Raw genomic sequence first — 205,085 nt, 5'->3', positions numbered from 1 at the left:
GAATGTTTGGACACAAAACATCACTTGCTGTAAAATTGGAGTTTTTTTTTTAATTTTATGCAAGAACATTAATCATATTTTTCATTACTGTGACAGAAAACCTGACGGAAGCCACAAGTGAGACAAAGCTTGTTTTGACTCAGAGTTCCAAGGGACACAGTCTATTCTGGCAGGACAGCATGGTGGTTGGAGCCACTGAGTCTGGGGTGGTAGACCTGGTGGTGTGGGCATTCACCCTGGCAGATTAGGATGCAGGGTTCCAGCCAGAACTAGAGCAGGTATCACCTTCAAGTTCCCAGCCTCCCCTCAGAGAACCACTTCTGTTAGCTAGGTCATAGTCCCAAAGTTTTACATCCTCCCTAAGCTCTCACAGGAGGGGACCAAGTGATTAAGCATGGGGGACTGTGAGGACATTTCACATTCCAACCACAACACAGGTCATAGAATGTTTTCTCTCAGTTTTGTTTCTTTTAATTTATTTATATCTTTGGTTTGATAATTAATATTGTACACATCATAGTAGATTTAAATATGAAATTCTGTTTATTATTTGTGAGTTCTTTTGTGTGTGTGTGTGTGTGTGTGTGTGTGTGTGTGTGTGTGTGTGTGTAGGTGAGAGGACAACTTTCAGAAATCTGTTCTCTCCTTCCACGGTGGAGTCCTAGGATCGAACCCGCTTGTCAGGTTTGCCTAGTAAGCACATTCACTCATTGAGCTATGGCACTTGCACCCATAGCAGACGTCTTGAAATACCCCCAGAGGCTCTTCAGTCTAGAAACAGGGCTGTTGTACAGTCCCTCTAATTTTACCATACAACCATGCTTCTTTGTCTATTCATTTAGACTTAAGGAGGCCCTGATAAAACACTTTTGCTTTTGGGGGACAGATAATACTTCACCGGATGGGGGCAAACACATACAGCTTATTGTATTTTACTGATAATATTTCCAATGCCTATCTGCCCCAAAGGTTTAGTATTCACGTGAAAGGCTCTAGCGTAGTGCCATCTGTTTGACGTCTGCCTTGCTGGAGGGACGTTGGGGGTCCAGGCTTTAAACTCTTTACTACCGTTTTTCCTCAGGGTCTATGATAGATGATATATGATAGTTAGGGCTTTTTTTTTTTTTAAATCAATTTGACACTAGAATCACCTAGGAAGAGGGAACCTCAGTTTAAGAATCACCTCCATTGGATTGGCCTGTGAGCATGTCTGTGGGGTTCTGTCTTGATTGATGATTGATGTGGGAGGATTGGCCTGTGAGCATGTCTGTGGGGCACTGTCTTGATTGATGATTGATGTGGGAGGGCCCAGACAACTGTGCCAGTGCCACCCCTGAGCAGGTGGTCCTGGGTTGTAGAAGAAAGCAAACTAAGAGAGGTATAAGTAGCATTCCTCCATGGCCTCCGCCTCACTTCCTGCCTCAAGCTCCAGCCCAGCCCCAAGGGAATATGATTGGGACAGATAAGTCAAATAAACCCTTTCTTCCTTAATTAACTCTTTGTCAGTGCTTTATCACAGCAGTAGAAAGTAAACTAGAATAGATGACTATATGTCAGATGTAGCCCTCCCATGTACGGGTGCAATAGACTGAGCCTCAAGGAAGTGGGTCAGAGTCAAAGGCAAAAGGGAAACAAAGACTTGAATCAGTCACTGGCCCACACTGCTTCCCATAAGCATGGTGTTACATCTTGTACAACATTTCCTATCACCATGGACACGCCCTTTGAACCCAAGTGACTTCTGCTCAAAGTCTACAGTTAGGCTTCTGTGTGAAAGACAGCTGTAGAAGAAGGGAGTTAGCTGAGATCAAGCTGCAGATGATCAACAGGCTTATATCTCAGCAAACTCACTCAGAGGACCTTAAGCCACCGCATTTCCTCTCAATGGGGACTTGGCCTGTTTTGTTTTTTATTTCATTATTTATTTCATTATTTATTTATTTATTTATTTATTTATTTATTTATTTATTCATTTGTGTGTGTGTGTGTGTGTGTGTATGTATGCCCACATGTGTGCAAGTGTATGTGCATATGTGTATGCCTTGTACACACTAAACAAGGATCCTATTACTAAGATACCTCCCTAATACCTTGTGACATTTTAAGTAGAAAATTATTCAGCTTTGAGCACAAAGAGGTAATTAAATGCATAGTGCATCCAAAGCTCGTCTCAATGAACATCTTGCCGTTTTAACATCCTAAAATTAGGACAGTGGCCATGAGGTAAATAAAATAACATCTTGAGGATGCAGGTGTGAATGTAGAAATAGTCAAATTTGCTAATAATTGTTTTCATCTCGCTCATCTCATTTGTGGTTTAATATTTTCCCGCCATTTCATTGGTATCTGCTCCTAATGAGTTTCATCAATAACCAATCATAGTCCTCTTAAGTTTATCTCAAACTGTCACTGTTTAGGGCAAAGGCCTTCAAAATTATTATCCAGAATAGGTTAAACTAAAGATATTTTTAGCTTTGTAAAGCTCTGGTCTGTGTTGCAAATCAATTCTACCATGGTTGAGCAACCATAGATAGTATGTAGACAAATCAGCGTGGCTGTTTTTCAATAAACCTTTATCTACAGAAACAAGTGGTGGGTCAGATTTGGTCAGTCAGCAGGTTATGCATACTTGTCTAACAGAGGGTAGATACAGTTGCAGAAATTCTAAAGAAAATGAGGGAAAATGAAGAATCAAGGCACAGCGGGGTGCTCATAGAGAAGGGGTGCATGCTATTTTTCCCATGTGGACATTTCACACATGCTGGATAATTTATGAAGAAATTTACTCTACTCTATTTAGTATGTAGCAGGACACTGACGTGGAAGCTAGAATAAAATCCTGCCACTAATGCCAATAAAGTACCTTTGGGTGAATTGTTTTCTCTCAGTCCAAAAAGAAGATAGAGAGATGAATGGCTCTACAGTGGCCTTTCTACTCCATCACTCTGATACTGTGGGGGTTCTACTGAGGGTTTGTTGTTGTTGTTTGTTTGTTTTGCTTTATGAGACAGGGTTTCTCTGTGTAGCCCTGGCTGTCCTGGAACTCACTCTGTAGACCAGGCTGGACTCTACTGAGAACTATGTGGAGGGGTTTGAGCTGTCTCTGAATGGTAGGTAGATCACTTGCCTATCATGGATGAAGTTCTGGGAATGATTTCCCACACTGGAAGAGAAACACAATTCTGAGGAGAAATTCAAAGTTTGAAAATGTAGTTTAAAACTATATTAACAACGGTACAGGAAATTCTAAGCCTTTGGGACAATGAGAGAAAGGACGCTGAGTGAAGGACATGTCCCCAGCCCATGGAGTAAAGGAATATTACAGGCTGTCCTGTCGCAAGTGGTGCTGAGGTGGGATTTCACAGTGATGAGGGAATTCCCCCTGGGGACGTGTAACCTGATGAGTAAGCCTCCCCTGGCTTCAGAAAACAGTTGTGGGGATAATTCATAAGAACTTAGTGAGAAGAGCAGAGCTTTTGTGGTACAGCCAGGTGCAGGTATGGGGAGCCCTTCCTTCCTGCCACAGAGTATTTTTTTTAACCACTTAGAAGCAAAGGTGGCCACTCTTTTTTTTTTTTTTTTTCAAACAATGCGACATCCAAGACAACTGACTAATTTTTAAATGTTGATTATTGTCAGACTCTAAACGGCTTTGTGGTCCACAAAGTCTGCTCTTCCAAGGTCCTCCAGAAGAACTAAGCTAAGGATCTCTGTGCCCCATGACTGGAGTCCCCGAGCCCTCCTTTTATCTGTCATCCAACAGAGTCCCCAACTCCTGCTTTTGTCTGTCAGCGCCGAGCAAACTCTAGCCTAGTCACTCACTGTCGATGAGAAAAGTGAGTCTCAAAGGGGGCTCTAAGTGGCCGTGGCTGTTGATGGGCACGGAAGGAGAGTCTGCTGGGCACCAGAAGTTCATATTCACCTTCTGCGGGAGGAAGCGGCTGAGAGGTGGAAGAGAAGCGGAGGACCGAATACTCCGTCTCTACTCCTCTTGAAGACTCTCTGGGTCTCTCAGCCTTGCTAGAGACGTTCTCATAGAACCTCTCAGCAGAGCTGTCTGATGGCCTTCCTCTGAGGGCCTTGTGGTCAACGAGGATGTAGCATAACTCCTCTGTGTAGATCTGGTCAGCATTGTCCTGCAGGTCAAGGGAGAGCCCTCATAAAGATCTGGCCTCTTTCCCTCCCGTTCATGCTTCAGTGACAACACAGGCCTGACGGGGGAAATCGTGTCTTCCACCACCACTGCTTTCTCCATTTCCGGCCCATCTTTTCTAAATGGCTGCAGGGGCCTTCCAAATACTAAACTAGAAGTTTGGAGTGTTCCTGTCATCCAAAGCATACATGTGTGTCTCCTTTATACATGTTCCATAGTGACCCTTGACCACCATATATATATATATATATATACTTCTGTTGGTCACAGAACACTGGATGTGCTTGGATAATATTTAATGACTCATCAAGAGATTATTATTATTGTCTTTACTTGACAGGGTCTCTTGTATCCCAATTAATATGTAGCAGAGGATGACCCTGAGCTTCTGTTCCTCTTCCTTGTATCTTATGAGTGCCATAGGAGTATGTGTGTCACCACTTCCAGCTTATGCTATGCTGGGGATCAAACCCAGGGCTTCCTGCATGCTCGATAAGCCCTCTCTACTAATTGCAGTACATCCACAGGCAGATGATTGCATTGATAATCTAAGGGAAGGTCTCACTAATGGTGGAATCTCAGGGGCTAAAACATCAGAGGCAGCAATGTACAGTGGGAAGCATGTGACTGTTAGAGAAAGACCGGGGTTTGAAGGCTGGCTCTGCCATCTTTCAGAGGCCTGGATTTGGACACTAGAACTTAATCTCTCAGGTTTTGCATCTGTGAAGAAGTGAGAGGGCACAGTATTGCAATAATATGCGTTGTTGTGACAGCTACATGAGATGCCTGTCAAACACTCAACACATGGCCTGTCATAACAAAGTGCTCAGCAAATGTTAGTTCCCTCCAATCCCTTATGCCACAGGAGGGCTGCTGTTTCTGCCACCAGGCTCTGCAAATAACTGTGGGTTCCTGCCCCCCCCCCCCCCCAACATCTACAGTGTTTCTTCCACGTTGGGATCAGAAGGGGTCTTATTACCTGCATAGGAGCTGAAGTCATCCCTTCATCTGCAGAAAGAAAATACACTCAATGAATCTCAGGTTGAGGTGGAGACTTCAGGGAGTGGGGCTGGGATGTTTGCAACCAGACAGCCAAGGGACAGCTAGAGTAGTCTACAGAAGTCTGTTACGGATCCCTAAGAGTCACAGGACACCCTAAACAAAGCCACAGGAGAGCTTGCTCAGGCTGATAGGGCCAGTGAAGAAAGATACTTTTAGGGCATCTTTAGGCAGCCAATCATACCCCCTCTCTTCCCTCTTCCCTTATATAATATCCATTGTGTACCTACTTGGGAAAACACAATAGGGAGACAGATATACCAGCAACAAGCCTGTTTCTCACAGACTAGCCAGGGGACATACAAGACAGCATGAGAGACCCACAGAGCAGACAGGAGGGTGTCCTTTCTAACAGGTAACATTAAGATGATGGTCGCATGAGGACTTGTGTTCAAGGAAAGTTTTTCAGAACGCCCAGATGCTGAACATTTATGTTTCTGCAGAAGCAAGGCAATGTTTCAAAAGTATTTTACTCCACATTGACTGGCTTCAGCCACAGAGCAGAGGCATGCTTCCCACCCTTGGCATCCAGCCAGAAGAAGAAAAAAGATGCCATCCATGGAAACCCAGGTAGGAGGCAGAGCTGTCCACCATGTGGCTCATGGATTCATAGCTCCCCTGACTCTCACATCCCCATAAAGTTTTATAGCATCTGGGGCATCACTGGTTCTCACTAGAAGAAAGGCTTCTACATTTTGGCACCCGTGGCCTTATTTCTGTTGTGTCTTATTTTGATAGAAATTAGCTTTTGTTGGGATCCATTGTTCCTGGGTGAAAGGGCTCATGCTGGGAGGGCTAGAGGCTGCATTGTGTACCCACAGAGCTGGGCTTTGAGATTCAGTGCATGGGTGAGCTATACTCTCCACTTGAAACCCAGCTAGGGGAAGACAAAATTCCTCCATTTTTTTCAGCAATGTTAGGGTCCATCCTCACACTCACACTTTCTTATTCTCTGTCATGTATGGGCCATCATTCTCCAACTGCTCATCAAATCTTGTTTCTTTCTTTTTTAATTATTTATTTTTATTTTATGCGCATTGGTGCTTTGCATGCATGTGTATCTGTGTGTGGGGATATTGCATTCCCTGGAACAGAAGTTACAGACAGTTGCCAGTTGCCACGTGGGTGCTTGGGAATTAAGCCAGGGTCCCCTGGAAGCAACCAGTGTGCTCTTAACCACTGAGCAATCTCTCCAGTCCCAAGTCTTGTTTACTTAACTTCACTACTGATCTGTCCCAACAGCCTCATCATAGGTCTGCTGGCCTCAGTTCTTGCCAACAGTTGATACTGTTTCCTCTCTGCACATCCCACTGGGCTGGAGGGTCTCTTCAATGCAAATCTGACCATCCTTGCCTCTTCTCCATCCTTCCCCATTGCTCGTAAGGTGAGAACTGAGATTTTCAGCTGCTCCTCTGTGCCCTAGCTGCCACATTTGTTGTTCCCAGTTAGCTCCTTCAGTTTCCAGATCAGGCACAGATTGAGGAGATCAATAAATCAATTTCTGCTTCAATGAACCCACTGTCTAATGGGAAAATCAAGCAAACACAAAAGTGGGGTAATTGCAGCAGTGTGTGTAGGTTTATAGTACAGACCTTCTCACCTGGCTTTGGAAGCACAGAGAAAGGACATTTTAGAAATGTTAAGTCCATCAAGAGTACAAATGATGGGGAAATCATGACTGACTTTGCCGAACATGGTGGCGCACACCTTTAATCACTGCACTGGGGAGGCAGAGGCAGGCAGATCTCTATGAGTTCAAGGCCAGCCTATTCTCCAGAGTTCTAGGACATCTAGGGCTGTCACACAGAAAAACCATTTCTCAAAACAAGCAAACAAACAAACAAACAAATAAATAAATAAACATGAAACAAAATGATGACTTACTTTGCTTTGGGGACTCTTGTCCAGCTTTAAATGTGCTTATGTTTTTCCTGTAAAAAAAATGTAGGCAGGTTGTTTCAATATTCAGAAACTCTTAAACATTGCATTATGAAACATCAATTTCGATCATTGGTAGTTGTTATTCTTTTTATATCACCTCTTTCAAAATAAAGGAATGAAAAAATAAGAAAAGGGAAAAGAGAAGACGATGTTAAGTAGAAGTGCATTCCTTTCTACCCCCTTTCCTGCCTTTATTTTGCAATCTGATACATGCACACGTGGTATTAAGAGGTTATATTTTCGGAGAATATTTCTGACATAAACCTCCATTTTGTTTTATATCATACACATGGAGGAGCAGGCATTTTTCAATCCTAAGCCCAACCTGTGGCCACCCAAGCAAAAAATCCAAACACTTTCCAATAAAGTACACTGCATAGAAGACTCCCTGGAGATATGATGGAAGCCCATTGTCATGTAGTGGGCAAGCTGACAATTTGCTGTAAGGATGGCCATGGGTCTGGCATGCTAAGTCGGGTACATTAATGTCACTATCAATCACTTAGTGGTGGTTAGCTATTTTCAGCAACTGTTTCACTCTCCAGAGTGTCTCAGTTTGGACAATAAATTATCACCTGGACTACACATTCTCCATTCAGAGGGCAGACATGTGTGTTTCTATACAAAGGACTTGTAGTGTGAAGACTCTCAGTATTAACGGGCAGTTTCATTCTTACATCTGACGCTTACCCATGGGAGAAGACTCTACCACCCATGAGACAATTATTATTCTTGATTATCACCGCACTCTGGGGGCTGTTTCTTTGACGGATTCTCAGTGACCATAGCTGGGCTTGGTACCCAGCTTGAGTGTATCCGTGAAGGGAAAGGAGCTCACAGGTACCTAACAAGCCCCACACTGAAAACACAGTTAGGAAGTTGATTCCTTGAGTGATGCTTTACTTACCAAGGAAGGCAGGAGCATCCTTCATCGATATGACAGCAACTCCAGCACCTGAAATAGCTGAGAGAGGTGCCAGGAAGTCAGTGAGTCTGGTTTCGGTGGCTTTGTGAACGGTGACTTCTTTCCCCTTGCTGTTTCTGTCCTTATTTATTAGGTGAACTGGACATAGGCCCATGATACCACCAGTTTCTAGCCAGGAAAAAAAAAAAAACCTGTCTATTCTCATCAAGGGAAACAAAAAGTTTTTTTTTTTTTTTTCCCCCAGAGCTGAGGACCGAACCCAGGGCTTTGCGCTTGCTAGGTAAGCACTCTACCACTGAGCCAAATCCCCAACCCCTGGGAAACAAAAAGTTTGAAAACTCACAATCCCAGTGATTTACTTGACTCCTTGTGATGGCGTTATCTCCAGAATATTAAGGTATGAATTTCACAATTGAGAAATCATTTTGTTTGGGTCAAGGTCAAGCAGTATTTTCACAGGATGCCACTGAACTCTGACTCTCTAATCTCTCCTGTGCATAGTCCACTCTACTGGACTAATCACATATCTATCTCCTATACTAGAATGTGAACTTCATAAAGCTGGGGACTATACTCATCCCACCCATCATCGTGGTCTATGTCACCAGTGTATGCCAACCTATCAAATACACAGCAAATTTGTGTCCTAGAAATATTTGATGAAGCTATACATGAGTAACTGTGAGCACAGCCACCAAAACAGGAGGTCATCAGATCTACCACCCAAATTCCAAGGGTGTAGCTAAGTATGAAGACTTGTGCTTTTTACAGAGGCTGGCTGTAACCCATGGCCATGTAAGCCATGGCCATGGTTGTGACTACCAGTTTGGGTGAGCATCTTGATGGCTTCCTGGTTCTATGTGTTATCAGAGACTTTGGGGCGTAGCATCAGCTCTCTCCTTTAGGTCGCCCTTAGTGTCCTTTGTGTCCTGTAAACCACTTGTTTTCATCTTCTGCTTCTGTGGTTAAAAGGTATCATATGGAAATAGGTGAATCTGCCCAGTGCTAAGAAGTCAGGTTCATCAGGGGAACACGGAAGTGAGGTGAAAGGCGATGGTAGGGTTGTGAATTACTGGATTCATATTCATATTTCTACAAATTTTGAGCCGCAATTTAATTTCTAAAATGAGGCTATATGTACTATTTATTTCATGAAGCCGTTAAGGTTCAGACAAAGGTGATGACGGACAAAAGCGATTTGTAAACTTTCCTTCTTTTCTATGCATCCTTTGCAATGCATTCTTGCATTTTAATATGTGTATTTTGGTTTAAGGTGAGTCCAGGTAAGGAAAATATCTAAAAATGTGCCTCCCAGTCAGCTATCCCTGGAATGCCTTCAGAAAGGGTAGCTCAGGAAAGGCTGTATCGTGATCAAGAATTAGAGAGACAAACCTCTGTGACATCATAGGGACACCAGCAATCCCAGGTGCTTATCTTTTCATGAGGCCTCTGTTATCAAGCCCATGAATCCTCTCTCCCTTGACATTATTCCCCCATCCTTTTCTCTCCTTTCCATCATGTGATGTACATGCTTTAATAGATGGTCAATGACACCCCTCAAGATACATACTTCTCAGCTTGCACTGAAGACATACAGCCTTGGGTGCGAAAGATCTTAGGGTCTTGCCCCTAACATGGTCTTGGTTTGTTTTTAGATGCTCTCTCAGAAGTGCTTCCTGGAACACTGTGAGAACTGCTGCTAACTGTAGGTTATAGAACAACAGACTTTGCCATAATTTGGACTCTTAGGCCTGAGGGACTTGTACATTGCAAGATTCCTTCCTTAGGAGTTCCATAACACTGGATACTCAAACATCCACTCAGGAAGGATGCATGAAGCTGTATTAGATTTCCAGTACCAGCATAAACTCAAGCACCTCTGCACAGTCCTTTCAACCTCGTGTCATGGGAGAATGTAGTTAACTCAGAAGTAGAAACTCAAAGCTTAGAATGACAGAGCCAGCGTAGAGATTTGAGTGCAGAGGTACTTTATTCCACAAATAGACAACAGGATTTCAGATCTTTATTTCAAGCTGTACCAGGAACTTAAGCATCTGATTTCCTGTTGCCAAGGATACAGGAGGCTCTTAGAATAGCAGGATGTCTCCTGTCCAGTGCGGGGAAGTCTTGCTGTCTTTCCTACTGTTTTCCTACTTGCTGCCGTTACGGCTGGTACTGGGCCTTTGCTGTGGGGATGGGTGGCCCCAGCCCTGACAAGCTCTTTCTTCCCCGGGGCATTGGACAGTATGTACTCTCACCTGCAGGTCCGATGTTTGGCATTTTGAAGTCTCAGATTCCAATGTGTCCCCTGAGTGTCCAGCTTCCACCTAAGACTCAAATATTAGAAATGGGCCACTGTGTCATCCCATAATTCTCACTATGGTTTTATGTTTCTCTCTCAGCTGTTTCATTTCTTCTGTTTATGAGCAGTTCTGGAACTACCTTAGCATGCCTCTTATTGCCCTGCCGTCTATTAATGTTCCATCCTGAACCCCAGGCCGGAGCCTGTTTCAGATCTAATATCTCTGTCACCAGAGGAACAGCCCACACCCACAGTCCTAAAATGATGCCTCAGAATCCTCATCACAAGCGTGAAAATGCCACTGCACAGGGAGAGGCCTGAGCCTCTCCATTCATTCTCTGTTTGCTGCTGTTTCAGGGCCTGCACCCAAGCAATGGGGTTCCGGGAGACACCATCTTTCACAGTAATCCAGAGAACAAAAGATAGATAGAAGAAGAAGGAAACAATTATATAAGAATTAAATTCATTCACTGTTTGGATTAGATTTCTGTTTAATCCTTTTTTCATTTGCTGGAAGTTGAGAGTATGAAGAAATAGAATTCGTGCGTACTTCTCGGTATATGCCGATCTTTATATGTGCTATATTTCACTCAGTTTCAGAACAAGTCCATCAGTTGATATTATTGTCCTGTCATTTATTAACAAGGGAACTAGGGACAAAATTTAGGCAGCTTGTTTGAGGATCCGCAACCAGGAAGGGGGAAAACCTAGGTTTTCTTAGGGAAAATGTTTTTCCCTGAGACCTTGGGCTCTTCCTGTGGGGAGAGGTGGTTTTCCATCCTATGTCCTGCAGAGACATAGTTAGGGGTAACAGGAAAGATGGACAAGAGATCCAGCTGATGTAAGACAACAACCTCAGTTAGCACAGGAATGAGGATGCTGGGCAATTTATTTAGCAATACAGCTGGGCAGTTATTTAGGGATACAACACTATCTGAACCATCTATTGAATGTATAGGACTAACTGTAAATTCATAAGCCACATGAAAAAAATGAGAATGTGAGTTGGTAAGGAAAGCCTGCTAAGTGTGAATGCAGTGAAAGGTACCTAAGTGATTTCCAGAATGAGTTCAATTATCTTTAAAATGTAATGGACACAAAATCATAAAAATCTAGCCATCAACTAGAAAATTATTATTTTTTGCATATTTATGAGAAAAACTCATTAAAAAAATAAAAATAGCCTTTCACTTTAGAGACAAAATAGAGTAAACCCCAAACAAAAATTGAAGGATGGCATTACTGCCTCTTGATAGGTAAGAAAACACAAATGACTGCTGGATATAGGAGCTAAAATAAAGACGATGGATGTAATGCTGTAAGTCTAAGTGTGCATACCAGCTCATCTCATCTTCTTCTACTTGCATTCCTATACTTTTCCTCTCTCTCATGATAAGTATTTATCAGTGTTACAACACTTAGCCCCACAGCAAAGTTCTGAGACACGAAAGTGCATGTATGCCATCCATCACTATTTCCTCATCTATACTATATCTGCATGTTGCTTTCTCTCTCCCCAGGAATGCTTCCAATCACCCACCCAGCACTTACTGAGTACCTGCTGTGTGCCAGAAACAAAGGCAGGAACCAGGAATTCACAAAGCAAAGAGCAGAAAATAATAAGCCACATTTAGAGGCGTTCACAGAGAGACCAAATGACAGTCATTATAGGAGGCCGTTAGAAGGTGGAGAAGGGGTTGAGAGAGTTCAGGGCAAACACTCAGATAGTGTTAGCTCTCAGGAAAGGACACAGATAGATGCTCCCAAATCCCCTTTGGCATTTTGCACGACCTCATTTTTCTGTGTTCCCCTTTATATGCTATCTGAGACCAGGGTAGCAAGCACAACCCTGGAAGACTCTCTGCCAGCTTACTCACTATAGATCCCCTCACTTCATACCATAGAAAGCCCTTTATTTTGGGTGATCATAATTTTCTTTACATGTGTTTGCTTTGACTGAATGAAAATGATGGTCTGAAAACCGAGACTAGCCTCCGATCACTGAACCCTTCTCTATCAGGGACCACGCTGCTGCTATCCACACTAGGAACCTCCGGGTAGGATTATACTATTATTTTCTTTTAAAATGAGGAGACCAGATGGGCAGTGGTGGTGAGACAGAGGTAAGCGATCTTTGTGAGTTTGAGGCCAGTCTGGTCTACAGAGCGAGTTCCAGGACAGCCAGTGCTATTCAGAGAAACCCTGTCTCAAAAAATCAAATAAAACACCAAAAAATAAAATATACAATCCAAAACAAAGCAAAAATCCCTCCAAACAGCAACAACAAAACAAAATGAGGAGACCAAAGCCCAGGATCATGAAAACAAGTCTTTTCCCTAGTGACATGACCCTCCTTAATTGGCTTGTAAATGCACTAACTGAAGCCTCATCTGGCAGGGAATGTGCTATTTATTTTAAATTCATGAAGAGTCCCTGAAAGAGTGGATGCTCATGAACTTATTCAGGGAACATCAAGAGCCCAGGAGAGCGTCCCTGACCCCAGCCCCAGGGCAACTGTTTCATTTCTTAGATGGGCAGTGCCCCTTGTTAGCGGAGTCTTCCCACATCCCAGCTATTCTCCTCATGCTGGGATTCAGGGCAGAAGGCAAACCCTGTAAGGATGTCACAGGGTGTGTGGCTCAGGAGGTACTGAATTCTTGCCACACTCCTTGCCCCGTTCCCTTCGCCCTAAGAGTAGCCCTCTTTTTCTCTTTCACCACTGGGCCAGGTCCCTGCTCTCCGGAGAAAGTGAACTCACCCTATTTTCCTCTGCAGACAGTTCCCCATCAGGCTTCTCAGCACCTTCCCTCTGTGTTCTCCCACTTCCTTCTCACCCCTCCTGCACTTTACTCTCTCCGGGCAGAGCAGCTCTGACCAGCTGTGTAGACAGTCAGAAGGAGGAGGAGCCTGCTGGAGGAGGAAGCAGGGCTGGCTGGGGGAGCCTGAGAGGCACATGCATAAAGAATATCCTGGTGATTAAGGATGTTGAGCATTTCTTTAAATGTCTTTCAGCCATTTGTAGTTCTTGTTTTGTGAATTCTCTGTTTAGCTCTTTAGCCCATTTTTTAATTGGACTGTTCAGTACTTTGATGTCTAGTTTCTTGAGTTCTTTATATATTGTGGAGATCAATCCTCTGTCAGGTGTAACCAATGTTGGAGAGGATGTGGAGCAAAGGGAACACTCCTCCACTGTTGGTGGGAATGTAAACTTGTACAACCACTGTGGAAATCAGTATGGCGGTTTCTCAGAAAATTAGGAATCGAACTACCTCAAGACCCAGCCATCCCACTCTTGGGCATATACCCAAGGAATGCTGATTCATACCATAAAGATACATGCTCAGCTATGTTCATAGCAGCACTATTTGTAATAGCCAGAACCTGGAAACAACCTAGATGCCCATCAACGGAAGAATGGATGAAAAAAAATGTGGTACATATACACAATGGAGTACTACTCAGCAGAGAAAAACAATGAAAGCATGAAATTTGCAGGCAAATGGATGGAACTAGAAAAAATCATCCTGAGTGAGGTAACCCAAACCCAGAAAGACAGTTATGGTATGTACTCACTCATTGGTGGATTCTAGATATAAAATAAAGAACAATCAGACCACAACCGACAGAACCATAGAGGCTATATATATAGCATGGAGGTCCCTAGGACGACTGTGGCATATAATAAATTTCAGTTTTACTCAATTATTAAAAAAAATAGCCAAATGAATGGAAACACATGAACTATGAACCAAAGGCTGAGGGGCCCCCAGCTGGATAGGTGAGACAGTTGATTGGCTTGATCAGTTTGGGAGGCATCTAGGCAGTGGGACCAAGTCCTGTGCTCATTGCATGAATTGGCTGTTTGAAACCAGGAACTTATGCAGGGACACTTGGCTCAGTCTGGGAGGAAGGGACTGGACGTCCCTGGACTGAGTCTACCAAGTTGATCACAGTCCTCAGGGGAGGACTTGTCCTGGAGGAGGTGGGAATGGAGGTGGGCTGGGGGTAAGGGGAGGGGGTGGGAGGGGGGAGAATAGGGGAACCCATGGTTGATATGTAGAACTGAATGGTATTATAAAATATATATATTAAAAAAAAGAATATCCTGGAAGGTCAAAAGCCCTGATGCACCAGGGTATTAACCAAACCAGAAACTGCTGGTCAGGGAGACTTTAGCCTCCAGAGAACCTCAGGCTTGCTGTTGCAGAGGGGCTATGGGAGTTTTCCATGGCAGATACCTACATTCATTGAATCTCTGTTTCAGGAAAGACAAATGGGCGGGCAGGGCGGGGGGAGGCTTTGTTTAAAAGGAAGCAAACAACCAAACCAAAAACCTATAAAACAAAACAATAATATCAACAAAAGACCCAGAATCAAGCCACAGTCTAGTTGGACATGTATAGACTCTCAAAATTTACTCAAAAGGACACATACTAGAGTAGCTGCAGAAATCGGGAAAGTTGAAAGGGCACATTGCTGGGTGGAGGAGCGATAGAGGAATAGTAGGGTACAAGTGGTTTGATGTGGGAAATGGGAAAAATGGGAGCATTCTAATTAGCATGCATTGGGGCAGAGGGCAAGTCCAGAAGAAGGAGGGAGGAGGGTAAAAATAACAGCAAGGATGTCTGAAAAAGTCACAAGGAATCATACTATTAGCTGTCTACCTAAAAATACCTATAATGTATGCAAGTCTGTATATTTATATATAGTATATGTATGAGTTTAAATAAATTTTTCCCACTCAATGCTCCTTCCAGGAGCCAAAAATCATCTAGCAAAAACTGCAACACCACACCTGAGAAAGCCCTCATTTGAGTTGTTGGTTAGGGCTGTCAAAGAGATTCCCAAACATACAGCCTATTGCTATTGTCCTTGGTTGCCCCCTAAAGGTGGAAGGTATGTACTTATTGCTGAAGACACCTTGCACTTCAGAGGGCTCAGACGCCCCTGGTCTGGAACAGACCTGAATGCCTCCTCACTGAGGAATAAGTTTTATGGTACAGAAGGCATCATGAAAGCTTCCAAAGGAGGGAGACAACCAACAGTCCTACCCAGATAATAATGCCTATGAACCACAATGATGACTAGCACAGCATAATAATTCAAAGAGTGCTGTAGTGGCACACACACCTTGGTGGTCACCAACAGCTCTCTGGACCTCAGATTCACCCAACAAGAGGGAAACCATGCCTGGTATTGGAAACCTAGGTAACTCCCCAGAGGTCATGAAGTCATGGATCTTGGAAGGAGCCTATAACTGCCACTTTACTACACCAGCATAATCCCTAGCTACATTCTAAATATTTTTTCCTTATACCCTCAGATGAGTGTTGTTCTCAATCCTCATTAAGGAAACTTCTCTTTGCAACAGAAAACCACAACCAAGCAAACATGCAGCATTGTAGAGCCCAGTTCCAAGGGATACATGCACAACAAAACTCCTACACCTAAGGTTCAGGTATCATTGCCAAGAAAGGGGCAGGAAGATTGCAAAAGCTGGAGAATCAGGGCGTTTGCTGTTAGATTGTGTCTCCTAGGTTTGTCAGAAGCTACACCCATAAAGTCTCACCAACATGGCTGTATAAGCAGGAGCTGAACAAGCACAACAACAGACATGCTAAGGTAGAGAGGGAAAGCTCTCTGAGGCCTTAACCCTATACAAAGAACCACACACAATTATGAGCTAAGAGTGGGAGAAACAGTCTTCCTTAGAGAACAGTACACCGATTTGTTATCCAATACGAATGGTCAGCCCTGGAAACATGCATACAATGACATTATATAGACTGAGCAGGTTGTGTTTGTGCATTTTGGAATATATATTTATATGTTACATATATATACATATAAATAATTGTTGTTAAAAACAATAATTAGTAGAAAAACAGATAATAAATTTGAAAGAGAATGATGAAGAGAATATGGAAGTGTAACTGGAGAGTTTTCTCTCCAGGTCCAGCCAAGCCCTGGCAGTCCAACAGTCCACTTATAAAATAAACACACAGATGCTTATATTATTTAAACTGTTTGGCCTAATGGCTCAGGCTTCTAGCTATCTAGTTCTTACATCTTAAATTAACCCATTTCCATAAATCTATACCTTGCCACATGGCTCATGGCTTACTGGCATCTTCACATGCTGCTTATCATGGTGGCAGCTGGCAGTGTCTCCTTCTGCCTTCCTGTTCTCTCAATTCTCCTGTTAGTTCCACCTATACTTCCTGCCTGGCTACTGGCCAATCAGTGCTTTATTTATTGACCAATCAGAGCAATACATTTGACATACAGACCATCCCACAGCATGGAAGGGCTTGGAGAGAAGAAATAGAAGAGAGAAATAATATAATTACATTATAATCTCAAACAATAAAGTATTAAATTTTTACATGCACACATACCACCCAGTAACGAAATAGACAGACCATTTGATCAGACTCATCCCCTAAGACGCTGTGTGGATGGTGAATGAATGTTTGAAGAGGCGGGGAACGTGCTAGACATTAGGGAAATGGAAATCAAAATCAGAGCACAGTACCTTCTCGTACTTATTGGAATATCTAATATCAAAAGCAAAAGCAGAAGCTGATGATGCCAGGTGTGGATAATGGATGTGAAGAACTGAAGGTCTCATGTGTGGTGTAAAATGACAGTCTTTGTGCAAACCAATAAGGCACATTTATATACAGTTAAAGCAGGCTTCCCGCATAAGCCAGGAAGCACACGTTTAGCCATTTTTTTTTTCCAGGTTGAAACTATAACCTTTAAGAACATAGACTACGGATATAAAATCTTGTATCAATCTCTACCCCACTCCCCCCAAAATCACAAGTGAAATGGCCTCTGAAGGTAGTGAATAGATGACAAAATGTTATGTCCACACAGTGGAATATTGCCCAGCAATAAAAAGAATGGACGCCTGTATATAACAATTAGAATAATTCCAAGCACATTACCTGACTGAAAGAAACCAGACCTGTAGTGGATTTGTGACTTTCAGGACAAGGCAAGGCAATAGGAGCAGAAAGCAGGAGTGCTTTCCAGGAACACCCTACCCACACACACATATGGGCAGCACCAATTCATGTTAGGAGGGGATGCTGGTTTTTGTCTTGGCTGTAGTGGTGTGTGTCTATGCCTTCCTAACTATTCACAGAATGGTACCAAGGGTGGATCAACGGTATAGAAATTATATTGCAATAGAGAAGAAGTTTAAAATGAATTCTGGGACTGCAATCATGTCCCCCCCTTTTTTCATTAATCTTGTGTATGATTTTTTTGTTGTTTAGTGATTCATTTTTTCATTCATCTCTTCAACAAGTACATGTTGAGAACCTACTGCATGCTGAGCACCTTGGGCTCAACAGTGAGCAAAGCAGAGGGAAAAAAAATCTTTATTTGACCTTGAGTAATACAGAGGTCATATCTAGAGCAAACAGCAGGATGGGGACTGTCTTAGTGACTGTTCTATTGCTGTGAAAGACACCATGAACAAAGCAGCTCTTAGAGAAGAAAGCACTGAATTGTGGGCTTGCTTACAGTTTCAGAGGATTCATCACGGTGGAAAGCCAACAGGGTGGTAACTGAGAATTTTAATCCCGATCTGTAGGCAGCAGAGAGAAAGAGGGCTTGGCCTCTCATGGGATTTTGAAAGCTCAAAACTCATTCCCAGCGACACACCTCCAGCAAGGCCACACTCCCAACAAGGCCACACCTCCTAATCCTGCCCAAATGTTGACTTTGGCTGTTTGCACTAGAGTTGTACGCACTAGAGGTGGGGATTACAAATTAATTTTGGGTCTTGAGTCCCAGTTTGCAAGCGGCAGTTTGACTCCGACCACTAGATGGAGACATTGAGCTGTGGAAATGGGAGGCACTGGGCAAGAAAATGTGTTGCTTTTCCAGGAGGTGGGGCGGGGCGTTTACTACATACATTTTGCGTTAAATAAACTGCTCCCCCTGGGCAGAAGAAGGTGTTGCAGTTCCAAAAATAAATCTCTGGGCCATCCTTTATTTATCCCCATCAACATTTACTTCAGTACTTAATACCTCTGAGAAATTGTGTACCCTGAACTGTAAACAAAAATCTGGATATTTATACAGAAGTGAGGGTGGAATTTAAGAGCTGAGATCTTTGCACTTATGTATTTATTGTTTGCTGTTGTGTGGGGGAGCTAATAACCAATGTAAAAATGATTCTGCTTTACTTTTATAAGATAACAAGATTGGAGTAACCATTGGCTACCGACTTTCTAGCATTTTTTCATATGAGACTTCTGTGGATATCTTACTACCATTTCCTGCATTTTGTAGGTGAGTAGGGATGAAAGAGCACCTCATGCCCTCCTCAGGCTAATGGCTTCCACACATTCTTTTCAGGTCGTTGTAGAGCTCTGGGTGTGACAGAGATCTAGGCTCTGGTGACAGGATCATTTCTTACAACAGTGTCTTATGTAGGGGGGGGAATCTTTACAATTCAGTCTACACTTCCAGCCAGACACTGATAGTCACTAAAACTGTGGCTGTATACTTCTCTTGAGTAACCTCGATTTCCAAAATAGAACCCAGACAATCTAAGCAGCTCAGCAAATGACATGCGATTAGATGAGTTCACAATTGGCTACATAGTGAGGCTGTGAGAATAATTTATGCCATGTCTCGAAGTTCCATTACTTCCTCTGCAAAATGAGGCTAACTCCCCTTCTAAAACACACCGGACATGCTCCTGAGCTGCTGGAAGAGAGCACTTCTCCCCTGTCCCAATGCTTGTCTTGGGTTGAGGGAGAACTCTCCTGTCCTTGTCTTCGCTCTCTCCAACTGCCTCCTCCTCCTTTATTCTACTGATGTTGCACATCTGGTTGATGAGGTCGGAAGCAGAACGTGGATAGCTTTTGTTCAGTTCTCCTTCCTGACACATTTTGGGCATGGATTAACCCTTAAAAATCCAGCATGTTCCTCTATTCCCAGCTCCGTACCACGCTTAATGCCAAATGCCTGCAATAGTCCATTTCCAGTTCTATCAAAAAGAAGGCAACCACATTCTTTTGTTGGTTCCATTGGTAATAATGGAGTGTGTGTACAAGTGTGGGCATGCACATGTGTTTGTGGTATCTCTGTGTATATATATGTGTGTGCAAGTGTGTGTTTTACTCTCTATCTTAATTATTTTACTTCTCAGCTAAGAAGGCAGAGGCAGGCCACTCTCATCGGGTCTCTGAAACAGTACTGTAGCAGCTCCTTAGTCACTAACACTGGGAAAAGGCTGCTTGAGTTTCCCAAGAGGATCAGACCCCATTGTCTTGTGCTCAAAGACCTGTCTGTGACAGGAACATCTACACTTGGCTCCTCTGTCCCCATCATGAGTTGTTGGCATAACATTCAGAATTCCCAATGATTGATGCTGAAGATAGGCATTTAAATTTTTCTTAATTTTTTAGTTATTCATTTAGGGTTGTCCATGACAATAGAATGCATAGTGCTGCATGATACAATGCTTGTTTTCCAGGCTCTATTCTGTCTCCTAGAAACTGTGAGATTTTTTTTTTTACTAAATTACTCAAAATTGCTGTTTACTTTGGTCTCTCATAAATGGTAAACAAATACATTCCCCTTGTACTGATATTATAACGATCAAGTTACTGACTAATACATAGTGAAACATATCATGCACCCAAGTTGTTTTTTAAATTTAATCTTCTCTCATATATTACAACCTGACAGCAGCTTCTCCTCCCTCCTCTCCTCCTAGTACCCCCTCCCAACTCTCCTCTCCTCTATACCCACTTCTGCTCAGTTTCCCTTCAGAAAAGAGCAGGCCTCCCAGGAATATCAACCAAACACGGCATAGCAAGTTGTAATAAAAACTAGGTATGTACTCTTGTATCAAGGCAGGACAAGACAACACAGTAGGAGAAAAAGGGTCCCAAATGCAGACAAAAGAGTCAAAGACAGTCCCAGCTACCACTGTTAGGAGTCCCACAAGAACACCAAGCTACACAATCATTGTTTTAAATGTCCCTGTGAAAAAAATCTAGAAAAAAAAATCAATGAAGGACTGCCTAGATCAAACTGGGTGGAGGACATGTCTGCTAGGGATACTCTTGGTTGTTAATTGAATTGGAAAGGTCTGACCTGAATATGCATGGGCTGGGCCCTGAACTAAGAGTGAAGAAAGTTGGCTGAGCATAAAGCAGCAAGCAAGGATGAGTGAATTCCCTCTTTGCTCTTTGCTGTGAATGTCATGTGACCACCTGTATGAAAAGTAAAGTGATGAACTGGGAGCCAGTGAGGTAACATTTTGGTAGTAAGTGGTCAAATAGAGAGAAGAAACCAGGAGTCTAGGGAGTCTTAGGGTCTTATTTTAAAGTTATTCCCTTCCCCCAGTCTGAATCTAGAAATACCAGCATTTGGAGAGTTGGTTGGCTAATAGGAGTTTCTTTAATTCACACCATCACACAAAGGGCACATAAACTTTGGCTTGTCTTTATCTTCAGAAATAGATGTTTTCATGACCATGTTGAGAAGCTTATGTAGTTTGCTGACCCTTCTTTACAGGTGGTTTCTAGGAGACTCCTTAGGCATTAACATTGTCTTCAGGCAATTCATCCTTTTTTTGCACCTAAAAATTGATAAGGAAACAGAAGTCAAATTTCAAATCTTTTTAAAAAAAATATGTTCCCTATTGAAAACTTATGAAAAATAACACTATATTTTCACATACATTTTTCAACTAGTGTACTTCCTAGTATGAATTTGATGATGTGAAAATGTTTATTGTACATTTATATAAATAAATAAATGCTTTAAAGTTATACAAATTACAATAATACAGCAATGAACACAAGGTAATGCAGAAAAACATTGGGGAAAATATTTTAAAGGTACATATTTGCTGAATGAATAAAGATTATAATGTTATGGAAAAATTCAACAGAGCTCTAAATAATAAGTACTAATATTTGTATAGCAAAAGATGAATTAAAATTTAAGAACACCTAGAGAAATATTTTCAGCAAACATTAGAAATTAATATTTTATATGTTTTTGTAAGTTCAGGCTGCTATAAAAATTGTCATGAACTCGGTGGCACACAAATCTGAATTTATTTCTCCCAGTCACAAATTCTTTAAAGTCAACTTTGCAGGTGCTTAAAGTTCAGCATCTGGTGAACTATTGAGAGCCGCTGGTAGCAACAACCATGGGAGTATACAGCAGGTGACAACTAGAGTTCAGAAGGTCAACCTATCAGAACTAAGGGTTCTGCTGGAGGAAACCATCATGCAAGGCGTTATGGAATTATTGCCTTTTGAGTGAACTGGCTGTCTCTTGTAAACTTCTTGTGCAATGACAGCTATGATTCTCCCCATTTACAGTGCATTTCCATGTTATGTGTACATGTGATCTCATGATTGCATCTCAATCTTATGGACACACATAATTGTGGATAGAAGATGGTTTCTTATTTACCTGTACAATTTTTATGATTGAAAACATACTAAAATATGTTTTGTACTAGGTCTACTGTTGCATGTGGATTGTAGACACTTAGAGGTCTTGTTCTCCATCCTTAGGTATCAACAAGGTAAATATTGGCCAAAGTGTCTTCATAGAACTTTTACGGTGCGGAATTGCAGGTGCCTGGCCTTGTTGGATCAAAACCCTTCAGAAGAATTATAGGGAACTATAATAGTGCAGGTGTCTGGCTTTGGTATATCTTAGTCCTTCAAGAGATCAATAGCACCTATGTTGCCCTAAGCTTCCTCCAAAAACACCTCCCCACTCTGATTCAAAAAACAATTATCATTTTGTATTTATTTCTATACCGGTTTTTTTAATACAAGATTTTAGGCTCAGTAGACTAATTATGTATAGGTCCTGAGATTCAGGTGATTAAGAGCTGTTAATTCAGGTGATTAGTTGTTAACTGACTAACCGTGTCTGGATAGTATTAATCACGTAAAATAGTACAATTATTCTTTGCCTTTCCCTTAAATCTCTCATTCGTTCAATTTCTTCCCTTGTAACCCTTGTGGCTATCCCTTTAAGAGATGGCCAGAACTTTTCACAACCTACAGCTGTTGTCTGTCACCAATTAAGCTGACCAAGTCTTTGCCAAGTGTGAATCTTATCAGAATACTTGTCCCTGAGAGTTTACTTGGTAGTTTTTACTAACAAGTTGTTTATGAATATGTATGTATGTATATATGTATATATATATTCATATATGTGCTTGGAGGAACAAAGACACTAGGTAGAATGATGAGAGAGCAGAAGAAGGGACAGAGAGGAGCTAAGTATGAGAACAGAAGAGAAGCTGTATAGATAGAATTGATTTAGAAGAATAGAGTGGGTGGACTAAAGAACTCAGTGTGCTTATATTCATTTAATATCCCTCAGGTTAGATTCCCAGCTGGCTGACAGATTCTTCCACAGACTGTGGGAGAAGGCAATAAGGGCTGGACCTCCATCTCTTACTGACAGGTGGCATCTTCTTGCTCTGCCCTCAGCCTTATCTTAAAGGCACTAATGTCAACATGAAACTACAATCCTTGGATCTAAACCTTTTCCACAAGTCCACTTTTAGTACCAAAAGAGGTCAGCACATTGTGATGGCTAATGTTAATAGTCTACTTGATGGTATCTGGAATCCCCTAGGAGAGTCCTCTAGGCATGTGTACCAGTTACTCTTCTGCAGTGATAAAATATCATGACTACAAGCAACTTAAGGAAGAGCTTATTTTGGCCTAGAATGGAAGAGGAATAGATGTCCGTAATGGCAGGGAAGGATTGTCAACAAGATAAGGAAGCTGAGAGATCCCACCTCAGCAGCATGTGAGAAACACACAGAGAGAAAACAGGAAGTGTAACAAAGCTAGAAAAGTGCAGCGCCCTGTTCCAGTAACACACTTTCTCCAGCAAGGTTCCATGTCCTAAAGGTTCCATAACCTCTCAAACAGCACCAAAAGAGGGGACCATGTATGCACATACATGAGCCTATGGGGACATATCTCATCCAAACTGTAACAGTGTGCTTATGGGAAATTATCTTGTTTACATTATTTGATGTGGGATGTTTCATCTTAATAAATTTCAAAGCTTTTTAGCAAGGTATAATTGTTAGCTTTGGCAACTTGACACAACCTAGAATAGCCAGAGAAGAGAGTCTCAATGAGGGATTGTCTACACTGGGGTGTCTTGTGGGCATGTCTATGTGGCACAGCCTCAGTTGAGCCACTTGGTGAGAAGGGCTCAGCCTAGTGTGGGAGGTTCCATTCCTTTGGCACGGGGTCCTAAGCTATTCAGGAGTAGAGAAATTGAGCTGAGCACAGGCAAATGAGTGCAAATGCATTTATTTCTTCCTGCTCCTAAGTGTGGGTGTGATGTGGCGTTCCTGCCTTTACTGCCCCTCAAAGCTGGATTATAATATAAAATTATAAGACGAGTACGTTCCTTTCTTCCCTAAGTTGCTTTTTGTCAGGGTTGTCTATCATAATAACAGAAATGGAACTAGAACACAGGGGTTGGCTGGACAGCGGAGGGCTGGTGTGGGATCTGATGTAGGGTAGAGGAGCCAGGACAGGGAATCTTGCAATGGTCGCTGCATGCTCCGTCCCACAGGACCAGAACAGGGGTGTCATGATGTTGTGCCAGAGCTTTGAGGGGTCATCTCGCCCTGCCAAGGAAAACCGTATTCTGGCAGCCATAGTGGTGGGGAATGAACAAGAGAGTAGGCCCCAAGCACAGCCAACACCGGACACTTGGGAATAAAAACATCTATTGGACAACACAGCCTGATGGTTCTCTCTACATGATCGATCTACTGGCTAGTGTTCCTGTCTTGTTCAGCCTTCACCTTTTCAATGCTGTTGCTTAGAGAAGAAAGGAAAGGAAAGGAAAGAAAGTCACACAGTAGCTCCCTATCTCTACTTTTCAAGGGCTAGAATTATAAGTGTGCCATATATATATATATATATATATACATATATATATATATATATATATATAATTGATAGACAAGCAGCATTCTTTAAAACAAGTACAAGAAGAATACTAGCTTCCCTGGCTCCCTCTCCATCCCCCAAATATACCATGAGGCAGATTCCCATCAGCTTGGCTAGCTAACCATGTAGCTAATGAGTACACTCTAGAATTTATCTTCAAATTTTACCTTAACTGGCTTCCTTACCTTTTTTTTCTTTAATTGAAGCTTCCTTTTCTTATTCTGGGCCTCGGGAGGCTGGCTTGGGGATTTCTGGGAAAGTTTAGTTTAGTTCAGGACAGAAGAGATTAGAATATTTAATACTGTGCACTGTATTCATCAAAAACTGTGATGACTCTGGGGCAGTGGTTCTCAACCTTGCTAATGCTGCGACCCTTTAATACAGTTCTTCATGTTATGTTGACCCCGCTCCCCAACCACATGATTATCTTCACTGCTACTTCATACTGTAATTTTGCTGCTGTTATGAATTGTAATGTAAATATCTGCACTTTTTTGATGGTTTTAGGTGATTCCTGTGAAAGAATCAGTTGACCCCTGGAGGGGTCATAACTCCCCCAGTTGAGAACCACGGCTCTGGGGCCAAACTGCTTTTAGACTGGAAAGTCCTAGAATGCTTTACAGAGGTAGCTGTGGCAGCCTTTGGACCTGGCCAAATTCAGCCCACGACAAAGGGAAGGGGCTCAGACTGCAGTCAAGGCCATCCTTGCTGATGCTTGCATGCTAACACCACTCAAGACAAACACTCTCCATCTCTTGAATGTGTTAGCCATTTGTGTAACAGTTCCATGAGAGTATGCTAACAGTGCCTATGATGCACTGGGCAAAGAGAAACTTTTCATACCCAAATCTCGACAATGACTAGTAGGTAAAGTCCCCTGGGATAAGAGAAAAACATTGGTACTTTCCACAAACTGCAGACTCCCTTTTTATCTTTAATAAAACATGAAAAAACGGCTCCCACTTTACCTCCTTCTTAGCATTCTTCTCATCTTCAGAGCCTTCATTCAGTGTTTCAAGTGATTCTGCTCAGAAGGAAGACAGTGTTACTTCATCACTGGGGCTAGTTACACTTTTAAGTAGGTCAACTCTCAAACTAGATCACATTTAAATTGCAGACGCTTGGGGTCTGTGGTCTGACATGCCAGTGGGGTGAAAGGCCACTTTTCAAAGCATGTCTAACAGGCTTTAGTTGTAAAGACATGGAACAAGGGCCCAGGACAATTGAAAGACTGGGAGAAAACATCTATTACTTTACTATCCTTGCTATATTACATATTATTATATAATAAAACAGTTATATTAATATGTATTGGGAGTGCCCCTGTAAGCAACAAGGACCTACATGAAAGCAAAAAGCAGTCAGTGCTTTCTTTTGGAGCTTTTAGTTAGCAGAAAGTGCAGACAAACCAACAGGAAAACAGAAACAAGGATTTGGTGGACTTGAAATGATCACTCAGAGAGAGAGAGAGAGAGAGAGAGGGAGGGAGGGAGGGAGGGAGGAAGAGGGAGGGAGGGAGGGAGAGGGAGGGAAGGAGGAGAGAGAGAGAGAGAGAGAGAGAGAGAGAGAGAGAGAGAGAGAGAGAGAGAGAGGCAGAGAGGCAGAGAGAGAGACAAAGAGAGGTTGAGAAGATAAGGTGCAGTAAGTCCATGAATGGAGAGATAGGGAGTTGGTTTGAAGGTCCCATGCATAAGGAAGAGTATATGAAAATGCCCAAGAATTAGAGATCACTAGGTCTTTTGTTTCAGGGAACCACGGGTCATTTAGTATATCTAAAAGGTTTCAAGATTAAGGAGAAGAGATGGCAGCTGCAGAGAGAGCAGATAACAACAGTCCCAGGACCTTAATCCACCGGGACCCAATCTTCTGTCAGCACGAACCCATGAGATGACAGGACTTTATGTCCACAAAAATGCAAAGATTTGGGGGCTGGAAGGATGGCTTAGCAATGAAAAGAACCGGAGTTTGGTCCCCAGCACCCATGCTGAGCCGTTCACAAAGGTCTACAACTCCAGCTCCACTGAGATCTTACATGTTTGCCTACCTCAGGCACTGACACACACATGCACATATCCACACACAGGCACGCACACCTATGCTTAATTAAAATTTATTGAAAAGTTTTGAGAGTGTATATCATTATAACATATAACATACTTAGAATTAACAACATAGTATTGGTAGTTTCACTTGACATACAACACAGGTCTTTTTCACTTTGTAACTTGGATATTTATTGTTTTAATGATTATGTAATTTTCAATCTTGCTGATTAAATTGTTAATTAAATAGTAATTTATTATGCAGTTTTATTGATCCTAATTCTCCTTTAAGTGTTTGCAACATTGAGCATTCTTTCTTTTTCCTCCTCCTTACTCTCTCTCACCCTGCCCCCCCATAAGTCTCTAGGTGCTGAGATTATAGCCATTTGCCACCATGCCTGGCTTAATATTTCATTCTCATTGTATATATCTTCTGTGAGTTGTCCTTTGACAATTTCTTTTTTTTCCCTGATCTATGAATTATTTATACCATTATCATAATTTCTTGATTAGTAATATTGTTGCCAATAGTCAGTATTCTAAAGTTACTTTCTATATTTCTAAATTTAGAACATAATTTATCCTTTAATCAAATGATGTATTGTTATTTATTTAATTATGTAGTTATTAATTCATTAAAATATATCATAAACAAAATTGGCAATTCTTGTTGATGAATTACTACTAGTATTTCTTTTTTTTTTTTTTTGTTTTTCGAGACAGGGTTTCTCTGTGTAGTTTTGCGCCTTTCCTGGAACTCACTCTGTAGCCCAGGCTGGCCTCGAACTCACAGAGATCTGCCTGCCTCTGCCTCCCTAGTGCTGGGATTAAAGGCGTGTGCCATCACCTCCCGGCAGTAGTATTTCTTTTAGATAGCACCTTTGTTACATAGCTCATATTGGTGATGAATCTGTAAATCTCCTACATCATTCAATTGATGAAAAATTGTAGTTCCTACAGAATCCAATTCGCTGTGGTTTAGTTTTTATCATGTGAAATTTGTTTAAAGAATAGGCTTTCTACCAACACTATCCAGTAATTCATGTGTCTGCTATTCAGAATGTAAATCATATTTTTGCTGTTATTGATAGATCTAACATTTTTTTGGGGGAAGGGTTAGCCACTCTGTCCATCACTTTTTATATTATTTTGATAATTATTCAGGCATATACTTATAGATAAAACACTAATGTTTCTAAGTGTAACTCTGATATTGGATCTTGGATATTGGGATGTTTGATTTTGACTTCCAGCACAAGGTGATTTGATAAAGAACACCTGGGGGGCGGTTAATAAAGAACACTCTGGGTGTGTCTGCAAAAACATTTCCAGAGATGACTCGGTCTGTAGGGTTGTAAGCATTCAAGTCCAAGAAACAGGACCTCCTGGCTTCCTTCACCAGTAGTCAGTTGTAGTAGCTATAGGCTCCTTCACACATTGCCTCGGTCCAAGCCCAGAAGACAACAAAGCTGCGCTTTTTATGCAATTTCGCCTTCTCTGTCTCGTAACTTACATTTTGCTTGGGTGTTTTGAATTCCTGGGCAAGGAGAGTAAAAGAAGTTGGAATGTGGAGGGAGGGGACAGGGGTTTGCAGGAGAGATGTGAAGTTGCAGGTACTTAAGGGTACTGACCAATGCTAACGTCTGTTTCCTGTTTCTTTCCCTTGCCTGGGGGTGTGGGGTACCAAGGTGGGTCTTAGTGTGTGGAATATATTGTCCTGGCTGTTTTAGGTTTCTCTTTCATTTTTAGATGCCATAAAGTAAAAGAAATGTCTGCTTTGCCTCAGGCTCCTGGTTCCATGATGTTATAGGTCCCCGTCCTTCCCCCCCATACAAACCTATGGCAACAAGAAAGGTAAGGAACAGGCAGAAACCATGAGCCAAAATGGAGTTCTCCTCCTGTGAGTTTATTTCAGGCTTTAATTATAGTGATGGGAAATTTCACATGTCAAATATGGCACATGAAAGAAGCCCACAGTACTCTAGATAGAATATTCCCAAATGCAGGCATCACTTTTTATGAAAAGTAAGTTACGTTCTTATAATTATGCTCAAACATCTAGCTCACCTTTAAAGTCTGGTTTCATTGAAGTTCTCTGAGGTGGTATATACTTTTTTACATTCCATCTGAATTTTCGTACAGCAATTGAAGTTTGAATAATCATTACTTTGGTGAACTCTTCTATGCCTTGTATCTGAAAGTTAACGGAATATACGTTACTTTCTGAATGTGTGTTATGCCGTTACATGTTACCCTGGCAAGCTGGTATTCTAGGTCCTCAGCCTCCTGCCTGCGGGGATGACCAATATTAGATACTATGCCTTGTTCTGAACAGCCACTCTTCTTTGATGCATTTGGGCATATTATTTCGGATAGACTTTATGATAACAGCACTAATACAGTGTGCCTTATTTCAATAGATGAAGACCAAACCATACTAAATAAGCTGCTGCTTATTCTAACAGAGCACTTGAGACACATTGTCTTTACTAACCATCAGAAATTGGCAGGTTTTGCCTGTTATATGAGTAATGACTTGTGGGCCACTATTGATGACATATCTTTAGGATGAAATACTGCTCAAAGTCATTCTTAAGGATGTTTGGATACAGATTAAATCTGGTAAGTACTGTTGAAGATTATCATTCACAATAATTGTTTTTAAGCACCATTTAGTATCTACTCCATTTTTAAGATGTTAGGAGCCGGTAGGGCCATTTGCATTTTGAGTGACAGCTGACAGTCTCTACCTTATGTCCTGTACTCTTGAGTTCAGAGCTGTCACACACACAGCTTCTGCTCTAGTAACTCCTGTGATCCTTCAGAGAAAACTCCACTCTGGCTGCATGGATGACTGCCACCATGGCTGCTGTTCAACCATGGCTTCAACTCCTGCTTAAAGAGGCCTCACTCTGATCAACCACCTCTCCAGGCAACTTGCATCAGCTTTACAACATCCCACTCCCAGCAAAACAAGCCTTTGTCAACTTGAGGTGACTGACCATGTTCATCCTGCAGCTATTCTCACAGAGGTCAGGAGAGGGAGCCCTCCCCAGGGCCTCTGGACAAAACTTGTACTTGGTCATAAAAGAGATGTGATTGGTGTATATGAGAGGGCTGTGATTGGTGGGACCGGAAGCTGTGCATACAGGACTGTGATTCGTGTACTCCAAGGGTGCCCTATCCCCTTCTACCTATCTGAACAAGCTATCTTCCTGTCTCTTCAAGTCAGCCTGGAAGGCTTCTCTCCTGTATATTCTCCCTTAGCATTGGAACACCGGGTGCAAACACTCTCCCCTACTTGTGGTCTTATTGCAGAGACATCCATCAGAGATAGCTGAGAAAAGAGTAGACAGGACCCGGAGGGCAGGGGCAGCAGGTAAGAGGCCACTGAAGAATCGCAGAGAACAGCGAAGGTAGAAACCATACAAATTTAAGGCGGGGATGGGTGACTGACGTTGAAAATGCTGTGAAGAGCCAAAGGCAGAAACTGAAAGGATAGAAGACAGCAGGCTGTGGTTGCTAGGAGACCAAGGATTATGGAGCTAAGAGTCCTGACATGCAGATCTCACTACAGTAAGCCCCCCAGCTTTGAATGCTTGGAGCTATAAAGCCCCTGGCTCTCAGGGCATAGACCTGCAAATCTCTGGGTCTGAAAGCCCATCTGTCAATAGCTAGAACTCAGTGCTGTCAGTCCTAGGGGAGCTGCTACACGAGAATCCATGATTTACACCCAGGTGGCAGAAATATTCACAGGCTGTATTTTGACAAGATGGAATTGACTCAGTAGGTGAAAGGAATAAGCTGTATCAAGATCACAGTGAACGGGAAGAAAATAGGAGTTAGGAAATCAAACAAGAAAAAATGCAATCATAAAGTTACAAGCACCACAATGTTCAATGAATGTCAGTAAGCTGAGAGTATTTTTGTGTCTATCAGCTTTCCATTTGGAAGAAACTCATCCAAAATAAAACAAGCTTTCTCGAAATTAGTGATAATAATATCGTCCATGGCCAGGATGCTTGTTAAGGAATTCCAGTTAGCAATGTGCTCTCTCTAGGGTGACAAATTCATCTGACCCAACCTTCAATAATGGCCTGAAGATGCAGACTAGCAGGTCTTTGCAGGTGGTTTTCAGCTCTTGTCAATCAAGGAAGCTGATAAAACAGTTTGAATGAGTTCTTGAATGATCCTCACCCTCTACATCTCACAGGGATTGCACACTTCTCTGGTGACTGGAACACAGTAAAAATTGCCTGGCACCTTGCTTCTTATCCCTGTATCAAGTCTATCCTGGAAGTACATCCATCCCAGCTGTTAGCTATGACTAGACATCAGTCCCTGTTCATTTTCATGAGGTTGACATCTTGTGGGTGGTTTCAGTTGTCTTGCTCACTTTGGCATTCTAGCACCGTTTCTGTTGTATTGCAGCTGCTTAAAAATGAGTTTGAATGTATCTGTGGCTAATGGAATTGATATCTCGGTTCCTCTACCTAATTCACTTTCTGTGGTTTTATTTTGTATGTTCCCAATTCCTTGTAGTGTGTGCCTCTTGTACTCTCTACCATGTACAAATGCACACCCACACACTCACAAATTTTCTCTTGGATTTTGCATATGGCTCAGGTTCTCCTTTTGAAGTTGTAACAGTTTAAATGGAAAGTGGTCATTTTTATATACACTTTCTGAGCCAGAGGAAACATCTGCCACTCTATTTAGTGGGGTTTGTCAGAACCTTCTAGAATACTGTTGATACAGTCATTCTGAAATGTATGAATGAAACTAGTGGGTCCTCTTTTCCTATGTGCTACTGCACTAAAATGTAACCGTGAACAAAGTTCTATACCTTGCTGTGTTTCATTGGCAGTGGATGGAAAAAGCTTGCATCTAGGCCACTGAGTGCAAAACAGTCAACAAACATTGTGTATGTGAGTATACATGGATGTGGATGAGTATGAGATTGTGGGATAGAGGGAGGAAAGAAGGAGATGGGAAGGTAGAAAGCCTGACTGTTGTGACAATTTTTCTTGTATTAATTCATCGTTGGGAGACTTATTTCCTACCTGGTAGCATGTCCCAGGAATTAGGAAAGGTGCCTTATAAATTTTTCGCAACTGGCAGTCTTCCACAGATCCATGGATTAGGACAACATGGGTTACAGTCTCATCGTAGATGTCAGTTTTAGTGGTCTTGGGTACATCCCTTATGAAGACATTGCAAAGTTTCAGCTGCATCTTGTAGTTCCAGTCCTTAAGGAGAAGCACAACTTCATTTGCTGTTATTTGCTCACAGTCAATTTCCACCAACATCTCTGTGCAGATTTGCTGGGGAACAGGAGTAGGTAGGAAGAATTCAGAAAGGCTCTCTTACCTCAAAAGATAAGTGTTCCCGGATCTTTTGGGCAGTAATGCCAAGTCCAATTTTTTGCCACATTTTTTGTTTCATGATAGGGTATTTTTTCTCAAATGCTTCATACAAGTGATGGATGGGAATGAAATATGTCTGAAAAAAGGAAGATAGAAAGTAAACAATTTGTGCATACCCAAGGCTGAAGTCTCCATACAGTGACAGTAAAGCTGAGAATTAAGATGCATGTTACAGTCCAGAAATCTCATAAAACATTTATTGGCTCATACTTGTAATCTTGCCATTACCACAATTCTAGAAAGCCTCATGAACCAACAAGGACTATTCAGTTTGTTTTTTCTTTAAAACTGTGTGCTGTGGATATCATTCTGTATAAATAAAACACTGACTGGCCAGTGGCCAGGCAGGAAGTATAGGCGGGATAAGGAGAGAGGAGAATGCTGGGAAGTGGAAGGCTGAGTGGGGGAGACACTGCCAGCCGCCACCATGACAAGCAGCATGTGAAGATGCTGGTAAGCCACGAGATACATGGCAAGGTACAGATTAATAGAAATGGGCTGAATATAAGAGTAAGAGTTAGACAGTGATAGGCCTGAGCTAATGGCCAAGTAATTTAAATAATATAAGCGTCTGTGTGTTTATTTTATACGTGGGTTGTGGGACTGCAGGGGCTTGGCGGGACCTGGAGAGAAGCTCTCCAGCTACAACTGTGTGTCTCTCTGGGTGTCATCTGATGTTTACACATCATGGAATTATATCAACCTAAATACAAGTCATCACCTTACATATTTAATTTTATTTTTATTTTATTTATTTTTTTAAAATTCTGGCTAATTTTTTATTTGATTTTTAAAGTTTTTTTTTTTTCCTTTCCTGGAGCTGAGGACTGAACCCAGGGCCTTGCACTTGCTAGGCAAGCGCTCTACCACTGAGCTAAATTCCCAACCCCTAATTTTATTCTTTTCATCAGCGAATAATAGCAATGTCTGCTAATGAGACACAAATCAAGCTAATTAACATAGCTCCACCTTATCAACTTACCATATCGTCATGTCAAGGACATTGCAAATCTGTTCTTTTAACCATTTCGAATCATACATTGTTATTCCTGTGTTCACCACGTAGTGCTACAGAACACTAAAATACATTCTTCTAGTAAACTGAAGCGTGTCCTTGACGACCACCTCCCCTTCCCCTTGCCATCCACTTCTGGTGACTGCCCCTCTGTGCTCGCTAAGACAAGCCTGCTGCTTTACATTCTACACAGAAGTAAAAAACGTGACCTGGTTTCTATCTGTCCCTGATTTGTCATATTTGCACAGTTTTCTTCAAGATCATTCATGCTGCTGCAGGAATGGAATGGAATCTCATTCATTAAAATGCTTCATTACTTTAATTAATTTACTTAATTACTCCATAATTTAGTTACTTTTTAATGTACTCCATAAATTAGCTAATTTACACACATGCCATGGCACACCTGTGAAAATCAGGGCGCAACCTGCAGTAGTGTCTCTCCTTCCATCAAGGGGGTTCCAGTGGAACTCGGGTCCTCAGCCTTGGTGGCAGGTGCCTGCACCATTTGATCCACCTCTCTAGCCCATCATTCTTTTCAGAGGCTGAATAACATTTCACAGTACATATGTTTTCCTAAACCGTGTATCAGATGCTGGGCACTCAGGTTGTTTTTACTTCCTGACATGTAGGTAACGCTGCAATTAACATGGGGAGTAGGTGTTTCTCCGCAGCATCCTGATTCCTTTTCCTGTAGACTTTTTATATTAATTTTCCCACTCCCTGCACATAGGCTGTCTTCCCACCCTTTGGTGTCCTCCATGTCTTTCATCAATATTTTGTTCTTATTGTAAAGATCCTTCCTTTCTCTGGGCAAACATATTCCCTGGTAGCTATTATAAGTGTGATTGCTTTGTTGGCTTCTATTTCAGATGATTCGCTATTAACATGGAGTAACACTACTTATTTTTGTATAAATTTGTTTGCTAGTTCTATCATTTTCAGGTGGTCTTGGGGTATATTCTCTGCAAAAGACCAATGCACCTTCAGTGACAGTTTGATTTTGTCCTTTCCAATTTGGATACCTTGTATTTATTTCTTCCTCTTGCCTGATTTTTCTGCCTCAGACTCCAGTATTCTGTTGAATGAAAGTGATGAAAATGTCACCCTTGCCTCACTGAGACAGCAGACAGAAACCTTTCAGCTTTCTCCTTTCAGTATGACGTTAACTTTGCACTATATGTATATGTAGATATATATAATACATATATATGTGATCTGCATATATGTACAAACATGATTTATGTTTGCTTATTATCCTTATATTCCTAATTCTTCAGACTGTTTATCATGAACTGATAAGGAATTTTATAAAATGTTTATTTGTGATGGATCTTGTGAGTTTGACTTTTGCTCTGTTGATGTGGTAGTGTATCACCTTGATTGACTTGTAAATCTTTAATCATATTTGCATACTTGAGATCTATCGTATTTCAATGTAGTGAATGATCTCTTTGATATGTGTCTTTGGGCTGCTAGCATCATTCTGTGTATTTTTTTTCTAGGTTTCTCATGAATATTGATTTGTGGCGTTTTTATTTTATTTCCTATCTATCTAGTTTCACTATTCAGATGATCCTGGCTTCAGGAGTTTAGAAGAATCCCTCCTCTTGGTTCCCTTAATGCTTTATTCAGTAAATCTTATTGTTAAGCTTTCTCAGTTGGCTTTCTTACTTTTTGTAAAGGCAGCACTGTAGGTGCTGAAAGAGATGTTTCCGTAATTGTGGAAATCACCGGAGGGTTTCCTTGACACCAGCCCGGCAGATGCTGCTGTAGAGCTTTCTTTCTTTTCACTTTTCTTTCCTTTTTCTACTCACAGCCTCCCTCTCCCGTCTCTCCTTTTCTGACAGGGGCTCCCTAGGTAGCCCAGGCTGGCCTCTAACTCACAATCCTCCGGCTTCAGCTCCCATTTGGCCATTTTCCTTATGTTTCTATTGTGCTGATATTTCCTATCACTTCTCTATAAGAGCATTTTCTCTTTGTGTGTGTTTTCCTTCCGTTCATCGAACCCATTTGTACTCATCGCTTTAGTGCCTTGACTGCACGATTCATCCTCTGGGCAGTCTTAATGTTCTTTCTATGCAATGGGTCACACTACTCTTATTTTTTTGTGCTATCGATAACTGTTTAATGTTTCTTTGTGTGCATAGAAATAATAATATTCTAATTTAAAAACATCATGAGTACCGATGATACACTGTAGAGATTACCAATTACTCCCTAGTCCTCTGAAAATTGCTGAGATTTGTTGTAGGAATTCGTTTACTATCTGGTCACTGAGAGTCACTGCAGACTGGCTTTTATAATTGGGCTACTTAGTTGAAAGCCTCAGGTATGCTCTAAAAGAGTGCAAGTTGGAGGTAAGTTAACGTTGAAACTGTCTCCACCATGAATCCTGTCAGGGCTCATCTCAGCACTGACACAGTGGATCTAGAGAAGACAGAGCTTATCTCAGCAGTGACACAGTGGATCTAGAGAAGACAGGGCTCATCTCAGCAGTGACACAGTGGATCTAGAGAAGACAGAGCTCATCTCAGCACTGACAGGTGGATCTAGAGAAGACAGAGCTCATCTCAGCTCTGACACAGTGGATCTAGAGAAGACAGGGCTCATCTCATCACTGACACAGTGGATCTAGAGAAGCCAGGGCTCATGTCAGCAGTGACACAGTGGATCTAGAGAGGACAGGGCTCATCTCAGCAGTGACAGTAGACATGGAGAAGACAGGGCTCATCTCAGCATTTATAGGGCAGATCTAGATAAGGCTACTTTATGTCTTGTCTTTACTTCCATGATCTATTATTTCTGGTTCTTCTTTTGGATACTCATCATTTAAAATAGTTTCTCCTTTTTGACAACTGAGCCTTAAGTCCTTAATCCATGGCAGTATTTGTTATGTACTTTTGTTGCTTTTGTTGAGACAAGTTCTTGCTTTGCAGCTCTGGCTGGCCTAAAACTTGTTATGTAGAGCAGGCTAGCCTTGAACTTGTGCTGATTCTTGCCATTTGCTGGGAATACAGGTGTATGTTACTGCAACTGGTGGCATTTCTTTACCACTATTATCTTGAAGTCATTCTTAATAATCTGGTAAGTATGAATTTTGCCTTAGCCTGTTGGATGTGCAGTACATCTTTCAGCTGAGGATGTGTGGAGAACCTCCATCAGAGTCTACCCGTGGGACAACTGCTGTGTGCTGGGCTAGAATCACCCATTGTACTGAATACAACTGCACAGTTCTCAAAGTCACTGTCTTGCTGCATGGTGACTGGAGAACACTGTGAGCCAGAGACATGGGGTGAGTTAAAGGGCTTCTGTGTTGCTGTGATAAAACACTCTGGCAAAAAGTATCTGGAGTAAGGATTTCTTCGGATTCCCATTCCACATTGCAGTTCATCATTTTGGGTAAGTTAGGCAGGAACTCCAGCAGCTGGTCACATCCCACCCATGGTCAAGAGCAGAGAGAGAGAGAGAGAGGAAATGCAGCTAGCTCTGTCTTCCCTTTTAATGTTTATGGCTTAGAGAACAGGGCCACTGACAATGGGCCACGTTTTCTCCATTGATTAAAAATTCAGACAGTCTGCTACAGACACACTCACATGTCAGCCTGATCTGCGTCATTTCTCACTAAGGCTCCTCCCAGGTGATTCTAGACTGTGTCAATTTGACAGTTTAAATTAACTAGCTTTTTTTTAAAAGCTTAACTTCACAGAGCTTTCATCCTTGTCTTGATCCCTGACTGTTTACCATGATGGAAAACATTGCTCCGTGCATCTTGTGAGGTTTTGTGCTTGGTTTTGGTGGGGTTACTATGTATTCAGTGGCTTCATAATTGCCTGCCAGTGTTTTCACCCAAATCCTAGTTACCCAGAATGTCACATATATGCATTTTACTATGTCATTACTTAAAGATGTTTTTTTAAAGTGTGGCAGATGTGATCACCCTGCTAAAACAAACAAACAAACAAACAAACAAACAAACTAAGAGGCCCATTTAAATAGGTCTAGGAGGTTGTGAGAAACCAGGTAGCCGTATAAAATCCACACTTGAATCACTGAATGAGGAGGATAATTTGTGTGAATGTGAACGTACAGATGTGAGCTCGCACATGCATAAAGCACCGGGTAGCTCACAGTTAAGTCTGCTGTGACTGTTAGCTAGACTCTCCCGTAACTTTCAAACGCCAAGCTCTATGCCACTTGTGCGAAACGCCCCACCCACACCAATCCTATGCTTGCTCCTCCATGCTCTACCTATAGCTAAGCTACAATGTAAAGCAAACACTGGCCCTTGAGCATGACTCCAGAGATAACAAACTCTACCCATCCTCACACCTTGCACTTGCAGCCTCTTATCCACTCATGCTAAGATTCCATTTCTTCTTTTATCCACTCATGCTAAGATTCCATTTCTTCTTTTACCACATCCTTCCCAATCTCACCTACTCTGGCCCGAAAATATACGGTAAATGCTTTCTCTTTTAGTTAAACATCTTTAATTTTCAGATGATATTTTAAGGCTCCTAAAGCTACTCACACTTTTTTAAAAATTGTCTCTTCATATAGAACTGCTTATAAAAAAAGCATCCAATATTTCATTTTTATTAAATTTTCCAAATTGTCACCAATACGTCTCTTTTAACTTGGTTTATTTAAATTAGAGCCATTGCACGTGGGTGTTACATCTCCTGTGTCCATTTTTCCTTTTTCTTTTTCTTTAAAAGCTTTTTTCATTTTACATACAAACCACAGTTCCCTCTCCCTCCCTTCCTCTCTCTCCTCTCCACCTCCCCCATTCACTCCTCAGAGTGGGTAATGCCTCTAATGCGGAGTCAACAAAGTCTGGCTCATCAAGTTGAGGCAGGACCAAGCCCCTCCCTCCCTATATCAAGGCTGAGCAAGGCGTCCTTCCACAGGGAATGGGATCCAGAAAGCCAGTTCATGTACCAGGAATAAATCATGCCCCACTGCCAGGGTCCCCACAAACTACCCAAGCCACACAATATAGTCCTTGCCTCTCCCTATTCCCACTTAATGCATCGACTCGCTAGGAAAGTCCGGCCATTTGTCTTTCAGAATCTCCCACTTTCTAGATAAAGCAAATGATTCCCTCTTGGTTTCACTGATTTGTTTGTCTCCTTGTGTTTCCTGGAAAAACTATTTCTAGAAAATGGTTTGGCCTACAGGTTTAAGGAGCCTCTGGTTTTGTTTCTCCCCTGTGATTTCATAGCTGAAAGTCATTATTCTTTCTGAGGCCAGTGGAAACTTCTGGCACACTGAGGATTTTGTCCTCAGTCATGTCTGGCGTGGGAAGGGGCTTTTTGTCCACTCTGACCAGCTTTCCTACCAGCACAATCTACTGCTGACTTTCTCCCCTTCCTTACCTTTTGGCACAGTCTTTTTTTTTCTTCTTGGTTTTTAGAGACAGAGTTTCTCTGTGTAGTTTTGTGTTTTTCCTAGAACTCACTCTGTAGCCCAGGCTGGCCTAGAACTCACAGAGGTCCACCTGCCTCTGCCTCCCGTGTGCTAAGATTAGAGGTGTGCACCACCACTGCCCAGCTTTTCTTTGTCCTTTTTATTTAATAAAAATCATTTTATTGTGATGAACTCATAAATAAAACATCACACAGCTAGATTAAAGTCTTCATTCAAGTAAGAATTTGACTAGTCCTAAACTCTATACATCTTAGTGAATGTCTAGCCAGTCAGTATGTGCTAACAGATTTCCTGATTGAATTCTTTCATTGTGGTAGGCTCACTTTTGAAACCATTTTGTTAGGGCATTATGTAAAGTGTGCACACATATGTAAATAATGCATGCTCCTTTACCTTTCCTATACTTAGAGATACACATTGCCACTGGCCCCTAAGCACTATAAGCATTCTAAGTTTAATATCAGGCATAGAATAAGCTACAAGAGCAAGAGAGAGATATTGTGTTCTGACCTCCACGACGGTTTTGCAGGTAGCAGAAAATTGCATCGGTGCTTTAGTCAAGCAGTTTAGCTCTCCTATTATCTCCCCGCTGAGCAAATATTCTGTGTAAAATAGTGGATGAGTTTTAACATCTGACTCCGAGGGCACTCTTTCCACCTCCAGCTGTGGCTTTGACATTTTAAGCTGTTAAGAAAGCAAAGAGAAAAAACACATATGCTGGTTAATTTACCTCATCCAAACTGTTTGCTGTTTTTCTGCTTCACTTTTAACAATTACACTGTAACCACATCGTTTTGAAATAGTTCTCCCTTTGGAGTGAAGTTATTAAATTAAGGGTTGTGGTACTTTGAATGTAATTGCCCCCATGACCTCACAGGGAATGGCACTATTAGGAGATGTGGCTTTGTTGGAGTGGGTATGGCCTTGTTGAAGGAAGTCTGTCACCGTGGGGTCAGGCTTGGAGGTTTCCTATGCTCAGGATACAGCCCAGTGTCTCAGTCGACTTCTTCTTGCCTGCAAGATGTAGGACTCGCAGCTCCTACTCCAGCACCACATCTGCCTGCACACTGCCATGCTCCCTGCCATGATAATAATGAATGGAGCCTCTGAAACTAAGCTGCCACCTCCACAAATGTTTTCCTTTATAAGAGTTGCCATGATCATGGTGTCTCTTCACAGCAATAAAAACCATAACTAGGACAGAAGTTGGTACTATTGCTGTGATAGGCCTGACTATGTTTTTGTTTGGAGTAATATTGACTTTGGAACTATGGATTAGAAAAGCAGCTGAACAGTTTAAGGGCTGCTTAATGGGCCATCCTAGTAGGAACGTGGAAGACAGTGGTGCTGAGTGTGGTTTGATGAATGATGGGGTGCTCGGTCAAGAGGTTTCAGAGGAGAGAAATTTTAGTATGCTGCCTAGAGATCATTCTTGTGAGCTTTTGGTGAAAAAAGTGACTGCCTTTTGTCCTTGTCTTAAGAGTCTGCTTGAGGCTAAAGCGAAGAATTTTGGATTAATTCCATTGGCAGAAGAAATCTCAAGACAGCCTGGTAGAGACTCTGTCAAGTGGTTACTAGTGTTCATACTTACAAAGACGTATAATGAAAAGGAGCAAGTTGAGCAGGGTAAATTACAAAATATAAATTTCAAGGAGAAAAAGAGCACCAGGAAGTGGAATGGAGCCAAATCCTATATTCAAGGAGATAAACGGATTAAGACACGGAATAGCCGGGCGTGGTGGCGCACGCCTTTAATCCCAGCACTCGGGAGGCAGAGGCAGGCAGATCTTTGTGAGTTCGAGGCCAGCCTGGGCTACCAAGTGAGCTCCAGGAAAGGCGCAAAGCTACACAGAGAAACCCTGTCTCGAAAAAAAAAAAAAAAAAAAAAAGACACGGAATAAAGGCAGTGATGGCCTTGGGGCAAGATCCCATCCAGCTAAGTTTCTAATTTGTGAAAGGAACTAAAGAAAAGCTTAGAGCCAGGTGTGGTGGGGCACACCTTTAATCCCAGCACTGGGAAGGCAGAGGCCAACAGATCTCTGAGTTTGAGGCCAGCCTGGTCTAGAGAGCAAGTTTCAGGACAGTCAAGCTTAGGCAGTGAAAGACAGAAAGCTGGTGAAGAAGTAACTGAACAAGGGGGACATGTCCCTTTTCCAGCAAGTAACAGAACTTGGCAGCTTCAGCCATGTGATCCTGGTTTTAGAGTTAAGGGTAGAGGAAACGGGTTATGGAATTTGCCTCTATGCATAAAGAAAGCCACTGAGGCCAGGCATGTGTCAGGGGTGTCCCTGAATGCAGGTCTAGTAGAAAGACCATTGCGTGAAGCTGTGAAAGTGAAGCCTGGATTGCCTTGGAGAACTCAAGATGTTAGAGATGCCAGAATCATGGAATACCTGTAGAAGAGAGCTGCTAACAGGGAATGGAAACAGCTCAAGAGAAAGAAGTGTGTTGGAGTCAACAAGGGTGAAAGGAGTTGGAGATCTGAAGAGCGCTTTGACAGAAAACACAGAGATGCAGAGTTTGGAGTTTGCCCACCTAGTTTTGGTTTTGCTTTGGTCCAGTATGTCCTCATTATGCCACCTTTCCTATGTTTTGGAATGGAAGTAAGGGATCTGCTTTCAATTTTGATTTTTACATGTGACTACAGTTAACAGATTGCATGAATCTCAGAAAAGACTTTAAACTTCAGACTTTAAAACATTGAGACTGAGACTTTTGAAGTTGGACTAAATACATTTTACATCATGATATTGTTACAGGCTTATAGGGCCAGGGAGTGGATTGTGGTAGTTTGAATGAAGCTGGTCCCCATAATCTCATAGGGAGTGGCACTGTTAGGAGGTATGGCTTTGTTGGAGTGGGTATGGCCTTGTTGTAGGAAGTGTCTCACTGTGTGGGCAGCCTTTGATGTTTCCTATGCTCAGTATACCGCCCAGTGTCTCAGTTGACTTCCTGTTGCCTGCAAGACGTAGGACTACTCTCAGCTACTCCTCCAGCACCATGCCTGCTTGCATGCTGCCATGCTCCTCACCATGATGATAGTGGACTGAACCTCTGAAACTGTAAGCTGCCACCTCAGTTAAATATTTTCCTTTATAAGACTTGCCCAGATCATGATGTCTCTTTAGAGCAATAAAAACCCTCAGACAAGCAGTGACTTTCACACAGAGTATTCTGAAGCAAGGTGGATATTTCTGATTTCTCTCTGTAGTCTAATCTGTATAAATCTTAAAGGGCTGAATCTCCCATTCATATAAACACAAGATGAGTCATGATTGATAGATTTACATCTTCAGTGACGGTCCTTTGTGTCGTTTCCTCTTATCAATTGAAACATGTGGCTTGAAAAGTGCCAGGTTGTTGGCCATGGTGTCTGGTCCTGGAAATTATCATTTGCATGCTAACTGCTCTCCTAAGGAAGGATCACTTCAATGATAGCATGGAAAATCACTAATTCTTAATTTTGTAAAATTCTTTTTTTTTCTCTTAACAATAAACAACTTGGATGTTCTCAATTACATTCATAAGCATCTGTCCTTTACCTTGACCATGCCTGAAATAATTACATAGATTCCTTCTGGCTCATCACCTTCTTCAAATATGTTATTTCCACAGTCAAATGTTAGAACTTTTGCTTTTTCCTAAAAAGAAAAAAAAGTAATTCCGGATGTTCGTTTATACTTTAATAGAACTTTTATACATTTAAGGTAAATATACAATAAGATCTAAGAGATTGTGTTGTTTGCAAATTTGTAAGAGAAAATAGGAATGATGACCAGCACATAGAGAAATGTGGAGAATGGTATAAATTTAGTATGAAATTCTCATACATGTATGAAGAAAAATAATCTAGGAATAAAAATGGAGCGTGAGAATGAAAATGTTTCACCTAGGTGAAAAGTTACTGTTAGATGGGACTAATGACATATTCATGTCTCAGTCACCCTAAAAAACTAAGTATATAACAATCCACTCTGAATACTTAAGGGGAAGAAGTATAATTGGTCTTTTGGTGCTGAATAAGCACTGAAAAGAATATTATTAATACAAATCAGGCCTACTGACTTATTCATTCCACAGACACTCAATGAATGTACGCTATGCATTATGCAGAATGATGGGGTGAGTATTCAAAAGATGAATGAAGCCAGGTATAGCGGCTCATGTTTTTAATCTGATGTCTGGGAAGCTGAGGCGGGATGATTGAGACTTTGAAGCCATGGTGGAACACATAGCAATATTCTTTCCCAGAAACAGCAACAAAAAGGAAAGATAAAAGATGAATGAGATAAACAGTGGGGGCAGAGATGTAAAATTACTTGTCATATAATGTACTTAACAATACAGCAGACATGCATATGGGAAACCACAGGCGGCACATTTCCTTACTTCAAACTAAAGATAACATGACTGTATTCTGGTGGGAAATTAGCCCAAGGGCCTACTTCTTTGACTACTTCTTGTAGTTTGCAGAAGTACAAGAAGTAGGGAAAAATTGAAAAAGGTCTAGGGCCAGTGGACATTTCCAGGAAGTTACACAGAATCCACAGATTAGTGGAATTACAAAAGAGTGTGGTATGTATGGCACCATCAGTAGTTCAGCATGAACAGAATAAAGGGTGTATGGCATGGGGAAGCAGAAGCTGACATGAGAGGCAGGTGGGAGGCAGCTTGGGCTAGTTCTTTGGGTTGTATTCAAAGAGATGTTGATTGTATCCTGTAGATAGCAAGGGGCAATTACAGAGTTTTAACTTGGGAGTATCACAGTTAAATCCTTACTGTTTTGATGATTATTTGCCAATATATTAAAGGTATTATTAGGAAGCAAAATTTTTTACCTGAATAAATCTTATCATCTCAATATCTTTACTAAGCCAGGGGATATAGAATGGGGATTCTTCAATGTTGAGAGGCTGGATGACGGACTGCAGGTCAAGCACCTCAATCTTTTTGGCCATGATTAACTAGAAGCACAGAATGAGAAACAAGTGAGCCAAACTCATGTATACAGAATGAGGAAGAGGAAGATGAGAGGGAGGAGGAAGAGAAGCAGCTTTTTTATTGTATTGCATTAGTCAGCTGTGTGCTGTGGAGGACACTGCAGATCCAAGGCATAGGATGCAATGCTCTCCCAGCCTGAATTGTGGTGCTTTGAATGACAAGTGTCCCCTATAGGACCACATAGCTGAACACTTGGTTGTCTCCAACAGGGTCGTGTTTGAGACTTGATCGCCAGCTGGTAACCCTATTTGGGGAGGACTTAAGAGGCATCACCCTGCAGAAGGAGGCAAGTCATTAGTGGTGGGCTTTGGGAGTATCAAGCCTTGTCCCACATTAATTTTCTCTCTCAGCTTTATGTTTGAGGTTGAGGATGTGATCTCTCGGCTTCTTCCTCCTGCTGCCATCCCTACAACTTATGACCATGCTTTCCCACCATGGTGAACTTTCGTCCCTCTGGGACTGTAAGTGCCAATAATATGTAGTCAAAACCATGTGTTCATATCTGTTTGCATCTGCTTTCAGTCACCACACATCGTGTTTCTGAGATTTACCTGTGATTGCAACATGATTTATACAAGTTCAAAGTTGAAGCAACTCAAGTGTCAGTTAACAGTAGAGAAATCGTGCTATAGTCATAGGATATATAGGTACACACACACACACACACACACACACACACATATATTTATGCGCACACACAATAACGAAGATGATGTGAATGAATCTTTGCTCCAAGAGAAGGTGGAGCCAACCAGTCATAAACTAAAATCTCTGGACCAAGACTCAAACCAGATCTTCTTTTTTCAGATTTCTCTGGCATTTTGTTACAGTGACAGAATGTCAATTCTTCCCACATTGATGTACAGTCTTAATGGAGTACAATTGGACATTTCCAAAATTACCACACTATCTTTAAAGTTTATTTGAAAACATAAGTGCTAGATCTAGCAAAAAGAATCTTGCAGAAGAAAACTGGAAGATGCAATCAGATGTAAATATTTGTTAAACTTTTGTCCGTAATCAAGATAGTGTGGCTTGGTACAATGATAAATACAAGAAGAAGAAAGTATCCAGAAACTTACACACACACACACACACACACACACACACACACACACACACACACCACTAAACCAAGACAGAACCTCCTACAGTGTAATGGAGTGAAGTGGTCTTTTTCATGAATGGTGCTGGATCAAGTGTTTATCCATGTGGGATAATGTTCAATTTAATGTAGTGCTGTGATGCAAGGCATTCTAAATGCCACTCCCTCTCAAATGTGTGACTACTTCTTTAACTATTGTCACATACATATATACCTACCTACATACATACATATGCATATATATCATATATCATCCTGTTGAGTGCATTTGGTGTTAGCAGTATGTGTATGTGTTTAGAGATGACCGCTTGGCATACAATAATCTATCTGGGCATATGTTTTCAAGGTTGAATTTTTAATTTACTATTTATGCTGACTGTGTTGGTTTGCATTTAGTCTATAGTATTTAAATTTAGTTTATCGTAACTTGACTGAGCATTAAGAATTTTTTTGCATTTTTGTGAGTTGACAAGCAAACCTATCATTCCTAGTTTTCATTTTATTAGTTCTGTTTTTCTTTATTTTATGATGGTTTCATGTAGTCCAGCTTAGCCTCTAATTCACCTCTATCCGAAGATTATCTTGAATTCTGGATCCGCCTGCCTCTGCTTCCAAAGTGCTTCCATTATAGGCATGCCCTACCACTACCAGCTATTTTTCTTTTAATATGTGTAATTAACGTATTTATAGTACTAAGCATTGAATGGAGAGCTTTGTTTATGGTAGGCAAGCACTTGCCCACGGAACTACATCCCTAGTTTCTTAGTTTCTGTTTTTGTAAGATTTACTTTTAGTTTTAATTATGTGCACGTGTGGGTGGAGTATATTGTGCAAGTGAGTGCTCACAGAGGCTAGAAGAGGATGTGAGACCTCCTGGAGCTGTAGTTAAAGACTGTCTTTAGTTCACAACATGGGTATTGGGAACTGAACTTGAAACTTGGGTCCTCTACAATGGCAATATGTACTCTTAAAGAGATGAGTCATTCATCTCTCCAACCTATAGTTTCTATTTCACTTTTCTTTTCCTGTCTTCCTTCCCTTCTTTCCTTCTCTCTTTCCTCCCTCCCTCCCTCTCTCCCTTCCTTTTTTTTGAAACAAAGTATCCCTATGTAGCTCTTGCAGACCTATTTCTATTTCTTAAAGAGAACAGTGATAATATGTGTTCTTTGATTATTAGAGATATTAAGTATCTCTTAAAAATAGCCATTGACAAGTGTTCTTTTTGTATCTGTACCTGTTTCAGTTCCTATTCAGGCTTTCTGTTGGAGTCTCCACCCTTCCTCATCATTTATGTGAGCACTGTGTGTGGGAATAACTTTTTCTGAAAACTACTCTTAACTTCAGAAAATGAACTTTGGCTGAACCTTACATCCAAGTTAATGATATGCTGTGAGACCATTTAAGCCATGTACTCAATCTGTCCTGAGTACTCAGTATAAGTTTAACCTGCCTTTAGGAAAACAATGTAACCAACTTTATTATGCCTTGGATTTTTACATGTAATCAGTTTTACAACCTAAGCTAAACATAAGCTTTATTCTTAAGTTATATAGTCTTCCACATCCCTGGCCCCAAATAATGTATGTACACCATGGTAATCATTTGCTGAAAGCAGTCAATAGGTTGAAAGAAACCTTCAAGAAAACAAGCATCCACCATAAATAAATGTTGGAAACAATATGTGGCTATGGTTTGATAACATCTGTTTGGGGCTTTTGAGTGCTATTCTATTAGAGGTCAGAAGAGAAGTCTTTCCCGTGCAAACCCTGACAAAAAAATGACGGAACTTCCTCATTTCTTTCTCATGCTGTGCTTTTTGTGCAGTTCAATACATAGAGCAAAGCCCTTTGCTAGGGACAGACAGAGGGAAGACATGGAGAGAAGTGGAGAATTCAGATTTGGGCTCTCTCCTGGTCTAAACTACTGAATGACTTTTACTGCCTCAGACGCAGCGCTGATACACTCTGGGAATTATTTCTACCATTATGTAGAGGGTAACTCTGGTTACAAGTGTTGTCTTCCACCCTGTGCTTTGCCCACTACCTCACTTTTAATATATTTCTTTTTTTTAATTTTATTTAATTTTCATTGATTCTTTGTGGATTTCACATGATGTATCCTGATCCCACATGTCTCCCCATCCCCTCAAAACAAAACAAAATTTAAGAGAAAAAAAAAACAAAGGAGGGAGAGAGGGAGAGAGAGAGAGAGAGAGAGAGAGAGAGAGAGAGAGAGAGAGAGAGAGAAGAATCTTGTTATGAAGTTGTAGTATGGCCCAGTCACACAGTTTACTAGTTCATTCATCTTTACTTGCAGGGGTTCTTTGCCACGAGTCATTGGTCTGGTTCAAGGCCTCTGGCTTCTGCGGCACTATTGATAATGGTTCCTCATTGGAGCGCCTCTTGGCTATCTTGTTGATGTCCTGTACTGTGGGGATCCTGTAATTTTAGATCTGTAAGTTCATCCCCTTCACATGCTCAACAGGTCATAGATGAGGTGGTTGTTGGAGTGGGCCAGCTCATAGCCCTGGTTTTGGGCCTAGGTGGTAGGTGGGTTGGTCAGCCTGCCTGCTTTCTTCCAATATCACCACCCAGGCAAGTAACACATTTTAATGTGTAAAATTTTACATTGTATGTGATATCATCTACTTAACTTTTTTTCTTAGCAGATATGGGCTTTGTAATGAGTGGATCAGCAAGGTTTTTCCACATAAAGAATAAAAATAGCCTATATGTAGATTATAGTGATTTTTATAGTTTTATAGTTATTTTCATATAAATTTTGAATCATTTGTTGAATAATCCATCATTTCTTCCAAATTTTCAATATCACTTTAACATTAGAATACTTCATATTCAGGTGTGTTGCTGGAATCAGGTATGTTCTATTCACTCATTTTCCCCATTTTTACTGTAATTTCTCATTATTTTATTATTATAGAATGTCTAAATATCTAGTATAGTAGACAGTCCCTCACTGCTCTCTTTCTCCAATCTAAAACACATATAGTGTAAGTTTACTGTGTTAGGTATTTTATCCACTCTGTGGTGGCACTAACTATATCTGTATTGTTCAGTCATCTCCAGTGGCCTCCACAACTCTTCATTTTGCAATGTTTTATGTGAATTGCACAGAGTTTGTGACTGGGTAATTTCCCTTAGCATACTATCTTCAGTGTTCATCTGCACATGGCCAGCATTCATTTCTTTATTAAGACTGAGTATATTTGATTCTATGCACAGGTACTTATAGCATAATCATTGATCTCTGTGTGGCAGATACTGTGCATATTATTTCTATGAATAGGTGTATGAATCCCTCTTAAAGATTCTGCTTTGCTACCTCTGAGTGTATGTCCAGAAAAACTGCTAGTCCAAATGGCAATATTAATGTGCTGTGAGAATTCAATACAATTTCCATAGAGGCTGTACCAGTTTGCATTCTCAACAATGGCACACAGGGATTCCATTTTCTCTACTTGCTTACCAACATGTGATATTTCTGTTTTCCTGAGTTGGGGTGGCCATCCTGCTGAATGGAAAATGTGATTTCATTTCCATTTGTTGTCTGGCTTGTTTTGATTTTCATTTCCCTGGGGATCAGTGTTTTTGGCAAACTTCTACATGCTTATTGGGCCATTTGCATGTCTCTTGGGGATGCCTTTTCAGATCCGTTGCTCTTTTAAAGATCAGGTTTTATTAGTTTTAGGAGAATTCTCTACATATCAATAAGTGTATAGATTGAAAATATTTTCTCTCACTCCCTGGGTCACTTTTTTTTCAGTATGTAATAATTTGATGCACATTTTAAAAATGCTGTTTCTTTTCTTTAATTTTCTTTTTTTTTGGTCTATTTTTGCATGTGCTTTTGACATTAATTCCAAGAAATCAGCCTAGTTGGTAATGGAATTTTAGCCCTATGTTTTCTTCTTTCAGTTTTTATGGTTTTAGAGTTCATGGATTCGTTTTGAATTATTTTCTCTGCATGGTTTTAAGTAAAGGTCCAACTTCCTTATTTTCCAAAAATAACATGTAGTTTGATGTTGTTGGTTTTAATCATTCTGCTTGTCTTTGCCTTTTGTTTGGAGAGCTTAATCTCAATTTAAGTTAACTTCTTTAATTTTTTCTTTAAGATTTCATATCTACACTCCACTTCCCTCCTCCAACTCCCCACAGGATCTGCTTCTGTCATTTTGACTTTTTTTTCTATTTGCCTTTTCTAAACACTTAAAGTTTTTTTTGTTTTGTTTTTGGTTAACATTATTATGTTATTTTTGCTCTGTTTAGTTTGATTTTTTATAGGGAATCACTGAGGTTCTTTTTCTTTTGTGTGCATTCCTTGAAAACTTTTGGGGACTATCATGAGGAGTACTTTTAACATTGTGGAGTTCCCACAGTGTAGTGTGAGTTTGCACAATATTTACTTTCATGGAGCACAAACAAACAAACAAACAAAAAACACTTTTAATATCTCCAGTCTCATTCTTTTCAGTTGTTCATGTCACAAAACTACAGGATTACTCTGAAAATACACCATCTTACCTTGTTAATTTCAATATCTTCTATTTTATGTATAATTCCTTTGGACCTGAAAGCCTTGACAATTTCTCTAGCCATATTGAGCATGACATTAATCTCCTCTTTGGTTTTCAGAGTGACAGCAGTTTCTGGATGATCATACTCTAAGTAGCCTGAAGAACAATGCAATATTGTCAGGTAAAATGAGAAGATTGCCTTAAGTATTTTGTGAGGACAAAAACTAACCCTTCTTTAAGTCAATGAAGTGCAACTTTCACTACAGGGGTGTGTATCTCACTGTCAGGCCTGTTACCATCAATCCCTCATCAGTCCTGCTGGGATTCTGTCATTTTCTTGGTTACACCCACACTGTGCTAAAGCTCATGGAAAAAGGATGTAAAGCCCTATCCCTAAACTAATGGTTACATTGGCCCACTGTCACTGGGTCCTGCAAGAATGCTGGGGACCATGTATCTGGTATTCATGATCCACTTTTCTGTACAGTTCAAAACAGGATATTTGACTATATACTACATGTTCAGCTGTGGTTTCTGATGAACTCCTATAGCTCATCCTGGGTCACTTTCCTCAAGTCTATTGGCGAATCTAGAAGACACAGCCATCTGTACCTTTTGACTTGTTTTGTCTGGATTACTAGATGCCCATGAAAACCTCACCCACTCACATGGGATATGTGATTTCCCCTGGCCATGACCTCTTCTCTGTCCTGTGACTAGTTGTCATACAGCTCTCTTAAGCTTCATTCTCAGGCTCTCTGTATTCTTTTGCTGCCTGCCACTTCCTACCAACATGTCTTCACATGTGAGCACTATGTTTTCAAGGGTGTTTATTCTACTTAGGATTTTTCCTCTACCAGAAATACAGCCTAGCATGACTCAGAGATGACACCCTTGCCAGGTGGGCATTGGGCCCTCTGCATTCCTCAGAGAAGTCCTCAGGACTCTATTCTGATTTCAGTCCCTAAATCCTAAATCTCCCTGTGGCAATACTCTTTGAGTCACTCAGGAACACACAAGTTGTGTCTGGTTTGGAAGAAAGGGGGATTCCTAAAGCTATGGATGATGTAAAGAATCATGGTGTAGTAATGGGGATTGTTTGAACACACATTAAAAACTTTCATTGTGTCAGGTAGAGAGCAAGTGTGATGAGTAATACTATGCTAACAAATTTATTATATGTTAATATAACCTTATAGTAATATTGCATACACTAGAAAACACAATCATGTGGGTTGTTTAAGTTTACCAATTTACTATTAAGAATTAAGGTTTGGGGGGTGAAGAGATGGTTCCATGTTTACAAACACTTACTGCCCTTGAAGAAGACCAAGGTTCAGTTTTCAGGACCCACATGATGCTCACAACTGTCTGACTTCAGTTCCAAAGGATGCTTTTTCTGACCTCTTGTGGAACTGCACACACATGGTGCTCAGACATGCATGCAGACAAAACACTCAAACACATATAATAAAGACAAACATTTACAAAAAAAAAAAAAGAAGAGGTAGGTTTCCTTACAGATTTTTGGTGCTAAGACCCATTGCTTTTCTGAAGTTGTCGTGACAAGAGATGTTTAAGTTGCATATTTAGAGTGAAGGTCCCTACCTAGCTCTTTCATGGCACGTTCCATATTCTTTGTTACCCGCATTAACAATATCTATAGAGCAAAAAAAAAAAAGACATTATTTCTGTTGGAAAAATAAAACAGTACAAATAGCTTTACATTTGTAAATGATTTTTAAGCTATTTTGATAGATTTATTAAAAAGAATGATGGAGGGTAGGGAGAGATGTCTCAGAGGTTAAGAGCACTTGTTGTTCTTACAGAGGACCTGGGTTCAATTCTCAGCACCCACCAAGCAGCTTACAATTGTCCCTAAGTTTGGTTCCAGGGAATCAGGTGCTCTCTTCTGGTCTCCACGAGCACCTGGCATCCACGTTGTGCACAGACAGACATGTATGCGAAACACATACACATAAAATAAAAATATTTTTTGTGTTTGATGGAGAATGTTTTAAGGGTTAGAATAGAACTTGGCAATGAGCTTTCAAATGATAGACGCTGAGATGTTTTTCAATATCAAATGCATAGAAGATTGGATAAAAGTGTATGAGAATTGAAACAACAAATATTGCTTGATGTTTTAGAAAGCCCAGTTTTTTGTGTCCTCGTCTTTGCCTTCTTAAATCCCATTGGTAGATATTAGTCATGAGAGATGGTAAGCAAGCTTAGGAAAATTGGCTTACAATTGCAGGTAGAGAGAGGAGAAATGCTCTTTAGGTCCTCTACCACGTGTTGGGTGTACAATATTTTTACTATGCTTGTTGTGGCACACAAAATTTGGCATTCAAGTGTTACAAATTATTTTGAAAGACAAATATTGAACTCCACCTAGCTGTCAAACTTCTAGGTATGTACAGACATCAATCTGCTTCAAACTGAGAGCAAAATATAAAAATAAAATAAAAAGAACTTAGGTCTAAGGTTTAAGGGCGTCTTTGCCACCTACTAGTCATGGGAGTGTAGGCATAATCAAGCAAATCGCTCTTGGCCCCATTTCTCATCTGCATAATGAGAGTATGTGATTGGGCACATGGAGATAATTGTTGTTTTCCTTACTCCTTTCTGTCTGCCAGACCACTGGCTTCTATTGCTCATACCTTTTATTTGGGTAAGAAGTGGAAGGAGCTTTGGGGCATGATGAGAGAGCTCTGCTCAACACTGCGGCCGCTCCTCCTCACTTTGCACTATTTCCTGACTAATCTTGGAGGCTGCATGCAGAGAGAGTTGAGCACTGTGCAGGGATGCAAAGGTGCCTCCCAAGGTCCTCCTTGTGGGCTAATATGGCACAGACTTTCTAGTTCAAGAAGAGAAGTGGTGTGGTAATAGACATAGAACAGTTACGCAGGAGTCAGAGACTACACCTATGTGGAAAGATGTCGGACAAGATGTGTGATGGCAACTGTGTAACGAACAGAGTGAAGGTGTCTCCTCCTGTTTGGCTTTTCTCTCACCTCTTTAGTCTGTTTGGAACTTGCAATATGATCGATTATATTCAGTACATCCATTTCCCCTTGGACATAGCCTTTTAGTACAGCATACCGAAAGGATATCTGATGGCTCATCCTTTTGTCTATTATTTGCAGCAACTTTGGTATTATGAGCTAAAAAAAAAGACTATTATTAAACATTAATTGCATGTTTTGTTTATATTTAGCTTAGTTTGGCCAGTTGCGTTCTCTGATTCATGCTAGCAGTACAAGATGTGAGCCTTTATTTCTGCTCCTGCTGTCATACCTCCCTCCCATGACAGACTCTTGTCCCTATAAAACCCTAATGCTTTCTTCTATAAGTCTTCACCTTGGTCATGGTGTTTTACCACAGCTGTAGAAAAGTAACCACTATGCTACTATTTTGCACCCATCCTGCTCTGTGACTTAGGAATGTGTGGATTCCATGCCTTTTCCCTTCTGAAAGTATGCTCCATAGGAACAAAGATCACATCTAGTCTCTCTTCATACTCACAGGGTCTACCCCTTGACATGAGCATTCAGAGTTATCTGAATATATTTCCAACCTTTTCTTAGACAGCTTACTCATTCCTCGCCTGCTTAGTAGAGTCTGTATACCACACATTAGAAAAAAATGAACTATAAACTTTGGAATATTCTAGACCTTCTGCCCTCAGATTGAATTGTGGATTAGTATATTTACTGTCTCACAGAATACCACAAAAGTAGAAACTAATAATTGACTACTTTAGTCCTGGTTCTTTTAGGTCTTAGTAGCAAAAGCATTTCTAAGAATGTATAAGAAAGACATAAACATTCTATGACTGTTTCTCTACCTATACATCCTCATATGATGTATCATGGAATAACTTTCCAATTACTTATGTAATCATATAAGAAGTAACTGCCATCATACACGTGAAAGCAGCATTGATCAGACGTAATTTTGGATAGCATAACACTGAATTTATACTATATGAAATGCATACTATCTTAGTTCTTGATCTGTGTAAATATATACTATTGGCTTTGTCACTATGGACTTTTTTTTGGTGGTGATTGTTATGATTATTTCCATTTTTAAACTCCCAGGTAACTATACAAAGAAGTATTACTTAGAATGTATTAGTATTTACATAAACATGACTTTTTCAAGCACTCTCTATTAAAAGGGAAAGCTGTGATGAATGTCTGTAGTTCCTTGAGCTAAACTGATTTATAATAATTGGAGTATTTGAAAGCTTGGCCTGCTAGAAGTAGTTAACCATTCAGACCCAAACATCAGCCCAGAAGCCAATGTTTACCCTGAAACTGTTGACCTGATTTTAAACTGACATTCCCTGTCACAGAGCCCACAGAGGAAGCCAAAGTCATGCACTTTACTTGAGCTTTACCTTCAAGATGCGCAGGATCCGAAGGAGTCGAACTATGTTCATGAAGATCACAGTCTCAGTTAAGTCTAAATTGTAATTAATGGAGTGTGTTTCAGTAAGCACTACATCTACTATGCCCACTAAGGTGATCCCCAGCTCTAACATGAGCCAGGTGTGCGAAAAAAATTCCTTCCTCATTGCTGCCATCTGTTGATACAAAAAGAAATTACATTGTCATATTTTCTGCTTTTGTTAAAACCGACCCCCCCCCCAAAAAAAACAAGAATGTAAACTTGTTACAACTGAGCTTTTTTCTTCATCGACCTATGACTCTATACGTCAGAAATACCACCAACACGCAAGCAAGCGGAGGATGCTTGTGACTGCGTCCTTTAGAGGAGGGAAACTGTGAAGACTGATGATGTAGACCTAATTGTACAGTATGGGTATAGATGAAAGATTTATCAAATGACACTGGAGTTGTCACTGGTCAGTAGTTGGAGGGAAAGACAAATTCACACAAAAATATCCCGCATCAGGGTTCCTTAATTTCAAACAGCCCTAAAAATATCCTACATCAGGGTTCCTTAATTTCAAACAGCCCTAAATGCCACAGGAATCCCAAGGTTTCTATTTATATTACTTAATTGTATCAAATGTGTGACACTGAGTAGTAAGAATATCAGATATATATGTAATTCACATGAGCTAGATTTTATTAAATCAGTTCAAGATTTAAAGATTAATTTGGTGAAAGGATTTTTTTATTCTATTTTGTTCTGTGATGATGAAAAACAAAAGTCACTTTCAATATCTTGAAAATTTAAGTAAATACAAATATTTTATCAAAACTACCTTGATAATTGTGCCAACGCTTTTATTTCAGGACAGTGAAAAGCTAACAGAAGGCATCACACACGACACATGCTCAAATATGTACATTTCAGAAATTCTTTCTGTCTACTATTTTTTCAAGCCATGTGTTCCTGCCTTTGAGTAGTTGGACAGAAAACAGACTCCTGGTTTTGTGTGCATTCTTTTTTGTTTTGGTATTTTTTTGTGTTTTTTGTTTTTTGTTTGTTTGATTTTCACTTTTTCTGGGGGTGTGGAAAACATGAAATGGTTTTGATATGGAGGTGGGTAGGATCTGGGAGACGTTACGGGAAGGGAAAGAATAAGATCGAAATACGGCATATGGAAAAGTGTTTCAAAGGAATATCACTAATGCAGTTTAGACTCAATCTGCATCCCTTTCACCTACATCATTGTATTTTGACAAATGCAGAGTCAATGCTTAAAGCATCAATTACTTGTTATTGTTGCTCTCAACATCAGCTTTACAAATTAAATTTGTGGGCTTTGAGAAGGGAGTTCACAATATTCTCTTAGAAAACTCTAGCCGATGTTGAAATGTGCCTCCCATAACACACTCATGTGCACAAATTTTAGATTACCTTAAGTAGAGCCTCTAGAGTATAAAAGTTAAGAAAATAGTAGTTAGCACATTTTATTTCATCTTTATAGATGTCCTTTAAGCGAGATATCCAGCAGATTATCATAGGATATATGCTCATTAATACAGCAAGGTATCCAGTGTACTCAAATTCATCTGTAAAGACGATTTTATGGCATAAGTGAAGAAATAAGTATCTGCAAAAAAAATAAATAAATAAAAAGAAAGACAATTTTATCCAAAAATATATATCTAAAAAATATAGAGAAATCATTAAATGTGTTTTAAATCCTTTGAGATAAGGACAGTGCAGTATTGTCAGAATGCAGGAGGACTATTCTGTACAACGATGACTAAACAAGATGTTTCATAGCATAGCTCCAAGCCACAAACAGTAGATATACAACTGTGGAGTCAGGTTGTGAGACCAACTCATTAAAAGGAGTCCAGATTGTTGGAAGATACAATTACTAAAGATCTAAAAGACCAGGGAGAAACAGTCAGCCATGTTTCAAATATTTGACACCTAGGATTTTATTTTAGATGTGATCATTTATTATAGCAATGAAGAAATGATCTCTCTAACATGCTTGTTCAAGGAGACTTCCAGGTCTAATGTAACTGTTGCACTCTGGAACTCACAGAAACTTTCATTGCACAAGATCTGCAAGAGACCAGGACTTTCAACATGCTGTAATGTCTAGAGTACAGGATCATCTCTCCCCTGTGGCTATACATGCAGTTAACAGTTGACGGGAGAATGCGAGAGACATTTTCTTCAGTGATGTAGCCACTGGTAAGCAATAGATGCCAGGCCCTCCAGCTGTGATGAGACTCCAGCCACAACCCAGGCAATCTTTCTCCTCATAGCTCTCACAAGAACCATGTTCCCTTATTATGGGACTGGGCATTTCCAGATAATAAACCCCAAATGTGGAAGGGCTGAAGACAGAACTGTTTGATAACATATTTTAGTTAGACCCATTGTTCTTGTAGATGGCCTTATCTAGCAATATCCTGGGATCTTTTTAAATATCTGCTTCATTCAGAAATATAAAAAAAATGGAATATATCTAGCTCCCACTGGATGGGATTAGCCCACCTTTTGCCCATTTTGTGGGTATAACATCTTTCTACTCCCTCCTTTTGCATAAGGGCCCTAAAAGAACTAATTTTTCTTTCTCCAAGTGAGTTGAAGTCCATACCTCTGTCCCACTATCTATTAAACCTTTTACTAGATCCCTGTCTCTCTCAAACCCTGTTCCTTAAAAAAAAAGTTAGGTGCAAATGTTCCTGGAAACAAACTCCTACTCACGCACCTACAAATCTCCACTCATGCTCAGGCAAACATCTGTACTAGCTAGTTTCTGTTAACTGGACACAAATTAGAGTCATTTAGGAAAAGGAAACCTCAATTGAGAGAGTGCTTCCACCAGACTGACCTGTAGGCAAGTTTATGGTACATTTTATTCATTAATGATTGATGATCATTAATCATTAGAAGGCCCAGCCCATCATGGGTGGTGCCATCCCTGGACAGATGGGGTTGTGATAAATGAAAAAGTAGGATGAACAAGTTATGTGTAACAAGCCAGTAAGCAGCATTTTCCATAGCCTCTCCATCAGTTTCTACCTCCAAGTTCCAACCTTGAGTTCTTGCCCTGACCTTCCTGGATGATGACTTAGAAGCTGTAACATGAAATGAGCCCTTTCCTCCCCAAGTTGCCTTTGGCCACGATGTTTCTTCACAGCAATAGAAACTAAGACAACACTAAAGAAACTCATTTAGGGACACACACACACACACACACACACACACACGAAAGTTTGGACAGTTTGGAAGAAGAGTTGGGGGGTGAATATGTACATGTATGAAAATGTCACAATGAAACATATTATGCATAATTAACATGCTTATAAAAAAAGAGAACGTTAACTAGAGATTTAGCACAGTAGTAGAATGTTTGCCTACCTTCATATACAGCACTCTAAAAATACAAAACACCCCAGTCTAAAAAATACAAGCAAAATGTCATTCTTATATCTTTCCTTCTTTTAAGTGATTTTTGTGTGTTTGTAAAGAATTAAATGGTAATCTACTTCAAAATAATCTTCAAAGTACGTAGGCTATAATTTTAAAAGGAACTAACTTTCAAAAGTTGTCATTACATTTTTTTTTTTATTTCAGGATTGCTCACCTTGATGGAACCCCTTTATCTTTTTTAGTATTGTACACCCAGTTGAGTAGTAATTTTCTAATGAAGGCGAGGAATTTTTTGCTTTCAGAATACTTCTTTATGGTCTCAGGACTCATATATCTAAAAAAATATAGAGAAATCATTAAATGTGTTTTAAATCCTTTGAGATAAGGCCAGTGCAGTACTGTCAGAATGCAGGAGGACTATTCTGTACAACGATGACTAAACAAGATGTTTCATAGCATAGCTCCAAGCCACGAACAGTAGATATACAACTGTGAAGTTGGGTTGTGAGACCAACTCATTAAAAGGAGTCCAGATTGTTGGAAGATACAATTACTAAAGATCTAAAAGACCAGGGAGAAACAGTCAGCCATGTTTCAAATATTTGACACCTAGGATTTTATTTTAGATGTGATCATTTATTATAGCAATGAAGAAATGATCTCTCTAACATGCTTGTTCAAGGAGATAAAACTAGCTCTGTCAGGCTGGGATAACTGAGCAGTATATAGAGCATCCATCCCACCTCACACAGGTTTCCCTTCAAGGCAGGTAGTTGGGTTTAAGCAACTACAAAAAGGTAAACATGTTAACTTGGAGAGGTCAGTGTCATAAGAGACTCAAAGGCATGTTGACAATGCTTACTAGAATGTGCTTATGGATTTCCTTTAATTTTTGTGTTGAAGTAGCTCAGATCTGTTAATAGCGGCTTGGTTTTGCTTAGCAAGTCTGCTTGATTTTATTAAGAATTTATCTTTCCTAGGTCCTCTGTCTTTATTGGAAAGTTCACCAAGCTTTGTGCCCTACTGTGCCATGTTGCTTAATTGAAGGATATTGGAACCCCAAGTGCAAAGGCTTTGTCTTTCCTCTTGATTATTTTGTCTCACTCTGAAATTTTTTATGTAGTATGCTCTCTCTCTCTCTCTCTCTCTCTCTCTCTCTCTATATATATATATATATATATATATATATATATATACACACATATATATATATTCTGTACAGACTGATCTTTATTAATATCTACAATTGTTGGTTACTTTATAGTATTAATATATATGGAAGACTAGGTACTTACTAAAAATCATAAACTTAGAACACATTTTGGGAAAATCCTATTTTTCTTTTCTTTTTTTTTTTTTAAACCTCCATTTTCTCTCTTTTTTTATATATATATAAGAGATTTTTCTAGTCGTTTTACATATCCGCAACAGATTCCCCTGGCCTCCCTCCTCCCACCCACTCACCAGCATTCCCCTTGACCCACTCCCCATTTCCACCTACTCCAAGGCAAGGACTCCCCTGGGGGAGTCAGCCCAGCCTGGTACATTCAGTTGAGGCAGGTCCAATCCCTTCCTCCCTGCACCAAGGCTGAGCAAAGTGTCTCAGCATAGGCCCTAAGTTCCAGAAAGCTGGCTCGCACCAAAGACAGGTCCCAGTCTCACTGTCTGGGGGCTTCCTAAACAGTTCAAGCTAATCAACTGTCTCACTTATCCAAAGGGCCTAGTCCAGTTCCATGGGGGCTCCTTAGCTGTTGGTTCACAGTTCATGTGTTTCCGCTAGTTTGGTTATTTGTCCCTGTGCTTTTTTCCAATCATGGTCTCGATATCATTTGCTCATATAATCCCTCCTCTCTCTCATCGATTGGACTCCTGGAGCTCCACCTAGGGCTTGGTCATGGATCTCTGCATCTGCTTCCATCAGTCACTGGATGAGAGTTCTATCATGACAGTTAGGGTGATCACCAGAGTAAGTCAGCTCAGGCACTCCCTCGACCACTGCCACTAGTCTATAGTGGAATCATCTTTGTGGATTTCTGGGGACCTCTCTAGCACTCTGCTTCTTCCTATTTCCGTGGAGTCTTTATTTATCATGGTATCTCTTTCCTTGTTCTCCCACTCTGTTCCTGATCCATCTGGGATCTCTTGCTACCCTAAGCTCTTTTTCCTCCCAACTCTTGCCCTCTATTACCCCTCTTCACGTCCAATTTCCTCATGTAGATCTCATCTATTTCTCTGTTGATGGATGATTCCCTGTGTCTTTCTTAGGGTCCTCTTTACTGGGTAGCCTCCCTGGAATTGTCAGTTGCAGTCTGGTTATGTTTTGATTTACATCTAGTATCCGCTTAGGAGTGAGTACATACCAAGTTTGTCTTTCTGAGTCTGGGTTACCTCACTCAGGATGATATTTTCCAGTTCCATCTATTTGCCTGCAAACCTCATGATGTCATTGTTTTTCTCTGCTGAGTAGTACTCCATTATATATATGTACCACATTTTATTTATCCATTCTTCAGTTGAAGGGCATCTAGGTTGTTTCCAGGTTCTGGCTATTACAAACAATGCTGATATGAACATAGCTGAGCACGTGCTCTTGTGGTATGATTGAGCATTCCTTGGGTATATGCCCAAGAGTGGTATAGCTGGGTCTTGAGGGAGATTGATTCCTAATTTTCTAAGAAAGCACCATGTTGATTTCCAAAGTGGTTGTACAAGTTTGCATTCCCATCAGCAGTGGAGGAGAGTTCCCCTTGCTCCACATCCTCTCCAGCATAAAGTGTCTTCAGTGTTTTTGATCTTAGCCATTCTGACGGGTGTAAGATGGTATCTCAGAGTCGTTTTGATTTCCATTTCCCTGATGATTAAGGATGTTGAGCAATTCTTTAAATGTCTTTCAGCCATTTGAGCTTCTGTTGAGAATTCTCTGTTCAGCACTATAGCCCATTTTTTAATTGGACTGTTGGGTATTTTGATGTCTAATTTCTTGAGTTCTTTACATATTCTGGATATCAGCCCTCTGTCAGATGTGGGGTTGGTGAAGATCTTTTCCCATTCTATAGGCTGTCATTTTGTCTTATTGACTGCCTAAGACCCCAGCCACTTCCTGAGGCTTGGAAACTAACTCCTAGTTCTCATTGGACCTAGAGGTGAGTGACTCTGTTCATACCCAGTGAGTCTTGCCCATAGGACCCATCACTGGGTCACAGCCAATCCCAGGAACACCTGCCCAACTCTGCCCCAGTTGCCAGCCAGCAGGCAGGGTTCCTGTGGGAAGGCCCCCCCCAAAACCCCCCAGCAGACCCTGAAATCTACACTCTCTGCCCCCATATCCATCTGCCTGAGACCCCAGCCACTTGCCAAGGCTCAGAAACCAAACTGCCAGCTCTCATTGGACAAAGAGCTGTCATTGGACCAAGATTAACCTCAGGAGACAGTGAATCTGCTAGCCCTCAGTAGACCAAGAGTGGCTTTCAGAGAGGTAAAATCTGCCACCTCTCATTGGAGCAAGAGAGGCTTCCTGAAACACAGAATCTGTCAGCTCTGACTGGACCAAGAGCCCTGATAAGACCAAGAGCAGCTCTGTGAGTCACGGAATCAACTAGCTTGGGTTGACCCAAGAGAAGTTCCCTGAGACACAGAATCTGCTGGCTCCAATTAGACCAAGAGCTAAGATTGGACCCAGACGGGCCCCCTGAGACACAGACACAGCAAGCACAGAGTGGACCAACAGCAACTTGCTCAGACACAGACATCTATATACCTATTAGAGGAGGAGATGGGTAGAAGTCAAGGCAGAAGTACATACAACAACATAAAGAGCAATACAACATCACCAGAACCTAGCCCTCCTCCAACAGCAAGACCTGAACATCACAAGGTAGAAGAAGCAGAAGAAAGCAACCTTAAGTATAGCATCATAAAGATGCTAGAGGCCTTTCAAGAAAAAAATGAAAAATGAAATTGAGAAAAAGACAAACAAAAGTGGAAAAAATCAATAAAATATTGAGAAAAAGACAAATAAAAAATTGGAAGAAATCTAGGTATATTGATATCATTGAAAATGATGAAGTTATTCAATTCTCCAGGATTTAATATTATAAAGTAATTACATGGAGATTCTTGTATGTCCATATAATCTGATTCATTTATAAGTTATAGATAGTTATTGAACTAATCTAAAATGGTTGTTAGATGCTATAGATAAACCATGAAGAAATACTGATTTCTGTTCATAAGGGTCCAGTGGATGAAATATGCAACTAACCATTTCCATAACTGTTGTCATGGAGGAAGCTCTCCACCAACAGAGTGGACGTATTATAAATAGCATTCTGGGGGATAAGGAAACCTTTTTGAGAGAATTATTGTCTCTGATAAGATCCAGCAATTTTGCAGGTTCTTATAAATCCTAAAATTATGTGATCTCAGAGCCCAAATTACAAGGTAATCAATAACTAAGGCAGAAGCAAGACATGTCCAGAGGACTGAGAGGGACTCGATACAAAGAAGGGGTCAACAGTGCGCACCAGGAAGGAGCATAAAGGGGCTGAAGGAATGGTGTGGGAGAGTGTTGTGACATATGACAGTCTTATTCACACATGTAGGACACATATTCAGCACCAATAAATGTCAAGCCATATGCCAGGTACAAAGTAGTCAGGCATTGAATCTTAGCTCTGCGATTTATTAGACAAATAACCTCAAGCAAACTACTTGACTTCTCTGTCCTTCACTTCCTTCCCAATGCATCATGGAGATAACAGGAGCACGTCCTTTAAGTTCTGTGAGGTAATAATAGATAATGCATGGAACATGTTCGAAAGTGTGTCTGGCACTCAGCAAGAATAAACAATTTATTTAGAGCGTTATTTCACGGGGTCTTACACAGGCACTATGAGTAGGTTCTGGTAACCTTGGCAATCACTTTGCTTCTTTTTTTTTTTTTTTTTTTTTTTTTTACCACAGGACATCCCAACCTGTGGAGCTACTGAGTGATTCCAATTAAGAAATGGCAAAATCAATTCCAAGATAGCTGCAGAAAAAAGCACACACTGAGAACAAGTGGGATCAATAGTTCTCTACCAATGGGAGCACAGGGCTGCTACTTGGATATTGCCTGCAGTGCCTGGCATGTGGCTTGGCATATATTGCTGCTAAATATGTGTCCTACATGTGAATAAATTGTCACACGTCCCAACAATCTTCTGCATTATCCCTTTAGTCTATTGGTGCCCCTTCCTGGTACCCACTGTTGACCCCAACTTTGTGTCCCTTTCAGTCTTCTGCGCATGGCTTGCTTCTGCCTTAGTGCTTAATTTAAAGGTTCAAAACAAATCAAATGGGTTTTTTGCTCTCTGACACTTTATTTTTGTCACATTTCCCCCCTGGCCCCGACAGTGTAAAGACAGGTTTTTTTTTTTCTTTTCTTTCTTTCTTTTTTTTTAATTTTACAATACTATTCAGTTCTACATAATAGCCACAGATTCCCTTGTTCTCTCCCTTCCTGCCCCCCTCCCCTTCCCCCCAGCACACCCCCCATTCCCACCTCCTCCAGATCAAGGTCTCCCCCGAGGACTGGGATCGACCTGATAGACTCAATCCAGGCAGGTCCAGTCCCCTCCTCCCAGATTGAGCCAAGCATGCCTGCATAAGTCCCAGGTTTCAAACAGCTAACTCATGCAACGAGCCCAGGACCTGCTACCACTGCTTAGATGCCTCCCAAACAGATCAAGCCAATCGACTGTCTCACCTATTCAGAGGGCCTGATCCAGTTGGGGGCCCCTCAGCCTTTGGTTCATAATTCATGTGTTTCCATTCATTTGGTTATTTGTCCCTGTGCTTTATCCAACCTTGGTTTCAACAATTCTCGCTCATATAAACCCTCCTCTGTAGCTAGAGTTTTCCTGCCTGGCCCACAGTCAGGACAAATCTTTGTCACCCGCCAGTCCCACAGCCGCTCAGACCCAACCAAGTAAACACAGAGACTTATATTGCTTACAAACTGTATGGCCGTGGCAGGCTTCTTGCTAACTCGTCTTATAGCTTAAATTAATCCATTTCCATAAATCTATACCTTGCCATGTGGCTGGTGGCTTACCGGTGTCTTCACATGCTGCTTGTCATGGCGGCAGCTGGCAGTGTCTCTCTTCCTCAGCCTTCTGCTTCCCAGACTTCTCCTCTCTCCTTGTCCCACCTACTTCCTGCCTGGCCACTGGCCAATCAGTGTTTTATTTATTGACCAATCAGAGTATTTTGACATACAGACCATCCCACAGCACTCCTCTTTCTCACTAATTAGACTCCCAGCGCTCCACCAGGGGCCTAGCCGTAGATGTCTGCATTCAGATTCCTCAGTCCTTGGATGGGGTTTCTGGCACAACTATTAGGATGTTTGGCCATCCCATCACCAGAGTAGGTCAGTCCCAGCTGTCTCTCGACCATTGCCAGCAGTCTTTTGTGGGGGTATCTTTGTGGATTTCTGTGGGCCTCTTTAGCACTTTGTTTCTTCCTTTTCTCATGTGCTATTCATTTACCATGGTCTCCTATTCCTTGTTCTCCCTCTCTGTTCTTGATCCAGCTAGGATCTCCCGCTCTCTTTCCCTCGACCCTCACCATTAGTTGCTCCCACTCATGTCCAGGCTGTTCATGTAGATCTCATCCATTTCTCCGAAGACAGGGATTTTTTTTTAGGGTGGTATTTATTCCTTCATTAAAAACTTCTATTGTGCTTTGTATATCTGTCTTCACTATAGAGGGCACTGTATTATTTAAAAAAGATACATTTTTCGAGCTTCTTCACTTCTATGGAGTTCCTGCAAGCATTTGAAAGGTTTGGATTTAGAGAACATATGGAGATTCTTGTGTTATACATGGAAATATCTAAATCCTTGTTAAGGAACTCAAGTTTTAAATAGCACATGTTTTATCATCCTTCCTGGATACATAAAATTTTGTAATGATTTGCACAACTGGCTGGAAATGAAAACTCTTAAGCTCTTAGAGAAAGTCCGTGCTTGAACTACAATGATTACTTACTGAACAGCTGTGTTCCTTATAGATGTGTGTATGTTACATGCTATATGGATAAACCATGATTCTCTTCTCACTTAGAGCTTTTCTCTTTACTGTATAAGATAGCAACATGTGAATGGATGCAAGATTGGCACATCATATTTAGGATATATGACACCAAAGCTCAGGCTTATGTGTGGAATAATGAGCCAAGTGTACAGTTATAAGCAGACTCTATCAATGACCTTGGCATCACTTAAGCTGAATTTGAGTTTCTTTGCTATTAAGGGGGAGATCTGGACTTGGGGGGTATGTCTGAGCTTTGGGTGCACATGTCAACTACGTTACTGTTTAATTGTTCTCCTACTTCCAATCATAGATTCTCCATTCCCTTAAAGAGGGTGACCTGGTGGTGCTCCCCCAACACACCACCTTTCCTTAGCTGTTGGATCTAAGAGAATCAGTACCAGATTACAGACATATGCCTAAAGTTAACATGGGGTCCATCTGTGCTTTGGGAAGGTGCACCTGTAAAGATTAAGGGACACGTGGTCTCTATTTAAGTCTTCAGAGAGGCTAAAAGGAAAAACACTTGCTATAATGTAGCTTTGAAAATGGGAAACCAAAACCGAAAAAAGGTTATTTCTTTCAGAAGATGCTTGCCAAATACACCAGCCTGGAAAACTCAAATGCGGGAAATGGAAAGGAGGGGATTCAGTTTGAGGTGCAGAGCATGGAGTGTATATGGTGCCAGATGGATGGAGGTTACAACACACAAGTGTGAAAACTCCCCCACGCAGTGGCTTAGGGTAGAAGCCCTCTCTTGGCAACATACTTACTCTCCCTTCTTCTCACCAAAGCTTCCGGCTGCACCTACCAGCACCTGCACTGCACTCTGGGACAGAATCTCATTCTTGTACTGCCGTTGGTAGCTCGCCTGAAAGAAAAGTTGATGTAATAATTACATGCTGTGGGCACAATGACAACTTATTATCTCCTTAATAGAAAAAAAAAAGATGTGTGAGAAAGAAGACAAACTCCCCAAATGACCTAGCATGCTTGCAGAAAGAATCTTTCTACAGCGTCCAGGTTACCATGTCAACACAGGATAGATCTGGGCATTGGGGAGAATAATCAGGTTCTGCAGGGAACTCTGGCACAGCTAGTCTTTGACCTGGGTTAAGAAAGGTAGAGTTCTGTGAAAAAATTAGCTCTGGGGTTGCTACAAGCTGTGTCCTACTGTGAAACTCGTGATGCATATTAGAATATTAAGGGCATTTAGAAATCCTGATGGATTAAAATCACCTTGGCTCATCTTTATTTAAGTGTGTGTTCCCAAATATTTCACAATACACCTCTGCTAGCTCCTTTATTATGTTTATTGATGATCTGCTGAGCTTTAGGGACTCTGAGGCTGTGGGAGCTACCACTGGATCCTGTACCTTTCAGAAGTAAGTTGATCATGGTTGAGAATCACTATATAGGAAACATTTCTAAACTGGAATGTAGAATGTAATTGAAGGTTCCTGGGTCTGTAGTCAGTATTCTGTATACAACCAATGATGAAATTACAGCATTTTTATTCTTGGAGGGTACTAGAAAGATAAATCAACTAACTTTGGGGAGTGAGGGGTTAAAAAGCTGCTCTTGGGACTGGGGATACAGTTCCATGACCGAGCACTTGCCCAGCATACAAAGGGCCTGGGCTTCGTCCTCAGTGCTATTAAAGATGTCTCCATAGCAACAGGAATTCAATAGAGCAGCAGTCTTTTCCTTAAACAGCTTTAAAGAACATATACAATATATAATTAAAATATTATTATTAGCCTTAAGGTTAAAAACAGCAGTTTGTTTGGAAAAACCTGAGGAAGATGAAAACAATTTGGACTCCATGAGATCTTAGAAATGCTAATGGCAAAGTGGTTAGAAACTAGAAAAAAATTTAATTTTTAAATGATCATTTTCACTAAACAGAGAGGAAACTGAAAACAGTTGATTCTACAAAGCAACTCTTCTGGAATTACATGGTTTATATATGTCTTACTTTATGAAGAGTCTAGTCCATTTTCTGCTCTACAGATGCAAATGGTAGCCTTTTCAGGATAGTGCCAGAGACCCAGATCTGTATGAATTTGATATTTTGCTTCTCATCACCATTACAATATGCTACTACTCTGAATGAATACAGAATATTTTCTAGACCAGATTTTCTTTTCTAGTGTACGACAGTAGAGAAGGTATTCTTTCCTTTACCAGAACTGGGTGAGATCTGAACAACAATATTCAAAATTTTGATGATTGTAATAGGCCACTTAGAATAGAGAGTGCAGAGATGAAATTGACCACATGGCAATAAATATGCAAAGATGGCTAAGGTGAAGAGTTACTACAAGTGCACTGAGAAGATTGAATCTGCCTTGAAAAAAAAGATTTCTTGTTTAAGAAAACACAGCACAGGAGCCCAATATCAAAAGTCAGGGGTATATAACAGTAATCAAACATTTGAGGAAAGAAATTGAGAAGGTACAGGGGCTGTTGATTGTATAGAACCCAGGTTGAGATAAACAGAAAGAACTGCAGAAGTCATGCAGTCATCTTTAGTCCCCCCCTTTTGCACATGGGGAGAATAGAGTAAACAGGTCATTATTACAATAGTAATAAAAACAAGACTTTTAGTGGAGTCACCTGCATTTGTTTTGGGGGTTCTGGAATGCTGTGTTTTCCTGAAATAAAGAAAAAAATCTAGAAATGACTTAAAACCATGGTTTTAAAAAAATTCTAAACTCCAGTGAAATAAAAATAAGCTGGAAACATCTAAGTGGGAAAAGAAGCTACAATTTATTTCGTAAATAATTATAAATATGTATCACTTTACTGCTTTCATACAAACATATCGCTAACTAGATGCAACTCTTGCATTTTAGGCCTGAAAAAATCTGTAGAAATGAAGTGATCAAATGTTTTTCTACATTAGAAACATGAGCTACCAGGTCATGTCAGATTTGTTCCATAGGCTGCACTGAGACGTGTGCTGCTGCTGCTGGCTATGAATGTGGCCATCACAAACTAATAGACTTACGTAGAACATTAGGAGGTGTGTGTGTGTGTGTGTGTGTGTGTGTGTGTGTGTGTGTGTGTGTCTTTTTTTTGTAATTTGGTTGTATGCTTATTGAGTACAAACTCTGTAGATGATAACGCCATTTTACAATGTCAAAAGTTTGGGAACATCTAGCTACTAAATCGTTGAGAGGTAAATTGTATAGTTTTTTTTTTTTGATTGGAAATGTTGGAAATATCAGTGATAAAAACAACAGCAATGTTTTGAAGAATGTGTATTTAAGAAGGCATATCTATAAAAAGTTGAATGTTTACAGAGTAACTAATAAAATTGTGATTAGGAAAAAATATAAAATTAAAGATTGAAAATTATGAGAAAAAATAAAATTGTTTTAGAACTCTGAATTAAAATAATCTTTGTGTTCTCAGCCATTAGTACCTCATATACTAATTTTCTTCTTTAAAAATAAAATCATAAGAAGAATGAGAAAAAAGAAATGGGAATATATATATATATATATATATATATAACATATATGTACTAAAAATTAGTCCATGGTAATGTTTTTAATTAAAGTTGGTAGTTAAATAATTACTCATAGTTTAATGATAAAGTTACACATGCTTTTGTTCATTTGTTTTGAGACAGGGTTTCACTAGGTACACCAGGCTGGCCTGGAACCCACGGAGATCATCTTGCTTCTGCCTTTCTGTGCTGGGAAGAAGGTGTGTGCCACCATACCCAGCTAAGCATGCGTTTTAAAGTTAGCTTAACAGGCAGAAAGAACAAAAAGCCTTGTGTATTTATACAAAAGAAGGAAAGAAGTCAGGCAAGGGAATGCAGGACAATAAAACAAGACCAGCAAGAGAGATACTAGAGAAGAACAGACTTAAGATACCCAAATAACCTGACTGCTTTTTCTTATAAAATATAGACAGTGTTCAGAGAGGTTCAAGTGAACAAGTACTGAGTACCAACTATGCACCTCATATTATGCTATTCAGCATTAGACATACAGTATTAGATGTATTGATAAATCACAATTGTTGGGATATTGCTACTTTACTAGATTCACCTAGGAAGGAAAATGAACTCTTTTTAAAAAGTAGAATTTATTCTATTTCCCTTCCTAGGGAGATCCTTCCCTCTTTACTAGATAGTTGTCGATGGATGAGGGTCGGTGTGAGGATGGGGAATGGGAAGATCAAATGGGGAGGCAGAGGGATGAGAGAGGGAACAAAGGGAATTGGGGGGGCAGCAAAAAACTAATGGTCATTTGAGGGTTTGTATGGAAACCTAATACAGTAGATGCTGTGGGATAATGCTCTGGTACACTGGTTTAATAAAATGCTGATTGGCCAGTAGCAAGGAAGGAAGTACAGGTGGGGCAAGCAGACTAGGAGAATTCTGGGAAGAGGAAGGGCTGAGTCAGGAGTTGCCAGCCAAACACAGAGGAAGCAAGATGACAAGGCAGAACTGAGAAAAGGTACCAAGCCACATGGCTAAACATAGATAAGAATTATGGGTTAATTTAAGTGTGAGAGCTAGTCAGTAATAAGCCTGAGCTAATGGCTGAGCAGTTATAATTAATATAAGCCTCTGTGTGTTTACTTGGGGCCAAGTGGCTGTGGGATGCGGGTGGGAAAGATTCATCCAGACTGTAGGGCTGGGCAGGACCAGAGAAACATCCAGCTACAAGTAGAAGCTTCTTAAAATATATACATATGTGAAAGAAATCTAAATAGAATCACTAAGTAACAGAGGAGACAAAGTCCCAACTAGAAATCTTTTGCCTCCAAAGGAAACCCCCAAGTTCTGAGAATGTGTTACATCTAATTAAGCTGTTGTTGCCCAAAGAGGCCCCATGGGAACCCCCAAATAACCCACCCTATTGCCAAGGCTATTTGTTCCTCTCCATAGACACATGGTAAGGCCTTATAATCTGAAGACAACACTTAACTTATTGAACATAACTCGGTGAACACAGAGAAGTTGAGCTGGTTCCTATCTAGACCCTTCCTTCACCTTTACTGACTAATATTCATGATAATACAAGGTACTCTGCATGCTACTAGAGGAGAAAGCTAACCACCAACCCAGATGAAAGCCCTGTGATCTACAGTGGTGATCTGCCTGCAAGATATGGTACAAAGCTTGTGGGAGTAACCAACCACTATCTGCTTGGTTTTAAGGCCCACTCTATGAGATGGGGCCCATCCCTGACAGTGCTTGGTTGGCCAAGAATCTGAGCCTAGAAAGGACATTAACCTAGAGGAAAACCAAATACTATTCTGCTAAAGCAGTACTTTTAAACCTTCCTAATGCTGAGACTCTTTAATACAGTTCCTCATGTTGTGGTGACACCCCCAACCATAAAATTAATTTCATTGCTACTTCATAACTGTAATCTTGCTACTGTTATGAATTGTGATGTAAATATATGATATTCAGGATATCTGATACATGACTTCTGTGAAAGCATCATTTAACACTCCAAAGGGATCACCACCCACAGGTTGAGAACCACTGTGCCAAAGGAATGTACCCACAAAATCTCCCGATGACATTCTTTTATACTCATAGATCAGTGTCTTGTTCAGCCATTATCAGAGCAGCTTCCTCCTACAGTTGATGGGAACAAGTACAGAGATTCACAGCTGATAAAAAGTACAGAGAGTGAAAGACCTTGGGTCATCCAGTTATAAATGGGATGTCTCCATCAAATATCTCCTCTTGGGGTTCAGGGAACCATGGAAGAAAAGGAGGAAAGATTGTAAGCGCCAGTATGGATGGAAGACACCAAGAAAACAAGGTCTTTCTAGACATAGTAGGACTGATGCATATAAGAACTCACAGAGACCGTGGCAGCATGCATAGCACCTGTGATGGGGTCCCAGCACCAAGAAGAATAGAAAATATCTCCAATTGATAAACCCTTGAAAAGGGAAAATCAGTTTTTTCCATCAGTGTCTCACTGGGTATACACAATTTAAGGAACACCTCATGCCCAGAAGTAGATGGCCAGCACAAAATGAACTCAATGGTATTTTGAGGGAAATTTTGTCCTACGATGTTTTATCAGTGCTTTTTGTTGTTGTTTTTTTTTTTTTTTTTACCTTAAAAGTCTTTTGCTTATATATTATGGTTTCCAGTTTTGTGGTTTTCTGGGATTTCTGTGTGTGTGTGTGTGTGTGTGTGTGTGTGTGTGTGTGTGTCTGCATCAATATGTATTTCTTGTGCTTTTCTTTGAATCTTTTTTCTATTTGTTTGTTTTGTCCTATTCTGGTTTGTTTGTTTTTATCTTAACATATAATTATTTGTTGTTGTTATTATTACTATCATTATTATTATTATCATCATTATTATTATATGACTATTTTCAAATGAGAGAGAGGAAAGACAGGCATGGATTTGGGTGGGTGGAAAGGTGAGGAGGATCTGGAAGGAGTTGGGGAGGGAGAATTGTAATAAGAATATATTTTATGAAAATATTATCAATAAAGAATTTTAAAGTAAAATTTAATAGCACAATATATAAAAGATATAAATGAATCAAGTAGGATATAATTTTTTTTTTTTTTTTTTTTTTTTTTTTTTTTTTGGTTTTTCGAGACAGGGTTTCTCTGTGTAGCTTTGCGCCTTTCCTGGAACTCGCTTTGGAGACCAGGCTGGCCTCGAACTCACAGAGATCCGCCTGCCTCTGCCTCCCGAGTGCTGGGACTAAAGGCGTGCGCCACCACCACCCGGCTAGGATATAATTTTTTAAACTCTGGGAGAATAGTGTGTGTATGTGTGTCTACATGCATGAAGTACGTATGGCAATTGGGATGGGGCAGAAACAGGTGGTGGTGGTAGCTGTGGGTGGGAAGACTGATGACAGAAATTGTGTGGTAATCACATCACTTGGAGAAGCTGAGCCATGTGGCAAAGTGAGCAAAGAGCAAGAAAATGTGCATCCACAAGTGTGTGAGCAGAGCAAGTGCATCAAGGAGACATCCAGCAAGAACGAGGTGGATGCTGAGGCTGGAGACATCCAGCAAGAATGAGGCAGTTGCTGAGGCTTGAGACATCCAGCTAGAACGAGGTGGATGCTGAGGCTTGGGCTTTAGGAGGTCATTTGAGGAGTTGCTGTGGATTTAAGAGTGGGATGGATGGCAGCTTTTCTTGTGATGGGGAAAGCTGAGCTGTGTGTTTGGAGAAGCAGTTTGGAAATAACCTGCTGTCCTGGTTTCAAGATAGTATCTAGCATGAGGTGGGCATATGCAGACAGATATACAGTTGTACTAGCGGCTGTTTTTTTTCCCACAGATTTTTCTATGACACCAAAATGTTTCAGTCTGGGAACTTTCACAGAAGAAGTAGAAAAGTGATTTCTATTTCCCGAACCCTGCAACAATAGATGGTATGTGGTTTCCATTATTCTATCACATTCTTTTCAGAGTTAGAGACTAATTCAATCTCCCCTTTCTGATTCCCTAATGACAAGGAACGGTCAGTCATTGGGCCTAATTACCGGTGTTAGACCAGCCCCAGCCCCATTTCCCTTCTTTCTAAATCCTTCTCTTTGAAATTGTGGTCTGTCCTGTTCCAGTTTCCTTTTGACCCACATTTTCGCCCTCATTTTGCTGGCTTCTATTCAAGAAAGGGTACTTCCCCGTCTTTATGTTAGAAGCAGCTCAGAGGTAGGTTCCAAGGCAAACCCCTAATGACTGGCTTTTCTCCGTTTACCATAGGGACCATGGTCCCCCCCCGGAGCACCAGCTTTCAAAGAGATGGAAGAGCTAGCGAAAAACTTTCCCCCAAGCTCACCCAACAGTGGGAGAGGACAGTCTTGCCCTTCAGGTGGTGACACTTAATTTGGTATGACAAGTGTGAGGTCTGCAGGTGAGGTTCAGCACCAGGCAGCCATGCCATTTGTCCACAATAGAACTGGCCACTGATGCTTCAAAGCACTCAGGCTCTTGAGAGAGCAGAGTTTAAGAAGCTTTGACTACTGCCGATTAGAGAAAACTCACAGCTTACAGATATCCCATTTCCCAGGCAGAATGAACAGGAAGAAAGTTAGAATCCTGAGTGACTGCGATCGTTGAAAACCACAGAGTGCTCTGCATGTAAGGAGACCGAACACAGATGCCGTGAAAGGGTGGGACAGCGTGTGGTCAGGATTCTGACCCGGATAGAAAGCTGAAACTAGTCTCAAAGTAACTGCCCCGAGTCTTGTTCACTGCTGCACTACGGAAACTTCTCTAAGTTCTAATTGAGATGTGAAGGAAAGTGCGATAGCCTCTGTAAATGGTACAACCCAGCTGGAAAGTCATCCTGGCAGTCCAGAGCCAAGGTGTAACACAAAGTCACACCGCGCGACAAATCTCACATGAGAGAGAGAGAGAGAGAGAGGGGGGTGAGGAGGGTGGCTGCCTCGACAGTGGCGAGGAACATCCGAGAACTGGGCAGAACACGAAGTTTATATAGGATTTCTTGAGGTGTGTGTGGGGGGGGGGGCGGGGGAGCTTTCCAGGGTGGCCAGGGATTGGAGAGATTGGAGGGTGGGGCCTGGCCACTGTCCGACTTGGGAGTGGTAATGGTGTTTACAGCCTTTAGAGAACAGCTGTTAGGACCCTTAGGGAAGGCTGGGGGTTGGGTCTGGCCACTGGAGCTCCGCAGGTGGGGATCTGGCCACTTGTATGCTTTGAGGGTTTACAAAGTTTACACAGGGAGAGTCTGCTTAGTTGAGTTGGCATGAATAGCCCCTATCTGCATTTATTAGAGGATTTGGTGGAAATCTTTGAAAAACAAATGTCTTGGTACCAGCTATTTTAAACACAGCTGAAGGCTGCCATTTGTATCGGTGAAATCCCCAAACTAAATACCTTTTTCTTAATCTATTTTGGATTTCCTTCTTCCTCTTCCTCCACACTTCCCTCTCTCCTTCCCTCCCTTCCCTTCTCCTTCCTTCTTCTATTTTCCTCACTCCCCCACTCTCTCTTTTGCTTTCCTCTCCAGCTTCTCTCTGAATTCCCCCAAACACTGGTGAAGGTGAAGGTTGCTTTTGGACTAGCGTTCGTAGGTGGAAATAATCAAAATCTGCTGAGCAAGGGGAAAACTGTTCAGGAGAGTTTTGGGTCCCAATATGTTTAAAGGGGTGCCGCGGAGAACTAACTATCTGTGCTGACAAGAGACGCCTGTTGGTCAGCTCCATTGCTTCAATGTTGAGGGTCTCATCTATTTCCTTGTTGCAGTCTGGACATTTCACCTTCTGATGCTCTGTTGTTTCTTGGTAATTCAACTAATAAAACACGAAAAGAAGCAAAAGCAATACATGACTATTAATGCATTGTTTAGCAGAAATATCTACAATCGCACACTAGCTTTTTTTTTTTTTTTTGGAAAATGACAGATATCTGGTAGATATATAAAAATATGCAAGTGCCCCTCTTTTGCTCAAGTGTCCTCACCATTGATTCAGTTCTATAGGAGATAAGGTAATTGACAGGTGGTAAGGAAGGAGTTGTACCTTTCCTCTCTGTGGAATTATGGAGAGTTTATAAAAGCTATCACCTATACAGTCACACTTTGACTTAGCAGTCCTGTGTGGTTCCCTGACAACCTCAGAATAACTTGTTGGAAATACACATACTCTCATCACCCACCACATCAGAAATGGAGCATCTGGGTAGCAATCACTGTCTACTGCCCTTAGAGTTTGGCGGCTGCTGATTTAAATGAATCATTTAGGGCCCGAAAAAGAAAGTGAGCATGTGTTAAAGAGATCTGAAAATTTGTAAATGAAGAAAAAGATGTAGAAATTTTGCCAATGAAGAAAACCAAAGCTTAAAGAAAATCATTTGCTGAAGATGATGGAAATGATCTAGGGATACAGGCTTCTAATTCTAGCTACTAGCACAGTGGTTCTCAACCTTCCTAGTGCAGTGATGCTTTAAGAGAGTTCCTCATGTGGTGACTCCCAACCATAAAATTATTGTCATTGCTACTTCATAACTGCAATTTTGCTACTGTTATGAATCATAAGGTAGGTATCTGTGTTTTCCAATGGTCTTAGGCAACCCTTGTGAAAGGGTCATGGCAGTTATGACTCAATGCTGTGATGACTACTATTCTTTCTTTTTTTTAAAAAATTAGGTTCTCTTGTAGTCCAGGTTGATGTCCTGAGCAGTTTAAGCTGATTAAATCTGATCTGGGAGATCCTACAGTATTTTTCAGATATAGATAGTGCTATTTCACTAGCAGATAAACTTTTGGTACTGACCTTGGCTTCTGTTTTATACAAAATGCAACTAACCACAAACTAGGCTATAACCAGTGCTTAGCATACATAATAACCTAAATAAATTATAAATAAATAAGTGATTGTATGACCATTATTTCTCTTGATTTAGTAAAAAGAGGACATTTTCTGAGCCTTGCTTTCTTCTTTCTTATGTTATCTTTAAAAGGCAATACCAATATGCTGTTCTCTCTTTAATTTATATGTATTTTTTCTGTAGTTAAACGGGTTGGGATTTTGTAATACAATAACCATAAAAAGTCTTAAGATGTTTTCCTCACTATTACAGAAAATAAGAACTGACCTTATGAATAAATAATTATAAACATTTTGAATTTGAATTAATACTTATATTTGATCTATATTTAATGGCAATCACATTTACTCTAGTAGAATAGAGAGCTACAGTATGCTTACTTCATACGGATTTTGAAGTATAATTGCTTTCTCAACCATGTTCCAGTCAGCATTAGCAAGATCTTTGTCAAATTTGAGTGCCATGGCTGTAGACTTGGTGAGCTCTTGAAAGTGTTTGAATGTACAATAAACTGATTTATGTTTTGTTGATGTTACATCACGAAGACCTTAGGGGCAAAGAGTACATTTTACAAAAAAACAGAAGGACATAATTTTGATATGAATTATAAAATTTCCTTTTCTTCTTTACTTATCCACACTCATCATTTGTGGTGTGTGTGTGTGTGTGTGTGTGTGTGTGTGTGTGTGTGTGTGTGTATGTGTGATGTATGTATGTGTGGTGTGCATGTGCCCTTGTCTTGTGTGATTGCATGTGGAGGCCACAGATTGATACTGAGATGCCTTCTTCTGTCATTTCCTCATCTGATATTTTGAGGCAGGGTCTCTCACTGAATGTGGAGCTCACTACATGAGCTACACAGGATGGTCAGTGAGCTCCTGACATCTACCTGTCTATGTCCTCCTGTGTTAGGACTACATGTGCAAGCCACCATATCTGACATTTTTTGCATAGGTTCTAGAGATCCAGACTCATGTCTTTATATTTATGCAGGAAACACTTTACCCACTGATCCATCTCCCACCCTCATCACTAAGAATGTTTAAACATTAAAGATTCTGCATGAACTTATTAATGATAATAATACTTACTAATGTTCAAAGTGTTTGCACTTGTATACTACTTTCTGAGATCCAACTGTAAGCATAATAGTGAATGTGTATTTCAATGCCTGTAATATACTAGGGAAAGATGACTCAGCATTTTGTATGCACTGGTCTTTATTTATCTTGACTACCTTTCATGGTGAGTCTTTTCTCTCATTTTTCTAGGTGAGGAAACTATCCTGTTTGTAACTTGATCTTCTTCCTCCTTTGTGCTTGGATTAGAATTTACACAACTGGCGTTCTCCTTTCTCAGGCATCTACACTGAAGTTATTGAAACTTACTTAGCTTCCATAATAGGCAAATAAGCATGCCAGATGAATTACCTGCCTTATTCTCTGAGTGTCAAATCCCTCTACTGTTTTCTGCCCTTGAGCATACACTTCTCTAGCTTCCCCAGGGAAGCAGCACTTGTTATCTTTTCTGTTTTATTTTGTGTGTGGTTTATTTATTTTCGTGTATCTGTGAATCTCTCAAATCTTGACTTATTCGTTGCTTGTTTTTAATTGTTCCAATGTGACCTCTGCCAGCTCAGAAATTTTACCTGTCTTCAGAACGTAATACTTCTTACAATAGTGCTTAGCATCTAGATCATTCTTACTAAAAAGTTTTTTGAATAATTGGATGAACTTACACTACTGTTTAACTATAATAGGTTAGCACAAATAATCATCTAAAATAAGTTTATTAGCCTGAATAATTTATTCATTTTTAATACAGCGATTCAATTAGAAAACACTGATTTGTATTTAGATGGATATTTTCTTATTAATGCTTCTTAGAATATTTGGAATAACTATTTTCTTCTCTCACCATAATAAACAGTAGAGCTTACCTAGTTTAGAAACTGCCATTGGCAAAATAAATCTATTGATAATCAGGGTAATTAAACATACGGACACTCCATGAAATAATATCTAGAATTGAAAAAATATATTAAATAAATATTCAGAATAATTTATTATAATATATTCTGTATTATAAATTGGACTAGGTTGTTAGATGCTAACAGATGATTGTAGCAAGTGAGGAAGCTGGATGTCGGGCATGGAAAAAGTGTCTGGAGACTCACTATGTTCTTGTACACATGCATCTTTGGGCACCTTTTAGGAAAACAAACAAATGAACAAATACAGAGTCAGGAATCTGGCTTCCCTTTTGAGGTCTGCAAGGTTCTTTGTAATAATCTCACCTTAAGATGCAATAAAGGGAGAAATATTCTAGTATGTTCTGTTATGACACTACTTAGATGATTTTACCTGACAAAATCTTTTGCTTATTAAAGGTGACCATATGGAGTAATACCAGGAAATAGAGCTAACTATCAACAAGAACTCTCCTTGAATGAATGGATTCTAGAATAAATAAATAAAAACAGTTGAGTGTATGTCTTGTGACAGCTACTGTTTAAAATGATTTATAGTTTTTAATTTATCTTCATCTGAAACCCTCAGACCTGTGAAGAAGGCTGGGTGTCTCTAAACTGGTAGGGGAATGAAAATTATTGGATTCCCCCCGCCCAATCTTGCAGGTCCTTGTCTCTTGGTTCTCCCTATAGGTTAGTTCACAACTTTCTCAGAATGAACAAACCACAAAGAAGGAACCCCTTCCTCCAGGGAAGCCACATGGGGATCGCACTTCAAAATCACATTCAACACTGAACAACACTCCTCAAATACTCAAACAGGAAACTGTGCCTTTCTTTACTTGAGATTTTTCTCTCTCGGAACCAAGAGAAACGTCAGAGTAGGCGAGCAGGAGAGCCATGTTTATGTTCGGTGTCCCTTTCATCTCACTCCAGACCATGATGAATGCCCAGCGCCAGCTGAACCCATGACCAAGTCGAGACAAAATGGGGCTCATTAGTAAAAAGACCAGAAGTCTAGAAGACAAAACACATTTTAAAGTTATTTTTGTGGTGGACACATTCTCCCGTTTTATTCTAGTATATTCCCATCTTTCATACACTGTTGTCATGGCTCCAAAGGGAGTCACGTGTCACAGAGATACTCACAGAGAGAATGACTTATCACTTCTTTGCACTACTGAGTGGTAGGTTAACTTTGCTTATGCATGGGGTGGTGCTTCCACACATGCAGGACAAGGGTTAGACAATTTATAAGGCCACAATAAGAAGGGGTAAACAGAAAATGAGGGAACTGTCCTTCCTTTCTTTTTCTTTACAGATTTTCATCTTGCTCAATTTGTCTTCATTGTCCAGTTCTTTAACATTCCCATGTCACCCCCAACTGTTAGACCAATTTTACACGATAGCTTGTGACACATATTTGGAATTAGTGGGTTGATGTCAATAAGCTAACTAATTTTCCTAGATGGAAATAGAATGCTATCTATTTGAGAGACGGGTAGTTGCGAGACTCCAGTTATGGCTGGCTTTCTTAGTGTACAGCTCTACGTAATGTAGATTCTTCTTTCTCTTAAGACTGGAAAAAGGGACTGCAAAAGTTATTGAGGGGAAAAGAAGACATTTACAAGTAGGCTTTCATTCTGGTTGCTTAAAGAGCTGTTTCAAATTACAGTTTTGAATTCAAAGAAATGATAACATAATATTGAGCTAAATCCCAGGATACAATTTCTCTGGTTAGGTAGAAACCTTGTACAAAGATAGGAAATACTGGATGAAATATGTCAAATATTAATAGTAGTTGCCTTTTAGTAATTGTAGTATATTATGAAGCTTTTTTATCTTCAGAAAGTTTACAAAGTATTTGAACTTCTCTAAAATTTATTTAAAATCTGACAAAACTCCTGGGCATTACTTTGCCAGTGATTACTTGAGAAGTTTGAGCCAACTAACTGTTCATTCTGAGATATGAAATAATTTCGTTATTTTGGAAAATAATCTTCAGATAAATCACTATAAACAAAATTTACATGGAATTCTTACCTTAAAATAATCAGTGTGAAGTAGATATTTATTGAATAATATATATCAGAAAATGATATGTATAAATACATGTGTGCAGGGATTAGAAGTCCAATGAAAGTAAACACCATAAGAAAACTAACGAAGGACAGACAATTCCAGAATCTGCATTTTTGAGAAGAATAAGATATAGTTAATTAACATGTTCATTATAAAGATTACCTGTATGAGAGATTATGCAATTGTCAATAAAATAAAGATGAACATGTTTATCTCAATGAGGATTAAAATTGCACTGTGAAGAAAGACAAACTAACCTAGGTAAACAGGTAATTTTAAAGCAATACAAATTAGTTTATTTGTGTAAATCGGTAACTTTCTTTTTCCACTGAGTCTGAAAGAAATATTTAGGGTGAAACCATATGCAACATAACATGATAACAATGACTAGACATCCAGACACCACTGTTCACATAACTTGAAAACACTGAGAGTAAAAGTGTCCTTAAGTCCTAAAATCACCTACTGGCACTAAAATGTTAAATGATAGAGTTAAGCAGTGGTGGTGAAGTAAGTGCTAGGAATTAGTACAGAAGTGCCGGGAGACAAAAATCATAAGTTTGCCATGAAAACACTTCAGTTCATGGGTGAAGGAGACAAAAAGGTGGACAGAGGTTACAAAAGGACCTAGATGAGGAGGGACTGAGAAAAGGATAAGATGGGTGAGCTGGTTAAGGAGGACAGGACCAGTGGTGTGGCTGAAGGGCTGCAGAGTTGTGAGAAATGGAGGACTGGAAAGAACTAGAAAACTGATGAGAAGTGGAGATGCTTCTTCTCTCGGACAATAGAGTGGACCTTCTCTGGGTTGTTGAAGTAAGAAATAGGGTGAATCACTATTGTTGTACATTTCTGCCATCTAAGAACAGGGCCTGGTGACTGTTAAATTTTAAATAGATTCCTGGCATTGAATTGAGATTATGCAGTAGATATTCATATATCTGTGGAAGTGAGTGGCTCGGGCAAGATAGTAGGTATACTCAGAGGAGGGGAAATTGAAAGCTGCAAAAGTTTATGTTTATCAACATCCCTAGGAATAAGGATAGAATAATGCTGAACAGAGTCAGAAAGATATCACAGATATCCCTTCACTAAAAGGGATGCAAGTTAATGGGAAAATAGACCCAATGTAAAATGAAGATTACGTGATCTGTTTTGTCTAAAATTGTGCAAAAATGAATGTTACTGAGAAATTAGTGGGATAGTGTACATATTAGTATATACTCCATGTAGATATAATTGCTGTGGTAATTTCATAGCTTCCAGTGTATAAAACAAAGTGAAAACAGAATAGCTACTCACTCAATGAGAAATGCTTCAACTCCTGGTTTAAAACTTGTAGAATTTAGAAAAAGTCCCATAGTGGCCACAGTAAATATTCCGGACATTCCAACTATCTCACCTATGATCAGAAAAAACAACAACAACAAAAAGGATCAACTTTAGCAGTAGCATGGTCTCTACTGAATGTGAAATGTCAAATAGTGTGACTGTACACAGAAGTTATCCCACTTAATTTCACCTAGAAAACATTACGAGTTATTACTGCTGTCCATAGTTTGTTCCCTCTCCCTCATATACACACCATATTGAATAGTAAAATATGTGATGCACATCTGTCTAGTACTTTGGCTTCGTATTATCAGCAGTTCAAAAATCTCTTCGTCTATCCCAGTGAGGCTAAGCATCCTTGGCAAACCTACTGTTTCAGAGGAATTCTGGATAGGTGAATTGAAAATGACCTGGTGAGTTTCATAAGGCCCAAACCACTTTGTAAATCTTCTATTTGGAAGAAAATAAAAGAGCTATGTTTTATAGCAAAAGTCAGGAATTGGGGACAATAAAGCTACAATATGGATTTCTTACTGTGTAATTTTTTTATTGGTGCTTTTAGCATAGAAGAATTGAAAAGTATAAAAAACTATTGATAGATTTTTGTAAAGTGGGTAATATACTTGTGAAAACCTCAATTATGTGGTATAGCTCACTTCTAAGGTTGTAAATATAATTGTAAAGAAGTTTTTGGAAGCCAGGTATGGTGCTGCAAGTAATCCCAGCACTTGGAGGCAGAGGCTGAGAGAGAGAGGTGAAGCCAGGGGCAGAGGCAGAGGCAGAGGCAGAGGCAGAGGTGGCAGAGGCAGAGGCAGAGGCAGAGAATCTCTATGAATTTAAAGCCAGCATGGTTTGCACAGCTCATTCCAGAACAGCTAGGTCTGTAGAGTGAGCCCCTGCTTCAAAACCAAAATCCAAAACAAAACAATAAGATAAAGCAATAACCAAAATAAAGAAAGAAAAGGATTTTTTAAGTGGATTTATCTTAGGCAGAATATTAAATTTGCCTGGAAAGAAATAATTTGGTAAGCTTTTGACTATGGGAAGAACCAAGAAACAGCCACAAGCATCCGCATATACTTGCTGAATTTTTACATTAAAGACAAACACTAAAAATGAAACAGCAAAGATGAGGATATGAGGAAACAGAGGGAGGGAGCCACATAGTATAACTTTGTTGTGAGTTTCCCAGATGGCAAAGATGGGAGGTTGAGAGGAAATAAATGCTGAACATTTCAATAAGTCTTGAGATGTTTGAATTTGCAAAGAATTTTTGTAGAGTTGGAGATTTTAAATAACTGAGCCAGAATCCTGTTTTTAGGAGTAGAGTGCTAAGTGAACCCCTGTATTCCATCATCAGTACCCACAGTCATAGGCAAATAACTCTGCAGTGGGATTGCACAGCAATGCAAGTCTGTGATAGGCTCCCCCTTGATCTACCTAATTAATACACATTAACATTTCTATTCTTAAAGTTAAGAAATATTATGAATATACTACTCTTACTCAAGTTCCAGACACACACACACACACACACACACACACACACACACACACACACACACACACACTCGGCTCAGTTCTGGGCCACTCTGTCTATTTGACTTCCTTTGTATTCTTGTGTTTCAAGAGCTACATTTCAGCTGCTACAGATTTAATAAATGCAATGGCATTTGTCTAATAGGGAATGTTCTTTGCCCAAAGTACCTATTTTCACATGTTCATGGTTTTTCTTTGAGGCAGTCTCCCACAGCATCCAGGAAGGCTTCAAGCTGACTATGTAGCTGAGAGCAACCTTGAACTCCTTTTTCTCTTGCCTTCACCTTCCAAGTTCTGGGACTACACGTGTACACCACCATGCCCAGACCCACACGCATTTTTATAAATGCTTTTGTAAAATACAAAATCCCAAGACTAACAATGTGCTATTTATTCGATTCAGATTACAATTAAATTTTATTTTAATAGAATTAGTATTTTTTTCCACAGCACTGAGTCTTCGTACCTAGAGATGGGCAATCTTAAGTTCGATGTTTTTAACTTTTTGTCTCAGAAATGTAAACAGAAACATCTCAGAAGCAAACACTTAAATTCACCATTTAAAATGTTTTATTTAGCTAGGCTGGCGTTTTGCCTGTGTGCATGTGTGCCATGTTCACACAGTGCCTGAGGAGGTCAGAAGAGGGGAGGGCTTCTGGAGTTATAGACAGTTGTGAGCCATGGTGTGGGTGCCATCTCTCCAGGACCCAATTTACCATGCTGGAATTATGAAAGCAGAAACTGGGCACGGGTGCTTTGAGAAGATCAAGTTCAGGACAAGTAATTAGAACCTGTTAGGTGACGGCCAAGGCAGGAAAATATTACTGATGCCTCTTCTGAACTGATGATCGTGAGCACATGAAGGTAGATTACAATGAAGGAACTTTTGCATTATTTATATTTTCTGTCTTTCGTTTTCAGAAAATTCTGATATAGCACTCTCCTTCCTAAATGTCTACTGAGATGTCTTGTCTTGAATTTGAAAGTTTAGAAGTGTGTGTGTGTGTGTGTGTGTGTGTGTGTGTGTGTGTGTGTGTGTGTATAACTCCTACTTCTGGCTACACTAGCATTTCAGATGATATTAGAGGAGATTGTATTTGTTGGAATGCAGTTTTGTTGGAATGCAATTTTATAGGAACTTAACGGCATACATTTACACTAATACATATGGAATTCACATCACCTGATCATCCTTCATTATTTTAGTTCATTAACTTGATTCTATAACTTTTAGTATCCTACTTGACTCAATACAACTGACTGATTAGTTGGGGATTCTTAAAATTGTGCCTTTCTCTTCTCTGACATGAGAGTAATCTGATTATTCTAGAATTTCTAATCTGTCAATGTAAAATAATCAAAATTTCCAGATATGGAGGACCTAGTGTCTCTGTAGAGGATCTGTAGTCTGTTCTGGTAAGTAAAATTCTTTATATATCTTATAAGACAAGCATGTAACTTATTTTTTACTTATAACTTTTGTACAATTGTTTATGAAATTCTTTCTTTAGGAAAGGCATAATAAACTATTACAACTGTGGTTTTTGCCAAATTCCTCTTCATTTTGTGTTTATTTTCTATATCTGGGTACATTGTTCTTTGTGCACAGGTATTCACATTTTTTTTTACATCAAATCCTTCTATATAATTTAATGTGAGGTGTGGAACCTCCCACTTACAAATATAAAAGATGAGGTAGAGAACTGAAAAGATGAGAGTGATGTGACTGACGTCATCACCAAAAACGGTAGACATCCCTAGCTGGATCAGCTTTGTGTTCAGGATTCCAAACAAGAAGCTTTCAATAAGATACCCCCAAGCTGTAGAGATGATGCTGTGGGCTATAGGAAAAGAAAGAAATGGAAAACTGTTAATAGAAGTCACCTGACCTTCATATTAAATGATGCTCTAATCAACTGTTCTTTCTGTCATTATTAAAATTAGCTCATTGTTGTAATGGACAGTGGAGTACAGATACCCCTTCAAGACATCGTGTTTACTGGACTATATGTTCGTCTTGTTTTTAGTTTCTTAAGGACCCTTTGTACCATTTTCCCACAGCTGGATTAATTTTTGCTGATGGTACATAGGAGCGGGCTTTTCTTCACTTACTCACCAACATCTGTTAAGTCTTCTATTTTTAATGAAAATGTTTTTCCAAATACATAAATACAGCCTGCTCAGTCTGCATAAAGCTACTTGTATGAAGGGGAGGAGGAAGTGATATAATTATATGGTAATCTCGAAAATAAAAGAAATAATTTTTAAAAATATATTTTATTTGTGGAAGTGTGTTTTGGATACATACATATCTGTGCATCATGTGTGTGTCTGGTGCCTAAGAAGGCCAAAAAAGATGGATCTCCTTGAACTAGAGTTATAAATGGTTGTAAGCCAACATGTGGGTGCTGGAAATAAAACTTAGGTCCTCTGGAAGAACATGCAGTATGCTTAACCATTGGGCCATCTCCCCAACCCCAATTCTTGTGTTTCTTTGTTTTTTACAAATGCCATTTCAAGCAGTTTGAGGTGAGACCTTATTTTGTGTTTTGTTTGTATTTCCATAATAATTGCTGATATTAATGGCTGAGTGTTTTTAGTGCTTATTGTATATTTGTATGTCTTCCTTTGAGAAATATCTGTTCAGCTCTATCTTAGTTACTGTTCTATTGCTATGAAGAGATACCATGACCAAGGCAACTTATACAAAAAAGCATTTGATTGAGGGCTGCTTATAGTTCCAAAGGGTTAGTCTTGTAGCCATCATGGAGGGGAGCCTGGTGGCACACAGGCATGGTGCTGGAGCAGTAGCCAAGTGCTTACTTACATCCTGCTCTTCAGGCAGCAGGCAGAGAGAGGGAGAAGGATTCTGGTATGGACTTTTGAAACATCCAAACCTACTCCCAGTGACACACCTCCTACAACAAGGCCACGCCTCCTAATCCTTCCTAAACAGTCCACTGACTAGGGACTAGGCATTCAAATATATGAGCCTGTGAGGGGCCATGTTCATTCAAACTACCACAGACTACTTTGCCCTTTTAAGTTTATTATCATCATCACCATCATAACCATTATCATTATCATGACTGTGTATGTACATGTAAACATGTCACAGCACTCCTGTGGAGGTCAGAGGACAGCTTTTCAGTGTCAGTTTCTCTCCTTTCACCTTTGTGTGGCTTCTGGGGATGAAATTCAGGTCACTAGATTTATGTGTCAAGTTCCTTTACTCACCAAGCCTTCTCACCAGCCTTGACCACTTAAAATTGCAAACATATCTTTCCAAGATATGGAAAAAATCTTAAGGTCCAGCAGTAGGTGGATGGGCAAGGAACATTTGGATCCCAGGTGGTGGTGGTGGAGGTGGTAGCACATGCCTTTAATCCCAGCACTTAGGAGGCAGAGGCCGGCAGATCTCTGTGAGTTTAAGACCAGCCTGGTCTACAAAGTGAGTTCCAGGATAGCCAGGGCTGTTCTCTAAACCATGTCTTGAAAAAACAAAAAAACAAAACAAAACAAAAAACCTAAAACAAACAAACAAACAAAAAACCCCAAATATATAATTTGGTATATATCGACATGGGAATAATATTTACTCTTTAAAAAGAAAGAAATCCTGTCATTCATATCAATATGAATTCACCTAAAAGATATTATGAGTGAAAAAAGCCAGGTACAGAAACACAGATAGGCAAATATCAAAATACCACATGATCACACACACACACACACCATGCATACTTACATACATACAAACATACATACATATGTACATATATGCACAGACACATTCAGAATCTAATAAAATTGAACTCACAAAAGTAGAGAAAAGGATAATGGCTGCAGAGGGCTGGGGTTGGTGTCGAGAGGAGAGAATTTTGGTCTATTTTGGTCAGAGAGTCCAAAATTTCAGATCAGAGTAAGTTTGAAGATTTATTACTTAAAAGTTAACTACAGTTTCCTTTGTAAAAGTTAATCATAGCTTTTTAACACCCATGTTCAATAAGATAAAAACTATAGATATATATCAAAGTAATTAAAAAGTGTAACTGAAGTTTTTCTGGTCCCCCCCCCCATCTCCCATGGTCCTGCAGTCGAAAGAAAACACACAGAGGCTTGTATTAATTAAAACAGCTTAACCATTAGCTCAGGCTTACTACTGACTAGCTCTTACACTTAAACGCAGCCCATTTCTGTTAATCTGTATGTTGCCATGTTTTCTGTGGCTTTACCTGTGTGCATTACATGCTGCTCCCTGGACGGTGGGCTGGCATCTCCTGACTCAGCCTTCCTCTTCCCAGAATTCTCCTTGTCTGCTTATCCCACCTATACCTCTTACCTGGCTACTGGCCAATCAGCATTCTATTTATCAACCAGTCAGAGCAACATAGATTCATAGAATATCCCACAGCAAAAAAGAGTAAATTTTGCTGGGTGGTGGTGGTACATGCTTTTAATCCCAGCACTGGGGATTAAAGATTAGAGACAGATGGAGATCTGTGCGTTCTGAGTTTGAGGCCAACCTGGTCTATAAAATGAGTTCCAGGATAGTCAAGGCAACACAGAGAAACCCTGTCTTGAAAAAACAAAAACTCAAAAAAACCCCAAAAGTGTAAATAGCAAATATCTCACCATAAAAATCACAAGTAAGCAAGCTGATAGATCTGTCAAGCAACTTGGTTGCATCTTTCTGATCACCCTACATCAAACATTCACATCAGAACATCACATTTTTCCAACAAACTCATGCAAGGATGACAGATCAAATAAAAATGATATTACTTGAAAACTGTTCATTACATCTGGGTTATATACACAGTATTTTCTTATTTCCAAACTGAAAGAATTTCTAAATACTAAAAGTCAGAGCCAGGGAGATGATTCAGTGAGTAAAGATGCTTGCCACCAAGGCTCATAACCTGACTTCCATCTCTAGAACCTACATGGTGGAAGAGACCTGACTGACAACTTGTACTCTGACTTTCACTTACATGTGGTCATACACAATAATACACATCCAAGTATGTGTGCAGTGACACACATGTAACTTAATGTAAGCACTAAAAGTCACATTTGGTCACTTGGAAAGCTTCTTTGGTCAGATGGTACAATCTTGGAGATACAGGAATGATTGAGGACCAGGAAGTCCCAGACTCACGGAATGGTTATTCTAGATTTGATGAAATACGCCAAGGAAAGAGGAAAAAATAGCGCTTCTGATCCTGTTATGGTTTAGATCTCAAATGTCTCACGTGGGCGTGTGTTTTGAACTTTGTTTTCCAGTCTGTGGCACTGTTTTGGGAGCCCTAGGGCCTTTTGGAGGTGGGGTCTGGCTGGCTGAATCAGCCACTAGAGGTAAACTGTGGCTCCTGTCTTTTTCCTCTGCATCTTTCTTCACACTTGCAGCAAGCTCCTGACACTGCATACTGTATGGGTCTCCCATGTTTTCCCATGTGTCGGACTGCAACCTTCTGAAACCACAAGTCGGAATCACTGTCTCCTCACACACATTGTTCCAGTAATGGCAATTAGGCAGAGTAACACTAAAGTAACTAATACAGGGTCTTTGCCTTAGAGTTTGTTGTTGGCCTGTCAAACAAACTGACTAATTGTTTATTGTGGGACCATCTATTTGTTTTCTCTTCCTGAAAGTAATTCTCTAGTAGATGTTTCTACACATAATTTTTGTATCACATATGCCCATGTGGGACACTTGAGATCTAAATCATAATAGGCTAATAAGAAATATATTTGATTTCTTCCTAAGTTCTAAAGACATTTTCTCTTCCATTTTGTTTATTGTTGTTGATATTTTTTGCTTGTCCATTTGTTCATTTGTATTGAGACAGTCTCATATAACTCAAACCTGCATTGAATTTAATACATAGTGAAGGTTTCTAACTCCTGATCCTCCTGCCCTTATCTCCCACATGCTGGCTCAATTGGGCAGTGAATCCTGAGATGGTGCCCTGAAGTAGCTGAAGGAAGGAGAAAGGGTTCCTTTATGAATCCTTGTCTACAAATATCCACTGGCAGGTTGGGCATCATCAAGATTGCCAAGGTGGCTCAGATTCCTTCCCACCTGGACTCATTCCCATAGCTAAGAGGAGAGTATGAATCTTAGATCTGGCCAGCAGAAGGAGGAGTGTCTCTGGGGATGGTCAGGGTATGGCAGGAGGATGCTGTGAATGGCCCTGAATGCTCATGAGTTCTAAACGTGCAGCTGGCTGTGGCTGAGTCCAGCACCACCCACCACTGGAAAAGGAGGAGACGAAAGCTTGTGAAGCAGGGAGGGATCAGGTATTAGAAGCACTGTATTTGACAGTGGCTTCCTCTTTTAAAACAGAAGAACAGATTTGAGCAAGCAACACGTTTGCTGACTAGATGTACTAAGCCAAAAAAACCCTCAAAATGAATTTCTTGGAAAGCTATCCTTCTGAATGATTAAAAAGGACCCCGGTGAGAATTTGTTCCATTGCTTTGTTATCAAAACTACTTGGCAAGCTCTATGAATGGGGCGGGGCTTTGTCCATTGTGGTTCCTGGTTGAATTCTGAGGTACTAGAGGACCTATCATAGAATAGACACCAGTAAATGATAGTTGGACTGATGAATGAATGTTCTGTGGCATCAATGCCTTCTTCAACTCATTCTCCCTTTGACCCCTTGACAGTGAGTGTCAGCAAGATCCTCTTAATTAGACTGTAGACACAATTTCTCATGAAGTAGTCTCTCAAATCCTCTGGTAAATGTGTCATGTTCTGACTGGGACTGTGTGCATGGAAAGATCATTTCTCAGATAGGGGATAGTAGGAGGATCATATTTCAACAGAATGTCATTAGAAGTCATATGAGCCCTCTGTTCATATGCGAGCCTCCTAATTCTTCCTTAAACAGTCCACCAACAGGGGATTAAACATTCAGATATCTGAGCCTCCTGGGGGTCATCCTCATTCAAGTCACCACATCCTAGACTAGGACAATGCCCCCGAGGGCCTCAGAACCCAGTGAGTGGCATAGTGTGTGCTAATGTCTTGAGAGGATCGCCTTTGTTGCTTTCCCCATATCTGTACAAATGCTGAAACAATAAAAGGCAGCAAACTTCTTCAGTATTGTTATGAAAATGTTTTTAGTCATGGAAATCTCCAAGGAGTCCTATGGAACTCTTTCCACTACCCACTGATTCAGAGGCTGCACATTGAGAACGATATTCTAGAGTAAGATGCGAGATTTTGAAATGAGCACTGAGAAGCTGTGGAGTGTTGGGAACATTAGATTTCTTGTCTTGGGGGTTAATTACACAGCTGTGCCACTACAAGCATGCATTAGAATGCATATTTGTTATTTATTCTATACACACATATGCATATATGTTGGGGAAAAGATGCACTTGTGATTCAGGATGATGTGGAAAAGCCACGTTGGAGAGCTAAGGAGCACACTGCAGTCACTGCTTCTGAGCTCTGGTCCCCAGTCTGTAGATGAATGAGTTAGCTCATTCTTTCTCCTGCAATGAAACTCTTAGGAGATTGTGCCAAGGCAGAGGGAGAAGGAGATGCCTTCTTTTCTTGGATGCACTACTAGCTTATCTAAGATAGTTTTGTGTGTGTGTGTGTGTGTGTGTGTGTGTGTGTGTGTGTGTGTGTGTGTGTGTGTTTGCAGGGTGCTACACAGTAGATAACAAAATGACGGCAGGGGTAATAACAAAATGCCATCACATCATTGGTCAGATCAGGCCTCCAGAAGGCTGCTCTTACAAACAGCCTCATGGGAAGTTTCACCCCAACCCATAGCAGAGTCACAACAACGGTGAAGAAAGAACATGCTAAATAAAGGCCAAGTCACCAAGCCAAGCCAAATACTGACACTTTTATAAGCATAATTTATAATAAGATACAGCATTCATGACCACTTTCAGAAAATAACAATTCATATTTTAAGAAGTTAAAAACATGTCCTTACCTAGGGTACTGTTCACATAGTTTGACTTGAAGTTGATATTCACAACACCACTATATATAACTAAGGATATAACTGAAGTCATTAGACTCTCTCCATTAATTAAATTTGTGAGGCTTCTAGAAAGACCTACATATTTCAAAGAAGAGAAAACCTTATCAATATTTAAGAATATGATTACATTAGCATGCAGGAGGACATTCTTTGCTATGGATTTGTGTCACCTAAACTACTGTCATGTTGAAAAATAAATAAATTTAGTTGTTTAGCAGCTCCAAGTCTCTATAATCATAATCAAATACTAAATTTACAACAGTCAATTATGTTTATGTAGATCAGACAATTAACTTGAGAACTTGTTCTTTCTTTCAAAGCATTGGTAATATCATGAAATGTATCAACGTAAATAATTGAATTACTTGACTTACATAGGTGAATTCCTTATAATTCATATCTATTTAAGGTGAGACAAATGTGAAGGAAGAGGATAAAGTCAAGTCATAGGCCAAGGCCTGATAACCCCAAAGTGGAATAAAACATTAAGATATTTGTCTAGATAAAATTAAAAACTGGCTGACTTTCCTGTGTATTCTTTACAATGGCATTAGAATTCAAGTTCCGTGGACAGAGAACATTCTGATATGACCTACTTCCATCCTAATTTTCTTCTATTTGTCATGGGATTCTAAGCTTAAGTGTCTACCAGTTATACATTTCCTTTGCCATTAAATATGGCAGTATTGATAAGATTGTAAGTCCAAGCATCTTTAGTGATTTGGGAGCCATAGGTCAATACAGGAACATTCCTTATAGGAAACTTCTTGTTCTATGACTGCAGTCACAATCTACCTATGGTCAGTTTGCTAACAAAAAATCCTGAGCACCGTGTTCCTCTGATAACTTCATGGTGTTAATGTTCCAGTTTCTTGCCTCCTGGTAGCCATGCCTATGACTCTAACACAGTGTTTTCAACCTTCCCAATGCTGAGACCCTTTAATACAGTTCTTTATGCAGTGGTGACCCCCAACCATAAATTAATTTTTGCTTCTACTCTATACCTGTAATTTTGCTACTGCTATGAATCATAATGCAAGGAACTGTGTTTTCTGATGGTCTGAGGTAAACCCTGTGAAAGAGTCATTTGACCCTCAAAGGGATTGAGACCCACAGGTTGAAAACTACTGTTCTAACACTATAGAAAAAGATTCCATTTATGTGGTTGCCAGGTTGGTGGAAACAGAGACTTCTGCCTCCTTCCTCTTGCACACCAGTAACCTTCATAGCAGTGTCCCTTTCCAGTGATACTACAGAAAAGTGAGAGGTATATGGAGGGAAGGTGGATCATGTGGTTCCCAGATGCTCATCTGCCTTCTGGTTGTAGATTAGTGAGTGGACTAGCCAAGATCAATGAGTCTGTTTTATATTCTTAAAACTGCCACACCCATGAGAAATAATAAACAGCTGTTGCTTTAAGCCACCACATTTGGAGTGTTTATTAGTCAGCAAAACCTACTATTGTATAATTATTGCAGTTTATAAAATACAACCAACTCAGTAGTGACTGTTGTTAAATGAATAACAAATTTGAAGTCAAGGAAGGAAAAAAAGTTCAAGATAATGCATATCTATTCATGCCCTCTATGGACATGCGCTCTCTGTCCTAAGGAGATTTTCTTGTGAACAATGTACAATTACATGTGACTTATAGAAGTACATAAACAAAAGGACACATTTATAGAGTTTTAAAATATTTGGAGGATAGAGACAGAGTACACTCAGTAAACAGCTTGTGTGCAAGCATGGGGATCTGAGATGGATCCCCTGAACCCACATGAACTATCTGGCCATGGTGGTATGCACCTGTAATCCCAGTGCTGGGAAGGTGGAGGGAGACAGCCAGTTCCCTGGCTGCCTGAGCAGCCAGCTGAGCTTAATCAGTAAGCTCAGAGTTAATGGAAGCCTCCATCTCAAATGAGGTGAGTGACAACCAGGAGCATGACTTCTGAGGTTCTTCTCAGGCCTCCATGAGCACATGCCCAGATGTGCCTCAGGTGCACATAGACATGTGCTCACATGCACAAAATCTTGTTTTTCAAGACCAAGCAAAAATGCTACTGAGAGAAAACCACCTTTTACAAATATGTTTTGAAAGACATGAAGTTAGAACAAAAAAATTCCAAGAGTAATTTGGCAAGATGCCCAGTATTTATGAGATTAATCTTCCTAGATATAACCAGTTGGATTATTTTAATTTTTAAAAGACAAAGAAACATTCAGTGGAATACTAGATTATAAAATTTTGAGATGAAAGCAGGTACAGCATTAGTTTCTCAGTGTCATAAAAATCTAAGTCTTTTGAGTAGAAAAATGCTGGATTGATGAAATCCCCCAAAGGTAGGGATCTGGAGGGAGAGTGTGGAGAAGACGAGAACCCATGATTCATGATGGATTCTGGCATACTTCAATGTTTAATGTGGATCTCTTTATGATGCTCAGGCTGGCCTTGAACTCATGCTCCCCCTGCTTCGGTTTCCTATGTTCTGGTAGTCCAGGTGTATACCACTGAGCTGAACATATTCTTCTTTTAAAGTCTCACTTGGGGTCTAGCACAATGGCAGAACAGTTGCCCAACGTGTTGAAAACCCAAGATTCCATTCTCGGTACCACAAAACAAATGCACACAATAAAATAAACTCAGTTTCCCTCTACCATCTTAGTCTCCTTGTTTGGAAGACTCAGCTTTCCCGTATTCACATATTTACACTTCATATGTTTCCTGTATTCTATTTCTACTTGATGAGAGCAGCCCTGTTCAATTTATCTGGCCATAGAGTAGAAATGAAATTGACAAGAGCATGTGTGTGCTGTTAGTGTGTGTATGTGCATGGGGGTATCCATGATTAATGAATATTCTATCTAAAATAAAATTTCTAGTGCCTATTTGTAAGAGTGAATAAAAAGGGAAACTGGACCATTTTTTCCTGTAGAAGACTCCAGATTATTTTGCTTTTCTGAATAATTTAACTCAGTATTTTACTTCTAAATATAGATTTGTCCATACTAAAATAGTATATGCCACAATAATTCTACTACTTGTAATTTTCCAGTTTCCCCCTCTTCTGGTCTTTGACTAATGGTGACAGCGACACAAACACATTTTAAAATGGCATTATCCTAATGACTGTCTTCAAAGGACAAGGGTTATTGAGCAAAAGAAAGTTGTACAGTGTACACACAGTAATGCAATGGCCCAAACTGCTCTATCAATGCAAGGTAGTTCTACTTGTACTACCCTAGTCCATGATGGGACACCGCTCCTTTTAGCTGCAACATGAGCTCCTCACTTGCCTTTCCTTCTGCCCTAAGCATGACTTGCAGAATATGTGCCAGTCCTCCATATCCTCCAGTCCCTCACTTTACCCCTGCATATGGTGAAAATCCATCTTTAACAAAGAATCTTAATATGAAGATGAGTTAGATACAAAATATATCTTCAGTGTAGGAAAAGGAAAAAAAAAAGAGGAAGGGGTACCTACCAAGGTCTCTGATGGAGGCTGAAGTCAGCATAGGATCTGAACTTATAAGAACAGCTGAAAATAGTAACCAGGGGACCGTCTTCAAAGACAATTTATTCACAGATTGCAGATACCAAAGTATTAAGGTATAATTAATCACAAATCCAGGAATTGTAATTAAGACTATCTGCAAAGACATTTGGTGGTAGAAAGATCATATTGCTTTTGCATTCTGTTTTGAAAAGCAGAAGGTCAGGCAGAACTGGCTATCAGTGTGGCCCTCAGCTCACTTTGCTGGAGCAACCCCCCCAACCCCCACCTCAACGGAGATACAGAAAATGGCTGAGTAGAGCTCCTCTGGGACAACCGAAACCACTTTCACAAGTTCTCTGCTGCTACCTCTCCCCCATCCTCCATGCCTCCTGGTCTTTTGTCTGAACTCCATGTGCCTGGTTTTGATTTAAAATGCATTGCTTCTGATGGTGTTTAGGCAAGACTGTTAACAGAACGATTTTCATAGCTTTGGACGATGTGTGTGCACAGCTTGTAGTCAGATGTGTTTTATCTCAATGTGTGTCCTTGCCACAGACAGCCCTAGCCTCCTGGTCTAAGAAGCCAGTGAGATTTGGGTTACAGCTGCTTTTGGGTCACTCTCTGTGCTTTCACTGTTCCTGAAGTTGTGGTGTTAGATGGTACGGATTTAAAACCCAGACATTTCTCATCAAATTCTTTCTTCATTGAGATCATACACTTCACAGTTATACTTTTACAGATTCCTAGAGCTAAAATGATGATTGGTATGAAGTTCTGTCAGCAAAATAGTCAGAATTGTTTCCTTTTCTCCATGGTTTTATCCTGAGCTTCCAATATTCTAGATTATTAGCAATATGTGGGGTTTTTTTTTGCTAGATGCAAAGCTGAATTTACCACTTTGATATCCTACACTCTCCCCATCATCTTTATTTTCTATTTTGGAAGAAAAATTTTTTATAATCTGAAAATAATTAACATGGTTCATGAACAGACAGTAAAAGAGCAAAATTATTACCTGCCACAGTAACTTCTGGAGCATGTATATATCCATGTCAAATGCAACATTAAAGATAATTACTGGTGTAAATATACCAAAAAACATGTCTGGATCCATCCACTGTATGGCATCTGCATATAATTGGATCTAGTAATAGAAAACATTATTCACATATATCCATGCTTTGTTAACAATAGAACACATGCTAGAGGCAGTTCCCTCACAACAGAGAAAGTTTTAGAAAGATACAACATGGTATGGGGTCTAAAGTCTTACTCTGTTGAGTGAACAGAACTTTCCATCTGATTGACAAATGGAAACATCTAACAGGAAAGTTGGTACACATCCCTAAGCCTGTTACAGGTACACAAGAGAGAGCATATTTCAAGTACGTGGGCTTTTGTGCATAAGAATCAACGAATGAATAAATGACCCTGTGAAAACCCCAGAAGCTACAAATAGCCATCTTTAGTCAGTATCTGTTGAATGAAAAGAATAGCAGAACAAAGAGGAGAAAGTTCGTGTGAGGACTGAAATAACTCATGGTGTCACTCCTGTTGCTAGCTGACGTCAGCAGCTTGCATTAGGTGCATTCATTCTGTTCTTGTTTCTCTTGTGCTGCAGCCTACCATGAGCACAGACTTCACCTGGCCTCTGTGGCTTCCACCCATCAGAGTCTTGAGAACAGGCACAGGATACTCCCATAGCTGCTGTTGCTGTGAAAGACTTTTATCTCTGGCCCCGGTCTGCTTTTTTTCTTGGAAGTTGAAACTATGGCAGGCTGACTTACTCTCTTGCAGAGTACTATCTTAGATAAGCACAGTTTGTGAGCCAAGATATCTTCCCTTGGAGGTGTCTTTGGAAGTACTTAAGGTTGTATATATGTCAAAATTAGGATTAGGTAAGTGAACAATAGTTTGGTTTTGGTTCTTGCATGGATGGATAGTCTTTTTTTTTTTTTTTTTTTTTAATATTACTGGCTATATCTGAGAAAGTCCGTCATTTTTAAATGTGCTCTCATACCGGGAGTGACTGACTAAAGTAGGCATTGGCTAAATGCAGCTCTTGGGCTAGATCTGACTCAGGGTTCATTTAATATATAACGTGGGAGACACAACTGTGCTTTTTCTTTTGTGTATTGAGAATGCCTGCTTTTGGGGGCACCACGACAGAGTTCAGTAGCAGGACTAGTGATCATAGAGCCTGCCCAATGTAAACCGTTTTACATTATGGCCTCTTACAAAAAAAATTTACCACAAATTACTGGATCAAAGCACTAATGAATGTGTCAGAAAAACAGTCTACATTCCTTATAGTAAATATTCTCTCCTGTCTACATGATCCCAGTGGTTCCTAATGTTGCCACTTCCTGTTATTTATGTTAATACCAAAATCTTGTTCTAGCAACTCCACGTTTCCCTAAATGCCTTACTGGCCAAGTTCTTGTCTAAGATTTTGAATTCTGCTTTACCCTCAGTAGCAGTACACATACTCACTTCCAATTACCTACATGCTTTCAGACTGTGGGCTCTGTTTTTTCAGAGTTGTTATTTTTCTACACTTATAAGCATCCTTTGAGTGTGGAAGAGATGAGTCCTTTTTTAAAAATTCTTTAGCCTTCTTTGAATTTATGCAGTTCTTAGATACGATGTTGACATTAATTTATTATACATACCTGGGTAGACTTAAAGCTCAGCAGTTCAAAACAACATCCAATTAAAAATAGTATCACAGGAAGAGGAATTGGGAAGTCTTTCAGATACATGTTCAAAAATGCTGCAAAAAGTATACTTGTTACGGATAGGCAATGTAATATCATATTTACAGACTTGCTATTATGTGTTATATGACTAAATACCAATGCAGCAGAATGGTATCTACTACTAATTTACTACTGACTGAGACACTCTCTCATGCTTAAAGATAGAAAATCCATATGATCATTAATTTATCAAATTTCTGCTTTACAGCTTTTATAATGGATTGAATTTATTTTGAGACTTTATTAAGTATTTCTAGAAACCACTGATTCTTAGGTTAGTACTGATATATTTGTAATAGTTGTTATAACCACCATAAATTATATTGGTTTAGTCTGCAGTTCTGGAATAAAAGGGTAATTAACTCTAATGAAACCTCCTTCCTAAGGAACAATGAGAACCTCGCTATGATTTATCCAATGGAAAAATTCTAGTTACATATTACTAGTAATGTTGTTCTAATTATATAAAAATCCTATTTTCTCATTACTAGTTACACAGCCCACAGTAAATAATAACTTTACTGGCTTTGCTTGACATTTTTGAGAAAAGGCAGCACCTCAAAGTCTGGTATGTATGATCAGAACATTTTCTCTCATTTATTTTTTTCTTATTATTTAGTATAATTTACAAACACATTAAGGGAATGGGAAGAAAAACACTATGATCTTTCTCCTCCTCCTCCTCCTCCTCCTCCTCCTCCTCCTCGTCCTCCTCCTCCTTTTTCATAAAAGCTAGACATGGGCTTATCATTTACAAGAATTTCTAAACCCTTCTGTTCTGACCTTTGATTCTCCTGTTTCCTTCAGTTATACTAGTTACTGAAACCTAACTCTGACCTAGTAGTAATTATACTGTGAATGCTTTAAATCTGACAGAGGTGATTACAGATATGACATCTCTTCCCAAAGGCCGGGCATTGTTTGAGTCATTCAGTTGAAAATATTATAGGAAATCTATGAACTTAGGCATAAAATTCTAATTTCCTATTACTGTTACTTTCCTTAATTCTGTATGATAGCATTAGCAAGACATATCCATAGACTAGACTAAGGAGAGAGGTGTATTAGCTTACCTCCAATAGTACAGATCAAAGATAGTATCAGGATGATTTCAGGGAGGTCCCGAGGAGTGCTCAGAAACACACTTTTCAGAAGATCCAGCCATGCACTACTTAGTTTAGCAACTTGGGTTGTAGTTAAATTCTCAGCAATTTCTTCCATCCTCTTGTTTAATTACAGTCCTCCTGCCTCTAACTCGGTGTCTCTCTGCAAAACTCAAAGGAAATAGGGGTTTTCTTCTTGGTGTCCTCCTAATGCTTTACTAAAAGAGAAGAAAATCGCACATTTCTCCTTTAATTATCTCAAGTCCTCACTTCTGGTCTGTAAACATTAGTGATACCTCTCTCTTCTGTGGTGCTTGCAGCTGAAATGAAGTGGAAAAGGCAGAATCCCAGGTGACAGAGACTAGCCAGCGATGCCATGAATTCTCTCACAGTGCTGAGTGCTACCCAGTCATTGCCCACCTTGCACCTGTGCACCTGCCCAGAAGGTTTCCTCACCCACCGTTGAGACCACAGCGAGTGCAGGTTACTCATCTCTGGGAATGCACCACTGAGAAATTCACCCTCAGTCTATCCTGCTGTCTGGAGAGGTGAAGTAAAATTTTGATTTGCATCGTAATTTCAACAAGACAGCAGTAACAGACCATGCTGATAAAAACTGGGGCTTTCTTTTATCCCAAGAGGAGCACCTGCAGACCAGAATTCTGTCGAGAGTTTAAAACAACGAACAATAGCCATGTTCAAAGAACTTATCTCTTCCCAAGATAAGACAGTTTTATTTTTTATTTTTATTTTTATTTTTATTTTTTTGGTGTTTCAAGACAGGGTTGATAAGACAGTTTTAAATCAAAGGTCTTTAACTTCCTTCAAGAAATCATATCTTGTGGGGTGTGACAAGAACTCCTTGTGCCCCTGCTGACCTCAAAAATACATACACACATAATACATACACACATACACACAATATACATTTTGGTTTTAAATATTTTGAAAAAGAAATTAAATTAATATGTGCTTATAGTTAACATTGAAATACATATGTAAACAAATATAGTAAAACAAATCACCCACGTGAATCTCATCCAGTGGCTTTTCTATGCTTTCTTTATACCGATGAGCTCATTCTCTTGTAAGGATGTTGCATGCTGCTTTCTCCCTGTTACCGCATCATCAGCATCAAGTAGACCTGTACACAACGTTCACAGAGACTGCATCACCTGAGCACAGACTCCATGATCAGGTTGCCTGGACCCAGAGGTCTGGCAAGCTTCCCTTTGTAGTGTCATAGCCTTCTTTCTCTAATTGATTGGTTTTTCAAGTCCCTTTCATTTCCTAGCCAATATAACTCCCCTCTGTATTATTTCCTGAAATTCCCCAGGGAGCTGTAATGATGCTGAGTTGTTTCCTCAAAGATTGCCTAGATGTCCCAGGTGATTTAATATGTGGCTATTTAACAATCACTGCAACTATCCCAGTTCAAGAGCAACAGTTGCTCAGTTTTCAGTATCAAAGCCAAGTTCTGATTTTGATTCGGTTTGTGACAAAGATGACTACAATCAGAAATACATCTGCAGTCAGCAGACTTTGTAGCAGTCAGGGTAACAATTTGCCATGTGGAGCCATGGGACACCTAGGTAAAATGAAGCTATAAAGAGCTCTCTATGGGCTCTGGGCTTTGGAAAAGGTCTCTAGGATGAGGCTTTCCTATAAATTGTGTGAACCAGGGACAGTTCTGTCACTGAGTAGCTCAATAAATCTTATCTATAATGAGAGTAAACCTAAGAAAATGACACTGTGATGAATAGAAAAGAAGCAAAGAACGTGTTAAATGAGAGTGGGGATGCATGGATTCACAGGACTCACACAAGGCTCTTATATCTGTCTCACTTTGATCGATCTATCTGTCTGTCTGTCTGTCTGTCTATTTATTTATTTATTTATTTATTTATTTACTTTTGAGATAGAGTCTCACTGTTACAGTTCTGACTGGGCTCAAACTCATAGAGACCTGACTGTCTCTGCCTTCCAAGGTCACATACCTGGCCATTTATCTTGATGCTCTGTGGGATTGTTCATGCCTAATAGGACAACTTGCCCTGGCCAAAAGCCTACCAGTCAGGTTACCAGAACACTGAGCCCTAACTGTAAGGGATCAGGCCAGATTCTACATTTAGGGACTGGGGTGGTGTGTGTGTGTGTGTGTGTGTGTGTGTCTTTTAATCAAAGGATATCTACGTTTTTTTTATGTATTCTTACTATATCAAGAACTTGAGATAGGGCTAAGTATGAGGCTGATTCACTACAGCTCTGGCTTAGTATACACAAAGCTTTGGGTTCAATCCCCAGGCTGGTGTAAACAAACCAAGGTGATACATGCCTGTCATCTTAGCACTAGGGAGATGGAGGCACACAGCAAATTCCAAGACAGACTGGACTACATGAGACCCTGTCTTAAGGACAAAAATAAACAAACAAAAAAGGGCTTGAAGTGTATCTGGGAAAGGAGCAAAAGCACTCAGCTCTGTCTCTTGAGAAGGAGACACTCCATCTGGGCAGTAGCACCAATCACTTGGAAAGTTGAAGAGAAAAAAGTCCTGTTGCCTGATACCACCCTCAGAGGTGAATGTAATTGGTCCAGGGTGATCCTGGGTCTTGGGGTTGTACAAATTCCACTGTGGTTCTTCCTGTGTGCTTTTGAGACTTAATACAGCAGAGGGGTCCCTGGTTCTGAACTATAGATAGGAGCACACAGTCCCATAAATACTTTTTTCATTTCTAAAATCATTTAAAACCTTAGCGTCTGTAGCAGGAATCTTAAAAGTTCTTATTAATAAAATCAAACCTGAGGCGAGTTATTGGGGTCCATGCTGGTAGATCAGAGAGACAGAACAAGCCACAGCTATCTCACCTCGCCGGATCCTCAGCTGGTCTTGTCTCCTCAGACTGGAGGCCTCTGAGTCCCCATCCGGAATGGGTCTCAGCTGAATTACTGCTCAAAAGCCTGAATGCTTAACCAGCCAAAATCTTAACCAGCCAAATTCTTAACCAGCCAAATGCTTCTAGTTTCTGGTCCTCACGCCTTATATATCTTTCTGCTTTCTACCACCACTCCCTGGGATTAAAGGCTGGCTTTCTGGGATTAAAGGCGTGTGGCTATTTCCAATGTGGCCTTGAACTCACAGAGATCCAGAGGGATTTCTATCTCTGGAATGCTAGGATTAAAGGTGTGAGTGCCACCATTTTCTAGCCTTTGTATCTAGTGGCTGTCTGTTCTCTGACCCCAGATAAATTTATTAGAGTACACAATATTTTGGGGAACAAAATACCACCACAAGTGTCTATACATTCAATTCTAATAAACTAGTTTCAGAAAAGCATACAATTACCTCAATTTCTGATTATTGCTGAAATTCAGAGGTACCCCGGAATAAGTTCAACATAATTTTTTTCAATGTGGCATTTATGATGTGGTAAATGCTTAGGCTGCAAATTTTGCAACTTTGACTTAAAATATACTAACTAGCCTTTTCCTGAGAAAAATGACTTAGCTTTGCTTGTAAATGCTATAGTACCAGTCATTAATGTTTTAAAGATATGTATAAAAAAGCTGTATGAGAACAACTGGATTTCTAATGCTGTCAAAACTTCTTCAGAATAAATTGGCTATATTATATTTCAATAAATTTATGAGTCCACGTCTCATTATGGAAGAAACAGTGATTTCCTGTTTTCATTTTTTGAACGGAGGTAGTTAATGGTGACCCTCTAAGAATTAGCGTGTAGATTTGTAGATTATCCTTACAACAAACAGCCAGTCAAAGCTCGGAGATTCCCTTTCTCAAGGAGTAGAAGTCACATTTATTCACTTTGTCCCTGAAAAGAAGTTTTCCTTTTTTTCCATTACCATTTTTCAGGAATGACATGACAGAAATATCCCAAAGAGGGTACTGTGGGTTGCTACTCCGCCTCATAGGCAACTAAGCGCAAGCCTCAGGACTGGGGGTAGTTACCACTGAGCATCCCAATGTCTGTGCAGTGAACTCTGAGACACCAACCTGTCTTCCTACTTATTGACTCTCAACAGCGGCCCTACTTCTCAGTAGTGCTGGTCACTACTGGTAAACAGCCCTGGCTAAATGTCCTCCACTGCACTTTCTTCTAGAGCATGACTTCTCGTTACCACATCAGTGCGAAGTCATTATCCTCGTGGCTGTGAGTGGTTCAGAAAGAACTGACATAAAAATTATGATGGAGGAGGAGCAGGGCAGAAATGTACCAAGAGGTGGTTGATCTTAGGGAAGTCTTTGGTTGTGACAGGAAAGGCAGAATGGTCGGGAGGAGAGAGTCAACCCTAAAGCTGAACGCTGTGGTTCTCCTTGTTCCTCCAGGAGAGGAGGTGCAGAAACCAAGTACCAGTGGGAACTTCTAGAAAGAGAAACAACAGGGGTCTCACCATCCAGAGCCCAGGAGTGTCCTGGAAAATGTGAGAAGTGGGGGCCAGGAACTTCCTCTCACTCCAGAACAGTCCCAAACCAACTGCAGCCTCACTGACAGTTACTTGCTCTAAGCCCCGCCCCTACTATCCATCTACTGGCTGCAGTTTTATAACTCCTGACTTGATTGGCTGATGAAAACAGCATCCTTTTTGTTGTCGTTTATTAAAGGCATTTAAAACTATAAAGCTGTGTTTATTAAAGGGGAAAAAAGAAAACGTGAAACGAAACCGCTAGAAACTGTATTATTTATGTATATTTAACTTGCTGCATAGTGAGTTTCTGGCCTTGAATCCCTGGACAGTGTTTTCTCTGCATTCAAGAAGGAGGAAGTCTCCTGGATATGGTGTGGTTGTAGATATCATGAGTGCAGGGATTCTGTTTTCTGGGTTTGAAGCATGGGGTTGGGCATGTGAAAGAATGCAGTCAAGACAGACTGGGAAAGCAGTTTCTCATTCTTTCTGGAACAAATGTGAAGATGGTTTCAGAAATAGCGGCACATTGTATGCTTTTTTTCCCCAAATATATATAAAGAATAATTTTACTGAAACTATTTAGCGGCATTATTGTGGGATCAAGTTTTGTATTCTTGTATCTTGTATGTACATCATTAGTTAGTGATCTCTGGAGGAACAGTATCTGTACGATGAATATGCATATTCTAATTTGTGCCTAGTTGAGATTCAAAGCAACCATCACACTATTCTAAGAAAATATTTGGGGGAGAAATTTTGTAATGCTTTCAAAATCTAGACCATATTTTGGCTTGAGGGAGACCACTTTATATTCTGACTCACACAAAGACTTTGTGAGGATGTTTAGGTGCCTTTGAGAGGGAATGGACAGAGAAGGGAAGAGAGGGGAACTGCCATAGTAAAGGCAGAGGAGTGACCTTTACACAGTGCCCTTGGCTGTAGTGAGAAACGTTCCCAGCCTTCTACAATCTGATAGCTCCAAACAACAGGGATCGTGGAAGGGAATTATCTCCACGATGTAAATCCATTTTAGCAAGTGGTCAAAGAAACCGTGGAAGGATTTTAAAGCTGATAGACTAATACAAAGTTATAATGAAGTGATAGTTAAGATCATTTCTGACCAAACATTTAGATGGAAATTGTAAGGAGTAAATGTATACTTTATATTAGATATAGAATTAGATTATTAAATAAGATAACCTCTGTATATTTATGCTTTAGAAAGATTTTTGATATTGACAGGTATTTATTGTGTGGGTCTCATAAAGGCAATTTCTTCTGAGTGGGCCACGTAGTTTGACCATACTCACCTCTCATAACCTGCCCTTTCTCATCTCCTCTTCACCGTCTGGCTTTTTGCTACTCTCCTTTTCACAGACTCCTTCTGCTTTTTAGTCATGTATAGAGATACATATATACAGATTACCTGCTTATACTAAATCTAAGCTTCACAAATAGGAGGAAACTTGACATTTGCCTTTCTGAGGCTGGCTTATTTTGCTTTTATGTTGGTGGCCAGCTGCATCCATCTTTCAGCAAAGTCTCCCTTCCTTCCTCCCTCTCTCCCTCCTTCCTTCCTTTCTTCCTTCTTTCTTTTTTCAGAACAGTAGCCCTGGCTGTCCTGGAACTCACTCTGTAGACCAGGTTGGCCTCGAACTCAGAGAGAGATGTACATTATCACCACCTGGCTTCTTTCTAGATTTCTTAAAGATAATATGAATATGATTGTTTTCCCAATTTCTCTTTCATTATTTTCTTCTTAGCATATAAAAATCTCCTGAATTTTTGTGTTCAGTAGCATTAACTTAGGAATATGTCTGGTGATTTCCTCTGTTGGAGTTTTTATTATTGAGTTAATATACATACTTGTTATTTGTATATTAAGATTTTCCACCTCTTTTGAAAGTTTTGGTAAGTTTTATGGATTGCAGACTTGGAGCAGTTTTCTATGTAATGTCCATGGCACTCTCTCATAAGTCCTTTGCATTCCAGTGTGCCACTTTCAATGTCTCCTCATTAATTCTTGATTTTAAGATTTTTCTTTGATCTTAGTCTAGCTGAGTATTTCTAAACTTTGTCATCTCAAAAACAAAACAACAAAACCCTTAGTTTTATTGATGATTTTAATTGATTTTATAGTCTGTCTGATTAATATATTCTATAATGATTTTTCTTCCCTCTCTTAACTTTGTGTTTAATCTGTTCTTTTTCTGTTTAAGTTATAAGTAGGTTATTCATGTAAGATCTTTTGACGTTCTTACTGTGGGCAGAGACAGAAATATGCACACTTCTTTCAGCTGTTTATGTTGTATTGTGTAGGCTGGGCATAACATTTTTTCTTTCCAAATAATTTTTATTTGTTTCTTTTATTAAGTCTTTGACTCATGTGTTGATTCTTCAAGAGGGTGTTTTTAAATTTCTATAAGTTTATGAATGTCAATATTTTCTCTTTATTTTTTCATGACATTGCTTTTCAAAAACATATTTTATAAGTATCTTGAATTTATTAGAACTAGTTATGTGGATCTATATCATTTTATTTTGAATGACATTTTATGTACATTGGAAAATAAATTTCCTTTGCCAGTATTTGTAGAAATGTTCTATGCATGTCTACTGGCTTCATTTAGTCTATAACAGTGTACATTTTTACTGTTTTATTATTTATTTTCTGTCTGAATGATATAGCTACTGTTGAAAGTGGGGTACCAAAGCCCCATAATATCATTGCACTGACATCTCTTTCTCTATTCATGTGTGTTAATAGTTAAGTAAGCTATTATAGTGTCGTAGACTCTTGAGAAATTGACCCCTTTGTCAGTATATTATGACCCTCTTTGTCCCTTATGCTCTTGTAAGTTTTTTTTTAGCTAGTCTATTACATCACCTTCAAGTTTAGCCTGTTAGCCTGGTTACCATTTGCATGACCCCCCCCCCAAATCAATTTTAATCTATTTGTGTTCTTAAAGCTGAAACAAGTCTCATGTAGGTTTTATAGTTAACCCACTCCTAACATTATTACACCTGTCTTTAATTCTTTGTTGTCTATGTATCTATATCTATCTAGTTATAGCTAGCTATTAAACTCAGGCAGGTGTTGGGAAGAAGCCAAGAGATTAAAGGTGTGCATTGCTACACGTTTTGAGGACCAATAAAAGAGAAAAAAGGAGGAAGTGCCCAAATGAATAATGTTTTGTGGAGAGCAGGGACAAGGGAAAAAAATTACAGTCTCCTTTGGAAGTTCAGATAGAAAACAAGATGTTTTGACTGTTAATGAAGATTTTCATCAACATACTCAATGGGCTTTTCACTCCATTGCATTCTCCGCCTCTTAATGCTTCTTGTCTGCACACAAGAATCAGGTAACTCTTTATTTTCTTTTACAAATGTTTAGCTGGAAGTTAAGGGCAAATAAACACCAGGTTACAGGTCATTTTCTTTTGATGTATGCTGGGTTCTGTGTATTAATAATCATACACCTATATAACCACACAGCTGACAAATCACTTAATGTTGGCATAATCAAAAAAATGACTATAGAAAGTGGGAAGGAAAGGTCAGAATGAAGGCAAGCATACAGGTTCTAAGGTATGCACAACTTGCTCAAATGAGATAGGTTCCTATATGTTTGTTTTATGTAAATATAAAGGAGGTGTAGACCAGCTAGATGCAAAGGATCTCCTCACAAAATCTGTTTTTGTTTTGTTTTGTTGTTTTTTGCTTTCTTTAAATTATTCTCATGTTCACAGTCAAACAGCATATATAACTTTTAGTTTTGAGGTTGAGTTGTTTTAAAGCTTTTCTTGATAATTAATAGTTTTTATTAAGTAGGTAAGCCTATACAAAATTTCCTTTATGGATTTGTCTATCATTGCAAGCTGACCTAATTTAAAAATTCAACGAATAATCTTATTACTTTCTGATCATTATGAATGATTGAATTAGCAGCATTTGATCCATCCATTTTTTTTTTACATTAAGGTAATAACTAGTTTTCTTTAAGAATTTGGGTGAAGGGTCTAGAGACCTGGCTTGGTAGTTAAGAGTGTACAGTACTGTATTGGAGGGCCCAGGTTCTGTTCTAATAACCTATACAAGGAAGCTCACAAATACCTGTAAATCCAGCTCCAGGGGATCCAAAGATTTCCTCTATCTTCTGTGAGTACATGTACTCAAAGGCACATATACCATGCCACAGACATACTTAAAAAACTAGAATAAATCTTTAAAAAAATAATTGGGAAGAGGAAGCAAAAAATATGATAAATTCAATGGTTTGGTTTAATGATTTAGCTTCTGCTTAGCAAGAGTGGAGTCCTGGGTTTAATTCCTAGCCAATTAAGAATAATGAGTTACTAAATAAAATGCATAAGGGGGAATTCTTCTCTGAGGGAGTAGCTCATACAGTAAAGGAGAAGATAATCTGGGAGCAAATGATGAGGAGGAGCAAAGCAGTACAGACGCTGTTGTGGAGTTATTCACTGACAACTTGGTTGTTACTTTTTTAGTCTTGCTAGTTTGGGTTTTCATGAGTATTATTCAGTCCTTCTCTGAAGGCAGGGACCAAACTACCCGCGAAAACTAAAATGTTGGTGACTTTTAACTGTCAGATGACCTGGTGTTCTCATTTTATTCAACACTGTGAGTCAGGTAATGGTAAGCCTGTTATGGAGATGAAAGTCCTGAGGTTCAGGAGTCTAAAATATTGCTAGAAGACCACAGTCCTGCCAATCATTCTCAGGAAAGCATGAGAACAGAACTGACTGGTGAACACAGTGTTTTTCTGAACAATAAACTTGCCTCATGCGTTTGAGAGGTTTGTGATGCTGTTGGCACAGTTTAGATCCACCGATTTATTCTGAAAAATATTTGAAAAAAAGTTGCTTGTAATTTGATATTGGAAATGAAATGAATGAGTGAAAAATGAATGACATTCTATGAGTACAGTGGACCAAGCTGTGTGGTTGTTTTTTTAAGGTTCATATTTAAATAAAGCACACACTCGGGAAAATGGATGGTAATTCACTGCAGTGTTCAGACTTCTTAACTTTTATTCTCCATACTACTCTCTGTGTCCTCACATTATAGGTTTATTTGATCTGTTGCTGGCTTTAAAACAAGCATACATGTTCACTCAGCGTCTGTTCAATTGTTTCTGGTTTCTTTATATATTGGTAGAATTTATTAACATTTTTAGAGGATATGTTGCTTATTAAATTTCATTTGTGAATGAATTTCTTTGTGTAGTACTATAATTGATTTATACAACTTTAAAAAAGATTTACTTATTTACTTTATGTATATGAGTGCTTTATCCACCTTTTGCCAGAAGAAGGCATCAGATCCCATTATAGATTGTTGTGAGACACCTTGTCATTATCAGGAATTGAACTTAGGACCTCTGGAAGAGTAGTCAGTGTTCTTAACTGCTGAGTCATCTCCCTAGCTAAACAGTTTTTTTTTTTTTTCTAATTTTTGAGAGAAGGTTTCTCTGTGTAACCCTGGTTGTTCTGGAAGTCACTCTGTAGACCAGATCTTGAACTCAGAGATCCACCTGCCTCTGTCTCCCAAGTGCTGGGATTAAAGGCATGTGCCACTACACCAGGCCCAACTTTTGCTTTTTAATGTACTATTTTTGATAATTGTTTGAGAATTTCACATAATGTATTTTGATCATATTTATCCATAGGAGAAAATGAGGCCCATGTGCTCACAGAGAAGTACTAGAAAAACCAGAATTGTTAAACATGTATAATTTCTTCTTCTAGGGAAGAAATCCACACCTATTCATCCAGAAGCTAGAGTGGATGTTTTCTAATAACCTGGTGATAGTTAGCTATTCTATGGATTCAGGCTTCACCTGAATTCCCCAAATCCTGAGCATTTTATATTAGTCAATAGAACCTATCCTCATGAAAGTCATTCCCATGCAAAAGAGTTTTCTATTACGCTTATCAAAAGCCCTTCCTCCCTAGGCTTAGACTCCTGAGCACTGTTTCTCAGTCAAAAGCACCCAATCCTGTGAAAAATGTCACAAGTGCTTTGCTAAAGAGATGTATTTTGCTAAGGAGTTTTGATGTAGCCATACCTAAAGCTTTGTTGTGTTAATTGTCATGTGGTAATTTCCCCCCAAAGCTCAACTATGTTTAAATAAAAAAAAATAGTAAACCACTTTGCATCAGACTCCAGAAGTTTGGCCCCAGTTCTGGCTAACTAAAGTCAAGCTGAACCCAGTTCTCATTCTTACATCACCCAAATCAGCCATTACCCTTGCAGAGACCCCCCACATTTACCTCCCACTCTTCCTCTGACTCCTCTCAGATCCACCCTCACCTCCCCACTGCAACTTCATGTCCTTTTAAAAAAATAACCCACTGAGTCTATTTTCTTCTCCCTTTACATACCCATGAGCAGAGGTCCATCTCCTGCTGTGTGGCATGAAATATATTCCTCCTTTGCCATTCGGTTTTGATCATGACAAACAATTCCAATGAACGAACATCTTTGTTCACGCTTTTGGAGAATACATGCATTAGCTTCTATTAGGTGTATGGTAGGGGTAGACTTGCTACTTGTAGGGTTTGCTTATGCTCAAGGATAAGATAGCCCCAAGTTTTCCACTTAGTACCCGACAGAATTTACACTCCTTTCAGCACTGTTGGTGAAGTACATTGTTTCTGTAAATTCTTAATCAAACTTGACATGGTTTGTCTTTCATTTTAGACAAGTGGTGTATATGTCATCCTCAGTTTACCCTGTATTTCCTTGATGACCAGGTTGAGCACCTTAGTCCATGAACTATCCAGCCAGATGTAGAATAATTCATGACTTAAGGTACATATGTACTCATATATATTATGATACAAGCTTAGCACATATATATGTAAGCAAAGTCATATATATATATATAAAACTTTGCTTAACACATACATACACATTCATATATGTGTTAAGCAAAGTTGTATACATAATATATAATATAATATACATGTTGGGTATTTTGTAACTCTTAATTTTTACCCCTAATAAGTATTTACTAGGTAATATGTGCCGGAAGCCCTTTTAGAAACCAGATACTCAATATTAAAGAACAGACTGTAGTTCATTCTCTGTGAGAGCCCGTTCTGGGGTTCCTCGTGGCTTTACCCAGCAGGTCGGAATAGAGGATGATCAGGACCACGGGCCTGAGTGCAGGTGTCTGAGATGGTCTGCACTTGGCTGTGCTGGGGGAGGAGGTCTTTTGCTCCACCCCTTGGCATCTCTATAAAAACCTTGGACCAGAGACAGTCCGGGCCCGTTGGAATAGGTTCCAGGCCCTCTCGAGGCTATCCTTTATTTTCTATCTGTTTATCTCCACAAGCTTCTCCGCTATAAATCTTTCTATCTAATGTTTCCTGCTGATCGCACTCAAGAAAACTCTGGGAAGCTGTGGGGGTAGTGGGTAAACGCCCCACAATTCTCTCTCTCTCTCTCTCTCTCTCTCTCTCTCTCTCTCTCTCTCTCTCTCTCTCTCTCTCTCTCTCCTGAGGATCAGATGTAGGATCTTGCATGTGCCTGGGAATCATTCTACTACTGATAATAGACATAGGTTACAGTTCCAGACTTTTTATTTTTATTGAGACACAGTCTCACTATGTATCATAGGTTGCTTTTGAATGCATGATCCCTTTTCCTCAGCCTGGAGTGCATCATTTTTTATTGTGTAGAAGAGGCAAATAAAATGGTAATCTTAAGGCAAAGAGAAGTGCTATTAGAAACACCGCGGTAGTATGAATATGTATTTCCCTAAACACTGGACCTCATTTTCAGAGTCTTCGCAGAAAATAAAGCATAAGAACTATGAGACAGCTATCCTAGGAAGAAATGTAACCATCTTCTGCAACTTGACAAGTCTGGCAAATGTTCTACAAGTTACCTGGCAAAAAATCCAAGGTTCTTTGCTTCAAAATATCGGCACTTACAGCCATAAATATGGAGAAAATATTCTCCCCCCATATGTAAACAGGCTGCACTGCCAGATCCTGGAACCCAATGCCTTCTTCATAACTATCCAAGGAGTGACATTTGAAGATGAAGCCTGCTACAAGTGTCTGTTCAACACCTTTCCATATGGCAGCCATGAAGAACAAACCTGCCTGAACATTCTAAGTATATAACCCTTTCTCTAGGGCCCTGCAATGGGGGCAGATAGTGTTGAGTTATAGTGTTTAAGGACATTGTCCAGAGAAAGAAAGTTAGATGTTGAAAAACTGATGTTGATGAGTCCAGGTTACTTAGAGGAGAAAATGATGGAGGCCAATGGAGATTGTGTGCTGAGGCAGAATCTTCTCCCACCTCATATCACTTCTTTACATTACACTGCACTGATTTCCATTAAGTGGAAAAACCCCAGGAAGAGCATCAGAATTTTGTTACTAAGGCAAGGAGAAGATATTAGAAAAGAGATATCAGGGAAGAGCAAGGAATTAGGGTTCCCCTGTCTTCGAATAACCAATATGTCCCAGTAGTAGTGAGAATAGCAGAGTTCCTTATTGTGCTGCTGTAAGTGTGAAGTGCTGGGAGTGTGTAATATAATTTATAGATGCTTGGAAGTTGAGACAGCAGTCATTGAGCAGAAAAAAAAAGTATTGGAAGTTTTATGGCATGTGAGGGGAGGTATCCAAGAGGGATATGTTTTCAGCATTTGTGTGTCATATGAAAATTGGGGGGAAAGCCATTAACAGCAGAGCATTTGGTATGACATACCATTGTATGAACTTTGTTTCCCCTTCTTTGCTTCAGTTGTACCTGAATTAATAATAACTGAACTCTATCCTGTTAATGGCTCTGAAGACCTCCTCAACCTCCATTGTTCAGCTGTGGGAAGGCCTGCTCCTGGCATCTCCATTTACCCTTCACAAGCCCTAGTGCTCACACAAGAATACTTTACTAAGAACCCAAATAACACAGTGACCGTCACTAAAATACACAACATCTCTTTGAAAACTGTGAGGTCCTTGGGCCTCCAGCAACTGGTTGTGTCCATGATTCACCCTCTAAGAAGCGAAGAGAAGATAGTTCCTCTGCCAGTAAAGCAGGAAGGTAAGTGGAAGTGACAGAAAATCAAAGGGGGCAGCTGGAACTGGGAAAACAGCTTAGGCTGTAAAATGCTTGCCATGAGACCGTGGAAACCGGAGTTTTAACCCAGACCACCATAAAAAGCCAGACATGGCTGTGTGTCCTTGTGATCACAGTGCTGGAGAGACAAGGAAGGCAAATTCCTGGGGCTCACTGGCCAGCCAGCCTAGAGCAACCAGTGATTCTTCTGTGATTCAGTGATTCTGAGAAAAATGAAATAAAGCTAACAAAAATCAAGTTACACGGCTCCTCTGGTTGATCCCTGGCTTCCAGTACACACATTTACACACACACACACACACACACACACACACACACACACACACACACATTCCAATGCACATATAGGAGCTCAGACATGTACACACATGTACACATGTAAGCATGCACTTACAAAGTGCATAGGCATGCATGCACACACATATACACATAAGAAAGAATGAGAGAGGAGATATATTTATCTTTTAAAAAATACATAATGAAAAGTATTCATATTAATCAACTATTTTTGGAGAAGATAACCAATATAATGTACACATATGATTAAGAAATAAAGCAATGAAGCCGGGTATAGTAACACACACCTTTAATCTCATCACTTGGGAGATAGAAGCATGAGGATCTCTGTGAGTTCAGGACTAGCTTGGTCTACAGAACTACCAGGACAGCCAGAACTATATAGTGGGACCATGACTCAGAAAAAAAAAATCAAACAATGCAGACAGTCCTCATGACCCCTACTCCCCACCTCTGCAGCAGGGTTCCTTACAGAAACTCTTTCCTTACTATATTTTTTTTTATCATTCATATTTTTTTTTTTGGTTTTCCTTTATTTGAAGTTTGTCCATAGCCGTTTTTATTTTTTGTCACATACTATCTTTATTTTTTTTTTAACTTTTCCATAACACTTAAACTCATGTTAGGTTGTTTTTGTTCTTTTCATCAATTTGGGGATGGCCGCTGGCTTTTCCTGTTTTAAAAATTTATTTTATTTTAAATTAAAAACTTATTATTCTCATAGTACATCCTATCCAGAGTTTCCATTCCCTCCTCTCCTCCAAGTCCCTCTTTCCCAGATCCACTCCTCCTGTTTCCCTTCAGAAAAGAGCAGGACTCCCAGGGATGTCAACCAAACATGTCAAAATAAGTTACAATAGGATTAGGCACAAACTGTCATATCAAGGCTGGATGAGGCAACCCATTAAGAGGAAAGGTTTCCCCAGACAGGCAAAAGAGAGACAGCCTCTGCTCCCACTGTTAGGAGTCCGACAAGAACACCAAGCTACACAACCATATCTGCAGCAGACCTGGGTCAGAGCCATATAGGCTCCCTGATTGTTACTTCAGGCTCTGTGAGCCTCTATGAGGCATGGGTAGTTGTGTTCTTCTGACCCCTCTGCCTCCTACAATCCTTCCTATCCCCTCTTCCCTTCTGAGAGATTCCCAGAACTCAGCCTAATGTTTGGCTGTGGGTCTCTGCATCTGATCCTATCAGTTGCTGAATAAACCCTCTCTGATGACTATAGGCTCCAGTCTTCAAGTATAGGAGAACATCATTAGGAATCATTTCATTGACTAAATCTGCATATAATGTGCTAGATAGCATTGTGACATTTTCAAACAAAGTGAATTTTTGTGGTTTCCCTTCCTCTCATTTTCCCCATGCTCTTGCTACCCTCCTGCCTTAGAGCCCACCACTCCTGGTTGATTTTCCTCTTCCATGACTCCTGTGTCCTGTGTCCACACCCCTGCTCCTAGCTCATCACCTAATACTATTACTCTCTCTCAGTCTCCTTTCCAGATTGTTTTAGACTTTACACACACATACACACACACACACACACACACACACACACACACACACACACACGGCTACAATTTACATAGGAGGCAAAATCCATGAGTTCTGCCATTCTGAGCTTGATTTCTTCTTGTTTAATGTTCATGCATTGCAGACCTATCAGTTTTTCTACAAATCTTATTTTATTTTTATTTACAACTGAATAATATTACATTATGTGTATATACCATGTTTTTATTAGTCATCCATCTATTGATGGACATCCAGGCTGTGAATATTGCAGCAGTAAGCATGGATGTCCACGTGCCTCTATGGTAGAATCTGGAGTCCTTGGGGTATATACCCAGGAGCATACAGCTGAATCATTAGTTATTCTCTTTTTAATTTCTAGTGGAGCTTACACAACAATTTCTACATTATCTGCATTAATTTGCAGCTCTGTTAGCAGTAAGTGATCATTCTTCTTTCCCCACATCCTGTTGAACATCTGTCGTTAGATTCCTTATCCCACCCCCCTCACATTTTGTGACGGGGTCTCACTATATCGTTCCAGAACTCATGATGTAGATGAACCTGGCCTTGAACTTACACAACTTACACAGAGAGATCTGCCTGCCTTTGCCTCAGAAGTGCTGGGATTAAAGGCACATACTGCACTGTTAAGCCTGGCTAGTCACATTTCTTCTTAATAGTCCTCTCAAAGTCATTTTAATTTGCATTTTCCTGATGACTTGGGGTGGGGGTCATTGGGGACTTCTAAAACTGCTTACTGAAGACTTGGAAAGGTGGCTCAGTGATTCAGATCACTGCTTGCTCTTCCAGAGGATAGGTTTGGATTCCCAGCACCTACAGGAAGCTAAAAACTCCTTATAATTCCAATGCTAGGAAATTTAATGCCGTCTTCTGGCATCTGTTGGCACTACACACAGATAGTGTACAAACAAATATTCAGACAAAGCACTCATACATATAAAATGATCATAAATCAAATGTTAAGGAAAACTAATACATATGTATGTACATACATATGTTTGTATATATACATATACATATATGTGTCTATAAATATATCTGTACAAATGCACACATACACACACATACACACATTGGCCATTTTCATTTTTTCTTTTGAAAACTGTTCATTTTTTTTAGCCCATTTGTTGACTGGCAGCTTGGGTGTTTGTTTTTCAGTTATTTGTAAATTCAGGGTTTTAGCTCATGTCTGAACTGAAATGTAGCTGTGGGCTGTTTCTTTTGATAGATTCTGTTACTGTGGAGAAACCTTTCAGTTTCACTCACTCCCACCTGTTTGTTCCTGGGGCTAGCTCCTGTGTTCAGAAAGTCGTTGTCTGCAATAGTATCTCTGCTTTGCTGCTGTGCATTTGGAGCACACTCACCACCCTGGTGGCTTGTCAGATTTTTTTCCTCATTTTTCTTTCATCTATCAATCATAAGCAGTACAAATTTAGTTGACTTAAAGTTCTAGTAAAAGGAAATCCAAGACTGTAGAACAGACCTTCCTGGCCACTGATTGGAAGGCATTGCATTCTAGTGTGCACCATGAGAACAAAAGGGAGCTGAAAATCCCCTGGGCCACTAATGCTGTCACAATGACTCATTCCCATTATAACAGCCTTAATCCACTTTCAAAGGACTGCCACCACAGCCTAAGCATGTCTTGAAGGTTGCACCTTTAGTAATGGTGCATTGGCAATTATCTTTCCTCTTTGCAAAGTTACTTTTTAAACTACCATACAAAGAATGGAATTCATTGTGGCATTTTCACACACACACACACACACACACACACACACACACACACACACACACACACACATGTCATTAAACTTTGTTCTAATTTGTCTCCTTCCTTCACTGCCCTGTCCCCTGATATCTTTGTGTTTTCTTTTCACCCATTCTATTACTATGTGCCCCAACATGTGTCATTTGTTTGAATCCCTCTTAGTGTCTTGGGGCTTTCCAAACTTCTTTTTAGCGGGAGGAGAGAGAGGACTGAATCCAGGGGCCTTGTGAATATGAGACTATTCATGCTAGACAAGTACATAGCTTTTTTTTCTCTTTTCTTTTTTCTTCCCCCTACCCCATCTCTCTTTTAGGGTTTCTTTCTTATCCTTGTTAGGATCTTATTAACTTGCACAGGTTGTCCTTGAACTCACTCTGCTCACTCCCCAGCCCAGGCTGGATTTCAATTTTCAGTCTTCTTGCTTCAGCCTGCCCATGAGCTGTAATGACAGGCCTGTGCAACTAGTCCAGTGCAGGGCGTTTAAAACCCCAGAGTTCCCCAGAGTTTTCTTGAGTGAGAGTAGCAGGAAATATTAGAAGGATTTGGAGTGTGGAGATAAACAGATAGAAAATAAGGATAGCCTCAAGAAAGCCTGGAACCTATTCCAATGAGTGAGCCCTGACTGTCTGCCCTAGGGTAGTTATACAAATGGCAAGGGGTGGAGCAAAAGACCTTTCCCCAGCACAGCCAAGTGCAGACCATCTCAGACACCTGCACTCAGGCCTGTGGTCCAATCATCCTCTCTATGCAGACCTGCTGGGTAAAGCTCCTAGGAACCTGAAAATGGGCTCCCACCGTCCAGTCTTCCTAAATGTCTTCAATCTGAAGTTTACTATTTTTTTATTCCTTTGCAAGGAAAAGTGACTCCTATCTCTTCAAATAAGGGTCTACAGAGTTTTTCACTCTTTTAACTTCATGGTTTATACTGGTTTTGTTGTATGTCCATGAGTGATTAATGACATAATTGAGTTTTCCAATTCTCTATTTGTTTTGATGACAACTTTATTTACACGTCACTTACGAACTGTACAACTAATTCATTGATAGTATGCAAGTCAATAACTTTTAATATATTTACAAAGTTCACAATCATTAGCAAAAACATCATAAAACATCTTTATGAGTTCTTCACCCCCCCCAAACCCCAAGGTCTCTTTTTCCTTTGACAATTATTTTTTAATTAAGATAGAATTTGCCCTATTATAGAGTATAACTTGAAGGTTGTTGGTATTTTCTAAGTACTTTGGAACAATCACACTGATGTCTAATTACAGAACATTTCCACAATTCCCTGAAGAAACCAAACACCTTCTAACAGTGGCAAAATTTCCAGTGACTGGTGTGAGTGGCCTTCCCATTGCCTGGTAGTCACCAACTTATTTTCTATGCTTCTGGATTTATCTATTGTAATTACTTCATACAAATGCAACAATAGTATATGTTGTTATTTGGGTGTGACTTCTTTCATGTAGCAGAATTTCTCAAGGTTCATTCATGTGGTGACATGTGTTGAGACTTCAATTTTTATATGAGTAAAAAGTATTCTACAGTATAGATACACCACACTTCATTTATCTATGCTTGAGTTCCTAGATGTTTTGATTATCTACGTTTTGGCTACTGTGAATAATTCCTCTTGAGCATTTGTCTACAAGGTTTTCCACAGGCATATATTTCATTTCGCTGGGAATAATATACCCAGAAATGGATTTGTAGGTTTTATGGTCGATTAAATGTTCTGTGCTTTCAAGAGATGCTAGTGGTCCAACTATTTTATGTTCCCAGCAGCCATGTAAGTCTGTTATAGTTTTGTTTGCATCCCTGCCAATACTTGTTATTCTATTTTCAAAAATGATTGTAGCCACATAGTGGGTAGGAAGGGATCTCTCATGTGATACTCCATGTGTTTTAACCATAACGATCAAATCCTCATGTCTTCACCCAAGGAAGCCAATAAACTAATATGTTTCACATATATATTTATGAGTAGAATTGTACATGTGAACTTTTGTGTGAATGGTTTTATAATAGCTTCCTTCAAGGAACATTTACTTTTGCTGTGTCTAAGTGTTTGTGGTAGACCTAACTTCCTTAATCCAGTTAAGAATATAAAGAAAGGGTTAGGGCTATGGCTCAGTGAGAGAGCACTTGCCTTGGGCGAGGCTCTGGGTTTGATCTTTAGCTGGAAAAAAAATAGAGGAATAGAAACAGTTTAAAATATGTCCTAGTCTTGGAAAAGCCAGGGTCCTTTATTCTCCACTCTTGTCTCATGGAGTCTAACTGTGGAGAGTTACGCCTGAAGTCGATACCACAGCTCTTTGCCCTTGCAAATATTTTACTCTAATTTTTATTGTTGAATTTGATTGTTGACATTTCTGCACAAGCTTGTCACTTGGGTGCTGCACTCTTACTAGATCTAGGCCCTATGAACTCTTTATGATTTTGGAAAACTTTAATATTTTAAAAGGATTGTCAAAAGTAATTTATACAGATTTTCTTAATATTTGCCAAAGGAAGCTTGGACCCAAACTAACTAGGTGACTCTTGGCCTCAAACTGTCTTTTATTATTCATTTTCAAAATGACCACTTTCAGTATTTTACAACTTTTATTATTTCACACCAACCCTTTTATTATTTTACAACTTTGTATTTACAGTCTTGTCTATCTGATCATTGTAACTCTATTCATCAGTTAATGAGCTTTGAACCTCTGTTTCCAGTAGTACAAGACTGTCATTTTTGATTTTCATCAGACCCTTAGATCAAGTGGTGAAGATCCTGGGTTTCCAATTAACTGTTTTCCATAACTTCCTCCAGAAGAGTGGTGGAAATGTCGTTCATAGTTTAAAGTTTGGCTCTATTTACATAATCCGTTCATGTCCATGTAAACAGTAGGAATATGATATGGAAGTACAGTTATGGTAAGTGACTCATCCTCATATCTTACTCTCATAGCATCTCAAATCATTCTATCCTAATCATTTATACATTAATTTCCTCTTACTCATTTCATATTTCACAGCCAATAGAATATTCTGTTTCTACCATTATAATCACTGCCTCCAAGCTAGTTTTAATATGTTTTAAACCTCACAAGCCTTGTTGTGTTAACGTGTTTCTTGTTTTCACTAATTAACAACACTGTCTTCACAGTGAGTGGCATTGTCCCCATGGTTAATCCAAAATACAGAGATGGAAGTCACCCATTAGAGGCTTTCCGATGGCTGTATCTGTTAACATGGCTGATAATCAATAACCAATAAAGGGAATAACCAATATATTGAGCAACTTAATAAGATTAAACCTATCATAAAAATAAAATACCTTTTGAACATATAAGGAGTAGCCTAATGAAATCTTCAATTACAAAACTTTTACCAAGTAAAGAGTTATTCTGATTTTTCAACAACCAAGAATATTAACCCATTCCTCTCTCAGATTCTCAACTCCACACTGTGTAAACTGGAAGGGAATTTGTACTTTCTTTCTAGTTCCCTTACAACTTTTACTTTGACTTATGACAAAATACATTGCTTACCACCTGAGAATTTTTTAACAAGCCAATCAGCCTTCACTATTCTCTGATGTCAACAATTGTCCTCCTCCCTTCTTGATTAAATAGGTAATCCCAAGGTAATAGTGGATCTTTCACATTGTAGAGAAATAAATGGTCTAATTATTTTTCTTCCATAGCCCAGAGAGTTGGTGACTATTTTGCCATGAGCAAACAGATTATTTAGAATACCTATATGAAAAAAGCATTCCTGGATTGCCACACAGCCTGCGGGGTTTCATCAACTCTGCACTGTCTAAAGACTGCCAGCTTTTCATTTGAGTTTTATAGGTCAAAGCATGTTACATGACATACACTGAGCTTGACTTCAAATTAGTGGCTACATTTCAAGCTTCAGAGAGCTAAGGAAACAGGCACCCATCCCAGTGAAATGTTCCCATGCTTAAGGCCTTAGCCTTTACAACACACTTGTCAGAGCGGGGGGTGGGGGGATGTGTTAGAGGACTTTCCTTCTCCCTGTTTCTCCTGGGCAATCTCTTAGAATCTGAAAGACAGGGGCATGAAGAGCCTGAGGTTTTTGTGTCTGCTGAACTTCAGATGTCAACCTATGGGGACACAGCTGGGACAAAATTCAGTCTTAAGTATGAACATAGGACAGAGAAGGAGGTTCGCTAACAGAATCTACAGTAAAGGGATCCAAATTATTCTCCAAAAGAAAATATGGTTTAGAAGACCAAATAGACCACCCAACTAATCTGATTACACTGTAAGTGTTTGAGATATCAGTACTCCATGAATTTTAAAATAAAATCAAGTAATTTAGTTTCTTTCTTCAGACTGTACACTGACAAGGCAAGCAGCTTATTGCAAATCAAGAGAAGAATAAGGTAGTTGTGTGAATGTTTTCTTTCCTTCCCTATTGTACACCAGTCCAAGCTGATGAGTTGTCCAGGCGTTCACTGGTTAACATTGTGTACAGTAAACCTCTGGCTACCAAACTTGTTCTACTCCTATCTATTAACAGCTTTCATAGAATTCCTGTAATGAGAATGAAGTGAGAACCTGAAGTGATATAATTTGGTAGGAAGGATGTTCTACTTTGTTCCAATATTAGGATATTATGATTGACATTTTGTTTTTGTAAACTCGAAAGGCTAGTGAGAACGATGCAACTTTTCCAGAATTTGGTCACATTAACCCAGGAACCACAGAGAATCACCAAACATCAGGAATTCTGAATATTTTCTCATTTCATGGGGAATTTCCTCCTGTTAATTCAGCTGATTCATTTTATAAACCTCTCATTAAAAGTACACTAAACCATCTGGGGTAGCATCTACTTAATTTTAACTTGCATGACTTTTTCTTTCCTTCAAATTATCAGAGAGACTGTATAAACATTTTCTTCCAGTTCTTTTTTGGAATGTTTCCTTCTTTTGAGAAGAAAGTTTTTAATTTAAAATTTCTATTTCAAATTAAAATGAAAATGTTTATTTTTATTAATTAAGTTATATCTCTAGCAATTTCACACACACATATAATGCATTCTGATTCCTCTCTTCTCTTTCCTTATTTCTCTCCCATGCCACCCACCCCCACAGCTTTTCTCCCCGCTACTCGCTCTCCTAGGCTCATGACTTTCGATGTTACCTTTGTGACCCACTTTGTTTATTCAGGGCCATCAGTGGCCATATCCTCTGGAGACTATGGGGTCACTGGTGGATGGATACAAAACTAAAGGCAAGGTTTTCCCTTTCCTCTGAATACATCAGTAGGAGATAGTTCAAGATAGCAGAGTGGGGAAGGCTGAGCCCCTCCTCCAGCCAGGCTTGGCAGTTGATAGACTAAAAGTGTTTTTCTTTTCAAAGACTATTCTTCATTCCTTATTTAAAGGAAGTTATATATTCTCAAGAGTATCTGGAAATAATATCTTGAAAGTCTTTCTTCATCCTCTGTTTCACTCACTGTCTTCATCCTTCACCTTCTGTTCACATTATGTGTTTTCTAAGTTTATTTCCTCACAATTTCTTGTCACCAGAAGTCATGTCAATATTCTTGCTCTTTTCATTTAATGCTTTTTAATTTAATGCTGTTTTAAAGGAGATATTAATAATATTCTCAAGAAATATGAGAGATAAATATTTGTACTATGCTTGTTTTCTGAAATATAAGTTGGCCACCTCCCTTACCTGATCAATTTTCCCTGGTAATGAAGCTGGATTATGTAAAATAAATACCATAAGCAGTTTCCATAAATCTATTGGCTGTGTTCATATGGTTAATTTAAAATTTTTATTAAAATGCAAGTGTCAATAAGAAGTAATTTATCAATTCAAAAGAAGGTTCTGCCTTGCTTAGTGTTATGTTAAATATTGGGGTTGTGAATTCCTGTTTCTAGTGAAATTCCATGTGTAGTTTTCCTGCTTTGTTGGAATTGCCTTCAGAGAAGATTTCAGTGCCAAGTTCTTCATGTTCAATCTCCTTTACCTAAAATGGCTATGTAGTATCTCATTGAAAAAGAATAGTAAAAAATTGACAAAACCTCATCTGTGCAGTCAAAGGCAGAGCTGCAGTGCCTGGCTCTTTAAAGGCATACACATTCTTAATTATATTCAAGGGAGGAGGAAACTTTCTGTAGGATTTCACTCTTCTTTCCATCGTAATGAGAAAACATCTTACAGAGTAAATTTGAATGAATTAAGCAAATCAAAAAAAGCATTACAAAGTAAAGGCCCCAAGATCACATGTACAGTGTTACCAGAGAAGTGACATGATCTTATTTGTGTTTTTCAGGTCCCGAGTGTCCTTTTTTAAATTGGAGCATAACTGCAATTGTATTCGCCATTTTATTTTTCACTTCATGTGTCATCAGTACTGTTCTCTGTATCTATTTCTGGAAGAAAAGGTAAGCTATAGGATAACCTGTGGTGACAGAGATGCTGGGTACAGTAGTGCTAGTTGGAAATACTATGTTTGAAAATTCCTGGGGTTCTGGAAAAACCCGTTTCCATATGCTTGACAGTTTCTAACATCAGATACTATAAACGTAGTCTGTAGGTAACTATTTGTTTATGGTGAATTGAGTATAATATTCTTTTTTATTTTTTTAGAAGGAAAAAATTGTTCATTTTTGTTTCACGTGTATTTGAGTTTTGCCTGTGTGTGACTATATGCTACGTGTGTGTCTGGTGCCTCTGGAGGCCAAAAGAGGGTGCTGAAACTTGAGTTAGAGGCAATTATGAAATTTCCATATGGATGCTGGGTACTGAACCAGGGTCCTCTGAACAAGCAACACATGCTCATCATTGCTGAGCCGTATCTTCAGCACCACATTTAAGACTCTATTGAGAACAGGTTTCACATGAGACAGGAGAGGACCCAGGACAATAGGTGGGAGGGAGTCTGCTGAGTGAAAAAAAAAAGACTAAAATTGGAAACCTGAGGGAGGTCCAACTGAGGCATAAGGTGAAGCTGGGATCCTATTTTATAGATTAAATATAATAAAATACTCACCCATATACATCTCCTCTGGTGGACAGAAGTGTATGATGGGGAGGTAAATGGAAATAGAAAATTACTAGGCATCACAGTAGAAGCTGTAGACATAATTGATAATGTGTGATTTATTTTGCTGTCATTATACATTCTTTAAATTTAAAAAATGGTGGGGTTTTTATTCTGCTCCGTCTCAATCCAGGGAAATGTATAAACCTAAGAAGGGTGAGAATCTGATCTATAATCTAGAAGGCTCTCCCACTTGGATGTGGAAGAGAAGTCTTAGAAGACACGAATGAAGGGACATTTTGAAGAGATGGCTACAGCACTCAGGAGACAGATGGGAACTGTCTAGACTGAAGAGAAAGAAAGAGGAGGAGTAGTTAAGGTTATATTTGGGATGGGAAGGTTTTCTGAGTGACAGGTATGGAGAAAGAATAAGAGGAAAGAATTATCTTACTCAAGGTAATTGTTTTAAGCACTAAAGAAAACTTTTACAAATATGTACAGGCTAGAGGAAGATCAAGCTTTGGAGAGAGGATTAAGAATTCTGTTTTAAACATTGTCATTTTTAAATGCTTATTTTATACTCCAGGGATATTGTTAACTAAGTATCTACATGGATGAATCTGGGATTTGTGGAGCAGATAAGTTTGGAATATAGATGATATGGTCTCCGTGGAGATAGTTCATAAACTATTGCTCTCACTACTTTAATGTAGAAACAATAGGCTAGTTCTAGTATTTTGGTCAATTACTCAAGAAAATTTCTGCGTGAATCTATCAAATTTTAATTAATAATCTGCTCCTACAGGGTGCTGCCAAGAGAAGGAGTGTTTTTCAGTTTCTAATTTATTTCTGTAACACTGTCATGGTACCTCTAGGTCAGAGAACATGCCTGTCCCCCATTATCAACACCAACGTGCACACCATCAGCAAGAGAGCCTGAGGACTTAATGAGCCACCACCATCAGACAGACATAGATGAAAGTATGTGATCTTATTTTTTAATCACTTGACAGTCTTTAAGTTTAAGATATAACATTCCAAATTAAATCATGCATTGGCTATCAGCAACTACCATTTTAGAAATAAGTGGAGAAAAAATGTTTTTATAATGCCATTTCATGCAGTAGTAAATTCAAATGAGGTTTTATTAATATTAATGTCTTTAAGTTTTGAAATTAAAATTTTATTCATTTTAAATGATACTTAAAAATTATAGATATTTATGAAGTAGTACCATGTACATTTTGATAGCAAGATAAACATATCTACTCATCTAGACATTTATCATTTCTTTGTACCTAAAACTTTTCAAATGTTTTCTGCTAGGTTTTAAAGATATACAGCACATAATCCTTATCTATAATTACTCTCTGGACAGTAGCACAATGAAGTCTCACTGCTATCTAACTATAGCTTAGTCCTGTTGATCAACCTCTTCTAATCCCTCCTACCCTTTACTAACCCAGCCTCTAGTAACTACGGTTTTACTCTCTGAGTTTTTTAGATTCCTTGTCCAGATAAGATCGTGTAGTACTTTTATGTATCTGGAATATTTTACTTGACATGGATGAACCCCGAGTTTCATCCATGTTGTTACAAATGACAGAATTTCCTTTTTATGGCCAAATAATATTCACACAAATAATATTCACCTCATTCGTCAGTTCTAGGCAGATAGCTTCATTTCTCATCTGTTGTGAGTAGTGCTAAAGAGAACATGGACGTCCAGATATCTCCACAACATTTTCAACATAATGATTTCCTTTCCCTTTAGATATATATTCAGTAATGGGATAGCTTGATCATATAGCATTAATATTTTTTAACATCTTGAGAAGCCTTCCTAGTATATTGCATTCCACTTATGGCATGCAACGGTTTCCTTCCCCACATTCACACATCCATACATCACATCACTTTTTTTTTTTTTTGGTGATTTTGGTAGTAACTATTCTTATGGGGGTAAGCTGCTATCTTTTAATGGTTTCTACTTGCATTTCTCTGATGATTAGTGATGTTTAGCATTTTCTTTCTCATATATCCATTAGCCATTTTGTATACTTTCCTTGAGAAATGTCTATTGAGGTTTATTACCCATAAAATTGAGTAGTTTATTTTTCTTGAGTTCTGAAGTTCCTTATATGTCTTGAAATGTCAAACCCCTGTCAGATGTAGAGTTGTAAATATTTTCTTCTTTTCTAGTGATAGTCTCTTTAATGCAATTGATGACTGTTTTCCTGTGGGTTCCCCTACTTCCCTGACAGCATTTTCAAAAAGCATTGACCTTTCCCAGTATGTGTGTCCTTATCACCTTTACTAAAACTCAGTTCTCTGTAGATGTGTGGGTTCATCTCAACATCTTTATTCTTTTATGCTGCTGTATGAGTCTGTGTCTTGCAAATACCATGGTGTTTTGATTAACTACAGTTTCATGGTATATTTTGAAGTCAGGAGGTGCAGTGCCTTCTGAGAAGGGATGAGATTTTTACTCCTCCAGACACATTTGGGCTCTTTAGTTCTGTGTAGGAAAAAAGTGCACAAACTCACTTCAGTAGTACACTTTCAGTAATAGTTATTTTAATGATTTGAATTCTCCAAATCTATGAATACAGGCTATATTTTCAATGTGTATATTCTTTGATTTTTTTATTGGATGATTGTGATTTTTCACTCTAGATCGTTTTAAGAATGCTGATACCATTTCAGTGTAATTCCTCCTTCATTTTCTTGTTACACACTCATTCAAGTCTTTCTTTTTTAGGAAAGCTCACACTTTTCCTTTATATACGATTTTTGGAATTTCCTTTTATTTGTTCACTATCATGAATTATACCTTTTTTCTTTTCTTTTCTTTTTGTTTGTTTATATAACTTTTATAAAATAATGTTTATATAACATTAACTTTTTTTTCATTTATTTTACATACCGACCTCAGTTTCCATTCCCTTTTCTCCAGTCCTCCCCACCCCATCTTCATTCAGAAAGGGGCAGGTCACCCATGGTCTTGAACAAAGCATGACACATCAAGTTGAGGCAGGACCAAGTGCCTCCCTTTCTTCAAGGCTGGGCAAGGTAATGCAGCATGAGGAACAGGTTCCCAAAAGCCAGCTAAACACCAGGGACAGGTCCTGCTTTCACTCCAGGAGCTTTATAAAGAAACCAAGCTACACAACTTTCACACACATGCAGAGGGCCTAGGTTGGTCCCATGTAGACTCCCTAACTATTGGTCCATAGTTTGTGAACTCCCATGAGCTCAAGTCAGCTGTCTCTGTGGGCTTCCTCACCATGACTCCCATGACTCATACAATCCCTCCTCCCTTTCTTCAGCAAAATTCCCAGAGCTCAGCCTAGTGGTTGGCTGTGGATCTCTGCATTTGCTTCAAACAGTTACTACAGAGTACATCTGATGGCAATTAGGGTAGTCACCAATCTGATTACAGTAGATGGCCAGTTCAGGCACCCTCTCCACTATTGCTAGGAGTCTTAGCTGGGGTATCCTTGTGGATTCCTGGGTGCTTCCCTGGTGCCAGGTTTCTTCCTACCCCTGAAATATTCCACACATCAAGATGTCTCTTTCCTTATTCCCACCCTCTGTCTGCCTCCCACATCGAGTCCATTCAACCTTCTCCCTCAAGTTCACATTCCTCCACTCCCCCTCCCCCAGTTTACCCAAAAGATATCTTCTATTTCCCCTTTCCAGGGAAATTCATGCAGCTCTCTTTGAGCTGTCCTTGTTATCTAGCCTCTCTGCAGCTGTGGATTGTAGTTTAGTTATCCTATACTTTACTCATAATATCCACTTATGAGTGAGTACAGTCCATTTCTGACTTTCTGGGTTGGGGTTACCTCATCAGAATTATTTTTTTTTTAGTTACATCCATTGGCCTGCAAATTTCATGAGGTCATTGTTTTTTATAGCCCAGTAATACTCAATTGTGTAAATGTACCCCAATTTCCTTATCCATTCATCAGTTGAGGGGCATCTAGGTTGTTTTCAAGTTCTGGTTGTTGTGAATAAAGCTGCTATGAACATAGTTGAGCAAATGACCTTGTGGGATAATTGAGCATTCCATGGGTGGTATACTTGGGTCATGAGGTAGATTGATTACCAGTTTTCTGAGAAAATGCCATGTTGATTTCTAAAGTGGCTGTACAAGTTCGCACTACCACCAAAAGTGGAGGAGTGTTCCCCTTGCTCCTCATCCTCTCCAACATAAGCTGTCATCAGTGGTTTTGATCTTAGCCATTCTGACAAGTGTAAGATGATATCTCAGAATTGTTTTGATTTGCATTTCCATGATGACTAAGGATGTTGAGCAATTCCTTAAGTGCCTTTCTGCCATTTGAGATTCTTCTCTTGAAAATACTCTGTTTAGATCTGTACTCCTTTGGATTGTTTAGAATTTTGATATCTTGTTTCTTCAGTTTTTTTTTTAATGTATTTTAGAGATCAGGTCTCTGTCAGATGTGGAGTTGGTGAAGATCTTTTCCCATTCTGTAGGCTGCTGTTTTGTCTTATTGACTGTGTACTTTACCTTAAGAATCTCCTCAAGGGGCTGGAGAGATGGCTCAGTGGTTAAGAGCACTACTTGTTCTTCCAGAGGTCCTGAGTTCAATTCCCAGCAACCACACGGTGGCTTAAAACTACCTGTAATGAGATAGGTTACCCTCTTCTGGTCTGCAGATAGAGCACTGTATATAATAAATAAATAAAATTTTTTAAAAAAGAGAAGCTCCTCGGTTTTCAGGAGGTCTCATTTATTAATTTTTGATCAAAGTGTCTGTGCTACTGGAGTTATATTCAGGAAGTAGTCTCCTGTGCAAATGAGTTCAAGGCTACTTTCCACTTTCTTTTCTGTCAGGTTCAGTGTAACTGGTTTTAGGTTGAAGTCTTCGATCCACTTAGACTTGAGTTTTGTGCACGGTGATAGATATGGATCTATTTACAGTCCTCTACATGTTGACATCCAGTTATGCCAGCACCATTTGTTGAAGACGCTTTTTTTTTTACATTGTACAATTTTGGATTCTTTGTCAAAAATCAGATGTTCATAGGTGTGTTGGTTAATATTAGGGCCTTCAACTCAATTCCATTGGTCCACATGTCGGTTTTTATGCCAGTACCAAGCGGTTTTTATTACTATAGCTTTATAGGAGAGGTTGAGATCACAGATGGTGATGCATCTACAGGTGGCTATAGTGTACAGGATTGTTTTGGCTATCCTGGGTTTGTGGTTTTTCTATATAAAGTTGAGTATTGTTCTTTCCAGGTCAGTGAAGAATTGTGTTGGGATTATGATGGGAATTGCATTGAATCTATAGATTGCTATTGGTAAGACTGTCATGTTTCTATGTTAATCCTACCTATTCATGAGCATGGGAGTTCTTTCCATTTTCTGAAATCTTCTTCAATTTCTTTCTTCAGAGACTTAAAGTTCTTTTTATACAGGTATTTCACTTGCTTAGTTAGAGTTACCTAAAGGTATTTTATATTATTTGTGACTATTGTAAACTGTGGTGTTTCTCTGATTACTTTCTTAGCCTGCTTATCATTTGTATATAGGAGAGCTACTGATTTTTGAGTTAATCTTGTATCCTGCCACATTACTGAAGATGTTTATCGGATGTAGGAGTTCCCTGGTATAATTTTTTGGGTCACTTATATATACTATCATATTGTCTGCAAATAGTGAAAGTTTGACTTCCTCCTTTCAAATTTGTATTCCCTCGATCTCCTTTTGTTGTCTTATTGCTCTAGCTAGAACTTTGAATACTATATTGAATAGATATGGGGAGAGCGGATAGCCTTGTCTTGTTACTGATTTTAGTGGAATCGCTTTGAGTTTCTCTCCATTTACTTTGATGTTGGCTGTTGGCTTGTTGTACGTTGCCTTTATTATGTTTAGGTATGTTCCTTATATTCCTGATCATTCCAAGACCTTTATCATGAAGGGGTGTTGGATTTTGTCAAAGACTTCTTTAGCATCTAATGAGGTGATCATGTAGTTTTTTTTCTTTCAGTTTGTTTATATGGTGTATTACATTGACAGATTTTTGCATGTTGAACCATCTCTGTATCTCCGGGATGAAGCCTACTTGATCATGGTGGATAATTTCTTTGATATGTTCTTGGACTTGGTTTGACAGTATTTTATTGAGTATCTTTGCATCAATGTTCATGAAGGAGATTGGTGTGTAATTCTCTTTCTTTGTTGCATCTTTGTGTGGTTTGGGTATCAGGGTAACTGTAGCCTCATAAGAAAGAGTTTGCCAATGTTTCTTCTGTTTCTACTGTGTGGGACAATTTGAAGAGTATTGGTATTAGCTCTGCTTTCAAATTCTGATAGAATGCTCCACTGAAAATATCTGGTCCTGGGCTTCTTTTTGGTTGGGAGACTTTTAATGACTGTTTCTGATTTCTTAGGGCTTATAGGTTTATTTAAATTGTTTTTCTGGTCTTGATTTAGTTTTGGTATGTGGTACTATCCAGAAAATGTCCATTTCTTTTAGATTTTCCAATTTTGTGGAGTGCAGGTTTTTGAAATATGGCCTGATGATTCTCTGTATGTCCTTCTTGTCTATTGCTATGTCTCACTTTGCATTTCTGATTTTGGTTATTTAGATGTTCTCTCTCTGCCTTTTGTTTAGATTGGGTAAGGATTATCTATCTTGTTGATTTTCTCAAAGAACCAGTTCTTTGTTTCATTGATTATTTGCATTGTTCTCTTTGTTTTTATTTTATTAATTTCAGCTCTCAATTTGATTATCCCCTTGCATCTATTCTTCCTGGGTGACTTTGCTTCTTTTTGTTCTAGAGTTTTTAGGTGTGCTATTAAGTCAGTAGTGTGAGATTTCCCCAACTTCTTTAGGTGGACGTTTAGTGCTATGAATTTCCCTCTTAGCACTGCTTTCATATGTTCCATAAGTTTGGGTATGTACTATATTCATTTTCATTGAATTCTAGAAGCATTTAATTTCTTTATTTCTTCCTTTGTCTGTTGGTAATTCAGTTGAGCATTATTCAGTTTCCATGAGACTGTAGGCTTTCTGTAATTTTTGTTGCTGTTGAAGTCTGCCTTTAAGCCATCGGGGCCCAAATAAAATACAGGAGGTTATTCCAATTTTGTTTTATATCTATTGAGATTTGCTTTGTGACTGAGTATGTAGTTGTTTTTAGAAAAGGTTCCATGGGGTGCTGAAAAGAAGGTATACTCTTTTTTGTTAGGGTAGAGTGTTCTGTAGATATATCTATTAAGTCAATTTGAGTCATAACATCTGTTAGTTCCCTTATTTCTCTGTTAAGATTCTGTCTCACAGATCTGTCCATTGGTAAGAGTAGGGTGTTGAAGTCTCCCGCTATTAATGTGTTGCATTTGATGTGTAATGTAAGCTTTAGTCATGTTCCTTTTACATATGTGGGTACCATTGTATTTAAGGTATAAATGTTCAGAATTTTGAGACTTCATCTTGGTGTTTTTTTTCCTGTGATGAATATGTAATGTCCTCCCTGATCTCTTTTGACTGACTTGAGTTTTAAGTCTATTTTATTAGATATTAGGATAGCTATACCAGCTTGCTTCTTAAGTCTGTTTGAGTGGAAAGTCTTTTCCCAGACTTTTACTCTGAGATAGTGTCTGTCTTTGAAGTTTAGTGTGTTTCTTGTAGGCAGCAGAAGGATGGATCCTGTTTTCATATCCATTCTGTTAGCCTGTGTCTTTTTATAGGCAAATTGAGTCCATTGGTATTATGGGATATTAATGGCCAGTAATTGTTAATTCCTGTTATCTTTTAGTAGTAGTGTGTGTGTATTTCCCTTCTTTGGGATTTGCTGCTTGGGATTATCTATTGCCTGTGTTTTTGTGGGTGCAGCTGACTTCCTTGGTTTGGAGTTTTCCTTCTAGTGCTTTCTGTATGGCTGGATTTGTGGATAGGTATTGTTTAAATCTGATTTTGTCTTGGAATGTATTGTTTACTCCGCCTATGGTAATTGAAAGTTTTGCTGGGTATAGTATTCTAGGCTGGAATCTGTGGTCTCTTATTGTTTCCATTACATGTATCCAGGCCCTTCTAACTTTCAGAGTCTCCACTGAGAAGTCAAGTGTTATTCTGATGGACCTGCCTTTTAGTGTTACTTGGCCTTTTCCCTTTTTTGCTCTTAATACTCTTTCTTTATTCTCTGTGTTTAGTGGTTTAATTATTATATGGTGACAGGACTTTTTTTTGGGGGGCGGTCTAGTCTATTTGGTGTTTTATAAGCTTTTTGTATCTTCATAGGTATTCCCAGATTGAGCTGCTCTTGGTCTTATCTGTGCTTGCTGTTTCTGTATCTCAGAGGACCACTCTGGGTCCAGTTTTAGCTCTTGGTCTAATTGGAGCTGGCAGATTCTGTGTCTCAGGGAGGTACTCTTGGTGTTGGACATTTTCTTCGTGATTGATGGGGGAAAGCAACATCCTGGATTTTTAAAGAGATTCCCATGGGATTCCCTTTGGCCAAAACTTCAATTAGGTGCCACCCAATGAAGTAGTAGAAGCTTCATTGGGTGACAAGAGACAAGCAGCTTGGACTCTGTCTCCCCTTTTATTTGGTGATTCCATATAGATCGCCTTCATATATGTATATATTTTAGGATGTTTCTATTGTGTTAATTTTCCATCTACCCCTTAAATGCCCCTCAATTTTATCTGTCTGTCCTTGTATTACCCCTCTCCCCCTTTCCCATCCCCAATTTATTTTCCCATTCCAGCCCCTCCATTCCTCAGTAATTTTATATTCTGTTTTCCTTTCTTAATGACATCTATCTGTTCTCCAGTTCTTTACTATGCTCCATGGCTCTGTGAACTGGAGCATGGTTATCATTGTCTTAACAGCCAATATCCACACAAAAGTTAATGCATACCATATTTGTCTTTCTGGGTCTGAATTACCTCACTGAGGATGATTTTTTTTCTATTTCCATGCATTTGCCTAAAAATTTCATGATGTCATTTTTTTAAAAGGCTAAATAATACTCCATCATGTAAATGTACCACATTTTCTTTTTCTAATATTCTTTAGAGGGACATCTAGATTCTTTCCAATTTCTGGCTATTCTGAATGGAGCAATATTCAACATGTTTGAACAAGTATCTTTGTTTAAGACAAAGCATCCTTTGAGTGTATGCCTAAGAGTGGTATAGCTGAATCTTGAGATAGAACAAATCCAATCTTATTGAGCAGCCTTCACACTGATTTTCATAGTAGTGGTATGGGTTCGCAATCTGACCAGCAATGGAGAGTGTTCCTCTTGTTCCACATCCTTGCCAGCATGAGCTGTCACTTTTTTTATTGATCTTGCCATTCTGACAGGTGTAAGATGGAATTTCAAAGTAGTTTGGATTTGCATTTCTGTGATGACAAATGTTGAACTCTTCTATAACTGCTTCTCAGACATTTAAGTTTCCTCTATTGAGAATTATGTTTAGAAAATTTTTTAATTGGATTATTTGATTTTTGATATTTAGTTTTTTTAAATAAATTTTGGATATTAATACTCTATCTAATGTTGGATGTCAGCTATCCCCATTGGTGGAGAGGTCCCAGCATAGGGTGTAAGAGTGGGTGAGGGAAGGAGGTGAGTCAAGCCATAGTAGTGGTGATAATCTTGTAGTCTGACTGACTAGCAATCAAAGTGCTTTTTTATTTATACAGAACTCAATAAGCATGGATAGATTCATGTTGTTCCAACACAAAGATTGTAACATTTTTGTTTTTGGATATGTGTTTCACTTCCTCTTGCTCATCTTTCAATCATCATTAATAAACTTTGAGAGAGCAGAATTATCATTTCCAATTATTTTCCCTCAAGTTTTGACATCATTTATAAACAGAGTTATTTTTACTCATTAACCCCACAACCCAATTTTTAAAAATCAAGAGACTTATGACAGCCTGTTCTCAGGCTAGTAGCTTTGGTCGCTTCATGAATGCTACACCAAAACAAAATCTTCAAGCCAGTCTGAGCATATTGCCATGTCCCAAGCAGTATATTATTAACTTTTAGTTCAGAGTGCCCAAGAAAAGTCTCAGACGAAAGCTGCTGCAGTTATTATTTAAATTCTGGCATAATACAATGTTTATAATTTATTTATTTATATAATTTGTTTATATGTCTAATCCTGGCATTCTGTTGTCCCTTGGTCATATGACACCACAGTGGCTCTGCATGTGCCAATTTTTCTAAGAAAAGGAGGTCCTGACACATCATTTTTGAAATAATCTTTCTACTCTATTCTTTGTTTATCAATAAATGTCTGTGTAGAGCAGAGTTAACTTCAGCTAATCTAACTTTTTCCCTGTATATGCCATGTAATTACCTGAGTGTATAGTGGAAAGAGGCTTGCAATCTGATCTGTGGCCAATTCCTCTAGCCCACCGAATCTTGTTGACCTTTTAAAGTTTTCTTTGTTTTGATTATCTTGTTCCTGAGTAAGTACAGGGATGGAAGTTTCAAGAATATCTCATAGTTTCATAAAGACACCTTTGGCTTCTTTATGTGTGTCACAACCTTCAGGTGTAAGGAAGACCTTCAAGTAGATAAGGATATTTCCCTAAAACCTGGAGGGGTGGTATGTTCAGGACTTCCCTGGGGAAGCTTAGAAGCAGTACACCTGGAAGAAGGCATAATAATTCATAAAAAATGTTCCATCAATCCAATATCTCCAAATTGAACAAATAATAAAGGTCCCCCAAGTATGCAACAGGTGGAAATAAAACCAAAGGTGGCACAGTGGCCATCATGTGACTCAGCACTGCTGGATCTTTGTCAAGTGACTGTGCTGGCTTTATGAGTTTTACTGTTCCCATCAGATATGGGTGTGTCAGTTGCAAAAAGCAAACCAACAACACTTCCGATTCTGTAGGTTGCACTTTGTATGAATGAAGGTATCATTTGCTGTGAAGAAGTTTCAAAGTTTCATGAGGTCTCACCTATTAATTGTTGATCTTGCTGTCTGTGTTTATGGTGTTCTGTTCATGTAGTCTTTTCCTGTGCCATTGAGTTCAATGGTATTCCCCACTATAGAGACTTGAGCCTGATGTTCTAACATTTTTGGTACAATAAGGTACTCTGTACTCTACCAGAAGAGAAACTTATACACTAAGCTAGTCATAAACCCTTTATCTACAATGTTTTATTGCTTGCAAGTTATTCAAGGTCAATGGTGGCACAGAGCTTTTTGGGAGTAATCAACCAATAACTGATTTGACTTAAGTCCCACTCCATGAGATGAAACCCAAGATACTGCTTGGGTGACTAAGAACCTGAGTCTAGATATCCCAGGGACCTAGGGGAAAACCAAATACTACTAGTCTGAAAAAGGAAAAAAGATGTAGTTATAAAATGACTCCTAATGATATTCTGCTATTCTCATAGATCAGTGCCTTGCTCAGCCATCATCAGAGGAGCCGCTTCCTGCAAGATTGGAACAAATATAAAGACTCATAAACAGACATTATTTGGCCAGTGAGAGACCTTTGAACACTCAGCTCTCAATGGAATGTCTCCATCAAATCACTCCCCTCAAAGCTCAGGGGACCCTGCAGAAGAAGAGGCAGAAAGAGTGGAATAGCCGGAAGGGATGGAGGACACCAAGAAAACAAGGCCTTTTAAATGAATATGAGCAAAGCTCATAGAAGACACATGGCTGAGGCAGCATGTGCAGGGTCTCCCTGGGTCTGCACCAGGTCCTTTGCACATGTATTATGGGAGTCCTGAGTGAGAGAATTTCTGGGTCTCTGATTTTCTGCCTTCTCTTGCCCTCTTTTCCTTTTCTTGTCCAAGTTTGATGTAATAATATTTGTTTTATTTCATTAGATTTTGAAAAAGTGAATATGAACGAATGAAGGGAAACCTTACCACTAGGGTAAAGATTAACAATGGAACTGTGAAAATTAGTTCTCTCCAATAGAGTTAAACTGGGTATACCCACCACTCTAGTACAGGATTCATGTTCAAGAGTGGTTGACAAGCCTATAATGGACTCCACAGGTTTTTATTTTTTTGTATATTTTGATTTGCCTATAGTTTGTTGGTTATTTCTTTTTTTCTTTTTAGCTGTTGTTCTAATGGCTTTGGTAATATTGTTGTTGTATTGGGGTTGTGTTTTATTTTTTGAGAAAGAACTTAAAGTTGGGTGGGTAGAAGGGGTGAGAATCTGGAAGGACTTGGGAGAGGGGAAGAATAGATGAAAATTTATATAAATTAAAAAATTGGTTTAAACAATAAAAAATGAGAAAAATGTTACCAAACAGGGAAAACAATCCAGGTTCTGGTCAAATAAGTATATTTTATTCTACAACAATTCAAATGGTGCACTTGTGACTTATAAACCTTATAAAAGACTCCTTTATTTAAAAAGCCTTTAAAATAATACACCAAGCTGGAAACTTGCATTACATACAAGTTGGATTCAGTTTACTTCAATAGTTTGAAACAGTAATTTGCTGGGGCTGGAGTGATGGCCCAGCAGTTAAGAGTACTTTTTACTCTTTCAGAGGACCCAGGTGCAATTGCCAGCACCCACAAGGAGGCTCACAACTATGTTTAACTTCCAAAAGATCCAATGGCCTTTTCTGGTCTCTCCAGAGACCAAGAATTGACACAGTACACAGACATACGTGTAGGCAAAGGAATATGCATGCATTCACTACACCACTGGACTCCTCAGAATTTCCCTGAGGTAGAATGTCCTTCAGTTTTGGTTGGATCTATTCCTCATCCTCTTATGTGCATACATGTTACCAATAAGTTAGTTCAAAATGGTTGTTACCTCCTACTCACTTGATCCAATCAGCATAATGTCATCAATATTGTGTGACAATGTGATATTTTGTAGAAGAGATACAGAATCCAAAGCCCATTTGACTATGTTATGGCACAGGGCTGGAGAATAGCTCTTTGAGGTAAAACTATGAAGCTGTACTGCTGGCCTTGCCAACTGAAAGCCAATTCCTTCTGGTGTTCCTTATGAATACACTCCCCCCACCAAGGCATTTGCTAGATCAATATCTGCAGACTATGTGTTCTGTTGCTGTGATCAAACATGAAGACCAAAGGAAAGGGGTTTTGGCTTACATTTTTATGTGGCTGTTATCATCATAGGATGTCAATAAAGGAACTCAAACAGGGTAGGAAACTGGAGGCAGGAGCTAACGCAGAGGCCATGGAGTGCTGTTAACTAACTGTTTCATCATGACTTTTCAGCCTCCTTTCCTATACAATCTAGGACCACCAGTCCAACCTACAATGAGCCGTGCCTTCCCCCATCAATCAATAATTAAGAAAATGTCTACAGGCTTGCCTACAACCAGATCTTACGGAGACAGTTTTTTAATTGAGGCGCCCTTCTGATTTTTAGCTTGTGTCAAGTTGACATAATACATATCCAGCATATCATGTATTAGGGGATGTGTTAATCTGCTCAGGTAGGGACACCATATCTTATACAGCAGCTGCAATCAAAGTCACTGCCTGATTTGAGTTTTAGATAGTCAGCTGTCATTCTCCACAATCCATCTGTTTCCTACATTTGCAGATAGAAGAGTTAAAGGGAGAAGTGGTGGGAACCTCCCCCCTCCCCCGAGTCTTTTAAGTTCTTAATGGGGGCAATAATTTCTGCATTTACTCTAGGGATGGATGTGATACTCTTTTTTTTTTTTTTTTTTTGGTTTTTTGAGACAGGGTTTCTCTCTGTAGCTTTGCGCCTTTCCTGGAACTCACTTGGTAGCCCAGGCTGGCCTCGAACTCACAAAGATCCGCCTGCCTCTGCCTCCCGAGTGCTGGGATTAAAGGCGTGCGCCACCAACGCCCGGCCTAGGATGTGATACTCTTTTGATAATTATTTTCCTTGGCATAGGCAACTCTAAGGACTTCCATTTAGTCTTTCCAACCATAATAGCCCTTACTCCACAGGGCCTGGAACCAATGTGAATTCTGCCAAAATCTTCATATCCTGCACAGAATGACTTCAGAGAGGTTTGTCGCAGCTGGGATCCAGAAGCCACAGGTTCAACTGCCACACCTTATCAGCACAAACTGGGTGGTGTAGCATCCATTGTTAAACTTGTGCTTCGGGTGCCACCTGGTGGTGATAATATGTAAGAGGCTTCATCTCAATGGACAATTGAGCAGGCCAATGCCTACACTTAATGTACTTGAGGTTTTATATATAAACTATCACTGCTTCTGGCATGAAATGGAGGGTGGGATATGGAATTGTATCTCAGCATACTCTGGAAGACAGAAGGGGAGACAAGATTTGAGAGAGATTTCTTTTGTATTCTTCTTCAAAAAGCTACTGTCAATTGAGTACTGTTCCCGTCTCTGGATGGCTCTATAGCAGCTTTACTATAGCAAGTCTACAGTCATACTGCCTAATTGAATGCTGGGCACATTCCTCAGTAATCACAAAAAACATATCAGAGTATACATGTATGTTTTGTTTTCAATGTCTTAAAATTCTTATTTTATGTGTATGGATGTTTTGCCCGCATGTATGTTGTGTGCCTCATGAGGGCCTGGTACACAAGAATGCCAAAGAGGCAATTATTCTCTTGGAACTGGAGTTACAGAAGGGTGTGATTATCCACTTTTGTGTTGGGAATCAAACCCAGGTCCTCTGGAAGACCATCCAGTGTAGACCCAGTTTTATTTTTCTTATTTTCTTTTCCTTCTCCTTCTTCCTCCTTTCTTTCTTTTATTTTCTATAGGGTTTCTCATAGGAGGACCTGGAAACTGCCACCTGTCTAACTCACAGGTTGCCTGACTCACAGTAAGATGGATAGGGGTCCCTTATAGTCTCTATTATAGAAGCACATTTGTATTTTATTCTGTAGGGTTCTGTACAACACATTGCTAATGGTTTGTTTGAGTTAATCTGTAACCTAGGAAGCTTGAGAGGAAAGCCTGACAGGTCCTGGTGCTTGTGAACCCACCCCTGCTGCACAGAGATGATGAAGATGGACAGTAGAATTGTCCCTGCTACAGCAAGAAAACAGTAAACAGCACCACAACATAAATCTCAGTGACAAGACTGACCACCTGACCAGAGGGGAAAGACCAAACTTTGAAATGATTGGCAGCCTGTTTCCCTTCCCCATACCATCTGCCTAAAGAATATTTGGAAGTAATCTTTAGAATTTGAAACCACTGCCTTCTCTGATGGCTGGTTCTCTGAGTAAAACATGGATTAATTGCTCAACTCCTGGGTGTTGCCTGTGTTCCAGATAGCTCAGACCTCATTACAGCTGAAGATCTTGAAATCAAATTAGTTCATCTTCTCTGATAGGTAATTGTTGATTTCTACATTGGGTTCCTTGAGATAAGGAGACTCATCATGAATGGGATGGAACCATTCCATGGACTAGACCCCAAAAACGAATAAAAAGGAGAAAGTTAGCTGAACACTAACATTTACCTCTGTTTGCTTCCTCCCTGTAGATGCCTTGTGACCAGAGGCCCATGTTCCTGCTGTTATGCCTTCTTCAGCATGATGGACTGAGTGTGCCCTAGAACTGTGAGTTCATATAACACCTTCCTTCCTTCAGTTGATTCCATCATGTGCTGTCACAGAAATGAGAAAAGCAGTTTATATATCTTCCAAATTCACAATTTTCTCTTGTCCTTTATTCTCATAATAAGGCCTTCCCAATATTGGCACATGGTTACCCACTCTTCTCCACACACTCTGCTGTGCTACAAAGTCTGGACGGGACTATTATGTTACAATCTCCACAGGAAGAAGTCAACAAGAATGGTGTTAGCCAGAGGCTTGGGGAGAAACCAGGAGGTATTTATAACTAAAGATGACACACTTCTGCATTGAAATTTGAGTAACTCTGCAATGCCTACAGGAGTTAATAAATTTTGCTATGAGAGTTGATGTTCTAGCTAAGTTTGTCCTCTTGATGCATCTGAGAGGAGTCATCTGAGGGAGAGCCTCTGCTGAGAAATTGACTACATCACATTGACCCATGGGAATGTCTGTGTAGTGTTATCTTGATTGTTAATGGATGTAGACAGGTCCAGACCACAGTGGGCAACACCGTTCCCTTTGATTATATGTCTAGGATGTATAAGAGAGGTAATAATCTTGCCTCAATGTAGTGCTTTAAACAGGAGACCCCCCCGCCATAGGTCAGTTATATAAATACTCGGTCCGCTCTTGATGGCATTGATAGGTGAATATTATGGAATCTTTTGGAGGCGTGGCCTTGACAAAAGGCTTGGGTGACTGGAAAGCAGGTTTTGAGAGTTCATAGGCTTGTCCATTTCCAGGTAGCTTGTACTTATGGTTTGAGATGGGATCTCGGGTTGCCTGTAGTCATGCTGCCTGGTCATTTAGGGGCTCTCTCTGTGCCTTTTCATTTCTGTATTGGGAATGCCTGGTTTTGAGCCACTGTGGAAGACTCTACTAACTGAAGACTGCACTGCTTGCATAATGTAAACTATTTACTGCCCATCACAAAAGAACTTTATCACAAATTCCATTGAATAGAGTCATATTTAATGTGTCAGCAATGGAGTCTACATTCCTCATAGTAAGTGTCTCTTGTGGCAACATGAACCCAACTGTTCTAAATATTATCATTTCCTGCCTACATCTAGTTTGTCTTTCTCATTTCCATTTCAAGGGATAAACTCAATTTATGTTTCTTGCTGTGTCCTATCCTATGCACCCTTAGAGACTAGTGTGTCTTATAGAAAAACCTACACAACAGTTTTAACTGAGGCAACACTATTGGGTCACTATCAGAATTATCTTGCTACCAGAATCCTAAGCTAAAATCTCTTTCTCTGAATGCCCGTCGTATTGACCACGTTCTTGTCTAATGTTCTGAATCCTGCTTTATCCTCAGTAGCTGTATGCATACTCGCATCCAACTATCTGTGTGCTTTCAGATTGTGGGCTCTATTTTTGCTGTCTCGGTACTTTTCTATATTATGAGCATCTACTGAGTGGTAAGGAGATGAGTCCCTTTTCAAAATGTCTTTATCCTTTTGTGCATCCATGCAATTCTTAAATATAATGCTGAATATATATATATATATATATATATATATATATATATATATATATATATATATATATCTGGGTAGATGCAAAACTAAATATTTTGAAACAGTGTCCAATTAAAAAAGTATCACAGAAAGAGGAATTGGGAAATCTTTGAGCTTCACATTCAAAAACTGCTGCCAAATGTATGCTTCTTACTGATAGGCAATGTATTGTCATATATGTTATCAAATTTCTTTCTTTTTTATCTTTTTAAAAATTTAATTTTATTTTACAATATAATTTAATTCTACATATCAGCCACGGATTCCCTTGTTCTCCCCCTACCATCCCCCCACACCACCCCCCATTCCCATCTCTTCCAGCGCAAAGACTCCCCCGAGTATTGAGATCAACCTGGTAGACTCTGTCCAGGCAGGTCCAGTCCCCTCCTTCCAGGCTGAGCCATGCTTCCCTGCATAAGCCCCAGGTTTCAAAGAGCCAACTCATGCACTGAGCACAGGACCCTGTCCCACTGCCAGGATGCCTCCCAAACAGACCAAGCCAATCAACTGTCTCACCTATGCAGAGGGCCTGATCCAGTTGGGGGCCTCTAAGCCATTGGTTCATAGTTCATGTGTTTCCATTCGTTTGGCTATTTGTCCCTGTGCTTTATCATACCTTGGCCTCAACAATTCTCGCTCATATAAACCCTCCTCTTTCTCACAAGTTGGACTCCCGGAGCTCCACCCGGGGCCTAGCCGTGGATCTCTGCATCTAGTTCCCTCAGTCATTGGATGGGGTTTCTAGCATGACAATTAGGGTTTTGGGCCATCCTATAACTAGAGTAGGTCAGTTCAGGCTGCCTCTCGACCATTGCCAGCAGTCTATTGTGGGTGCATCTTTGTTGATTTCTCTGGGCCTCTCTAGCACTTTGCTTTTTCCTATTCTCATGTGGTCGTCATTTACCATGGTCTCCTATTCCTTGTTCTCCCTCTCTGTTCTTGATCCAGCTGGGATCTCACGCTCCCCCAAGCTCTCTTTCCCTCGACCCTCACCCTTCATTACCCCCACTCACATCCAGGCTGTTCATGTAGATCTCATCCATTTCTCCATCATTGGGCAATCCCCATGTCTTTCGTGGAGTCCTGTTTTCCAGGTAGCCTCCCTGGTGTTGTGAGTAGCAGTCCAGTCATCCTTGTTCCACGTCTAGTATCTTCCTATGAGTGAGTACATAACATGTTTTTCTTTCTGAGTCCGAGTTACCTCACTAAGGATGATTTTTTTCTGGATCCATCCATTTGCCTACAAACCTCATGATGTCATTGTTTTCTCTGTTGAGTAGTATTCCATTGTGTATATGTACCACATTTTATTTATCCATTCTTCAGTTGAATGGCATCTAGGTTGTTTCCAGGTTCTGGCTATTACAAACAATGCTGATATGAACATAGCCAAGAAAGTGCCCTTGTGGTATGATTGAGCATTCCTTGGGTATATGCCCAAGAGTGGTATAGCTATGTCTTGGGGGATATTGATTCCCAATTTTCTAAGAAAGCGCCATATTGATTTCCAAAGTGGTTGTACAAGCTTGCATTCCCACCACCAGCAGTGGAGGAGAGTTCCCTTAGCTCCATATCCTCTCCAGCATAAAGTATCTTCAGTATTTTTGATCTTAGCCATTCTGACAGGTTTAAGGTGGTATCTCAGAGTTGGTTTGATTTGCATTTCCCTGATAATTAGGGATGTTGAGCAATTCCTTAAATGTCTTTCAGCCATTGAGTTTCCTCTGTTGAGAAATCTCTGTTTAGTTCTATAGCCCATTTATTAATTGGACTGTTGGGCATTTTGATGTGTAATTTCTTGAGTTCCTTATTTATTCTGGATATCAGTCCTCTGTCAGATGTGGGGTTGGTGAAGAGCTTTTCCCATTCTGTAGGCTGTCACTTTGCCTTGTTGACCGTATCCTTTGCTCTACAAAAGCTTCTCAGTTTCAAGAGGTCCCATTGATTGTTTCTCTCAGTGTCTGAGCTACTGGTGTTATATTTAGGAAGTGATCTCCTATGCCAATGCGTTCAAGACTACTTCCTACTTTCTCTTCTAGCAGGTTCAGAGTAGTTGGATTTATGTTGAGGTCTTTGATACATTTGGACTTAAGTTTTGTGCACAGTCATAGATATGGATCTATTTGCAGCCTTCCACACGTTGATATCCAGTTATGCCAGCACCATTTGTTGAAGATGCTTTCTTTTTTCCATTGTACACTTTTGGCTTCTTTGTCAAAAATTATATGTTCATAGGTGTGTGGGTTAATGTCAGGGTCTTCAATTCGATTCCATTGGTCCACATGTAGGATTTTATGCCAATACCAAAGCTGTTTTTATTATTGTAGCTCTATAGTAGAGCTTGAAGTTAGGGATTGTGATGCCTCCAGAGGTTGTTTAATTGTACAGGATTCTTTTGGCTATCCTGGGTTTTTTGTTTTTCCATATGAATTGAGTATTATTCTTTCCAGGTCTGTGAAGAATTGTGTTGGTATTTTGATGGAGATTGCATTGAATCTGTAGATTGCCTTTGGTAAAATTGCCATTTTTACTATGTTAGTTATGCCTATCCATGAGCATGGGAGATCTTTCCATTTTCTGACATCTTCTTCAATTTCTTTTTTCAGGGACTTAAAGTTCTTATCATATAGGTCTTTCACTTGCTTGGTTAGTGTTACCCCAAGGTATTTTATGTCATTTGTGGCTATTGTAAAGGGTAATGTATCTCTGATTTCCTTCTCAGCCTGTTTGTCAATTGTATATAGGAGGGCTACTGATTTTTTTTTTTGAGTTGCTCTTGTATCCTGCTGTGTTGCTGAAGGTGTTTATAAGCTGTATCAGTTCCTTGGTTGAATCTTTGGGGTCACTCACGTATACTATCATGTCATCTGCAAATAGGGAAAGCTTAACTTCTTCCTTTCCAATTTATATCCTCTTAATTTTGTTATGTTGTCTTATTGCTCTGGCTAGAACTTCAAGTACTATATTGAATAAGTATGGGGCGAGTAGACAGCCTTGCCTCATTCCTGATTTTAGTGGAATCGCTTTGAGTTTCTGTAGATGTAACCAACAGTCTTATTAAATAAGAAACATAGAACCAATGTAAAGAAGAAAGCCAAGAGCTCAGAGCTCAGAGCTAAAAACTTACCCTTCCTGCGGTGGTCCTACCTCTCCGAAAGAGACCTACTTCCTGTGTGTTTGTCTTTATATAGTTTTTCTGTTCTGCCTTCTCATTGGTTGTAAACCCAATCACGTGACTGCCTGTCACTGCCTGTAAATACAGCCCTCCAGGTCTTAAAGGATTGTGTCTCCAGTGCTGGCTGTATCCTTCAACACACAGAGACTTTCCTAGTTCTGCCTACCAAGTGCTGGGATTATAAGCTTATGCCACCACCACCCTGCTTTCCTATGGCTTGCTAATAGATCTGACCCCCGGGCAACTTTACTTATTAACATACAATTAAAATCACATTTCAGTACAAATAAAATACCACCATAAGTTTCTCTCCATTTAATTTGACGTTGGCTCTTGGCTTGCTGTAAATTGCCTTTATTATGTTTAGGTATGTTCCCTGTATTCCTGATCACTCCAACACCTTTATGATGAAGGGGTGTTGGATTTTGTCAAATGCCTTTTCTGCATCTAGTGAGATGATCATGTGGTTTTTTTCTTTGAGTTTGTTTATATGGTGTATTACATTGACAGACTTGTGTATGTTGAAACACCCTTCCATCCCTGGGATGAAGTCTGCTTGATCATGGTGGATAATTGTTTTGATGTGTTCTTAGAGTCTGTTTGCAAGTATTTTATTGAGTATTTTTACATCAATGTTCATGAGGGAGATCGGTCTGTAGTTCTCCTTCTTTGCTGTATCTTTGTTTGGTTTAGGAATCAGGGTAATTGTAGCCTCATAGAAGGAGTTTGGTAATGTTCCTTCTGTTTCTATTGTGTGGAACAATTTAGAGAGTATTGGTATTAACTCTTCTTTGAAGATCTGGTAGAATTCTGTCCTGAAACCATCTGGTCCTGAGCTTTTTTTTTTTTTTTTTTTTTGGTTGGGAGACTTTTAATGACTGTTTCTATTTCCTTAGGGGTTATTGGACTATTTAAATAGTTTATCTGGTCTTGATTTAACTTAGGTATGGGGTACCTATACGGAAAATTGTCCATTTCTGTAGATGTAACCAACAGTCTTATTAAATAAGAAACACAGAACCAATGTAAAAGAGAAAGCCGAGAGGGAAGTCAGAGCTCAGAGCTAAAATCTCACCCTTCCTCCTGCGGTGTCCCAGCTTCCCGAAAGAGAGCTATATCCTGTCTGTCCATCTTTTTATAGTATTTTGTTCTGCCTTCTCATTGGTTGTAAACCCAAACACGTGACTGCCTCGTCACTGTCTGTATGTACGGCCCCCCAGGTCTTAAAGGCATATGTCTCCAATGCTGGCTGTATCCCTGAATACACAGAGATCTATGGGATTAAAGGCGTGTGCCACCACCGCCACACTCTTGCTCTGGCTCTAATAGCTCTGACCCCGGTGTAACTTTATTTATTAACATACAATCAAAGTCACATTTCAGTACAATTAGAATATCACCACACATTTCTTTTAGGTTTTCCAGTTTTGTGGAGTAGAGGTTTTTGAAGTATGACCTGATGATTCTCTGGATTTCCTCAATGTCTGTTGTTATATCCCCTTTTCATTTCTGATTTTGTTAATTTGGATGCTCTCTCTATGTTTTGGTTAGTTTGGATAAAGGCTTATCTATCTTGTTGATTTTCTCAAAGAACCAACTCTTTGTTTCACTATTTTTTTGTTTTGTTCTCTTTGTTTCTATTTTATTGATTTCACCTCTCACTTTGATAATTTCCTGGTGTCTATTCTTCCTGGGAGACTTTGCTTCTTCTTGTTCTAGAGCTTTCAGGTGTGCTGTTAAGTCACTAGTGTGAGATTTCTCCAACTTTTTTATGTGGGCATTTAGTACTATGAATTTCTGTCTTAGCACTGCTTTCATAGTGTCCCATAGGTTTGGGTATATGGTGTCTTCATTTTCGTTGATCTCTAGGAAGTCTTTAATTTCTTTCTTTATTTCTTCCTTAACCCATTGGTGATTCAGTTGAGCATTATTCAGTTTCCATGAGAGTGTAGGTTTTCTGTAGTTTTTGTTGTTGTTGAAATCTAGCCTTAAACCATGGTGGTCTGGTAGAACACAGGAGGTTATTCCAATTGTTTTATATCTGTTGAGATTTGCTTTGTGGCCAAGCATGTGGTCAATTTTAGAGAAGGTTCCATGGGGCACTGAGAAGAAGGTATATTCTTTCTTGTTAAGATGGAATGTTCTGTAGATATCAATTAAGTTCATTTGAGTCATGACATCAATTAAGTCCTTTATTTGTCTGTTAAGTTTCGATTTGGGCGATCTGTACAGTGGTGAAAGTGGGGTGTTGAAGTCTCCCACTGTTAATGTGTGGGGTTTTATATGTGGTTTAAGCATTAGTAATGTTTCTTTTACATACGTGGGTGCCCTTGTGTTTGTGTTTGGGGCATAAATATTTAGAATTAAAACTTCATCTTGGTGATCTTTCCTGTGATGAGTATGTAATGCCCATTTTGATCTCTTTTGATTGATTTTAGTTTAAAGTCTATTTTGTTGGATATCAGGATGTCTACAACTGCTTGTTTCTTAAGACCGTTTGATTGGAAAGCCTTTTCCCAGCCTTTTATTCTTAGGTAGTATCTATCTTTGAATTTGAGGTGTGTTTCTTGTAGCAGTAGAAAGGTGGGTCCTGCTTTCGTATCCATTCTGTAACCCTATGTCTTTTTATAGGTGAATTAAGTCCATTGATATTAAGGGATATTAATGACCAGTGATTGTTTATTCCAGTTATTTTTTTGGTGGTAGTGTGTGTGTACTTCTCTTCTTTGGGGTTTACTGCTCTGGCTTTATCTATTGCCTGTGTTTTCGAGGGTGTATCTGACTTCCATAGGTTGTAATTTTCCTTCTAGTGCTTTCTGTAGGGCTGGGTTTGTGGATAAGTATTGTTTATAATCTGGCTTTGTCTTGGAATGTCTTATTAAGTCACATGGCCTTTTTCCTTTGCTGCTCCTAATATTCTTTTTTTTTTTTTTTTTTTTTTTTTGGTTTTTTGAGACAGGGTTTCTCTGTGTAGGTTTGTGCCTTTCCTGGAACTCCCTTTGTAAACCAGGCTGGCCTCCATCCTCCATCTCACAGAGATCCGCCTGGCTCTGCCTCCTGAGTGCTGGGACTAAAGGCGTGTGCCACCACTGCCCAGCCTAATATTCTTTCTTTATTCTGTACATTTAGTTGTTTAATTATTATGTAGCGAGGGGACTTTTTTGGGAGGTCTAGTATGTTTGGTGTTCTATAGGCTTCTTGTATCTTCATAGGCATTTTCTTCTTTAAGTTGGGAAAGTTTTCTTGTATGATCTTGTTGAATATATTTTGTGTGCCTTTGAATTGGTATTCTTCTCATTCTTATATCCCTATTATACATAGGTTTGGCTTTTCATGGTGTCCCAAATTTCTTGGACATTTTGGGTCATGACTTTGTTGGCTTTAGTGTTTTCCTTGACTGATGAATCTATTTCTTCTACCGTATCTTCAACGCCAGAGATCCTCTCTTCCATCTCTTGCATTCTGTTGGTTATACTTGCATCTGAAGTTCCGGATCGTTTACTCAGATTTTCTATTTCCAGCATTCCCTCTGTTTGTGTCTTCTTCATTTTTTCTATTTCCCTTTTCAGGTATTGGACTGTTTTCTTCTTCTGTTTCGTTGCTTTTTCATGATTTTTCTTCAGTGCTTTATTATTTTCTTCCAGGACTTTATTGTTTTCTTCTAATTTATTTGTCCCTTCCTCTAGTTTTTTATAGCGTTCTTCCCATTTTTTGTTTGTCTTTTCCTGTATATTAGCCTCTACCTTCTTCATGATGTGATTCATAAGGCTGTTTTCATCTGCTTCTTCCAATTTTTGATGTTCAGGTCTAGATGTTGGAGGAGGGCTAGGTTCTGGTGATTCTGTATTGCTCTTCATTTTGTTGTGTGCACATCTACCTTGATGTCTGTCCATCTCCTTGTGGTTCGTCCTTGGTATTATCAGTGCACTTGGTCCAGACAGAGCTGACAGATTCAGGAAGTCTCTCTCTCTCTTGTCCAGATGGGAGCTCTCTTGTCCAGACAGGAAGTCCAGGGCAGGATGGGAGCTCTTGTCCAGATGGGAAGTCTAGGGCAGGATGGGCGCTGGGGGCTGGTCTCTAAGTCTCAGAAAGTGGTTGAGTTGGTTGATGATGGGTATGGGAGCAGGGCTTGGAGATTGCAGGGTCTGCAGGGGGTCTTGGAGATGGGGAGCCTTCCCAGTAGGGGTGGGGGTAGAAGGAATCATGCCTGGTGGCCTGAACCTGGGGTCAAGTTGGGCAGGTCTTCCCTGGTGTGGCTGGTGCCCAGGGATGGGATCTAGGCTGAGCCCAGGCATCTACCTCTTGTCCAGAAGGGAAGTCTGGGGCAGGATCTCAAATTTCTTAATATCAGAGAAGTTAATTCTACTAGTAGTTTACTATTCACCCATGATTGAGACACTTTATTATGCTTAAAGCATACAGAATCAATGTGATCATTAATTTAACAGATTTCTGATTTACAGTTCCAATGATGGATTCAATTTCTTTAGAGTCTGTTGGACTTTGAATAAAAATGCCCACCACAGGCTCTTATAGCCAAATCGTAGTCATCAGAGATTGGCACTGCCTGAGAGGGATTTGGAAGTCTGGCTTGTTGGAGTAGATGTGGCCTTGTTCGGAGAATTGGGTCACTGGGGGTGGAGCTCAGCATTTCAAAAGCCCAACCCAGTCCCAGCATTTCTCTCCTTCTGCTGCCTGTCAGTCTGTGGGACTCTCAGGTACTTCTCTAGCTCTATGTCTGCCTGCATGCCACCGTACACACAACGATGCTCTTGTTTTGTTGGCAATGGACTAAACCTCTGCAAAGGTAAGCAAAGCCAAATTAAGGCCTTCTTTTATAAGAGTTTCCATGGTCATGGTGTCTCTTCACAGCAATAGAACACTAAGACAGAAGTTGGTATCAGAGAGAGTGGTGTATTGCTGGAACGGGCCTGATCATTGTGCATATTGGTGAAATACAAATTTGGGGTCTTTGGATTAAGAAAGCAGTTGAAGTTGTTTATCTGGGCTTAATGGACCATCCTAGCAGGAGGATTTTCAAATGACAGTGCTGAGGACAATTTAAAGTATGAGGGTCTAGCCCAAGAAGCTTCAGTGGGGAAGAATATTAGTTAGTGTCCTAGAGACTGTAGTTGTGATATTTAGGCAAAGAATGTGGCTGCCAACTTGTGGAAAGAAATTTTAAAAATGCTTAAGTAGTAAAGGAAACCATTGGCAACAAAAGGCTGGTGCAAATATATTTGAGTGAGGGGGCCAAGTTCCAGGCCCAGCAACCAGCCAAATTTGGCAGCTTTGGCCACATGGTTTTGGCTTCAGAGTCAAAGATACAAAAAAGGGGTTATGAAATATCCCTCTGCAACAATGAAAAGCTGGTGAGGCCAGGCAAGTATCTGGGGTGCCTTCTGCATGGCAACCAAGAATGGCCATTTTCTGAAGCTGTGAAAGTAAAACCTGTATTTTGCTAGATACCTAAAGATGTTGGAGATACCAGTATTTTGGGATACTTGCCAAGAGAACTGCAGACTGGATGTCAAACCAGCCTGGCAGAGAAATGTGTTACAGTCAACAAAGCTAAAAGTAGTTGGAGATCTCTAGAGTACTTTGACATTAGACATGGATTTGTAGAGTTTAATCATATGGTTTTATGATTTGCTTTGGTCAAGTATTTCCTCACAATTTTCAGTTTTGATGGTCATCTTTCTTGTTTTTCATCATAAAAGTTAGGCATAGGTTTATCATTTAGTTTAGAATTTCTGGAACCTTCTGTTCTGAACTTTGATTCTCCTGTCTGTTTCCTTCAATTATACTAATTGCTGAATCCTAAGTCTGACCTAGTAGTTATTATACTTTGAATGCTTTAAACCCGACAGAGATGAAGGATACTGACAATAGATACGACATACCTCTTTCCGCAGGCTGGATATTGTTTGATTCCTTCAATTGGAAATATTATAGGAAACCTATGAACTTAGGCATAAAATTCTAATTTCCTATTGCTGTTCCTTTCCTTCATTGTAAATGACAGCATTTGTAAGACTTGTCCATAGACTAGAGTAAGGAGTGGGGTGTGTTAAGGTAGCTCCAACAGTACAGATTGAAGACGGTATCGTACTGGGATGATATCAGGGAGGTCCCAAGGAGTGCTCAGAAATACACTTTTCAGAAGATCTAGCTATGTGTTACTTAGTTTGACATTTTTGAATTTCAGTTGAATTCTCAACAATTTCTTCCATCCTCATCTTCAATTATACTCAGCCTACCATTAACTCTATATCTCTCTGCAAAACTCAGAGGGAATCAAAGGAAATAGGGGTTTTCTGTGTTGGGGACCGACTCCGGACAGCTGTGTCTTGAACCTGTGTAACCTTCCAGGATTTATCAAGCCTCGTGTAAATAGGAGGCTTTTAGTCTAACCTAGGAATGTAGGATTAAATCAACTTCTTGGAGCCTGTACTAAATCAGCTAGCTGCAGTGGCCTGGAACCAAACCGACCTCCTGCTGATCCTCCCTTAGGAATTTTCTTTGTCCTCTCCTCACTCCTCCTGCTCCCCCTCTGTACCTGAAGCCCTATTTATAAGCTCTAACACCCAGTAAATAAATGAGACCTTGAAGCAACTCAGACTGACTCTGTCTTTCTTCACGCACTTGGTCTCCTTTCCCTCTCGCCCCCCATTGATTCCTAGGTGGTCCCTTCTCGAGACCCTCGAATAACCTGGCCTGCTGGACGGGTCATTTCTTCTTTGTGTCCTCCTAATGCTTTGCTAAAAGAGAAGAAAATCTCACATTATCTCAAGTCCTCACTTCTGGTCTGTAAACATTAGTGATACCTCTCTCTTCTGTGGTACTTGCAGCTGAAATGAAGTGGAAAAGGCAGAATCCCAGGTGACAGAGACTAGCCAGCGATGCCATGAATTCTCTCACAGTGCTGAGTGCTACCCAGTCATTGCCCACCTTGCACCTGTGCACCTGCCCAGAAGGTTTCTTCACCTAACCCTTCTCCAATTGTTGAGACCACAGCTAGTGCAGGTTACTCATCTCTGGGAATGCAACACTGAGAAATTCACCCTCAGTCTATCCTGCTGTCTGGAGAGGTGAAGTAATATTTTGATTTGCATTGTAATTTCAACAAGACAGCAATAGCAGACCATGTTGATAAAAACTGGGGCTTTCTTTTATCCCAAGAGGAGCACCTGCAGACCAGAATTCTGTCGAGAGTTTAAAACAACGAACAATAGCAACGTTCAAAGAACTTATCTCTTCCCAAGATAAGACAGTTTTATTTTTATTTTTTTGGTGTTTCAAGACAGGGTTGATAAGACAGTTTTAAATCAAAGGTCTTTAACTTCCTTCAAGAAATCATATCTTGTGGGGTGTGACAAGAACTCCTTGTGCCCCTGCTGACCTCAAAAATACATACACACATAATACATACACACATACACACAATATACATTTTGGTTTTAAATATTTTGAAAAAGAAATTAAATTAATATGTGCTTATAGTTAACATTGAAATACATATGTAAACAAATACAGTAAAACAAATCACCCACGTGAATCTCATCCAGTGGCTTTTCTATGCTTTCTTTATACCGATGAGCTCATTCTCTTGTAAGGATGTTGCATGCTGCTTTCTCCCTGTTACCGCATCATCAGCATCAAGTAGACCTGTACACAACGTTCACAGAGACTGCATCACCTGAGCACAGACTCCATGATCAGGTTGCCTGGACCCAGAGGTCTGGCAAGCTTCCCTTTGTAGTGTCATAGCCTTCTTTCTCTAATTGATTGGTTTTTCAAGTCCCTTTCATTTCCTAGCCAATATAACTCCCCTCTGTATTATTTCCTGAAATTCCCCAGAGACCTGTAATGATGCTTAGTTGTATCCTCAGAGATCGCCTAGATGTCCCAGGTGATTTAATATGTGGCTATTTAACAATCACTGCAACTATCCCAGTTCAAGAGCAACAGTTGCTCAGTTTTCAGTCTCAAAGCCAAGTTCTGATTTTGATTCAGTTTGTGACAAAGATGACTACAATCAGAAATACATCTGCAGTCAGCAGACTTTGTAGCAGTCAGGGTGAAAATTTGCCACGTGGAGCCATGGGAAACCTAGGTAAAATGAAGCTATAAAGAGCTCTCTATGGGCTCTGGGCTTTGGAAAAGGTCTCTAGGATGAGGCTTTCCTATAAATTGTGTGAACCAGGGACAGTTCTGTCACTGAGTAGCTCAATAAATCTTATCTATAATGAGAGTAAACCTAAGAAAATGACACTGTGATGAATAGAAAAGAAGCAAAGAATGTGTTAAATGAGAGTGGGGATGCATGGATTCACAGGACTCACACAAGGCTCTTATATCTGTCTCACTTTGATCAATCTATCTGTCTGTCTATTTATTTATTTATTTATTTATTTATTTATTTATTTATTTATTTACTTTTGAGATAGGGTCTCACTGTTACAGTTCTGACTGGGTTCAAACTCATAGAGACCTGACTGTCTCTGCCTTCCAAGGTCACATACCTGGCCATTTGTCTTGATGCTCTGTGGGATTGTTCATGCCTAATAGGACAACTTGCCCTGGCCAAAAGCCTACCAGTCAGGTTACCAGAACACTGAGCCCTAACTGTAAGGGATCAGGCCAGATTCTACATTTAGGGACTGGGGTGGTGTGTGTGTGTGTGTGTGTGTGTGTGTGTGTGTGTGTGTGTGTGTGTCTTTTCATCAAAGGATATCTACGTTTTTTTTTTATGTATTCTTACTATATCAAGAACTTGAGATAGGGCTAAGTATGAGGCTGATTCACTACAGCTCTGGCTTAGTATACACAAAGCTTTGGGTTCAATCCCCAGGCTGGTGTAAACAAACCAAGGTGATACATGCCTGTCATCTTAGCACTAGGGAGATGGAGGCACACAGCAAATTCCAAGACAGACTGGACTACATGAGACCCTGTCTTAATGACAAAAATAAACAAACAAAAAAGGGCTTGAAGTGTATCTGGGAAAGGAGCAAAAGCACTCAGCTCTGTCTCTTGAGAAGGAGACACTCCATCTGGGCAGTAGCACCAATCATTTGGAAAGTTGAAGAGAAAAAAGTCCTGTTGCCTGATACCACCCTCAGAGGTGAATGTAATTGGTCCAGGGTGATCCTGGGTCTTGGGGTTGTACAAATTCCACTGTGGTTCTTCCTGTGTGCTTTTGAGACTTAATACAGCAGAGGGGTCCCTGGTTCTGAACTGTAGATAGGAGCACACAGTCCCATAAATACTTTTTTTCATTTCTAAAATCATTTAAAACCTTAGTGTCTATACATTCAATTCTAATAAACTAGTTTCAGAAAAGCATACAATTACCTCAATTTCTGATTATTGCTGAAATTCAGAGATACCCCGGAATAAGTTCAACATAATTTTTTTAAATGTGGCATTTATGATGTGGTAAATGCTTAGGCTGCAAATTTTGCAACTTTGACTTAAAATATACTAACTAGCCTTTTCCTGAGAAAAATGACTTAGCTTTGCTTGTAAACGCTATAGTACTAGTCATTAACGTTTTAAAGATATGTATAAAAAAGCTGTATGAGAACAACTGGATTTCTAATGCTGTCAAAACTTCTTCAGAATAAATTGGCTTTATTATATTTCAATAAATTTATGAGTCCGCATCTCATTATGGAAGAAACAGTGATTTCCTGTTTTCATTTTTTGAAGAGAGGTAGTTAATGGTGACCCTCTAAGAATTAGCGTGTAGATTTGTAGATTACCCTTACAACAAACAGCCAGTCAAAGCTCGGAGATTCCCTTTCTCAAGGAGTAGAAGTCACATTTATTCACTTTGTCCCTGAAAAGAAGTTTTCCTTTTTTCCATTACCATTTTTCAGGAATGACATGACAGAAATATCCCAAAGAGGGTACTGTGGGTCGCTACTCCGCCTCACAGGCAACTAAGCGCAAGCCTCAGGACTGGGGGTAGTTACCACTGAGTATCCCAATGTCTGTGCAGTGAACTCTGAGACACCAACCTGTCTTCCTACTTATTGACTCTGAACAGGGGGCCCTACTTCTCAGTAGTGCTGGTCACTACTGGTAAACAGCCCTGGCTAAAAGTCCTCCACTGCACTTTCTTCTAGAGCATGACTTCTCGTTACCACATCAGAGCGAAGTCATTATCCTCGTGGCTGTGAGTGGTTCAGAAAGAACTGACATAAAAATTATGTTGGAGGAGGAGCAGGGCAGAAATGTACCAAGAGGTGGTTGATCTTAGGGAAGTCTTTGGTTGTGACAGGAAAGGCAGAATGGTCGGGAGGAGAGAGTCAACCCTAAAGCTGAACGCTGTGGTTCTCCTTGTTCCTCCAGGAGAGGAGGTGCAGAAACCAAGTACCAGTGAGAAAGGTCAACTTCTAGAAAGAGAAACAACAGGTGTCTTACCATCCAGAGCCCAGGAGTGTCCTGGAAAATGTGAGAAGTGGGGGCCAGAAACTTCCTCTCACTCCAGAACAGTACCAAACCAACTGCAGCCTCACTGACAGTTACTTGCTCTAAGCCCCGCCCCTACTATCCATCTACTGGCTGCAGTTTTATAACTCCTGACTTGATTGGCTGATGAAAACAGCATCCTTTTTGTTGTCGTTTATTAAAGGCATTTAAAACTATAAAGCTGTGTTTAGTAAAGGGGAAAAAAGAAAACATGAAACGAAACCGCTAGAAACTGTATTATTTATGTATATTTAACTTGCTGCATAGTGAGTTTCTGGCCTTGAATCCCTGGACAAGTGTTTTCTCTGCATTCAAGAAGGAGGAAGTCTCCTGGACATGGTGTGGTTGTAGATATCATGAGTGCAGGAATTCTGGTTTCTGGGTTTGAAGCATGGGGTTGGGCATGTGAAAGAATGCAGTCAAGACAGACTGGGAAAGCAGCTTCTCATTCTTTCTGGGACAAATGTGAAGATGGTTTCAGAAATAGCGGCACATTGTACGCTTTTTTCCCCAAAATATATATAAAGAATAATTTCACTGAAACTATTTAGCGGCACTATTGTGGGATCAAGTTTTGTATTCTTGTATCTTGTATGTACATCATTAGTCAGTGATCTCTAGAGGAACAGTATCTGTACGATGAATATGCATATTCTAATTTGTGCCTAGTTGAGATTCAAACCAACCATCACACTATTCTAAGAAAATATTTGGGGGAGAAAATTTGTAATGCTTTCAAAATCTAGGCCATATTTTGGCTTGTGGGATACCACTTTATATTCTGACTCACACAAAGACTTTGTGAGGATGTTTAGGTGCCTATGAGAGGGAATGGACAGAGAAGGGAAGAGAGGGGAACTGCCAGAGTAAATGCAGAGGAGTGACCTTTACCTATATAGCGCCCTTGGCTGTAGTGAGAAGCATTCCCAGCCTTCTACAGTCTGATAGCCCCAAACAACAGGGATCGTGGAAGGGAATTATCTCCACGATGTAAATCCATTTTAGCAAGTGGTCAAAGAAACCGTGGAAGGATTTTAAAGCTGATAGACTAATACAAAGTTATAATGAAATGATAGTTAAGATCATTTCTGACCAAACATTTAGATGGAAATTGTAAGGAGTAAATGTATACTTTATATTAGATATAGAATTAGATTATTAAATAAGATAACTTCTGTATATTTATGCTTTAGAAAGGTTTTTGATATTGACAGGTATTTATTGTGTGGGTCTCATAAAGGCAACTTCTTCTGAGTGGGCCACGTAGTTTGACCATACTCACCTCTCATAATCTGCTCTTTCTCATCTCCTCTTCACCTTTGGCTTTTTGCTACTCTCCTTTTCACAGACTCCTTCTGCTTTTTAGTCATATATAGAGATACATATATACAGCTTACCTGCTTATACTAAATCTAAGATTCACAAACAGGAGGAAACTTGACATTTGCCTTTCAGAGGCTGGCTTATTTTGCTTATTGTTGGTGGCCAGCTGCATCCATCTTTCAGCAAAGTCTCCTTCCTTCCTCCCTCCCTCCCTCTCTCCCTCCTTCCTTCCTTTCTTCCTTCTTTCTTTTTTCAGAACAGTAGCCCTGGCTGTCCTGGAACTCACTCTGTAGACCAGGTTGGCCTCGAACTCAGAGAGAGATGTGCATTACCACCACCTGGCTTATTTCTAGATTTCGTAAAGATAATATGAATATGATTGTTCCCCCAATTTCTCTTTCATTATTTTCTTCTTAGTATATAAAAATCTCCTGAATTTTTGTGTTCGGTAGCGTTAACTTAGGAATGTGTCTGGTGATTTCCTCTGTTGGAGTTTTAATTATTGAGTTAATATACATACTTTTTATTTGTATATTAAGATTTTCTACCTCTTTGGAAAGTTTTGGTAAGTTTTATGGATCACAGATTTGGAGCAGTTTTCTATGTAATGTCCATGGCACTCTCTCATAAGTCCTTTGCATTCCAGTGTGCCACTTCCAATGTCTCCTCATTAATTCTCGATTTAAGATTTTTCTTTAATCTTAGTCTAGTTGAGTGTTTCTAAACTTTGTCATCTCAAAAACAAAACAACAAAACCCTTAGTTTTATTGATGATTTTAATTGATTTTATAGTCTGTCTGATTAATATATTCTATAATGATTTTTCTTCCCTCTCTTAACTTTGTGTTTAATCTGTTCTTTTTCTGTTTAAGTTATAAGTAGGTTATTCATGTAAGATCTTTTGACGTTCTTACTGTGGGCAGAGACAGAAATATGCATACTTCTTTTAGCTGTTTATGTTATATTGTGTAAGCTGGGCATAACATTTTTTCTTTCCAAATAATTTTTATTCGTTTCTTTTATTAAGTCTTTGACTCATTTGTTGATTCTTCAAGAGGGTGTTTTTAAATTTCTATAAGTTTGTGAATGTCAATATTGTCTCTTTATTTTTTCATGACATTGCTTTTCAAAAACATATTTTATAAGTTTTTGCCAGTATCTTGAATTTATTAGGACTAGTTTTGTGGATCTATATCATTTTATTTTGAATGACATTTTATGTACATTGGAAAATAAATTTCCTTTGCCAGTATTTGTAGAAATGTTCTATGCATGTCTACTAGCTTCATTTAGTCTATAACAGTGTACATTTTTACTGTTTTATTATTTATTTTCTGTCTGAATGATATAGCTACTGTTGCAAGTGGGGTACCAAAGCCCCATAATATTATTGCACTGACATCTCTTTCTCTATTCATGTGTGTTAATAGTTAAGTAAGCTATTACATTGTCATAGACTCTTGAGAAATTGAGCCCTTTGTCAGAATATTATGACCCTCTTTGTCCCTTATGCTCTTGTAAGTTTTTTTTTAGCTAAAGTGTATTACATCACCTTCAAGTTTAGCCTGTTAGCCCGGTTACCATTTGCATGACCCGCCCCAAATCACTACAATTTTAATCTATTTGTGTTCTTAAAGCTGATACAAGTCTCATGTAGGTTTTATAGTTAACCCACTCCTAATATTACTACACTTGTCTTTAATTCTTTTTTTTTTTTTTTTTTTTTTTTTTTTTACAGTTTCTTACTGTGTATCATGGTCATATTCCTCTCTCCCATTATTTCCTCTTATTTCTCCACTTATTCCCTTTGGTCCCTTTCTGCTGGCCCTGTTCCAATTTTTGCATTTGTCTTTAGCTCTTGAGACATGGTTTCATTTAGAACATTTTGTTGCAATTTGAGTAATTCTTTAAAATTTTGAATCTTCTATCATATCGTTGTTCACAAAAAGAAATCTAAGACTATGTTTTCATTTCAATAGAATTTCCTTCCCATTAGCACAGCACTAATAGAATTAATTAACACAAAGTTACTGGGCATCCAATGCATCCTTATTCACTCTCAGTGCTCTCTGCCTCCAAAACCAGAGTTCATAATTCACATGACCACTTCATTTCTCCCTTTGGAAATTGAGTTTGCTCTGCATTAAACAAGAAAATGACTCCTAGGTGGGCAGTGAAAATAGAGGTGGGAATTTAGATGTGGTAAAGATCTATCTTAGTGATGAGAAGAAAGAAAGGTCTCCAACATTTCAAACACTGAACAACAAATATTTATGTTTGTGGCTGAGGCATACCTGACACATGGACTTAGTGGCCTTTATTTTTATTGAGACAAAATTTAAGGGAGGAGTTAAAAGAAGGGAGATAATTTTTCAAAAGGGCTTATAAATGACAATGAAAAAGAAGGCTTATTGCCCAGAATACATCAGTTATGAAGTATGGAGGAGAGTAGTGTGAATACATGTTTATGAAATGCAGGCTGACTACAGAGACCAATGCAGAATGGCCTCGGCCAATTGCATTCTTCAGAGAATAGCATCATTTCCTCTTCCACTGTCTGAATTCTGTAACCACAAGAGTTTATCTGGGTGTCTTAGTTAGGGTTTCTATTGCTGTGAAAAGACACCATGACCACAGCAACTCTTATAAAGGAAAACAGTTAATTGGGATTGGCTTAAAGATTCAGAGCTTTAGTCCATTATTTTCATGGTGGGAAGTATGGCAGCATGCAGGCAGACATGGTGCTAGAGAAGGAGCTGAGAGTTCTACATCTGGAGCTGTAGGAAGCAGGGAGAGAGAGAGAGAGAGAGAGAGAGAGAGAGAGAGAGAGAGAGAGAGAGAGAGAGAGAGAGAGACTGGGTCTGGCTTGAGCCAGTGACATACTTCCTCCAACAAAGCCACACTGACTCCAACAAGACCTCATCTCCTAAGCCCTATCAAGTAGTGCCACTTTCTAATGACCAAACATTCAAACCCATAAGCCTATAGGGGCTATACTTATTCAAACCACCACACCAGGTAAAATTTTATCTGTATATTTCTGTATCTATAGGTACAACTGTATTTGTATCTATATATCTATATGTCTATATATCTATATCGATCTAGTTATAGCTAGCTATTAAACTCAGGCAGGTGTTGGGAAGAAGCCAAGAGATTAAAGGTGTGCATTGCTACACATTTTGAGGACCAATAAAAGAGAAAAAAAGGAGGAAGTGCCTTAACGAATAATCTTTTGTGGGAGGGGGTAGGAAACAGTGAAAAAATTTACAGTCTCCTTTGGAAGTTCAGATGGAAAACAAGATGTTTTGGCTGTTAATGAAGATTTTCATCAACATACTCAATGGACTTTTCACTCCATTGCATTCTCCGCCTCTTAATGCTTCTTGTCTGCACACAAGAATCAGGTAACTCTTTATTTTCTTTTACAGATGTTTAGCTGGAAGTTAAGGGCAAATAAACACCAGGTTACAGGTCATTTACTTTTGATGTATGCTGGGTTCTGTGTATTAATAATCATACACCTATATAACCACACAGCTGACAAATCACTTAATGTTGGCATAATCAAAACAATGACTATAGAAAGTGGGAAGGAAAGGTCAGAATGAAGGCAAGCATACAGGTTCTGAGGTATGCACAACTTGCTCAAATGAGATAGGTTCCTATATGTTTGTTTTATGTAAATATAAAGGAGGTAGACCAACTAGATGCAAAGGATCTCCTCACAAAATCTGTTTTTGTTTTGTTTTGTTGTTTTTTGCTTTCTTTAAATTATTCTCATGTTCACAAACAGCATATATAAATTTTAGTTTTGAGGTTGAGTTGTTTTAAAGCTTTTCTTGATAATTAATAGTTTTTATTAAGTAGGCAAGCCTATACATAATTTGCTTTATGGATTTGACTATCATTGCAAGCTGATCTATTTTTAAAATCCAACGAATATTCTTATTACTTTCTGATCATTATGAATGATTGAATTAGCAGCATTTGATCCATCCATTTTTTTTTTTACATTAAGGTAATAACTAGTTTTCTTTAAGAATTTGGGTGAAGGGTCTAGAGACCTGGCTTGGTAGTTAAGAGTGTACAGTACTGTATTGGAGGGCCCAGGTTCTGTTCCAATAACCTATACAAGGAAGCTCACAAATACCTGTAAATCCAGCTCCAGGGGATCCCAAGATTTCCTCTATCTTCTGTGAGTACATGTACTCAAAGGCACATATACCATGCCACAAGCATACTTAAAAAACTAGAATAAATCTTTAAAGAAATAATTGGGAAGAGGAAGTAAAAAATATGATAAATTCAAAAGAGGGTTAGGTTTAATGATTTAGCTTCTGCTTAGCAAGAGTGGAGTCCTGGGTTTAATTCCTAGCCAAGTAAGAATAATGAGTAACTAAACAAAATGCATAAGGAGGAATTTTTCTCTGAGGAAGTAGCTCATACTGCAAAGGAGAAGATAATCTGGGAGCAAATGATGAGGAGGAGCAAAGCAGTACAGATGCTGTTGTGGAGTTATTCACTGACAACTTGGTTGTTACTTTTTTAGTCTTGCTAGTTTGGGTTTTCATGAGTATTATTCAGTCCTTCCCTGAAGGCAGGGACCAAACTACCCGTGAAAACTAAAATGTTGGTGACTTTTAACTGTCAGATGACCTGGTGTTCTCATTTTATTCAACACTGTGAGTCAGGTAATGGTAAGCCTGTTATGGAGATGAAAGTCCTGAGGTGCAGGAGTCTAAAATATTGCTAGAAGATCACAGTCCTGCCAATCATTCTCAGGAAAGCATGAGAACAGAACTGACTGGTGAACACAGTGTTTTTCTGAACAATAAACTTGCCTCATGCGTTTGAGAGGTTTGTGATGCTGTGGGCACAGTTTAGATCCACCGATTTATTCTGAAAAATATTTGAAAAAAAAGTTGCTTGTAATTTGATATTGGAAATGAAATGAATGAGTGAAAAATGAATGACATTCTATGAGTACAGTGGACCAAGCTGTGTGGTTGTGTTTTTAAGCTTCATATTTAAATAAAGCACACACTTGGGAAAATGGATAGTAATTCACTACAGTGTTCAGACTTCTTAACTTTTATTCTCCATACTACTCTCCATATCCTCACATTATGGGTTTATTTTATCTGTTGCTCGCTTTAAAACAAGCATACATGGTCACTCAGCGTCTGTTCAATTGTTTCTGGTTTCTTTATATATTGGTAGGATTTATTAACATTTTTAGAGGATATGTAGCTTATTAAATTTCATTGGTGAATTTTATAGTACTTTGTGTAGTACTATAATTCATTTATACAACTTTAACAAAATTTACTTATTTACTTTATGTATATGAGTGCTTTATCCACCTTTTGCCAGAAGAAGGCATCAGATCCCATTATAAATTGTTATGAGACACCTTGTCATTGTCAGGAATTGAACTCAGGACCTCTGGAAGAGTAGTCAGTGTTCTTAACTGCTGAGTCATCTCTCTAGCTAAATGTTTTTTGTTTTTGTTTTTGTTTTTGTTTTTCTCATTTTTGAGAGAAGGTTTCTCTGTGTAACCCTGGTTGTCCTGGAAGTCACTCTGTAGACCAGATCTTGAACTCAGAGATCCACCTGCCTCTGTCTCCCAAGTGCTGGGATTAAAGGCACGTGCCACTACACCAGGCCCAACTTTTGCTTGTTAATGTACTATTTTTGTTAATTGTTTGAGAATTGCACATAATATATTTTGATAATATTTATCCATAGGAGAAAATGAGGCCCATGTGCTCACAGATAAGAACTAGAAAAACCAGAATTTTTAAACATGTATAATTTCTTCTTCTAGGGAAGAAATCCACACCTATTCATCCAGAAGCTAGAGTAGATATTTTCTAATAACCTGGTGATATTTAGCTATTCTATGGATTCAGGCTTCACCTGAATTCCCCAAATCCTGAGCATTTTATATTAGTCAATATATTTTCTACTATGCTTATCACAAGCCCTTCCTCCCTAGGCTTAGACTCCTGAGCACTGTTTCTCAGTCAATAGCACCCAATCCTGTGAAAAAGGTCACAAGTGCTTTGCTAAAGAGATGTATTTTGCTAAGGAGTTTTGATGTAGCCATACCTAAAGCTTTGTTGTGTTAATTGTCATGTGGTAACTTTCCCCCAAAGTTCTACTATGTTTAAATAAAAAAAAAATAGTAAACCACTTTGCACCAGACTCCAGAAGTTTGGGCCCAGTTCTGGCTAATTAAAGACAAGCTGAACCCAGTTCTCATTCTTACCTCACCCAAATCAGCAGAGACCCCCCCACATTTACCCCCCACTCTTTCTCTGACTCCTCTCAGATCCACCCTCACCTCCCCACTGCAACTTCATGTCCTTTTAAAAAAATAACCTACTGAGTCTAATTTCTTCTCCCTTTACATACCCATGAGCAGAGGTCCATGCCCTGCTGTGTGGCATGAAATATATTCCTCCTTTGCCATTCGGTTTTGATCATGACAAACAATTCCAGTGAACATCTTTGTTCACGTTTTTGGAGAATACATGCATTATCTTCTATTAGGTGTATGGTAGGGGTAGACTTGCTACTTGTAGGGTTTGCTTATGCTCAAGGATAAGATAGCTCCAAGTTTTCCACTTAGTACCCAACAGAATTTACACTCCTTTCAGCACTGTTGGTGAAGTGCATTGTTTCTGTGAATTCTCAATCAAACTTGACATTGTTTGTCTTTCATTTTAGACAAGTGGTGTATATGTCATCCTCAGTTTACCCTGTATTTCCTTGATGACCAGGTTGAGCACCTTAAGTCCATGAACTATCCAGCCAGATGTAGAATAATTCATGACTTAAGATACATATGTGCACATATATATTATGATACAAGCTCAGCACATATATATAAGCAAAGTCATATATATATATATATATATATATATATAACTCTGCTTAACACATACATACACATTCATATATGTGTTAAGCAATGTTGAATACATAATATATAATATAATATACATGTTGGGTATTTTATGATTCTTAATTTTTACCCATAATAAGTATTTACCAGGTAATATGTGCCGGAAGCCCTTTTAGAAACTAGATACTCAATATTAAAGAACAGACTGTAGTTCATTCTCTCTCTCTCTCTCTCTCTCTCTCTCTCTCTCTCTCTCTCTCTCTCTCTCTCTCTCTCTCAGTTCTGAGGATCAAATGTAGGACCTTGCATGTGCCTGGGAATCATTCTACTACAGATAATGGACATAGGTTACAGTTCCAGACTTTTTATTCTTATTGAGACACAGTCTCACTATGTATCATAGGTTGCTTTTGAATGCACGATCCCTTTTCCTCAGCCTGGAGTGCATCATTTTTTATTGTGTAGAAGAGGCAAATAAAATGGTAATCTTAAGGCAAAGAGAAGTGCTATTAGGAACACCGCGGTAGTATGAAGATGTATTTTCCTAAACACTGGACCTCATTTTCAGAGTCTTCGCAGAAAATAAAGCATAAGAACTATGAGACTGCTGTCCTAGGAAGAAATGTAACCATCTTCTGCAACTTGACAAGTCTGGCAAATGTTCTACAAGTTACCTGGCAAAAAATCCAAGGTTCTTTGCTTCAAAATATCGGCACTTACAGCCAGAAATATGGAGAAAATATTCTCCCCCCATATGTAAACAGGCTGCACTGCCAGATCCTGGAACCCAATGCCTCCTTCATAACTATCCAAGGAGTGACATTTGAAGATGAAGCCTGCTACAAGTGTCTGTTCAACACCTTTCCATATGGCAGCCATGGAGAACAAACCTGCCTGAACATTCTAAGTATATAACCCTTTCTCTAGGGCCCTGCAATGGGGGTAGATAGTGTTGAGTTATAGTGTTTGAGGACATTGTCCAGAGAAAGAAAGTTAGATGTTGAAAAACTGATGTTGATGAGTCCAGGTTACTTAGAGGAGAAAATGATGGAGACCAATGGAGATTGTGTGCTGAGGCAGAATCTTCTCCCACCTCATATCACTTCTTTACATTACACTGCACTGATTTCCATTAAGTGGAGAAAACCCAGAAAGAGTATCAGAATTTTGTTACTAAGGCAAGAAGAAGATATTAGAAAAGAGATATCAGGGAAGAGCAAGGAATTAGGGTTCCCCTGTCTTCGAATAACCAATATGTCCCAGTAGTAGTGAGAATACCAGAGTTCCTTATTGTGCTGCTGTAAGTGTGAAGTGCTGGGGGTGTGTAATATAATTTATAGATGCATGGAAGTTGAGACAGCAGTCAGTGGGCAGAAAAAAAAGTATTGGAAGTTTTATGGCATGTGAGGGGAGGTATCCAAGAGGGATATGTTTTCAGGATTTGTGTGTCATATAAAAATTGGGCGGGTGGAAGCCATTAACAGCAGAGCATTTGGTATGACATACCATTGTATGAAGTTTGTTTCCCCTTCTTTGCTTCAGTTGTACCTGAATTAATAATAACTGAACTCAGTCCTGTTAATGGCTCTGAAGACCTCCTCAACCTCCATTGTTCAGCTGTGGGAAAGCCTGCTCCTGGCATCTCCATTTACCCTTCACAAGCCCTAGTGCTCACACAAGAAGAATACTTTACTACAAACCCAAATACCACAGTGACCGTCACTAAAATACACAACATCTCTTTGAAAACTGTGAGGTCCTTGGGCCTCCAGCAACTGGTTGTGTCCATGACTCACCCTCTAAGAAGCGAAGACAAGATAGTTCCTCTGCCAGTAAAGCAGGAAGGTAAGTGGAAGTGACGGAAAATCAAAGGGACAGCTGGAACGGGGAAAACAGCTTAGTCTGCAAAATGCTTGCCATGAGACCATGGAAACCGGAGTTTTAACCCAGCACCACCATAAAAAGCCAGGCATGGCTGTGTGTCCTTGTGATCTCAGTGATGGAAAGACAAGGAAGGCAAATCCCTGGGGCTCACTGGCCAGCCAGCCTAGAGCAACCAGTGATTCTTCTGTGATTCAGTGATTCTGAGAAAAATGAAATAAAGCTAACAAAAATCAAGTTAGACAGCTCCTATGGTTGATCCCTGGCTTCCAGTACACACATTTACACACACACACACACACACACACACACACATACACACACATTCCAATGCACATATAGGAGCTCAGACATGTACACACGTAAGCATGCACTTACAAAGTGCATAGGCATGCATGCACACACATATTCACATAAGAAAGAATGAGAGAGGAGATATCTTTATCTTTTAAAAAAATACATAATGAAAAGTATTCATATTAATCAACTATTTTTGGAGAAGTAAACCAATATAATGTACACATATGATTAAGAAATAAATCAATGAAGCCAGGCATAGTAACACACACCTTTAATCTCATCACTTGGGAGATAGAAGCATGAGAATCTCTGTGAGTTCAGGACTAGCTTGGTCTACAGAAGTACCAGGACAGCCAGAACTATATAGTGGGACCCTGACTCAGAAAAAAAATCAAACAATGCTGACAGTCATCACGACCCCCACTCCCCACCTCTGCAGCAGGGTTCCTTACAGAAACTCTTTCCTTACTATTTTTTTTTATCATTCATAGTTTTTTTTTTTTTTGGTTTTCCTTTATTTGAAGTTTGTCCATAGCCATTTTTATTTTTTGTCACATACTATCTTTATTTTTTTTTTAACTTTTCCATAGCACTTAAACTCATGTTAGGTTGTTTTTGTTCTTTTCATCAATTTGGGGATGGCCGCTGGCTTTTCCTTGTTTTAAAAATTTATTTTATTTTAAATTAAAAACTTATTTATTATTCTCATAGTACATCCCATCCAGAGTTTCCATTCCCTCCTCTCCTCCAAGTCCCTCTTTCCCAGATCCCCTCTTTCCCAGATCCACTCCTCCTGTTTCCCTTCAGAAAAGAGCAGGACTCCCAGGGATGTCAACCAAACATGTCATAATAAGTTACAATAGGATTAGGCACAAACTGTCATATCAAGGCTGGATGAGGCAACCCATTAGGAGGAAAGGTTCCCCCAAACAGGCAAAAGAGAGACAGCCTCTGCTCCCACTGTTAGGAGTCCGACAAGAACACCAAGCGACACAACCATAACATATCTGCAGCAGACCTGGGTCAGAGCCATATAGGCTCCCTGATCGTTACTTCAGTCTCTGTGAGCCTCTATGAGGCATGGGTAGTTGTGTTCTTCTGCCTCCTCTGCCTCCTACAATCCTTCCTATCCCCTCTTCCCTTCTGAGAGATTCCCAGAACTCAGCCTAATGTTTGGCTGTGGGTCTCTGCATCTGATCCTATCAGTTGCTGAATGAACCCTCTCTGATGACTACAGGCTCCAGTTTTCAAGTATAGGAGAACATCATTAGGAATCATTTCATTGGCTAAATCTGCATATAATGTGCTAGATAGCATTATGACATTTTCAAACAAAGTGAATTTTTGTGGTTTCCCTTCCTCTCATTTTCCCCATGCTCTTGCTACCCTCCTGCCTTAGAGTCCACCACTCCTGGTTGATTTTCCTCTTCCATGACTCCTGTGTCCTGTGTCCACACCCCTGCTCCTAGCTCATCACCTAATACTATTACTCTTTCTCAGTCTCCTTTCCAGATTGTATTAGACTTCACACACACACACACACACACACACACACACACACACACACACACACGGCTACAATCTACATAGGAGGCAAAACCCATGAGTTCTGCCGTTCCGAGTTTGATTTCTTCTTGCTTAAGCATGCATTGCAGACCTATTTTCTACAAATCTTATTTTATTTTTATTTACAACTGAATAATATTACATTATGTGCATATACCATGTTTTTATTAGTCATTCATCTATTGATGGACATGTAGGCTGTGAATATTGATTGCAGCAGTAAGCATGGATGTCCAAGTGCCTCTATGGTAGAATCTGGAGTCCTTGGGGTATATACCCAGGAGCATACAGCTGAATCATTAGTTATTCTCTTTTTAATTTCTAGTGGAGCCTACAAACCAATTTCTACATTATCTGCATTAATTTGCAGCTCTGCTAGCAGTAAGTGATCATTCTTCTTTCCCCACATCCTCTTGAACATCTGTCGTTAGATTCCTTATCCCACCCCCTCCCCCTCACATTTTGAGACAGGGTCTCACTTTATCATTCCAGAACTCATGATGTAGACAAACCTGGCCTTGAACTTACACAACTTACACAGAGAGGTCTGCCTGCCTCTGCCTCGGAAGTGCTGGGATTAAAGGTACACCCTGCACTGTTAAGCCTGGCTAGTCACATTTCTTCTTTGATAGTCCTCTGACCGGGAGGAAATCCTGTCTCAAAGTCATTTTAATTTGCATTTTCCTAATGACTTGGGGTGGGGGGCATTGGGGACTTCTAAAACTGCTTACTGAAGACTTGGAAAGGTGGCTCAGTGATTCAGATCACTGGTTGCTCTTCCAGAGGATAGGTTTGGATTCCCAGCACCCACAGGAAGCTAAGAACTCCTTGTAATTCCAATGCTAGGAAATTTAATGCTGTCCTCTGGCATCTGTTGGCACTACACACAGATAGTGTACAAACAAATATTCAGACAAAGCACTCAAACATATAAAATGATCATAAATCAAATGTTAAGGAAAACTAATACATGTGTATGTACATACATATGTTTGTATATATACATATACATATATATGTCTATAAATATATCTGTACAAATGCACACATACACACACGCACACATTGGCCATTTTCATTTTTTCTTTTGAAAACTGTTCATTTTTTTAGCCCATTTGTTGACTGGCAGCTTGGGTGTTTTCTTTTCAGTTATTTGTAAATTCAGGGTTTTAGCTCGTGTCTGAACTGAAATGTAGCTGTGGGCTGTTTCTTTTGGTAGATTCTGTTACTGTGGAGAAACCTTTCATTTTCACTCAGTCCCACCTGTTCTAGCTCCTGTGCTGTCGGAGTGCTGTTCAGAAAGTCGTTGTCTGCAATAGCATCTCTGCTTTGCTGCTGTGCATTTGGAGCACACTCTCCACCCTGGTGGCTTGTCAGATTTTTCTCCTCATTTTTCTTTCATCTCTCAATCATAAGCAGTACAAATTTAGTTGACTTAAAGTTCTAGTAAAAGGAAATTCAAGACTGTAGAACAGACCTGGCCACTGATTGGAAGGCATTGCTTTCTAGTGTGCACCATGAGAACAAAAGGGAGCTGAAAATCCCCTGGGCCACTAATGCTGTCACAATGACTCATTCCCATTATAACAGCCTTAATCCACTTTCAAAGGGCTGCCACCACAGCCTAAGCATGTCTTGAAGGTTGCACCTTTTGATAATGGTGCAATGGCAATTATCTTTCCTCTTTGCAAAGTTAGTTTTTAAACTACCATACAAAGAATGGAATTCATTGTGGCATTTACACACACACACACACACACACACACACACACACACACACACGCACACACACGTCATCAAACTTTGTTCTAATTTGTCTCCTTCTTTCACTGCCCTGTCCCCTGACGTCTTTGTGTTTCCTTTTCACCCATTCTATTACTATGTGCCCCAACACGTGTCATTTGTTTGAATCCCTCTTAGTGTCTTGGGGCTTTCCAAACTTCTTTTTCAGGGGGAGGAGAGAGAGGACTGAATCCAGGGGCCTTGTGCATGTGAGGCTATTCATGCTAGACAAGTACATAGCTTTTTTTCCCTCTTTTCTTTTTTCTTCCCCCTACCCCATCTCTCTTTTAGGGTTTCTTTCTTATCCTTGTTAGGATCTTATTAACTTGCACAGGTTGTCCTTGAACTCACTCTGCTCACTCCCCAGCCCAGGCTGGATTTCAATTTTCAGTCTTCTTGCTTCAGCCTGCCCATGAGCTGTAATGACAGGCCTGTGCAACTAGTCCAGTGCAGGGCGTTTACAACCCCACAGTTCACCAGAGTTTTCTTGAATGAGAGTAGCAGGAAATATTAGAAGGATTTGGAGTGTGGAGATAAACAGATAGAAAATAAAGGATAGCCTCAAGAAAGCCTGGAACCTATTCCAATGAGCCCTGACTGTCTCTGCCCTAGGATAGTTATACAAATGCCAAGGGGTGGAGCAAAAGACCTTTCCCCAGCACAGTCAAGTGCAGACCATCTCAGACACCTGCACTCAGGCCCGTGGTCCAATCATACTCTCTATGCAGACCTGCTGGGTAAAGCTACTGGGAACCTGAAAACGGGCTCCCACAGTCCAGTCTTCCTAAATGTCTTCAATCTGAAGTTTACTATTTTTTTTTTATTACTTTGCAAGGAAAAGTGACTCCTATCTCTTCAAATAAGGGTCTACAGAGTTTTTCACTCTTTTAACTTCATGGTTTATACTGGTTTTGTTGTATGTCCATGAGTGATTAATGACATAATTGAGTTTTCAAGTTCTCTGTTTGTTTTTGATGACAACTTTATTTACATGTCACTTACGAACTGTACAACTAATTCATTGATAGTATGCAAGTCAATAACTTTTAATATATTTACAAAGTTCACAATCATTAGCAAAAACATCATAGAACATCTTTATGAGTTCTTCACCCCCCAAAACCCCAAGGTCTTTTTTTCCTTTGACAATTATTTTTTAATTAAGATAGAATCTGCCCTATTATAGCGTATAACTTGAAGGTTGTTGGTATTTTCTAAGTACTTTGCAACAATCACTGATGTCTAATTACACAACATTTCCACCACTCCCTGAAGAAACCAAACACCTTCTAACAGTGGCAAAATTTCCAGTGACTGGCGTGAGTGGCCTTCCCATTGCCTAGTAGTCACCAACTTATTTTCTATGCTTCTGGATTTATCTATTGTAATTACTTCATACAAATGCAACAATAGTATATGTTGTTATTTGGGTGTGACTTCTTTCATGTAGCAGAATTTCTCAAGGTTCATTCATGTGGTGACATGTGTTGAGACTTCAATTTTTATATGAGTAAAAAGTTTTCTACAGTATAGATACACCACACTTCATTTACCTATGCTTGAGTTCATAGATGTTTTGATTACATTTTGACTACTGTGAATAATTCCTCTTGAGCATTTGTGTACAAGGTTTTCCACAGGCATATATTTCGTTTCGCTGGGAATAATATACCCAGAATTGGATTTGTAGGTTTTATGGTCGATTAAATGTTCTGTGCTTTCAAGAGATGCCAGTGGTCCAACTATTTTACGTTCCCAGCAGCCATGTAAGTCTGTTTGAGTTTTGTTTGCATCCCTGCCAATACTTGTTATTCTATTTTCAAAAATGATTGTAGCCACATAGTGGGTAGGAAGGGATCTCTCATGTGTTACTCCATGTGTTTTAACCATAACTATCAAATACCCATGTCTCCACCCAAGGAAGCCAATAAACTAATATGTTTCACATATATATTTATGAGTAGAATTGTACATGTGAACTTCCGTGTGAATGGTTTTATAATAGCTTCCTTCAAAGAACATTTACTTTTGCTGTGTCTAAGTGTTTATGGTAGACCTAACTTCCTTAATCCAGTTAAGAATATAAAGAAAGGGTTAGGGCAATGACTCAGTGAGAGAGCACTTGCCTTGGGCGAGGCTCTGAGTTTGATCTTTAGCTGGAAAAAAATAGAAGAATAGAAACAGTTTAAAATATGTCCTAGTCTTGGAAAAGCCAGGGTCCTTTATGCTCCACTCTTGTCTCATGGAGTCTAACTGTGGAGAGTTACGCCTGAAGTCGATACCACAGCTCTTTGCCCTTGCCAATATTTTACTCTAATTTTTATTGTTGAATTTGATTGTTGACATTTCTGCACAAGCTTGTCACTTGGATGCTGCACTCTTACTAGATCTAGGCCCTATGAACTCTTTATGATTTTGGAAAACTTTAATATTTTAAAAGGATTGTCAAAAGTAATTTATACAGATTTTCTTAATATTTGCCAAAGGAAGCTTGGACCCAAACTAACTAGGTGACTCTTGGCCTCAAACTGTCTTTTATTATTCATTTTCAAAATGACCACTTTCACTATTTTACAACTTTTATTATTTCCCACCAACCCTTTTATTATTTTACAACTTTGTTTTTACAGTCTTGTCTATCTGATCATTGTAACTCTATTCATCAGTTAATGAGCTTTGAACCTCTGTTTCCAGTAGTACAAGACTGTCATTTTCGATTTTCATCAGACCCTTAGATCAAGTGGTGGAGATCCTGGGTTTCCAATTAACTGTTTTCCATAACTTCCTCCAGAAGAGTGGTGGAAATGTCATTCATAGTTTAAAGTTTGGCTCTATTTACATAATCTGTTCATGTCCATGTAAACAGTAGGAACACGATATGGAAGTACAGTTATGGTAAGTGACTCATCCTCATATCTTACTCTCATAGCATCTCAAATCCTTCTATCCTAATCATTTATACATTAATTTCCTTTTACTCATTTCATATTTCACAGCCAATAGAATATTCTGTTTCTACCATTATAATCACTGCCTCCAAGCTAGTTTTAATATGTTTTAAACCTCACAAGCCTTGTTGTGTTAACGTGTTTCTTGTTTTCACTAATTAACAACACTGTCATCGCAGTGAGTGGCATTGTCCCCATGGTTAATCCAAGATACAGAGATAGAAGTCACCCATTAGAGGTTTTCCGATGGTTGTATCTGTTAACATGGCTGATAATCAATAACCAATATAGGGAATAACCAATATATTGGGCAACTTAATAAGATTAAACCTATCAAAAATAAAATAACTTTTGAACATATACGGAGTAGCCTAATGAAATCTTCAATTACAAAACTTTTGCCAAGTAAAGAGTTATTCTGATTTTTCAACAACCAAGAATATTAACCCATCCCTTTCTCAGATTCTCAACTCCATACTGTGTACACTGGAAGGGAATTTGTACTTTCTTTCTAGTTCCCTTACAACTTTTACTTTGACTTATGACAAAATACATTGTTTACCACCTGAAAATTTTGTAACAAGCCAATCAGCCTTCACTATTCTCTGATGTCAACAATTGTCCTCCTCCCTTCTTGATTAAACAGGTAATCCCAAGGTAATAGTGGATCTTTCACATTGTAGAGAAATAAATGCTCTAATTATTTTTGTTCCATAGCCCAGAGAGTTGGTGACTATTTTGCCATGAGCAAACAGATTATTTAGAATACCTATATGAAAAAAGCATTCCTGGATGGCCACACAGCCTGCAGGGTTTCATCAACTCTGCACTGTCTAAAGACTGCCAGCTTTTCATTTGAGTTTTATATGTCAAAGAATGTTACATGACATACACTGATCTTGATTTCAAATTAGTGGCTACATTTCAAGCTTCAGAGAGCTAACTAAACAGGCACCCACCCCAGTGAAATGCTCCCATGCTTAAGGCCTTAGCCTTTACAACACGCTTGTGTGTGTGTGTGTGTGTGTGTGTGTGTGTGTGTGTGTGTGTGTGTGAGGGGAGATGTGTTAGAGGACTTCCCTTCTCCCTGTTTCTCCTGGGCAATCTCCTAGAATCTGAAAGACATGGGCATGAAGAGCCTGAGGTCTTTGTGTCTGCTGAACTTCAGATGTCAACCTATGGGGACACAGCTGGGACAAAATTCAGTCTTAAGTATGAACATAGGACAGAGAAGGAGGTTCGCTAACAGAATCTACAGTAAAGGGATCCAAATTATTCTCCAAAAGAGAATATGGTTTAGAAGACCAAATAGACCACCCAACTAATCTGATTACACTGTAAGTGTTTGAGATATCAGTACTCCATGAATTTTAAAATCAAATCAAGTAATTTAGTTTCTTTCTTCAGACTGTACACTGACAAGGCAAGCAGCTTATTGCAAATCAAGAGAAGAATAAGGTAGTTGTGTGAATGTTTTCTTTCCTTCCCTATTGTACACCAGTCCAAGCTGATGAGTTGTCCAGGCGTTCACTGGTTAACATAGTGTACAGTAAACCTCTGGCTACCAAACTTGTTCTACTCCTATCTATTAACAGCTTTCATAGAATTCCTGTAATGAGAATGAAGTGAGAACCTGAAGTGATATAATTTGGTAGGAAGGATGTTCTACTTTGTTCCAATATTAGGATATTATGATTGACATTTTGTTTTTGTAAACTCGAAAGGCTAGTGAGAACGATGCAACTTTTCCAGAATTTGGTCACATTAACCCAGGAACCACAGAGAATCACCAAACATCAGGAATTCTGAATATTTTCTCATTTCATGGGGAATTTCCTCCTGTTAATTCAGCTGATTCATTTTGTAAACCTCTCATTAAAAGTACACTAAACCATCTGGGGTAGCATCTACTTAATTTTAACATGCATGACTTTTTCTTTCCTTCAAATTATCAGAGAGACTGTATAAACATTTTCTTCCAGTTCTTTTTTGGAATGTTTCCTTCTTTGAGAATAAAGTTTTTAATTTAAAATTTCTTTTTCAAATTAAAATGAAAATGTTTATTTTTATTAATTAAGTTATATCTCTAGCAATTTCACACACACATATAATGCATTCTGATTCCTCTCTTCTCTTTCCTTATTTCTCTCCCATGCCACCCACCCCCACAGCTTTTCTCCCCGCTACTCGCTCTCCTAGGCTCATGACTTTCGGTGTTACCTTTGTGACCCACTTTGTTTATTCAGGGCCATCAGTGGCCATATCCTCTGGAGACTAAGGGCTCACCAGTGAATGGATACACAACTGAAGGCAAGGTTTTCCCTTTCTTCTGAATACATCAGTAGGAAAGAGTTCAAGATAGCAGAGTGGGGAAGGCTGAGCCCCTCCTCCAGCCAGGCTTGGCAGTTGATGGGCTAAAAGTGTTTTTCTTTTCAAAGACTATTCTTCATTCCTTATTTAAAGGAAGTTATATATTCTCAAGAGTATCTGGAAATAATATCTTGAAAGTCTTTCTTCATCCTCTGTTTCACTCACTGTCTTCATCCTTCACCTTCTGTTCACATTATGTGTTTTCTAAGTTTATTTCCTCACAATTTCTTGTCACCAGAAGTCATGTCAATATTCTTGCTCTTTTCATTTAATGCTTTTTAATTTAATGCTGTTTTAAAGGAGATATTAATAATATTCTCAAGAAATATGAGAGATAAATATTTGTACTATGCTTGTTTTCTGAAACATAAGTTGGCCACCTCCCTTACCTGATCAATTTTCCCTGGTAATGAAGCTGGATTATGTAAAATAAATACCATAAGCAGTTTCCATAAATCTATTGGCTGTGTTCATATGGTTAATTTAAAATTTTTATTAAAATGCAAGTGTCAATAAGAAGTAATTTATCAATTCAAAAGAAGGTTCTGCCTTGCTTAGTGTTATGTTAAATATTGGGGTTGTGAATTCCTGATTCTAGTGAAATTCCATGTGTAATTTTCCTGCTTTGTTGGAATTGCCTTTAGAGAAGATTTCAGTGCCAAGTTCTTCATGTTCGATCTCCTTTACCTAAAATGGATATGTAGTATCTCATTGAAAAAGAATAGTAAAAAATTGACAAAACCTCATCTGTACAGTCAAAGGCAGAGCTGCAGTGCCTGGCTCTTTAAAGGCATACACATTCTTAATTATATTCAAGGGAAGAGGAAACTACTCTGTAGGATTTCACTCTTCTTTCCATGGTAATAAGAAAATATCTTACAGAGTAAATTTGAATGAATTAAGCAAATCAAAAAAAGCATTACAAAGTAAAGGCCCCAAGATCACATGTACAGTGTTACCAGAGAAGTGACATGATCTGGTTTGTGTTTTTCAGGTCCCGGGTGTCCTTTTTTAAATTGGATGATAACTGCAATTGTATTCGCCATTTTATTTTTCACTTCATGTGTCATCAATGCTGTTCTCTGTATCTATTTCCGAAAGAAAAGGTAAGCTATAGGATAACCTGTGGTGACAGAGATGCTGGGTACAGTTGTGCTAGTTGGAAATACTATGTTTGAAAATTCCAGGGGTTCTGGAAAAACCCGTTTCCATATGCTTGACAGTTTCTGACATCAGATACTATAAACGTAGTCTGTAGGTAACATTTATGTTTATGGTGAATTGAGTGTAATATTCTTTTTTATTTTTTTAGAAGGAAAAAATTGTTCATTTTTGTTTCACGTGTATTTGAGTTTTGCCTGTGTGTGACTGTATGCTACGTGTGTGTCTGGTGCCTGTGGAGGCCAGAAGAGGGTGCTGAAACTTGAGTTAGAGGCAATTATGAAATGTCCATAGGGATGCTGGGTACTGAACCAGGGTCCTCTGAACAAGCAACACATGCTCATAATTGCTGAGCCATATCTTCAGCACCACATTTAAGACTCTATTGAGAACAGGTTTCACATGAGACAGGAGAAGACCCAGGACAATAGGTAGGAGAGAGTCTGCTGAGTGGAAAAAAAAAAAGACTGAAATTGGAAACCTGAGGGAGGTCCAACTGAGGCATAAGGTGAAGCTGGGATCCTATTTTATAGATTAAATATAATAAAATACTCACCCATATACAACTCCTCTGGTGGACAGAAGTGTATGATGGGGAGGTAAATGGAAATAGGAAAATATTAGGCATGACAGTAGAAACTGTAGACATAACTGATAGTGTGTGATTTGTTTTGATGTCATTATACATTCTTTAAATTTAAAAATATGGTGGGGTTTTTATTTTGCTCCATCTCAATCCAGGGAAATGTATAAACCTAAGAAGGGTGAGAATCTGATCTATAATCTAGAAGGCTCTCCCACTTGGATGTGGAAGAGAAGTCTTAGAAGACATGAATGAAGTGACAGTTTGAAGAGACGGCTACAGCAGTCAGGAGACAGATGGGAAATGTCCAGACTGAAGAGGTAGAAAGAGGAGGAGGGGTTAAGGTTATATTTGGGATGGGAAGGTTTTCTGAGTGACAGGTATGGAGAACGAGTAAGAGGAAAGAATTATCTTACTCAAGGTAAGTGTTTTAAGCATTAAAGAAAACTTTTACAAATATGTACAGGCATAGAGCAAGAGCAAGCTTTGGGGAGAGGATTAAGAATTCCATTTTAAACATTGTTATTTTTAAATGCCTATTTATACTCGAGGGATAATATTAATTAAGTATCTACAGGATGAATCTGGGATTTGTGGAGCAGATGATAAGTTTGGAATATAGATGATATGGTCTCCATGGAAAGAGAAACTATTGCTCTCTCTCACTACTTTAACGTAGAAACAATAGGCTAGTTCTAGTATTTTGGTCAACTTCTCAAGAAAATCTGTGCGTGAATCTATCAAATTTTAATTAATAATCTGTTCCTACAGAGTGCTGCCATGAGAAGGAGTGTTTGTCAGTGTCTAATTTATTTCTGTACCACTGTCATGGTACCTCTAGGTCAGAGAACATGCCTGTCCAATCATCAATACCAACGTGCACACCATCAGCAAGAGAGACTGAGGACTTAATGAGCCACCACCATCAGACAGACATAAATGAAAGTATGCAATCTTTTTTTTTAATCACTTGACAGTCTTTAAGTTTAAGATATAACATTCCAAATTAAATCATGCATTGGCTAGCAGCAACTACCATTTTAGAAATAAGTGGAGAAAAAATGTTTTTATAATGCCATTTCATGCAGTAGTAAATTCAAATGAGGTTTTATTAATATTAATGTCTTTAAGTTTTGAAATTAAAGTTATATTTATTTTAAATGATACATAAAAATTATGGATATTTATGGAGTACCATGTATATTTCGATAGCAAGTTAAACATATCTATTCACCCAGACATTTATCATTTCTTTGTACCTAAAACCTTTCAAATGTTTTCTGCTAGGTTTTAAAGTTATACAGCACATAGTCCTTATCTATAATTACCCTCTGGACAGTAACACAATGGAGTCTCACTGCTATCTAACTATAACTTAGTCCTGTTGATCAACCTCTTCTAATCCCTCCTACCCTTTACTAACCCAGCCTCTAGTAACTACGGTTTTTCTCTCTGAGTTTTTTAGATTTCTTGTCTAGATAAGATCAGGTAGTACTTCTCTTTATGTTTCTGGAATATTTTACTTGACATGGATGAACCCTGAGTTTCATCCATGTTGTTGCAAATGACAGAATTTCCTTTTTTTTGGCCAAATAATATTCACACAAATAATATTCACCTCATTCGTCAGTTCTAGGCAGATAGCTTCATTTCTCATCTGTTGTGAGTAGTGCTAAAGAGAACATGGACGTCCAGATATCTCCACAACATTTTCAACATAATGATTTCCTTTCCCTTTAGATATATATTCAGTAATGGGATAGCTTGATCATATAGCATTTCTATTTTTTAGCATCTTGAGAAGCCTTCCTAGCATATTGTATTTCACTTACGGCATGCATGCACTGGTTTCCTTCCCCACATCCATACATTACACATCACTTTTTTTGGTGTTTTTAGTAGTAATTATTCTTATGGGGTTAAGCTGCTGTCTTTTAATGGTTTCTACTTGCATTTCTCTGATGATTAGTGATGTTTAGCATTTCTTTCTCATATATCCATTAGCCATTTTGTATACTTTCCTTGAGAAATGTCTATTGAGGTTTATTACCCATAAAATTGAGTAGTTTATTTTTCTTGAGTTCTTAAGTTCCTTATATGTCTTGAAATGCCAAACCCCTGTCAGATGTGGAGTTGTAAATATTTTCTTCTTTTCTAATGATAGTCTCTTTAATGCAATTGATGACTATTTTCCTTGTGGGTTCCCCTACTTCCCTGACAGCATTTTCAAAAAGCATTGACCTTTCCCAGTATGTGTGTCCTTATCACCTTTACTGAAACTCAGTTCTCTGTAGATGTGTGGGTTCATCACAGCATCTTTATTCTTTTATGCTGCTGTATGAGTCTGTGTCTTGCAAATATCATGCTGTTTTGATTAAATACAGTTTCATTGTATATTTTGAAGTCAGGAGGTGCAGTGCCTTCTGAAAAGGGATGAGATTTTACTCCTCCAGACATATTTGCGTTCTTTAGTACTGTGTAGGAAAAAGGTACACAAACTCACTTCAGTAGTACACTTTCAGTAATAGTTATTTTAATGATTTGAATTCTCCAAATCTATGAATACAGGATATCTTTTCAATGTGTATATTTTTTGATTTCTTTATTGGATGATTGTGATTTTTCACTCTAGATAGTTTTAAGAATGCTGATACCATTTCAGTGTAACTCCTCCTTGATTTTCTTGTTACATATTTATTCAAGTCTTTCTTTTTTAGGAAAGCTCACATTTTTCTCTTATATATGATTTTTGGAATTTCCTTTTATTTGTTCAATGTCGTGAATTATACCTTTTTTTCTTTTCTTTTCTTTTGTTAACATAACATTAACTTTTTTTTCATTTATTTTACATACCGACCTCAGTTTCCATTCCCTCTTCTCCAGTCCTCCCCACCCCATCTTCATTCAGAAAGGGACAGGTCACCCATGGTCTTGAACAAAGTATGACACATCAAGTTGAGGCAGGACCAAGTGGTTTATTTTAGTTACATCCATTGGCCTGCAAATTTCATGAGGTCATTGTTTTTTATCGAGTAATACACAATTGTGTAAATGTACCATAATTTCCTTATCCATTCATCAGTTGAGGGACATCTAGGTTGTTTTCAGGTTCTGGATGTTGTGAATAAAGCTGCTATGAACATAGTTGAGCAAGTGTCCTTGTGGGATAATTGAGCATTCTTTGGGTATATGCCCAAGAGTGGTATACTTGGGTCATGAAATAGATTGATTACCAGTTTTCTGAGAAAATGCCATGTTGATTTCTAAAGTGTCTGTATAAGTTTGCACTACCACCAAAAGTGGAGGAGTGTTCCCCTTGCTCCTCATCCTCTCCAACATAAGCTGTCATCAGTATTTTTGATCTTAGCCATTCTGACAGGTGTAAGATGATATCTCAGACTCATTTTGATTTGCATTTCCCTGATGACTAAGGATGTTGAGCAATTCCTTAAGTGCCTTTCTGCCATTTGAGATTCTTCTCTTGAAAATTCTCTGTTTAGATCAGTACTCCATTGGATTATTTAGAATTTTGATGTCTTGTTTCTTGAGTTTTTTTTTAAATGTATTTTGGAGATCAGGTCTCTGTCAGATGTGGAGTTGGTAAAGATCTTTTCCCATTCTGTAGGCTGCTGTTTTGTCTTATTGACTATGTACTTTACCTTAAGAATCTCCTCAAGGGGCTAGAGAGATGGCTCAGTGGTTAAGAGCACTGCTTGTTCTTCCAGAGGTCCTGAGTTCAATTCCCAGCAACCACATGGTGGCACAAGCTACCTGTAATGAGATCTGTTACCCTCTTCTGGTCTGCAGATAGAGCACTGTATACATAATAAATAAATAAATCTTTTTTTAAAAAAGAAGCTCCTCAGTTTCAGGAGGTCTCATTTATTAATTTTTGATCAAAGTGTCTGTGCTACTGGAGTTATATTCAGGAAGTAGTCTCCTGTGCAAATGAGTTCAAGGCTACTTTCCACTTTCTCTACTGTCAGGTTCAGTGTAACTGGTTTTATGTTGAAGTCTTCAATCCACTTAGTCTTGAGTTTTGTGCACGGTGATAGATATGGATCTATTTGCAGTCTTCTACATGTTGACATCCAGTTATGCCAGCACCATTTGTTGAAGATGCTTCCTTTTTTCCATTGCAGAGTTTTGGCTTCTTTGTCAAAAATCAGATGTTCATAGATGTGTGGGGTAATGTCAGGGACTTCAATTCAATTCCATTGGTCCACATGTCGGTTTTTATGCCAGTAACAAGCTGTTTTTATTACTATAGCTTTATAGGAGAGCTTGAGATCAGAGATGGTGAAGCCTCTAGAGGTGGCTTTAGTGTACAGGATTGTTTTGACTATCCTGGGTTTGTGGTTTTTCTATATAAAGTTGAGTATTGTTCTTTCCAGGTCTGTGAAGAATTGTATTGGGATTTTGGTGGGAATTGCATTGAATCTATGGATTGCTATTGGTAAGACTGTCATGTTTCTATGTTAATCCTACCTATTCATGAGCATGGAAGATCTTTCCATTTTCTGATATCTTTTTCAATTTCTTTCTTCAGAGACTTAAAGTTCTTTTTATACAGGTATTTCACTTGCTTAGTTAGAGTTACCTCAAGGTAACTCTAATATTATTATTAATATTATTTGTGACTATTGTAAAGGGTGGTGTTTCTCTGATTACTTTCTCAGCCTGTTTATCATTTGTATATAGGAGAGCTACTAATTTTTTGAGTTAATCTTGTATCCTGCCACATTATTGAAGATGTTTATCAGCTGTAGGAGTTCCCTGGTATAATTTTTTGGGTCACTTATGTATACTATCATATTGTCTGCAAATAGTGAAAGTTTGACTTCTTCCTTTCAAATTTGTATTCCCTTGATCTCCTTTTGTTGTCTTATTGCTCTAGCTAGAACTTCGAATACCATATTGAATAGATATGGGGAGAGCGGATAGCTTTGTCTTGTTCCTCATTTTAGTGGAATCGCTTTGAGTTTCTTTCCATTTACTTTGATGTTGGCTGTTGGCTTGCTGTACATTGCCTTTATTATGTTTAGGTATGTCCCTTATATTCCTGATCATTCCAAGACCTTTATCATGAAGGGGTGTTGGATTTTGTCAAAGACTTTATTTTAGCATCTAATGAGGTGATCATGTAGTTTTTTTTCTTTCAGTTTGTTTATATGGTGCATTACATTGACAGATTTTTGCATGTTGAACCATCTCTGTATCTCCGGGATGAAGCCTACTTGATCATGCTGGATAAATTCTTTGATATGTTCTTGGACTTGGTTTGCCAGTATTTTATTGAGTATCTTTGCATCAATGTTCATGAGGGAGATTGGTGTGTAATTCTCTTTCTTTGTTGCATCTTTGTGTGGTTTGGGTATCAGGGTAATTGTAGCCTCATAAGAAAGAGTTTGCCAATGTTTCTTCTGTTTCTATTATGTGGGACAATTTGAAGAGTATTGGTATTAGCTTTGCTTTGAAATTCTGATAGAATTCTCCACTGAAAACATCTGGTCCTGGGCTTCTTTTTGGTTGGGAGACTTTTAATGAATGTTTCTATTTTCTTGGGGCTTATAGGTTTATTTAAATCGTTTTTCTGGTCTTGATTTAATTTTGGTATGTGGTACTATCCAGAAAATGTCCATTTCTTTTAGATTTTCCAATTTTGTGGAGTGCAGGTTTTTGAAGTATGACCTGATGATTCTCTGTATGTCCTTCTTGTCTATTGCTATGTCTCACATTGCATTTCTGATTTTGGTTATTTAGATGTTCTCTCTCTGCCTTTTGGTTAGATTGTGTAAGGATTATCTATCTTGTTGATTTTCTCAAAGAACAAACTCTTTGTTTCATTAAATTTTTGTATTGTTCTCTTTGTTTTTATTTTATTGATTTCAGCTCTCAATTTGATTATTTCCTTGCATTTATCCTCCTGGATGACTTCGCTTCTTTTTGTTCTAGAGTTTTTAGGTATGCTGTTAAGTCAGTAGTATGAGATTTCTCCAACTTCTTTAGGTGGGCATTTAGTGCTATGAATTTCCCTCTTAGCACTGCTTTCATATGTTCCATAAGTTTGGGTATGTACTACATTCATTTTCATTGAATTCTAGAAGCCTTTAATTTCTTTCTTTATTTCTTCCTTGGTCTGTTGGTAATTCAATTCAGCATTATTCAGTTTCCATGACTGTAGGCTTTCTGTAATTTTTGTTGCTGTTGAAGTCTGCCTTTAAGCCATCGGGGCCCAATAAAATATAGAAGGTTATTCCAATTTTGTTTTATATCTGTTGAGATTTGCTTTGTGACTGAGTATGTAGTTGTTTTTAGAAAAGGTTCCATGGGGTGCTGAAAAGAAGGTATACTCTTTTTTGTTAGGGTAGAATGTTCTGTAGATATATCTATTAAGTCCATTTGAGTCATAACATCTGTTAGTTCCCTTATTTCTCTGTTAAGTTTCTGTCTCGCAGATCTGTCCATTGGTAAGAGTAGGGTGTTGAAGTCTCCTGCTATTAATGTGTTGGGTTTGGTGTGTAATGTAAGCTTTAGTAATGTTCCTTTTACATATGTGGGTACCCTTGTATTTGGGGCATAAATGTTCAGAATTTTGAGACTTCATCTTGGTGTTTTTTTTCCGTGATATGTAATTTCCTCCCTGATCTCTTTTGACTGATTTGAGTTTTAAGTCTATTTTATTAGATATGAGGCTAGCTATACCAGCTTGCTTCTTAAGTCTGTTTGTGTGGAAAGTCTTTTCCAGCCTTTTACTCTGAGATAGTGTCTGTCTTTGAAGTTGAGGTGTGTTTCTTGTAGGCAGCAGAAGGATGGATCCTGTTTTCATATCCATTCTGTTAGCCTGTGTCTTTTTATAGGCAAATTGAGTCCATTGGTATTATGGGATATTAATGGCCAGTAATTGTTAATTCCTGTTATCTTTTAGTAGTGGTGTGTGTGTATTTCCTTTCCTTGGGATTTGCTGCTTGGGATTATCTATTGCCTGTGTTTTTGTTAGTACAGCTGACTTCCTTGGGTTGGAGTTTTCATTCTAGTGATTTCTGTATGGCTGGATTTGTGGATAGGTATTGTTTAAATCTGATTTTGTCTTGGAATGTATTGTTCACTCTGCCTATGGTGATTGAAAGTTTTGCTGGGTATAGTATTCTAGGCTGGCATCTGTGGTCTCTTAGTGTTTCCATTACATGTGTCCAGGCCCTTCTAGCTTTCAGAGTCTCCACTGAGAAGTCAGGTGTTATTCTGATGGATCTGCCTTTTGGTGTTACTTGGCCTTTTCCCTTTTTTGCCCTTAATACTCTTTCTTTATTCTGTGTGTTTAGAGGTTTAATTATTATGTGGCAACGGGGACTTTTGGGGGGGCTGTCTAGTCTATTTGGTGTTTTATAACCTTCTTTGTCTTCATAAGTATTCCTTCTTTGAGTTGGGAAAATTTTCTTCCATGATTTTGTTGAAAACATTTTCTATGCCCATGAGTTTTTATTCTTCTCCTTTGATCCCAATTATTCTTAGGTTTGGCCTTTTCATGGTGTCCTAGATTTCCTGTACCTTTTGTGTTATGGCTTTTTTGGCTTTAGTATTTTTTTTTGACTGATGCTATTTCCTCTATTGTATCCTCCACACCAGAGAATCTCTCTTCCATCTCCTGTATTCTGTCAGTTATATGTGAATCTATTGTTCCTGTTCATTTTTTTCAGATTTTTCTATTTCCAGTGTTTCTTCAGCTTGTGTCTTCTTCATTGCTTCTATCTCCATTTTAAGGTCTTGAATTGTTTCCTTCATCCGTTTAATTGTTTTTTTCATGGTTTTCTTGGCTTTCTTTAAGGGATTTATTGATTTCTAACATTTTTTTGTCTTTTCCTCAATTTTTTAAAGGAATTTTTCATTTCCCCTTTAAAGGCCTCTATCATCTTCATAAAGTTATTTTTAAGGTCGCTTTCTTCTGCTTCTTCTATGTTGTGATGGCCAGGTCTTGCTGTTGTAGAACTGCTAGGTTCTGGTAATATCATATATCTCTTTATGTTGTTGTATGTATTTTTTGCCTTGGCATCTACCTATGTCTTCCTCCAATAGGTGCAAGAGGTGCCTGTGTCTGAGCGAGCTGCTCTTGGTCTTATATCTGTGCTTGCTGTTTCTGTGTCTCAGAGGACCACTCTGGGTCCAGTTTTAGCTCTTGGTCTAATTGGAGCTGGCAGATTCTGTGTCTCAGGGAGGTACTCTTGGTGTTGGATTGGGGAAAGCAACATCCTGGATTTTTAAAGAGATTCCCATGGGATTCCCTTTGGCCAACACTTCAATTAAGTGCCACCCAATGAAGTAGTAGAAGCTTCATTGGGTGACAAGAGACAAGCAGCTTGGACTCTGTCTCCCCTGTTATTTGGTGATTTCATATAGATTGCCTTCATATATGTATATATTTTAGGAAGTTTCTACTGTGTTAGGTTTCCATCTACCCCTCAAATGCTCCTCAATTTTATCTGTCTTTCCTTGTATTCCCACTCACTCCCTTTCCCTTCCCCAATTTATTCTCCCATTCCAGCCCCTCCATTTCTCAATAACTTTATATTCTGTTTCCCTTTCTTAATGACATCTATGTGTTCTCCCGTCCTTTACTCTGTACCTATGCTCTGTGACTCTGTGGACTGGAGCATGGTTATCATTGTCTTAACAGCCAATATCCACACAAAAGTTAATGCATACCATATTTGTCTTTCTGGGTCTGAATTACCTCACTGAGGATGATTTTTTTCTAATTCCATGCATTTGCCTAAAAATTTCATGGTGTCGTTTTTTTTTTTTTTTTTTTTAAAGACTAAGTAATGCTCTATCATGTAAATGTACCACATTTTCTTTTTCTAATATTCTTTAGAGGGACATCTAGATTCTTTCCAATTTCTGGCTATTATGAATGGAGCAATATTCAACATGTTTGAACAAGTGTCTTTGTGATAAGACAAAGCATCCTTTGAGTGTATGCCTAAGAGTGGTATAGCTGAATCTCGAGATAGAACAAATCCAATCTTATTGAGCAGCCTTCACACTGATTTCCATAGTAGTGGTATGTGTTCGCAATCTGACCAGCAATGGAGAGTGTTCCTTTTGTTCCACATCCTTGCCAGTATGAGCTGTCACTTTTGTTATTGATCTTGCCATTCTGACAGGTGTAAGATGGAATTTCAAAGTAGTTTGGATTTGCATTTCTGTGATGACAAATGTTGAACTCTTCTATAAGTGTTTCTCAGACATTTAAGTTTCCTCTATTGAGAATTCTGTTTAGAGAATTTTTTTAATTGGATTATTTGGTTTTTGATATTTAATTTTTTAAAATAAATTTTGGATATTAATATTCTATCTAATGTGTAGTTGGATGTCAGCTATCCCCATTGGTGGACAGGTCCCAGCAGAGGGTGTAAGAGTGGGTAAGGGAAGGAGGTGAGTCAAGCCATGGTAGTGGTGATAATCTTGTAGTCTGACTGACTAGCAATCAAAGTGCTTTTTTATTTATACAGAACTCAATAAGCATGGATAGATAGATTCATGTTGTTCCAACACAAAGATTGTAACATTTTTGTTTTTGGATATGTGTTTCACTTCCTCTTGCTCATCTTTCAATCATCATTAATAAACTTAGAGAGAGCTGAATTATCATTTCCAATTATTTTCCCTCAAGTTTTGACATAATTAATAAACAGAGTTATTTTTACTCATTAACCCCACAACCCAATTTTTAAAAATCAAGAGACTTATGACAGCCTGTTCTCAGGCGAGTAGCTTTGGTCACTTCATGAATGCTACACCAAAACAAAATCTTCAATCCAGTCTGGGCATATTGTCATGTCCCAAGCTTTTAGTTCAGATTGCCCAAGAAAAGTCTCAGACGAAAGCTTCTGTGGTTATCATTTAAATTCTGGCATAATACAATGTTTGTAATTTATTTATTTATATAATTTGTTTATATGTCTAATCCTGGCATTCTGTTGTCCCTTGGTCATATGACACCACTGTGGCTCTGCATGTGCTAATTTTCCAAAGAAAAGGAGGTCCTGACACATCATTTTTGAAATAATCTTTCTACTCTATTCTTTGTTTATCAATAAATGTCTGTGTAGAGCACAGCTAATCTAACTTCAGCTAATCTAACTTTTTCCCTGTATATGCCATGTAATTACCTGAGTGTATAGTGGAAAGAGGCTTGCAATCTGATCTGTGGCCAATTCCTCTAGCCCACCGAATCTTGTTGACCTTTTAAAGTTTTCTTTGTTTTGATTATCTTGTTCCTGAGTAAGTACAGGGATGGAAGTTTCAAGAATATCTCATAGTTTCATAAAGACACCTTTGGCTTCTTTATGTGTGTCACAACCTTCAGGTGTAAGGAAGACCTTCAAGTAGATAAGGATAGTTCCCTAAAAGCTGGAGGGGTGGTATGTTCAGGACTTCCCTGGGGAAGCTTAGAAGCAATACACCTGGAAGAAGGCATAATAATTCATAAGAAATGTTCCATCAATCCAATATCTCCAAATTGAACAAATAATAAAGGTCCCCCAAGTGTGCAACAGGTGGAAATAAAACCAAAGGTGGCACAGTGGCCATCATGTGACTCAGCACTGCTGGATCTTTGTCAAGTGACTGTGCTGGCTTTATGAGTTTTACTGTTCCCATCAGATATGGGTGTGTCAGTTGCACAAAGCAAACCAACAACACTTCCGATTTTGTAGGCTGCACTTTGTATGAATGAAGGTATCATTTGCTGTGAAGAAGTTTCAAAGTTTCATGAGGTCTCACCTATTAATTGTTGATCTTGCTGTCTGTGTTTATGGTGTTCTGTTCATGTAGTCTTTTCCTGTGCCATTGAGTTCAATGGTATTCCCCACTATAGAGACTTGAGCCTGATGTTCTAACATTTTTGGTACAATAAGGTACTCTGTACTCTACCAAAAGAGAAACTTATACACTAAGCTAGTCATAAACCCTTTATCTACAATGTTTTATTGCTTGCAAGTTATTCAATGTCAATGCTGGCACAAAGCTTTTTGGGAGTAACCAACCAATAACTGATTTGACTTAAGTCCCACTCCATGAGATGAAACCCATAGCAGATACTGCTTGGGTGACCAAGAACCTGAGTCTAGATAGCCCAGGGACCTAGGGGAAAACCAAATACTACTAGTCTGAAAAAAGAAAAAAAGATGTAGTTATAAAATGACTCCTAATGATATTCTGCTATTCTCATAGATCAGTGCCTTGCTCAGCCATCATCAGAGGAGCTGCTTCCTGCAAGATTGGAACAAATATAAAGACTCATAAACAGACATTATTTGGCCAGTGAGAGACCTTTGAACACTCAGCCCTCAATGGAATGTCTCCATCAAATCACTCCCCTCAAAGCTCAGGGGACCCTGCAGAAGAGGATGCAGAAAGAGTGGAAGAGCCAGAAGGGATGGAGGACACCAAGAAAACAAGGCCTTCTAAATGAATATGAGCAAAGCTCATAGAAGACACATGGCTGAGGCAGCATGTGCAGGGTCTCCCTGGGTCTGCACCAGGTCCTTTGCACATGTATTATGGGAGTCCTGAGTGAGAGAATTTCTGGGTCTCTGATTTTCTGCCTTCTCTTGGCCTCTTTTCCTTTTCTTGTCCAAGTTTGATGTAATAATATTTGTTTTATTTCATTAGATTTTGAAAAAGTGAATATGAACGAATGAAGGGAAACCTAACCACTAGGGTAAAGATTAACAATGGAACTGTGAAAATTAGTTCTCTCCAGTAGAGTTAAACTGGGTATACCCACCACTCTAGTACAGGATTCATGTTCAAGAGTGGTTGACAAGCCTATAATGGACTCCACAGGTTTTTACTTTTTTGTATATTTTGATTTGCCTATAGTTTGTTGATTATTTCTTTTTTTCTTTTTAGCTGTTGTTCTAATGGCTTTGGTAATATTGTTGTATTGGGGTTGTGTTTTATTTTTTGAGAAAGAACTTAAAGTTGGGTGGTTGTTGGTTATTTCTTTTTTTTTTCTTTTTAGCTGTTGTTCTAATGGCATTGGTGATTTTGTTGTTGTATTGGGGTTGTGTTTTATTTTTTGAGAAAGAACTTAAAGTTGGGTGGGTAGAAGGGATGAGAATCTGGAAGGACTTGGGAGAGAGGAAGAATAGATCAAAATTTATATAAATTAAAAAATTGGTTTAAACAATAAAAATGAGAAAAATGTTACCAAACAGGGAAAACAATCGAGGTTCTGGTCAAATAAGTATATTTTATTCTACAACAATTCAAATGGTGCACTTGTGACCTATAAACCTTATAAAAGACTCCTTTAACTTAAAAAAGCCTTTAAAATAATACACCAAGCTGGAAACTTGCATTACACACAAGTTGAATTCAGTTTACTTCAATAGTTTGAAACAGTAATTTGCTGGGGCTGGAGTGATGGCCCAGCAGTTAAGAGTACTTTTTACTCTTTCAGAGGACCTAGGTACAATTGCCAGCACCCACAAGGAGGCTCACAACTATGTTTAACTCCCAAAAGATCCAATGGCCTTTTCTGGTCTCTCCAGAGACCAAGAATTGACACAGTACACAGACATACGTACAGGCAAAGGAATATGCATGCATTCACTACACCACTGGACTCCTCAGAATTTCCCTGAGGTAGAATGTACTTCAGTTTTGGTTGAATCTATTCCTCATCCTCTTATGTGCACACATGTTACCAATAAGTTAGTTCAAAATGGTTTTTACCTCCTGCTCACTTGATCCAATCAGCATAATGTCATCAATATTGTGCCACAATGTGATATTTTGTAGAAGAGATACAGAATCCAAAGCCCATTTGACTATGTTATGGCACAGGGCTGGAGAATAGCTCTTTGAGGTAAAACTGTGAAGCTATACTGCTGGCCTTGCCAACTGAAAGCCAATTCCTTCTGGTGTTCCTTATGAATACACTCCCCCCACCAAGGCATTTGCTAGATCAATATCTGCAGACCATGTGTCTTAGGGTTTCTGTTGCTGTGATGAAACATGAAGACCAAAGGAAAGGGGTTTTGGATTACATTTTTATGTGGCTGTTATCATCACAGGATGTCAATAAAGGAACTCAAACAGGGTCAGAAACTGGAGGCAGTAGCTAATGCAGAGGCCTTGGAGTGCTGTTAACTAGCTGTTTCATCATGACTCTTCAGCCTCCTTTCCTATACAATCTAGGACCACCAGTCCAACCTACAATGGGCCGTGCCTTCCCCCATCAATCAATAATTAAGAAAATTTCTACAGGCTTGCCTACAACCAGATCTTACGGAGACAGTTTTTGTTTTGGTTTTTTTTGTTGTTGTTGTTGTTTTTGTTTTTTTGTTTTTTTTGAGACAGGGTTTCTCTGTGTAGCTTTGCGCCTTTCCTGGAACTCACTTGGTAGCCCAGGCTGGCCTCGAACTCACAGAGATCCGCCTGCCTCTGCCTCCCGAGTGCTGGAATTAAAGGCGTGCACCACCTCCGCCCGGCCGGAGACAGTTTTTTAATTGAGGCACCCTTCTGATTTTTAGCTTGTGTCAAGTTGACATAATACATATCCAGCATATCATGTATTAGGGGATGTGTTAATCTGCTCAGGTAGGGACACCATATCTTATACAGCAGCTGCAATCAGAGTCACTGCCTGATTTGAGTTTTAGATAGTCAGCTGTCATTCTCCACAATCCATCTGTTTCCTACATTTGCAGATAGAAGAGTTAAAGGGAGAAGTGGTGGGAACCTCTCCCCTCCCCCGAGTCTTTTAAGTTCTTAATGGGGGCAATAATTTCTGCATTTACTCTAGGGATGGATGTGATACTCTTTTGATAATTATTTTCCTTGCCATAGGCAACTCTAAGGACTTCCATTTAGTCTTTCCAACCATAATAGCCCTTACTCCACCGGGCCTGGAACCAATGTGAATTCTGCCAAAATCTTCATATCCTGCACAGAATGACTTCATAGAGGTTTGTCGCAGCTGAGATCCAGAAGCCACAGGTTCAACTGCCACACCTTATCAGCACAAACTGGGTGGTGTACCATCCATTGTTAAACTTGTGCTTCGGGTGCCACCGGGTGGTGATAATATGTAAGAGGCTTCATCTCAATGGACAATTGAGCAGGCCAATGCCTACACTTAATGTACTTGAGGTTTTATATATAAACTATCACTGCTTCTGGCATGAAATGGAGGGTGGGATATGGAATTGTATCTCAGCATACTCTGGAAGACAGAAGGGGAGACAAGATTTGAGAGAGATTTCTTTTGTATTCTTCTTCAAAAAGCTACTGTCAATTGAGTACTGTTCCCGTCTCTGGATGGCTCTATAGCAGCTTTACTATAGCAAGTCTACAGTCATACTGCCTAATTGAATGCTGGGCACATTCCTCAGTAATCACAAAAAATATATCAGAGTATATATGTATGTTTTGTTTTCAATGTCCTAAAATTCTTATTTTATGTGTATGGATGTTTTGCCCGCATGTATGTTGTGTGCCTCATGAGGGCCTGGTACACAAGAATGCCAAAGAGGCAATTATTCTCTTGGAACTGGAGTTACAGAAGGGTGTGATTATCCACTTTTGTGTTGGGAATCAAACCCAGGTCCTCTGGAAGACCATCCAGTGTAGACCCAGTTTTATTTTTCTTATTTTCTTTTCCTTCTCCTTCTTCCTCCTTTCTTTCTTTTATTTTCTATAGGGTTTCTCATAGGAGGACCTGGAAACTGCCACCTGTCTAACTCACAGGTTGCCTGACTCACAGTAAGATGGATAGGGGTCCCTTATAGTCTCTATTATAGAAGCACATTTGTATTTTATTCTGTAGGGTTCTGTACAACACATTGCTAATGGTTTGTTTGAGTTAATCTGTAACCTAGGAAGCTTGAGAGGAAAGCCTGACAGGTCCTGGTGCTTGTGAACCCACCTCCTGCTGCACAGAGATGATGAAGATGGACAGTAGAATTGTCCCTGCTAGAGCAAGAAAACAGTAAACAGCACCACAACATAAATCTCAGTGACAAGACTGACCACCTGACCAGAGGGGAAAGACCAAACTTTGAAATGATTGGCAGCCTGTTTCCTTTCCCCACACCATCTGCCTAAAGAATATTTGGAAGTAATCGTTAGAATTTGAATCCACTGCCTTCTCTGATGGCTGGTTCTCTGAGTAAAACATGGATTAATTGCTCAACTCCTGGGTGTTGCCTGTGTTCCAGATAGCTCAGTCCTCATTACAGCTGAAGATCTGGAAATCAAATTAGCTCATCTTCTCTGATAGGTAATTGTTGATTTCTACATTGGGTTCCTTGAGATAAGGACACTCATCATGAATGGGGTGGAACCATTCCATGGACTAAACCCCAAAAACGAATAAAAAGGGGAAAGTTAGCTGAACACTAACCTTTACTTCTGTTTGCTTCCTCCCTGTCGATGCCTTGTGACCAGAGGCCCATGTTCCTGCTGCCATGCCTTCTTCACTGTGATGGACTGAGTGTGCCCTAGAACTGTGAGTTCAGATAACACCGTCCTTCCTTCAGGTGCTTCCATCATGTGCTGTCACAGAAATGAGAAAAGCAGTTTATACATCTTCCAAATTCACAATTTTCTCTTGTGCTTTATTCTCATAATAAGGCCTTCCCAATATTGGCACATGGTTACCCACTCTTCTCCACACACTCTGCTGTGCTACAAAGTCTGGGCGGGACTATTACATTACAATCTCTACAGGAAGAAGTCAACAAGAATGGTGTTAGCCAGAGGCTTGGGGAGAAACCAGGAGGTATTTATAACTAAAGATGACACACTTCTGCATTGAAATTTGAGTAACTCTGCAATGCCTACAAGAGTTAACAATTTTTACTATGAGAGTTGATGTCCTAGCTAAGTTTGTCCGCTTGATGCATCTGAGAGGAGTCATCTGAGGGAGAGCCTCTGCTGAGAAATTGACTACATCGCATTGACCCATGGGAATGTCTGTGCAGTGTTATCTTGATTGTTAATTGATGTAGACAGGTCCAGCCCACAGTGGGCAACACCATTCCCTTTGATTATATGTCTAGGATGTATAAGAGAGGTAATAATCTTGCCTCAATGTAGTGCTTTAAACAGGAAAAGTGCCCCCCCCAATAGGTCAATTATATAAACACTCGGTCCCCTCTCGATGGCATTGGTAGGTGAATATTATGGAATCTTTTGGAGGCGTGGCCTTGACAGAAGGAATGGGTGACTGGAAAGCAGGTTTTGAGAGTTCATAGGCTTGTCCATTTCCAGGTAGCTTGTACTTATGGTTTGAGATGGGATCTCTGACTGCCTGTAGTCATGCTGCCCGGTCATTTAGGGGCTCTCTCTGTGCCTTTTCATTTCTGTATTGGGATTGCCTGGTTTTGAGCCACTGTGGAAGACTCTAGTAACTGAAGACTGTACTGCTTGCATAATGTAAACTATTTACTGCCCATCACAAAAGAACTTTATCACAAATTCCATTGAATAGAGTCATATTTAATGTGTCAGCAATGGAGTCTACATTCCTCATAATAAGTGTCTCTTGTGGCAACATGAACCCAACTGTTCTAAATATTATCATTTCCTGCCTATATCTAGTTTGTCTTTCTCATTTCCATTTCAAGGGATAAACTCAATTTACGTTTCTTGCTGTGTCCTATCCTATGCTCCCTTAGAGACGAGTGTGTCTTATAGAAAACCTACACAACAGTTTTAACTGAGGCAACACTATTGGATCACTATCAGAATTATCTTGCTACCAGAATCCTAAGCTAAAATCTCTTTCTCTGAATGCCCGTCGTATTGACCACGTTCTTGTCTAATGTTTTGAATCCTGCTTTATCCTCAGTAGCTGTATGCATAACTCGCATCTAACTACCTGTGTGCTTTCAGATTGTGGGCTCTATTTTTGCTGTCTCGGTACTTTTCTACATTATGAGCATCTACTGAGTGGTAAGGAGATGAGTCCTTTTTCAAAATGTCTTTATCCTTTTGTGCATCCATGCAATTCTTAGATATAATGCTGAATATATATATATGTATATATATATATATATATATATACACACACACACACAAACACACACACACACACACACACACACACACACACGGGTAGATGCAAAACTAAATATTTTGAAATAGTGTCCAATTAAAAAAGTATCACAGAAAGAAGAATTGGGAAATCTTTGAGCTTCACATTCAAAAAATGCTGCCAAATGTATGCTTCTTACTGATAGGCAATGTATTGTCATATATGTTATCAAATTTCTTTCTTTTTTATCTTTTTTAAAATTTAATTTTATTTTACAATATAATTTAATTCTACATATCAGCCACGGATTCCCTTGTTCTCCCCCTACCATCCCCCCACCCCACCCCCCATTCCCATCTCTTCCAGCGCAAAGACTCCCCCGAGTATTGAGATCAACCTGGTAGACTCAGTCCAGGCAGGTCCAGTCCCCTTTTTCCAGGCTGAGCCATGCTTCCCTGCATAATCCCCAGGTTTCAAACAGCCAAATCATGCACTGAGCACAGGACCCGGTCCCACTGCCAGGATGCCTCCCAAACAGACCAAGCCAATCAATTGTCTCACCTATGCAGATGGCCTGATCCAGTTGGGGGCCTCTAAGCCATTGGTTCATAGAACTGTGTTTCCATTGGTTTGGCTATTTGTCCCTGTGCTTTATCATACCTTGGCCTCAACAATCCTCGCTCATATAAACCCTCCTTTTTCTCACCAACTGGACTCCCGGAGCTCCACCCGGAGCCTAGCCGTGGATCTCTGCATCTACTTAACTCAGTCATTGGATGGGGTTTCTAGCATGACTATTAGGGTGTTTGGCCATCCTATCACCAGAGTAGGTCAGTTCAGGCTGTCTCTCGACCATTGCCAGCAGTCTATTGTGGGGGTATCTTTGTGGATTTCTGTGGGCCTCTCTAGCACTTTGCTTTTTCCTATTCTCCTGTGGTCGTCATTTACCATGGTCTCCTATTTCTTGTTCTCCCTCTCTGTTCTTGATCCAGCTGGGATCTCACGCTCCCCCAAGCTCTCTTTCCCTCGACCCTCACCCTTCATTACCCCCACTCACGGCCAGGCTGTTCATGTAGATCTCATCCATTTCTCCATCATTGGGCAATCCCCATGTTTTTTGTGGGGTCCTGTTTTCCAGGTAGCCTCCCTGGTGTTGTGAGTAACAGTCCAGTCATCCTTGCTCCACATCTAGTATCTTCCTATGCGTGACTACATACCATGTTTTTCTTTCTGAGTCTGAGTTACCTCACTAAGGATGATTTTTTTTCTGGATCCATCCATTTGCCTACAAACCTCATGATTTCATTGTTTTCTCTGCTGAGTAGTATTCCATTGTGTATATGTACCACATTTTATTTATCCATTCTTCAGTTGTATGGCATCTAGGTTGTTTCCAGGTTCTGGCTATTACAAACAATGCTGATATGAACATAGCTGAGCAAGTGCTCTTGTGGTATGATTGAGCATTCCTTGGGTATATGCTCAAGAGTGGTATAGCTATATCTTGGGGGATATTGATTCCCAATTTTCTAAGAAAGCGCCATATTGATTTCCAAAGTGGTTGTACAAGCTTGCATTCCCACCACCAGCAGTGGAGGAGAGTTCCCTTAGCTCCATATCCTCTCTAGCATAAAGTATCTTCAGTATTTTTGATCTTAGCCATTCTGACAGGTTTAAGGTGGTATCTCAGAGTTGGTTTGATTTGCATTTCCCTGATAATTAGGGATGTTGAGCAATTCCTTAAATGTCTTTCAGACATTTGAGTTTCCTCTGTTGAGAAATCTCTGTTTAGTTCTATAGCCCATTTATTAATTGGACTGTTGGGCATTTTGATGTTTAATTTCTTGAGTTCCTTATTTATTCTGGATATCAGTCCTCTGTCAGATGTGGGGTTGGTGAAGACCTTTTCCCATTCTGTAGGCTGTCACTTTGCCTTGTTGACCGTATCCTTTGCTCTACAAAAGCTTCTCAGTTTCAAGAGGTCCCATTGATTGTTTGTCTCATTGTCTGTGCTACTGTTGTTATATTTAGGAAGTGATCTCCTATGCCAATGCGTTCAAGACTACTTCCTACTTTCTCTTCTAGCAGGTTCAGAGTAGTTGGATTTATGTTGAGGTCTTTGATACACTTGGACTTAAATTTTGTGCACAGTCATAGATATGGATCTATTTGCAGCCTTCCACACGTTGATATCCAGTTATGCCAGCACCATTTGTTGAAGATGTTTTCTTTTTTCCATTGTACACTTTTGGCTTCTTTGTCAAAAATTATATGTTCATAGGTGTGTGGGTTAATGTCAGGGTCTTCAATTCGATTCCATTGGTCCACATGTTGGTTTTTATGCCAATACCAAGCTGTTTTTATTACTGTAGCTCTATAGTAGAGCTTGAAGTCAGGGATTGTGATGCCTCCAGAGGTTGTTTAATTGCACAGGATTCTTTTGGCTATCCTGGGTTTTTTGTTTTTCCATATGAATTGAGTATTATTCTTTCCAGGTCTGTGAAGAATTGTGTTGGTATTTTGATGGGGATTGCATTGAATTTGTAGATTGCCTTTGGTAAAATTGCCATTTTTACTATGTTAGTCATGCCTATCCATGAGTATGGGAGATCTTTCCATTTTCTGACATCTTCTTCAATTTCTTTTTTCAGGGACTTAAAGTTCTTATCATATAGGTCTTTCTCTTGCTTGGTTAGTGTTACCCCAAGGTATTTTATATCATTTGTGGCTATTGTAAAGGGTAATGTATCTCTGATTTCCTTCTCAGCCTGTTTGTCAATTGTATATAGGAGGGCTACTGATTTTTTTGAGTTGATCTTGTATCCTGCTGTGTTGCTGAAGGTGTTTATAAGCTGTATCAGTTCCTTGGTTGAATCTTTGGGGTCAGTCAAGTATACTATCATGTCATCTGCAAATAGGGAAAGCTTAACTTCGTCCTTTCCAATTTATATCCTCTTAATCTTGTTATGTTGTCTTATTGCTCTGGATAGAACTTCAAGTACTATATTGAATAAGTATGGGGCAAGCAGACAGCCTTGCTTCATTCCTGATTTTAGTGGAATCGCTTTGAGTTTCTGTAGATGTTACCAACAGTCTTATTAAATAATAAACATAGAACCAATGTAAAAAAAGCCAAGAGCTCAGAGCTCAGAGCTAAAAACTTACCCTTCCTGCGGTGGTCCTACCTCTCCGAAAGAGACCTACTTCTGTGTGTTTGTCTTTATATAGTCTTTCTGTTCTGCCTTCTCATTGGTTGTAAACCCAAACACGTGACTGCCTTGTCACTGCCTGTAAGTACAGCCCTCCAGGTCTTAAAGGCTTGTGTCTCCAATGCTGGCTGTATCCTTGAACACACAGAGACTTTCCTAGCTCTGCCTACCAAGTGCTGGGATTATAAGCTTATGCCACCACCACCCTGCTTTCCTATGGCTTGCTAATAGCTCTGACCCCTGGGCAACTTTATTTATTAACATACAATTAAAATCACATTTCAGTACAAATAAAATACCACCATAAGTTTCTCTCCATTTAATTTGATGTTGGCTCTTGGCTTGCTGTAAATTGCCTTTATTATGTTTAGTTATGTTCCCTGTATTCCTGATCGCTCCAAGACCTTTATCATGAAGGGGTGTTGGATTTTGTCAAATGCCTTTTCTGCATCTAGTGAAATGATCATGTGGTTTTTTCTTTGAGTTTGTTTATATGGTGTATTACATTGACGGACTTGCATATGTTGAACCACCCTTCCATCCCTGGGATGAAGTCTGCTTGATCATGGTGGATAATTGTTTTGATGTGTTCTTAGAGTCTGTTTGCAAGTATTTTATTGAGTATTTTTGCATCAATGTTCATGAGGGAGATCGGTCTGTAGTTCTCCTTCTTTGCTGTATCTTTGTTTGGTTTAGGAATCAGGGTAATTGTAGCCCCATAGAAGGAGTTTGGTAATGTTCCTTCTGTTTCTATTGTGTGGAACAATTTAGAGAATATTGGTATTAACTCTTCTTTGAAGATCTGGTAGAATTCAGTGCTGAAACCATCTGGTCCTGAGCTTTTTTTTTTTTTTTTTTTTTGGTTGGGAGACTTTTAATGACTGTTCCTATTTCCTTAGGGGTTATTGGACTATTTAAATAGTTTATCTGGTCTTGATTTAACTTAGGTATGGGGTACCTATCCAGAAAATTGTCCATTTCTGTAGATGTAACCAACAGTCTTATTAAATAGGAAACACAGAACCAATGTAAAAGAGAAAGCCGAGAGGGAGGTCAGAGCTCAGAGCTAAAATCTCACCCTTCCTCCTGCGGTGTCCCAGCTTCCCGAAAGAGAGCTATATCCTGTCTGTCCGTCTTTTTATAGTATATTGTTCTGCCTTCTCATTGGTTGTAAACCCAAACACGTGATTGCCTCGTCACTGTCTGTATGTACGGCCCCCCAGGTCTTAAAGGCATATGTCTCCAATGCTGGCTGTATCCCTGAACACACAGAGATCTATGGGATTAAAGGCGTATGCCACCACCGCCACACTCTTGTTATGGCTCTAATAGCTCTGACCCCTGGGTAACTTTATTTATTAACATACAATCAAAGTCACATTTCAGTACAATTAGAATACCACCACACTTTTATTTTAGGTTTTCCAGTTTTGTGGAGTAGAGGTTTTTGAAGTATGACCTGATGATTCTCTGGATTTCCTCAATGTCTGTTGTTATATCCCCCTTTTCATTTCTGATTTTGTTAATTTGGATGCTCTCTCTATGTTTTGGTTAGTTTGGATAAAGGCTTATCTATCTTATTGATTTTCTCAAAGAACCAACTCTTTGTTTCACTATGTTTTTTGTATTGTTCTCTTTGTTTCTATTTTATTGATTTCACCTCTCACTTTGATAATTTCCTGGCGTCTATTCTTCCTGGGAGATTTTGCTTCTTCTTGTTCTAGAGCTTTCAGGTATGCTGTTAAGTTACTAGTGTGAGATTTCTCCAACTTCTTTATGTGGGCATTTAGTACTATGAATTTTCGTCTCAGCGCTGCTTTCATAGTGTCCCATAAGTTTGGGTATATGGTGTCTTCATTTTCGTTGATCTCTAGGAAGTCTTTAATTTCTTTCTTTATTTCTTCCTTAACCCATTGGTGATTCAGTTGAGCATTATTCAGTTTCCATGAGAGTGTAGGTTTTCTGTAGTTTTTGTTGTTGTTGAAATCTAGCTTTAAACCATGGTGGTCTGGTAGAACACAGGAGGTTATTCCAATTGTTTTATATCTGTTGAGATTTGCTTTGTGGCCAAGTATGTGGTCAATTTTAGAGAAGGTTCCATGGGGCACTGAGAAGAAGGTATATTCTTTCTTGTTAGGATGGAATGTTCTGTAGATATCAATTAAGTCCATTTGAGTCATGACATCAGTCAAGTCCTTTATTTCTCTGTTAAGTTTCAATTTGGACGATCTGTACAGTGGTGAAAGTGGGGTGTTGAAGTCTCCCACTGTTAATGTGTGGGGTTTTATATGTGGTTTAAGCTTTAGTAATGTTTCCTTTACATATGTGATTGCCCTTGTGTTTGGGGCATAAATGTTCAGAATTAAAACTTCATCTTGGTGGATCTTTCCTGTGATGAGTATGTAATGCCCTTTTTGATCTCTTTTGATTGATTTTAGTTTAAAGTCTATTTTGTTGGATATCAGGATGGCTACAAGCACTTGTTTCTTAAGACCGTTTGATTGGAAAGTCTTTTCCCAGCCTTTTATTCTTAGGTAGTGTCTATCTTTGAATTTGAGGTGTGTTTCTTGTATGCGGTAGAAAGGTGGGTCCTGCTTTCGTATCCATTCTGTAAGCCTATGTCTTTTTATAGGTGAATTAAGTCCATTGATATTAAGGGATATTAATGACCAGTGATTGTTTATTCCAGTTATTTTTTGGTGGTAGTATGTGTGTACTTCTCTTCTTTGGGGTTTACTGCTGTGGCTTTATCTATTGCCTGTGTTTTCGAGGGAGTATCTGACTTCCTTAGGTTGTAATTTTCCTTCTAGTGCTTTCTGTAGGGCTGGGTTTGTGGATAAGTATTGTTTATAATCTGGCTTTGTCTTGGAGTGTCTTATTCACTCTATGTCTATGATCACTGAAAGTTTTGCTGGATATGTTAGTCTAGGCTGGCATCCATGGTCTCTTAGTGTCTGCATTACATCTGTCCAGGTCTTTCTGGCTTTCAAAGTCTCTTGAGAAATTGGGTGTTATTCTGATGTGTTTGCCTTTATAAGTCACATGGCCTTTTTCCTTTGCTGCTCCTAATATTCTTTCTTTTCTTCTTCTTCTTCTTCTTCTTCTTCTTCTTCTTCTTCTTCTTCTTCTTCTTCTTCTTCTTCTTTTTTGTTTTTTTGAGACAGGGTTTCTCTGTGTAGCTTTGTGCTTTTCCTGGAACTCCCTTTGTAAACCAGGCTGACCTCAAACTCACAGAGATCCGCCTGGCTCTGCCTCCTGAGTGCTGGGATTAAAGGCGTGTGCCACCACCGCCCGGCCTAATATTCTTTCTTTATTCTGTATGTTTAGTCGTTTAATTATTATGTAGCGAGGGGACTTTTTTGGGAGGTCTAGTATGTTTGGTGTTCTATAGGCTTCTTTTATCTTCATAGGCATTTTCTTCTTTAAGTTGGGAAAGTTTTCTTCTATGATCTTGTTGAATATATTTTGTGTGCCTTTGAACTGGTATTGTTCTTATATCCCTATTATTCATAGGTTTGGTCTTTTCATGGTGTCCCAAATTTCATGGACATTTTGGGCCATGACTTTGTTGGCTTTCGTGTTTTCTTTGACTGATGAATCTATTTCTTCTACCGTATCTTCAACGCCAGAGATCCTCTCTTCCATCTCTTGCATTCTGTTGGTTATACTTGCATCTGAAGTTCCGGATCGTTTACTCAGATTTTCTATTTCCAGCATTCCCTCTGTTTGTGTCTTCTTCATTTTTTCTATTTCCCCTTTCAGGTCTTGGACTGTTTTCTTCTTCTGTTTCGTTGCTTTTTCATGATTTTCTTTCAGTGCTTTATTATTTTCTTCCTGGACTTTATTGTTTTCTTCTAATTTATTTGTCCCTTCCTCTAGTTTTTTATAGCATTCTTCCCATTTTTTGTTTGTCTTTTCCTGTATATAAGCCGCTACCTTCTTCATGATGTGATTCATTAGGCTGTTTTCATCTGCTTCTTCCAATTTTTGATGTTCAGGTCTAGATGTTGGAGGAGGGCTAGGTTCTGGTGATTCTGTATTGCTCTTCATTTTGTTGTATGTACTTCTACCTTGACATCTGCCCATCTCCTTGTGGTTCATTCTTGATATTATCAGTGCACTTGGTCCAGACAGAGCTGACAGATTCAGGAAGTCTCTCTCTCTCTTGTCCAGATAGGAGCTCTCTTGTCCAGATGGGAAGTCTGGGGCAGGATGGGCGCTGGGGGCTGGTCTCTAAGTCTCAGGAAGTGGCTGAGTTGGTTGATGATGAGCATGGGGGCAGGGCTTGGAGATTGCAGGGTCTGCAGGGGGTCTTGGAGATGGGGAGCCTTCCCAGTAGGGGTGGGGGTAGAAGGAATCCTGCCTGGTGGCCTGAACCTGGGGCCAAGTTGGGCAGGTCTTGCCCGGAGTGGCTGGTGCCCAGGGATGGGATCTAGGCTGAGCCCAGGCATCTACCTCTTGTCCAGAAGGGAAGTCTGGGGCAGGATCTCAAATTTCTTAATATCAGAGAAGTTAATTCTACTAGTAGTTTACTATTCACCCATGATTGAGACACTTTCTTATGCTTAAAGCATACAGAATCAATGTGATCATTAATTTAACAGATTTCTGCTTTACAGTTCCGATGATGGATTCAATTTCTTTAGAGACTGTCGGAGTTTGAATAAAAATGCCCACCACAGGCTCTTATAGCCAAATCGTAGTCATCGGAGATTGGCACTGCTTGAGAGGGATTTGGAAGTCTGGCTTGTTGGAGTAGATGTGGCCATGTTCGGGGAATTGTGTCACTCGGGGTGGAGCTCAGCATTTCAAAAGCCCAACCCAGTCCCAGCGTTTCTCTCCTTCTGCTGCCTGTCAGTCTGTGGGACTCTCAGGTACTTCTCTAGCTCTATGTCTGCCTGCATGCCACCGTGCACACCAACAAGCTCTGGTTTTGTTGGCAATGGACTAAACCTCTGCAAAGGTAAGCAAGGCCAAATTAAGGCTTTCTTTTATAAGAGTTTCCATGGTCATGGTGTCTCTTCACAGCAATAGAACACTAAGACAGAAGTTGGTATCAGAGAGAGTGGTGTATTGCTGGGACGGGCCTGATCATGCTGCATATTGGTGAAATACAAATTTGGGGACTTTGGATTAAGAAAGCAGATGAAGTTGTTTAGCTGGGCTTAATGAACCATCCTAGCAATAGGATTTTCAAAAGACCATGCTGAGGACAATTTAAAGTGTGAGGGTCTACCCAAGAAGCTTCAGTGGGGAAGAATATTAGTTAGTGTCCTAGAGACTGTAGTTGTGATATTTAGGCAAAGAATGTGGCTGCCAACTTGTGGAAAGAAATTAAAGAAATGCTTAAGTAGTAAAGGAAACCATTGGCAACAAAAGGCTGGTACAAATATATTTGAGTGAGGGGGCCAAGTTCCAGGCCCAGCAAGCAGCAAAATTTGGCAGCTTTGGGCACATGGTTCTGGCTTCATAGTCAAAGATACAAAAAATGGGTTATGAAATATCCCTCTGCAACAATGAAAAGCTGGTGAGGCCAGGCAAGTATCTGGGGTGCCTTCTGCATGGCATCCAAGAATGGCCATTTTCTGAAGCTGTGAAGATAAAACCTGTATTTTGCTGGATACCTAAAGATGTTGGAGATACCAGTATTTTGGGATACTTGCCAAAAGAACTGCAGACTTGATGTCAAACCAGCCTGGCAGAGAAATGTGTTACAGTCAACAAAGCTAAAAGTAGTTGGAGATCTCTAGAGTACTTTGACATTAGACATGGATTTGCAGAGTTTGATCATATGGTTTATGATTTGCTTTGGTCAAGTATTTCCTCACAATTTTCAGTTTTGATACTCATATTTTTTGTTTTTCATCATAAAAGCTAGGCATAGGTTTATCATTTAGTTTAGAATTTCTGGAACCTTCTGTTCTGAACTTTGATTCTCCTGTCTGTTTCCTTCAAATTATACTAGTTACTGAATCCTAAGTCTGACCTAGTAGTAATTATACTGTGAATGCTTTAAACCTGACAGAGGTGAAGGATATTGATAACAGATATGACACACCTCTTTCCGGAGGCTGGATATTGTTTGATTCCTTCAATTGAAAATATTGTAGGAAATCTATGAATTCGGGTATCAAATTCTAATTTCCTATTGCTGTTCCTTTCCTTCATTCTAAGTGGTAGCATTTGTAAGACTTGTCCATAGACTAGAGTAAGGAGTGGGGTGTGTTAAGGTAGCTCCAACAGTACAGATTGAAGATAGTATCGTATTGGGTTGATTTCAGGGAGGTGCCAAGGAGTGCTCAGAAATACCCTTTTCAGAAGATCCAGCCATGTATTACTTAGTTTGAAATTTTTGAATTGTAGTTGAATTCTCAACAATTTCTTCCATCCTCATGTTTAATTATACTCAGCCTGCCTCTAACTCTATATCTCTCTGCAAAACTCAGAGGGAATCAAAGGAAATAGGGGTTTTCTTCTTGGTGTCCTCCTAATGATTTGCTAAAAGAGAAGAAAATCGCACATTTCTCCTTTAATTATCTCAAGTCCTCACTTCTGGTCTGTAAACATTAGTGATACCTCTCTCTCTTCTGTGGTGCTTGCAACTGAAATGCAGTGGAAAAGGCAGAATCCCAGGTGACAGAGACTAGCCAGCGATGCCATGAATTCTCTCACAGTGCTGAGTGCTACCCAGTCATTGCCCACCTTGCGCCTGTGCACCTACCCAGAAGGTTTCTTCACCTAACCCTTCTCCCATTGTTGAGACCACAGCTAGTGCAGGTTACTCATCTCTGGGAATGCACCACTGAGATATTCACCCTCAGTTAATCCTGCTGTCCGGAGAGGTGAAGGAACATTTTGATTTGCATCATAATTTCAACATGACAGCAGTAACAGACCATGCTGATAGCAACTAGGACTTTCTTTTCTCCCAAGAAGAGCATCTGAAGGCCAGGATTCTGATAAGAATTTGAAACAATAAACAAAGCCACCATTCAGAGACTTATCTGTAAATGGAGGTAGAGTTTCTATTTGGACTGCCCACTCCCAAATAAACACACAGAAACTTATATTAATTATAATGCTTGGTCAATGGCTCAGGCTTATTACGAACTAGCTCTTACATTTAAATTAATCCATTTCTATTAATCTGTTTATTCCCACATGGTCCATGGCTTACCGGGTTCTTTGGCATCTCTGTTTCTTGGGTGGCTGGCTTTTGTTTCCTGACTCTGCCCCTCTTCCTCTGAGTCCTCAGTTTGACTGTTCTGCCTAACCTCATCTTGCCTTGCCACAGGCCAAAACAGCTTTATTATCAACCAATCAGAGTAATACATATTCACAACATACAGCGGGACCATCATACAGCATTTCCCACCTTTGAGACCTCAGCTAGTGCAGGTATCTCATCTCTGCGAATGACACACAGAGAAATTCATCCTCAGTTTATCCATCTGTCTGGAGAGGTGAAGGAGTATTTTGATTTGCATCATAATTTCAACAAGATAACAATAACAGACTATGCTGATAGCAAGTAGGACTTTCCTTTCTCCCAAGAAGAGTACCCAAAGACCAAGAATCTAATAAGAGTTTAAAACAATGAAGAATAGCCACATCCAGAGACTTATCTCTTCCCAAAGTATGACTGTTTTACTTCAAAGTTTTAAGTTTCAGAGTACAGGCTGCGTGTGTGTGTGTGTGTGTGTGTGTGTGTGTGTGTGTGTGTGTGTGTGTGTGTATGTGTACTTTTCTGGTTATTCATTTGGAGATTCAAATTAAATTAATATGTGCTTATAATTAACATTGAAATACATATGTAAACAAATCACCCACATGAATCTCATCCAGTGGCTTTTATATGCTTTCTTTATACCGATGAGCTCATTCTCTTACCAGGATGTTGCATGCTGCTTTCTCCCTGTTACCGCATCATCAGCATCAAGTAGACCTGTACACAACGTTCACAGAGACTGCATCATATGAGCACAGACTCCATGATCAGGCTGCCTGGACCCAGAAGTCTGGCAAACTTCCCTTTGTAGTGTCATAGCCTCCTTTCTCTAACTGATTGATTTTCAAACCCCTTTAATTTCCTAGCTGTGTAACTCCCCTCTACATTTATTATATCCTAAAATTCCCTGGGGAGCTATAATGATGCAGAGTGGTCTCCTCAGAGATCACCTAGATGTCCCAGGTGGTTTAATATGTACCTATTTAACAATCACTGCAACTATCCCAGTTCAAGGACAACAATTGCTCAGCTTTTAGTCTCAAAGCCAAGTTCTGATTTTGATCAGTTTTTTATGACAAGGATGCCTACAATCAGTAATATATCTGTAGTCAGCACATTTTGTTGACTACTTACCAGGTGCAACCACGGGGCACATAGATAAAATGATGCTACAAAGTTCTCCCTATAAGACCTATGGTGGGACACCTCACATAGCCTTGAGGCAGGAGGAAGGGCTTGGACCTGTCTCAACTGAATGTACCAGGCTCTGCTGACTCCCCATGGGAGGCCTTACCTTGTTGTAGGAGGGAATGGGGTTTGGGCTGTAGGGGGGGAAGCTGTAGGGACAGGAGGAGGGAAGAAGGGGATCTGTGACTGATGTTAAATGAATTTAAAAATTTCTTAATAAAAAAAAAGATCTGGGCTTTGGGTCATTTTGGAAAGGGTTTATGAAAGCAGTTCTTAACCTTGATAATAATGTGAGCCCTTTATTAGAGATTCTTATGTTGTAGTGAGCCCCCCCCCACCAGAAAATTATTTTTTCCTACTTCATAACTGTTATTTTGCTATTTTATTAATCATCATGTAAATATCTGATATTCAGATGTTCTTAGGTAACCCCAGTGAAAGGGTCACTCGATCCCCTAAGAGGACATGTCCCACAGGTTGAGAACTGCTGGTCTATGAGATGAGGCTTCCCTATAAAATGGGTGAATCCAGAACAGTTCTGTCACTGGGTCTCTCAATAAATCTTATCTAGAGGAAAAGCCAACCTAAGCAAATGATACCATAGCACATGAATCTCACAAGGATCTTATTTCTGCCCAAGTTTGTTCACTTTTTGTTTGTTTGTTTGTTTGTTTGTTTGTTGGAGACAGGGTCTCACTATTTAGCTCTAGCTGTTCTTGAACTCAGAAATCTCAGAAGCATTCCCAGGCTGTTTATCCTGACAGCTCCAAATAACAGGGACCATGAAATGGAATTATCTGCACAAGTCAACAGTGTAAATCCATTTTTGCAAGTCAAAGAAACCATGAAAGGATTTTTAAACTGATAAACTACTTATAAAGTTTTAATAAAATAAAAGTTAAGATTATCACTAATCATTTAGATGGAACTCACGAGGACTAAATGCCCATCTTATATTAGAGATAGAATTAGATTATTAAATAAAGTAGCCTCTTTATGCTTATAGGAATATTTTTGATATTGACAGATATTCATTATGTAGTTCTTATAAAGACAATTTCTTTTGAGTGGCCCATGTGATTGGACCATACTTGCCTCCCATAATCTCCACTTTGTCTTTCTTTTCCTGCTATCCTTTTAGCTTTTTACAATATTTACAGACTCCTGCTTTCATGTCATATACAGAGATGCATGTACATAGTTAACACATGCATAAAAATCTAGAATCCACAAATGAGAGAATACTTGACACTTCTCTTTCTGAGGCTGGCTTATTTTGATTATATGTTGAGGCCAGTTGCATCCATCTTTGAGAAAAGTTGTTCTTACTTTATTAATTTTTAATGTCAGTCTTTATGGATAAAAACATTCTATTTTGCATACGTTCTACATTTTCCTTATCCATTCATCTCTCAGTGGGCACCCAGGCTAATTCTATAGGTTGGTTTTGTAATGATGCTATAATGAACATGGATGTGCAAGTGTCTCTATGGGACATTGACTTAGAATCTTGTCTGTGGTGAATTCCACTGTGAATGTGCTAGATTATAGTCTACACTCTCTAAGGATACTGCATAATTTCCAGCATTTCTTATTATTGTCATTCCAACTGAGGTGAGATGCTGGGGATGTCTTTCTGTATGCTGTGAATGTGTTGCTCTGATTGATTGATAAATAAAATGCTGATTGACCAGTATCCAGGCAGGAAGTATAGTATAGGCAGGGTAAGGAGAGAGGAGAATGCTTGGAAGTGGAAGACTGAGTCAGAAGACGCTGCTAGCCGCCACCATGAGAAGTAAGATATAAAGATACCGGTAAGCCATGAGCCATGTTGCAAGGTATACAAATATAGAAATGGGTTAATTTAAGATATAAGAACTAGATAGCAAGAAGCCTGCCATGGCCATACAGTTTATAAGTAATATAAGTCTCTGTGTGTTTACTTGGGTCTGAGTGGCTGCATGAGCCGGGTAGACACAGAAAAACTCCAGCTACAGTGAGACGGAATCTCAATGTAATATTAGTTTTCTCTTCTCTGATGGCTAAGGATGTTGAGCAATAATTTTCATGTGTTTAAGGGTATTTGTACTTCATCTTTTAAGACTTTTTATTTGTTCTTTTGAAGTTTTAAACAACATGTTTTGATCATATTCACTATATCCCGATCTCCTACCAGGTCCAGCCCTCTCCCCTTGTGCACTTTTTGTGTTCTGTTTTTGTTGTTTGTTGTCTCTGTTGTTTGGTTGTTTGCTAGGTTGGTTGATTTGGGGATTGGAAGACTTGGTTTGGTTGTTGGTTTTTGTGGTGGTGGTTTATGTGGTTGCTTTGTCTGTTATTTACTATGGAGGAGAGTAGTGTGAATACATGTTTATGAAATGCAGGCTGACTAGAGACACCAACTGATAGCAGCCACGGCCCATTGCATTCTTCAGAGAACAGCACCATATCCTGGTCCAATGTCTGGGTTCTAGTTCCCCATCAATAGTTTATTGGGGTTGATAATAGCTACTTCTGTTTAAATAAAACAGAAATAAAGGGAGAAAGGTGGGGACATGGGACTTCCTCATTTTGGATTCTGGTTGGAGCCTCTCCCTAGCTCAGAATGAAGAGTTTCAGCACAATTTACAACATTTGCTATGAAGGTTACTAGCATAAAGACATGTATAGATATTTTGTTAAAGTAGTAATGAACCAGGCTTAAAAGCCCGGGCATATATGGCTTTGAACACAAGCTCATTCATTTTGGGGGAACACTTGCTGGGAATCACAGACAAGACTAACTTTTAAAAATCTTTCCTACCAGGATGTGTCTGAGCACAAATTCCCACAGTAGCAGAGGTGCTGGATGTTACCCTGCTGGTAATAGAATGAGTTATGGCAATAAGTGGACTAAGGGAACTGTTCCCTTAGATTATGCCTCAACAGAAATAAATGGGTTTGAGACTGTGGATCACATGTGTCCCAGCCACATGAAACAATATTTGTCATCTCTATGATGGCAGATGTTGTAGACTTTTCCTTTAATCTCTTAAACTGTTTACAGTAATGATATCAACCTTCCGGCCTCCCTGGTTCTATTACAGATAACTACCCTATGTCCGCATTAATAAGCAACCCATAAAATATATAACTTCAAAATTCAACCAAATCCTGTACCCACATTTAGGTATGTTTTGCTTTCTACAGTTTTTAAGAAACCTAGACCCATGTTCTGAGTAATATCTTTTCCTAACCCTCATGCTTAAGATACATATGAAAATATCTTATTTAAGCTCTAACTATGCTTTATAGCGATTTGTTTAAAAATTCTTTTTTTGTGTGCACAAAACACCAAAAAGGAATGTTTTCCTTCTTTATAAAATAGTTCTGAGGAGTTGATAAGAAGACAATGTTTTGAGTGGGTTTCATGTCAATTTAGTTTGTGTGTGTGTGTGTGTGTGTGTGTGTGTGTGTGTGTGTGTGTGTGTATGTGCACCTGAGTGTACTTGCCCATTGAGGACAGAAGATGGAGCTGGAGTTACAAACAGTTGTGAAACATTTGACATGGGCATTGAACTTGGATCATCGACAAAAGTACTCTCTCTCTCTTTCTCTCTCTCTCTCTCTCTCTCTCTCTCTCTCTCTCTCTCTCTCTCTCTGCCGCCCTCCTTTCATCCCTCATTCTCTTCTCTCTTTGTTCTGTTACTGAGAAGAAACACTATGACCAAGGTAACTCTTATAAAAGAAAGTATTTAATAAGGGCTTGCTTATAGTTTCATAAGTTGAGTTCTTTATCATCATGGTGGGAATCATGGTGGCACATAGGCAAAAATGATGGTAGGGAAGTAACTGAGACCTACATCCTGATCTTATGACTGAAAGAAACACTCTGGGCTTAGCATGAGCTTGAAAGTCCAATGCCCACACGAAATGACACACTTTCTCCATTAAGGCCATGCCTCCTAATCTTTGCAAATAGTGCCATTTCCTTGTAACCAAGCATTCAAATCTATGAGCCAATAGGGGCCATTTTATTCAAACTGCCTGAGTGTCTTAACCCCTGAGCTAGTTCCCCAGTTCCAACTTAATTGGTTTGTAATTCAAGGCTATTTAATGACTCCACACGAAAGTCAGATATTTCTACTTCAGTTCTTTGGGTATGGGGCATAGGGGTAGCAGAATAATGTATAGTTACTCATTGGAATTTAATGAGTCTTTTTGCTCACTCTAACTCTTCTGTGGTGTTGCTGTTG

The 205,085-nt window shown here is 39.4% G+C and overlaps 4 protein-coding genes and 1 long non-coding RNA gene across 12 annotated transcripts; 3 read left to right on the top strand and 2 right to left on the bottom strand.

Moving 5' to 3' along the window:
• Positions 1-1,958: 1,958 nt before the first annotated feature.
• Positions 1,959-13,244, bottom strand: Gcsam (germinal center associated signaling and motility). 2 transcript variants are annotated; one of them, XM_006975784.4, is made up of 5 exons: positions 13,139-13,244; positions 8,061-8,117; positions 7,097-7,143; positions 5,133-5,161; positions 1,959-4,136 (listed from the first exon to the last, which is right to left on the bottom strand). In XM_006975784.4, the coding sequence occupies exons 1-5, from the start codon at positions 13,165-13,167 to the stop codon at positions 3,819-3,821; spliced, it is 480 nt and encodes a 159-aa protein (XP_006975846.1). In that variant the 5' UTR covers positions 13,168-13,244; the 3' UTR covers positions 1,959-3,818. The 2 variants fall into 2 exon arrangements, with proteins under 2 accessions (XP_006975846.1, XP_076405002.1); XM_076548887.1 differs by lacking the exon at positions 13,139-13,244 and adding an exon at positions 10,337-10,344.
• A 7,547-nt stretch (positions 13,245-20,791) lies between these two features.
• Positions 20,792-151,422, bottom strand: Slc9c1 (solute carrier family 9 member C1). 7 transcript variants are annotated; one of them, XM_076548886.1, is made up of 31 exons: positions 151,307-151,418; positions 148,429-148,543; positions 136,058-136,203; positions 96,406-96,598; positions 95,246-95,346; positions 93,589-93,717; positions 92,562-92,727; positions 89,029-89,154; positions 82,744-82,905; positions 79,496-79,595; positions 78,158-78,301; positions 76,957-77,131; positions 76,085-76,166; positions 74,526-74,692; positions 72,984-73,109; positions 64,605-64,702; positions 56,972-57,091; positions 54,775-54,970; positions 53,342-53,527; positions 51,951-52,100; positions 50,542-50,593; positions 48,941-49,089; positions 43,132-43,257; positions 41,836-41,934; positions 38,804-38,977; positions 31,790-31,921; positions 31,483-31,668; positions 28,487-28,613; positions 25,346-25,401; positions 24,563-24,628; positions 20,792-20,995 (listed from the first exon to the last, which is right to left on the bottom strand). In XM_076548886.1, exons 4-31 carry the CDS (start codon positions 96,551-96,553, stop codon positions 20,951-20,953), a joined length of 3,588 nt encoding a protein of 1,195 aa, XP_076405001.1. In that variant the 5' UTR covers positions 96,554-96,598; positions 136,058-136,203; positions 148,429-148,543; positions 151,307-151,418; the 3' UTR covers positions 20,792-20,950. The 7 variants fall into 7 exon arrangements, with proteins under 7 accessions (XP_076405001.1, XP_076405000.1, XP_042115294.1 ...); XM_076548885.1 differs by lacking the exon at positions 148,429-148,543 and having other exon boundaries at positions 151,307-151,422; XM_042259360.2 differs by lacking the exons at positions 136,058-136,203; positions 148,429-148,543; positions 151,307-151,418 and adding exons at positions 97,461-97,579; positions 100,847-100,965.
• On the top strand, positions 108,631-132,145 carry LOC102909364 (OX-2 membrane glycoprotein-like). Its single transcript, XM_076548346.1, has 5 exons — positions 108,631-109,009; positions 109,643-109,942; positions 119,892-120,003; positions 121,478-121,583; positions 132,016-132,145. The coding sequence occupies exons 1-4, from the start codon at positions 108,631-108,633 to the stop codon at positions 121,548-121,550; spliced, it is 864 nt and encodes a 287-aa protein (XP_076404461.1). The 3' UTR covers positions 121,551-121,583; positions 132,016-132,145.
• Positions 151,423-160,118: 8,696 nt separating the features above from the next.
• LOC143266825 (OX-2 membrane glycoprotein-like) lies at positions 160,119-169,313 on the top strand. The gene is made up of 3 exons (XM_076548345.1): positions 160,119-160,497; positions 161,133-161,435; positions 169,180-169,313. The coding sequence occupies exons 1-3, from the start codon at positions 160,119-160,121 to the stop codon at positions 169,311-169,313; spliced, it is 816 nt and encodes a 271-aa protein (XP_076404460.1).
• Positions 169,314-171,431: 2,118 nt separating this feature from the next.
• LOC102909051 (uncharacterized) lies at positions 171,432-184,093 on the top strand. Its single transcript, XR_013043589.1, has 3 exons — positions 171,432-171,543; positions 173,023-173,126; positions 183,414-184,093. It is a non-coding gene; the product is annotated as an uncharacterized LOC102909051 (long non-coding RNA).
• Positions 184,094-205,085: the final 20,992 nt, after the last annotated feature.

The sequence above is a fragment of the Peromyscus maniculatus genome, chromosome 12 (assembly GCF_049852395.1).
Source record: "Peromyscus maniculatus bairdii isolate BWxNUB_F1_BW_parent chromosome 12, HU_Pman_BW_mat_3.1, whole genome shotgun sequence".
NCBI lineage: Eukaryota > Metazoa > Chordata > Mammalia > Rodentia > Cricetidae > Peromyscus > Peromyscus maniculatus.
This window is presented reverse-complemented; position numbering and strand designations above follow the sequence as displayed.

What these genes read in the sequence shown, in the direction of transcription:
- Gcsam (XM_006975784.4), bottom strand. Translation starts at nt 13,167, where the DNA reads ATGGGGAACTGTCTGCAGAGGAAAATAGG. An exon ending in ACAAGAGTCCCCAAAGCAAA is followed by an intron (nt 5,162 to 7,096) that starts GTAAGTCATCAT and finishes TTCTTTCTGCAG; the next exon opens with ATGAAGGGATGACTTCAGCT. An exon ending in TGACTTCAGCTCCTATGCAG is followed by an intron (nt 4,137 to 5,132) that starts GTAATAAGACCC and finishes CTTGACCTGCAG; the next exon opens with GACAATGCTGACCAGATCTA.
- Slc9c1 (XM_076548885.1), bottom strand. Translation starts at nt 96,553, where the DNA reads ATGGAAGAAATTGCTGAGAATTTAACTACAACCCAAGTTGCTAAACTA. An exon ending in CCGAGAGAGAAAAATCTCAA is followed by an intron (nt 76,167 to 76,956) that starts GTAAAGAAAGGC and finishes TTTCAATTCTAG; the next exon opens with ATATTATTTCATGGAGTGTC. An exon ending in GGGAACACTTATCTTTTGAG is followed by an intron (nt 31,669 to 31,789) that starts GTAAGAGAGCCT and finishes CTTCTCCTTAAG; the next exon opens with GACTGGAACTACAAGATGCA.
- LOC102909364 (XM_076548346.1), top strand. Translation starts at nt 108,631, where the DNA reads ATGAATATGTATTTCCCTAAACACTGGACCTCATTTTCAGAGTCTTCG. An exon ending in TCTGCCAGTAAAGCAGGAAG is followed by an intron (nt 109,943 to 119,891) that starts GTAAGTGGAAGT and finishes TGTGTTTTTCAG; the next exon opens with GTCCCGAGTGTCCTTTTTTA. An exon ending in ATCTATTTCTGGAAGAAAAG is followed by an intron (nt 120,004 to 121,477) that starts GTAAGCTATAGG and finishes TGGTACCTCTAG; the next exon opens with GTCAGAGAACATGCCTGTCC.
- LOC143266825 (XM_076548345.1), top strand. Translation starts at nt 160,119, where the DNA reads ATGAAGATGTATTTTCCTAAACACTGGACCTCATTTTCAGAGTCTTCG. An exon ending in AACCTGCCTGAACATTCTAA is followed by an intron (nt 160,498 to 161,132) that starts GTATATAACCCT and finishes TCTTTGCTTCAG; the next exon opens with TTGTACCTGAATTAATAATA. An exon ending in TCTGCCAGTAAAGCAGGAAG is followed by an intron (nt 161,436 to 169,179) that starts GTAAGTGGAAGT and finishes GCAATCTCCTAG; the next exon opens with AATCTGAAAGACATGGGCAT.